The sequence below is a fragment of the Phaenicophaeus curvirostris genome, chromosome 5, assembly GCF_032191515.1.
Source record: "Phaenicophaeus curvirostris isolate KB17595 chromosome 5, BPBGC_Pcur_1.0, whole genome shotgun sequence".
Taxonomy (NCBI): Eukaryota; Metazoa; Chordata; class Aves; order Cuculiformes; family Cuculidae; genus Phaenicophaeus; species Phaenicophaeus curvirostris.
The window spans coordinates 30,596,489-30,884,846 of record NC_091396.1 but is presented as its reverse complement, the minus strand read 5'-3'; the positions used below and the strand labels follow the sequence as shown (position 1 = coordinate 30,884,846).

Sequence of the window (288,358 nt, the reverse complement as noted above, 5' to 3'; positions counted from 1 at the left end):
CAGAAAATTCAGTAAATTGTACACTTACATTAGGAACAGCACTGAATAGGAGACTAGGTTTGACCAGACTATTTGGCACTGCTAAGGATACTTGAAAGGAAGAGTCAGCAGACATGGTCTCAGAGCACAGTTTGAATTTGTATCAACTGATAAGTTAAAAAAAAATACATACGAATTTATTAAAATACTAATACTATATAAAATACTGTGTTCAGTTTTAGACCCCTCATTACAAGAAAGACATTGAGGTCCTGGAACGAGTCCAGAGAAGAGCAACAAAGTCAGTGAAGGGTCTGGAGAACAAGTCTTACAAGGACTGGCTGAGGGAACTGGGGTTGTTTAGCCTAAAGAAGAGGAGGCTGTGGGGAAACCTTATCACTGTCTCCAACTACCTGAAAGGAGGTTGTAGAGAGGTGGGTGCTGGTCTCTTCTCCCAAGTCATAGGTGACAGGACAAGAGGGAATGGCCTCAAGTTGCAGTGGGGGAGGTTCAGATTGGACATTAGGAAGAATTTCTTCACTGGAAGGGTTATCAGGCACTGAAACAGGCTACCCAGGAAGTGGTTGAGTCACCATCCATGGAGGTATTTAAAAGATGGACAGATTAAGTGCTTAAGGATATGATTTACTAGTGGACAGGTACAGTTGGGCTTGATGATCTCAAAGGTCTTTTCCAACCTAGTGATTCTATGATTCTAAGAGCTGATATATACAGAATCTAACAAAAAAATTCCAGGAGTTACTTATTAGCATACAAGTGCTCCTTGCCATATTAACAGCCAGAAGTATGGGCTTTTAAAAAACTCGTAGCTAATGCAATGATGTAAACTGTGAAAGTTCAGTTTCATTTGCCAACTTTTCAGGGTTTTCTCATGACCTTCAGCCTGCAGGGGAGACAAAGCATCAGGGGAAAGAAGCTTTATTTTCTTACATGAAGGGAAGTCTGGTTAAAACATGTAACATTGGACTTTAGAGCTATAAATACAAATAAACTCACTTTAAGTAGTGTTGCAAAGGGATTCGTTGGTGTACTTCTGCTTTCTAAATTGATTTTTATAGGAATTAGATACTTGGTGCAAAAAAAAGGTCCAAAAGAAACTCCGTGCAGAGCCAGAAGACAGCGGGTTTGTGCAAGGGCGCTCCTGCCCTCTTCTGGACTTGATGGGTTCTGGTCCCGCATCGCCAACCCCAGCAGCACCGGTGGCAGCTGCACCTCCCAGATGGCCAGGGCTGGTTTGGGAGCTCCACGTTTGAGAACTTCACATTAAAAAATACCTAAAAACTTTGACATTATTCATACAGAACTGCTGCATCTCATAATGCAAACAGTAAGCATACAAAGTTACACAAGCTCTTAACGCAACTGCTTTGGTTCCAGTGGCATTAGAACAAGTTTTTTAGAGTATGGGGTGCCTCTCAAACTCTGAGAGACTCACCAGGACAGGCTGTCCAGGGCAGTATCTAGATTTGCCGAGGGGGAAAGTAGCCAATTAATCTCCTTGTTTGTTTTCTGTGAGCCGTCTAAAGTAAGCCCACTGGCTGCTTTTTGGCTTGGCTAAAAGTAGCTCCACTTCTTAGCCTTGGAGGACTGGTAATCTTACCAACAAGAGCTGAAGTAGCGGCTTCTGTTCCCTTTGCTAAATAGGCTGCAGGCATTTTCTTTTCTCGAAGAGGTGGGGGGTGGCTTTTGTCCAGGGGCTGTCGCTTTTTTGCCAACCAATGCAGGTCAGATAGGAGCAGACCAGCCATTAAATATCAGGGAACCCCCATTCCTAACTGACTCGGTGAAACTTTGCAAAGCCTTAAGGAGTCAGGCACATCTCTTAAGAAGAGAATAACTTTGCCTGGATTTGCTAACATTAGCATCAGGGCACACATCAACGGCAAGCAAACTGCCTTTTGTATGCTTCCAGTGAGGTGGCTGATCCCAGGAGTAGGGATCGCAATCACATCATCCTGCTCCAAGAATCTATTTCCTCCACCCCAGCAAAGCACTGTTAGAATCACAAAGCATGGCCTGCAACTCAGCCAGCTCCATTAGGGCACATGCATTTGCTTTCGCTACAGCGAGGTATCAGACTTCTGCCCCTTATCAACAATAATTAGGGGCTGGAGTTTGAAATTAGGATCTGCATCAAGCACAGGATCAAGTTCTGCCACCCCTTCATTAATAATAATCAGGGGTTGGAGTTCGGGATCAGAATTGGAAGTAGGACCTAATTTCACCGCTCCCTCCTCTCAAAAACAATGAGCCTCATACTCCAAACTGGAAAAAACAGGTTTTGCAACACCCCTCACCACTGCCTAGCAGTGGCGATCCAAACACTTTTGTTTCACCCAGAGCACCCCACTGCCCAGCCACACACTTGGCCTCTGGGTCTGCATCCAATGGCAAAACAATTCCTGGTCTGTAGAGTCCCTCAACTTCTTGCTCAGATAATCTTTCCCTCGTAACTAACCTCTATTTTAATCAGAGGTCAGAGCTTGGGGGCAGGATGAGACAGTGAATCAGGTTTCACCACCCCCTCATCCCAACAATAGGTGTCCACTTCCCCTGCCATATCAGCAGCCTGGTCTGCAAAACTCGAAAAACAAGTTTCCCTACGAGCTCAACAACCACGGGGCAGCTGTAATGTAAGCCTCTGCTCACATGCATAAGCATCCTCTAAGCTACCTGGCAAAATCTCCTTTGCCCTTTTCACATCACCCGTGCCTTCTGAGTTATCAGCATAGGTGCCCGCTCTGCCTCCAGTTTTGTCTCCAATGCTTCATTCACTGTTTTCAGTGCCTTCCCTTCTCTCTCAGTTTTAAGTCTCTCTGATTTCCCCTTCTGAGCAGACACCCACACAGCTGCTGCCCGGTCTCCAAGTATCACCAGCAGTGCTAAAGACAATTGAAAGAAGGCATATACCAGGGAGCCATCATAACCATCAAGCATTGCCTAGAATCCTGCCAATAGGTGTATCAGCATCAAATTTACCTACTGATCATCAAGTACCAATACTATATAAACTGTAATTTTGAATCTGACCTACACCGGTGGCAGTACTAACAACAGTTCACAGCAAGGGCTGCTGATGCAGCTTTCTACAGGCACTCCAAAATTATCTTGCAGAAGCTGAAGATTAATATCACTAAACTACTATAGGAAAAAAGCCTAATCAATGAAAAATGCCTTAGAATTTAACCATGCTGGTGGTCTGCCTCATAAAGACAAGGAAACAGAGCTCACAAACTGTACAAGCTGCAGGTAAATTCTCCAGCTGTTTCTATCTTTAAGGGCATACTTACTTGCACTATTTTTAACTATGCATTTCGAAGGTAAAACACAGATCAAGTGAGTGAGAGGCAGGAGAAAATAATAACCCCCAAAACTACGCTACTGACAAGTACCCATAGCAAACTTGTGCAAGGTCTAAACATTCAGAGGAACAAGTAAAAATCCACTGTCTCTTTTCCCAATAATGGCATTTTCTTACTTAAAAAATGAAAGTGACATTAAACTCCCCAACTTTTTCAAAAGAAAAAGGCTAAAACCTTGGTTTTTCCACATTTTTTTTGCTCAAGTTTTTCTGTAACCTTAATCATCAATTAGACAAATAAACATTTGTACCATAATGGTGTTGATTTGTAACTCCTAGATGCTGTACAAGCAGGGAGGGGAGGAGGAAGGCCACTATACAAAACCAGCTTAAGGACACCTTAAGGAAAAGACTATGAAGGTGTGTCTTACAATGACCACAAAGAGATGGCAGTTACCACTACATCCTTTTGGTACTCCTTCAGCTTTTGCTGACCAACTGAGGAGTTACAGCATTTCCTGCTACCGATTCCTGCAGCCCTGAGTTTTTGCCTGTTTGCCCCATGCTTCCCAAAGACATCCTAGGACTAATGCCTCAATAACATCCATCAAATGGTTTGCTGCCCAGCAGAGGAAGGCTTAAATATTATTTAATCCTCAAGGGGTCTCAGCAAGGAGGGTCACTTTAGAGCCACCACTCTTTTCTCCCAAATAACAAGTGATAGGACGAGAAAAAATGGGCTTAAGTTGCAACAAGGGATGTTAGAAAAAAATTTCTACCAGAAGAGTGGTGAAGCAATGGAATAAGCTACCAAGGGAAGTGGTAGCAAGTCTTCTTCCCTGGAGGTGTTAAAAAAATGTATAGATGTGGCGTTTCGGGACATGGTTTAGTAGGCACGGTGGTATTGGGCTCATGGTTGGATTAAATTATCTTAGGTGTCCTTTCCAACCTTGATGATTCCACATTTTTTTCCCAAGCTTTTGAGAGATGCTGAGAGGCTGCACTGGCTTCCAGCTCCCCTCAGCTTCCAGCTCCCCCAAGTCAAAGCATGGCCTTTAGCGAATGAGGGACCCAGAAGAGGAACCAGTGCTACCTTACCGTGACCCCACTGCTCAGAGACAAACACCTCTGCCTCCTTCCCCCATCACACCCTGCAACCCCACTGCTTCAGATCCCAAAGTGCAGAAGACTGAAGCCTCTCCCGTCATACAGATCACAGAATGGTTTGAGTTAGAAGGGACCTTAGAGATCACCTTGTTCCAACCCCCTGCCATGGGCAGGGACACCTCTCACTAGATCAGGCTGCTCAAAGCCCCATCCAGCCTGGCCTTGAACACCTCCAGGGATGGGGCAGCCACAGCTTCCCTGGGAAACCTGTGTCAGTGCCTCACCGCTCTCATGGTGAAGAAATTCTTCCTTATGCCTAGTCTAAATCTGCCCCTCTGCAGTTTTATACCCATTGCCCCTAGTCCTATCACTACAAGCCTTTGTGAAGAGTCCCTCTCCAGCTTTCTTGTAGCCCCTTCAGGTACTGGAAGGTCACTCTAAGATCTCCTCAGAGCCTCCTCTTCTCCAGGCTGAACAACCCCAACTCTCTCAGCCTGTCCTCATATGGAAGGTGCTCCAGCCCTTGGATCATCTTCGTAGCCCTCCTCTGGACCTGCTCCAACAGCTCCTTCTTATGTTGGAAATTCCAGAACTGGACACAATACTCTACATGAGGTCTCACAAGAGAGGAACAGAGGGGCAGAAACCCCTCACTCGCCCTGCTGGCTACGCTTCTTTTGATGCAGCCCAGGACACGGTTTGCCTTCTGGGCTGCGAGTGCACATTGCCGGCTCATGTCCAGCCTCTCATCACCCAGCACCCCAAGCCCTTCTCTGCTGGGTTGCTCTCAATCACGTCAACCCCCATCGTGTCCTGCAACTGCGGATTGCCCTGACCTAGTGGTAGACCCTTCCTCTTGGCCTCGTTGAACCACACGGTTCCATCCCACCCCCACGCCCCCATCCCGCCCCGCCCCGCTCGTTGCCCCCCCGCCCAGGCGGCGGTCGGCCATGGCGGCTCACTGCCCATCGCGGGGCGCCTCAGGACGCGGCGGCGCCTCCGCTCCGGGTGGTTCTGGCTGCGGGGTGAGTACCGGGAGGCTCCCGGCCGGCGGGGAGGGCGGTAGGAGCGGGGCTGGTTGCGTTCGAAGCCGCGGGCGAGATGGCGGTGCTGTTTGGCCTCTCTTTCCTTCGCGATCCGATGCCGTTCGGGCTCGAAAGCGTTTGGCTTTGTTTTCCTCGGCGCTTCCGTGGTTTTAATCACTAGGCCGCGGCGGAGTTCTGGGTGGAAAGAGGCTGCGTTATGAGACCATCTTGTGCGTTTAAGGATGGGGGATGACGTGGTTGAGAGCAGCAGGAGAAGGACTCGGGGTGCTGGTCGATGAGAAACTCGACGTGAGCCGGCAGTGCGCGCTTGCAGCCCAGAAGGGCAACCGTGGCCTCGGCTGCGGCAAAAGAAACGTGGCCAGCAGGGCGAGGGAGGGGATTCTGCCCCTCTGTTCCTCTCTTGTGAGACCTCGTCTGCAGTACTGCGTCCGGCTCCGGCATCCTCTACATATGTAGAGAAGGATATGGAGCCGTTGGAAGGGGTCCCGAGAAGGGCTACAAAGATGATCCAGGAGCTGGAGCACCTTCCATAGGAGGACGGGCTGAGAGAGTTGAGGTTGTTCAGCCTGGAGAAGAGGAGGCTCCGAGGAGATCTTAGAGCGACCTTCCAGTACCTGAAGGGGCTACAAGAAAGCTGGAGAGGGACTGTTCACAAAGGCTTGTAGTGATAGGACTAAGGGCAATGGGTATAAACTCCAGAGGGTCAGATTTAGGCTAGATATAAGGAAGAAGTTCTTCACTGTGAGAGTGGTGAGGCACTGGCACAGGTTGCCTGGAGAAGTTGTTCAAGGAGGTGTTCAAGGCCAGGCTGGATGAGGTCTTGGGCAGCCTGATCTAGTGGGATGTCCCTGCCCGTGGCAGGGGGGTTGGAAGTAGATGATCTTTAAGGTCCCTTCCAACCCAAACTATTCTATGTTTCTATGTCAGACTGTTCCAGGCAAGTAGTGCTGGTTTAGTGTTTGATAGGAATGGTTGGACTCGATGATCCGGTGGGTCTCTTCCAACCTGGTTATTCTATGATTCTATGTGTGACTTTTTGTTTTATAGATAGAAATGAAGAGAAATTACTGGAGAGGCAAAGAGAAACATGGATGGAGCACTCGGAAGCACAGCTACCGTCCCCATCGGTATGGAAGACCCAGTCACAATAACTGTATTGAAAGGCAAGTACATGCAGCTTCTGCTCAGCATGAGTTAAGCTGGCAGATGTGATGCCCGGTTGAATTTGCATAATGGTGGCTTTCTAGAACTGGGACCGTTGCCATTTTAAAATCTAGTGGACAGTGCTTCTAGTATACCTGTCCTCCCTAGTAGGAATGGAATTGCATTGATTTCTGGAGATTTAGCACATGTTCACAACTGTATACTGATTTTTAAATGAGATGTGGTTCCATGAGGTAGTCCTTTCAGGTGTGTCTGATTGTCCATAAACTCTTAATACGCTTTCAATATGCAAAGATAGTTCGGAGAAAAAAAATGTTTTTAAGTACTTCATTCTACCTGCCCCGTTATTTTATACCTAAGTGTCTACTGTGTGTAAAACCTGTCATAAAAGGATCTTCCTGAATGTTTGAAAGAACGTTAAGTAATGTGGTAATAATAGCACATCTAGCAAATGTCTCGGAAATAATCCACTGCCTTGAAATAATAATAATCGGCCTTGAAAACTGTACATTATAAACTTTAGAATTTATACTTACCTGTGTTTGAGCTATTTTTATGGCTCTTTCTTTCCCGTGTTCCTCCCTTACTGCCTCTTGAAAGAAAAAAAAGCCAATCCTTTGCTTTAATGCTCTAAGCATTTTTTAAAATATATTTTTAGAGAGAGACGCACACAAGTATATATGAGTTGCACTGTTAGTTGTATTTGTGTAAGAAGAGTTAGAAATGCAAATGGACCCTCATTCAGTGACTATAACATCAAACGTTTTATTAAAAAGCTGTAAATTGAAGTGCTTGGATTTGGTGTGGAGTGTTTTTTCGCTTTTAGGTGGGTTATGTCCTTTAACTCTTTTCGAAGTTGTATAAGTAAACTGCAGTAGAGCTGGTGTTAGAACTAGCATTTCTTTGTTTCAATGAATAAAGACTCTTGCAAAACACCTTGGCCTAATGCTTTTAAGGTGACATGTAATAAGATCTGTCTTAAAAAGCAAGAATTGTACATGTGATTGGAAAAGATCATTGTGGAATTCTGCTCATCTGTACCAAATGTACCCATTTAAATCTCTTAAAAAAGAAAACTGCACTTACCGTGTCAACTGCAGTGTTTATTATAAAACTGGAGACTTTTCTTTCTTAGAGTTTATGAAAGCTTTTGTTTATTTTGCATGCTTCTGAACCTCATCACTGAAATTCTTGTCATGAAAGGAATGGCAAAATACTTTTGACCTGATATCAGTGCTGTCTCTTGCTTTATGCTGTGAAGATTTACATGCTTTGAGGGGCGATCTTTTCTTTTAATTAGAGAATACAGTAAAATTCCCAGAATAAATCTTTCACTGAAAAGAGTTAAAGGCACTTCCAGAATCAGCAGTCACCTCTAATGTTTTAACAAATAATTACGGCTTTTAAGGTGGTGGTATCTAATGTTCTTGAGAGGTTTTTAAGCCAAATAGTTATACTGTTTCCTGTTTGTAGTTTAGTGTGTGGAGATACAGCGTGCATTTCGCAGCCCTGAAAAATGTGCTCCATTAATGTCAATAACAAGCTGCTTTCTGGATTGTGGGAAAGATGCATATGACAATTGTGAACCTGTCTTGAAGGCAACACTACTATATTTTTTTTAGGCAGGAACAGGAGGAAGCACAGACCCCAGCGGATACAGGCCCCAGCAGCAGTGGAGATCCTTCTTCATCCAGTTTAACACAGAACTCTGCAGTACCAGGTAAGAGAATGTGTTTATTGGTTAAAAATCAGTGTCTATGCTGACCATATGAAAAAGGCAGTAGTAGCTGCTGTGATAATACAATGTTAAAGGAAGGATATAAGCAGTAACGTCTGTAGAGAAAAGTAACAGCAGGTGATGTAAAAAGATGTAGTGAGGATGTAGAGAGCAGGTCCAAATGCATTTTCAGCTCACGAGTGCTTTTCCTGTTTGAGAACTTGTGTGCTTAGCCAAGCTGATATAAACTGAAAAAAACAGAATTCTGTTTCTCCCTACAGAAACGTTGCTCTGAGAAGAAAATTAACTTCATTTCTTTTCTCAAATCTGCTGAAGATGTTATAAAATACATCTTTCAAAAGAAACATTAAATAAGCCAAGAAAATAAGAAAGCATATTAAACTTTATAACTTGCACTCAGTTATTCAGTCTTTTAAAAGAGACAACAATCTACCACTTCAGCAGAGTGAAGCAGAAGTTGTCTCTCTAGGCCCTAAGTGTATTTTGTAGTCTGTAAGAAGTAGACTTTGCTAAATGTTTGTTCATTATCAGGGAGTCGACTGGTGCAAGCAGGCTTGGTGCACTAGGAGTGCTATTGAGCAAGATGTCCTGCTTGCACTGGTTTTCTGACTCATTTAACAACACTAGCAAAAGCTAAGCCTGTGGGAACATGTATTTCTTCACAACAGAAGAGTCCTGAAACACCAGTGGCTGTATAACAGACAAAGTCAGAGTTTAGAGAGACCTTTCTGTCCATCACCCTTTTGTGCTTAAGAGGTTATGAGCATGTTAGGAGGTGTATCCTGCATAACATTTATTGCAGGGTAATTAGGTTCTGTATGCTAAGTGCAGTGTGGTTTTACAAACCTTGCTGATTCATTCACTGTTTTTATGTTTTTGTTAATCTGAAGAAATTTTGGTTACTTGTTGCTAAGCCAAAACCTAATTGATGCTGTCAAGGAGCTGAATTGTAAACAGCAGCAAAAAGAGGTTACTTCAAATGCAATTTTTGGTAATAGATGAAGGTTTAAATAAAAACTCTTGAAGTGAAGATGTTAACACTCGTCTCTTCTGACTAAATCCTTTGTTTTGAGACAATGTTCCATTATGAATACATCAAAGTATTATACCTGTCTGCCTCTGAATTTACTGAGGCAGTGAAGCACTAAACTTGAATGTTTCTCTCATCCCAGTTCATCTTTAGAAGGAGCCTTTGTGTATTGTCCAAATGTACTCTTGATTGTATCTAAACCCTTTGTGTATGTTGGAAGAAAAAGTGGCTTGTTCTGGGAAGTGAATACTTTTATATTGGTTTGGGTGATACCTTGTTATGAATTTCTTTTTTGGGGGGGTGCGAGGTGGGGTACTGCCCTATCACTTCTTTTAACCAAGAGTATCTCTTCACAATTGATTTATGAAGAAAGGCCATTTTTGTTTTGCAACAAAATTTCTCTTTGCTTCTCTGATCTGTCTGAATTTCATCTTGGTCAGTGGTAACATCTCTTCTGTACCTGTGTAAAGCACTGCATTTGAAAACTATAAACAAACCTTTTTTCCCTTTAAGTGGCTGTCATCTATTCCTAGTCTGTATCGTGCTCGTCTGCCTGAGACCTGCTGGGACCTTCCCATGAAGATGTGGGATGTTAAAGAGCAATAAACAAACTTAGTTTTCCATCTCATTTTGCCTGGGTTCTGACATTGTTGTTTTTTGTTTGTTTGTTTTTAAAAAGAACTGCCAGGATTTTACTATGATGCAGAAAAGAACCGCTACTTTCGCCTACTGCCTGGACATAATAACTACAACCCACTCACCAAGGAGAGCATTCAGTACAAGGCGATGGAATGCAAAAGACTGAAACTCTTAGAAGAGGAAGAAAAACAAAAGAAGGTACATTCTGAAAAAGACTGCAGCTAGGCTTTATTGTGCCCTGGCCCAGGACCGATTAGAAGTTAAAGCCTTTCAGTTCTGGCTGTGGTACAGTTCCTTAGGCTGTCTGAAGAAATGAAAGTTTCTTTTTGCTGAGAATTTTTAGTCTGAAGCTTTCTGTTTGGCTGTTATGCACAGGAATGAAAGCAAGTCATTACAAAAAAAAAAACTTGTAGAGTCACAGGAGCCGTGCTCAGAATTGCAGATTGTCCAACAGTTACACTTGAGTCGGGACATTGCATGCCAGGTTTCAAATCGCTGCCTTGAATTGGCAAAGTGGGGTCTTGATTTTAAGTTCTCCACATGTTTAATAAAGGTATTGATCGTATTCCTGGACCCTGAAGAAACAATACTAATGATATTTTTGTGGAAACAGCTTTTTTTTTGATGATGAATTTGTTTGGACAGGTAAAATCAAGGTCCTATGCACGGAAAGTCTGTGTGCTTTTCATAATAAAGTCTTACAGCAGAATGAATGCTGATGTTGCATATTGATAATGTTAGTAAAATATGTAACAAGAATGTCTTTTTAATTACGTGAAAACCATGTCTTATGAATTTAGAAATCACAGTTCTGCTTAATTGTGCTGTCATATAGAAGAAGTGAGCAGTACTTTTTCTCCTTAGGTAATGAACTTCTCACTTCAACCAGCTATTCAGCTCTCCAGTCTTCATTGTGAAAGTATTGCTGCTGGTTTGGCTTTGGATTTTTTTTTTTTTTAGTTGTTCTAGCTGTTTCCATGACCAGTTTAGGTTTCCTAGGTACCAAACAGCTGCTGGCCATGCTGCTATTAATGGGAACTGTGGATATACATCCCTTTTCAAAATCTATGTTTTTAATAGAGACATTGGCTATGGAATAAGGGATTGGAATATTGGAATTAGGGTCCCAGATAAGAACGTTTTGTCTTTTGAATATTTGTTTTGTCAGAGCATTATCAAGAAGGTTTCTTACTCTGTAGCTCTGCGAAGTATTCTATCCTTTGGTCTCACCAGAAAGAGTTTGCATGAGATTTTAAAAAAAATAGTTTAGTGTAGTGTAGTTAATAGCAGTCTTATGATGTAATGGTAGAACGTTTTGCTCTATAATAAGGATTTAAGGTGTTATAGTAGACCAAAAGATGACTTCACACCTCTTTCCTGTCCACTGATTGTATTAGACCAGGGAGATGGTGCTAGAGTGCGTTTTGGAGAAAAAAGTTGCCTAAATATCTCAAACACCCAAGACCCATAGCCATACTTGAATTGTAAACAAGCAAATCATCAAGTACACTTCCATGTTATTCCCTTCCAGAAAACAACAAGGCCTGGACTGAACTCTTCTGTGCTGTTACAGAAAAGGCAGCTGGGTTTGCTGAGCCCCAGAAGCTATTGCAGGTATAATGATTCAATTTGTCTTCTGTACAATATCAAGTTCTACTCCTGGTGTAACTGTTCCTGTCGGGTTTCTTGTATTTCTTACTGTTCCACTTAGGATGAAGAACATCACATTATTTCTAAAAAAAAGTAATAGTTATGTTTTGTTATAATTGGGTTACTCAAGTGATGAGAATTAAAATGAAGAAGAGGTTTCCCAATTTCAGATAAACTGGAGTTTAAAACTTCACTTTTTTTTCCTATATATGCTGGTTTGCCATATTGTGCTTTATGAATACAGTGCTGCTTTTCTTTCCATGAATACTCTTCAACTGACGTGACTGTTCCCCTGCCTCCCATTAGAATCGCTGTGCTTAGGTTCAGTAACAATGTAGAAGGGCAAGTTAATGACTTCCTGTGTTATTTCTGCTACTGAGCATGTACTGAGGTTCAAAGTAACATGATGAAATTCCATGAATCGTAGAATCATAGCATCGTAGAATCATAGAATAGTTAGAGTTGGAAGGGACCCTAAAGATCATCTAGTTCCAACCCCCCTGCCATGGGCAGGGACACCTCCCACTAGACCAGGCTGCTCAAGGCCCCATCCAACCTGGCCTTGAACACCTCCAGGCGTGGGGTGTCCACAGCTTCCCTGGGCAACCTGTGCCAGTGCCTCAGCACTCTCATAGTGAAGAAATTCCTCCTTATATCTAGTCTAAATCTGCCCCTCTGCAATTCATGGCCATTGCCCCTAGTCCTATCACTACAAGCCTTTGTGAACAGTCCCTCCACAGCTTTCTTGTAGCCCCCTTCAGGTCCTCGAAGGTCGCTAGAAGATCTCCTCGGAGCCTTCTCTTGAACAAGTCCAACTTTCTCAACTTATCCTCTTATGGGAGGTGCTCCAGCCCCTCCCATGAATGTGGAAGATGTGCTCGTTCCTGGATTATATAAGTGAAATTGCACCATGCTAGTTGTTCACGCATTTTTTCTTCTGTGTTAAGAAGCGGTTCTGGATATCCTGGTCAGAATTCTTTTCATTGGCGTTAAACCTAGGCTTACTTGAATTCCTCTCTTTTCCTTGCCCTCCCCACCTGCTTTTACAGGCTGGTCCATGAACTAAAAGTGAACTGCATGCAGAGAAGGAAGATAGAAATCCACCGTCCAGATTCCTCGGTTGCTGGAACCAACAATTTTAAAATAATTGTGGTATGTTATGAGAACAGTTAAGACTTTAGGATAGAGAGAGCCTATTGTCAGTGAAAATTCAGGATCTTGTAATCAAATCTCACAGGTCACATTTTGCTTCCAAAGATGCGTTATTCCTGTTCCATTAGTTCTCAAAGTCTATACTTTGTCATTTTAAACAGGTAGGAAGGGGCTGTTCCTTTCCTAGAAAGGAAAATGTTGAAGAGGTTGGATATGAAAGTAATCATAGAATCATAGAATCATAGAATAACCAGGTTGGAAGAGACCCACCGGATCATCGAGTCCAACCATTCCTATCAAACACTAAACCATGCCCCTTAGCACCTCGTCCACCCGTGCCTTAAACACCTCCAGGGAAGGTGACTCAACCACCTCCCTGGGCAGCCTGTTCCAGTGCCCAATGACCCTTTCTGTGAAGAATTTTTTCCTAATGTCCAGCCTAAACCTCCCCTGGCGGAGCTTGAGGCCATTCCCTCTTGTCCTGTCCCCTGTCACTTGGGAGAAGAGGCCAGCACCCTCCTCTCTACAACCTCCTTTCAGGGAGTTGTAGAGAGCAATGAGGTCTCCCCTCAGCCTCCTCTTCTCCAGGCTAAACAACCCCAGCTCTCTCAGCCGCTCCTCATAAGGCCTGTTCTCCAGCCCCCTCACCAGCTTTGTTGCTCTTTTCTGGACTCGTTCATCATGCTTTCTTGGAAATAAACTGGAATTGAAGAGATAATTAGTGTGGGGCCAGAGGTGGGGGGTGGAGAGGGTTAAGAGAAAGAAGAAAATGGAAGAGAATTTGGGAAGTTGTAAAGCCTATGTCCAGAGAGTCTTTTTAAACAGCAGTAATCATTTTGCATCTTGTGATCTGAAAGCGGTTTCTACTAGTTTTGGTAGTACCACATGTGTAGGAAAGGTCTCTGGAGCAAGTATCCTTTTTACTAAAGGACTAATTGCTTTTCTTACTCATGTTTTTTTCTGTGCATGCAAACAAAAAGGCATTGGCAACTGTTTTTAGAGATGAATGGAAAGCGAATGGTGCTAAAGGGATCAGAATTAATGTGTTGTTTCATTTCAGACCTAATGCAGCTCCCTCAAGCTGTCTTTTCCAGTAAGTGTGACCAGTAAGCTTTTGTTTTGCAGGCAGATGTTGCTTGTGAACGGATATTCACTGTGAATGATGTAGAGCATGGAGGATGTAAATATGGTATCATCAACCTCAGTGGTTTGGGGAAGGAGTCTCTCACTGTGGAAATGTATGACAACCTCTACTTCACAAACCGCAAAGTACTGTTTTCTGTTCCTGCTTCCTTCAGTTGCTGCTTTCTGAGAACACTGTTCTTGGGAGGCGCAGGTGGAAATGCATGAGGGTTGGGCAGGGGTTAGAAGGAGAGAATGGAAGAATGTAGCGATGTGAAGTTTGGATAAACGCAGAATCACAGTAAACTTAGATGAAAGCCCTCAGTACCAGTGCAGATTTTCAGGAATGTTATGCTACAAATGAATTGTAGAAGTACCAGCTTCCAAGGATCATGCTTACTTCAGAGTTGCACTTGTCTGTATCTGACAAAACTGATGTTGAGGGCCAGAAACTACTAAGATTTGCATGCTTCTTTCTTAAAATAATTTTGGGAAAATGTGTTTATCCTTGGAAATTAAGAATATTTTGTAACCTCTTCATGCTCAGATTCTTTTAAGGATGATCCCTTAAATAATAGGAAGCAGCTGATGCCTCAGTCAATGTTTGGGTAGATTTCTCAATGCTGCTCTGTCTGTTACCTTTAAGAGGAGTATGAGACCAAAATGCTCATGTCTCATTACTGGGCTATTTAGTGGGCTAAGGAACTGTGCCCTGCTTTGTCATCTTTGCATTGAAATACCCTTTCATAAATTGAATAAGAGATCACAAAAATAGTATGTTTTCTTGCATCTGAAGGCGAATTCTGTGTGCTGGGCATCGCTGACTCATCCAGATTCTCATGTTTTATATCCTTCTAAAAGAATTTCAGTTCAGCTTTCACAAGCCTGTACGTGCTGCGCAGCAGAGCTGATTTAGGGGAAGACCTCTCATGCCCCAGAATTTAGGTTTTCTGGAAAACTGAGAAAGTTATAAAAATTGAAAGATGTTTGAGCTAGTGAGATGAATGTATGGTTCTGTTACAGATACATGTAGAATTGTTTCCTGTCCTGGAGATGTTACACTTCATTAGTAGTGTAGATTGCAATATCCAAAATGACCTGATCTTTAGAAATTGTCTGGGTCAAAAGAACAAGAGAAAGGGTCAAGGCAACAAACTTTATCTTTGAAAGTGGATCTCTTTGAAAGTGAGTCGATTGGTTTCTGCTGTAAACCATTCCCATATTGGTTGGGGTGAGAGGAGAATGGGAGTGATACATTGGCATTGTGCCCTGCAACTTTCAGAATGTGCTTTGCACATGTGTCTCAGAAGATGAAAGTTGATGGTGTAGTAGAGGAAGCAGTAATAGGCAGTGCAAAGACAAGAGAGGAATAAAAGGCGATTTTAACATAGGAGATGGTGGGCAACAGATGTGCTATTAAAGTGCCAAAAGAGAGGAAATTAGATAGGTATGTAATGGCTCATGGGAAAAGCCAAGCAATTCAGTACTGATCCAGAAGGTGGCAGGAGTTCATCAGGCTTGCTCATCGTTGGTTAGGAGTTGGGAGGTTGGTTTGGTTATTTGGTGTTTTTTCTCTAGTCATGTCACAGATTTGTCCCACTGAAAAAGTATTTTATTCTATCTAAAGTGAGTCTTCCCTGCTTCCCCAATTTGCACCACTTTCTCCAACATCTCTCCATGAAAAACAGATCTATATTAATGCAGTGTCATCAGCATGTAAAGAAGAGTCATCCATGTCTGCCATGCATTTTTCTTATCACTAGAAAGATGCCTTAGTATTCTTCTTATCTTGTATTTTCACTACCAGAAAAACACAAGCAAGAATCTGAGTCCTTTCTAGCTCTTTCCCATGAAAGAAATTAAGAGTCAAGACTTAATTGTAAACTGTAAGGCACATTAAAGGTCTCAAAAGAAAGCTGTAGTTGTGTCAGAGTATCTTGCTTTCCCCAGCTATGAATGTTAAGCAGCCTGTTCCATTCTAGATCAATCTTTGTTTTCCTCAACTCAATTCAGCAAGCTGTGTCTCATGGGAATTGCAGAAACACCGGGCTGTGCCAGTCTGCTTCCAGCATCATTGTTCAGCAGCACTAACCCAGGTAGGGTGTTTTTGTTGGTGTGTTTTATTCCAGTTTTCGATAGCAGTTATCGTATGAAAAGAGCACAAAGGAAAGGTTATTTCCACACTTTTCTTCAGTAGCTCGTGAGACTGTTGTATCCTTGTAAAACTTAGGAAGTCTGAAACAGCTTAAGAAGTGATGAGATTGAAGAACTTTACTGTAAGAATTATTTAACAAGTAGTAGTCAAAGCACTAGTTTATTTTTAGCTGCTGATGTAATACTTGACTTCAGCAGGAGAACACCTGACTTGTGAAGTAAATATTTGAGATTTTTCATTAGTAGCTTGGCCTGTAACCAGCACTAAGAATTACTCAGATTTCCTTGTAGACTATCTAGAATCATTGCAGAATCCCTTCTTATAGTAGATACTCAGGTATTCTCAGTGGATTAATGACAAGGTGGAAGGCTGGTAATTGTCTCAGCCTGTAGCTCCTTGAACAAGCTCATGCTTAGTTGTGTGTAAGCATGATTGATTTGGAGAATTCTATGTCTTAAGTCTGATGCTTGTAACTGTATCTTTGGATCTTTGTTTGTTCAATGTTCTTGGGGCAGGAGTTTATTAATTGGACTTTCTTAGATGTCAGAACAATGCTTCTTCAAGTCACACGGTACAGTCCTCCAAGCTGGTTTCCATTCAGACATTGAGTTAAGTTTATACAGAGGAAACCTGTGATAGATAAGAGTTATGGACCTATTTTAAATTTTTGATGTCATGCTATTTCTGCTTCCATTTAAAAAAAGAAAGAAAAGATGCATAGAGTTATCATGAACTTGAGGAGTTGCTGAAGCCAAATTGTTCTGAAGAACATTTTAACCCCTTCACCATAATCACATGCCCTGAGTTCCACCAAAGTCCTCCTGTCTAGTATTTCCTATTGACAGATTTAGGTATTTCCAAGTTTCTTGGCTTACTTCACTCTCCTAAATTGTTGGTTTGAGGGAACCATGCTAAATAGATAGTGGGAGCAAAGTAGAACTTAACCTGTCTGAAACCAGCTTTTAGATATGTCACCTGTGCTGTCTGATATGTCTGATTGTGGTGGATATGCCATGAAGGAAGTAAAAAAATGAGGACTGCAAATTTACATTCACTAGTAGACTTTGTGCAGGAACTGTGTGAGTAAGGGTCAAATCTAGGGTACTATTACTTACTCAGACTTGTTTGGTTTTTGGGTTTTTTTAAAGGCAGGCTGAGAACTTACATGTTTTGGCTTTGGCTAAACTATATTTTATAAACTAAATGTTTTGTGTTTCTACCCCACTTGTCTTCAAAAAATGGCTTTCTTAAGTGCTGTAAGACAACTGTTATTTTTCTTTTTCCTGCAATGCTCAACTCTGACTACTGAATAAGATTCACAGTCATCTATCTATATAGACAGTAGGTCTTCAGCTTAGAATCATGAAATTTTTGTTTGCTGTCTCTTGAGTAGCATAGGGACACTAGGTGGGTAACATTTTTTCTGCTTCCGATTGAAACGTTGGAAGTATGGAAATCTAGAGAAGCTTTCTTAGTTATCATCCTGTCCTAATATATTATGGACTCTATATGTGTTGCTCCTGTCTCCTAGGAGATAGACCTGGAATCCTGTGCAGCTTCAAGATGTCCACTGCCTGGTCCTGTGCTTGGTGCCTGAATCCCCAAGCAGATAACTGCTTCAGCACAGGTAATCAGCATGGCTAGTAACACTTTCTAACTCGGTGGGAAGGACTTCTTGCATGAATCTCCCAGCTGCTACCCAAATTACAGCTGAACGAACATAAACTGTCTTCCTTAGGCCTGACACGACAAGTTCTTGTGACCAACGCAGTGACAGGGCATCAACAGACTTTTGGAACCAGTAGTGACGTATTGGCACAGCAGTTTGCTGCACAGGTCAGAAGAACCATACACTCCTCATTTCTTCAGAGTGCTGCCCTGTGGGTGGGCTTCGTGTTCTGTTTGTGATGGAACTCATCGTGCTGTACGTAAGGGTGTCATTACAGTTAGTGTTGGATAGCTGTTCCACAACAGAGCTGATGAGGTCTGATGCTGCATGCTTGAATAGCAACAAAAAAAATTAACTGTTTCCAAACTCTGTGGCAACAGGAGTAATTTTTGTTAATTGTACAGAGGTAAAAAGGAAATTTAAGAAGTACAAAGGGCACAGTAATAATGCATTGTAAAATTGTTTGGGTTTGGCAAATTACCTCATTTTTTTAATACTCAGTGTATTGTCTCCATCAAGAAGGAGAAAAACCTCTGTAAAATACTAATAGGCTTGCTAACAAAGATAGAGTGAGGATGGTGAAATCAGAATATAAGAATTCCAGTTCCTGTTTTGCTGTTACGTTAGACTAAGTTCCTGCTTACCTAGCTGAACTTTTATGGCTAAAGTAAAATAGTTGAGGTTTGAATGGAACCTCAGCTATTGAATGAGTTGGCTGAAAAATGCTGCAGTGTGCAATAATTCTGATTTTTAATGTGTGTTAGTAAAATAATGTAACAACTGCTCAAAAGCTTGACATAGCTTCTGTCTGTATAACTTATGAGATCCTTTCAGATGTTACATAGTACACTTCTTTCTCTTTGCTTCTTCCAGACACCAGTGCTGTACAATGGCTGCCGTTCAGGTGAGATTTTCAGCATTGATGTGCGTCAACGCAACCGAAAGAGCCAGAGCTGGAAAGCAATTCGCTTTTTCCATGACTCAGCAGTTACATCTGTTCACCTTCTTGAGGCTGAACATTATCTTATGGCAGCAGATATGGCTGGAAAGGTATGGTTTTGTTGCATTTAGGATATTCTGTTCCTTTTAGTATACGGGCATTGACAGCTGCGTATCCCAGTCCCGAGGGTGGATGCCCATTCTTTGCAGAGTGATAGGGGACTGGGTGGTAGTCCCATGTGAGTCCTCTTCCAGATCCACTTATTTATCAACCAGCAAGTTGTCTCAGCTTTGTTTAATATGTCCTCTTTCAAACAATTACTTCACTTTGCAGGTAAAACTGTGGGACCTGAGAACAGCAAAGTGTGTAAAACAGTACAAAGGTCATCACAATGAATATGCTGTTCTTCCTTTGCATGTAAATGAGGAGGAAGGACTTCTTACAGCAGGTGTGTTGACTTTTTTCCCCTTCTACCTGTAGAGTGCATGGCAGTGAGTTTCTTATGTCTGAGAGGCATTTCTTAGCTACAACTGTTAGAAGCTGTAAAGCTGTTAATTCTTTAAAATTCAGAATAAATTTAGCCTTAGACATACTGTAATATACTATGAAAATTAAGAAGTAATATTATGGATGCACATGTACTGTAACCAGCGCCGGGAGGTGCTTAATGGCTTTATCTCTGCTGTGTGTTGCAAAAGTCCCGTTATCCTTCCCAAAGTGTGGCTCAAGAGTAGAGTGAAAAACACTTGATTTTGAAATTCAGGGAAACAACATGTAAATGGGACTTGGTGATGACTTGATAGAGAGAGACAAAAGACTGTGTACCTGTTTATGTGGTGCTTACGTGGGTAGTGTGATGGAGCGAAGCCTTGGCATGTAAGCGTAACTCCTGCAAACTGTCTGTACCGCTCAGGTTCATTTTGAATATACTTGGCTACAATCTGAGATTATTTTACTTGAGATCGGGGCAGGAAAGGTATCGATAAATGAAGCAAAGTATAGCCACGTTTCACAATGTCAATGTAAACACAGTGACCTCTAATGAGAATAATTCTGGTTAATTTGACAGTGAGCTTTTCTTCACTTTTTTTGGCTTAGGAGTTTGATAATGAGGAAAGCACTCTAAATACTGATTTATCGTACCTTTTACTGCCTAATAGGAAATGCAGATATTTCCCACTTTTTTTAGTTATTCAGCGTAGAATTTCTGTTCTGTCAAGTATTGATAAGCATTTTACCTCTAGTCGCTGTAGAAATACTCGGGGCTTTTCTCCATAGACCTTCTGCTTCTGTGATGATAATCTTGCAGAGCTGTGTGAAGTACTTATTCTGTTGTGTTTAATTCTGTTGTCCTTTCCTTTGTAGTTGGTCAAGATTGCTACACCAGAATTTGGAGTCTCCATGATGCCCAACTGCTTAGAACTATCCCTTCTCCACACCCATGCTCCAAAGATGCCATTCCTAGCGTGGTGTTTTCTTCAAGGCTTGGGGGTAGCAGAGGAGTTCCTGGCTTACTTATGGCTGTCAAACAGGATCTCTACCACTTCTCCTATAACTGACACAATATTCTCCTCAGACCTGGTCTACAAAACTTCCAGCCTATACATGACTTCAAAATTTTAGCACCAGTCACCGTGCTGTAGAGTCATCGTGTACTGCTGTTGCATCTGCTTTACCTGTGAAATTCTGGGCCTTCCTCAGCAGGTTCAGGAAATCTTGCTGTACACATCTCAGACGTCTTGTAAATAAAAGCTGAATGTTGATTTAACTTCTTAAATACTCAGTCTCTGTGAAATCTAGCTATAAGCTTTGAAAAGCAGGTAAGCTGCAGCTCCATCATCTTCCAACAGTCCTGGAAGACTGGGGAAGTTCCACTGGACTGGAGGCTGGTTGATGTTGTGCCCATCTACAAGAAGGGTCGCAGGGAGGACCCAGGAAACTACAGGCCTGTCAGTCTGACCTCAGTGCCAGGGAAAGTCATGGAGCAGGTGATCTTGAGTGCTATCACGAAGCACATGCAAGAGAACTGGGTGATCAGGCCCAGTCAACATGGGTTCACAAAAGGCAGGTCTTGCCAAACTAACCTGATCGCCTTCTATGACAAAGTGATTCGGCTGCTGGATGAGGGAAAGGCTGTGGATGTATCTTCCTGGACTTCAGTAAAGCCTTTGACACAGTTTCTCACAGCATTCTGCTTGAGAAACTGTCAGCCTCTGGCCTGGACAGGCGCACACTCTCCTGGGTGGAAAACTGGTTGGATGGCCGGGCCCAGAGAGTGGTGGTAAATGGTGTGAAATCCAGCTGGAGGCCAGTGACAAGTGGGGTTCCCCAGGGCTCAGTGCTGGGTCCAGCCCTGTTCAATGTCTTTATCAATGACCTGGACGAAGGCATCGAGTGCACCCTTAGCAAGTTTGCGGACGACACTAAGCTGGGTGGAAGTGTCGATCTGCTGGAGGGTAGGGAGGCTCTGCAAAGGGATCTGAACAGGCTGGACCACTGGGCAGAGTCCAATGGGATGAGGTTTAACAAGGCCAAAGGCCGGGTCCTGCACTTGGGGCACAACAACCCTATGCAGTGCTACAGACTAGGAGAAGTCTGTCTAGAAAGCTGCCTGGAGGAGAGGGACCTGGGGGTGTTGTTTAACAGCCGATTGAACATAAGCCAGCAGTGTGCCCAGGTGGCCAAGAAGGCCAATGGCATCTTGGCTTGGATCAGAAATGGTGTGACCAGCAGGTCCAGGGAGGTTATTCTCCCTTTGTACTCGGCACTGGTGAGACCGCTGCTCGAATACTGTGTTCAGTTCTGGGCCCCTCACCACAAGAAGGATGTTGAGGCTCTGGAGCGAGTCCAGAGAAGAGCAACAAAGCTGGTGAGGGGGCTGGAGAACAGGCCTTATGAGGAGCGGCTGAGAGAGCTGGGGTTATTTAGCCTGGAGAAGAGGAGGCTGAGGGGAGACCTCATTGCTCTCTATAACTCCCTGAAAGGAGGTTGTAGAGGGGAGGGTGCTGGCCTCTTCTCCCAAGTAACGGGGGACAGGACAAGAGGAAATGGCCTCAAGCTCCGCCAGGGGAGATTTAGGCTGGACATTAGGAAAAAATTTTTCACAGAAAGGGTCATTGGTCACCGGAACAGGCTGCCCAGGGAGGTAGGTGGTTGATTCACCTTCCCTAGAGGTGTTTAAGGCGCGGGTGGAGGAGGTGCTAAGGTGAATGGTTTAGTGTTTGATAGGAATGGTTGGACTCGATGATCCGGTGGGTCTCTTCCAACCTGGTGATTCTATGATTCTATGACTCATGCCAGCTCATGCTATGAAAAGGCTGCTCTAACTTATCCTAGTTTGGTCACAAAACCACATCGCCATGGCTGCAATCTGGTGGAACAGAGTGGTTTAGCAGTGTGAAGTAGTTGGTGTTAAGAAGCTGACACTCTAGATGTTCTGGGGCTTTGTTTGGAGTAGCTTTGGTCTGAATCTTTGCTTCAACTGTCTCTACTCCATCCGTGGTTGGAAGCAGACTAAGAAATGGCTTTCTCCCCACTCACACAGTCAGCCCTTTGAGCTGGGCCCTGCTAAACTTTGTCCTTTGCAGATGATGGTAGCAGCCCACTGTTTCCTTTAGAAGGCAGCATGCATAGAACAAAGCCCCTTTCCTGGTCCAGTACCTGCTGAATGTCCTTGTGAATTTATCACAGTGCTTCCTAATGAAGTCCACACCCCAAACTTGGAGTCTAGTCAGCGGTCTGGAATGGCAGACTTGCTTATACAGCTGCAGCCAGAGACAAGAACTGCTTTTCTATCCTGGGATCTACTTGAAGAATTCAGATGTAGAACTGTGTCATCAGAAATGCCACTTCTCATGGTGTCCTACCAGCTGAGCACACAAACAGATTATATTCATCACAGAACACCAGGGATCATCTGGCCCAACCTTTGAGGTAATACCTAGTTTAAATGAGATGGCCCAGAACCCTGTCAAGCTGACTGTTAAAAGTGACCAGTGTGAGGGAATCGACCACTTTAAGATGGAGGTTGTGTCCAGCTGGCCTAGTGCGATGGCCATGTCAGAGAGCGAGGCTGGGTGTCTTCATTCCAAGTGCTTTCTGACAACAGCTATTGGCTGCATATGCACACAAAGACAAGCATGTCTAGTGACTGTAGGCGTAGCCTGTAGTCAGGAGTACCCAGGGCAGCACTCACACCTGGGATGTCATCCGTGTCTTCATTGCAGAGGAGGTGCAACAGTGTGGAGCATCCTGAGAAGGAAGGGGCCTGCACTCCCCAGCAAACCTTTTCTACTTCACTAAATTGCATTTGAAGAATAAATAGAAACAGGGCTAATGCTTGGCTTTTGGCTGCTTACCCCATTCACTCGACCCCACCTTTCAAACAGGCATAACTATTTTTCTAAGGCCCTTCCTGACTTTGCCATGTGTTGCAAAAGGAAGCATCACAAGTGCCCTGCATTGCAAATCCAATACAGCTCCTTGCAAGACCAGTGCAAACCTGAGCACAGCTTGCGGGTTTTTTTGTTTGCTTCCACTGCACACCTCTCCCCTTTCCTTTCCTTTTTCAAATTACTTTGGATAAGAGTGAATTATTCAAATACAGATGCCAGGAAGGGTGTGCCCTCCTAAAAATCCTCTTGGTCCTGGAGGGATCTGTCCTCTCATAACCTCCAGGCCTAAGCAATGAGCTGTTCTAGGACACTGTCTCTTCTCAGCAGCTCCTATTCCTCCCCATGTTCCAGCACTACATGTGGTACATCTCCTACATCTCCTTCCCTTTCTTTATATTTATTTTACCCATTAATCTATATAGAAGACAATGCAGCAGGAAAACTCTCCTCTTGGGAGCAATGTAAAAACTTGAGTGTGAATACATTCTGTATGAAATAGCTGTTGGAAGAGTAGTCAAGATGAAAGATGAATCCCAGCAAATATTCAAAGCAGTCTCTTCCCTGTCTGAGGATACATTCAAAACCCCCAAATCTTTCTTGTATTACATTAACAGCCAGCCCCCATTTCTGTGTAGGCAGACTGAGCTGTGAATTCCTCACAACTCTGGCTCCCCTGATACATCTGGCTTTAGCATTCCTCTGCAGAGCCTTCTTTCTCACACAACGAGGGGATGCTGTCCACATACTCTGTGCCGCCCCTTCTTTCTACAGACCTTGTTTACAAGACCTCATTTGTAAGTTTTACAGGCTCTTCCCATTCCCTCTAGTACACTTGGATAATCAAGAGACCTGAGTCCTGGCTTGCTTTTCTTTTCAATTTAAGAAAACAACTCTGCAATTTGTCTTGATTAGTTATGTTAATTATGGACATTTTCTGTTGCATGCAGAGTGATTAATGCATACAGCACAACTTTCAAAAGCATTTGCATTGACTTAGTGAATAGTGCATACTGCAAGGAAGCATCTGTTCAGGAAACAGAAATGTAGCTAAGCCCACCCCACTGGAAACTCGTAATGTTACATCCAACAATCAACCCAGAGCTGAGTTGGAACGTATTTTATATTGATAGTCTTGCTAGTAATCATGTGTGGTTCAAGCACTTGCAGGTAGCAAACCACAAGGATCACAAAATCCCTTAAATCAGAATTAATTCCAAAATGAAAATTAGCATTTAAACTTTACATTGCTCTAAACTCTAATAATGCCTGCCCTGAAAGAACAAGACCATGCAATGATTGTGCCCAGTTACCTTGGGAAACACAGACCAGGAATTGTGGCAGAAAGGCATCTTACATAACTGAAGAAAGTTTTTCTTTGTTCTCTTTTAGGCAAAGCTCATAAACCAAAATTTACTCATTTGCTTTCTGTTGTTTCCAGGAACCAAATGCAAGCGCATGTCCTTGCAAACCCACCCACCCAACAGCCAATGCTTCTAATTAAGCCTGCAACAACAGCATGAAAGGAGAGGGGAAGAAGGGCCAGAAAAGTGGTAATTTGGCTTCAGCGACAAAAAGCAAGCAGCCTGCAGGCAGTGACTAAGGTATATTAAATAACCTATTTCATTATGCAGCAATACATTGGACCCTAAAGCAGATAAAAGCAAAGAACTACAGCACTCTCCCCCTCTGCTATAGTATCAAAATACCATAATACTTTGCCTCATCCCCTCAGCAAGTATTGAATCTAGTATGAAACTTCAGAAAAGCCAGACCTACACTCCAAGATAGATTGCAGCACCCTTCATCCAGCAGGCACAATTTGCTTGGTCCCTTTTGCTCACTGGAGGAAGGCTCAAAGCAAACCACCAGGCCCTCCTCACTGACCAAACTGCCAGCCTCTCCCATCAATGTGATTTTTTCAGAAGCCAGAGCTCATCCGTATTCTGTTCTATATACTGTGCTTCTATTAGTCTCAGAATCATAGAATGGTTTGAGTTCGAAGGGAACCTAAAGATCATCTAGTTCCAAGCCCCCTGCCATGGGCAAGTACATCTCTCACTAGATCAGGCTGCCCAGGGCCCCATCCAATGTGGCCTTGAACACCTCCAGGGATCGAGCAGCCACGGGTTCCCTGGGCAACCTGTGCCAGTGCCTCACCACTGTCATGGTGAAGAAATTCCTCCTTGCGTCTAGTCTAAACCTGCCCGTCTCCAGTTTATAGCCATTACCTAGTCCTATCACTACCATTACCTAGTCCTATCACTACAAGCCTTTGTAAACAGTCTCTTCTCCAGACGGAACAACCCCAACTCTCTCAGCCTGTCCTCCTATGGGCAGTGCTCCAGCCCTCAGATCATCTTTGTAGCCCTCCTCTGGACCCATTCTAACAGCTCAATATCCTTCTTAGGTTGAGGATTCCAGAACTGGACACAGTACTCCAGATGAGGTCTCATAAGAGAGTAATAGAGGGGTAGAATCACTTCCCTCTGCCTGCTAGCCACGCTTCTTTTGATGCAGCCCCAGATACACTTGGCCTTCTGGGCTGCGAGCACACGTTGCCAGCTCATGTCAAGCTTCTCATCAATCAGCAGTCTACTCTTATTAAAGAGGCTCTTTCCACATAAAACCTTTAGGGTCACATCAAGTTCTTAGATGTAGCAGGTAGAAACTTGAACTTCTACAGTTTTAACTTCAAGTTTCTAAAGCAGGGAAGGGATGTGCTTTTGGGTCTTCTGTGGTTGGGGGTTATCTTTCTGTTGACCCTGATTTATTGCAGTACATGGCTTCACGGTCATTCCTCCTCTATTATCCTGATGACCACTGAAACTGAGAGGTTAAAAAAATAAGAGAAAAAAAAAAAGAATTTACTAGCCGCAATTTCACTCTGGTATTCTTATATTTTGAGCTTAATACGGATATATTCTAATCCCAATAGAAAGTTAAGCATTTGGTGCGAGTAAGCGAGAATTTAAACAGGAATGCGTGCATAGTCTCGAGATGCCCCCTTGCAGTAGCTGCTTTCAGAAAAGTTATAATTTGGCAGTGGACAACTCAGCTTTGGTCCCCAGACCTTAAATTGCTTGTGAATACTTGCATATTAAACACATGCTGTGAACTGGATCAAGCAGTCAATACTAACCCAAAGCAATTTCTAGGCAGGAGTTCTGGAGACAGGTTGAACGATGCTCAACACCACTGTTTAAAGTACTTCACCAATTCATTTCATGTTTCAAGGCACAAAGCTCATCATCAGTTTTAGGTAATATCTGAAAATATAACCAAGACCTCCTGTCTTCTTGTTCAAACAACTTCTTTCCTATTTGCAGTTCTATTAATACCACAGTAGCTGCAAAGCACACTGATGCCTTCTTGACAAGTCCTCTGCACATTACCATCCATACACTACTGCTTCTCTCCCAGTGCTGCTGTAAAACTGCTTTTTAAGCAGAACCAGAAAGATTTAGCCAGCTTTCCAAAATGTCAGAAATCAGAGAGCTTCAAAATCCCCAGGCATTCCACACAGAATTTTGGTAATACCACAGTGGAGACATTTCCTACATAAGGACTTAATATTTATATATATATATATAAAAACATAAAAGTGTATCTGTATTGCTTTATTTTTTGCTTGAGTTATATCCAATTAAAATGAAGTTAAAAAGCTGAATGCATTTTAATTTTGGCCTAAGATAACCGACTAGCTGCCATTCTAGTTTAGCTTTGCCTCTGTCACATTATACCGTTGATTTTGAAAGCCCTCATAGTAAGTTCTTATTTATTTTGGCATTACTATGATTTCATTGTTGATGTGCCTGCACTAGGAACAAAAACATTTCAAGACAGAATATCCATGTCAACATTGCTTTACCAAGAAAGAGTGCTCAGCTAAAGCAATGGGACACAGATGACAAAAATCAGACAGTTCTATCGCTTGTCCAAATCACTCTCTGTTCTCAAATTACTGGCAGGCAAAGGCATATCTGTTGGTGCCAAATTATATTACAGTCATCAGCAATAAATCAAATGCAAGAATGATGACACAATAAGTGGAGCTGTAGCGACTAACAGTTCACAATGAAACATGGAAACAAGAGGCTGCAAAACAGAGTGAGGTAATAGTACTTAAGCCTCATCAGGGAGCTTATGCTGGAAGCAAAAATATGAAGAAGAGCAAGGTCTGTATGACCATGTGAGAAGCCAGAGTCCTGCAATGTTACAGCCCAGGCTACCCAAAGCAACATGGGCATTTGTGAATGTCTCAGCACAGCCACAGCAGAGAAGACACCTAGTATAAATGCAAGGCAGGTCTAACATAATGATGGTCCTTATCTCAATAAATAATTTTTTGTTAACATCAAAAGCTAGTGAGAGTTGTGATGTTTTCTAGAACATAAACAAAGGTCCAATTCATAAGCGACACAGACAGGAACGCATGGGATGCTTCGGCCAACTTCAGCGAGTGCAACTTCACTTGTGAAGAACTGGACAGGAGCAGGAATAAGCAGGAAAACCAATTAGGGGGGCAGGGAAGTGAAAGACAGAACAATTTTTTGTATACAAGAAGCTACATGTTCCAGCCTGCTGCTACCGTGACAATAGCTACTTGCTACAGACATGCTGTTCTGCCATCTGTTTCCCTAGCTCTAAGTCTCAGCACCTGGTACACATATAAGTCACATTTAGCCCACCGGTTTTGGCTAGGGAGTCTACCTGAAAGTGTGCACATCTATGAATCTCGCATATATGCACCACAGAAGCAGAGAAAAACCCGCACCACCTATTTGAAGATGAACCTTCATGTTGAATTGGCATAGCTACCCACAATAGAAATAAATCCATCAGAATAGAGCAATTACATCAGAGTTTTTTCGTCTACAAACCTAGACTTGGTTTGTGGTGCTTTTGTGATGTTTTTCACATATCTTTGAACATCAGTAAATTCACATGATTCTTAGTCAACAGTTTTGATAGCATTTTTTATTGGAAGAGGCACAGAGGCTGCTTTTTCTGCCAACAACGAATCTGACAGCATTTTTATGGCAAGAGATTTACATCAGTCAACTTCAGCCTGTTTCCGTGCCCTATTTCAGACCAATTGAATCTATTATCTTGCCAAGACAGTGTGCTGATTTTAACTACTGAAATATTAACATTACAGTGACCTTCAGTTGATCCAAACTGAAATTTCATGGTAAGTCATTAATTTGTCCTCAGTAAAACACACAGAGATCTGGAAATCTTCTGGAAAATGATCACCTCTTACCCCTCCCTTTGTAAATAAACAAAACTTCATCACACAGGAGTTGCATTAGAGTGTCAGCCGTGTCTCGTACCACCATTATGGAGCACCCACAGTCCAGGCTTTAGCAGAGCGCCAGCAAGGCTGCCGTTCACTGCTGACAAGTTTTGCAACAACTCACTCTGGTCAGATGCTACTAATACCTCTGCACGCAAAGCATCTCTCCAAGTTTAGGAATAAAACCCTCAGAGGTTTCTACTGCTGGAATTGTCCTTTCTTTTCAGGCTGATAGTCCCACCCAAACCACAAGATGCTCCCATGTCACTTGCTTTAGTGATTTTTTTTTTTTTTTCCAGAATTTCTATTTCCTTCATTTAAGTTTCCTTTTGTCTATTGAATCCTAATGTGTTAACACCAAATAGCGTTGGGCTCTGGTAAAATATGTATTTATCCTCTTTAAACAGAAAATCCATTTAATAACCATATTCTATACTCTGCATTTTCACAGTACCCAAAACTATCAGAAAAAATAGAAGCTCTTATATACAGAAAACAGCAGCGAAGTAATCCTCTCAGCATTGTCCAGAAGGAGTAACACCAAGCCTATCACAGTTTAAGCGACACATAAGATTTTGCTTTGTTGAGCAACAGCACAAGAAATTCAGCTCCAGGATAATCAATCAAGAATGGACTCTGCATATTGACAGGCTTCTAAGTTATTAAGATCACAGATATACTAAAAGTGTTTACTCAGTATTTTCTTTGACCAAGTGGTAACACTGGCTGTGACAGGGGAAAAAAAACCAACCCAGACAAGTCGTTGAGACAGATGCCAAAGATTTTATACAAGGAATGTCACGGCTGTTTTCTCTTTGTGCATTAACACGGTAGTAAAGCATAAACAGCACACAGGGAACAGCCTACAGACCAAGAACACATTGCTCACCCATTAAAAAAGATAAAAACACACTTTGAAGCACAGTATTATGCTGGATGTGCAGAACGTCTTTTAAAGAGAGGATTTCTACCTACTCATGCCCTCCCTTGCACAACTGTCCTTTCATGGCACACTTTGCTTAAAAAAACATTAGACAACCCCCAGTAAACTCAGCCAGTACCAAATGTGTCCTGGAATGTCTTCCACGTCTACTTCCCTGTGTAGCCAGGATGTTGTTGAAGGGGCAATCACTTTGTGAGAATGTTCTTTCAGAGGCCACTTGTTACAAGGAAAAAATCAGTACGCTTGCTCAGAACATAGTCCTTTATAGCAGTTGATTTAATAATACAGTCCAGGAACAGGGTGTTGGGCACTCACCTACACAAGAGCACATTTAATAAGCTGGAGGGGGGAAAATACCACAGTTCCAGGACATTGCATCAAACTCCAGCCACTCCAAGAGAAGAAAACATTCATGTGGTGGAAGAATTCTTGTCTACGTAAGCCAAGAAGGGAGAATTTTAGACAGTTCAATCCACAATGGTCTCTTACTTCTTATGACTGGAACCACAAGTTCAAATCCACAGTACAAGACAGCATTAGTTAGTTTAAGTGGCGCTTTTGATAATAAAATCAGTGAATTCATTGTAGTCCATTAATAAAAGGATGAAGTCCAGTGAGTGTCAGCTGTTAGAGGCAAAGAAGAAAATGTTCCCATTTTCCAAGTGGATTTCTAAGTTCATATTATTAGAAAAAAGATAAGTCAAATCTGTGTAGTTTCTATGCAACCACATCTGAGAACACAGAGGCACAAGACTCCCAGAATCTCTTAGGGGAGGGGGGGAGTGAGGGAACAAGTCATCACAACCCAGATGTCATATTTTAGAATTGCCTACATAACTTGTTCTCTTGTTCTGCTCTGGACAAAACTTCTAATGGCAACAAGCTGGCAGAAAAACTTGAAGAAAACCTGAGTACATAAGAATATCGTCAGGGAGAGCAAGACCCTGCTACCTTTTGATCTGTATTGAAGTTGAAATGGCAAAATCAGAATGCTTTGCCTTGTGCCATGTGATTTGCTTTCCCTTTCAGAGCTCTACTGGTCACTACCAGGGGGTTTATTCAACTTGATACCTCTTGCACTGCAAGACCACTGCTCATATCACAGTTCAAACAAACTTCTAATGAATCCAAGTTTCATCATCCATGGCCAGAAGTACAACGCCTCCAGATGAAGGATTGGTTGAATTACCAGGTGTAATTGATACATAAACATTGGAGATATCCTGGCAGCACAGAGTCCAAACCTTCCTCACAGGACATTGTGATCAATAAGATGTTCCAAAAGGACCAGAAGGCTGTCTGATCCAATCTAGTACGGAACACCACCATCCATCATTTGAACTAGGAATACTCAAAGCTTCATTAGCCAACCACATTCTTAATATACTAAATTACACATAGATAAATATATATATATATTTAATTGGAATAAAATACACTGGATTTTGCTTTGCTCATTTACAAGGGAGTTCCCTTCCTTCCCCAATTAATTTGAAATTAAAACCTAGAGGCTGAATGTAAGCTCATTCCCAGAGTTCCAAGATGGATACAACACGAGAGGAGGCCAGAAACTGGAAACATGCACTCTGGCTGCAACAAGTTAAGGTGTGAAAGGGAGACCAGATTTGTAACCCTGAGAACATAAAGAATTGCAAAGATCCAGAGAAGAGCCTGGGGTTAAAGGTCACCAGGTTTTTTATTGCAGTTAAAGCAAACTCGGACTGGGTGATCCCATCCACGAGAGGGGACCGCTCTGCGGTCATGTGAGCATTCATCACAGAATCCCTGTCCACAGGCCCGACAGTGGTGTTTGGAGAGTTTGATACTGAATTCCTTCCGGCAGTTGTGGCAGTGCAGGATTTCATGGTCTGGTACCCAGTATGCAGGCCGGGCAGCATCTTTTACCAGACCTATGGAGGAATTGAGGTGAGGGGATGAAAAAAAAAAAACCTGTGAACATAAGCACATCAAGAACGTACTCCAGTGGAAGTACTCACACACTAAGTCATACCACTGACATTAATGAGACGACCTACTGACAGAACACTTCAGTGAAACTAGTAGCCTTTTAAGGCCATTCTCTCAAATTCTCCCTCTCTTCAAAGGCACAACTGGTTTCTCCTTAAATGGTGGCATCTTCCCTTACTCGGATTCTTCCATATGTTGAGAAACTTGCTTTTCCCTACCTTCAGCTTCAGCTGTGGCCAAAAACCCACAGTCACTAAACAACACATTCTGACACACATGTACTGTCTGAACTGAGAAAGGGATACATTTGTCCTTTACTTGAGTTAGACAACAAACACCCACAAGAGCAATGATAGGACATGGTGCAGGCAAAGCAGTGGAACAATGATCAGTGCAATGAGCTGGAAGTCAGGTCCAAAAACAGCAGACTCAAATGCAAAGTGTTTGCTTACATACCTGAACTGCTATCCAGCACATGAAAGAGCAGCAGATTTTCACTGTACTAAGCTCACCCTTAAAGATCACATTCCTGATTACCAACACGGACAGCTTCAGATTCTTAGCCCTTCCTTGCAGAAGTATCAAGTGCCAGCTGTATCCATGAACACGCTACACTTAAAAAGCACTCAGCATCTCTGGAAGAAATCCACACCTGATAAATACTTCCTAATTGGCTAGTCTTTAGGGAACTCCAGCTGGCAGGTCACTGCAGTGATGCATCAGGGGAGCATGAATTACTGACAGCTTGGTGCACACAGATTTGCATGACAGAGAGAAAAGAGAAGGTATGAACTGCAGAAACAATATGATGAAGACAAAAAGGAAACATCACACAAGAGAGGTGCACAGGGGGCCATAGAACTCTCAACCAACAGTGGTACCATAGCAGAAGTGCTAGCCTGCCATACAAGTTCCTGAAGTTTAATCAGGAGGGTTGCTCTGTAAAAACAAAAATGCCTTAACAAAAAGAAAAAAAAAAAATCCATCAGAAGAGAAAAAAATCTCACCTAAGGGAATGTCCATGGCTGTCACCACTGCTCCAAGAGTGTTCTGCACAGCTTCCCCCACCTTCCTGGCAATAAGTGTTCCCCCTTCCTCATCCGAAGGCAGCTCAGCCACATCTGCATGCCGCAAGAGTAAAAAGACTCAACATCTCAGTTCAGCATAATTTCTCCTACATTTCAGTTAATATACATCAGCAAGGAACAGCAGCAAACCCAAAAGGCAGCTTGGAGCCCCTCCCTCCTCAGCCTTTATCTCCCACATCCCTGATCCTGGATTGCAGAGGTTTCACTTTCACTTCAGCAATAATGGACAAAATACAGAGTCTGCCGAAACAGCAGCATCTTTGTTCTGATGCTAACTCCATACCAATGGCAAGTGCCAGAGAAACAAAGTAAAGATCCAATTAGAAAATAATTTTCTCGAGGGGTCAGATATCTGATAGCTCGCTGCAAGGGTCATCTTCCTGCCAGAAGACACCGAGCTCAAGCTTCCCTCTAAAAACTCTGACTACACCCAGAAGTCAGGGACAAAAACTTTGGACTAACTACTGCTCAGGGATAATTCTGACACAATAACTCAAAATTACCTAACTGCATGCCCCTGTTTTCATAGCAGTTGTCACACACGCGCACTGGTGCCGGTCCCCAGCCTCGCTCAGGCACTGGACGAGTCTTGGAAGAACAGCCATCACAGAAGCCCTCTCCACAGGCCCGGCAGTGATGTTTAGTGTCATTATCTTTAAAAGGCGTGTTGCACTTATTACAACTCTAATCAGAACAACATAGAAAGAAAAGCTGTTATGTTCAACCTTCCTGAATAGAAAAATAAGAGAGCAGAATCCCAGGATAGCAAGACTCGGATTGAAATTGTGAAAAATACAGTTACACCCAAGATTTGGGTGCTACCAGTCCCATAACTTTAGCCTAGGGGAGAAATTCAGGCAGGCAGATGTAAAATGGTTAAGCCAATAGATTGCTATGATCCCTTCATTCACAATCACAGATAATTACAGCCACATCATGCAGGGCTGAATGGTGGGTATTTGTTTTTTGAGGAAGCCAAGAATTTAGAAGGCAGAATTCATTGAAGAAGTATCTGTTCCCTGCAAGACACAGTGAATTATTTTCTAGTTAAATTGATTGGGTCAGCTTTTCGCATCTGCTATAAAATCAGAGTTTAAACCTTGCATCCATAAAAATGGTACTATCAACTGCACTAGCCACATTTAAGATGGTGATTCTTTGCTTCGAAGGCAAGTTCACACAAGCCAGGATTTTCTGTGACACTGATGGGAGAGGAGGTCATACAAATAGGGAGGAAAAAATCTATTCTGCAGGGCTGGGCAGAGTCTCTGTTCATACTTCCTCTGGCTGAGTCAAGAATGGGAAAAGATGAAAGCATTTCAGTTCTGAAAATCGTAAGAGAAGGGCTTGCTGAAATAAAGCAAGAAGCATTTGGAATCTGCAAAATACTATATTACTTAAAAGGTGAGGAAAAAGGGGGTTTTAGTTATGCAAAGCTTTTCTCTACAGCAGCTGCTGTTTACCAGGATCTGAGAGTTGGGTTTCCAGTAAGCTGGGGCAATCTGGTCAGTCAGCCAGGAGGTCACAGCTTTTGTGGGTCCCAGGCTAAGTTCAGATACTGACTGTGCCATGAAATTCATCCCATCCAACAAACGCTGGGCTGCATTGTTGTTGTCTTTCAGAAATCCATCAGTCTGGAATGAAATGGATATTCATTTGAGAATAAAAACACAGAAACCTTACTCTTTTTAGAAACAGATGGCTCTGCAACGTACTGCTCCAGTTAAACTGGAGGGCAAGCACAAGGAAAAAAAAGAATCACCAGCCCTGCTTTGAAACACAGGCAGATTTTACTGGTGTATCATTCATACAAAGTGTTCATAAACTGGCAACTTCACCACTTCAAGACAGAAAAGATGACAGAAAGCCCATGCAAAGATTCTTTTCAACAGCAGAGATAGGGACCAGCTCTAACAAAAGCCAATCCGCTTTCTCCATCAATGTCCACAAGAACCTACATAAATATAGAACCAGAGAATAGTTTGGGTTGGAAGGGACCTTAAAGATCATCTAATTCCAACACCTCTGCCGTGGGCAGGGATGCCTCCCACTAGATCAGGCTGCTCAAGGCCCCAGCCAACCTGGCCTTGAACACCTCCAGGGCTGAGGCATCCACAACTTCCTTTGGCAACCTGTTCCAGTGCCTCAGCACTCTCACAGTGAAGAAATTCCTCCTTATGTCTAATCTAAATCTTCCCCTCTCCAGCTTATAGCCATTGCCCCCCTAGTCTGATCACCACAAGCCTCTATAAACAGTCCCTCCCCAGCTTTATTGTAGCCTCCTTCATGTACTGCAAAGTCCCTGTAAGTTCTCCTCAGAGCCTTCTTCTCTCCAGGCTGAATAAGCCCAACTCTCTCAGCCCGTCCTCCTATGGGAGGTGCTCCAGTCCTCTCATCACCCTTGTAGCCCTCCTCTGGACCGGTTCCAACAGCTCCATATCCTTCTTATGTTGAGGATTCCAGAACTGGACACAGTACTCCAGGTGAGGTCTCACAAGAGAAGAGTAGAGGGACAGAATCTCCCCTCCCTTGACCTGCCGGCCACACTTCTTTTGATGCAGCCGAGGATACGGTTGGCCTTCTGGGCTGCAAGAGCACATCACCGGCTCACGTCGAGCTTCTCGTCCGTCAGCAACCCCAAGTCCTTTTCCACAGGGCTGCACTCAAGCACATCATCTCCCATCCTGTACCGAAATGGGTGACTGCCTTGACCCAGCTGTAGGACCTTGCACACGGCCTTGTTGAACTTCATGAGTTTTGCACAGGCCCACTTCTTCAGCCTGTCCAGGTCCCTCTGGATGGCATCCCATCCTTCCAGTGTGGCAAACGCATCACTCAGCTTGGTGTCATCTGTAAACTTGCCAAGGGTGCTCTCAATCTTGTTGTCAATATCATTGATGAAAATATTTAACATTACTGGTCCAGGTACAGACCCCTGAGGGACACCACTTGTCACACATCTCCATCTGGATATCCAGCCATTGACCACTGATCTCCGAATACAACCATCCAACCAGTTTCTTATCCATTGAATAGTCCACCCATCAAATCCATATCTCTTTTCTCTAAGAAGGATGTTGTGGGGGACCATGTCAAAGGCTTTACAGAAGTCCATATAGATCACGCCCATTGGCTTTCCCGTGTCCACTGCTGTGGTTACCCCATTATAGAAAGCCACTAAGTTGGTCATACAGGACTTGTCCCTGGTGAAGCCATGCTGGCTGCCATTAATCACCTCCCTGTCCTCCATGTGCTTTAGCATAGCTTCTAGGAGGATCTGTTCCATGATCTTCCCAGGCACAGAGGTGAGGCTGACAGTTTGATAGGTCCCAGGGTCATCTTTCCTACCCTTTTTAATAAACACGTGCTTGGCTGCACACAAACACAACAATCTAGCAACCAGACTTACCCCTGGCCAGACATGCTCAATTTCTGTCCTCACTACAGTGTTCACAGGATCTTGGTTGCCAAACCAGTACTGTCGGCTGCGGTACACCACCCCACAGTTAGGACACTCAATCACATATCTGCAGAAGAAAAAGATGAGTTAGCTCAGGGAGATATTGGAAGTCCAGTGCACCAGGCAGCATAGAGGCAACAGAGAACACAGAGTTGCTGTACTCACCCTGACCAGGCATACTTGGCAAGACCTAACCAAGGGGAGTCAGTGGAAGCAGAGGTTTTTGGCACCACACTGACCTCCATCCCTCGTTCATAACAGGCCTATAATACAAAGGCTCAATTAAAACTGCATTCTTGGGAATCCCAAACTCCCAGTCTCACGGCTGCTTGGCTACATAAAGCCTATAACCAGCATACAGGGCTCTCCACAGCAAAGGAGGGCACTCATCAGAATTGATCAAAATCAAAACAAAACCCATTATCAATAACAACATCAGAGAAATATTTCTACAACAGTAAAAACATGATGGCAGCTGAAAAATCTTCTTGTCTTCTGCCCATGTCCTTCAGGAAGATTGGCTAACAGCAAATAATGGGCATAAGCAAATAAGAAGAGTAACTACATCAAGTGTGCAGAAGGTCAACATCACCCAGGCTGAGAGTAGCTGGGTTCACAATTAGCTAGCAAATGACTCATAGCACACAGAGCTGATGACCTCTCCAAGCAAAAATACAAATCCAATGGGGATCAGTTTTTCTTGTCAAGGCCACGAGTACCTCTCCCATTTGAAAAAAATGCAAGAAAACAAGCACGGGTACATGCCTATGATATTCTTCATTTATTGGGCTTCCTTCTCCATTATTCAGGCCTTGACCTTGTGTTCCTACTCACCTTGCAAGTGTAGACTCTGTTATCATACTGGTGAGAATATCTGCATCGACTTTTGGATTCATGAGGGACTCCTTCCTTTGCATGATTCATGCTCTTCTTACAGCCACACCTGATTATGCAAAAGCAAACCTTGGGATGATGTCAGATAAGGGACAGATGTCACCAAGAGTTCCTTTATGTTACTACCTTGCATTTCTTTAGGTGTTGTTACCCCAAACCATTCTCACAACTGTACCCACAGCAATGACATGATTTATTACTGAAAGGCAGGCTCTTTGGAAGGACATGCAGCAACTCTTTCACAGTACAAAGCAGCAGCACGCAACAGTTCAGTGCGCTGTAGCATATTCAAATTCCAAAGAGAATTTTAGTAAGGACTAGCCAAGTTTGGACCAGGACAGAATTAACACCTCAGCCTTTGCTAGCAGCTGCTACAAGTTCCTTAATAAGCATAAAAGAGCAAGAACGTAGCACACTACATCACATTTGAGAGAAAATGTTTCCAGAAATGCAATCAGTCATAACATCAGGCTGCTACAGTACCTCACAGACTCAGCACACTGACTGCCATCTATTGCCCTTCCAGGCTCAATCTTTGCGCTCTTCCCAGAGAGCTAGAAGCCAACCTCTAATCAAACCTGGGGCTCCACTTAAATCTAGTCACCGAACACAGGCCAGGCCCATGGATTGCCTGGCCTGTGTGCTCTAGGATTGTTTATACTGTTTAGGTAATAAAAAGCACAAGAAAAATCATTATAGGAAATTTCAGGGGATTTCTTTAGACACTCCTTTCTTCCTGCCCTGTGTGCATCATGGAAAAGATACAGGCAGAACAGGTTTGTAGCCATACACACACACAAAATTAAAAAAAGGAAGGTGAAGACCATGCATCCAGCTGGGACGAGGCAATAACAAGTCGGCCAATTCACTTAAGAGTCAATGTTCAAGCAAATTCTGCCTGGAAGCACTAGCTGTTGATAGGTGATGTCAGGTGTCAAGATGTCACAAAATGTTACGTTCTATGGCTGCAGACCAGGGTAGCGCCATCTTCTAGAAGGATGAGGGTGCATTTCTCATCTACTTACCCACAGCTGAGGCACACAGAGGAGCATGTGAAATATTCATCTGGAAAGAAAGAGCTGTGAGCCATCTGATCATCGGGTATCTCCCCACTGAACCGGTCACTTAGAGCCTGTGAAAGAGGTAATAATTAACTGGTAAGGAACTGAGAGTGACGCAAACATTTCATGTAAGCTTTTGCAAGCAAAATCAAGGGTTCCTCTACTGGAGGGAGTGGCAAAGAGAGACTACACAGCTAGACAATATATTACGAAGCTGGAAACCAAGACAAGTATTAGAAACTCAGCAAGAAAATTTTGCACATGTATACAAGCCAGCTGAATGCTTGCAAGGGATTCAGTCTTACCGTCTCCTCCTGCCCCTACTTTGAATTTTATAGCAGAAATGGTTGGTAGAATATTGCATCCGCCTCTGTGTATACAACCCATGCCCAAAATAGCAGGGTGCTTGCTAAAAGGGCTTTGCAGTCTAGAAACCACCAGAAGAAAACTTAGAGTAATTCCTCACATTACATGAGAAATTATATAAATATATGAAACATTCTTTACTCCTCAGCTCAGAAAATGCTGCCCTGAGCTTACCTCTGGCTCCTTGAACAATTGCTCTTCCCTGGTGAAACCACAAGACAAAGGGATTTGTTCCCTTTCCTGGGAGCATCTGTTCTCAGATTAAGTCAGTCCTTAGACTTGGCACACTTAACTTTTTCAGTTCTTTTGGGTGTCATGTTAAAAAAAAAAAAAGTAAGCACTGGAACAAAGCCAATGATGAGGCTTTTTCTTGATGGACATGACTGAAAGCTTAAGGTCTAACTAAAACTCTTCCTACAGCTGAAGTAACCATAGTGGTTGCTTTTCTTTCTCTTCTTCCCTCTCCCCTCCCAGGGAGAGCAGGTGGTGGTGGAGCACCTGTCTAGCAAATGTTGACTGGATATATGCACAGACATATGTATATCTCTCACCACAGCTTCTCATAGGTAAGACCTCTACATAGACATCTAATTTGACAGAATTTCAAGGAAATTATCCTCCAGATCTCTTGAATACACTGGCCAGTATTGGTCAGTCTTGAAATGCTAAAGGAGATGGACACAGATCTTTAGCACATCTTGTGTTCTCAGGAAGTAAAGTAGAAAAGGTTAATTTGTAGTCAGTAGTGATCTGAACACAGAACCATTTGACTGGACATGAATTTAAGTATACTAGCAGCTATATCTGGAACTGCATTACTTCATTACTGCAATAAAGGGCAAGAAATTAAACTGGAATAAACCACTCTGGCAGTTTTCCCCATGCTGCCTGTCTACTCCCTAATGCAAGGAACTGTGTACATGCCACCCTGATATTTCCTTCTGTGACTCAGCTACCCCAATTACAGAGCAGCTGGAATTATCTGTTTCAACAGCTGTAACTAACATCAGAAAAGACTGCTGCAGATACACCCTATCTCTGCCTGCCTCTCCTGGATGATACCTGTGCTTTTTGGGCCAATGAAAATATGATGCTAACCGCATAATGGTAGCAATGTGTGGAAACTTGTAGGACAGACTGCAGATATGAAGACAGGAAAATCCCTCGGACATCGTAGCAATGTGAACCTTATAAGAAGGTCACTAGCAGCTCTCCCCAACACTTTTTCATCAGTCTTCTGATCTCATGCTGCACCTTAGAAATGATACATCGTTTGGCTTGATCTGATATTGTTTGTTAGCTACCGACACACCCCCTTCCTCCTTTTTGCCTTCTAGGCCTTGGGTTACACTATGCTCAGTGATAGGTATTGCTAACCATTAACTTCCAAGTCTCTCGCATTTGCTCCCTTTGTGCCGAGGCCATCCTTAGGAACTTCATCAATAACTCCTTCTGTGCCTCCTGTTTGTAAACCCCTGTCATTAAGTGCTTGTCATTCACAACATCAGTTATCTTTTTCTTCCCCATACAGTTTCTTCCCCACTCACTTTTTAAAACTTTCCTCTGTTCCACTGCCTGTAAAAAAATCTACCCAGCCTACCTGGCAGTTACAAAAAAATCATCTTCTTCATTGAAGACTTTCTTTAACTTCAGACATCTGCAAGTCTGTGTCATTGGTTCACATGCTCTACCTTTATCAGCTGCAACTGACAGTTACTAGCAACAGTGATACAAATAAAGACTGTGATGAACTCCTCTCCACTTACTTTTAGTGCTTTGTAGATAACCCCAGGCTGCCTAGGTGAGCGAGTGGTATTGTTCTCTAGCTGCTGCTCCACAGCTCGTCTAAGTCCAGAGAAATCTGTTGGAGGATTGTATGTCCTTGTTCCCTTGTAGTGGATTGAGCTGAAAGCCTCAGGAAAACAGCTTAGCTTCCGAAACCGATCTTGAATGAGCTTCTCAGGAACTTCAGAAGGATGATCTATATATAGAAAGAGTATCAGCAAGTATATAAACAACTGATGTTTAAAATAATACTGAAATTGTACAGTGCTTTCATATGCAGTGCAGTGTTAGTTTTTCTAATTAAACCATCTCATACATCTGGAACACACTTAGCATATTTTTCAAGTAGGAAAAGAAAAACTGTTTCCAAAAGCAGTTTGATTTTTGATACACAGCTTCAGAGTCCAAGTTCCACAGGTAAAACCAGAAACTTCTAGGTTTGAAAACACAGCTATCCAAAAAAAGAAGCAATTAATGACATAATGTAAAGAAACTCCATGTCAGCATACTTGTTAGCCCTTCTCACCAGACCATAACTTGGTATAGCTAGACATAGCACCTGATAAGCAGAGGACATGAATCTTACACAGGCTGCTTATTCTCCATGCCAATCACGTAACAAGAAAGATCGAGCCTCTGTCAGCCCTTTGTACACGGTGGAGCACTTCAGAGCTGGCCACATCAGGTCAGACTCCGAGCTGACCACATTCTTCTGCCTGTTTTCAAGTACCTGCTGTACATTTCAGAATAAGGCAGCCCCCTCCTTCCTGCCTTCAACACTCATCTGCATTATCCATCAAGACAGATGGGTACAGCTTGCTGCAAATCCACCTGCTAAGAGGTTTCTTTCCTATTCCTACCATGATCAGAAGTGATCATAAAAGTATAATTTTTTACTACCTTGACTTTGCACACAGGTACAACTATCATTACAAGTCACTAAATCCAACTTGCTGAAACAGCAAGTAACAACTATATGAAACTTTCAAATCGCTCGTCAGCAAATTAGCATTTAGGAAAAGGAACTGCCTCAGCAGGCAACTTAAAGGTAATTAAGAAGGCATTCAAACAACAACCAGAAAGAAGGACAAATTCTTCTATCTCAAGAGCTCACTGCTTAGAAAAGCCAAAATGAGAATGTGGGCCAGCAAGGAGCTGCTGTGGTATTACACAGCAGAAGACTCCCAGATGCTCAGAAACAGCAGGAATGAGCCTCAGACGCTGCAGGCCAATTCATTAGGGCTCTCGCTCATCAAAGCATCAGAAACGGACAGAATGAGGAAAGGTTTCAGCATGCCTTTTGGAAACAGAAAAAACGAGACCAGGAGAAGAAATTTACATCCTAGTAAAGTCAAAACCAAAATGTGCTTCAACAGTGCATTTCACTCAGACTTACAAATAAAGTACACAGTTTAAGTAGGCATAATCCAGTATGACATGAGACAAGTTGAAACTACTGGTGAGCAAAACTGAAATCAATGGGAATAATAGCGTGCCAGGCCTGCTACTTTGGCTTTATCAAATACTTGCACAGAGAAAAGTGATGTTAAACCACTCTGTGCCACCACAATCTCATTCCCAACCTCACACCAGCCTCAGAATAATGGTAATCCACAGAATTTAAATGAGTAAAATGAGGGTACTGTGAGTTCATCCACTTCAGGAGGGTGGTGGAACACTGGAGCAGGTTCCCCAGTAACGGTGCCAAGCCTAACAAAATTTAAGAAGCATCTGGACAACATCCTGAGACACGCGGTGTGAATGTTGGGGTTGTCCTATGCAGGGAAAGGAGCTGGACTCAATGATCCTTATGGGTCCCTTTCAAACCAGGACATTCTATGATTCTATGTTCCTAGTTTCTACATAGAGTTTTATTTTGGGGTCTTTTGCAACAGGACCCTGCATATCCCTGCCAAAATCCCAGAGTGTCTGCTCATGATCTTGCACAATGACCCCTCCTATGACTGGCAGAACTCCCATCATGAGTAGTCAGTACTGATATCCAGCCGGCTAAGCAAATTATTCTGGATGATCTGGGGTAGTCAGATCGCCATCAAGGAATGCTCTACAAGTTGGACCACAATCCAAACCACATCTTCTACGTGGTAGTAAAGAACACTGAATATTCAATGCAACCTGATAATTTATAGATAATGTTTAGCACATTGTAATTCAGTTTCTTACTGCCTACTCACCAGAGCCCAGCAGCTTGGTGTACACAGTCTCGTGAAAGATGATGACACCCGGACCCAAAGTTGACAGAGGAACATCTAGGCCACAACGGGCTGTGGTAGCTTTTAGCTCCTTGGTGAAATGTTTTAAATAAGCCTCCGAGGCATCACCAAGGAATTTGAAGAGATCATTGTGGAGCCTGTCAGCACGAGTACGGTAGATGACAAGGTCAGAGATGGCCAGGACCTTCAGCAGCAGCCGTGTTCTCTGGCTCAAGTTCACAGTGGCCCCCAGGAGGCCCTCTGTATCAATTACCACCACTTTGCGGACAGGGTCATAAGCTGCCCAGACTCCAACTGTGCAAGACTCTTGGGCTGGAGACGTCTTGAAGACTTCCCGGCCATAGAAGAAAGTGTGGTTAAGGGTGTGAGACTTTCCATCCCCTGTGTTCCCAAAGATGGACACTACCTTTAGATGTTGGTCAGGACTGCAGTCCAGTTTCTTAATAAAGTCTTCTTCATTCCTTACCTTCAAAAAAAAAGAAAAAATGGAGAGAGAGGAAAAAAAAAAAACCAAAGAGAAAGATATTATAACTATGCAACTGGAATAGATAACAGTGAAAACACAGCTGCTTTCAGGATTCATAAGATTAACAAGAATGATTACTTCCTGTTCAGATTTCATCATAAGTTTCTGAAGTACCAAGAAGCCCAATGCAAAATATTAAAAAGCAGTTTTGTAATACATACACATCATTGGTATTTAGGCTGTTCCATCCCATAGCTGTTTTGGAAGCTATGTGTCCCTGTGATTACCTGTCTATTGAAACCTCTTGTACCTCACCCCATTTCTTGAGGCAGTCCTTTCAGAGAAGGAAGCACAACCCTGCTTCCGAGTCCATCAGAACAGCTACTGGAGCATGGCAGACTCTCAGTAGCACTGGACTCCTGGCAAGCATCCAAATTCTGCTGCAAAATAGGAAAGTGCTTTTGTCACCTTAATTTGCCTCATCCACAGAGGCTGAGCACCTGTATAGGCAGCAAAAGCTCCTCTGCAGCTGTGCTACATCTTTCCACAGCAATGGGCTCTCAGTCACAGCCTGTCCCAGTTCTGCTGATCTGGAGCTGACAGACTCTTCAGGAGAATTCGCCTTCTTTAAATTGCACAGCGAAATGAAAACTTTGTATCCCCAACCCAAGACGAGAGACATCTCTCTCCAGCCTCTTCTCTATTTTGCCATTTCTAGTCTCAGAGACTCATTTACACTTCCATTATAGGTTGTAGAACAAGATTCTTTTCTAGAAAAAGTAGTTTTTACTCCATCCCAAGTTAGAATTATGGTTAGCCTTCCTTTATAGTTTTAACTGCATTTCCATTCACAACTGTCATCCAGCTCACCATGCAGTCACTCCATCCAGGCTGAGCTGAACTTAAGGTGAAGCTTTTTGGCAGGAAAGCCAGAGAACTTTACAGCTAAAATCTTCTCTAAGGAGGACACAAAACCTCATACCACACTGCTGTGGAACACATTTAGATCTGAAGTCTCCTTGTCACCTGTTCTTAGAAATCTATTACACGTAACACAAGTTTCCTAGATGCAAGCCATAACAGAAGTAGAACTGTTTAGAAAGAGACAAGAACTACTAAAATGTAATTCCTGCCTATGAATGTTTTGGAAACAATGTTATTAAAACAAAAATGTGTTAAAAGCTTAGGAACAAAATCCATGAAAACAGAATGAAGTTTCCAATGACCTGTACTCATACAACTTCAACTCTGCCTCCAGGCAAAATAAACACATTAAGTGCATCAGACATTTTTTCCATAGTCTTATCCTTTTAAAAAATCTTCATGAAACCTTTAAGGCTTGATAATATTCACAGGATCATAGAATCACCAGGTTGGAAAAGACCCATCGGATCATTGAGTCCAACCATTCCTATCAAACACTAAACCATGCCCCTTAGCACCTCATCCACCTGTGCCTTAAACACCTCCAGGGAAGGTGAATCAACCACCTCCCTGGGCAGCCTCTGCCAGTGCCCGATAACCGTTTCCATGAAAAATTTTTTCCTAATGTCCAGCCTAAATCTCCCCTGGCGGAGCTTGAGGCTATTCCCTCTTGTCCTGTCCCCCGTTACTTGGGAGAAGAGGCCAGCACCCTCCCCTCTACAACCTCCTTTCAGGTAGTTGTAGAGAGCAATGAGGTCTCCCCTCAGCCTCCTCTTCTCCAGGCTAAACAACCCCAGCTCTCTCAGCCGCTCCTCATAAGGCCTATTCTCCAGCCCCTTCACCAGCTTCGTTGCTCTTCTCTGGACTCGCTCCAGAGCCTCAACATCCTTCTTGTGGTGAGGGGCCCAGAACTGAACACAGTATTCGAGCAGCGGTCTCACCAGTGCTGAGTACAGAGGGAGAATAACCTCCCTGGACCTGCTGGCCACACCATTTCTGATACAAGCCAAGATGCCATTGGCCTTCTTGGCCCCCTGGGCACACTGCTGGCTTATGTTCAATTGGCTGTTAAACAACACCCCCGGGTCCTTCTCCTCCAGGCAGCTTTCTAGCCAAATATTCAGGGAAGTGGTGCACACAGCCAGAGCTGTGCCACAACAACACGATAGCTCAAAACAAAAATCAAGGGTGCTTGGCATAGTATTCATCAGAGCACCTTCATTTGCTAGTCTTATGCTGTCATTTTGACTTACACTGGTATTTTCGTTGTTGTGTTTTGAAATCTTACTATTTGCTTGACCTTATTTAAACAGTGCTTTTACTGACTAAAATACATTTTCTGCAATCAAGAAAGATATGTAAATAATAAAATTTATAAGCCATTAGACTTGCCTGACCACCAGCATACAACATTTTCTGATATACTACCACTACAGTGGCCAGGGAAAGTCATGGAACAGGTGATCTTGAGTGCTATCATGAAGCACATGCAAGAGAACTGGGTGATCAGGCCCAGTCAACATGGGTTCACAAAAGGCAGGTCTTGCCAAACTAACCTGATCGCCTTCTATGACAAAGTCACTTGGCTGCTGGATGAGGGGAAGGCTGTGAATGTGGTCTTCCTGGACTTCAGTAAAGCCTTTGACACAGTTTCTCACAGCATTCTGCTTGAGAAACTGTCAGCCTCTGGCCTGGACAGGCGCACACTCTCCTGGGTGGAAAACTGGTTGGATGGCCGGGCCCAGAGAGTGGTGGTAAATGGTGTGAAATCCAGCTGGAGGCCAGTGACAAGTGGGGTTCCCCAGGGCTCAGTGCTGGGTCCAGCCCTGTTCAATGTCTTTATCAATCACCTGGATGAAGGTATCGAGTGCACCCTTAGCAAGTTTGCGGACGACACTAAGCTGGGTGGAAGTGTTGATCTGCTGGAGGGTAGGGAGGCTCTGCAAAGGGATCTGAACAGGCTGGACTGCTGGGCAGAGTCCAACGGCATGAGGTTTAACAAGGCCAAATGCCGGGTCCTGCACTTGGGGCACAACAACCCTATGCAGTGCTACAGACTAGGAGAAGTCTGTCTAGAAAGCTGCCTGGAGGAGAGAGACCTGGGGGTGTTGGTTGACAGCCGACTGAATATGAGCCAGGAGTGTGCGCAGGTGGCCAAGAAGGCCAATGACATCTTGGCTTGTATCAGAAACGGTGTGACCAGCAGGTCCAGGGAGGTTATTCTCCCTCTGTACTCGGCACTGGTGAGACCGCTGCTCGAATACTGTGTTCAGTTCTGGGCCCCTCACCACAAGAAGGAGGTTGAGGCTCTGGAGCGAGTCCAGAGAAGAGCAACAAAGCTGGTGAGGGGGCTGGAGAACAGGCCTTATGAGGAGCGGCTGAGAGAGCTGGGGTTGTTTAGCCTGGAGAAGAGGAGGCTGAGGGGAGACCTCATTGCTCTCTACAACTACCTGAAAGGAGGTTGTGGAGAGGAGGGTGCTGGCCTCTTCTCCCAAGTGACAGGGGACAGGACAAGAGGGAATGGCCTCAAGCTCCGCCAGGGGAGATTTAGGCTGGACATTAGGAAAAAATTTTTCACAGAAAGGGTCATTGGGCACTGGCAGAGGCTGCCCAGGGAGGTGGTTGATTCACCTTCCCTGGAGGTGTTTAAGGCACGGGTGGATGAGGTGCTAAGGGGCATGGTTTAGTGTTTGATAGGAATGGTTGGACTCGATGATCCGGTGGGTCTCTTCCAACCTGGTGATTCTATGATTCTATGATTCTACATCAATAAAGACGATATAGATCTAACACACTTTCCAATGAATGGAGAAATAAGCTGCAAGATTTGTAACAGTACATCCAAATACATAGAATCAGAACAGTTTGGGTTGGAAGGGACTTTAGAGATCATCCAGTTCCAACCCCCCTGCCATGGGCAGGGCCACCTCCCACCAGACCAGGCTGCCCAAGGCCCCATCCAACCTGGCCTTGAACACCTCCAGGGATGGGGAATCCACAGCTTCCCTGGGCAACCTGTTGCAGCGTCTCATCACCCTCAGAGTGAAGGAATTCCCTTAACACCAGCAATACAAGCATTTGTGTTCACAGTTCAGAAAATATTTTAAAATTATAAAGCTTACAGGAATTCAAACTAACACTCAAAATCAGCCTATAAAACAAACCTGAGAATTACCTGCACAGGGCTGTGACCATCTCTGCATAGCTCCCCACAATCACTCCTAGAAAAGGCAGTACATGAACACAAAGAAGTGCAGCCAGCTGACCCCAGCAATCAAGTGCAAAAGGCTACTGAAGAAGCAGCTGGAAACTCCCTGCTTTTGCCCCAGGAGAAACATTTGTTGACATTCCCAAATACTTCTTGCTATCAAGTGAGAAAAGGGATTGAGTAGCTTTCTGTGAAGAATAGAAATCCACTGCTATGAAATCCATTACATCAGTAGAGCCACAAAAGGGGATTTTAGACTATCATAATTCAAACCCTGTTTCCATTAAGATCACAGACTAATTCAGTCTGGGTGGGACTTCAGGAGGTCATTACGCCCTACCTCCCACCTAGCTTTTAGCAGCCTTCAAACAGCAAAGATTTTGATCTTAAGCAGGTACTCAAGAAGAATCAAGGCTGACTTAAGTCCAAGAAGCTCTACTTCCCCACTTTAGTTTGTCTCCTATACCTTTTCTGCTGCACCACTTCCCACGGAAATTGTCATTTATACCATTATTCAAGTCTTCCTTACATAGATTAAAATCCATAATACAAATACATAGACGTAGTTGATAGAGAAATAAGTGCTTTTAAAACACAAGTTTCCTAAAAGTTTGATAAAAATAAATAGCAGAGTAGAAAAGAAAGACTCTAAAAACCCTTCTGAGGAAAAGGCTTATCTCTTGTCCATTCCACACAGTCACCAAGATACCGTACTTAAGCTGAGCGGTTATGCTCATACCTGCTAGCCAGTAAGCATGCTGGCTGGTGCATGATAGCACACATACGGCTTCTTACCCAGAAGACAGAAGTAGAGGATACACACTGATAATGGGAGGCAAACATCTCAGAAATCAGACTCAATTCTACTGCTCAAAGAGTTACTTGTTATTACACAAACATTTTAAGTTATCTTGAATGCTGTGTTCAGTTTAGGGCCCCTCACTATAAGAAGGGCATCGAGGTGCATGAGTGTGTCCAGAGGAGAGCAACAAAGCTGGTCTGAAGCACAAGCCTTATGAGGAGAGGCTGAGGGAACTGGGGTCATTTAGCCCAGAGAAAAGGAGGCTGAGGGGAGACCTTATCACTGTCTACAACTACCAGAAAAGAGGCTGTAGTGAAGCAGGTGTCGATGTCTTCTACCAAGTAATAAGCAATAGGACGAGAGGAAATGGCCTTAAGTTGCACCAGAGGAGGTTTACATTGGATATGAGGAAAAAATTCTTTACTGAAAGAATTGTGAAGCATTGAAACAGGCTGCCCAGGGAAGTGTTTTGACAGGTAGGCCAAAGGACTGTGAAACTTCTGCCTTTATTCGGTCTTAAAGCAAGGCATCATCAACCTACATAAAAAAGTTAAAGTTTATACTGCAGCCACATCTGCCTCCCAGTGACACCTGCAGAAGTGAGAAAGTGGAGGAGATGGGAAGGACAGAAGGGCTGAAGGACAGCAAGCTGCCAGTTTCCTTTTCTTTCTTGAATGCACCTCAAAACACTCACGTCCTGCTCCTGCTGGAAGCACCTAGGAGCCCAAAAGGATTCACTGGATAAGCAGAAAGAGGGTTACAGCAGAGGAAGCACTAGAACAGCACCTTGCCCCCATCGACCCTATTTGGTTCAGGAACTGAACTAGGTTCAGGCACTGCTTAAATCAACAGTGCTAATTCCAAAGTGGCTTGCTATGAGCTTCTCTCACCCATAATATGCTCTCTTTGCTTCTACACCTGCACTCCTTTAAGTATATAAATAAAAAAGAGACAGAAAGTAAGCAAGAAAATTGGCTTTAAATACAGCCCAGGAGAGCTGCATCATGAAGAAGGTGTAAGAACAGTTCCAGAGAAGAGAAATGTTTGTAAGTGGCTACATTCAAATTAGCTGGGAGTCAGTCTGAGACTGTTAAAGGAGCTGCGTGTTTGTGGAATGTACTCTTCTGAAAATACTCTTCAAAATACTGGTGTACATCCAGGAGAAGAAAGAACATTCCTAACCAACAATCGCTAAGTAGTTTTTCTACTACTTTACTCCAAGGACTGAAAAACACTTTAGTGTAGGAGAGGGAACTGCAAAACTGATAACAGACTGGGATGGGAAGAATATTGAAAAACAGCAAAGTAATAAGAAAAATTCCTGAAATGCATGACAGTGAACTCCCAAAATCACTTTGGCAAGAAAACCTCTCATAATTGTCTCCTTTACACTAAAGAGCTCTTTTGCAAAGATGTTGTATAAAGGCAAAACAAAAGTGGATAGTGTTCCAGAAACTGCATATACATAAGTTCAAGAGACAAAACCAGATACAGACCAGTGGGAAAGTTCAAGAAACAGTGAGACAGTATCAGGACTCAAAACAACTACCCTAATCTAAGTTGTGTGTTTATTGTTGTATTTTGCTCTGTTTTCTTTAACAGATCTACAAGCATAGAGGAGTTTTAAACAATACTGATTGTTTTTCTAAGTTTTTAAGGGAGTGTCTCCTGTGTGCAAGGGCAGCACTAGAGCCAGCTTATTTGAAAATCCAGCAAGTCAGAGATAAGAAAGGGAAGCTGACATCTTGACAGAGCAGATCGGGAGATTCCAACTGGGGGACTTACACACATTAAAAAAGAAGGCATGCAGTTTTGAGTCTAACATGGCAAAGAGGAGATGCGGAAGGTACAATGAGAGCAGTGACAAGACTGAAGCAATTGACTGAGGAAGTAATCTCCACAATACCATTCCGAGTAGAGATGATCAACGAAGATTGACCATGCCAGAGCAAATTAACAAACTGATGCCAAAGTTAGAGAACACTTTGATTGAACCCACAGCTTTAGATATGCCATAGATAAGGCCAAAAGTTTAATACCGTGTAAAGAGAAACTGCATAACACAGTCTGAGAGAAAGGACCCAATAGGGTCTCATGAGCAGGTGATACCAAAGAAGACAAAACATGACAGAAGTCATCAAAAAGGTTTTATGAGGGGCAATAAGGAAAGCAAATTTTGTGGTTTAGGTCAAGATGGCTGGGGACTAACTAGACAGTCAAAACATCATGCTGTGTAAGGTGCAAGACACCTGGTGTTGGACTTCATAAGGAACAACATCTGTCTCTGGTTCTTCCACGGACTTGCAGTGGAAACTGGGATTTAACCTTTAACAGCTTTTTCTTAACACAAGATAAACCAACCTGTTCTTGAATTGCTCAGATATTGTGTTGTTATGATGAACATCACAGAGAAGTCTGTATTTCACATGTATGAACTTAAGCTACCACCAGTTCTTTACAAAAAACTGCTTCACAAGCAGTGGCTTAAAATGGGACCTTTCCTGACTAAGTGGATTTGAAATAAGCATAAGAAGTCTTCAGCTTTCTCAGCTTATAGTTATGTTTGTAAAGCACCAAAAAGCTCCAAACTAGCTCTGAGCAGGCCACCATATCTATGCAACACGACACAAAGACAATTAAACAGATCTCAAAATTATCATCTTTATCAATGCATCGCTGAGCCGAAACTAAGAATCTCTACCTCTCAGCTGAACTAATTTCCTCAGGCACAGATCCTCATGGATTAATCTACATGCCTCTGGATCTGAACTAGCTCAGTAATTGCTTACATGCTATAAACGTCCTTCAGTTGCAAAGCTACCACTTCCAAGAAGCCAAGAGTAACAATTAGATGAAACAACCACTTGAGCACAACAAATACAAGTTCCAAAGGAAACTAAAAAAGAAATCTTTGCCTTGCATTCTCATCTCACTGAACTAATTCAAGTTATAGATGTGTAAACATGTATTCATCAGTGAGTATCTCAATTCATCGTGTTTGCTAACCAGCATAACTAGTTTTTTGCCTAATTTCATATGACAAGCATTTAACATTGCTATGGCAGATTCTACCACTGGTAGCAAAATCAGCAGTTTCCCCTCTTATTTCCTAACTAATGCAACAATCTTCAAGTTCTAAGGGTCAGGAAACAGATGGTTAAGGATAGCTGGACTCCACAATTCTGATAAATCCTTCTCCCTTCTGCTCAAACTTAAAAAGCTACACACCTTCAAATACTGAATCTCCACATTTCAAATCATTACCATTTTGGCATTTTTGGACAAAAAGTTGGTTTAAACAGAGAATATTCTAAGGATTTATCCCCAATTAATCAGCAATAATCTTGCTAATGTCAAGCACAAGAAGACTGAAGATCACTTTTCTATAGCTAAATTGACTGTTCAGTATTATTAAGAGTAAAAGATGCTACAGAAGATGTCTTCAGAGTTAGCTAGTCATCTGACAGCCCCCTCTAAATAAAAGTCCTCACACCCACTAGAAGAAACATCAATATAACAGCAAGCACTAAGTTCAAGCTGACAGAAAATATTTTAATTGAAAGCTCTCAGACTGCTTTGACACTGGCTGTGAGATGTCACATAAGTATCCAGCTATGAGGAAGAGAAGATGACTCCTGATGGAAGAGCTCTGATTCAACATCTTGAGAGTGAAGGAAGATCATTTTTGGAGAGCTTTTTCAACCCTGTTCTGATCAAATTGCTATGATCTGATAAAGGACCACTGCTGACTCAATAAGGAAGTTGGCCTCATTACCCATGACATTTAAATGGCAATGCCCTTGCTAGCAAGAGGCAGCCAAAAGCCTCCCTCAATAAGACTTACAGATTCATAAGCACAAAGATAACTTAAACCAGTACAACCACACACAGCCACATCTTATGAGCAGCTCTCCAAGTCAGCCCTATTTTAAGGCATTTCAGAGCTTGCTCTAGTGGCTAGATGAAGACTATTGAAAACTCTGCATCTTAAAGCAATAGTTGCATGTCATGCATTATGAGGAAATGTATATGTGCTTAGGAGAGGCACACAAACTTAGGACTCCTACTACACCTGAAACTGAATCACTGTTTACAGTCCACAGTGTCCCACATAGTGTGTTTCCTATGTCAGTGCATCATACGTACTGTCATCCTTTCCTCCTTTTCCCTTCCAAAAGCAATAAGGATCTGTCAGTCAATATACCCAAACTGACCAAAATGTGACCCCCTCTTACATAGCACAGAGTAGATAAAAGATACTTAAGTCACATATCCTTGCATGGCAGACACATCAATTGTCACTGTGATAGATACAAATAATTGATCTACAAACAACCAGAACATCATCACAATTTTTTTGCCATTGGTAGCATGAATGTAAAATTATAGCAACCACATATTGAGCCTTGAGACAACTACATATTTTCCTTCAGTGTCTCCCAAATGAGGCTTAACATGAAGGATGCAAACTGGAAGCCAGAAGACAAAGCTCTGTTTTCAGTTGTGTAACTAACCTGCTCTATGACTGTTACAAATTGCTCTTTTTATATCTGTAAAGTATTTTCACAATGTAAAGCACTTATGCTCAACAGAGGTACGGGCTAACAGAAGACTTAACTAACTACATATACTGAAAGTTAGACTCTTTATAATAATGCTTCCTGAAAGGCTGTTACTAGTCAGCTGGTATTTCTGTCATTATTACCAGCAGGCCTACCCCAAACTGATGGCCAATACCACCTCATTCAGCAAAAGGCTAACATATATTTGCGACAAGCAGTATAGCTTAACCATGGTGTCTGTAGGACTTGGATGGCACGATTTGGATCCTTATTTCTAAATTCCTAAAAGTAGGATGGATTTACTGATGATAAAGGAGGGTAGCAGGGGGCTACAGAGTTGCATTAGCACTGCTTGGTACAGCGCCCACTCCTAGTCATACGGTAGGAGATTGGCTGCCAGGACTCCCATTTGCAGGATATCTACTGCAACACTCTCAGTTCAATTTTGTTCAGGAATGATCAGCATCCTGCACAGATAGCTCTTATCTTAGTTGTGTGTCTTAGTATTAGAGTCAATTCTCTCACTAGCTTTGCTTACCAAGCCTCTTAGAAGAGGTTCTTGCTGCACGTAAATTTTTAGTGAACCCAACCTTTTGAGGAACTTGTGAGCAAGGCCACTCCAAAGCACTGTTTCTTTTTGTCCCAAGATACTCACTTAGTGCCACTTAGTGAGCTATTCTCATTTTGTTACTGTTGCTGCCAGTTAGGCTTTGGGTATTAATTATGTCTGTTAGGCTAGGACAGAAAACAACAGATCTCACCCATACAAACAAACCACAGGGCTTCTTACCTGAATTTCTTCAGTTTCATCCACCAAGAGGAAACTAACAACTTTCTCTGTCATCTTCCTTCTCTTGGTCTCTTCATCCATCCCCTCCTCCTCTTCCTGCTCTTGGGCTTTGCCAGCATGGTATATGGTGACAGGGTGCTTCCTTCTGTTCCCTCCAGCATGTGTTCTCTTCTGACACTCCACACAGAGATTGATTTTGCACACCTGGCACCTCACTGCTGCCATCTGCCTCGAGCCCGTCATACTGGCATGCATTATGTTCCCATTGGTGCCTTTGCAGGAGTCACAGTACGGGACATGGCCAGGTCTTATACGGGTCCGTTCGTGGTTCCGTAACCTTTCTGGCTGATGCAGCTCTTCTTCACAACGCTGGCACTGCAGGCTCCTACACTCGTCACACTCAAAGATTGCTTCATCTGCCCCACTGCAAACATAGCTTTCCTGGCACAGGAGTGTCGTGTTCTGTCCTTTCTCTGCAGTTTGAGTGTGGGCGCTCATCTTCAGATTTCCTTAAAGCAATGTTTTCCCTTCCCGTTTCTGTTCTGGACAATAATAGGTGTAAAAGTCAGTTGCAAATTTAGAATTTTCTCAAGAGAAAGCAGCATAACAGGAATTCTGTCCACACTTAATTTTAAATAATTAATAGACGTTTCTGTAAAATGCATACACTGACCTGCCTCCCAGGAAAAGTCCTGTTAAGCACAGATGAAGTTTTCTTTCTCCAACATAAACTCAAACAACACGGCTGGCTTCGTGCATTGTTGTGCCCATGTACTGGAACGCGGCCGTTCTCTGCTTTGCTGTACAATGTACACTCGGTGACGAGAAAAACCCGTCTGGCGAACTTCAGCAGGCGGACAGGGCCAAGATTTCCCTAAAGCAGATCAGAGGTGGAGAGCGCAGAGGCGGCAAGGGCATCAGAAACCCGCACAGGGAGAAGGAGGCACCAGAAGCACCGCGGCGCGTGTGCTCGGACACAGACACGCAGAGCACCGTGTCGACACTAGAAAATTCTCTCCCTTCGCTCGCCGGCTTCTCCCTCAGAGCTCACTGTTTGGGCGCTGGGAGCTCCCTGCTTCGCCCGCCGGGCTAACACCCCCCGCAGCCCCCCGGGCGGCGCAGGCCGCTAACGCTGCCCCGCCCGCCCCGGGGGAGGCGGCGCTGCCCCCATTACGTAACGCGGGCGCCCGTACCCACCTGCGGCCGCGCTTCGCCCGGGCGGGAAGAGGGGAGCCGGCCCCGGCCCCTCCCGGGGGCTACGAACAAAGGCGGCGCGGGCAGCCGCCGGCCGGGCTATTGTTTACGAGCCGGCGGCCGCCTTCCTTCCCCTTCCTCCCAGGGACAGAGGAGGCGCGTCCCGGCCGTGCCTTCGCCCTCCCCTCCTTTCCTCTCCTCTCCCCGCGCCAGTCCCGGTTCTCCCGTCCCGGTTCTCCTCGAGCGGCGACCCGAGCGGGAGGGCCGGACCCGCCACCCTCGCCGCCGGTCGGTATCAGCTGATCGCGGGGAACTCCGGGGTTATTTTGGCCCAGCGGAGACGGGAAGGGGGCGGGCCGCTCGGGCACGCCGGGAGCTGTAGTCCGGAGCTGCCGAACGCCGGGCGGGAGGGGAGCCGCTCCGCTGGACCAACCGGGGCTCTCGTTCGCTTGGCTGTACTCCAGCGGCTGGCGGACCGCCCTGAGCCCGAGGGGTGAGAAGTTAAGAGTCAGAGCATCATACAATAGTTTGGGTTGGAAGTGACCTTAAAGATCATCCAGTTCCAACTCCCCTGCCATGGGCAGGGACATCCCACTAGATCAGTTCTTCCATCTCCTAGGGAGTGAAGGAATGAATAAATCATTATGTTAAAGGAATTAATTAGCTTAAGCAATAATAAGAATAATCAGAATCAAATCTTGGCCTGCTTGCAGTTAGAAAGAATGTGATTGTAACAGGAGTTTAGCTTGTTTACTAGCTGAAACAAGGAACGAATCAGTTATTGAAAAGACGGTCCCACAGCAGGAACAAAGGACAGACCTGAGCTCAGCAAGAGGACACAGTGAGGGAGGAGATAAGATAAAGACCATCAGAGGCTTCTGAAGACACAAAGAAACTGTGATGTGCATACAAGAATGGGTGACAAACTATGATAGACATAAGGAAGAATCTCTTCTCCATGAGAGTGGTGAGGCACTGGCACAGGTTGCCCAGAGGAGCTGTGGCTGCCCCATCCCTGGAGGTGTTCAAGGCCAGGTTTGATGGGGCCTTGAGCAGCCTGGTCTGGTGGGAGGTGTCCCTGCCCGTGGGAGGTGTCCCTGCCCATGGCAGGGGGCTTGGAACTGGATGATCTTTAAGGTCGCTTCCAACCCAAACCATTCTATGATTCTATGATAATAAGTTCCCAGAAAAACAATGAACACGTAACGAGTTTCCTGGAATCTATATGGGTATATATGTTTAACCAGTATTTCCCAGAATCTATATGAATATGTATGTTTAACCAGTAACCAGTCATGTAACCAGTCTCAATAGTTGGACACATTAGGTGGATTACCCCATGTGTACCCCAGGGTCATTTATTAAAGGAATACCTACTTAATATACAAATTGGCATTGATTATTGCATTTGGCTTTTCATGGCAACAGGAGTGACTGGCCACTGGCAGTGGCCACTGCCAGGCCTCCTGGTCTGGCAAACAAGGAGGTCACCTATTGTCTGAGAGGGAGCCAGGCACACATTTAAATGAAGTCTCAACAAGGAGTGCCACCAATCACTGTAGTTATCGCCCAGTGGGTAACAGCCAGCATGTATTCAGCTGAAACAGATCTCAAACAGAGGCACAGGACTGCCAGAAATGCCAGGTTCACAGTCAGAAATGGACAATGGATACAGAGGTAGCTAAAGCAACCCCACAGTGAGGCGATATCCTCAGCCGTGGCAGTGGCTCCACTGAAGTTCTGGCCCATGGCTCTGCCTGGAAAGGGCAGGGTGCAACAAGAAAAGGACAAGTTATTTTCTATTGGCTGTATATGTGCACGATAGAATGTGATTTAGACAATATGCAGAAGTATTTTTGTTGTAGAACAGCCAGTGCACAAGCAATTTATCTTCTAAAGTAACCAGAGTTTTGGCTGAACACTTGGATCAAATGTTAGTGGTCAACTCATTCAAGGAATGTGATACAGTTTCACTTCAGTGGACTTCACCTGTTGATAACTATAGACAGGCAGCTAGTAAGTGCCCTGTTGTTTGGTCCCCTGGTTTAATTTTATGCAAGTAATTTAGAGGAGCCAAATTACATGTCTGAATATCCATGCAGACAGCAGTGACAGCAAGTTTATCTTTTGTGAGGTGAAGTATCATCATTACACAAAAGTAAATCAGCAGGCCCAACTACTATGAAAATGAGGAATCAGCGAAGTTTCTGACATTAGGAGTGACTGAGGCTTTGTTAGAATTCAAGTGTTTTACTAAAGTACTTTTGTTCTACTAGATTCTACTATCTATGTCTGTGTAATTAGGCATATCTATGGTTTATATCCTTCTCTTCCCTGCAGCTCAGTGATGACAAATGACTGATGACTGGCACAGTAGCTGTCTCCTCTATTGTTTCATACTATTACAAGAATGTATTTTCATTACTTTGCAGAAAAGATTAACCAACAAGATTAACTACACTGACATCTAGGAATAAACTTTTGCTGAGCCAAATGTCTTCAGAGTGAAAAATTCCTGGGTTGTGTATATGTTTAATATGTATGAGGCAGAAACTTTAAAATTGCACAGTGCTATTCATGGGGAGGCAAGGAATCAAATCAGTGAGAGTTTGGTAACTAAGGGATCTTCCTCTAAGTTTCTGTTTTTAGACTGACATACATGCTTAAAGGGTATGAAGAAGAGAATAAAAAATGTGAATACTTATTTTGTGGTATTAAAAACGTACACTTGAAGGCTACTTTTAATTAAAACCTTACAAAATGTACAAAGTTGGGCTAGTTATTACTTCCTGCATAAAGCCTAAACTTTCACACACACACACACCGGCTTCCTACTCTGTCTTGCAGAAAAAGTGCAGCACTGCTCCTCCTGGAATAGGAAGCGAATTCAGTGTTTCTGTATATGGTCCAATCCCCTGTCACAGTCAGGTCTTAAGGATTTGTTATAATCATAGAATCATTTAGGTTGGAAAAAACCTTTAAGATCATCAAGTCCAATGGTAAACCTAACGCTGCTAAGTCCTGCTGAACCATACCCCAGAGCACCCTAAGCATGTTTGTTTCCCCCCACTTCCTATGAATTTCCTTGTTTACTATATGAATTCTTAAGAACATTTACATGTAGATTTCATTTCTCTTTTAAATGCCCTGCTTAAAATCGTAACTTTGTTGTATGTCAAAAATCCATTCTGCCTGTTCCTTTGAATACAAGTTTTACTGACTTCTATGGAAGCAACACAGCATACACTGAAAAGAGAGAAACCTGCATTGGATAGAGCAGATAGGCAGGAAGGATGCAAGATCCCAACGATTAGTCACAGTTACAATGACTACTCCTTTATCGCTCTAGTAGATCCTTCTTACCCAGTGATTTTTAGAGCTGTGGATAGGAACTCTGATCCACCCGTGAAACATTTAAAATGTTGCACAGTCTAGAAACACTCTGACCCCTGTACCCTGAGACACGAGCCTGTTTGGAAAAATTTCTCATGTTTAAAAACAAAACAATCTGCAGACATTGAGAACACCTCTCTTAATTTTGGCCTTAATACTAAAAATCATCTTCTGCACTCTTCTTGACTGGCTCAAGCATAAAACTTTGGAGTCCACAGTGAGGAACTGAATAGAGTGAAATGTGATTACTATCTGGAAATTGGGATCTCTGTTTCACAACAGAAAGGTAAAGTGATAACATGGATAGGTTTAGGGGTGGGTAATTCTAAAATTCAGTAGCATAAAGAGTAAAGATGTGGAAGTAGTTATTTTTACCAGATGCTTCTGATACTATTCTGCCTTGGTCCTGGAGGCTAAAGGTCATGACTTGTAAAAGGAGAGTAAGTGCAAAATGGGCTGTTTTTCTGGCTTAACAAGATAGATGAATGTCTAAATCAGGAAAGCCTTCAGGATGTTTCCTGTAAATAAAAGTGCTTGTTAACAGGAGTACAAGTGAGTTTGTATTTCACATTTCTTTTTCAAGCAGATATTAGTTTCAGTTTGAGAGAACTGCATAGAAATAGGAAACTCAGAGGGTTCTTTTTATGTCCTCTTTTCCTTGGTTTTCCCGCAAGCGTCAAAATGAGTAGTATTTTACCTGCATAGGTATGTTTATAAGTTATCTGAAATATTAACAGTAGTCAGTATTGCAGTTACTAAATTGGTATTAATTGAAGGGAGATAAGTGGAATAATTATGGAATAAGTTGTAATTAATAGAAAGCAAGAATGCTGTTTCTGAAAGTGGAAGAAATTGTATTTGATCTTGAAGTATTTCCTACCTCTGCTACTACTAAACCATCTACCCTCACCCATCATCTTGCAAAGCAAGGTGATGAACAGGACCTTAGCACCAGCTCAGTTGTTGACAATTCAGTAGCAAGGATGACATCAGTCAGGTAGATTTCATCTGCTTTGAACTGAAGAAGTCAACACTGCCCGCTTCAAATGTTTTTCTTGCCACTATGGGTAGTGGGAATTGTTTCTCATCAGACTCTGGTCTTCTGAGCACTTTTCCTTAAACACTCAAAAATGTAAAAGAGAAATGTTCTAAACAGCTTTCTGCTCATGCTGTGGTCTACCTCATAATAATTTGCTAGACCACCTTCTTTCCATTCACAGTCATTTCCATTTGCAATTGCTTGCCATCATTGTGATATCTACAGCAATTACTATCTTGCATGTAACATTGAGGGGAACTGTACATTTTAAATTGTCTTATAATGTAGTCTAAAAGCTGGAAGCAGGTCATGGAAACAACTATTTGCAGACCACAACGAGGCTCAACTGCTTTATAGCACAGCGACACCTTTTTGTTGAGCATACAGCTGCCTAAGATACTGGTGTTTGCGTTGTAAAGACTTAGGTTTTCCAGCAGAGGTGCAACTTTCCATGAAAGCCAACCATATCCTGGGCTGCATCAAAAGAAGCTTGGTCAGCAGGTCAAGTGAGGGTCTCACTCTGGTGAAACCCCACCTGTAGTACTGCATTCAGCTCTGGAACCCTCAGCACAGGAAAGATGTGGACCTGTTGGAGTGGGTCCAGAGGGCCACAAAAACCACAGAGACATGGAACACCTCTCATGTGAGGAAAGGCTGAAAGAGTTGGGGTTGTTCAGCCTGGAGATGAGAAGGCTCTGGGAGATGTTATAGCAGCTTTTTGGTACCTAAAGGAGGCCTGTAAGAACAACAAGGGCAGCAGGCCCTGTTGATTGGGCAATGAGCAATGGCTTTAAATCAAAAGAGAGGAGATTTACACCAAGTATAAGGAAGAAATCTTTTACAATGATGGTCTTGAAACAGTGGAATGAACAGGTTGCCCAGAAGGGTGGTAGATGCCCCATCTCTGAAAGCTATTATAGGTTAGGTCGGACGGGACTCTGAGCTACCCAATCGAGCAGAAGATGTCCCTGCTTGCTGTGGGGAGGTTGGACTGGACAACTTTTAAGCTTCCTTTTCAACCCAAACCACTATGTGATTCTGTATCTTTACACCTACTGCCCACCACAATACTTTTTGCTTTAGCTTTCCAGGCCCTTAAAATTTGCTAAAAGCCGCTAAAACACGCGTTCCCTCCCCGTCAGCCCGTTAAAGCTACACGCGCGTTTCCCTCACGGCGGCGCCCAGGGCTGCGCCGGCACCTCCCGCCGTGACGGCCGGGTCGCGGCTCAACCCGGCCCCGCGGAGCAGCAACCCGGCCCAAACGAGGGGCCGGTGCTAGGCCACCGCGGGAGGCCTCCCCTGAGCCTTCGGCCGCCGGCGGCGGGAGCCCCGAGCCGCGAAATTTGACCTCAAGATGGCGAAGGCCCGGGCGGGCTCAAAGGGCCTCACACGCGCACCCCTAGCAAAGATGGCGGCAGTCCGGACGCCTTCTTTTCTTTCAGTGCCCCTCTAGCCGCCCAGCTCGATGGTCGGGCGCTCTATTGTCTGCGTTCGGAGCGGCGGGGGGGGCGCTCTGGCATAGGCGCCTCTATGGTGGCGCCGCGCGGTGCAGGTCGGGCAGCTGACGGAAGGGGTGGGCCACGTGACCCCGCGCAGCGCGGCGGCGGGTCGGCGTGGTGTGTTCGCGGCGCCCCGGGGCCTCCCAGCTGGGCCTCAGGCGGCCGAGCGGCCTCCTCACGAGCCATCCCTGGCCCGCGCGGCTCCCAGCGGCCGTGGCGGCGCTCCGGCCGCGGCTTCCGCTCCGCAGCGAAGCGGTGAGAAGCCGGGGGGACGAGAGGGAGAGGGGAGGAGGAGGCGCGGCCGGGCCGAGGCCGCTCTGCCGCGCCCTGGCGGGGGGCGGCACGGACCTCGTGGCGGCCCGGGACGGGACGGGGGGTTGGGGGGGGAGCGGCCTCGGGGAGGCGCTCGCGGGAGGGCGACGGTGGCCTCGCTTTCCCTCTCCCGCCCGGGAGGCTTGAGAGGCCCTTCCGCCCCCAGGAGCCGGGCGGGGCGCCCCGCTCGGGCGAGAGGAACGGAAGCTTAGGCCGCTCCCCAAGCGAGACCGGCAGCCCCTGGCGGCGGAGGGGCCGCGCCGCTCGGTGCGGGCCGTGTGAGGTGGCCTTAGGGGGGCCCGAGTACTCGCGAAACGTGTGTTGTGCATGGAAGAATGGGAGCGATTCATCCATGTCAGTAGCAGTGTGTTTGTCTCATGATGTCTTTTTCCATTGTAGGGGGGAAAAAGAGTTTTTATTTAAATAGACCAAATATCCTCAAACCTAGCTTGGTTGTTTTTTTTTTTTTTAAGTTTTGTTTTGTTTTGTAATAGGTCTCACATGGGCTTACAGGAAGTGAAGGGTTAGAGTTGTGGAGTTCTCAGTCTACGAGGGACTGCTTACAAAGGCCTGTAGTGACAGGACGAGGGGCTAGACATGAGGTGGAATTTCTTCTCAATGAGGGCGGTGAGGCTCTGGCAGAGGTTACCCAGGGAAACTGTGGCTGCCCCATCCCTGGAGGTGTTCAAGGCCAGGTTGGATGGGGCCTTGCGCAGGCTGGTCTGGTGGGAGGTGTCCCTGCCCATGGCAGCGGGGTTGGAACTGGATGATCTTTAACGTCACTTACAACCCAAACTATTCTATGATTCTGTTCACATTAAAATACAGGTACGTGGATTTTTAGTAATTTTTTGTGGGTCAGCAAAGCATTGCTTTAGGTGTTGCATCAGCCTTTATGGAAGATGGTCTGGAACAAATTCGAGGACAGAGGAACAGGGCAGTTTCTTACTTCCTGTATAAAGGTGTGGCATTGTACCTAGTGCTTCACGTTTCTCCGCTTCTGTCTCTTGAGAGGCCATTCACTTAAATGTTGTAGTGACCCAGCCATGTTTGCATTTTGAGAAGAGGTAGTAGCAAAGTTAAAGTGGAGAGTCACTTATTTGATTGATTAGGGTTTTATATGGGTGCAGAGCCTCAGAACTAGGAACTAAATCACCGACATTAAAGTTCTAGTGACATGCTTAACATAGCCTTTGGACTGAGGCTTTGGTTTGGATGAGTGTGTTGCTTTTTGGGTTGCTTCATAATAATTGTTTGGGATGCAATTTATTCTGTGGTAGTAAGTGAACACTTTCTGGATCACTTCTAAAAACAAGGCTTGAGTAAATGCTAGGTTTCTTTGTTCAGAAATAAAGCAGATAATAGATTTTCTAAGTGTATGTATCTCTCTCCATCTCTGTGGTGTTTGACACTGATGCATTCTTTAGCTTCCACGCAATTGTGGAGAAAACTGTAGGGCTCTATGAGAAAGTGGATGTTTTTGCTGAGAGGATTAGTTGGCCTCAAGTGAGAGATTTTTCTTTCAGGGAGGGAGTTTTTTTTTGGTGAGAAGTAGTAATGTAAATAGCATTTCCAGTGGGTAACAAAATAGACTTACTTATTTTTATAATAGAATGATGTAAAATCTGAACATTATATAGAGACTGATGTAAAAGCGTGTCTGATAGTACTAACTTTAATAGGTTGGTTTAGTGTGTATGTTTTCTCCAGTTACTTCTGAGAATGCTTTCGTTGCTCCGCTGCAACCATCATATGACACAAAGTGTATAAAATAAATTTGTCATAAATTAGAGGATATTATTATTCACTCTCTGTTCCTGCTTAGGTATTGGCAATAGAATCAAATGCCAAAGCATTGTATGATTCTTAATAGAAATTAATCCTTAAAAAACATTAAAAACAATTTTTTGTGTGTGTGAAAGCTTTTTTGTTTTCTGTGAAACATCATAATATGGATATACAAATTAGATCATAGAATCACCAGGTTGGAAAAGACCTCTTGGATCATCGAGTCCAACTGTTCCTATCTGCCACTAAACCATGCCCCTGAGCACCTCGTCTACCCGTCTTTTAAATACATCCAGTTTTTTTAAGATATCTAGTTTGAACCTCCCCTGATGCAGCTTGAGGCCATTCCCCTTTGTCCTGTCCCCGTCACTTGGGAGGAGAGGCCAGCTCCAATAAAGTTTCCCCTCAGCATCCTCTTCTCCAGGCTAAACAACCCCAGCTCTCTCAACCGCTCCTCGTAAGACTTGTTCTCCATCCCCTTCACCAGCTTGATTGCTCTTCTCTGGACTTGCTCCAGAGCCTCAACATCCTTCTTTTACTGAGGGACCCAGAACTGAACACAGTATTCTAGGTGCGATGTTTTGATGTAACTTCTCTCTAACCAGAGTATTACTAAATAGCGTATTGTTACACACCATAGGTGTGGATTTTGTCAGGCTCACTTGTAGTAAACTATGTGTTAAGATTATAATCAGAGATGGATTGCAGTTCAATTAGAAAAAAATCCAGGCAAGTTTTGCGCTTACTGCTCTCTTATCTGAGGGACTGGCTTGCACAGCTATTTTGTGCAACTTATTCTAGACCAGGTATGCAAATCTTTTTTGAGGTACAGAAGAATTATATTGGGAAAATATTGAAAAAGTTAAAATAGGACAAAATGAAATTGAGCTACATCAACCATACTGTCACTGCTGTTATGACATTACATGTATGTACTCTTAATACACATGACGTTTGTTTATGTATTAAACTTTAATGGTTTTTACAGTTAATTTTAACTTTGTTTAGTGTAACAGCAGCTCAGCAGTAAGTATTGTAACTGTTTGTTTCATAGGGAACTTAACTTTTTTTGAAAATGGTTGAAATGTTGTACAGCTTGTAAAATAAAAGTTATGATTTGTAAACACAGAATGCTAAGGAGATTAATCCTGTGGCGCAGATAGAATTATGGTGCTGCCCTGAATAGATGATATAATTGTCAGTTTAAAATACAGTAGTTACCCGTGATTTTTACTAAACTTGCAACCTGTTTATGGTTTATCTCTTCACCACATTATTAAAAGAATGGAGTAAACAATTAAAAGAGTTTAAAGAATATTATGATTCAAAAAAACATTACATTAACAGTGTGGCCAGACCAGTACAATCTTCTCATATAGTCAGTCCCATCTTATTTGGACTTTTGGGAGCTGGACATAAAGAAGCATGGGGCAGCAATGTCTGAACGACGGTGACCGTTTTTTCACAGTAATTCTGAGTTCCTTGTGGTCTCAGATGCTTGAGTCCAGTATTCCCTCAGGCCAGCCCTGTGTACTTATTCAGTTGTGTGTCAGAGCTGGAGTGCTTCTAATGAATGGAACCCATCATAGCACTGTGCCAGAATTAACAAGTCTTGGTGAATTTTACCAATTCTGAGAGCTATATGGGTATCCATGTACTCTCCCAAGTTTCAGAAGACTGGTGCAGCTGGCTCTTGTGGCATTTGGTTTCACCAGGACTTACTAACTCAGAAAAGCAGTTCATGAAAGCAGCTGAACTCCTTCTAGGCCAAAGTTGAACCTGGTATATTATAGCTGTGTTTGTGTAGCACTTGCTTTAGTTAATAGCTTGTGTTAATAACTGAAGGGGCTGTTTAGAGTAAGCTTAGATGTTTTGCCATCCATAACATCGTTAATGTGGAGCTTGCAAAAATTGCCTAAGGCTGATGAAGTGTGCACCTACATTATTGTGTTAACTTGGATCAGGAGTGTGCTTTTGAAGGAAGTCTTGTAGTCTTCCTTGGCTGGGAAACATTTTTTCACATTGATTTGCATTATTCCATTAAAATGGATTCCCTTTGGATGAAAATACATAGAAAAATGCACCCCTAACTGCAAATTAGTATTTGTTCTAGTGAGGTGGGCCTCTCCAAAATCTGTAGGGTGGACATTAGGGTCTCAGCTCCATCTGTTTTGTTTAACTGACCCACTTGTCTTTTACTGCCCTGCTTGCTGGCATAGATGTAGCCTAAACTGACACTTTGACTCAAAGACCTGATGCAAATCCATCACTCTGGGATCTGAATATGTCATTATTTTAGTATTTTGAATGGTGCCAGGCCAGATGCTCGCTGCTTTTCTTACCCATGTATCTTTGTGACCACTGTAACATGCACATGAATTAATCTCTTGCTTCAAGAGCTGCTGGTTAAAAATGCTTACATCTAGTTTCACTTGAGGTCATACTTTTGTAAGTCAGCTGATGTTCTGAAAATGTCTGAGGACTGTTTAGTTCCTTCCTTAAACATCTGAGTGTATATTGGTGAAATTTGAAGATCACCGTATACAATATAGAGACCACAGCAGATATATCGGACACTGATCACTGAGCTCTCATGGCGAGGTATTAGGACACTCTGCAGAGAAGTTCTAGATGCTGTTCCTGAAATTCTTGCAGCTATATTCTACCTAGACCCAGCTCAGCATCTCTTAACTCTCCATACTTAATCCTTGGTTTGTAGTTGCTTATCAGTTTGATATCAGAGTTGTCTATGACTGCTGGAAGAGTGTATACATTTCTTGTGTGTTCTCTAGCTGCTGACAGAAAAAAATGCACTACTCCATTCTGTTCTTCGTAGCACCTTGGCTGCTGCAGGGAACTGTGTGCATCTTCCTCTCTTGCCCAGATCTATCACTTCTCCAGAGAGCAGTTTCAATCTCGATATCTATTGGTCCTCACAGTTTTCATAATTGAAACAGAATTAAACTGTTCTCTTTGCCGGTTTCACATTGGTAGTTACCTATAGTTCTGAGAGAAACAGACCAATGCTTTCTTTCATTCAGGTGTTGATCTTCAGTGTCACAGGCAGCAGAGGTGCTAGAATTGCCCTGTTACTGACTTAATTCTTGCATGGACAGCTTTGTAGCTGCTGTGAAAGTAAGTGTACAAATATGGAAAAAATAAGAGCAGAGTGCTTCATGTAGAGTGGATTGTTGAAGCCCTACAGGTAATTATGTGCTTCACATGATCTGACTAGGAGATTGAAAGACTAAATTTGATTCATTCTTAGTAACAGCCTTATTTCTTTTATACAGTAACAGCTACTTTGTTGACAGCTAAATTCTTGGAGTTTTTTTAATTTATATAAAAAACCCCACCTATAATGAAACCAACAAATTTGCCTGTATACACATGTAACATCCATTGACTATGGTATGTTTCAGCATCTTTTAATTAAAGTAATAGTTCATTTCTCAGTCCCTAGGCATTTTTATGTTAGCTTCTCCAAAATGGTGCCTCTGATAAAGTGCATATCACAGTGAAGGGACTGCACCTACAGGCTGCCTGGAAAATTACTTCCTCTATTGTTCTTTTTTGCTTAACAGACCACTTCTTAACATCTTGTGGACCTCAGATGGTGTAACACTATTGTAGGCTGTTCAAAGCTGTCTCAGACCCAATAGTTTTGTTGCTCTGCTGTCTTGCCCCAAAACAGCTTTGAATTTTGTTCAGTTGTCTAGTAGCTTGCAGTGTAGATAAGGACCAACAGCCTTAAAGATCTTATTTCCTGCCTGTCCTGGGCCATTGGCTGTTTAGTTTGGTGAATAAGTTTCAAAAAATGATACCAGAGAGGCTAAAGGGGTTAGTTCTGTTCCCTTCTGTACCATCCAAATTTCAGATTCTAGAGGAATGTCAGCTCATATATGTGTAGTCTGAAGAGAGAATGAACAGTGTTCTTCCAAATAAAATGTTTTGGCAGTACACCTTCGCTGCTTTTCTTTGCCCAATCAGTTTTAAAAAGTCAAGAATGTTCTTAGGCATATGGGTTCTAAGGGAGACTGTGTTTATTATAATGTATAAAATAATCTTTACTCAACTGTTGGAGGAAGGCTTGCTTGCATTTCTTTTGACATCTTAGACCTTGTGTCACAGGAAAGTATCTTTTCTTCTGTTGAGATGATGATGAACATCCTTTGAGGGCAATTAATGAACACCATCACCACGAACCTCTTGTAATTGATGTAGTTGTAAACATGTCTGAGTGAATTATGCTATAGGGTCGTATGTATGTTCTTATACCAGAATAAACATGTCCTGCTGTTCAAAGATGTTAATAAGTGCATTTGGGTTTGCCTTTGTCAACTCCAGTCCACTATAAGTGGTTATCTTTCACTGTTATTTCCAGACTGTGTGGGAACAAAGTTTTGTTATGTGATTCTCTTATAATTTTCTTTGCTCTTTCAGATCATAGAATCATAGAATCGAATCATAGAATCATAGAATAAACAGGTTGGAAGAGACCCACCAGATCGAGTCCAACCATTCCTATCAAACACTAAGCCATGCCCCTTAGCACCTCATCCACCCGTGCCTTAAACACGTCCAGGGAAGGTGAACCAACCACCTTCCTGGGCAGCCTGTTCCAGTGCCCACTGACCCTTTCTGTGAAAAATTTTTTCCTAATGTCCAGCCTAAATCTCCCCTGGCGGAGCTTGAGGCCATTCTCTCTTGTCCTGTCCCCTGTCACTTGGGAGAAGAGGCCAGCACCCTCCTCTCTACAATGTCCTTTCAGGTAGTTATAGAGAGCAATGAGGTCTCCCCTCAGCCTCCTCTTCTCCAGGCTAAACAACCCCAGCTCTCTCAGCCGCTCCTCATAAGGCCTGTTCTCCAGCCCCTTTACATTCTACTGTTCTGGTAGAGCACTGATATTAGCTCTTACCTCTAGTATTTAAGACAACCATCTGAGTAGCAAGTGATGTTAAAGAATCTTTACTTTCCATGGTAGCCTGTTGGCTTTCGGCTCATGGGCTAACGTCCAAGTTGAGCTCTGGAAGATGTGTGAACTGGGAAGTTTAAAATAGATCAGACAGCCCTCTTCCAAGCTATTTTTAACTGTTGATGTGGGGGTCTCCCCAGTGTAACCTTAAATACTATTCCTCTCGATGTTAAGCATTGGGATGTTCCAGTTCTCTCTCTCATGTCATTCCACAGTTGTATTGTGTGTGATCATTTCTTTTACTAGAGAACTACTTGCCTTATTGAAAATGGCTTATGAGATTACTTCTGTTTTCAGATGCTGCAAAAAATGGCTTTATTTTAAAGAAACCATATGAACTGTTAAGTGCTGTTTAATTCACACTTGTTATAAACCCTTGGTATGAGAAATTTGATATACTTTTGGTATTTTACTTCATTTTGAAATGCTTTCCTAGAAATGCTGGGCTTCATTGTGAAAGAAGACTCTACTGTGTTGGTAACAATGAATAGCAGGGGAAAAAGAGTTAAAAATAGTTTTAGTTTGTAGTTGAATTGTTCGTATGAAGATTTTGCACTGCTTTTGTAATTCAGGTTTGGGAACTGACTAGTACAAGTTTACTTTTCTATCTTTTTGACAGATTGTGACTGGAAGAATGTCTTTTCCACCTCATTTGAATCGCCCTCCAATGGGAATCCCAACGCTTCCCCCCGGGATCCCACCCCCACAGTTTCCTGGCTTTCCTCCACCTGTACCTCCTGGTAAGTTACGTTACTATGTGGAAGGGTTGTAGAAAGAAATTACCTTTTATTATTATGAATTGTATTATTTACAAAAGTTACTGGCTCTTAAGGTATTTCAATAACTCTGATTCATGTATATAACAATTGGGTTTCTAGTTTACCCACAGATCATGTCATGCGAACAAGCTTCTTTCGGTCTACCAAAAGCTGCTTACTTCTGACCACAAATCAAACCATTAGAGACAATACAAGACTTTGTCTTGGACCATTTTTTCAAGATTGAAGCTAGGTGGTGATTTTTTTTAACATTAGGTATTCTGTGAGCCACTGTTTCAACACTAGACTATGATTTTCAGTTCCTTTCAAATAAGCCATCATAGTAGTCTTTGGAAGTACTTGGTTACACTAAGTCTGTGTGGTGTGAAAATAAAGGAGTAACTTTCAGGGGCAATCCAACTACTTGCATTGGGTTTATTCCACTTTTTTTCCTAAATACCAATTTCTTTTATTCTGCTTTTTACATACTTCCCTCCACACATGTTGTAAACTTACTGTTATATTCCTCATTCCTTCTAATTGTCCCAGAATTAATGGCACCTTTTTTTTCTTTCATCATCTGTAAGATTAGTGCTTCTCTGGTTTTGTGTTGAGACTTTAATTTATTGGTCTGGATCTGCCTTCTTTCTGATAACTGTCAATATAGATAACGGTGATAGGAGGCATGAGAGCACAGACCAAGTGTGAGAGGAATACTTCAGAGAACTACCCCTTTAAAATTCATAACAAGAGGTGCAGAAAATAACTCCTGTCTGTGTGGTCTTAAGCTGTGTTGTGCACAAATGTTTTGTAGATAATAAAGGTGTTCAAAAACTGGATGGCTGAGCTCAGGAATGGTCTATGCGCATCCATTCATCACGCTAATCCTTACTTGCAGTAATTTTTCAAAGCTTTTTTTCCCTGAATTGAATATGATATTATCTATTTTCAGCTAAAGGCAAAGTTCTTGATTAAGTAGCATTCTGCCATCAAAATTTTCAGGTTAAGTTTTGACACTATATCTCTTACATTTACTAGCTCCAGTTTATATATACTAGAGTGGAAAATACAAGATACTTTTAAAATAACTTTCTGAAGAATATTTTAAAATGCCTGATGTAAGTTTGTGTTCTGAACACTTGCTTCTTAATATGTGTAACAGAGATCTTTTTGTTCTTTTGCTGTGTTTGACTTTATATAAATAGTTCTGCTTCAGTATTAGTAATCCAAACAGAATGTAGAGGAGCCTGGGTTTAGGCAAGAATTACATTTTTCTGTGCACCCTACAAACATGATTTAGTTATTTGTGCAGATAATGTTCCAACTCATAGAGGATATGGATCTCTCATTTTTTAGCACAGGTGTATTAATAAAATGCCAGTGACTTCATGAATGTCTGCTCTGAAGTTATTCTGTACATAAGATCAATTTTAGTGGCTTATAATACTGTCTTTAACTAGCTGTTTGACCAAAATTTCATGTTCTAGTCATCTTACTCAGCATATAATTTCCTGAAAAGTTTCCGCTAGAACAGTTTGCTTGTGTAAGAGTGAAAGACAAACAAATTTTTTTGTAGAATTAAAAAAAGGATATCTAGGATCCATGGAGGGTATTTCTCTGAAGAACGTGAGATTGACTTCATTGTTCTTGAGTCTCGGTGTCTTTACTGTTCAGAAAGTAGTTCTGAAAGCCATTCACTTGATATGTTTAACCTCTCTAGCAGCTGACATGGAAAAATAAACAGCCTTTATTGCAATCACATGTTGGCTCACACAATAGTACTTAAAGCAGCCAGTGAATTTTCTAGTGAGAAAGAGGTTATTGCATGTTTTTGCCTGATTTAAGCATTGTTTTAAATGAAACTTCTTAGATTACCAAGTCAAGCACTGAGCAGGTAGGGAGCTTTGGGACTGAGGTTTTCTATGCCACCTTTTCTAAGCTATTCCAGAAATAGTAGCATAAAGCCTGGCAGCATTCCCTATAGGACTTCATCCCTGAGCTGTATGCAGAATGGATTGTGCTGTGGAATTGAGCAAGTCAGGAATGAGTTTATCATATGTAGGAGTTCAACTGCTTTTGTTTTTCCTTTATGGAATTCCCTGCCTCATTCATTACACAGCTTCTTTAAGAAGAAAACTGTGGTTTGAATGTGCTTTGAAAATAGGTTTGTGACTAACGAAGTTGAAATGTTAGTATGATAAAAGTGACCAGGACACACATGGTACATTAGTGTACTTGGGCTATGCGTGAGCGCTTAAGGAACAAGGTAGTCAGTACTGTGAAATTCTTACTTGACCAAAATTGCTGTCTGCTTTGGAAATCTTATCAGCAATCAGTGCATTTGTATTCATCGGTAGTCTCAACAGGGCAGATTAATATTAATGTCTTGTCTTTCTCAGGGACCCCTATGATTCCTGTACCAATGGGCATTATGGCTCCTGCTCCAACTGTAAGTATTACAGTGGGAATGAGGTGGTAACAAAATAAAATGGAGGGTAAAACTTGGTAGACGTCAAAAGTATTTTTGTTTTATTCTATTCCATCAGAATTCATATGACAAAAGGAAATCCTTCACTTTTAAGTGCAACTATTGTGAAAATTTTATGTTAATTTCTGACCTAAACAAAGATTGAATTAATGTCTGCAGCTGCTAGTTGCAAAGGTGAAGCAATTTCTATTCTTGCAGGAAGATTATCTTCTCCTAAATACAGTGACTTAGACTTTGCCTTTGGATTGTGCTTAGGAAGACCAGTTATAGCTAGATCAGTTACATACCAGGGCTCTTGCTTTTGAATTTATTGGCCTAATAGTGCTATCACGCCACCCAGGCTTATAAGGTTGTCGTGCAGCACTGCTAAGTTGGCCAGAAAGTTGTGCTTTGACAAGCTTAAAAACAAGCTCTCTTTCCCCATGTTGCCGGAAAATGAATATCTGCATGCAATATGCATGTTCCAAAGCGCATATGAGAAAAGTCTCTTCATTACTAACTTCTAGTTGGAAGGAAGATTTATGATTTATGGGGCAGAAAAAAGTGCTCTTTAAAATATAAAAATTACTTCTTGACTAAAGGGTGATTTACCATTTTTGTGATTTTGCCTAAGTGAAATCTCCCCAAAATACTGAAATTTTGGTAGCTTTTATTATCTGTTAGAGAAGGGTACACAGTAAACAGTGTTTTTAAGACAAAGATACTGGAACAAATGCATTCATTTTTTTGATGAAAATAACTTGTATGAAGTGGCAGTTCTAGAAGGGTGTTTGGAGAAACGAATTCAGTGCATGTGTACTGTTAGGTGGAAGGAGATTGTCGCAGCAAAATTAAACAGATAATCGTGCTTGTCTCTGTATGGTTCATTTTACAAATGTTTGCTTCTTAACCCTTAAGAGGCTTTGACTTGTATATTGATTAAATAAAACAGTAATGTTTCTACATTCTGTGAAAGCTTTTAGACCTGTTGTGCATCCATTGAAGTTGTTTGAGTCAGTAACTTTTCTGTTTGCAGCTGCCTTTTTAGGTTGGGTAGGGTACTTCAAGTTCCAGAGACTCAAATGTTGCAAATTAGTTATTTGTAGAAGAAATAATACCCAATGTTAATGTATGTTCACCTTGATACCTTCCAGTAGCCATATTCAGGTACAGCTTTTTTTTTTCCTGTCTGTCTTTGCCAGAAAATGACAGTGGTTTTTTGTGTCGTATTAAGTGTTAAAGTCCGAACCACTTATTGATGTCTCAGTCTGTAAGCCTAAGGTTCATATGAAAATTCAATTTTGAAATACATGTGCATCCCCAACTCTTTGGTCTTATGAATTTAAATTAAAACCAAAAAACATCCAACACTTCATTTTACACCCTCTGCTCTTCTTCCTAGGTGTTAGTTCCTACCACAGTGTCTATGGTTGGAAAACATCTGGGAATCAGGAAAGAACATCCTGGCTTAAAGAACAAAGAAAATGATGAAAACTGTGGTCCCACTACCACTGTTTTTGTAGGCAACATTTCTGAGAAGGCCTCGGACATGCTCATACGGCAGCTTCTAGCAGTAAGTACAGTGGAATTGTTAAATTTCATCCCTGGCTGATAAGCGAAGTAATGGCATATGAGCAGTGGGTTGAAACTAAAAGCAGAGTTAGTCTCTAGTTTGTTATGCTTGAGTTTAAAGTTAGTATGTGCCTAGTAAAGCTCTTAAACTTTAGCCACCAGTGACCGTGGACATTATTTTATTTTTAGTAGTGTTTACCCCTTTTATACGTCATCTTTTCAATAGTGTTTTAAGTTTTCATAATGTTTTGAGCACAAACAATATTTAATATTTCTCTTTAATGCAGAAATGTGGCTTGGTTTTGAGTTGGAAGAGAGTACAAGGCGCATCTGGAAAACTTCAAGGTGATTCTTCATTCTTTTCAAAATCTCTAGTCGGACTCTTGTTTTTGTTACCTGGCAGCTTTTCAAATGTGAAACATTGCACTTCTCAATACTTTTACATTTTAAGGTATTTTATGTGACACTTAGCTGCTAAGTAATTCCTAGTAAAGGGCTAGTATTTTCTGTCGTTGTAATTAAGAGAGAATGAGAAAAATAAAATTGAGAAATAAATGTCTTGGGGGGGGGGGGTGTCTAGTTTTTCCTCACTTTTCCAATATTAGACTGAGTCAGGAGTTAGTAGACCATCCCTGAGAAAGATTTACCAATTTGGGCTTAGCCTCCAAAGGAGCATAGATGAACACAGTTAATAGTCTCTTCCTTTGCTATGTATAATCCTTCTCTGTTAAGGAAGTTTTCCTGATGTAATAGCTTCCTTCCCTATTGTCAAATTGAACTGATTTATTTTTTCTTGTGACTTTTCTCCATTGGATAGAAGAAACAATTTTGATTACTGTTTTTTTTTTGCTGCAAGTGAAATTATCTTATCAATCTTCCATAGGGTTTGTGTTCTGAATGTTTGGGTTTTTATTATTTTTGAGATACAATTAAATTTCTTCAGCTTTCTTATGTATCATACTTAGAGTATTTTGCCCTTATAAGGTGTTTTTCTCACTTACAAATTCATGTAACTGTTGTGAAGAACTTAGTTTGAAATGCCCCTTCTTCAAGTTTAACAGTGAGCTGTTGATTGATGTCCTTTGGTCTTCAGAAAATTGCAAATCCACCTAAGGCATGTCTTGTCATATACTGCATTCCTTTACAAACACAATTGTAGAATCATACAATAGCTTCAGTTGGAAGGGACTTTTCAAGGTTATTCGGTCCAACTGCCCCTGCAGTGAGCAGGGTCTTCTTCAACTACATCAGGTTGTTTAGAGTCCAGTCTCACCTTGCATGATTCCAGGCACGGGCATCTGTAATGTATTGTTTTTTTCACCTTATTCACTGGGTCATTTGTTACATCAAAAATGAATGCAGTGAATGATCTTTCTGACATTTTCTGATGTGTATTCCTAGTTTTAAAAAGGCAGTGCCCATGTTCCACGTTTATTTATTCAGAACAATGTTTTTTTTTTTTACTCAATGTAAATTACTTGAAGAGCTTTACTTTTAATTTCCATCATCCATTTCAGCCTTTGGATTTTGTGAGTACAAAGAACCAGACTCCACACTGCGAGCACTGAGACTGCTGCATGACCTCCAGATTGGAGAGAAGAAGCTGCTAGTCAAAGTTGATGCAAAGACAAAGGCTCAGCTAGACGAATGGAAAGCAAAGAAAAAGGCTTCTAATGGGGTACGTATCTAGTGTGTGACTTGTGTTATTTTAACTGGAGGGCAGTGTAATGTCTGTGTTAGATCAGATTATCAATGTGTCTCAGTTTCTGCCCTTAATTCATTTTAGGATTTTGATAGAATCACATCAATGAGTCTGAAGCTATGTTGTAAAACAGTGGAGTATAAGCTCTTAATTCAGCAGCGTTCAGACTTATCTGTAAGCTACAACTGAATCTCTAGAATTAATTCTGTAATTAATTAAAAAATGTAGTAATATGTACTGTACCTTATGATTCTGTTGCTTGATTTTTGTTTAGAAACTCTCAAAACTATATAAACTCTAGAAGCAATTGTTATTATGACGCAGCATCTGTAAATCAGCTGCCTGAGGAGAATTGGAGTTTTTCTCTTCCACTGATAATCTAGAATGAATTAATGAAGGAAAGAAGTAGTTCATTCAGTAGATGATGTGGTTGTTAGGCAGGGCAGCTTACAGATATTTAGTAAATGGGGAAATTGGTTTTGTATCATTCCTTTCTGGAGCTAAGGATCTGTTCTGGCATAATTGCAGGTATCTGTTACATTCGCATTAAAATTAATTTTATCTATTTCTTTGCTATAATGATACATTTCATGTAACAGGTTGTTGAGCTTGGTCTCTAACTATTTTCAAGTTCTCTGCATGCCTTAAGATAGTACTTAAACCAGTTAGTTTCTGTAAAATGAAAGTGAAGAAGATGCTCTTTTTCAGAAAACTAGAAGTACTAGTTGCACTGTAGCAGGTAGATTTTTAAAATGCCTATTTGGAATTGTTCTTAAAGGTATGTGAAATATAGGGAAACACAAGTACTTTTATTTCATTTTGTTTACCTGGAACCATTGGCATAATGATGACTTGAAGTACTTGATGCATTTTTTGACTGTGTACCTAATGTGTGGGATTAAATAAAAATGGCTCAGTAAAGCAGAATGCTAACTTGATGAGTTTTGAGTGGAGTAATGTACTGACTCTTAACCTAGGTAAAGGTTTGATTTGACTGCCCCTTCCACTTCATACTTCGTTGTTTCCTGTTGGCATCACCTGTAATACTGAGCTTCAGAGCTGATACTATAAACAAACTTGAAGTGTCAGTGGAGTTCTTGTACATCTCTCAGGAATTGTTTTTTCTGTGAGCTCCTGTGGGTTATGATTAGTGCCCTAAGACCGATTGTAATAAATCAGATGATACTATTTGTTACTTTGGTGAAGACAACAGTATGTGCTGATTCTGTTGAACCGCAGAATGAGATTAGCACCAAATGTGTTGGGTTTGTTTTTTTTTTTTATTTGTGGTGGTGCAAAGAAAGGCTGTGAATTGCTGAGGAATATTAGTGAAGCATTTTGTAATTGTACTGCTTGTGATTCCTTTCATACAATCACTGGTGGGCTGGTGCCACTCAAATCCAAAAGTTGCAGCTTTTTTCTTTTATCTTTTTTGTAAAGATATCACACATGTATGCTATGACACAGTTTCTTAGAGACACACCAGGCAGACCTTTACCTAATTAGCTCCTTTCCCCGATCACTACTTCCCCTGGATCTCTTCAGTTCCACTCCCTGTCACTGCCTTCTAGCTCTTTTCAGCCTGCTCCTCCTTGGTCTGGCAGCCTCTTCAGCTCCAACTGAATCCTCCCTTCCCCCTCATTCTTAGCTGCTGCTCCATCAGACCTTTCCCTCCCCCTCACTCCACCCACCACCTATCGCTTGATGGAATACCCTGCTGGATTCTCAGGTGAGATTCCATTTTTCTAAAAGGTTCAGGGAATCAAGAGGTGGGCTGCCTTGCTCAGTATGCAGATTGTTTTTCTACCCTTTCACGTAATGTTCAGTGAAATGCACTTCTTTGTGTGTGCCCCCTTTCTTCCCTGCAAGGTGGAAAGGAGCAAAGAATGTGAGGAACTACAAAGTAATTGGTTTAACAATAATAAGAAAATGTTTACTGTGCCAGGAATATTTTCTTTACTGTAGTTCTCCCACTATAAGTTGTAGCTTCAAAGATACAGATAGACATTTGCATTGCATGGCACTTAAGTAGAAGGCTTTGAGGGAGGAACTGCGTTGAAATGACTTGAAGTTCTGGAGTTTACAAGGCAGAAACTTTTGACCCAAGAGCTGGACTATAGCGATTGCCTTTCGGTGAGCGTGTGTGTGCTTTCTCTTTGCCTGTCTACCGCCTTAATCACCATTTATCAGTTCTATTTTATTGTGCAATCCTGTACTTGCCCTCTGCAGCCATTCCACATATAAAATTATGTGGTCCCTATGGTATTGTCAGTGTGAAAAGATCTGACTAAAATAATGCAGTTGATAACTACTTGTAGGCGTTTAAGGTTTTGTGGGTTTTTGTTTGGTTTATGTGGCTTTGGGTTTGTGGGGGTTTTTTGGTTGTTTTTTTTTAAGTAAATGCTGTAGGGGCATGAATGTGGTGTTCAAAGGTGAACGTCTGAGATAAAACTAAATTCTCAATTTTTGATTCCTGTTACTTGCAATTTTTCCCTAGAACTCCAGACCAGAGACAACAAATGATGACGATGAAGCACTGGATGAGGAAACGAAGAGAAGAGATCAGATAATTAAAGGGGCCATTGAAGTCTTAATACGAGAATATTCCAGCGAGCTCAATGCCCCTTCCCAGGAATCTGACTCTCACCCCAGGAAGAAGAAAAAGGAAAAGAAGGAGGACGTATGTGTTTTGATTTTGGACAAAACAGATTTTTTCTTCAACTCACCTTTATGTAATGGCCAAACCTTGTGCAAACACTTTAAACCTAAACTTCCGATGAGAAAACAAATCAACAAGCATTGATGTCAGCAGCAGTTTCATTTTCTTTTTAAGCTGAAAGCTAGCCAGTTATAGACACCATCCCTTTAGGATGATTTAGGCATCTAAGCATCTAGACTTCTTGGAGCAACAGGTTTGAATTTGGGCAGGATTGAACCAACCTTTCATCCCTCTGAAGGTGGAGATGCTGAATTTAGTGCAGTTTAATCTGCATGTGCATATAAGGTTTTTCAGATGAGAACTTAATTCCTGCATACTATTTCCACTGAACAATGCCAGGGTAATTTTTCTAATGGCAGGAATTTGCTCTGGTAGTTCTTGACAAAATTCTTCTCTCTGCTTATTGAATGCATTCTGGTAGTGTGCCTTGATCCAACTGGTTGGAGCTGTCTTTCCTGATGTGGAAGTTTTTCATTAGTTGTTTATGTGTATACCACGTAAACCTTGAAGGGATCTTTCAGGGATGAAAGGCATATGGTAATCTTCCTGCCTTACAAAAGCACTTTGTGCAGGCACGTGTCTATTTGGCTGGATTTAATCAGCTGATCTTCATATATTGTATAATGCAAAAAAAAACCACAACAAAAACCAGCCCTGTTAAGCAGGAATGAGTGTTCTGATTTAGACCTGCATCTGTGAATAACGTTTTTTTTATGGAATAAAACGAACTGGAGAAGGGAGAATAAGAATGAGCAAACTCAGACTTAGCTTTTCCAGCCAAGTTTCTAACATGGGAATATGGGCTTTCACACCTACCATTCTGCACCTGTTGTGAAAGAGATTGGAAAATTCTTTGACCAAGATTTTTACCCACTTAAATCTGCTTCAAAGTTCCTATCCAAGGCAATAATGCAGTTTCAAGTCCTTATGGGGTTTAAGTGTGGTGCAAAAAGCAACATCTCCCCCATGGGGCAAGTATATCTTCCCCACAACATTGTTAGTCATGGCTGACCTGAGATATGAGAGTGCTGAGCTGAGAATTTGTTTTTCTTTCCTCTCCCTTGCTTTGGGAGAAGATGCTTTCTTGGATGAGAATTTACGAATGAGTCCGTGTCTAATGCTGTCAGCTGTATTTTTTGTTACAAGCGTTGTTACAATGTGTATTGTCCTGTGGGTACTTCTATATATATATATATGGCCATGAATAATGCTAGGTAGTTAAACATTGTAAGAGATCATTGCAGTCTTGGAAGAGCTGGGTGCTGAGTATGTTGCTGGGACAGAAGGATGTTCTGCTAGCTCTGTGTAATATAGAATTTGACCAATCTGAGCTAGTCCAGTAGACAAATAAGTTCTTTCTAAACACATAGCTCTTTTGGGTTGAAATTGTGCCCCATTATCTCTCCCATACTGGGAAGGAGGCAAAGAAACTTCAAAGTTGCCATCTTTGGCCTGTGTGGATAGAGGTGGGAGTGAAGAGATAGTCCTAGCTTGTTTCTCTCTTGTCCTTAAAGGAGAGGAGAGAGAGGACTGTGGAGGGTGGGGGGAAGGGAAGATGGATCCAGGTGTATGGGGGGTGAGGGTGGGGCGAAACTCACGATGTCTGGGGCTGTTATCCCCTGAAGGGCTTGGTGTGAAGAATACTCCCACTGGTGTTAGCAGCAGCCTGTTGTTGGTTCTTCTGGATGAAGGCATGACTGATGTGGGCAAGTTGAAAATGTGTGTGGGGAACTGAGAGTGAGTGGAATTGGTTTTCAATTTTAAGCATGGGGAACCTCGCTAATTCGCACTTTTAGTTAGGAGGTGCAATCTACCAAATTCTGCGAATTAGCGAGTAAATAAAATCAAGACATACCCACTGCAAATATACTGATCATTTCTATTGGCAAGCGTAGCTTAGTCTTGTTTACGATGCTACAATAGTGCACTAATATCTTGTAGTATACTTGTAACCAAGTGAAGTCTTACTAATACGAGACCTCACTATATTTTAAGTAGTTCAGAGAAGGGAGAATTAGCGAGGTTCTTCTGTAATTTTGTTGAATCAAAGAAATGACATCACAGCAATACAATATTGCTTTATAGTGCAAACAAAAGAAACATTGTTTTTCAGAGTAGTGTGCAATCTATTTTTAAAAAAAAAAATCTCCGTGGATTTTTCCGCAGATTTTCCGCAGATTTCCAGTGGCCCCACTGATACCTTATCCACTCATCACCAAGGTTCGTTTACATTGTAGGCTTTGACAATGACTATGTTTACTGCTAGTTGCCAGATTTGTGACTCTTGTCCATCTGATTTTTTTTTTTTTTTTCACTCATTAACATCAGACTGTCAGGTTTGGCACTGCAGAAGGACTTTATTTATCTCTTGCAAGATTGGTTGAAAACTTCTAACCTTGAGCTTTTCTCTTGTTCTCCTGTGTCTGTACAGATGGCTCTTAATGCTTTTCCTCCTGTCCCCCTTGTTTTTTTTTAGGAGGATATAAATGCTATAGAAATGGAGGAAGACAAAAGAGACCTGATTTCAAGAGAGATCAGTAAATTCAGAGACACACACAAGGTAGTATTGTTGTTTTTGCACTTGATACAAATTAGGCTTTTTCAAAATCCAAAAAACCACTATTATAAAATTTAGCATTACATAGCAATATCACTTTAAAATGATGTTTATATTAGGTTTAATATACATAATTCTTTACAAGTCAAAGAAAGACAACTACCACGTTAAAGTGGCCCTTGACATCTTTATGCTAAGACTTTGATTGCTACTGAATATTTTGCAGTCTTCTCACTTTAACATGAATAAAGACAACTTAAGTTTCTACACACATTAAGTCAAGGTATTTATAACTAAAGGCTAAACGGGGCTGCAGAGTAAGACATACACTTGAGTGTGTTTCTCTAGGTAGATTTGTAACATAATCCAAGATTTTATGAAGAGTTGAAACTTGAATTAAATTTAAGTCTTTTATTTTAATAGTTCTAAGTTAAGAGTGGGGGAAGATTAAAACTAGGTCAGTGGTTACCAGACTTACCAAACTTTAGATGCATGGAAGAACTGTAAATTCCCGTAAAGCTAATCTATTCATTGACCCCCACCATTATGATAGAGATCATATGGTGACTAATGCAAGATGAAACTCACAGCTTGGAAAGTAACATGGAATAGGATGTAAGTATGAGCTTCTGTTTTTTATTATACTTATGGATGCCCCCTCAGAAAAATATGCAAAGGGGTAACTGGCTTGGAAATGTTTGTGCACATCAGGTCCCATCTCAGGGTTCCACTTACAGAAGTTTCCAGTAATGCTAGTGCATCTGTGAATGTTTCTGCTTTGGAAAATGATACTTGTGGATAGCAAAGCACAACTATGCATGTAATGTTCTTATTTTCATGTTTAGCTTAAAGTTGGTATTATTTTTTCCCCAATAAGACTGGAGTGGTCCTTGGCCTAGGGAATTATCTGCAAGTTCCTCTTTCAAGCACATACTTTTATGTCAAAATACCCCCAAATCAATGTTAAAGAAAATGTTGATGATACTGCAAGGTCAAGTATGCCCGTGTTATTTAGCTTTACCACATCCCAATCGCTGGGAATGGTACCATGTTTTCACGCAGTTGTATCAATGTAAGCACAAGTGACTACGTGTTATATATACATGTATTCAGTTTTTCTCTTTACTGAAGTTTTTGGAGATAAAAACCTGGGGAAAAATTCTAGAAGAAACCGTCTGGAGAAGCTCAGCAATTGAATGTGAGATTGGTCAGTGGTGAAACTTCAGTAGAATTGTGTTCAGTTCCAAGCCCCAAGTCATCACTGGTACTAAGATGCAAACAAGTAATAAGTTCTTAAAACAAACAACGACCAAAACGAGCAAAAGCCATGCTTCGTTTATTTTAGAAGCTGTTGGGCATTTTACTGCCTTTAATCTGTATTACTAGGGGGGCTATTTGGGGTTTCTTACCATTGAAAATCAACTTATAGTAGTCATTTTGTATATTGGATGTATTTAAAAAGGGGCTGTTGAATCTTTAGCCGCTGGCAAGTGAGCACAGTGAACCTTTGCATGTTTTTGGTATGAGTTTATAAAAAATAACCACAGACTGTCAGGGTATCAACATTGCAGGGGGCGTCCATTTACAGCACGGACGAGTCTGAAGAGAACTCAAGGTAAGATTTATAATTATTCTACCTGTTCATTACTTCAGTATATCTGATACCGTTCCCATCCCATTACCCTTTCAGATCCTCTTATTTAGGCTGATAGAAGTTGATGAGGTCAGATTTCAGTTACAAAATAGACCGATTTTATTTTTTCAATTGGATTTTAAGAAAGTGGACCTACAAAATGGATTCTAATACACCAAGATTTGTGTGTGTGTGTGTATACTTAGACATGTGTGAAATATTAAAAAAATAAAATATTAAAAAAATAAAAAGGAAGAAACCCACTCTCTTGAGAAATCATATTCTCAACATGAACAAAATTTTTTGAGAGTGACAAAAAATCAGTTCAACCAAAGAGTTTTCTATTGGAACATCTAAGATAACCTGTAAGTATCAACCACTTCAGTATGTAAACTTTTCTGTAAAAGTATATGAAATTCGAGGTAAGTTGGATTTTTAGAAGTTGACAACCTAGTTTAACATCTGACCGTACTGAGGTTTAGCACTGTAAGGCTCCTGTAAAACACAAACCTTTTGAAATTAGTTTTCAGCCAAGTGTATATTGCAGAATCCAAGTTTGTTTTTTCATATCAGTTTTCTTCCAATTCCTACCATTTTTAGTCCCTTTTTCCTTTTGTGATTTCAATGTATCCAACATTGGTTTGCCTTTAGTGTGCTATCAATGCAGCGTAGTTTCACTGGATACATTAATCACTAGTGAATTAGCTTTATTTCTGTAATCCTTTGTCGGTTCTCTGGTCCCTGTGCCTATGGCAGAAGAACACTTACCAGGTAAGATTGCTTTTTAAAGTTGTCTTAAATGCTTTGTTTAAAAGAAAAGAAAAAAAAAACCAAAACAGAGAAAATGCTGTTTCATTGTTCCAGTTTTTAATTTCATTTCAGTGATGGTAAACGTGGAGCCAAAGGGGATAAACCTGTTTATTCTGCTCAATATTTGTTAAAAAAAGTGGTATTCTGGCATCCATCAGGTTGAAATTTGGTATATTTGGTTGTTATTTGGTATATTTGTGAACCGTGTACTTGCTCTTCCTCCCAGAAACATAGCTTATAGGCAAGGTTAATCCAGTGTTGGCGGTCCATGTCCTAGCACAGCATCTGTAAGTTAACACATAACAATTGCTTCCAAGGATGGATTTATCTATCATTCCGTTGATGTATTTTCTATTGTCTTATAGGAATTCTGGTCATAGGAACTGTTTCTAAATGAAAAAAAAAGTGGCAATTTTGTACAATTTTTAGTAAATCTGTAGCAGGTAACCCTTTAGTTTCTGTGTTTCAAAAGAGCTATTTCCAACCTTTTTTTAACTGTCCATCTTGCAGTAGTGGAAGTTAAGGATTCCATTCTGCAGAGTCCAGTTCTTACCAATGAACTGTTAGAATGTTTTTAGGGAGGGAAAAGGGGAAAGGTTGCAGCTTGCTTCACTGTATAATCACGTGTGCCACGTGTAAGTGGATAAATTTCTTTACCCAAGTTTTCATATAGGACTGTTTTGGTCTGCCAGGGCTTTTTGGTAAACAACTCACTGTCCCAGTAAGCATTTCACTGAAATATATTTTCCTAGTTGAACAGAATTAATTTTATCAGCTAGAAGTTCACTTTGCTTGTGGCTTATAGGGCCAGTGGAATTCATGGGCCACCTGAATTGTGACTGGCGGTGCACTCTGTATATGCAGTTTAGTCAGCTTATAATACGAGGCCAGCCCTACTCTGTTAAGGTTGGAGATTGCTGGTCTGTGTAGACCTATGCTTTTGCACGAAACTTAGTCTTGTGATTGCTGCATTTTGATTTCATACTTATGAGTTCCAAAAAAATACCCACCAAACCCTATTTAATATTTTAAAATTAGTGGCGGTTTTGGTATTTCCATTACCAGCCTTGTGTGTTGCGCCGGGAATATCCAGTTCCTATAGCTACAGAATTAACTGTGAAAGTTCTCTTGTTGGTTTTTAGAAACTGGAGGAGGAAAAAGGCAAAAAGGAGAAAGAAAGACAGGAAATTGAAAAAGAACGCAGAGAAAGAGAAAGGGAACGGGAGCGTGAACGAGAAAGGAGGGAGCGTGAAAGAGAGAGGGAACGTGAACGAGAGAAGGAGAAGGAACGGGAGCGTGAACGAGAGCGAGATAGGGATCGTGATCGAACAAAGGACCGCGAACGAGACAGAGATCGTGACAGAGATCGTGACAGAGATCGTGAAAGGAGTTCAGATCGCAACAAGGATCGGAGCAGATCAAGGTAAATGTACTGGAGTTACTATTTCTTTTACTTATTCCTAGCGCTACTTAATAAGCACATATAGTTCAGCAGATCAGCTGCCACTGAAAAAAGAATCATCCTTTTGGAAGATCAGAATTAAAACACAAAATGAAAATTTTAGACAATGTTGTATTTACACAGTTTGGAAGAATACTTGATTTCCTCCACAACACAGGATTAGGAGGGCTGCAATGGGCAATACGCAATAAGAAACCACCCAAGCACGGTTTAAGCATACTGATTTTATCTCAAATCTCTCTTACTTTTTCATAGGTACTTTTATCTTTTATTCCAGCTGGAGATTCTTTTTAAGTCTGCAGTATCTTTTAGCTTAAGTAGGTTTTACCTTTTCCTTTGTTTTTTTTTTTTAATGAAAGCAAAGGGATTCCTTTTCTCGTCTTAAATAGTGACTAATCATGTTAGGCTCTAGATTCTGCTTTTTACCTCTTCACCATAGAAAAAGTAGCTATTTCAGTTTAAATCATCTTGTCAGTAGAGTTCAAGTTGTCTGTAAGCCATGTAAACATGAAGGATTTATTAAGCATGTCCTTTATTTGTGGTTTTTTTTTTTAACAGACTTATTTATGGAGACTTACCAACATGATCTGATTAGAATTGCCATGTGCTAACACTTTGTTTCTGTAGATATTGTTATTCACTGGTTAGTGCTCAAACAACTGTTTATGTAAATGGAGTTTTGAATATAGTAGAAGTATTGATTTACGCTCATTGCTATATCATCTAATCATCTTGGACAATTGCAGAAGAAAAAGTTGCAAGATGCTACAAATACTGCATTATGCATTTGAAATTAAATCATTTGGTTGAGTGGAGAGGAAGGCTTTGTACTTAACTTTGATTTTTTTTTTTTTTTTTTTCCTTCCTTCAGAGAAAAAAGCAGAGACAGGGAGCGGGAACGGGAAAGAGAACGCGAGCGGGAACGGGAAAGAGAACGCGAGCGGGAACGGGAAAGAGAACGCGAGCGGGAACGAGAACGGGAGAAGGATAAGAAGAGAGACCGAGAAGAAGATGAAGAAGATGCCTATGAACGCCGAAAACTAGAGAGGAAACTGCGGGAGAAAGAAGCTGCATATCAAGAGGTAGGTTGGGATTTTTAAGATTCCTTAAGGAAAAAAATGATTGATGAGTGGCAATACATCTTCTGTTACAAAATGTCATTTCCTTTCCTGCTCCTTTTTGTAAATATATTTTTAATCCTCTGACTGCATGAATTGGTCCAGAATATGTAAGTCACTGTCAGGACAACTTTGAAATTCTTATTCTGGTATTTTAAATTATAAATAAATAGTTTGCTAAATTTTAATGCAGTTGGTTTTAAACAATAATCCAAACTAATTTCAAAGTAGTACTACTGTTCTTAATGTTCTTGAGATTGGAGTGGTTTTTTACTTCTGTTGCAGCGTCTTAAAAACTGGGAAATCAGGGAACGGAAGAAAAGTCGGGAATATGAAAAAGAGGCTGAAAGAGAAGAAGAAAGACGAAGGGAAATGGTAAGTCTTGTAACTTTACTTGTATTTTTCAGTCCTATTTAGAAGTGTACTACTATCTTCATGGATAGTGATTGAGCTCATTTGTTTTTGTGTAAACACCATATATGTTTTTATATGTTCCGTGTCGTGCAGTTGGAACTAGACCAGTCTTTTTATTTCCGGCCTGCTCATGTGCCTAAACCTTCTATAATACATAATATAATAGTCTATAATACATCTAAGCATTTTGTTAATTTCGATCTTTAGTTCATTTGGTGTGAAACTATCACAGTTATCAATGGAAATTTTGTCAGAAAAGATGCGCGTGGAAGAGATAATTATGTAATCTCATAGTTTTGCTCTAAAGTATAAAGAAGTTAATTTAAATTAAGATAGTGTTATCTCACTTCATAATTCTCCTAGAGAAGAAGAGAATATATGAGAGAGTTATAAGTAGGAGATGGATTAGCAATAGTTTCAATGCAAAATATGAAAAAAGACACTAAGAAAAATAGAAAATACATTGTTTTACATGTAATCTAATTTTTCCTCCTGAATGCTTTAGAGGGGAAAAAATATTTGAAAGTCACTTAGTGATGTTTTCTATTTGTGATCCTCCTGGATGCTGGCTATGGATGGCAGGTATAGAGAACAGTTAAATTTTGTGCTGAATTTGCAACCATAATCATGATTTGTTTCTCAAAGTCATAAGTGCAGAAATATCATACTGTTGGTTTAAAGGTATTGCTTAGACACAGGTTAGAATGTCCTAGTTTAGTCTCCTGAAAGAAATGCTTAATTTTTTTTCTTTTCCATTTTACCAGAGAGGGGAAAAAAATCCTCCTCTCCCCGCTTTGGGTTTAGGCCTGTGCATTTCTAGACGTTTGGATTATTAACACAGCAGAAGAGTGCCTATCCTAGAAGTGTCCATTATATTTGTTTCTATGTATAACTAAGTCTTTATTTCAAAGCACAGCTCTTGGGAAAAAAAACAATAATGATAAAATACAGTTAAGTTGATATGTTATAATATCCAGGAACTTTGATCCTCCTCTTTTGTGAAGTAAACAAAAAAGGGGAGGGATTATACTTAGAATCCGTTTGGAATGCCAACAGCCCAACAGTAGCCTGCAAGTCAGGGAGACAATCTGAGTGGACCCAATGGATGTGCTATTTGCTGTTTAACGTATGATAGGAAGTTGGCATATCCCTGGAAGATGATGCAATTCCAAAACATTTCCATTTCCTGTCTGGAAAACCCTAGCTTAAAGCATAATAGCTATTAATATATTAATAAATTTTAAACTCTTGGAAAGAAAAACACAAAAAATTTTACAACATTACATAAATTTCAATTTCGTGCAGGCAAAAGAAGCCAAACGGTTAAAAGAATTCTTAGAAGATTATGACGATGACAGAGATGATCCAAAATACTACAGGTATGGCTTTGTATTGATTCCTAATACTAAAATCTTTATGGTTCATTTTCACACATTTGTGAGGTTTGTTTGCAGAGGCTCATGGATTTTCTATTTGATGGATTATGTGGCGATGTAAGGGTCATATCTAAATTAATCAGTGTCCCTTTATAAGTGCCATAGGGAAAAGGAGAAACTCTTGGCTGCTACTTGCTAATGCTTGGGAGCATCTTCTCCTTCCTATCACTTCATTTGTGGATAAGGCAGAGCAGACATCAGTATACTGCCAAAATAAAGTAGTGGGGGCAAGGAGAAGGGATCAAGCCTCTAAAAAGTTCACAAGAAGGCTGTGAATGGTATGAAGAACAAGCTTGTTAACTCTGTAAGGGATGGGGAAGATTGTTCAGCATGGAACTAACAAATTTGCATCAAACTAATTTAGCAGAATTGTTTCTTGTCAAGTTAAAAGCTACAAAATAATTTGATTCTTTTTCTGAGAAGACCAGCAGTCACATTCTCTAAATCTGTTTACTGTGACAGGTAAATTCTGTATAGTAATGTTTGGAACTGGTATTTTAGATTCTTCTTGTATAAAAATAGAGGACACCGGCTGCTCTTACAAATCTGATTTTTGTTTAGTGGAAGGTGCATCTGTATCTGGTATTTCTTGTAGTACAAGGTTCTTGCGGGAATGTTCTTTAAGTACAAAATCCTTATATTTTTTAGGGGTAGTGCTCTTCAGAAGAGGCTACGAGACAGGGAGAAAGAGATGGAAGCAGATGAACGGGATAGGAAAAGGGAAAAGGAAGAATTGGAAGAGATTAGGCAGCGCCTCCTGGCAGAAGGACACCCAGATCCTGATGCAGAACTCCAGAGGGTAAGTAGCTGTTGGTCTAGCAGGAAAAAATAGCCCTTGCTATTCTGGTGGTATTGAGTAAAATGGTGTAGGAGATCCAATAGTTTAAAATTTGCTGATTTGAGTCTCTTAAAAAGAAGTCTATGTAAGCAGTAAGGCCACTGGAAACAAAAAACAACTTCCAGATCTATGTTCGGATGGTCTTTGAAAACAAGTTTGGATTAATCAGTATTTCTGATTATAATAGCAGTAGTTGCATGTATTTGTTCTTGATTAACAGAAACTTTCTTAGGAAACAGAGGATCTTTAGATTCTTTTCAAACAGTGATGGTTTTGAGAAAGCTTCTCTTTTGCTAATTATCTTTCATTGTAGATGGAGCAGGAAGCTGAGCGGCGTAGGCAGCCACAAATAAAACAAGAGCCAGAGTCTGAGGAAGAAGAGGAAGAAAAGGCAGAAAAAGAGGAAAAAAGAGAAGAGCCAGAGGAAGAAGAGGAGGAGCCTGAACAAAAGCCCTGCCTTAAACCAACTTTAAGACCCATCAGTTCTGCCCCATCTGTTTCTTCTGCTAGTGGAAATGCAACCCCAAACACACCTGGTGATGAGTCTCCCTGTGGCATTATTATCCCTCATGAAAATTCACCTGATCAACAACAGCCGGAGGAGCATCGGCCCAGAATAGGACTTAGCCTCAAACTGGGCAAGTTTACGTTTTATTTTAATGCTCCATATCGGATCAAAATTAAAAAAATGCCAAGCTGAGTAGCCATGCAGTTCAGATTGTTGTTATTGAGATGCTGTGCTTGGTTTCTTCTGTCTAGAAGATAGAAGCCTTTTAATAGAGCTCTTCTTCCAAAATTTGGAGAAGGAAAAGAGAGGGAAGCTTTGACATCCTCAAGGCTTAATATTTTTAGGAATTCTTTGAGCTGGGTTTAGTTATTTTTGCAGGCTTTTTCACCTTAATAGGTCTCTAAATATCTCTTCTAAAATGTCATTGCTGATTTTCATGCATGTAAGTGTATGTTAGATTTAAGCCCTAAACACTCCTTATGTTTGTTCACAAAGACCTTTTTAAAAGAAGAAAACTGAAAATCAGATTATTTTTCTTCCTCTTAAAGTAGCACAATAAATTGATGGCAGTTCCAAGCATAATGTGAGCATAGAGTTCCTTAGTACTTTAACAATTTCCTGGTGTTTTTCAAAATAACTTTGGTTTGAGAAGGAGAACTGAAGATATTTGTATTCCAGGATGTTTGAGCACTTACTTCAATTAAATTATAGTGAGTGGGGCTGCAATGTTAGCTCACACTGTGTTAGATCTGGAATGAAGAGACGACTGTATGTTACTAGGCTGACTGATGATTAACTTTTCCTACAGCTAGATTAATTGTCTACCCTCAGTGGGGATGCCAATTGGTTTCAGGGCATTGATTTATCAAAAACCTCTTTTGCTGTTTTTATAACAGTTTGAGAGATTAAAATGCTGTTGCTAGGCATTCGCAGACATATAACATACAAACTGATATTCCTCAATAAATGTGTGAAGAGCAAACTGGCTTTAGTTGCAGTTTATGAATATGTTATTTTATCTTTTGGATTATAGGTGCCTGCAATAGTCCTAATCAGCCCAATGCTGTAAAAAGGAAGAAGCTTGCTGTGGATAGTGTTTTCAATAAATTTGATGATGAAGACAGTGATGATGTGCCTCGGAAAAGGAAACTTGTCCCCCTGGATTATGGAGATGAAGATAAAAGCAATATCAAAGGCAGTGTCAATACAGAAGAAAAACGTAAACATATTAAAAGTCTAATTGAGAAGATTCCCACAGCAAAGCCAGAGCTCTTTGCTTATCCTCTTGACTGGTCAATTGTGGATTCAGTAAGTGGATTTCTTTTAACCAGCCATGAAAAAGCATAATTTTTCCAAACAAACCTTGGCATTGAATTAGAGAAACAGTGTTCCTGAAGCCCAGGAACATCATCAAGTAGAATCAAACTTGAGTACTGTAGTTCTTGTCATTTATACTTATTCTGAAGTATGCCTGCTTATTTTTGTTTGGTCTCTCCTGAATTGTTGCTACAAATAATGTAGCAGTTTTATGGAAGGGGAGGAAAAGGCCAGGTAAAAACATCTTTGAATGGCTGTCAGAAGTACTTGCAGATGCCAAATCACTAAGGGTTATCTCATGGATAGCAAAATGTATTTTCTCTAAATAGTTGTTTAGGTTGCTGGCTGCCTATCTGGCAGTATTGTTTCAAGGTAGTAAAGTTTATGGAAATTATGGTTTTGTTTGTTTTTCCAGACATTAATGGAACGTCGAATTAGACCGTGGATCAACAAGAAAATAATAGAATATATTGGTGAAGAAGAAGCCACGCTAGTTGACTTTGTCTGTTCTAAGGTTAGTATCTTGCTCTTCCTTTATGAAATCTGGGGTTTGCTCCCTCTTTAAGATGCTGTAGTGACTGCAGTGTCTGTATTTGAAGGCAGTCTGTTCTTAGCTTCTCTGTAGTCTATGATATTTGTCAGCAGAGATGGTTGGTGTACTTGGAATCAATACGTACCCTAACGTTTCACAAGTTACCTCCTTTAATGCTTACGTACAATATGTAGATGCTAGGTGCTCTCTGTTACCTTTTAGATAAACATATGGAACTGGATAAAGAAATTAGTAGTTAAGAGCAGCTGTTTTAACTGCTAGTTTTATCATCAGATTTCAGAATTAATACCTCATTGGCCCTTAACATTTTTAACTTAAAGATAGGATTTCTGTGGATTTAGGGGGGATAAAAGCCAGTAGCTTGATTTTTTTGCATACACTTTTGGATTAACTAGAAGAACTTCTTAAAAAGCTTCAGTAGTAGGCAAATACAGAGGTTTGAGAGCTAGCATTCGAAGTCATTCTTTTATACCTTTTAGTTGTTGCATGAGTTGTTTCAACTCTTTGTAGCTTCAACCATGAAATTACAAACTGAATTCTAATAACTTGCCTTTTAGAATTTGTCATAACAATGCTATGGCTTTTCGTCAACAGTGAATTTAAAAAAATCCTTTTGGTTTCCACAGTACTCACTTTCATTAATGGCTTGTCTTGGTTTATCTTAAGGGCTGCTGTTTGGGAGGGAAAGCCAGTGACAGTGTTGTGGCACAAGTGAAGGAGAAGGTGAAAAGCCGAATATTTGCCACGCATAAATTTGTATATATGTAAAAAGCCGTTTTCTGATATTGAAAGATAACTTGATTCTGAAAAAAAAATTGAAATACTTAACTGGCAGGTGGAAAATGCGGTTATAAAGAGTGATACAGGGGGAATTTTGCCTTTATTTCTTCCATTAGGAATTCATTGTTGAAGGAAAGGGATTTTATTCCTTAGATTAGGAGAGCATAATTGAAGATGGAAGAATAGCCAGTAAATACAAGACCTGTTGAAGATCTGGAGCTTTGTAGTACTTGTTCCGCAATAACTAACTAGCCATAAAACAGCACTCATTATGAAATCTGATGTAGTTCAATACTAATTTTTTACTTGGCTAATACTGGGAACTAATGAACTGCAAGTAGTTTTGCGCATGCAGAGCATTCAAAATCCTTGAAGCAACTGGGTTTTTGTTTGAAGATGCTTGTATGGTTTACTCCGAGTTTTTAGTCTGAAAACATTTCTTTCTTTCAGGTTATGGCTCACAGCTCACCACAGAGCATACTGGATGATGTTGCCATGGTAAGCAGAAAATATGTAACTGATAGTGCAACCTACATTATACTGAAGTTAACAGTCAGTTGTGCAGTGTAGAAGTTCATAACAAATATTTGGCATTCATAGAACATGCACAGAAAACATGCATTAGATATGAAAGCTGTTTTGATTAAACAGATCATGCTAGCGTAGGTGTGTTCTTGTAGTCACACCACCTAGATTGAAGTTACTGATTCCTGCTGAGTTTTGTATTCAGCAATGTGGAACAAAGATTCTGTCCCTAACATTAGAGGTAAGGATAAAAAATAACAACCGTATCAGAAATATCAACTTCTATTCCTTCTCGTACTTGTAACTAGATTTTTATAATTAGTGGTTATATTCTTAATTAATGAACAAAAAAGTGATTTTCTCTAGAAAAGTAAAAATCCTTTTTTGCCTGGTGTTGGAACAGAGAAACTTCATTAAACAGTGTTACTGTTTTGCCATGTTTTTGTACACTGAAAGGTGAATAAAAACTAATTGTTCACTCTCTTCCAATAAGGAAACTTAGAGGCAAAGTTGTTAAGAGCCCAGATTCTTAGTGGAAGTTAGTAGTCACACAGAGAACAACCTACTAGGTGACCTGGGGAACTTCCTGAGAGATGTTGTACATGCTAAAAGTTTGCATGGATTCAAGAAAAGCCTGGATAATAAGTTCAAGAAAGAGAAATCCCTTGAGGGATCACTTAATTAATATCCAAGGAAGTTCCAACCTGATAATGAGCCATGATTAGGAGAGAATTAAGGGAGAATACCACATGTATACGTCCTGTTCTTGTATTCTTCCCAAGCATGCCATTTCTCTGCCTCTTCCCAAGGTACTTTCGGAGACAGGGATCCTGATACTTCTATCTCGTAGTGGTCATCAGCTGCATTATACAAGTATATAATTAGAGCCTTGTCAAGTCAGATTATAAATGCAGGACAGACAAACTCAGTTTTATCCAGTGTTTCCCACAAAGGTTTAACTTGGATGACACTACCTCCGCTTTGTAGTTCTGATATGTCTAAAACTAGACTTCATAACTGGAATGCCTAACCTACAAAATAATCTATAAAATGTGTGTTTTCTACAGGTACTAGATGAAGAAGCTGAAGTTTTCATAGTCAAAATGTGGAGGTTGTTGATATATGAGACAGAAGCAAAGAAGATTGGTCTAGTGAAATAAAGCACTGTCCTTGCTTCTAGGGTTCCATTTCAATTTTGGGCTTTTTTTTTTTTTTTTTTTTAAATCCATCATTCAAAGACTGAATTTTCGCTGTTCTCAGAGACTTGAGACGTGTATTTTTTTATGTAGAAAATGTGAATTTTTTTGTCCTCTGCTCTGAGGCCCCCCCTACTCTTCTCAGTCAGTTATCTGAATCCTGCATTGGTTCTTTATAATTTACAAGGTACAATTACCGGTATGTTTTATAAGCTGCAGCTACTGTACATGCTCTCTGGTAATTTTATGTTACTCTGATCCTTGTAAATAATCAGAAAAAAGCGTGCCCCCCTGTTTTGCAAAACATTTGCACTTAATGTGGAACTATTATCAGTTACAGATGAAGACAAATTATTTTACTGCAAATTTATTGTTTTGATTAGGGTTTTTTGGTTGTTCTTGTTTTGGGTTTTTTGGGGTTTTTTTTGTTTTTTGCATACTCTCCCTTTTTATTTAAGGAATTATCAGAATACAACTTAAAAATAACCGGCTTGAGCCACAGCTCTCTGTGTTCATATGGTCCCCTCATCTAACTCTGGAAAAAGAGTTCCCTCAGACTTTCCATTCTGATCTGAATCAGCAGTAGTCCTGGTACTTTGCTGCCCACTTAGAATTAATAATGGAGCTGAGAACTTAATCTCTTGCAGATGTGCTGCTTCTGTCCTAGGAAGTGCAAATTGCAGGAGTTTTTTTATTCTTTGCTCAGTTAAAACGACTAAGATCACAATTCAGTAAGTGCTATTTAATGATTTTTTTTTTAAACCTACCATATCCTGCTCAGTTTCATTTTAGCCCTTCAGTATTGTCCCTTCAGTCTCTAAAATAATCAGATGTATTTTTTTTAAAGAAATTATTTTTAAAAACATTTTTTTAGTATTTAGAAAAAGATACCTGTTTCGATGTAACTGACCATTACAGCTGGCAAAAGCTAACCCATAAGTTTTCAAACAAAGCTGAAATTTTGTTTGTACCCATACTGCTAAACAAGCCTTGACTTTTCTTTTCTACTATAAGCAGTCTATTGCCCACAAAAAGAGGGTGATATTTTCCTGCCTTGTTTGTATGGGTTTTTATAAATAGGCCAATATGGTATAAATGATGAGATGTACTGTAAACTGCATTTTTTATCTCATGCCTGGGTAAGAAGACAAATTGATAATGTGCTGTAAGCCGTTTTGATTCCAAGAGGACTGTATTCCAGGGAGCAAACTGTCTCGAAAACATTTTTAATTTTTAAACACAATTCTTAATAGCAAACAAATTAAGTAAAGGTGTTCCAGTATCTCTATATTGTATTTAACTGAAGGATACAGGTTGACCTGTTCAGAAAACGTAACTGTGACCTTGAGTTACTAGTTCTTTGTATCTGGAGAGGACACTTGAAAACACTGTTCTTAACAAATGGGATCGTGTAAAGGTTCCACCATGTAAATATTTCAGATATTAAAAATGTATATATTTGATTCAAGGGCTGATATTCTTTTGAAGTCTTGTGTAACATGCAGTTAATTTAACACTGCTTTCTAAATCAACAAGTGTTCACAGATCACAGGTGGGTTTCTTTAAAACTACCTCCTGCTTTGCCAGGATTACTAGAAGCCTGTAAATGCAGATGTGATCCCAGTATATTCTTTCTCATCCATGTAATAGTAAACACCACAAAATGTTCAACAGTGTAATGCTCAGATGCTACTTCTATGTTGTGTTTGAGTTTGTGTGAGAATATTTTGTTTTCCATACATATATGCTGCAACCTTCCTTTTTTCTGCAACTTGATGTTACCCTAAGAAATTACTTCCCCATTCTCCCCACAGGTTTGCATCAGCATTTACCAAAAATTCTCCAAATTCTAAATAAATTCAAAGCTTGCTCTGTTTGTAGTAAGTACAGAGAAGAGAGAGAGTGAACATGAGCATGTTTTGTCCTGCTAATATGGCTTTCTCGCGGTCAGTATTGGTAGTTATACAAGCCAGATGCATTGTAACGGCACAGTATGACGGATGTCTGATGTCCGTCCTTACCAAGATTCTTCAGTCAAAGCTCAAGTTGTGAAACAGCCTATTTTCATCTGCCCTAAACTAAAGCTGTATATTCAGCTATTGTGTTATTTATGCATTGGACATAGGCTTGTACTCTTCCTAAGAGACCAAAGGCGCCTGGGTGAAGAAGACATTGAAAACTTGAGCTGCAGTGTTAAATATCCAGTTAAATAAGTATTTAAAAGCAGTTGGGACATACGAAAAAAAAAATTGTGGAAGTTGAGGTTTTCTTCAGTAGTGCAAGGAGGAAGGTGTGTTCACTATAGCATCTCTGGCTTTGCTTATGCAAGTACTTCAACAGATTTTTCTCTTTCAGAATACGAAATATTCTGGTGTTTACCTCTTACTCAAGTTATTACTTCTTAGTGATAACAATTTATTTTTGTGTCTGTGATGCTGGGGGGGTAGAACAAATTATAGATTGCTGGGAGGTTCTTAATATAGAAAGTAACTTTCCCTTGATAGCTGTTTTTCTTTCAGCATGCAGTAACAATTGCTTCAAGATAAACTTGGAAAATTTGGGGTAGAAAAAGCTTTTTTTGCCAACATTACAGCATTTTACTCGCTGAATATGTGATTTATACACACTGTGTATAACATCAGCGAATGCAGAGATTAAGAGTACACTGAGAAATCAGATCAGTTGCCACTGGGTGTTCAGTGCAGCATGCCATAGTATGATCCATTCTGTGATGGAAATGTACTTCAAAAGTTACACGTGCATTGAGGAGGGAAAAAACTGATATTTTTACAACGGAACTGGATATACTAGTCACTGTTCTGAACTTTAATGTGGAACAAGGCTTTACACCTTAATCTAACACTGATAATCCTTCTCTGTTATTTGGAATATGTGAGTACAAAACATAAAATATAATTTTTGTTGTTATTATGTGCTGAGAGGAAATTGGAAATTATGAACAAGTATCATCCCTTACCACAAATGATATATTTTTATATTACTGCTAATTTGATAAGAGACTTTTTAATTTTCTTAGAAAATTTAACCTGTACATACTGATTTGGTCTTTCTAATTTTGGATGTTTCCTTCCTCCCTTCCCTTTAAACAGGAGCCCGCACTAAAGATAAACATCAAGCTAGGTGATTATGGCTCTGTATGTGGGCAGGGGTGAAGGCCCAAAGCAGTAAGTTTACTTTCTTACTGAATTCCTATTTCTTGCTACTAATGCTTTCCCATTACTGAGAAGGGAGCATTAGACCTTTTACTAAATGGAGTAGCTACTTACGGGAGTAGTATTTTTAGAAAGGAGATGCACTTAAAGGCCAAGAGCTTCCAGTTTTATGCTATAGTAAGGTCATACGTTTTCATATTCCATTCATTTTTCTATGTAGGGTCATAGGATGTTATAGATGCAGACTTAGAAATTGGTACACAGCTGTGTGGTGTGAGCAGTGTAAGGTATTGTTAATAGGCATTTCATGATTGATAAGGCTGATGCCAATAACAGAATAGTCTGTTACAGCTGTATGTCCATTTTTGGTTTTGTTTTCTTTTTTAAATGACAAATAGTTGTATTTGGTTAATGGTTAGGCATCACTTTTGGTGTAAAACCAAAAGTGGTGGTAACAAGTGGTGTTCCCAGGGCTCAGTGCTGGGTCCAGTCATGTTCAATATCTGTTAATGGGTTGGATGAGGAGATCGAATGCACCCTCAGCAAGTTTGCAGATGAGACTAAACCGGGAATAGATGTTCGATCTGTTGTAGGGTAAGGGGATTCTGCAAAGGGATCTGGACAGGCTGGATTGATGGGCTGAGGCCAGTGTCATGAGGTTTAACATGGCCAAGTGCAGAGCCCTGCACTTGGGGCATAAAACCCCCATGCAGCACTACAGGCCTGGGGGAGAGTGGCTGGAAAGCTGCCTGGAAGAAAAGGACCTGGGGGTGTTGGTTAACAGCTGACTGAATGAGTCAGCAGTGTGCTCAGGTGGCCAAGAATGCCAACAGTATCTTGCTTTTATAAAAAACTGTGTGGCCAGCAGGACCAGGGAAGTGGTTTGTCCCCTGTACTCTGCACTGGTGAGGCCGCATCTTGAATACTGTCTTCACTTTTGGGCCCCTCACTACAAGGAAGACATTGAGGTCCTGGAGCATGTCCAGAGAAGAGCAACAAAGCTGGTGAAGGGTCTGGAGAACAAGTCTTATGAGTATGGGTGAGGGAACTGGGATTGTTTAGCCTAGAGAAGAGGCTGAGGGGAGACCTTATCATTGTCTCCTACTACCTGAAAGGAGGGTGTAGAGCAGCGGGTGCTGGTCTCTTCTCCCAAGCGACAGGTAATAGGACAAGGGGAAAGGGCCTCAAGCTGCATTAGGGGAAATTTAGATTGGACATGAGGAAAAATTTCTTCATGGGAAGGGTTATCAAGCACTGGAACAGCTGCCCAGGGAGGTGGTTGAGTCACCTTCCCTGAAGGTGTAGATGAGGTACTTGGGGACATGATTTAGTCATAGACAGGTGTGGTTGGAGTTTATTATCTCTAAGGTCTTTCCAACCTTACAATTCTAAACAGGCACTGTTTGCATCAAAATGTTCATGTAAAACCTAAATTCCATGTGTGATCCTTCTGTGCCATTTCACTTTCCTGTAGATCTTCCTTTAGTGTAGTTGAACATTGAAACAAAACACTCGTTTTAAACATGCAGAATTACATGGCCTCTCAATAGGTTTTAGTTCTTAATATTTAGAATGATTACAGGTATAATAGCATTCTTTATGTTAGTAACCTGTTAAGGTGATGCATTTTTTAGTGTGATGTGCCCTGCAGGGGCATTGGAATGAGATGATAAAGATAATCTCTTTACGTTTCCTTCCAACTCAAAACCATTCTGTGATTTTTAAAAAGAAATTGTGGATGACTTCAGATTTCATGGATAGCAAGGTGTAAGTTCCAAGCTTGAAAATGCCTTTCCTTCTTCCACAAGAGTCACAGCCCTCTGCTTGAAAAGATGCTCCAAGGATTTTTAAGTTTAAACGTTTTTATTTTGAATGGCAAAGATCCCTTTATGAAAATAACCTTTTTTTTTATTTTCTATTTTTAGCTTTCCTCCTCCTAGCTTTCCTCCTCCTAGCTTTCCTCCTCCTAGCTTTCCTCCTCCTAGCTTTCCTCCTCCTAGCTTTCCTCCTCCTAGCTTTCCTCCTCCTAGCTTTCCTCCTCCTAGCTTTCCTCCTCCTAGCTTTCCTCCTTTCTTCTTTCTGTTTTGTGGGCCAACATTAAACCTCGCTTGCGGGCTGCTGCCGTTCGAACGGACCAGCACCGCCTCTGTCCTCGCGCCCCACCCCTGCCGCATGGCAACATCCGCCGGAAGTGAGGTGTCCGCGGGTGGTGGGCCGGAAGCGCGGGGCCCGGGCCGGAAGCACGCGGGGCGGGGCGCAGGCGGTGTTGGAACCCGCGGGAGCGAAGACGGGGAGGTCGGGCTGTCGGGGCGGTGCCGCCGTTCGTCTTCTGGCAGCGCGGGGTGGGCGCGGCGGGGGCCCCGAGGCCCGGTGTCTGTACGAGCCCGGCGCTGCGGGCCGGGGGCCCCGCTGCTCCTGACGGCGCCGAGCGGGGTCTCCCCCGCCGCCTCCGGGGCCGCCCGTTCGCGGCCTTGCTGGGAGCCGCTCGCCTGGGCTGGGGCCCCAGGGAAGCGGGGGCCGTGGCACGTGGGTCACTGGGGAGACGGAGCGCGGGTGAACCCGGCTGCCGCGCCTCCGCGACAGCCGCTTTACGGGCTCTTCTGAGTGGAGAAACCTCGTGAAGCTCACTTTGTCTGTTCCCTCTGCTATTTAGGTTAAATCTGAATGCGTGAAAGCTACGGCTGTGACCGCTCGCACTGCGGGAAGCTAAAGGAAGCGAGAACTGTTTTAGACAGGCTGGCTTAATATTAACAGCTTCCTTAGAAAAAACGTTTTGGTGAGTCCCTTTTTGGGTAAAACAATTAAAAACTTAGTTTGTGTCTCTTTAGGCACAGTTATTTTCTAGTTTTCATTCATTTATAGTTAAATGTCAAACTTGGGAGTGTTCCAGTATTTAAGAATAGAAGATAAAGTTGCCTGGGAAGGTGTCCTGAATCCATTTTCTCAGCTCTTCAGTTTTCAAAGGGAGTGTTTTGACAAACCATATGTTTTGAGACCTGTTAGATGCTGTAGATGCTGTGATTTAAGATTTGGTGCAATTCTGTCAGTTACTCCTTCATGTAATCATGTTTCCTCTGCTCCTCAGGACCTGTTTTTTTTTTGTTTTATGTGTTTGTGGTGGTTTTGTTTACCAATTTTTAAAGAAATTTGAGAGTTGGTGGGTTTGTATTGGTGGTTTGTTTTGGTTTTGTTTTTTTTTTTTTTTATGAAAACTGGCATTCTTTTTCACCATATTTGCTTAAAAATACTCAATTTTTTCCTCTGTGGTGGCCCTGTCACTGAGAATGTTTTACAACAGCAGCCCTAAAACAACTTTGTTTATATTCTGTACTCCTACCGAGGAATTAGAGCAGAGACTTTGAAAGTAAAGGCAATGTAATGCTTATTTACTTTCAGCTAATCTTACATTTCATTATATTTTAAATTAGATGTATGTTATTTTTAATCACAGATGTGGAAGAGAGCCATTCTAGTGCATGCTGCTTTGTCTTTTCTTTTTCCAAACAGTTTACGTGCTCCCAGTAGATTTGTTAAATTGGTATTGCCTCCTAATGGCTCTTTAGTGTAAGCTATGTGCCTGCTGACGTTAGTAAGCACTATACGCTGGTTTTTTAAGAATTATATTTATTTGTAAGTAGAGAAACATCTTGTTATGTATGATAAAATGTCTTAACTCCCTCTTTAAGTACGATGCTGTCTTGCAGCACTTGTGGGTTGTTCCTGCCAAAAGTGAGAAGCCTTGATTTGTGATGTCCTCCGTTGTATGAGTTTTTCAAGATCTGTCTATGTATTAGTTAATTATACTAAGCAGAAGAATAGTCTTGTTTTCTTTTCCTGGAATTGTTTTCTTCCATTTGAGTGATTGAAATATACTATAAAGAGGACCAATAAGTGCTGGATTTTGCACATGCTAGGAGAAGGAGACACTTGGGGTGGAAGTGGGGACTGGCGCCCCATCTCTCGAGCTGCGGTTTATTCACTTCCCTATGTTTTGTGTAATCAAGCCAGTGATTTATTGAGGCCTACTTGTTGATTGTTAAAATAATGTTTTTTTTCTGAAACTTAAGGAGTTGATGTCACCCTTCTTCATCTTCCCTCTATATTGCTTTATCCTCCTTTGTTATGGAGCACATGGTTTATTAACGTGTGTGTAGGAAAATGTTAGCATGTGACTTTTTTATGGAAGAATGTATAAAGCTATTGGAAGCGCATGGCATGTTTATATACATTTAGCTGATAAATAAAACTTACCACTAGGGGAAATTTATGCAAAGTAGTTCTTGAAGCTCAGCTGAGATACTGGTTTTTGTAGCTCTAGATCGCTCTTGGGGCATTGTAGTATTAAAGATGTATCCACATTATAAATGATCACCTGTAACTCAATCGTTGCTTGGAGCTTCCCCTTGAGCTTATCCAGCAATCCAAAACCGAATGGCTTGGAGCAATTATACTCTGCTGAGATAAATGCGTACAAGTGTTGCTCTGAGCAAGCATACAGTACTTCTCATTTATTGCACAAGAAGGAATGGAGAACTGTTTTGAATTATTGCTTTGCTTACTTCCGTGGCTGATGAACTAATTTGATAACGCCTAGATGCTCTTATGCTGGAAAATCCCTATGATGGCCTCTCAGTAAAGATGTGATGCAGTTTAATGTCATGGTGTAGGTAGGAAACAGTTATTTTTGGTCTGTGTAAACTCTAAAAATTGGGATAGGGAGGGGATGGAGAACTTGGTCATGTAAGAACACAGGCTGCTTACATGTCTCTTTCCTTTCAGTGTTTGAAGAGGAAAGATCTGTTTTGTGTAGAAGTAAGTGATTTCCAGAGGACAGCCCCAATGACAGAACTGTCTGCACATTTACCCCAGTTTCAGCATGGGCAGCTGACAGAAAACTTCCCTGATAACCACCTCAGCAACACCGTATGTAATAATTTTATTACCTGGTAGCAGTAAAATCAGGATGAATAATGAGAGTGGATGAAAATACAGTTCAGAACTCTAGAAATCTGTTTCTTGGAAGTAGTCTGTCTGGACTGTCGTGGTGATAAGCAGTGCCAAAAGAAATGTTCTCTGGAATATCTGATATTATAAACTCATTCTTACATATGGATAAGACTTTTTCCAGTTTAAAGTGGAGTTGGAATGGCCAAGTCCTCAAGAAAAATAAGCAAATGGGGTGAGATGCTCCTGTGTCAAACCTTCAGAGGATTTAGTGATCTCTCTAGCCTGGCAGGGGTCTGCTTGATTCACAGGTTTCTCAGTCACAGAGTTAATTTTAGTGTAGTCAGAGCTTGAAGTCTGGGTTTTGTGGTTGATGTTGCTGGTGGACTAGCCCTGTGCAGGAAGAACAGCACTGTCTTGTCTTTACTTGTGAGTAATCGTCGAGGTGCTTTTGGAGCTCTTGAGATCTTGGAGGCAAGGGGAAACTCAAACCATAAGGTTTTGTATGATTGCTTTGAAAGACTCAAGTGGATAACTGTTGCTAAAACTGTACTCATTGTACTGCTTGTGTTTTGGTAAAACCAAGTTTAGATGATCTGTCTGGGTGTGGTGTTCATGCTCTTGAATTTATCATGCTCAGTTCTTTGTTCCTGCTACAGCTCTTGAATTTCAGGTTTCATTGTGACACGGAAATGCTCTTGTAAGTAAGGCTGGGCCAATTGTAGCCGTGTTTATGGCAGTAATTAAAGAGAATGTTTTGATCCCTGATCTAACTCTTCTATGCAATTGTTTAAGAAGAATTTTGGAAAATCCTTGTCTATCTCAGATCAGCATCCTCCTTCCTCAGTAAAAATATAAAAAGTTTGAAAACTTATTTTTAAATTAAGAAGTCAGTCTGCCCTTACTGATTATGGAAACTGTAAATAGAAGTGGAAACTTCCTTACTGTGTCCTTTGTGCTTTTACTTCAGAGGGAGTAATAAGGTTTCTTTTCATCTTGGACAGGTGAGAGATTAGCTTTTATTGAACAATTCTGCCTGAGTAAAGAGGCAGAGCTCAGTGATAAGCTTTGGCCCACCATCCTTTTGGATAACTTCTTGATGTCTTGTCTCAGTAATGGAGGAGGGATGGTTCTGTTTACTACGGGACTATTCCACTAATGGCCGGTATTGATGGATTACTACTACTTATGCTTTTTCTTTAGTGTAGTTTCAGTACTTAGTTGTATCTGGTTTTCTCCACACATCTGCTTGCTTTTTGTATATACATACAAAAATCCTTTCCTGCTTAAGTATAACTAGCCTCTGTGGCTAACAGTCAGTGTGTAAAATCATTAAGTACTATAATTTGCCATCTTTTCTTCTTGTCATGCACCAAAAGTTCAGCCCAGTCTTAAATATCTGTCATTGTATTATAACCCTTAATTGTAAATGGTATGTGTGAGAGCTAATGAAATCTCGGTCTGCTGTCAGGCAAGGAGGTCTACTTCTGGTGTATGAATCTGGTTTAATAAATAAAAAGTTTTTATCAAATATGTTAGCTTTTTATCTCTTGGTTCAAGGGCGTTGCTGTAGGTTTGCTATTAACTATTTTCCTGATAGGAAAACGCTATCGCTTGCTTTTGTTTGTTCACCTGAAAGCCGTAGTTGGTAACTTACATTTGCTTACAGTATTACAACAGGTGTTGCTTTTTAGCTTCAGAATTTTCACTTTTAACTATGTCTGAGGAAAGCGAAGAGTCTGTTCCTTTGCTTCCACTTCAGCAGGAGTCCATGGCCTCTGCTCTGTTTAATACTTACCAGGTAGGATATGAGTGCACTTTGTTCTTTTAAGCAGTGGGGCACGCACATGTCACATTTATCTACAGCAGCCTGAAATGATGACTTTTTTTCTAGTTTTAACAGTGAATGAGAGAATAACTCTTAACTCTTTTGATGCTGACCTGTTTGTCATGCGCTGTGTTTTAATATGTAAAGGTGTTTTGCGATTGTGTCGGTCCTAGCTAGTGAAGGGAATTCAGTGGCACATATTGGTGTGATTTATTCAGTTTTTCTCTATGTGTTTAGTTTTTCAAGTTTTCTAGTGGTGTGCTAGCTAATCAGACTTTTCCTTTGACTGTTTTTGTATTTATTCACAAAGCTGTAGATTTTTATTTTACTTTTTATATTTAAATGCCAAAGGTAAGTGCGCCCTCATGCAGAACTGCTATTACAGCATAGAAAGTGTGCAGAAACCCAGAGACTAGGTCTGTTTTGTGTAGTGTAACTTATGATCATCTTCAGCGGTTTATTTAGACAGGTGGGCTTTATGTTTTCTTGTTGTAGACTGAGAGAAATGTAACATTTTTCACTTTGACAGGGAAAATACTCCATTTGAGCTATAATTTGTACAGAAAGAGATTCAGTTGGCAACCGACATTCAAGAATAATTAAGCATCCATTTACATTTTCCCCGTATTCCTGTTTTCTATCTGATTTTCAGTAGTTGTATGTGAGGACTTTATGCAAAATGCCACATAATTCATCATAAATCTTTCATTTAATAAGAAATAATATGGAAACTAAGATAATTTCAGGATGTGGTTTAAGTTAATAATACTAAACGCAGATGAATGTTAAAAACCTTAATGCTAAAAATCTCTTTACCTGCTAGTTTTAATTGTTTAATGAGGACAGTTCTAGATTCCTACTCTCCCCGTATTCAGTTTCCTTTTTGAAAAATAAAGCAAATTTTCTTAGAGGACAGTTCTTGAAACCCTGCTGAGTTTGATCCTGACCATACTAGGAAAAAGGAGTAAATAGGCAAACTATTTGATATGTATTGTTACTTTGTAATGTTTTGTAAAAAACTTTTCATGAGTTGAGGAAGTTGTAAAGCTTCAACCAAGATTTTAGCAGTGTCAGTGTTTGCTGGTCAAAGTCCAGGGACTTGTATGCCTTAGTCACTTAGGTGCTTTTGAGTTCCTGGGTGTATTCTTAACATTCTGTCATTTCCGAGGGTGGGACTGGGATAATTCTGTATAAAGAAACTCCAAAACTACTAGTTATTGTTTTATCAAAACACTGCAATGATTTAGCGATGCAAGTCAGAACTGATGTTTGAAAATAATGTTAAGAACAAGTAATGAGATTTTAACATTGCATATTTAAGAAAAAATTACCTGCAAGAGAGTACTTAAGCAGAAATTCCTTAGGTTATTAGAAAAGGTATCTTCCTTCAGTTTGTTGTACGTTTTAATCTAAAGCTGCTTTAGTGCACTTACTCAAACTGAACTGTTTGTAAATGAAGTCATTCTGAAGAAACGAGATTAATTTTCTAAGGAATCAAAAATCTTTGTGTTATATCTCTTCTATGTTAAACCTCTTGAGTGGAGGGAATAGAAACAGTACATCATTAACTTTGAATGTTGTAATGCAGTGAAAAAGTAGTCTATATAAACTGTTGCACTTCAGTGATTATTTAGAGTGATTGGTAAACTTAAAATGGATTTGTTTCCTTGTAGTCCAGAACAATTGAAACACAGCTCTCTCTCCTATTGTGTTCTCTGTATGTGTACACCGCATGTAAAAGGTTGAATACCCCCTGCTGATGTGGCTGCTTGGAGAGGGTGAAAAAGGTTTGTGACAGGAGGTGGTGTTCCAGTTTGTGGTTTTGCTTGTGATTTAATCTTAATTCCATTGAAAATTTACCTCTGTCTTTTTGTTTGAATTGTGCCTGTGATGTTTCATTTAGCAGTATCAGGAAGGCTAGGATGAGAGTGGTGGAATCTCTTCAATGTTAGTGAAAGGATGTGGCAGTAGTGGCCTTGGGAAAGGAAAGAAGGAATGTGCATACTTAGTTCATCACAGTAAAATTTTGGAACCGAGTCTCAGTATGAAGAATGAGAATTACCTGAGTCTGATAACTGTTTCTCTGTCATTCTTCTCGCTAAAAATGTGAGAATACAATACCTCTTAAAACTTCATTTTATTATATACTCTAGTTAGTGTACTGTAGTGGGAGTAACATGGTAAGGAAAGTAGATATTTTCTTGGGATTTTCATGGTGTTAGAGGCATAGTGTCTGTCATTATTTCTAGGAACAGATATAGTTAATTCTTTTCAAGCTATGAGTAATCTACTGTCATACATCCTACACTGTAGGTTGGACCAAGGGAAAATGCTGTCTGTCTGTTCTCAGCTTTTTCAGTTTTGTGTAAAGGAAAAGCAACATAGGCTGTTAGGTGCAACCATCCTGCCTTCAGGTGCTGCTGATTTTTTAATATAAATGCTTCTAACATAATCCTGTGCTGCTGTTCTTTTGATAGCTTGTGACGCAGTCAGTCAATACTGTTTGTCCTTGCTGCGACTAGTGTTCTTGATAGTAAATATTACCTTCACATATTTCACCCTCAGCATCATCTTCAGCTTAGTGTACAAGAATATAATTATGGATAGTTGATGAGGAGACTGTGTTTTATGTGTTGCAGAATGATAACAGTGAAAGACATCACCGTGAAAGTAGTGAGCGCAGAAGAAATGACAATACTGATTCTGAGACTAATGGGCAGCCACAAAACAACACTCAGCAAGTGGTGGAACAAGATGAAGAAGAAGATGAGGAGCTCACACTGAAATATGGGGCAAAACACGTGATTATGTTGTTTGTACCTGTCACACTTTGCATGGTGGTCGTTGTTGCAACCATCAAGTCTGTCAGCTTTTACACACGCAAGGATGGACAGCTGTATGTATCAATTTTTTCTCCTGTCTTTTCAGTGAACTCAGATAATTTTATTTAATAGCCATTTCTTCAGGATTCTGATTCAAACAGTGAACTCCCTCTTGCCTCCCTTTTCCCCTCTACCAGCCCAAAGGTAGTTCTGTTTTATTCCTTCCAGAAACCAGACTCTGTATTTGTGGTACTATTGATTGGTACTGCCTTTTTTTGTCTGATGACCAGTTGGGATAATATCTTGGTTGTTAGTGCTTGATTCAAATCCTAGTCCTCATTTTAATATTTTGTTGTGCCCTGTGGTGTTTATAACATAAACTCAATACTGAGCCAAAGCCATTTTAGTTGTACTCTGCTAGAAAACAAAGATTTTGGAAAAGGAAAAAACCCTACTCGTTTAAATGAAGTAACATCCATGCCAAGTTCTGGTTTGCTTATGCTGTCTGCTAAAGAAATTCAAATGCAAGAGGAAGCCAGCTTTATGAATCATAGAATCATCGAATAACCAGGTTGGAAGAGACCCACCGGATCATCGAGTCCAACCATTCCTATCAAACACTAAACCATGCCCCTTAGCACCTTGTCCACCCGTGCCTTAAACACCTCTAGGGAAGGTGAATCAACGACCTCCCTGGGCAGCCTGTTCCATGAAGTTCACTTACGGTACAGTTACAGAAACTTTAATGGCAGGTTTCCTGTATAGAGTTATTTTACTTTTGCAAAATATTAATGTGGCCAAAAGAAAGCAATTTCACTGAATGCTGATCAAAGTGTGTTTGGCTTGGAAATATTTGTATAAGCATGTTATAAAAGACTAAGTTATTTTTCCACAATCGAAGTTGTTTATCGAAGAATTATTTTTGTTGAGATTTTATTTGTTGTGTTTTCTCCTGCCTCCTCCATAATTAAGTGGCGGGTTTTTTTTTCCCATAGCTAATTTCATTTCTTTAAGAAAATAAGAGTTCAGCCCGTACCTTGCTTTGTTGAAATCACTGGGGGGACTTTTTCTACTAAATCTGCTAGGTGGTCTGCTGATAAAGGTCTGGCTGCAGTAGTATTCTAATGATCTATAGCATGTAAGCAGTTGTATTAGGGTGGAGTTCTGGGGCTTGTTTGTTTTACACAATAGTAAATATTAATAATCTAAGAATGGAGGAAAGATGAGTCTTCTAAGCAGTTTTTTTTTAAGTAAGGTTTGCCTAGATACTATGCCATCTTTCAAATTTTGCTGAAGTAGAAAATAGCTGTGGCTTTTATAGCTCTGAATGGAAAGATCACTACAATTTCATTTTCATGTTGGCCTCGTGTATTAGAAACATCTGTGCTTTCAGTGGCATTTCAGCTGAGTCTTTGTTGTTGTAGCATCTACACTCCTTTCACAGAAGAGACAGAGACAGTAGGACAGAGAGCCCTGAATTCAATTCTCAATGCCGCTATCATGATCAGCGTTATCATTGTCATGACCATACTCCTCGTTGTGCTTTACAAATACAGGTGCTACAAGGTGAGTATAAATATAATTGACTTAAATAAAACTAGCACGATTACCCTTTAGTACAGGTTATTGAGAATGGAACAAAATTAAGGGTTATTGATGATGAGTGAGCAAAAGTAGTAGAATTGGTGATTCATTTCAGCGTTTCAATTTTGTGGCTGCTGTTCCTTTGACACAGTGGGGTGGCAATGGCCCAGTGCTAACAGTGCTGCTAACACTTTTGTCAGTTAGAATTAGGAGGGCATTGTTTCCTCTTCCTGTGAGATGCATCGTGTACTGGAATCTTCCTGTGGCCAAGAACTACAAAGTACAGACCTGGTCCTACAATTCGAAATCTATTCAGGACTTCAGGGGCATTTCAAGGGCTCCCCTCTCCTCACCCGCTCCCAGTATAGAAGTTTGCCACCACCGTGATGTATGCGTGGCTGTACGTGTCATGCAATATTTAAGACACTCAGTGGATTCTGTGCACTGGCACAAAACTTAGCTCCATTTTATTTTGTTTTCAGGAGGGGAAGTTGTTTCTGGTCTTTGTGGCTCTTTTTCCAAAATATCTTTGAAATGACTGGGAAATTATTTTTCTTTGAGACTGCATACAGCTTGGAATAGTGTTTTTGTTAAAGTACAGACCTTCTTTTTTTTATCACAGAACGGTGTTACATCTGAACTGAAAATTTTCTGTTTAAACTGCCAGTTCTGTTCATTCTAATGAAGTCAAATAACTGACGTATTTCGGCTAGGTTCCTTGGCAGCTAATCAGTTCTCCTCAGCTGCTGAAGGCATCAGTTAGTTTTACTAAGATTTTTCACTTTTCTGGCTTCCCTCTTGACATTACAAAGTACTGCATGTTCTCATTAAAAAATAATTAAAAAAATTAGAATTATTAGACGGCAAAAATGTCCTGTAGTTATTTGTTTGAATTAGCATAAAATAATTAACTTATTTTTAGAAATGCTGCAAAACAATTACCTGTCCCTTGAATTCTATTTTATGTGCTGTTTTGTATGTAGAATGTATTCTAGATTATGAGGATGGAGCTTATGATGAAAAAATGTCAGGCCTCCAACTGGTAGTGATAATTTGCTTATCTTTGTAAGTTTTTATGTGAAAACTCTTTTGAAGAAAGGAAATACTATTTCAACTTTCCTGCTGTTGGTTTCCTGTGTTTTTTCATGTACGTAAAGAGTTTTGTGGTCCTGATTCTAGCTCCTAACCAGAAACTGCATCTTCAAAGGTGACTCTATTTGACTAGCTTTTCATATTAATGGACTTTATTCTGCATTGGTTTAGTCTGCCTAACCAAAATCTGGCTTCTGTAGCTCATTTTAGTTCTGCAGTTGTTAGGCTTTATTCAAATTGTAGCAGGCAAAGCCAACTCTGTACCAGCAATCAATTAGTGTTGAAGCTGTTGTCAAATGAAGAATGAAATTTTAATTAGAAGGCACGAACCTGTCATGGTATGCTGCTAGGACATCGCTGGGTAAAATTATTAGAAATACTTTGGAAAAATCAATTGTATGAAAAGAGGCTGATGATCTGGAAAATGCTATAGCAAATGAGATTCATACGGGGAATAGAACATCTGTGTAAAATGCCAACTTAGGTCAACTGTTGAAACTACCTCCTTTAGTGTTGACAGTAGTTATGCAAAGTGTGCTGGACTATGGCTTTGGTGTTTGATGTTGTTAGCATTTTACTTTGTACACGAATGAAGCACTAGTATTCACATTATGGTCTTAAGTGCTGAGAAAGTTTAAGAGCTTCTGCTAGAAACAGAAGAGCTACAGATAGAAGTCAAGTTAATATTAAAAGAAATGACACAGCTTGCTTTGCCATTTTTTTAATGTGCTTTCAACTGGTTTTACGGAGAAATAAAATTACTTGAAGTCACTGATTAGATATATACATAGCTTTACAAGTCGTTTGAAAGTTGAGTTCTGTTTCAGACACCTGTCAGTCTTACCTTTTACATGTGGGGTTTTTTTTCCCAACTCGCTATGAATGGTGACAGTTTGACAGACTGAGACAGATATTTCGACAGTTTTACTGCGGCGTCTTTACAGGCACCATGCTTATTACACGTTAAGTCTTTTTGAGAATACACTAGCAAATATGGAAAGCCATTCTCTTAGATTAACAAGTAAAATGACAGTTTCTATTAGGTTGAAGGTTAGATTTGAACCTGTTTTGAAAGACGGTGCGAAGGAGGAGAATAAGCATTTAAAAAATCACTGATCATTTTAAAAGTGCTTATGAAAAAATTGGGATTAGACTACATGTACTAAAATACTAACTGCAATAACTAGATTTTTAATTTACCAGAAAGTCCAGGTTGCCTCACATAAATATGGTTCTTTTAGTCTTTGTGTGTTTAAATTCACTTTTGCAAAATATTAAAAAAAAAAGTAAGATGCATTCTACTAAATAACCTTTCAGAAAAAGAAAAATAACACAGTTTCTAAACAGCTTCTGAATACTTTGATCTGGTGTACATACAGAGCTAATTTAACCAGTTAATTTTGATTAAGCATATCTATTCAAAGCAGGATTTCTTATGCAACTTGAAATTTCGGACTCTTGCTTCTGACTGGTTATCTACTTGCAATGTTGGGTCCAGTTTTATATACAAGAGTCTGTGTTGGGAATTCATCAAATATGTTTCATTCTCTAGTTCAGGGATTACCAAAGTTATAGGCTTCTTCATTCTTAATTTTTAATTTTTCCACAGTAATATACAAGAGTGGTATACACTTTCATTAGTGCAAAGTGTAAGCCCCTGACATTTCCAAGTTTTAATTTATGTGTCGCCCTGCTGAGTACAACCCTGAACTGTTTTTTATTAAATTATTGAGGGTGTATATCTGCTCTCATGTCAAAATTAGGGATTGCATATATCAGTTATTGATAGAAAATGTAGAAATCCTTATATAGTTGTTCATCGATGACCTGGTAATTCTGAATTTCAGCCGATGACTAGTGAAGGTTTTTCTATGTTCCAGCAGTTAATTCTGTAACAGTATTCTGAAAATTGTGTGGAATTGGAGCAGGCTTTTTAATTGGAGAAAAATGAATCGTGTTTTCCATCTATGTTAATGCTGGATGCTTCTGCTACATTAGAATGCCCCTCTTATCAGAATGGCCTGAAATTACACAAACGGTGTTCATTGCACAGAATCTCTACTGAAACACCACAAAGCACTTAGAATTCTTAGGTGTAAATTAAAATACAATAATATGTACAGACTAAATATGAATTAGGCAACAATCATAGAGAGATATCCGAGTATCATTTTCTTGTTTTAATCAAAAAGGAAAATAACCTTAAAAGCATTTTCAAGTAGATATTAAATTTAAAATGTTAAATCTAAAAAAAAAAAAAAATCTGTATTGAAATCTTTTTTCCAGGTGATCCACGGTTGGCTTATAATTTCTTCTCTTTTGCTGCTTTTCTTTTTCTCGTTCATCTATCTGGGGTAAGTGAACTAAAGCATTGATATGCTTGGTTTTGTTCGTCATTTGTGTTTGTATTTATTTTAGAACAAGGCCTTGAATCTTAATCAAGAATTATAGTGAGTAAGCTATTGCAATGAAATTTAGGGGTTCATATAAGTTCATAGAGTAGACATAAAAGAGAGATTTATGGGTTTATAGTGAATCTGGTATCGTACAGGAGCTGTCCCTCATGTATGCATTACCAGAATAAGCCATCTTCCATGGGGTAGCTTATTCTGTTAGTCTAACTTCTGACAACTAACTGTTCCGTAGGCATAGGATTCAAGGGCAGTTGTTTACATCATGGCCTTGGTGGTGGGCTGTATATGCAAAGGTGGGTCGTGTGGGAGTGGCAGAAAAGAATTAGTTGAAAAGAATCTGCTCTCTCACCAGAATGTATTTGGTGTTTTTCTTTTCAAATTCAGAAGCATGCCTTTATCCCAACATCAAGAGAAGTTGTACATAAAACTCAGTATTCTTTAAAATGAGCAACCTAACCAGGGTTTGTAACCAGAGGTTGGCCAGGAAATTACTCTAGAGTGTGTTATTTTTGTACCAGTTGATGACAGATACACTTCTCTTTGAAGAAGCCTATTTGATTTGGTCTCTAGGCGGAGAAAATGGTGTTCCTTCAGTCACTAATTTTTGCCAAATGTGATCTGTGATGCTTTTTTTGGTCAGTATTTTCTGTAGCCGTAATAATGATTCTTGAAATACAGGGCAATATGTGCTGCATTCACCCAAGGGTATTGAAGATTCACCCAAGGGTATTGAAGGAGCTGGCGGATGTGCTGGCCAAACCCCTTTCCATCATCTTCCAACAGTCCTGGAAGACTGTGGAAGTTCCACTGGACTGGAGGCTGGCTGATGTTGTGCCCATCTACAAGAAGGGTCGCAGGGAGGATCCAGGGAACTACAGGCCCATCAGTCTGACCTCAGTGCCAGGGAAAGTCATGGAGCAGGTGGTCTTGAGTGCTATCATGAAGCACATGCAAGAGAACAGGGTGATCAGGCCCAGTCAACATGGGTTCACAAAAGGCAGGTCTTGCCAAACTAACCTGACGACACTAAGCTGGGTGGAAGCGTTGATCTGCTGGAGGGTAGGGAGGGTCTGCAAAGGGATCTGAACAGGCTGGACCTCTGGGCAGAGTCCAGTGGCACGAGGTTTAACAAGGCTGAATGCCGTGTCCTGCGCTTGGGGCACAACAACCCTATGCAGTGCTACAGACTAGGAGAAGTCTGTCTAGAAAGCTGCCCGGAGGAGAGGGAGCTGGAGGTGTTGGTTGACAGCCGACTGAACATAAGCCAGCAGTGTGCCCAGGGGGCCAAGAAGGCCAATGGCATCTTGGCTTGTATCAGAAACGGTGTGACCAGCAGGTCCAGGGAGGTTATTCTCCCTCTGTACTCGGCACTGGTGAGACCGCTCCTCGAATACTGTGTTCAGTTCTGGGCCCCTCACCACAAGAAGGATGTTGAGGCTCTGGAGAGAGTCCAGAGGAGAGCAACAAAGCTGGTGAAGGGGCTGGAGAACAGGCCTTATGAGGAGCGGCTGAGAGAGCTGGGGTTGTTTAGCCTGGAGAAGAGGAGGCTGAGGGGAGACCTCATTGCTCTCTACAAATACCTGAAAGGAGGTTGTAAAGGGGAGGGTGCTTGCCTCTTCTCCCAAGTGACAGGGGACAGGACAAGAGGAAATGGCCTCAAGCTCCGCCAGGGGAGATTTAGGCTGGACATTAGGAAAATATTTTTCATGGAAAGTGTCATTGGGCACTGGCAGAGGCTGCTCAGGGAGGTGGTTGATTCACCTTCCCTGGAGGTGTTTAAGGGACGAGTGGACGAGGTGCTGAGGGGCATGGTTTAGTGTTTGATAGGAATGGTTGGACTCGATGATCCGGTGGGTCTCTTCCAACCTGGTGATTCTATGATTCTATGAATGCAGTGCAGGCTGGTTGGAATTAAGTTCCTAGGCTTGCTTCCTCTGGGTTTGGGTTGGAGCTGGCACTCTTCCATGAGCATGTGTGAGCCAAGGGACTGAAGGCTTTCCTGACCCTCTGCTTTCCTTCAGCTGTCCCTGCTGCCTCACAGGAGTGTTGACTTCATTTTGCAGAGGTCCAGTGAGTAAGGAGGGCATTTGTAGGCCAGTTATACATGATGGGTGTAAGGGGCATCCTGTTAATACCGTATAGGCTGACTAACAACTAGGGAAGACAAATTGCCTGGAGGAAAGCATTAAGCGTGTTGTAAAGTTCATAGTGGCTTGATGAGTTGGTAGCAGGAGTATGTGCAAAAAGCTGTCACAACTATTTCTTCCCTAGGTTAGTGGAAATCACCTGTGACTTGGTGACAACCTTTTTGTCTCTTTTGGTGTATTAGTTATTGAGGATCTTAATTAGTTTATAGTATTTGATGTGACAGAGAAGTAGTTTTTATTCTTCTGATTTAAAAAAATTATGAGCCTAGTTAAAATAACTGGCTTTGCAGTGATGTCTTTTCCCTTCAATTTCTGCTTGATGGAGGAGGAACTGGGACATTAATGAGAATTTTCGGAAAGGTGAAAGAGCTGGTGTGAGACAAATGCGGGTAAAATTATCCCCTTTGTGAAAAATAGCTGAGTACTATTTAGAGACAGAATTTTACATTGGTGCCACTACACTGAATATGAAAATTAAAAAAAATAAAAATTCTGAAGCTTGCACCTGTAACTTTTTTCCATTGTTTTAAGCAAATGCAAACCATATTTTTTCTGTTTTTTTTTTAGTGAGGTTTTTAAGACATATAATGTTGCTATGGACTACATTACGGTGGCACTCATCATCTGGAACTTCGGTGTTGTGGGAATGATTTGTATTCATTGGAAAGGTCCTCTTCGGCTCCAGCAGGCATATCTTATTATGATAAGCGCTCTCATGGCCTTGGTCTTCATTAAATACCTTCCTGAGTGGACTGCATGGCTTATCCTGGCTGTCATTTCAGTATATGGTAGGGTCTGAGGCAAAGCATAATTATGGTGGGAATTCCTTCTATTCCTTGACTTTTTGTTTTCCATTTGTCTGGCTAGACCTTAAACAAAAAAGTAGTTTAGGGCTAGGAGGGAGTATCATCCAATGTAGCAGATACAGTGGTTACAGACTTCAGAAATAAGATCATGGTCTAAACAGAGATCACTTCCCTGCAGCTAAGGGTTTGTGTGACTGTGTGTTGCCATCTTCCTTCATGTTTTCTGGACTTTGTAGACTCTTTGGGAAGGAAAATTGAACTAATTCAAGGGAGGAAGAAATAAGAGGCCTGTATTGCCATTTTGATCTCTTCTGTGAAGGTGGGAGCTTTTGGTTTCTCATTTGCCCCAAGAATCTTTAGAAACTGCTGTACGTTCAGAATTTAGGAGCTTTTTGTTTGGATGCAGTCTGCCCAATCTACAAGTTGCTCAGTTTTGTGAACATAAGCATAGATCTGGGTGTTGTTTCTAATAATGCAGTGAGAGGGAAGCAAGGTAGTTTCCACTATTCAAAATCATTTTACATTGAGAAGGGTGTAGTTATGAGAACAAATTTCCTTGATTTTTTTTTTTTAAATAAAAAGAAAATTCATTTTAATTATTGCATAGTATGCTTCTTCGTAATGATGACTGAGATACCTAGATGTAGTTTTTTCATAAAGCTTTAGAGGGCAGTGGGCACTTTTGGTAAGATCACTCTATATCTCAGATACTGGTTTAGTTCCCAGGCAAGACTCAAGTCCATTTACTTAAACATGATAAAAACATTTCAGCTAAGAGTATTCATGAAGATGTGGTCGTAACTTGATTTTTTTTTTTTTTGGAAGCGTGCAAGTGTGATGAACGTGTACTCTCAAAGTCACTGATAATGGTAAACACTGAAAATCTGTCCAGTTCTAGAAGTGCAGGGATTAATAAGATGTGATTAGCTCTAGTAGGTCAGTGCACTCCTTAGGTGTCTTCTTCCTGCAGATGGAGGGAGAATGTCCCTTGAGCATATTCTCATAGATCTTAAGAAAATCATGCCTTCCCCGCTTCCACTTCTTATATAACTGGAACAGATCTGAATATTCCAAGCATTCATCCTTCATTCAGGGATTACAAAACAAAATTACTCTTTAGATCATCTTCTAAGTCCGCAATTTTGTTGTGTTGAGTAAAGAGGAGGTAAGTTTCAAAGCCTGGGACCCCCCGCAAGAATTCTTTACTTGAGTGGGACCAGCAGTGGTGATAGGGCAGTTAGCTTAGGTGTAGGACTGCTCTGTGCAAGGTACAGCTCCTGACAAGCAAGCTGTTACTTTATGTCATAATTCGTTTCAAGTGAATTTAAAGACATACAGTGAGCGAACATCTGCAAATGGTAGTAGCAAAGTTAATATGTAAATGTTACAGCTTTCTGTCCAAATATGGGAGACAAAGGAAAAGTAGCTGAGGTTGGTTGTGGAGTTTCAGATTTAATTAACAAACCATCAGCGTTCAGGTAAGAAAGCAAATGGAGCATTAATAGATAGTTTTTCTTAGTGCTGTGCTTTGGTTTGTTGCACAGTTTGGTTAAGTTGCACAGTCATCCTATTTTGTCAATGATTGCTTTTCAGTTAATTTTTACTTGTTCACCCAGTCTCATATACTGTCCCATGAACAAGAATTAAGGGAAGCAACAAAACGCTACTGTTTTATGTTAAATGTGCTTTGAACACCTCTCAAGTCTACGCAAACACAGCAGTTTTCCACAATGCTTAATAAACCTGTTTGTTTTGCCTATTCATCTGCATAAACACTTTTTTTCTCTTTAAGTGAGAATAAATTGGCAGTCGTGTACTTCATAGAAGTTATGTAAGGCTCACTTGTTGTTTTACAGTTTGTTTTAGCATTAAACTAGGGTTAAGAAAATCTTCGATCATATAAAGCAAGCTTGGATATTTCCAAGACAGTAGCTTTTGTGAATTATTTGCTTTCAATTTGCAAATCAACATGCAGAGGCAGATACATTTGGAGTTGCATAATATCTTATGTGAGGAATGTCACATTTTTCTAAATTTGTGTACGTATGACAGTAATAGGTAGAATAGGTTGTGCAACTGAGAATATTAGAAAGTATTCCTGTAGGATACTGATTTGCGGCCAATAGCGCTCTCAGAAGGGTATGTTCATGATAGCATTTTATCTTATTACCAGTCTCTGCAAGTGTTGCAGAGAAACCTTCTTAAAAGTATGTGTAGAGTGACGCAAAATCTGTTCGCTCTTCCTTCCAGATTTGGTTGCTGTCCTATGTCCTAAAGGTCCTCTTCGTATGCTAGTGGAAACAGCTCAAGAGAGAAATGAAACTCTTTTCCCAGCACTTATTTACTCCTGTAAGTGTGTTTCACTAGATACTTACATTGATTACTTACAATCCCTCACTCAGCTGAAGTGATTATTCTCATTTTTCTCTGTTTTAATGTGATTCTTATCAGCTGGAAATCTTAGCCTGTTTACATAGGCCACAGCTTTCCTTTCATTGTTGACTCAAAAATGTGGAACATGATCTGGCTAAGGTCTTTCAAGATGAAAACCAGCATGTTTTATTACAAAATATGAGCAGGAAAATAATACACCTTGTTTTGGCCAAAATAGTATGTCATTAGGCTCTGAATCAAGCCTATTCAAAGGGAGTGTTTGTTTTTAGAAAATATTTATCAGCTTTCAGTGCTTAAATAACCTGTGTGTTATTGGAAGGAAAGGGAGAAATTGCCAGGAAGAGCTTTGTTTAGAGAACTATTTTCTCCAGAGCTTGTCTTTTCTGATTTGTTGTTTCTCCCTGTAGTTGTGAAAAACAACCTACTGAATGCAAATTGCTGTCATGACCTGTGTATCAATTTGTAGATAATTCCACTGTTTCTGAAGTTTCACGTTGCCAGTTGTAGTCATATGGATAGACAGTGAAAAAGGTTAATCATAAATCATTATGCCTGTAAAGCAGGAATTGTTGCAAGACTGACTGGCTGCTTCAGGGACAAGTTTACAGTGGAGAAGGTTTCTGTATCTGTCACTCTCTTGCTGTGTTTTACTGATACTGCTTATAGTTGACTGTTGTTCCGTTCTGTGAGAGGAGAGATTAATGCTGATAAACCACAAACTTGAATTAAAACACAGCATCTGAGTGTTGACAGCATTTCATTACCTCCAGACTGGAGAATTTTTTATAATGGGGGGGCAAAGATCAGTTAGTTTTAATGCAGGTGCTGGCTCTGAATTGAAGTTACCTCAGTACTAGTCTTAATAGACCCTTTTACTTGCAGATAAAAAAACTGATTAGTGGAAAAAAGCAAAGAAATTATTGATTGAGATTTTCAGAGTGGGTCTCATATCTAAGTAATTCCTCTGGCAACAGCTGTTTCAGGTTTTTTAACATCTAGTAAGAATAAAACTTCTGTTCACCAAATTTTGTTGTAGCTGGTAATGGCTGTCTTCTAGATATTTCTATGTGTTTCTGTGCTTTAATGAGAATAGAATTGCCTTTTGCAAAAGATAGCTGTATCAAAAGAAATGGATTGATGCCCACACTATCTAAGAATTGCATACACCTGAGGATGTGATTAGCTATGCTGTTTTGGGTTTGTTTTTTTAATAGCAACAATGATATGGCTAGTGAACATGGCTGAGGAAGATCCAGAAGCCCAGCGGAAAGCTTCCAAAAATTCCACTTACTATAAACAAGGTGAGTTTTGATTTGACAGGCCATTATAGTTGTCGTTTTATTGGAATACGTGTTTATAGAGAATTGTTTTTCAGTTTCCCGGTTACTGTAGAAGAGTGAAAGGAATGATGAATCTGTGAAGACTTCAAAAACGGCTCACTTGTTTTGCAGTTAATGTGACTGCATTCATTTTTCTGGTGTCCGGGATGTTGGTGAAGATTTGGCTCTTGCTAGACAACTATTGACTGAGCACAATTGCTTGTCAAATTGGGATGATATAGTATGATGCTAACTCATTTCTTTTTATATTAAACAGAAATGCCTGTAGCCCTCTTGGATATGTAGCAAGTGTTTAAAAACCTGGTGTTTGTTTGTTTAAAGGCATTATTAAAGCAGAGCAGAGTTTCTAAATTTATTGTGTTTGAAGAGATGTATGTATATGTAACTTTCAGTAAAGTTTTCTGTTTTACTGGAAAAATAAGCTGTCAATATTGACTAAAGGAGCTAATGAAATATTAGATGAGAGTTTATTCCTTAGACTGTGATCTTTAAATTAGATCACCACTGAACTTCTGCATCATTACATTGAAGTACTCCTGAATACTAAGACTTGAGTGCAATGTGTAGGTGCTATGACTGATAAGTGCACATTAAGTTCTGTTTGTTCAACTAAGTATTAAGATCCAAAGTGAGAATGTCTTGTAATGATGTATGCCAGTGTTAAATGTTGACAAATATTGTGGAATAGCTCATTTTTCCTCATTCTTCTGTGATCTTACATGTAGAGAGATTGTCATGTTTTAGAAGGTACATTTTTGAAGTAGATCTTAAATGCTTTTCTTCCTTTGAGCTCCAGCAAACCAGACTCGGAATGAAGATCCTGAAGCAGATGATGGTGGCTTTAGTCAGGAATGGCAGCAACAAAGGGACAATAGAATAGGACCCATTGAATCAACACCTGAATCGCGCGCTGCTGTTCAGGCTCTACCCAGTAACTCTCAAACCAGTGAAGACCCTGAAGAAAGTGAGTATGGAATACTGTGTCTGATTTAGTAAATCCAAGTCTATCTGGTCTTAGTCATCCTGGGTGCACAGATATGGTGTGTTTGAGCTAGCAGCAAGCTGAAGAGCTGCTGTTGCTCATGATCAATACTGACACCCCATTGAAATGGATGGAGTTACTTTTTGGTAGTTCTTAGTTTTGTTACAGGAGTGAGTAATATTGGCCAAACTGATCTTAAGTTTGATACGCAGACTCAAAACTTTAATAGCACAAGCTGTTTTCAGACTGTTATACAGTCAGTCACATTAGCTTCTGTCTTCTTTATGTAGTGTTCTGCTGTATCTTCTCTTTTGGATTTTAGGCCCTGTAAATCCATTCATTAACTTTTTTGCCTTAAAAGTAAACTATTGTAATCCACTCTGCACAAAGCAATGTTTAAAACCTAATTGGAAACTGAAATGAATGCAGACTGCCGTGGGCTTGTTTATTTTTCTTCAGCATCTTGCTGAGGTACAATATCTGTCGAGAGCATGTGACATCAATACTTGGATATCTCTTTTAACAGACTTGTGATTTTCATTTGGAGTTAAAGTTAGAAATGGATTTGCAAAGCTCTAAATAAATTGGGGTCTGCCAGTCTAATAAACTACTTTTCCCATATGATGCTGCCATATTTAGCAGCTGCAACTGCGTTCTCTGATTCTCAGGTTTCTCTCTGATTCTGTTTAAAAATGCAGGAAATTATACTTTAAGAACAATTGTAGAATTTACTTTGTCACCAAATTTCCAAGTTCAGAGTATCTTGCAAATCCGTTTTCATTTCTGAAGCTTAGAAAAATAACAGTAAGATGCAAAAATTGTAGGAATTGGGCTATTTTAGTTAGTTAACTGGTTAACTAAAGCTCTTATCTGACCAGCAAGATAATTTTCTCCTTCCTGTATTTCTACAGTGAATAGTAATGACAGATGTGCAGTGATCCAGTCAGACTTGTCAGCCAGCATTAGCTTATTACAAGTTTGGAGTGACTTTAGAAATTTGGAGATTTCACTTGTGTGGGAAAAGTTCTCTAGCAGTTGCCTTTGCTTACTTACTTGTCATGCTGGAAGCAAGCATCAAAGTTTTGTTTCAGCAGTTAAAGGGTGTTATAGTGCTTAAGAGCTTTTCATGAATGCACTGTTCTAGGACATATATTAGAAGTCTGCTCAAAAAGGTTATGGTCGCCTTTTAATTTTTTTCTTTTTTCCATTTTTTATCTTTTTTCTTTCCCCTATTTTTCCCCCATTGGTCAACCAGGGAAAACACCACTGTTTTGATGTTCTGAGTTCCTCTTAGAACTCTAAAGTGAGTTTGGGGCTAGACTGTAACCAAGTGACAAAATAAACGACAGGCCAAATGAAAACATCTGTTGGCCTCATCTTGGCCTCTCTGACTTAATATCTTGGACTGAATGCTCAGAAACTGAACTGACATTCAGGAAGTCTTCATTATTTTGTTTGCAGTATTGAGTATTATGCTCCCAGAGTTGTTGCTTTGGTGGTAATTCCTGTTTAAAAGAACAAGACATTAACTCATGTGTTTTCCTAGCATCTTGGACTAAATATGTTGGGGTTTTGCCTCTGTGATGTGTTCTGTAATTACACACGTGCTTTTTAGAATTGGATAGGAAAATTGTAAGGACAGTGGAATATTTTGCTGGCTGTATGTTTTTAATTGGCAAATAAAACATTGTCTGCAAGTGACTTGTTTCCTCCCCGCCTTTGGCCAGGACTTGTATTTCAGTATTTTGTCAAATATGACATGACAACCAGAAGTGGATACGCTCCCAACAAATGTAATTATAAATATCTGAATTTGTATGTATTTTGTGTTGTGGTTTAACCCCAGCCAGCAACTAAGCACCACGCTGCTGCTTGCTTGCTTGCTCCTCCTGCATCTCTGTGGGAGAGATTCAGGAGGATAAGAGTGAGGGGAAACTCATGGGTTGAAATAAAGACAGTTTAATTGGTAAATCAAAAGCCACACATGCAATCAAAGCAAAACAAGGAATTTGGTCACTGCTCCCGATAAGCAGGCAGAGGTACAACCATCTCCAGGAAAGTGGGGCTCCATCATGCTATAGGTAACTTGGGAGGACACTCAGTGTCCCTCTTCTCCGAGTTGTTACTACTGAGCACGGCATTGTGTGGTATGGAATACCCCTTTGGTCATTTGGGGTCATCTGATTCAGCTGTGTCCCCTCCCAACTTAACTTCTTTTGCACCCCCAGCCTCCTCACTGCAGGGTAGTGTGAGAAACAGAAAAGGCCTTGACTTCATATATGCACTTCATTGCAGTAACTAAAACATCCCTATCTTATCAATACTATTTTCAGCACAAATACAAAACATAGCACCATGCTAGCTAGTAGGAAGAGAATGAATTCTATTCCTGCCAAAACCAGCACATATGTACAGGAGTCTAGGAATACATAAAAATTGTAATTATAAGATGAATTAATTGAGTGATGTGATTTCCTGAGCCATCTTCTTTTACAAGAGATTGCTTGACTTGAGAGTGCTATTAATTTTGAAAATAAAATGTTGTTATTAGCTAGTCTTGTTGATACTTAATATAAATCTCTGTTCTTTTCTGAGAGTTGATGATATGTATTAGTATTGTCTGATTCTTAATGCTGCCATATATTCCCTTTTGCAGGAGGAGTAAAGTTAGGTTTAGGAGACTTCATTTTCTACAGCGTCCTTGTTGGTAAAGCCTCTGCAACGGCAAGTGGGGACTGGAATACAACTTTAGCGTGTTTTGTAGCCATATTAATTGTGAGTATAATCTAATATGATAATAGGGATAGTTTCTGTTGTTCATCAGGGACAAAGTTGTGTAATTGCTCCTGTTTTTTCTCTTTGGAATTTGTTTATTTGGTGGCCTGACTGAAAACTGATGAGGGATTCAGCTGTGGTTTTCATTGGCTGTACATCCACCACTTATGCCTTTAGTTTTGGAATGCATTAACTGTTTCCTGTATTTCTGTGGGGTTAGTGTTTACATATATACTTTAATCTTTTGCTTGTCAGAGTACCCTAATTTCTCCCTATGGTTTTGTTTGTTTTTCTTCCCCTCAGGGTCTGTGCCTTACACTTCTGCTTCTTGCCATCTTTAAGAAAGCCTTACCAGCGCTTCCAATCTCCATAACCTTTGGGCTAGTTTTTTACTTTGCTACGGACAACTTGGTGCAGCCTTTTATGGACCAGCTAGCATTCCATCAGTTTTACATCTAGCATGCTTGATGCTGTTAATCTATGGATATTTGTAGCAAATCTGGGAGGAGGAAAAAAATGTTTTTCCCTCAGTCCTCAAGTGAGACTGAACTTTAATACTCAAGATTCCAAGCTTGAATCATTTCAACTTCCTCCAACATTTTGGGGTTTTTTTTGTCCTGAGACAACTGCTGCAATGGGCACCATATGAATTTGCCTGTATAAAAGTGGCTTCTTCGTGATGGCCAGTCTAAACCGGGTGCTGTTATGTCAGAGGTAATCTGATATACATACCTCTGGTAAGGACCACCTGTGTGAAAATTGCTAATGCTTCCACCAGCTATGTGATCTCTTATCACGGGTTGATTATTTTCACAGCATTAAGGGTGCTCAGGACTTCCTTGATGTTAACAGAGCAAGCTGACAAATAACATGGAACAACTTGTCCCTGTAGCTGCATGAAGAGAGAAAACACAATTCAGGCTTCTTCTGCAGTGTTTTTTTGACAGTGGAGTCCTGACTCTGCTTTGTAACAAGAAAGGACTTTGTAGCAATTCAACAAAGGGAGAAGGTACCGTCACTCTAAGAGTGCTCCACAACTTCATAGCCTCTGTGCCTCAGTGTGCTCAGTGTAGTAAATTTAAAAGCTTTTTTTTTGTTGTTTTTTTCCACACTGGAACTAGAGCCTCCTCTGTTTCAGCACTTTGTATCCTCAAGCATGGAGTGCACCTTCTGTACATCTGCTCCAGTTTATGTAGCTGCTTAGACTGAATTATTTGGCCTTAGTGGATCATAAGGTCCTCATTTGGATCTTGGATCCTAAAAGGTTAATAAACTACATGAAAAAGCAATTTCAGGACTTACTCTTTGTGCTCTTGCAAATCATTTTGCTAGAAAACCATTTCAAACCCTGTGTTTGAGAACAGTCACTAACAGCATGGACTGCATCGTTCATATATATTCCTTTTATTGAAATTCTTATGAAATAAGTAGACATTTGCAACAATCCCAGATGGAGTTTAGTTTGCCAGATCAGGAGGTTAAATAGCTATTAGTAGTGCTTTATGCATCACTGAAATTTTTCTCTTCACAAATGTGGTTTACAGTTCTGTTGACCAGTACTGGTCAGTCAATTGTATTAACACCTCAGGTTGGGCAGGGTTTTTTTTTCCACGCAGTATCTTTATTGGTGGGGATACTTAAGTTAGGTGATACATTACTTAATATTACCAGGGAGCAAAATTTGTGGCCCTCTTCACTTTAACAGCCTGTCCTGTGAGGAACAGAAGACCAGAGACATGAAAGACAACTCAAAGTCACTGAAAAGAAGATGTGAGATTCTGAACTTCTCACAAGAAAAAGAATTCTAACCTTAAAACTTCCAAACTCTATTTTCTTGTTCATTTGGAAGAACTTGTTTATGAATAATTACTTGGAAATGAGTCTTGTGTGAGATTAAGTTATTTTTGCCCTTGGCTCTAACTCTGTACAAAGTCTTTTTTTATGTGAGGGAGGAGTAGCGAGCAGATACTACTGATGGGCATTCCATTTTACGTACATCTTGATCCTGGAGTCTTTGCCAAGTAGAACAACTGTCAAAATGCTGATGCAAACTCCTCTTACTCTTTTTCTGGGGCTTTGTTCTAGTGCCTGTAGACTCAAAAGGCTGAGACATCGCAGATGCTCAGCAACCGTTGCCCAAGTAAGGGAAGAAAGGCTGTGATATATCACTCTGCTTTGAAACCAAGAAAGGCTTACTTTAATTATCTTTGGAAGTGTATGTCCCTTTTCTAGTATGACTTGCTAACTGTAGTGTTAGCGTTTACATTTGCATAAAATATGTTGTCTCCTCTAAAGTATTTTATTCATCTCATTTATGTGCTGATTTGTTGTGGATAACATTAATAAAGTAATCATATCAAAACTGCTCACACTTACTTCTCAAGTCAAACTTGCTTGTCTTTTCTGGCTTAAGTCACTGTTCTGTATTTTCTGCAGTGGCACTTGACTTAGAGGATTGGGGGTTTTTTTGTTTTGGTTTTTTTTGCAGTTTTTTTACAAGACTTAGAGTTGGTTTTATACTATTGTGACTTGTCCTTTTCCTGAGCATTGGATCTAAGAAAACTCCCTTGTCTGTTTTATTGGGCATCCTAACTGTTGTTCCATTGTCTAGAACAGGTTCCCTTAAGAGAAATTCAACCTGAAATTCAGATCTATTTGCAGATCTGAGCCAACTCTCAGTTAGTTGTTACTTAAATGCAGCAGTTATCTTTTTTGTTGTTTTTTTTTGTTTGTTTGTTTAAATATGCACTATGGGAGCACTAGCTCCGTGAAGAGTTGCTTTAGAATCTGCAGAAATACACAAAAGCCTTTCCAGGTACTTGAATGGGCGTTAGATGTACAACCCAAGAAAGACCTCAGCGTCTTCAAACACTAAGTTGCCAGTCTTCCGCTCTCTAGAGCTGCTTCTGCTATCCTGAGGTTTTAATTTATTGTTAGTCTCCTTTGGCTAAGCTTCAGATTAAATTATTGAGGAAACATAATGCTGAGTTACAGATTTGCGTAAAACCCAACCACTTCCATTTCTTCATTTTTAAGGCTGAGGAATCTAATCCTGAGCAAAAGGAGTTCTTACAGCAAAGGTGTATGACACTGTCATATCTATGTATGGTTATTATGGTGGTAGTCAAATTCAAATGTCATCTGTGTGATCTGGGTCTTGAAGATATCAAATTGTTATGCAGCACATTCAGAATAATTGTGACTGAGCACATGATGACTTCTTTGAGTCAAATAATCAAGGGCTGTGCTCCACTAAAAATGGCTGTTCTCAATGTGCAAAGTAGACCCTATTTCAGGCATAGGAGACTGGTGCTTCTTGGAGATATATATATATATGTGTGTGTGTGTGTATATATATGTGTGTGTACCTATTGAGAGGTAGATATGTATTATATGCACTCTGGACCTGTAGATGGCAACTGTTCTCCAACTAGTGTAGTCAAGGATTAAATGTGCAGGACTACATTTTTGGTGGACGGTACTGTATGAAGAAACTTCTCAGAATGCATTATTTAAAAAAAAGTACTTCTGGCAATGCTGTTGAAATGAGTTTAATAGACTGTGGAACATTGGCGCTGTGATTGCATCTCAGTGGTAACTTGGTGATTGGGAGAGCTGAAACGTGAACTAGAATGGAATTCTTTTACACTCAAAGCATTGGCTGTTTTCTTTTTTACAAACACTGGTTTGTACGTAGTCTGAATTGAATGTGAACATTTTTTAAACACCTTTCTGGTTCTTGATAAGATACATTTTTTTTTATATAAATTATTGCGAATTTTCTTGTATTTGTCTAACTATTAAAATAAAAATTGCATGGATCCTGACGTGACTTGCCTTCACAGTATTATTTTCAAGCCATCACTTAAAGCTGTTGGAGACCTAAACACTGTAGCTATTTTTATTCAACATTTAATGAGTAAGATTCCTGTCTTAAGACACTTAAGTAGATGCTTTATTTCCCAGAGGAATAACTTCAAAGAGTTTTCTGTAGAAATACTTTCTTTTAAAGAGTTTGTCAAAGCCTGTTGCAAAAGCACTCATGAGGTATAATTAAGGCATAAAAAACTGATATGAGACACTACTCAAAATGCCAGCTGGCACAATGAAGATCCATGTTACTGAAGAAGGTTGTGTAGGATGCTCAGAAAGAAAACACTTCATGAACAGTGGTGCATATTGTCGTTTTGGTGTTGGTTTCATATCAATACAGGTGAAAAGGCTTTTTCTTAGCAGCATTTTTTGGTTTTGTTCTGGTGAAGTATTCACTGCAAAGTTCAGATTTGTCTGAGATGACTGGCTGCTATTGAAGATGTTTCTTTGGGAGATCTACTTGTCTGCATAGAGGACCTAAAGAAGTGTCCACCCTGACAAGTAGAAAGGCAAGCACAGGTGGTAGGAATCCTGCATGCATGATCAAGGAGCTCCTGCCTGAACTGAAACAGTGTAGAAGAGGGGGAGGCAGGGGCAGATGACTCAAATGGTGTATAGAGTTGCTTTCTGATCTTGCAGGGATAGAGCTACGAAAGGCAAAGCTGTACTGGAGTTAAATTTGGAAGGGTATGTTAAGGGCAAGAGGAAAGGTTTCTACAACTATATAACAGCAAAAGAGAAACTAGGGGAAAAAAGATGCACCTGCCTGCTGATAGGAGTGTGAGAACTCATGACAGTGGCATGGAGAAGGCTCTAGTACTTGATGTTTTACTTACCTCAGCCTTTATTGGTAAGACTGGCCTTAAGGAATCCCATACCTCTGAGACTAGAGGAAAAGTCTGAAAACAGGTAGACTTGCCCTTGGTAGAAGAGGCCAGTCTAGGGAGCATTGTAAACAAATTAGATGCACCTAAGTCTGAGGCCTGACAGGTTGCCCTCATGCTGAGGGACCTGGCTGATGTCATTGCAAGGCCACTTTCAATTGTCTTGGAATGGTTCTGGCAGCTGGGAGTCAGACCTCACCCCATTCCCTGGGAACCTGTCAGGGAAAATAATCCTGGAAAACACTTCCAAACACATGAAGGACAGAAGTGTGATTGAGAGTAGTTAACATAGATCTACGGAGAAGAAATCATGGTTGAGCAACCTCACTGCCTTTTACAATGTGGTTGCTGGCTTGTTGGATGAGAGGAAGGCGGGTGGTGATGTTTACTTCAACTTTTGTAAAGCTTTTGGCACTGTCTCCGATAATATCATCATAGACAAGCAGGCAAAGTATGGGTTAGGTAAGTGGATTAGCACCCTCAATCCAGTTGGAGACGAGTGACTACTAGTGGTGTACCCCAGAACTCAACACAGGGTCAATACTGTTGAAAATCTTCATTATCTGGATGACAAAAGGGAGTGCACCCTCAGCAAGTTCGGTGGTAACAGAAAATGGAAGGAGTGACTGGTAGATGAATGGTTATGATGCCATTTGGAGGAACCTCAACAGGCTGGTGAACCAAGCAGAAAGGGAATCTCATGACGTTCAAAGTTCTGCATCTGCGGAGGAGTAACCCCAGGCGCCAGTACATACTGGGGTCTGACCAGCTGGAAAGCAGATCTGCAGAGAGGGACCTTGGGTTTTTAGTGGACACCAAGATGACCGTGAACCAGCAATGCAGCCTTATAGCAAAGAAGGCCAGCAGCATCCTGGGCTACATCAGGAGTGTTGCCAGCAGGTCAGAGGAGATGATTCTTCCTCTCTGCTCAGCACTAGTTAAGTCACATCTAGAGTCCTGTGTCCAATTGTGGGCTCCCCAGTACAAAAAAGACTGGATGTCCTGGAATGAATCCAGTGCAGGGCCACAAAACTGCACCAGAATATACAGATTTCTTAATTCCAGTCTAGTTCTGAAGTGTGATATAATGAAATATTTTCAGAATATAAATAATTTTTGGAACTAGTAGCTAAATTTCTGAAAGTGAGACTCAGGACCTAATTTGAGCTTCCATCTTAGTAGTAGTTCATCTTACTGAGGTTAAATACTGAGCTTGGAGATGTGATTCTAATATTCTAATTTAATTACATTTTTGTTTTCATTCCATTTTTTATGTAATCTTTTGTGGATCACTAAATAAGTTTCTTTTATTGACAGCATCAGCTCTCATAGAAAATTCAGTTTGGTTTGTAGCAGTCACTGCTAGGTACTTTTAAATTACTGAGAAATCATAATTAAGAGTATGTTTAAGGCCAATTTCTGGTCTGTAAATACCAGGAATTTGTGAACTCTATATGGAAAAGAACCAGCTTCCACCTACAGGACCCAACAGAACTGGGTTTTGGATAAAGAAGCAACTGGTCACTTCTGAATTTTACAACCTAAATTTGGTTCTTTTCTTCTTAAAGCCCCATTTTCTGCAGGAAGGCGATTTTAGCTTGGCAGCAAGAGACACTGACAGATACTACCAATGTAATTTGATTAGATTTGCTTTTTCTTTGTTTTGAAATATGCTTTTAATCTAAACTGACTGGAGTAACATAGACTTTTGTGTTCATGTTAATTTTCTGTTTTCAGTAGTTCTAGATAAGGATTACCTCCTTTCGTCTGGGTGGTGCTGCTTGCAGAATTAAGCATTGTGCTTCTTACTGTTTTTATTGTACAAGTCAGGGTGAACGTACTTGGAGAATCATAGAATCATAAAATATTTTGGGTTGGGAGGGACCTTAAAGATCAACTTGTTCCAACCCCCTGCCACGGACAGGGACACCTCCCACCAGACCAGGCTTCCCAAGGTCCCATCCAACCTGGCCTTCAACACCTCCAGGGATGGAGCAGCCACAACATCCTTTGGCAACCTGTGCCAGCGCCTCACCATCCTCATAGTGAAGAAATTCCTCCTTACGTCTAGTCTAAATATTCCCCTCTCCGGTTTATAACCATTCCTCCTAGTCCTGTCACTACAAGCCTTTGAGAATGCCTAAGAACACAGCTGGGTGTTCATCAAATGTTAACAACTGCATATCCGATTGAATCAATAGTTTATTTAGTCATCCTCTACAATAACATGCTAACAACTGATACAGTAGCATACCTAAATAATGAATATCTTGTTACTATCTAGTTATTGGCAGACTTTGCCCTGGGCACAAACTTAACTGTTTGGTAGCAAACTGTGTGACAAATTCCATTTGCAGTTGTTACCTATGTGGAAGTAATTTAGGCTTAGATACAAAAGAATACCTGCGGGTGTCAAGCGGGAGATTTGTAAGACCAGAAGTGGCTGGTGTCTGGCATCACAGAGCAGCTAGAGGGGCTGGTGAGTCCCCAGTGTGCTTTGTTTCAGCAGGAGGCTCAATTACTGTCTGTGGGGCAAAAACGCAACTCTGCCTTGGAGCAGAAGTGAGAGAGCAGTGCCTGTCCTGGGGTCTGCAGCCGGCTCCCAGCAATAATCACTTCTAAAGCTGTAATCACAGACACGTGGCAGCACAGTGCCTTTTTTACCGCTTTCTATTCTTAGTGCTCGTAACAAGGGATTAAAGAGCATGATAAAAATATACACTTAAAAAAAAGTAGACTGTTATGAAATATGGTTTCCTTTTGAAGGACTGTATTTAGTACACGATGAATCCTGTAGGAGAGGCATGTACGCACTTCCAGTCACTGCTAAGGTTTCAAAACTATTTTGAGAACAGCAGAACTTGGCTGTTGTCATAGTAGCAATAAACCTTTTAATCCCACTTCCTGTGGAGATGAAGCTGTTGTGTACTTAATCTTCTTAAAGATAGTCAAGGCTGTTTATGTGACAGGGAGCAAGGGATACAACACTGAGAAGATTCTGCTCGTTGCCCTGGTAAAGTTTAGTGCTTTTGTGTTTGTTCAGGATTTGCTAAGGCACATATCTCATGACAAGCTAGTAGGAGGACAGTCATCTGGGAAGCTAGCCTTCATTTATATCACAATTTAAATTAAACTGTTTCTAGGTAGGTCTGGGCAAGAGCTTGCCTCTATCATGGATCTCCCACAGTTAAAAAGCATCCTTTTTGAGGAAGTGCTTTCACCTTCAGTGTTTCCATGTTAGAGACTCTGAGGCTTCCCAAAGAGCATTGGGTCATATTTATATATTGCTGTAAAGCCTATAGTCCATGAAAAGTAAAAGTTAAAATTCCTTCAAATATTTGGATGTTGCAGGGTGACATTCTTAAATATACAATAGATAGTGAAGAGAAACTGCAGAAAAATGATAAGTTCTTGAACTGTTTTTTGGAGGTCTGTTTAGCCAGGTAGGGAGAATTTTAAATGTAATGTCCAAATAATCATTGTAAAAGACTTTGACATCCTGAACCAAAAGAGCTGTGAAAATTTGTTCATGTGTATCTAGAACTAAAAACCACCTTCCTTCTCACCAGATCAGACTTCTCAGTGATTACTGAGATCTGTGCTACTGCCAATTTATTTGGTGTAGTGTGGTTACAGTACTGGATTACATGACCTCATGTCCTGGTAATAAACAATGCGCAACTTTTCTTGAAACAGTATTTGATTGATATGTGCTGAACAATAGTAACTGTACGGGGATTTTCATTTGCTTGTTTTCCTGAAGACTGCATATTCTGGCTAGATGGAAACTTGGTCTTTAGGACAAATCATAGAATCATAGAATCACCAGGTTGGAAGAGACCCACTGGATCATCAGGTCCAACCATTCCCACCAGTCTCTAAACCATGCCCCTCAGTACCTCATCCACACACACCTTGAACACCTCCAGGGAAGGCGAGTCAACCACCTCCCTGGGCAGACCGTTCCATTGCCTAATGACCCTTTCAGTAAAGAATTTTTTCCTTATGTCGAGCCTGAACCTCCCCTGGTGGAGCTTGAGGCCATTCCCTCTTGTCCTGTCCCCTGTCACTTGGGAGAAGAGGCCAGCTCCCTCCTCTCCACAACCTCCCTTCAGGTAGTTGTAGAGAGAAATGAGGTCTCCCCTCAGCCTCCTCTTCTCCAGGCTAAACAACCCCAGCTTTCTCAGTCGCTCCTCGTAAGACTTGTTCTCCAGCCCCTTCACCAGCTTTCACACAACAGCAAATGAAAGAATGTTTCCAAGCTTAGTTACTTGCAAATTAAGAAATAAAATATGTGTTTGATTGCCCCTCTATAAAGTTTTGATCATGAGTAATTGTTTTTTGCTCTTTCCCTTCCTTTCCAGCAGCCCTTAGTTCAGCATGGCGTGGGAATACACGTTAGACAAACCATTGGCTATTATTCCTTTCCCTCTGCCTGTGGATGAGATCCTGGTGTTTGAGGGAAGCTGGCCGGTTACTGCAAAACTCCAGCAGCACTCTCTTGACTGAAATGCCATAGCAGCTTTAGCAGTGTTGGATAACTAACTGCCCCTTTGGTGACGTTTGTTTGATGCCTGGTACTACCGCTAAACCTTTTGGTCAAGTCTAATTCCATGTCAGGGCACGCTGCTCACTGAGTTACATTTAACTGCTGTACATTTGATCTGCCCTTGCAGGCTTTGGAGATGCTGGCTGCCCCCCTGCTTCACTGAGGGATGAGGGAAGGTGGTTCCTTCCTCTTTACCCTCTCTTCTCACAGTGTTGGCTTCAGGTAATGTGGTGATTGAGCAGCGAAGGCCTCCAGACAGGGCACAAGACAACGAACCTGATGTGGGGATGAAATCCCCTGGGACAGCCCCATGTTGGTACCCAAGAGATCTCCTGTATAATGTCCTTACCAGAAGATTGGCTAGGTGGGATGGAGGATGTCTTCCAGCAGAACTGTTTGGAGTGGCTTTGGAAAGTTTCCGATTTGACACTGAATGAAACAATGTTTTTACTTTAAAACAGATTCTATTATGAAACATTCTTCACACTTAAAAATAATGATTTATCTGAAGTTTCAACACTTCGTTGGACTTCAGAAGTTTTTTTAACCACACATTTTCAATAATTTTATGGTATGAGGCATCAGTTTCTTTTTCTTCTTAGATGGTAACAATACTAGTAGGTTGGGTTTTTTTTTTGAGTTTGTATAAGCAAGCTCTCTCTTTGGTATTTATACTACCCAGTTGGTTTCTTAGCAAGAAAGCTCTAGGATAACTCTGTTAAATGTATCAATTTTTCTTTACTGCACTGTATTATGCTAAATTAATTCTTAAATGTTATGATCTGACTGGTGAGTAGATGGATGCTGGATGGAAAAAATTACCTCTGTATTCTTTGATGTCCCTGTAGATGCTCACAATATTGAAGCATGTTATATTTTATGTCAATGATTTTGATTGTAATTTTGGGTGAATATCCTTCTGGTGCAATATTTTAGATCAAAACTTGTAAATCATGTAGTTTTACATCCAGCTCAACTCAAGTTCTGCCAAATTGCCCAAGGTATGCTTAATACTTACAATAGTAGCTAAAATCAAATTTCATGTTTTAATAAGAAAGCAGATTTTATCAATAGTCTCTTAAGCTTTGCAGAGTGAGATCATCATTATATCAATGTTTTACAGAGTGCTGAGTATTTTGACACACATAGTAAAGGTTTTTTTGGCTTTTATTAGAAACAAATTTAACAGCTGGGTACAAATGTCTCCCACTCTTAGTTACAGGAGTGGTCAGTGCCTCCAGGTGCTGCTTTTTCTTTATCGGTTTTTTTTTTCCAATGGTTTTACTATAATTATAGAGATGAGAGCTCTTTATGCTTAATCTTGTAATGAGTTCATTTGCGTAATGCATTTACCCAAATGGACTTCCTAGGTGGTGAAGCAGAGTTTGCGCCTGCTGCACTGGCTGCTGGACATGCCACTGGGTATAAACCAGGGATGAAAAGGCTGCAAGAAGAAATAGTGTGGAGAGCTCCAACACTGCCACTGGACCTAGCGACACACTGAGTGTATTTAAAAAAAAAAATAGTCATTAAAATAGTGACCATTGCTAGTTGGGGATGATAACCTTAAAGCAGCTACTCTGACACAGTAAAGCGCTCTCTCCCACTGCAGTTCTGTGAATATTGCCTTGGGCACTTGTATCTGTGGCTGATAAAACTAGACATAGATACAGCAATGTAAGTATGTCCCTGAGAAGATGAGGTGTGTGGTTTGCAGCTTTACTTCTTATTCCACTAAGTAGTTTGTTTTGTCAGTTACTTTAAAACCCATTCTTGATGAGGTTTGCAGGTTTTATTTCCTATTTAAAAACCTAGGAAAATGAATTGTCCCCCTTGTGTTGCTGAGAAATCCCCAGAGAGTGAGGTAGCCTACTGATTTATTCCAAAAATGTTCCAAGGCCCCTTTGATATAAGGTAGAAACTGGAATTCCTGTGGTCTGCTTTCAAATGGATATTTAAAGGGCATGATTTTTGCATCTCCTTCTCAGGCTCTCAGAGGTATACACATACTAGGAAATCTGCCTTTCTTGGCCTGTGTGTGCCTCTGGGTGAGAGGAATGACTGATTCTCTTTGGCTCAGAGACGCGTGAAGAAAACCCGAGTACGTCTCACATGAAGCATCTTCAGCTTGGCAGCCTCATTTGCTTCTAGTACTAAAAGCAACACATCTGAGTGTGGTATCGCAGTCAGATGTGTCCCAGCCCTTATGGGAAAGCATCAGAAGTTTCACTTCCACCCGTGCCGCTTTCTACCATTTTCCTGTCATGCACAAAAGCAGGAGTGAGTGTTCCCAGTGGTTGCTCCCCTGTTTTGTTCTCAGTCTTTCCTGCCTTCATCTATCTCAAATCCATGTGCATGACAGAGAGGTGGAATAGAGGAAGAACATGTAGGAGAGGGCTGATAGGTTTAGCAGTGGTTTCTCTTGGCATAGTGTGTACTGTAGTGAGAGGTTTAAAACCGTATTTTCCTGATTTGATATGGCTATGAAATGACCAGACAGGCACCCTTCAGCTGAGTGCACAGAAATCACTGATGTTTTTCAGAATGCTGATGGCACAGTTAAGCCCTTAATAATTACAGAAGCATTCTTCCAGCTGAGTTGGCTTCCCTAGAATACGCAGAGGACCTGGGCATGACTGCAAAGTAGTCCTAGAAACATCTTGCTGTGCAGTTTTCAATCCTTCTTCCTAAACTGTTTTTTTTCAAGTCCACATTCTTTTAAATCAGCATCTCCTCTGGAGATTTGTCTAAATTTCAAAATTTGTTTTGATCCCTTTATAACAAGATATCCAAAATGAAACATTACATTTCACCTCCAGTGGTGTGGAAAGAGGGAGAAACTGAAGGTACTTCATTCTCCTGTGGTGCAATGCTTGTATGTAATAGAGCCTAGCAATGCTTTATTATTTTCCCCTGCTTTGTTGTGTCACCAGTTTCTGTCTAACATGCTCTTTCCCCAGAGCTCCTAACACTGCTGTTTGCTGTGTGTGTTTGTACACTGAATTCTTGTGGTTTGAATTGTTTTCTCAGGTATGCTGTTCTGCAGTTTTCCGAGATGAATTTACTCTTTGGTGTTTGCCTCTGCCTTCAGTTCTTCTGTAGCAGTAGAGTCCAGAATTGACTGAAGGTAACAAACTACAGTTCACATTAGAGTCTCCTTGTTGTATTTCTCTAGGTCTAGTGATTTTTGCATCATTTTGCTACTGCAATTTTCATGAGCATGTTTTCAATTCCTACTTCTTACTTCATCAAAGAATATTTTGAATCAAACCAAGCCTAGTAATGATTACCATCTTTCTTTATTGGAAACCCTTCTCATGCTATTCCTTGTTTTCATTTTACATTGTTCAGTAGTGTCTCTTACCTAGTTTCTGTTGCCAGGATTCTATCTGTAGCCAAGGCAACTTAAGTAATTTTGAGAGTAAGATAGCGAGAGGTGATGTATCAATTACTAATATCCAAGTAAATTACCTCTGTGGCACTCCCTCACGCATCATTGTAATTCTGCTTGATTTAAAATGTTTGGGTGCAGCGTGTACAGTTGTGGAGACAGGGAAGATTCCTCACTAATGAAGACCTGCTGTTTTGTAATGCTGCAACATGTTCCAGCCTATTCCAGTGTCATGTGCATCACGTGGGATCTGGGCTGACAGCCAGTGCAAATGTTTCTTCAAGGACTTAAGGACATATTCTAATTATGTTTAGATTCTCCCACTCTCTTTTCATCTGAAGGATGTCGCTCTTTGTGCTCATTTCATAGTGTGGTGCAAAGTGCTCCATCTGCCAGCATGAGAGGGGCTCGCTGGTGCATTTGTGTGAGAGGCAGTAGGATGACTGGTTTTGTGAGTGACTTTTTAAACTCCAGCTGTGAAAAGTCCCAGGTCTTTGAACACTGTCAGAGCCTGGCCACTGTCCAGCCCTGTTTTCATCTAGTGCTGGAGGAAATGTGAAAGTCCCTGGAAGAAAAAGCTTCGTTTCTGTGAGCCTGGCAAGGAAAAGGGGGGGATGAGTTGTGGGATGAAGTATCTGAAACTCTCTGTAGCTGAAAACAACCCAATGTTTTGTGGAAGAAAATGGAGGAAAAAATGTGTTTGTGGGAGCTATGCATGTGAACACATGTATTCTCTTTAAACCTCGTATTGAATGTGTGTGATGGGACTATATGATCTTACCCAGGGATCATTTTAAGGGAACAGGAATTGGTATGCAGGAATGAAGGCCATTACACAATACTGTGCCCTGGAATGTAATTTCTGTGAGCTGAATATAGTGGCAACAGATTCGTGTCTCTATGTGCTATACGGCAAGTGAGACTGCATTTCTGTGAGCCTGTAGAACAGGCTGAGCGCTTTTGAAAAGGTGCAGACTCAGCCTGGAGGAACTGATGTGGGGAGGAAGGAGACAGACACCCTTTTCTGTCCTTATTTTTTAGGTTATCCAAGGGCAAGCCTATATTCTTGTCTCTGCTGTGGTCTATGCCTTCTGACCAGACAAGCAGCGCTAAATTGCACAGATTTTTTCCTGGAGAGTTGCATACAATAATACCTTCATATCAGCTGAATTATGTTCTCGAGGGTGATATTGTTAGATCAGATCCCTGGCTAATTAATGATTCTTATTGTCTAGGCAAGTACATTAATTAACTGGATACATAAGAAAGTCTGGGTCAAACTTCAGAAAGTCAGCCAGATTCTCTCAATCCCTTGTGGCTTCTGGGATCATCTGGCTGCCTGGTGTGACCTGAGTAATCAGTGTATTGTCAGACTGGCATGTCTCAGTGCTGATTCTTGTGGGTTCACAGCAGTGTTTAGCAGCAGTTCTAGACTCTGTTCTGAGATAGCAGATGTGTCTTGGAAGATGGTTTTGTGTGTTCAGGAAGCACGTGACAATGGCTTGGAAGTAGCTTGGGAATCCCTTTGGCAGGTCATTTGGCATATAACTTCTGGGGCCAGTGTTATTGATAAAACTGAAGTTACTTCACAAGGGGAATGGGACCAGGATTTAAAATCTCTCGCCTGCATTCACTAGCAGAACACAATCCACCTTCAGGTGGTACATGTCCCAGTAACTGCGCTTACTGCCGATTGTGACAATCATTGTGAACTCCTTCAACAGAAGATGTGGTACAGGCTGTTGTGGAGTTAGTCGTTGGATAGAGCCTCTCCTGAAAAAAAAAAGGAAATTTGTTTTGTTCCTTCCATCTTGCCCAAATATAAGATTAGAGAGAGGAAAAGAAACCGAGGCTAATTCTCTCCTTTATACTTGGCATATATTTCTGTAGGCTTGCTTACCTCAATATATGTAAGATAAAAGTCAGGCTGCACTCTTGGGACTGGATGTGCAAGACTGGAGTAGGCATCTGGCATGAAGAGGTTTCTTTGTGCTTTAATGGGCACTGCAAGGGCTTCCTAAGAGGATTCTTCAAATGAAATTTGTTTTTCTATAGGCAGGTTGCATTGAGTCTCACTACTGCCTTGGCTTTTGCTGCACAGCACATATGTTACTGTGGGTTTGTCAGCCCTTCAGTAGGTTTCTACAGTGCAATAAAAAATAAGTAGATTAACCAAGCAAAGACGATTAGAGACACTTTGGGGAAGGAAAGGGAAGGGAGGAGGATGAGCAGAAGGGAGTATAAAAAGAGACCACAAGACTGTGTGTGCCAGGCTTCCCAGTGCATGTTACACAGGGTGGCTTTCTTTGTCCCTTTTGGGTTTGGGTTAGGCAGACTGAATAGAAACAGTCCTGACGCCATGTCCAAAGAGAAACTGGAATCACTGGTCAAGAACATGGAGATCATGCTCTCTGAGGTAGAGCAGCTAAAGATCCACTGCACCAAGCAGACGGAGGAAGTGAACCAGGTGGTACAGGAACTGCGCCGAGAAAACAGGGAGCTGGCAGAGAAGTATGAACACATCTGTCAGGACCTGAAGGAGGCCAAGGAGGCTATTGCCCAGCTGCAGGACACCAAATTTGCATTCGAGGCAAAGGAGCGGCAAGCACAGAAGCTCAACCGGCAACTGTGAAGTGGGAGGAAAGAGAAGAGAGAGATTTTCTAACCTGGTCTAAGAGTAAACAGAAACCTTCAACTGCTGCAGCAGAAAATCCCTGGATCGGTATTTTAAAGAAATCCATTCCCCTCCTCCTCAGACGAAACCTGTGCGCTGGAAAAAAAGTCTCTTTGTGCAGGAAAGATCTCAGGCGCAGCTGGAATTCTGCCCCAGAAGGCTCCTTTGTTAATGACTGAATACCTCATTATGCTTGAAGGGAAATCTCATTCCAGAATCCCTTGTCAAAGATCTGAGCCATAGGCATACAGCAACAGCTGCCAGGATCTGGGCACCTTCTCATGCCCCAGGGAGCTGCACAGGGACAGAGCCTGGGAAAAGAACTGTCTCTGCCTTGAGCCACTGGAGAGAGCTGTGCTGTGAGCATCTGCTGAGACGGAGAGAAGGTTCACCGTCTTGACAGCCCCTGTTGCTCTGTTTTGTTACTAACATTTCTCTGTTGCACAGCAAGGCTGTGATGCTGCCCTTGGTAGGGTGTCAGCTTCCTTGCTGCCGGATGCTGGAAGACATCAGTAAGAGCTTATGTCGTGCCTCATGCTTCCAAGTACTTGCTATAAAGGGCATGTTGGTCCAGAGGATTTTTTAATGCTGTTACAGTTGGTGTTGTCCTCCTCCAGTTCCAAAGCGAAGTATAAGAAGTGGAAAGGTTTCTGTCTCAATTTCCATTTCAATAGCATTAAGTCCTAATGACTCCATGTTTAGTATGCTAGAGTTTAAACCTCTGCTGAATATAACACTTTTTTAACCAAAGAGCTATGTTTTGGCACTGGATTTACTTTTCTTAAGTAGAAGTAACATCTATGAATGGACCGGGAATTTAAAGGGATAAATGTATGTGGGGTGTGGGGGTGAGGATAACTTGTCAGAGGTTTTGCTTTCAATTTTCCTCTCTTTTCCTGTCTCTCCTAAGCAGCATTTGGGGTAATCAGTGCAGGTAGTCAGTGCAGCCAAGTGCAGCTAATAGCAGGTGACTTTTGACTCCACAGTGAATAACTGGAGATCTCTGAGGGGAGTGTGGAGAGAGTGCTGAGAGAAAAATCCTGAATGTTTAAACAGCGAAAAAGCCTGAATGTTTAAATGGAGAATACCTGGAATAGTTCCAGGATGATCTTCATTTTGGCTGTGATGATCTTCCTTCTTCCCTCTAGTGCTTTGCTCTGTTGTTATCTCTGCCTGGCAAGCTTCCCTGCAGTGAGGGCTGACATTTAGGAGAAGCAGAGAAGCTGTTTCCACCCCTGAAGGGTGCAGGGTCTTAAAGGTATCAGGAGCAGAGGCACACTGTGCAGGGTGGAGGGGACGAATGCCACTGAGAGCAGGGAGTCAGTGTGGGGGAAGGGAAATCTGGCTGCTTTGGTTTCCCCACAGAGATTTGGGCAGGGGCAGAACAGATAACAAGACCTTAGAACTCAGTCCAGCGCTGGTGAAAACAATTGTTGTTATTGGTAATAAAATGCAGAGGTCAAGCCTAGAATTAGCTCATTATTGTTCCTTCTCTGCCTTCCCCTCTGCCACACCAGTCTAGGCCTAATCCGAAGTCTTTGGAAATTAAAATTTTCCCATTAATTTTATTGAGCTGTGGGCCAGACCTTATGAGCAGAGGGCTGCTGTTTGTGTGGCAAACAAAGCACTGGGGTATCCATAGGGACCAGCTTTTTCTGTGAGTGGGAGCTGTAACAACATGCTTTGTTACATTTTTATGATCTAGAGTTTTGTTTTTTGCTCTTTTGGGTGGAGCAGACTGGAATATCTGGAAAACATTTGGGAGACTGTAGACTATCTTTTATGTTTCCAAATGTAATCTGAATACAAATGACCAGCCTTGACCCTTTGCTCCTTGCTCACCAGTAACAGCTTGGGGAGCACAAGAAATTAACATTACTCTCTACACTTGTTTGTATAAGAAATAAAAATATTTTCTCTTTAAATTAAATCTCTGGCTTAAATCCGCTTGCTACCTGCGATTTCTTCTACTTCTTATATATCATTAAAATGTAAAGCCAGTAATAAAAGCAAAACAAACAGCTGAGGGAGCATCTGTTCTGGATAAGATATTGCCACATTTAAAACTTGTATATGTTATTTTTTGAGTCTGTGTATGTATGCTTGCTAAATATACTTATTCCTGTTTAAATCCTGTGCAGCAAGGAATGGACTAATGGAGACCCTCCAGATCTCTCTGTGTTCCCAGGTTAATCTCTCTAAATGAGATTCTCTGAGTGGCTGCCAAGTTTGCCCTACACAATATTTAAATCCATGATACAGAAAAAGAAAATGGGATTGCAGTGACCTTAGGGTCAGTTTCTTAATAATTATCAGCATTCAAAGTGTCTAATTTTGAGGAAAGCTGTGGGAATTATTTCCTGTAAGTGTCGTAAGATTTGGGTGGGACATTTGAAAAACTGGATGTGTTATCCACTGCTAGAAAAAAATAATATAACACCCTTTCCCTTCCAATAGACTCAGTTGTGTCCTGGTTTTGCTTACATGGGGTTAAACCTGGGAGTAGTTGGCCTAGTTTAAAATCAATATACATTCCATTACTTGTAGGTCCACTGTTTTTTATATGTAAATCTTCGGGTATCCAAGTATAATCTTAGCAATGGGTTAGTGCCTTCTCTTGTATCCTGACATTCAGTGTATTGGAGTATCATTCACAGAAAAGTTTGCATGGAATTAGTCACAGCACTTGGAAGTTGGTTTTGCTTTTTAAACACTGACATTATCAGCGTGTGCTGCTCTTCTTTAAATGCTTAAGTATGAAGAGCTGAAACATGTGTAATGTCATCGACTTGTTTCTGAAAGTTGGCCTGAACAAAACTCTCATCTGATTTGAGTGAGAATCAAAATAAATAAAAAGTTACAGGCTTACCATTTCCCTCTTCTCGGAAAGGGATTAAGAGCTGTATCTAATTATTTGAATACAAAAGGCCAATTTATTTGAAGGCTCTCTTGGAGAGCACAGTGCAAGAATTGGCTCAGTTGTCAGGAGAGGACTAAGAGAAGTGGACCCAGTCAGAACAAATGCCTGTGAATTGGTCCTCTCCTGGAGCAGATTATAGCAAAATACTGATGACTGCATTGGTTTTCACTGTTCTGGGCTGCATTATTTGGAAGCGTCTAAAAAGGGAGACTGGATAGGAATGAAGCTGATACCTCTCTTTAATACTCAATACTGGAGTCTATTGTCCATACATCTTACTCTAGTCCGCTCTCTTGCATTGTTTCAGTGGCTTTGTACTGGCAAAATACAGCAGAATTGTCTCTTCTAGTTGCAGGATCTGTAAAAAAGTTGCACAGTCAACTACTCTGCAACAATCCTCAGCAATTCAAAGAGTTCATGGGTGTCCAGGTCTCTGGAGCAGACATAGACCAGTGCAAGACTTACTGCAAGAGGCTAACAAGCTTTGCTGCAGTTAAGACGTACTGCAGAGCTCATTGGTGCGTAATGTGCTTTCCACGCTCCCTGTAAGAATTTTGCAACATCTTCTGAACATGAAATTGAGATTTTCCTGAAGGACTGGCAAGGTTTCAATCTGTAGACTGAGAGGCTATGATTCAGAGGGCTAAACAACATGCTGGTACCGTGATAGTGAGTGAGAGTCTGGGAAGAATGGAGTTACTGGTGCACTATTCAAGTCTGAAAAAATCTCAGTTTTGATTGTATCAAATTTTACTTTTCTACCTTTTCTTTAAAAAAAAAATAAGAAAAAAAATCAGTCTGTCAAAAGATGTGTTCCTTCCAGAGTGAGCTGAAGCCTCCTTTTTTCAGACCTTTCTGCAGGAGTGATATGCTGTAGTGTTCCCAATAGCAGTGGACTTGGTTTGACATCCTAGAGACCTTTGTTTCTTTACCTTGTCATTCAGTCATCAGCATACTTAGCTGGGACGCCAGATTACTGTTCAACGTTATCATGTGCTTGGAAGAATTTGAGCATATCTCCTGAATAAAATGCCCCAAGCAGTAAGCTAAGGTATGTGAGTGGCTGCTCATTTCTCTTGATTAGGCTACTGCACTTATCTAAGAAACCGGGTATTAATCTGAAGACATCCCATTTTTAAGCATGTGACCCAACTGTAGCTGTAAAATCACGGATCCTTGTCATTTGGCTAAATGACTAGGGAGTGATCAAGAACATCAGTTTATAATGCATTTCTTTACCATGGTTTCCTGATCACAATAATCTCCTGGGACTCCTAAACAAACTGAACACAGATCCTTCTCTTCCTTGAGTGAATGCTCAAGCCACTGAGACCAGCTTCTCTTCTGGAGGCTTTGTGAGTCTTGTCTGAATGCTGCTCAGGGGGAGGGGAGAGGAGGTAGAAGAGTTAGGAGTGAAGCTCCTCCCTGGAAAAGAGAGGAGATGGGGAGAATGTGTCTTCAGTGTTTTTCTTATTTCTCACTATTTAATTTCCCTAAAGTCAAGTCTGTTTTGCCCATGAGAGTTACTGGTGAGCGATCTCGCCATCTTTATCATGATTGATGAGCTTTTCCATTATATTTTCTTCCCTTGTCCTGTTGAGGGCAAGGAGTGGTAGAACAACTTGGTGAGCATCTGGCAACCAGCCAAGGTCAACCCACCACAATGCTGCAAGTGTTCAACAGCCTCAACTAGTTAGATAGGAGCTGAGTTCAGTAAAGTGTGCAAATCTTTAGATAGCCTTTGAAAACAGCCTCTGGTACCGTGGGATCCTGGTGATTTATTTCCATGAAAGGTCCTTCTGGAGTATAACAAAAGAGAAAGCAGAAGTCTTACTACTGATCTTGGATTGTGTAACTTGAAATCCCTGTATCACAGCTCCTGTAGAGGTTGTTTCTTGCCAAAAGCATTTCAATGATAGGCTTAGAAAGGCTATCTTTTCCAACAGTATCCATTTACTATACGTTCACCTCAGCTGTTTCTTCTTGATGGCTACATCTTTGACACCCAGATGCTGTTGCCTCCAGGCTAGGCATTGGGTAGATCTAGTAGAAAGAGGCAAATGCCTGTGGTTCTGACTTTATTCACTCCATAGTGAACTGTGAACATCTTATCAAGAGACGAGAATGGTCTTGAATCTGTGGATTATCTTACTTTCACTAAGTGGTAGGTGTTGAAAACAATTTCAACACAGGGATCATGTCCTTTCTTCTAGAGAAAAGGTACGCACACAAAACTTTCTGTGGAACTACAGGGCAAAGGTTTACTTCTCATTTGCATTGTCTTTTTCCTGGTGAGGACTGGCCTTGAGTTCAAAACCACACTAACAGCTTCTGATTTTATCATACCTCTACTGGAACCAGGAAGTATGCGCAGATTTTTCTTTTCTTTTGTTAATAAATGGAGTTTCATCAATGTTTCATATTGCTTAGTTGTGGCAAAAGTCTGGTAACTTCTTGTTTTATTTCAGCATTTTAGGAGGTTATCTATTAAGTCTTTATGGAGTTGAAAATGAATCCAGATGTGTTTATACAGTATCTGTTTTAATGCAGTAGGCACAGCTGTTTTCTGGATGTATTCTGGCTAGACTCCAACATGAAAAGTCACGTTTTCCTTGTCTCTGAAGTCTTTTGTAGTTTTAACTATCAACAAGAACACAAGAACCACAACAACATTATTAAGCTTGGTATTTCCAAGAGACATTCATTGAGAGTCCTGCTGCTGTGAGAAGAAATTTTAAGAATCAGGCATTTATAAATTCCTCTGGAGTTTTGTATTTTTTTGCCTGCTAGATTTTGAACTTTTGGGACTGGATTTGGAGCCTTTTCTCACCAATGTTATAGGCTAAAAGCTTTAAACCAATGTAAAAGTGTGGTTTATCTACAGAAGGCCAAGGGTCCAGGTTTTGGTTTGATCAGCTATCATGAAGCTGTGACAACTAGCAGGACAGCAGTAGCCAACAGCCAGTTGAGAACATGGGTGGATAAAAAAAAAGCATGTGAGGATTTAACTTCTTCCTGATGGAAAAGTGGGCCCACAGCTTGGTCTGAATGACTGAATATATTTTCTTGATGGAAGTTTTTAATCTACAGGGGCAAGACAATAATTTCCATATTCTTAATTAAGCATCAACAATATCCAGTTGTTGTCTCTCCTAACAATGGGAGCCATGCGTCAGCACCACTATTAGACATTTTTTGGGGGTGTGTTGTATCTTTCAAACTTTTTGGGTGCCCCTGCCTCTTGGTGGAAGTGTTGCCAATTTGTGTTCATTTTCCTGTTAGGGTTTGTCCTTGTTTATTGTGGCAAAGTTAGCTTGGACAAGAAAGTACAGGATTGCTTTTTCAATGGAAAAGATGTTAATTTTTATTTGAACTTTGTCCCTTGTGGGATGTGTAAAGGTAGGATTTGAGTACTGTGTACTCTCCTGGAGAGTTACCAAAGAGGGATTGACCAGCAGGAATGAAAAGAGCTGAAGCCCTACCATAAAATTTGTTCTGTGTCACCTGGTGCATTTATGAGGCTCCTAGAAGCTTTCTTTTTCTTTTGTATCTGTGTGTGTCTAGGTTTGTCAGCAGTTGCTAAAGATATTGTCTCTTTTTATCATCTAAAACAGTTGTGTGGCGCAGAAGAGAGCAGTGGTACCAGTTCCAGAGATTTCATTGTGCATCTTGATGTCTTCCTTGGAAGATCCAGCATTATAAAGTTATTATACCTGAACGCAGAAGCTTCATCATTCCTTTTGAAAGCAAGGCTGTTTCTTGTGGTTCCAAATGAACTACTGATGAAAAAGAACTCTAAATCTGGAAAGCAAATAAACAAAACAATCCAAACTTAAGACTTCAAAGTTATTCTCATAGTTTTGGAGACCTTAGTCATAATATTAAGTAGGGCTGAAATGCTGGTAAGTATTATAACTGCTGGACCAGAGTCTGTTTTTATAGGTCTGTGGTCTCTGTATTTCAATATTTATTTGTTTTATGCTAAGCAGAGAACAAAATCAAGAAGGGGGGAGAGGGTGTGTTGTCAATTCTCCAAGATAAAACAACAGCAACATGTAAGATGTTACGCAATGGTTTCTCTAGTATAAACAAAATTAATGGCGTAAGTTTTTCCAACTAGATTCCTTTTCCCTTAACGATTTTTCTATTGACAAAATTGTTCTCTCATGGGATTTTTCAGAGGGTTTCTGAATTGCGGGGCCTTTGTTAGAAGAAAAATACAGAAACCTGAGCTGCCATTGTCTTTGGTTAAATTCAGATCTGGGGATCTCCTTAACTCTGCCTAGAGCCAAATCTTGCTGTGAATTGTATTGAAGTTCAAACTTTCTTTGGTCAAATGCATATCTGTGAAGTGTGACTGAGGCTTTAGTTTTAAAGTAAATGTCAAGTTAAATAACTTTTTTCAAAGTTAGGAGCTTGCTGAAAATGAATACCAAAGGGATTTGTGGATAACTGTCTCTTTTAAAATGCTGCCTACAGCTAAAAGAAAGCTAGTTACAAAGGGCCCCACCCCTGCAGTAACTTAAGGCACGGTTTAGAGTTAATGCGTGTGCTGACACACAGACTGCAGGAGCAAGAAACTGCTCCAAAACATGCATGTGTGCGTGCATGCTTACACCTCTGGCTTTCCTGAGCAAAACCAAAAACTCTTATGAAGAAACATAGAGGCTGAAGGGGTTAAATGAAATACAACTCTCCTTTTCCTGTGCAGTAAGGATTAGTAACCAAACAGAAGCTGGAGAGAAGAGTGCCAAAGAACCACTGTTTCAACCAGAACAACAGGTGAAAGTGGGTTTTGGAGCTTGGCTCCGGAGTGGTTTAAGTGTCCCCAGCTCCCAGCTTTTGCACTGACCTTTCACAGGTACATAGAGAAGGTAAGATTTGCCTTTGTGTTCTGGGCTGTCTCTTGATCCCTCTACCTATCCATTTTCTATTGGTCTTTTCAGTGTTGTTTGCTTTTTAAACTACTTTTTATTTACAACCATTCGTTTCTTTCAGTTAAAAGAGTACAGGGGAGAGGAGAGACTAGTGTTTATGACTGCAAAATTTTGTTTTCTAGAATGGAAGGAAGTAGATGTTTTATATATTTGGTGAACATTAATCCCTTTCACTCACAGCTAATTACACTGGGACTTAATCTAGTCAAAACTGCTGTTCCTGACATTGTAGTTGGGGGGAGCAGGGGAGTGGAAAGGTAAAGTACCACTTTGGTAGGATGTTAGATGAGCCCTCTGGGATCAGACATAGGTGCTCTGCCAGAAAGAGCACGGAAAGCAGGACGAATGTAGCAGGGATATTGATTGGGGGAACTCTGGCAGTTTTGCTTTTAGCGTATTTCCTGTCCAGTGTGAGATAACTGAGAATTTTTTTCCAAGGATATTTGCAGGTTCTCACACACTTTGTAGCATCCTGACACCTCAGAGATGTTTGTTTTTAAAATATTTTGCTTTATGAATGCAAATGGTTGATGGCTTCACAGAAATGCTGGGGTTGGGTTAGTTTCTTTGTAGTATTTGCACATTCCAAATCTGTTCACTAGTAAACAGTCTACTCTGAATGTAGCATTTGAGAAAACGTGTCTGATAAATGACTTTAGGTGATTTTCAAGCTAGGATGTAGGGTTTTCTTTGCTGGTCTATCTATGTATATATATTTAAAAGAATATTAAATATAAAAATAAATTGACTTAATTTTAAAGGAAAGCAGCACTTATGCTAAAGTTAGAGCATGGATTGTCTCAAATGTTGCTGTTAAATAAATGTAGTAAGCTCTGATGCAGATAATGTATCTGGTTTTGGGATGAGTTCTTTCTCAGATCCAGCTACTTACTGGCTTGGTAAAGGAGAAGTCTGGTAATATAGTTGCTTGAGGGATTAATTGCCTCACAAATTGGGCACCAAGATTCAGCAGCACTCTCTGTAAATGGCTGTGCCCTGACTTGCTGAAAGGGTTTAGAAAACAGGAAAGGATTTATGTTGATGCAACTGGTTTTCTTGGTAGTTCTTGAGTTGGAGCTAGAAGAGCAAATTTTATTCTGAAGTAACACTGATATTCTGTTAAAATAGAGAATCTACAGAATAATATTCCTTTCTTGATTGAGGGACCCTTCAGGATGCAGTGTAAATAAAGTAAAATACTTTTCTGGGCCTCAGAAGAGGCTGTTCCTTAGGCTGCCAGAAGGCTTTCTTTTTGTTCAGAGGAGGGCTTTAAATATTAATAAAATGGTTAACATTTTATTAATTCATGTATGTATCTTGTGACTCATCAATAACCCACAAAAAAAAATAGCTTTTTTATATGAGCATGAGAGCTGATTTTTTGTATAAGAACAGCATATTTAGGATGCAATTACAGTAGTCCTTATGATTCCTGATACAGGCTCACCACTAGCTGAGGGAAGGGGAAAACGTTCTCTCAGTGACATATTGATGCTCAGTGAACTCCAGAGAAAATAAATTGCTTTACTCTTAGCTCTGTAGGAAGGATTTTACAAAACTGATGATAAGCCTTTCAGTGCACCTAGCATAGGTACTGAGCCTAGACTGGAATGGGTGATTGCTCTGATCCAGTACAGTCATTTGCAGTTATGCCCATGGTATGATGGGCTTGTCAAAATAATTTATTTCACTGGAAATGATACTCTGTTGGATACACTTTCACTGTTTCAATTTTTTCAACATACTTGGATCTGAAACATGATTTGTTGTGGTCTAGTCTTGTCTTGGACAATGAATAATAATGATTAGTAGGTGTTTGAGAAGGGACTTTTATATTAAAGGATTTGGGCGAGTACTTGCTCATATCCATAATCTATGTACAAACTGCTTGTTTGTGCTTTATCACACAGTAACAAGCTCGCCTTCTTGACATCCAGACATGATATATAGAAAACAAGTAGCATCCACAGATCGTGTATTTCTCTGGCTAACCCTTAAAGCAGTGACTGGAGGCTCTAGTTTGGGTATCTGTGGGAGAAACCAGCTTCAGAGCAAAGAACCAATTTATTTTTAGATCATATAGCTGTCATTTTGCTGTGATCACACAGTTGAGCATGTGCTTCTTTTGAGATCTCTCCAGGCACTGCAGTGTGATCACACCCTTCTCAGATAATTTTTTATGAAGTTAATTTTTAATGACAGATGAAAGATGTTAGGTCTGGTATTCTTAGAGACTGCAGGCCTAATTTCCCTAGCACACATTCTGCCTCTAAAGTTTGTTAGTCAAAAGTTCTGGGTTGTTTGGGTTTTTTGTTTGTTTGTTTTCATTTTTTTTGTGAGTTCTCAACATCTTTCCCTTGCCAAGTACTGTAAGTAAGCCTACTGACTTCTCTGGGGGAATTCCACTGAAGGTGTGTCTGCATCTCAGTTGGTAAGGGTGATTCCTTGGAGAAGAGATGTTGCCATACAAGTGTGATGTGCTTGGCATGTTTACAGATACAGCTACTTAAAACTGAGTTAGCTTTAAAAAAAAAAAGATTATCTTAGTCTCCAGAAACAATGTAGAGGCAACAGCAATCAAACCCCACATGAAGTTCAGGCTAAATGGTCTCATGTTCTCCTGTCTATGTTGTTAGTCCTCAAGCAAATTTATTTAAAAGAGTTTTTATATGTTATTTTATAGGTGTTCCCTAAGTATACTACAAGCATACTGTTGAGTGTAGTGCTACTCAATGAACAGAGATGTAGATCTTGCTAAAAGAGGCAGAAAAAAATTCACATTGTTTTAAAGCCTCCTTTTGAGATAACCCTAATTTTTTTTTAACCCTTTGTTGCAGAAGATTGCCATATTTATATTTAGGATTGAAAAAGTTAAATAAAATTGGAAGTAATTTTCCAGCATTGAAATTCTTTATTTTCTTAAGGAATTCTCCAAAATTTGAATAGGAAGGGATTAGTCTCTGCTGGCTAACAGATTTTTAAACAGCAGCAGAGCTCATTGTTGGGTACTGTTTCAGATCAGGCTAAATAACTCATTTAAATGAAGCCTGAACTGTGATAGGACAGTAATAAATGTAAAAGGTAGTTAGCCATTCCTTTTCAGTTATGTTTGTGTTTGGGATATTATATCCTTGTCATGTATTTTCCATAGGCAGTGTGTGTGGCTTCTCGTTGCAATGTTAGCTGTCTAAATTAGTCTATGTGCACCTGTCATTATCCCTATATGCTCCCAGATTTAATTAACCGCTAAGCACAGTAAGACTACCAAAATAGAAAGCAGAATCCTATCTTTACTGCTTATAATACATCTCTAGCTGCAAACCTAACAGTAGAAAGCTAGTTGCAGAAAATTGAATCTCAGCTGATTTTAATAAACAGACAGAAAATTGTCCTCATGATATACTGTATTATCTCTTTTAAAGGACTGGCGTAGTGACCACATTTACTTGGAAGATAGTGCTTCACTGACTTAAACCTTAGATACTTCGTTGTGGATTTTGGACAGTGGGAAAGAAGCAGCTCTACCTCCTCCCTAACCCCCGATAGGGTGTGACATGAGGCCTTACTAGAGCTTTTGTGTGTTTCACAGTCTGATCTTGCTCTTCACCTGATGATTTTTCAGCTACAGTTTTGAGTGATTTTGGTATTCAGATTAAAACTGTATGACAGAGGTTTCTGTAGCTTCCCCAGGTGTTGGCAGTAACTTGGCATTGCTGCGTAATTCCTTTGTAAAAACACAGTCAGTCTGAGTCGCCCACATTAAGCGAAGGCCCAGTGCAGATTTATGTGCCTGTTAAGGATCAGACTGAAGGCTGAGAAGAAAGCATATCGATAGAGCAGTCTTGAAGATGCTTGTGTGTTACTGTTACTTAGTTCTCCAGCCAGCTGCCACTTTACTTTTTTGTGTGTGTGTTTAATAAGATGAATTTTAAAGTTATTCTAGGTGATATTTTCTCTTTCATAATACACATAATATGGCTGAAAGTGTATCTAAGCAAGGTTACTTTCTTGATGAGAATTCTTCAACTTGTAGCATGTATTTAGAGTGAATTAATACATCTGGATACCAATGATACCAATGATACCAATGCAAAAGATATCTCCCATAAGCTTTTACTCAGACAATTTGTCTTGTTTTTCTTTATTCTCCCTCTTTTCCTACTAAGCCCTTTCAACCAGTCTCATATTTAAACACGTTTATAAACATTTATCTTTTGGTATGTATATAAAAAGTTCTTTATGACTGTGGTTCATTGCATGGTCCAGGCAAAGTAAATTCAGCATCTTCTCACTTCAACAGTCATATGCACATTAGTTGGCTTATCAACCCTAGCACAAAGGACATCAAGCCCAGGGTTTTCTTTGGAAAAATTTTGAACAAAAAGTGGTTTACTACAACTGGGGAAGAAAACAGGCGTATTGCAAATGTGATATCCTCTGCCTAAAGGGATGATTGGTTTCTTGGTTCATCTGATGTAGTGCTCATGATCTCCCAAATCAGCTCCCAGCCTAAGTGAAAGGAAGGTTCTTCCTACCCTTGATCCCGGCTCCATGAAGCCGCTTTCTCTCCTCATCTTCATCTCATCTTTTGCTGTATGTATATATTTTCCCTTTTTAACTCTTACTTCTCAGTAGATGAGCAGTTTTGACAGCAAAGCAAAAATCATCATGTCTTTAGAAAACATAATGAATCTAAAAGTTAAAAGACTTCAATCTGAGTCAATGGCTAAAAATATTTATGCCAGTGGATAATTGGGCAATATATCATCATCCTTTCAGACTTCTCACCTCCTTCAGCCAAACTACTAAAAATATAACAACTGAGTGAGATATGATGTGTTAAAGGAGGTGGAATTGGAAGAAAAGGAAGGAAATTCTGAAAAGGTGCAAGTAGCAGAATCACAGTGGCAACTTCTGCTTTAGTGCTAGATGTGATAAACTTTACAATAAACAATTTCTATCTATATTGCAACAGGCAAATATTTATTGCTAGAGTGGCTCGCCTGAGGCTCACAAGCCGTACAAAGGCAGCTTCTGAGTCAGGGCTAGTGCAAATGGGAATAGTTGATCCACACTGGGTAAATCAAATCTCCAGCTGCGAGACAAAATGAGCTGTAAGGACCTGCTGAAGCTAGTATTGCTGGGTGGCTTTGCCATTTACCTGCATCTTCTTCCTATGAACCATTCCCAGGACAGTGCCGGACCCATCTACCTGGTATGTGTCTTTTGACAAAGAATTATTTAGAAACATAATTCACGGGCAAAAGAAGACTGATCTGTCTTATGCGCCAAACAGAGGAGAACCATGTAGCACTGGCTTTCCAAATACTTTCATAAAGAATAGAGAAAAACCCAGACTGATAAATCTCTGGACAATGGGACTCATTAAGCCTGCTTTATTCTGACTTTGTCATCTGTTTCTCTAGTGTCTAAACAGCTTAAGCTCTTCTTTATGCAAGGTTGTTACTCATAACATCTCTTCTGAGTTTGGATTCCCTGCTGTTGAAAAGAAAACATCCTCATCTAAATAGGTTAAAAATCCAATATGTCTCTTCATCCCAGCCCAGTATCTTTTCCCTCAAACAAAAGTTAGCTTTATGCTTTTGAAACCCTGAATTAGCCATCTGATTCAAAGTTATTTTTACATACATATACAGGCAATATAGGTTTTGTTTCCCTAGGGACATAGATGTTGAGAAGTTTTTTGGAAAAGAGGCTAAGTGTAAGCAGTCTTGAACCTTATTTGTGCATTGGAAGGAAGGATTTACGTGCATAAACTGATATAGGAGTCATTAAATCGGTCTTTGATTCTGAAGCATACTCCTGATTTTAAGGAAGATTTGGCTGATCTTGCTAAGTCTGCCTGGCCCTGGGTAAGAGTTTGTAACTCCATAAAATATTTTTACAGCAGTTCACAGCTGCCTCCGCTGTAGAGAAATGTCCAAGACTGTCCATCTGTCTTTTCCAGACCTTCTATTTGTTAAGGCAACAGCTTCTCTCCTGAGTGGGTTCAGTGTTAAGCCTTGAAATAAGAGTGTTTATCCCTATTTCCAGTTCTACTGGAGTTCTTGTGTTCTGTCTAGAGTTATGAAAATCCAGCCATCTCCTTTGTGGCATTCTGACCCTCCTGTCCACAGTGACAGGGAGAAGTAGGTGCTGTGGGGAAAGTTCTTCTGAAAGAAAGGGCATCAGAACATCCTTTTGGAAGTTTCTGAAATTTCCACAAGATATTGATCCATGCTGTTTTGGAATAGAAGTAAGGGTCCTGAGCTGCTAAAGTCAGATTCAATTTTGAACTCCTCCAGCATTCAAAGGTGCTTGGGTCAGCATCTCTTAGAGAAAACAGCTTCAGAGTTCAGGTCTGGACTAACTATTTTGGACCAAGCTACGAACAGCTAAAACCAGTCACCACTTCAACACTTTTATTCATCTAACCTTAGCAGTTAAGGCCAGATATGCCTGGGTAGACAATTTGAATGTCTTCTCATGTAATGGATTGGAGGTTTCAGTCAAGCACACCTTTAGTTTTGGCTGAAAACTCTGCTTGTTCCCTACTTATTGTGAACTGATTCTCGTAATCCCTCTTGCTGAGATAACTTCATTTTTATCACTATGGCAGGAATTCCTGCATGTAAGCTTTCCAGCAGCTGTTCCATGTCTTGAGCATAAAGTCACCATTTCCTTTCAGGCCCTGCTGCTGGTTTTGTATGGAAGGGGACAGAGATGCTGTTTTAGCACACGGTGAGAAAAGGGAGCTGGGGAGGGTTGAAAAGGATTGAGGGTGGGCAGGAAGCACAGAGAGTAGCAGCTGCTGTTATTACAAGTGAAAGCACTGCAAAACATTTCATTCCTTCCCCTGCATATCCAGGCTTCGGTGAGAAGACTGGCAAGCAAGCAGAATAAAGATACGCTGCTGTATTCCTAGTCCTAAAGGGAGTAAAAGAGCAATTAAATCTGGAAGCAGAACTGGCCCTTTTTTTCCCAAGGTTTCAGGCAGATTCCCCAATCCCATGTGTGTTGTTCCTGATTGAAAGTCAGGGAAAAGAGATCAGTGCTGAATACTACATCTGAGGAAGCTTTTACAATAACAAGTTTATTGAAGCTCGGAAATCAGTCACAAGATTTGTTTTGCAGTGAGGGATTCAATAGGATACAGGTTCTGTTCTTCCTTCTCACCATCCTTCCTGGAATCTGCTGGTTAGTTAATAGGCCTTGGGGGTCTAAACTTTTTGATGTGAAATTTGAGCCAGATGTTAGATATATGACAGCAATTCCCATGGAAGTGCAATGTCACAAAAATACAAGCAAGCACCAAAGCTGTTAACTCTTGCTTCTTTGATGGAGGGGATTGTCCTGAACACTGGCTGCTGTCTCTAGTTATCGCTTGCAGAATCTTTTTGTACCATATTGGTAAAAATCTCCAAAATACGAACCACTTGGAGAACTGTGAGAACTGCTATCCCTGCTGAGTTGTTTCTTAGCGTCATTCAAGGAATGTGCTGTTCTTACAGCACCCTTTGCTAGTGGTTTGAGGACTTTGTAAATTGCTTGCCGCAAAATCTTGCAAAAATCTTTGCTGTTTGTGTGCATGTGAACTTGTAGCAAAAGGCTGGCTGTCCTTCCACTATGAAAGTGATTTGGCAGTTGTATAGGATTGTGACACATGTCTACAATGACTGCTGAGATAAACATTTCTTCCTTGATGCTTTCATGTGAAAGGAAGATTTCTCTATCTTTCCTTTTCCTTTTCTTTTCCCAGATAAGAAAGAAGCTTAGACTAGAGAAAACAATGCTAGGAATATGTCAACTACCTGAAAGGAGGTTGTAGAGAGGAGGGTGCTGGCTGCTTCTCCCAAGTGACAGGGGACAGGAGAAGAGGAAATAGCCTCAAGCTCTGCCAGGGAAGGTTTAGGCTGAACATTAGGAAAAATTTTTTCACAGAAAGGGTTATTGGGCACTGGAACAGGCTGCCCAGGGAGGTGGTTGGTTCACCTTCCCTGGAGGTGTTTAAGGTGCGGGTGGACGAGGTGCTAAGGGGCATGGTTTAGTGTTTGATAGGAATGGTTGGACTCAATGATCCGGTGGGTCTCTTCCAACCTGGTTATTCTATGATTCTATGTAGTCCATCTTCTCTTTCTGGGCTCAATCAACTGGTCATGAGGTGACGAGAAAATGGTCATGAGGAACAGGCAGTTTTAAGTGGCTGAATTGTCCATGCTCACAGCTGTAAATGTTGGGGAGTGGTGATTGGTGTGGGTTCGGTTGCTCTAACTCGAAAGGGGAAGGATAAAGTAGCAACAGGCAATGTACCAATGAAGTATTGTGGTCCCAAATGTGTATAATGCCCCAATTTTTAGGCACTGTTAAATCCCGGTGCCATACTAGTTTGTGTGGCCTAATCTCCTTTCTAGCTCTGCAGAAGTGATATAACTACTGATGGTTGAGTCTAGATACAGCTGTCCATGATGAACTGTACGCCTTTAAACAAGCAAGATCACACAAAGACACATACGAAGTTCACCAAGCCACACAGGATGAATATAGCATACAGAAATGTTAACTGTGTAATTTCTTACTTTGAGTTAGTTGAAGTCAGTGCAATCTTCAGGTGTTTTATCGTGTGTCTATGTAAAAGAGTAGGAGGGCAGACATGAAACAGCATGTAACTTCTCCTGTGCCCAGGGATGATATTCTCATAAAACCAGAGGAAAGTTCAAGGAAATATTTGCAGTCAGCAGTTACGTTTTGGCTTTCTCTGCAGGGTAATTTCAATCTTTGCAGTTGCCTTCATCTTTGCAAGAAGTCCAGTGATGAAACTGTTTTTCTTCTCTCACCTTGATTTTAGTTTCACCTCCATTTGTACTGTATGGTATCTTAGCTTTTTCTGCCGTACAAGCAGCAAAGAAGCAAGCAATTCTGATCAATAATCTTTCTGTTCCCACAGGCAGAGATGGAGAACTTGTTCCTACTGCTCTTGCTAGCAATTGTGCCACCTTCTACATTTTCAGTAAGTAAAAGCTCTTCTGAACGCTGTTACAAGAAATGAAAGATACTTCTCTCAAGGACTGTCAACTTCTGTAACTCAAGTAAAGTATTCCTGAAAGAGCTAATGGGTTCAAGTCATCAGGTCTACTGTGGTACATTATGAAAAGTCCAAGATGGCAATTAAATAACAAAATTCTGGTAGTGCCTTTGGATTTAAGGGGTGTTATCTGCCAAGCAGTGATTGCTGTCTCCTGCTTCAAAGCTACAGAGTTATCATTTGAAGCAGAAAGAATGAATCTTTAGTTAGGTGTTTATTCTTTTTTCTTATTGTAGTGGTCTAAGCCATATGGTTTTGCTTTACTGGGGGAGGTAAACTTCATGTTAAGCCAATTTGATATTGTGTTAGAAAAAGAACGCAGCTACTAGGAACTGAGATTCCTCTTCTTTTCTGAGAGAGAAGTAAGATCTTTCTGAAGTAGATGCACCATGAGAACAGTTCCTCTGAGTTTAACTTCAATATATTAATGAGTTGGACACCTGATGTAAAAGGTGACTTGCTGAGTACAGTGGAAGTATTAGCAAAGGAAGAAGTGATATTTTTGTTAGGTGTACAGGAACAGAGAGAGGGGAAAAAAAAGAGGTAGTTATCACCTGGAGTAAGTGCTTTGTGGGAGTAGTGAGGAATTATAAACAAGCCATTAAAATCAATGAGTTCATAACTTGTAATCTCTAGTATGATTATGAACTTATGTTCCCAGATTCAGCATTTGCAAATGCTTTCTAGGCCTGCTTTGAAGATCAAGGATGAGAGCCCAGAAATCAAGCAGTTTCTTAGTTGTCATAGATTTCCTGTCTAACAGATGCAAATAACTCTTAAATGAGATCTTGCCATCTCACATCTAATAGATGATAGTGCTGTATGATAAAAGAACCAGAAATTGAATATACTATGTTCACTTCATCTGTTCACTTGCCTATCTCCCGTCTGGTGACGTTTTGGAAGCGAAATGACTGAAATACCCTGCAACTCTGAAGACTGATAGTTCTCTGTGGCATTACATTCTGTCCCCTGCATGCAATCAGTAGATCCTCTTGTAGACATGCTGAATGAAGGGAGAAGTTTTTACTTGACTACCACTTAAATTCAGCTTCCCTAATACACTGGATCTGTCTACAGCATGAGGAAGCAGGAAGATGCAGCAGCACTGTGGCAATTCTCCATTTTTTTCTGTGTGGGAAGGGAGAAATGCTGTTGGTTTCATATGGGCCATTTTTTATCAGATGCTGATACAAATAGGCTGGACCATAGCAAGAGGCGGTTAGCTTGGGAGAGCTGGAGCTGGCAGGACTAATCACAGCAATGGCAACTCAAGTCTGTGCTAGACCAGGCTGTGCAACAGGTGAGCAGTGAAACTGTCTAAACTCCCACAGAGGGGACCAGTCTGGAAAAGCAGTGCCTGTATGCCTCTGTTTCACTGCTGCAGAAGAGGAGGGTTGCCCTGCTGCTATAAATGTACATTTTGTTCTTATGTGATGGGAGAAAGGAAGGGAAGAGATGATGAAACTAAAAACTGAGACAGGGAATACTGCGTGGTGGGAAAATAAGTTCAAGAATCACTTGCTGTTTTATACCATTCTGCGCTCCTTTAGGGCTTCACCTAGGATGGCAGGCTTATGGAAAAATAATTTTAATCCATGTCACATGGCATTGAAAAGGTCCCTTCCCTGTTCTGTCCCTTGTAATTCCCAGTGCCAGAGGTATAAGAGATCATCAGATGGCCTGATGGTTTTCCCCACACTGAAGGAGAAACACTTCGTTTAATGTGTAGTGGTAGCATATCTCTAAGAAACTGAGGCTCTGTCACTTTAACTGTGTTTAATATTAAATCCAGAGCAGCCTTGCAGCTGAGACAGCAGCAGTTGTTTTGATTTTGGCATCAAATTATCTAACAGTATAGCAGCACATGGTAGAAAGGTGGGCCAGCTCCAGCTATACAGTGAGTAGTGTACATGCCAGGAAGAAGAAGGTGGTTGTGATAGGACCAAAAACAGCAAAAAAGGCACAGACTAACATGTGTGAGTTTTATTCCAGAATGAACTGCTTGCCTCTTAGATCAAGCATGTCCACCAATACAAACAATGGTTACTTCTTGGAGACATTTTTTTCCCAGAAGCAGGAAAGCATGAAATTGCAAACACACAAGCTGACAGTGCTAGTCGGAGTACAGCTATAAATGAGTGAACTGCAAGCATACACAAGGATGGGAAAGATGGTTCGGCAGCGGTCCATGTCTACTTGTGATTGCAGGGTGCAGACTGATGCCTGTTGTTTTCATATCTTCTCCGACTTCTGGAATGGAGTAGCTGAACTTGGTTTTACTTTATTGATTCTTAGGCTAGGGAAAGCAGCAAGCAAAATAAGAGCAGAAATGTTGACAGTTCTGAGATCTTAAGAGCAGCTGAGGCTATTGCCTACATATTCTCTCTGCTCACAGTCTGAGAGTGGCTGTTTCATCTACCAGACATAGTAGGCAGCATTAAGGAGCAAGAGAAGATCTCCTGCTTCTCAAATCCATTGGCTGCTGAGAGTCTCCTGCCCGTGTTCCACCCTTGATGGGACACACTAGACTTTTCTTCCTTTCTTTTCTGCTACAATATGGAGAGGTACTTACCATTCAGCACCTATGATGTCTGTCCCCTTTGACAAGGCTTTGAAGAAGCTGGAAAAGGAGATAATTCATTACTGGTAGCTCATTTATTGTTTGCACTGTGATGGTACTAGAAAGTATAGCTGGATGATTAGGTGGAGTTGTGTTTAGGAGATATACAAACAGAAAAAAAAATAAAATTATCTTTCCATCTTATCCACAGATGTCTTTCCACCTTACACCCTAGCTGTTAATGCAGAACTGACACAGAAGAGTCTACTGCAATTTCAGGCCACGCTGTCATTGCTTCTAGGAAGTTTGTGAACAGTGGCAATAAGTGGAAATGCCAGGCCAAGTGTTTTTGTTGTGATTCCTCTTGTGTTTTCAGAGAAGGACAAAATGATGTAAAAATGCCTGATCCCTGTCCATTAATGCTACTGCTGATAGAATGGTGCTTCTGGTATTTCAGAGAATAACTCTTCTATTATTGTTGTGTGCATCCATTTGGCATGTTTGTGTGTGTGTATTATTTGCTATGGGGTTGCTTTATATTAAGTAAACACAAAATTAATCAGATTTCTCCTTGCCTCAAGTTCTATTTTACAAGTGTGATTTCATGTTGGCATCCGGAATTCCGTCTTTCCAGACTGGAATGTCTTATCTGCCTGTACCATGGGACTATTTCTAGGAAAATGTACTCATCAGGAGAAGAGTTTTATTTAATCTTTTGTGATCTACAGGTATTAGATCATAATTAGATCATGTCTCATTCTTATATTTACTTCTAGATTGTACTGCAGGTGTACTTAAAGTAAAGGCTAGTCTGAGGCTTGGCTGAAAATCATATTCAAATACATCTTATCTGGACAGTATTGCTTTCTGTGTGTCTCCATTTCTAGCTTAAAATGCTGTTTTAAATTTCTTCTAAGGAAATGAACATTGTTATTGTTTAAACACTGTTAATCTATTGACTAAGCTTGTAAACCCCTTAACCAGATCTGGCAGAAAGGGCAAAGGTTAAGGTCATACAGAAACAGTGAAAGGGAGAAAGAGATTTTATTAATATTCCTGTTGAGGGAAAGGTAGGAAAAATGCACAGGAATAATGTACTGGGTGTAACCAGTTCATTTTGCCCTACTTCCTATCTCCAGCTATTTCACAAACATGTCTAGAAAAACAATGAAAAGATTGGTAAATGAGTACCATTTTCCCCAATACACTTCCAGTGTCTAGTCATTTGTTGGTTTTGAGTTCTTTGAGCTGGAGATGTCTCTGTTTCTCTTCCTTGAATTTGGTCAGCATTTCCTTGAATCTACATAGACGTCTAACATCACAGCATTTCTGTCATAACACCAAGATCCTGCTCTTGAGCGATAAAGATCTGATTAGTTCTTTGTGGTCTGTCTCTGGTTCTCTGTCATCCTTTATTACCCTGAATTACCCGTATCAGCTCTCTTTGGTACTTCTGAAGTTTTGGTACAACTTATAAATGTATTGAGCCATTCAGATTCCCTATGGAATTCTGCTGCAAATGTCAGTTCTTGAAGTGGATGGAGATTTCACCCCTACCTTTGTTTTTGTCTTTGGGCCACCTGCTCGTTATTCATGCCAGGACTTTCCTTCTGGCTTCTTAGGTTCTTTTAGAGCTTTAGGTGAAGTATTTCTTTGAAAGCTTTTTGGAAATCTGAAAGTATCTGACAGGTTACCCTTCTTGACCTTGTTGTTTATGAATCTCTCAAAGAACTGCAATAGTCTTAGAAGGATTTGCCTTTAAAAAAGCCTTGTCAACTTTTCCCAAAATATACTGTATTTATGCTGGTGCCTGCTAATTCTGATCCTTGTTATAATTTCTATTAATTTATCAGTAGCCATCAGTTTTACACTGCGTGGGTGTACAGTTCCTTGGGTTCCGTTGGGATCCTTTTGTAAACTGGTTTCAGGTTTTCCACTTTCTAATAATCAGATACCAAAGACGTTTTAGCTGAAAGGGTTGTCTGCTAGTATGTAACAGTTTATCCATTCCAACCTTGAGCTGCTGTTAGGCCCCTTGGATGAACAACTTCTGGTGACTTCGTACTGTGTGTTTTGTCTACTTTTCCAAATAAGTTCGGCATTGTGAAGTTTTCACTCAATCTCCCTCTTTGTGGGGTTATCTGAATGTCACCAGTTTCTTCCACATGGATTCCAAGAATTAATTAGGCTTCTTTACATTGGCTGTGTATTTTTAGAGAACTATTTCTATACCCTAGTCAGATCCAGACCACCCAGAGTTTCTGGAAGGCTTTCCATTTCTGAAAAGCATCTATTATCCACTGTGTCTGCTAGCCAGCAAGCCAGTGCAGTCTCATGGGGCAGCATGTACCTTATCCTGCAGTGCATCAGGCATGCACCTCATCCTGCCCAGCTGACAGGAATGCAGGGTATTTGGAAGGAGACAGATGTATAATGGGACAGCCCTTAGAGAGGTAGAAGAGGAAGGAGTGTTGGGGAGGTGAATATGGGGGACATGGAAAAAAGTTAGGAACAATGAAAGAATGGGTTAAATGATGCAGGGAGAACCTGAACTGTTTTGAGGAGATTAAGGTGTAGAGGACCTGATGGATGATGATGGAGGAATGGTGGATAAGAAACTGGTTAGATGGTCGTATTCAAAGAGTAACGGTCAATGGCTCAAAGCCCAGGTGGAGATCCTTGACAAGTGGTGTCCCTTAGGGGTCCGTACTGGGACCGGTGCTGTTTAATATCTTCATAAATGATATTTACAAAGAGATTGAGAGCATCCTCAGCAAGTCTGCAGATGACATCACGCTGAGTGGTGCAGTTGCCACACCAGAAGGATGAGATCTCATCCAGAGGGACCTGGACAGGCTGGAGAAGTGGGCCTGTGAGAGCCTCATGAGGTTCAACAGGGCCAAGTGCAAGGTCCTGCACCTGAGTTGGGGCAGTCCTCGTTTTCAGTACACGATGGGAGATGACGTGATTGAGAGCTGCCCTGCAGAGAAGGACCTGGGGGTGCCGGTCGATGAGAAGCTCAAGATGAGCCAGCTATGTGTGCTCGCTGCCCAGAAGGCCAACCGTATCCTGGGCTGCATCAAAAGAAGCGTGGCCAGCAGGTCAAGGGAGGTGATTCTGCCCCTTTATTCCTCTCTTGTGAGACCCCACCTGGAGTACTGTGTCCAGTTCTGGAATCCTCAACATAAGAAGAATATGGACTAGACATTAGGAAGAATTTCTTCACCGTGAGAGTGGTGAGACACTGGAACCGATTGCCAGTTGTGGCTGCCCCATCCCTGGAGGTGTTCAAGGCCAGGTTGAATGGTGCCTTGGGTAACCTGATCTAGTGGGATGTCCCTGCCCATGGCAGGGGAGTTGGAACTAGATGATCTTTAAGGTGCTTCCAACCTTGACTATTCCATGATTCTATGATTCTATGATTTTAGTGGATTTGTTAGAGGGGATATACTAACAAGCCATGGCTTGGGTATTAGAGGATGATGAAAGGAAATATACACAGTGAGTGTAAACCAGAAATTAATGAAGACTTGGATTATTTTCTCCTCTTTTGGAGGCAATTTGTTTCAATAAGATACTCTCTTCTTCTGTACCATTTTGTATTTTGCTTCCTGCTGTCACTGGCTTGTTCACTTTCATTCTTGTTTTTCTAGTTTTGCTCAAATGCGATTCTTTAGTCCTTATTCATAGTCCTTATTCATAGTCCTTATTCATAAAAATGGTACTTGGTATTCTTTACCTTCAAAGCTCTTTGCAAGCCTGCTGGTCTACGCCAAGATCAATGGTTAAGACTGAATTAGGAAAAATGCTTTGCTGATGTTGCTCTGTTTAGTTCACTTATTTTTCGTTGCATGTTTGTCTAACAGCACAACTGGTCACAGATGGATTTATCTGGAAAATGCCTCTACTGAAATAGTAACATATGTCTACATTATAAATGTGAGATATACTGAATGTTTTCAGCTCCTTTGTTTGTCCATGTTTGTCAATGGGGCTACAGTGCAGAGGTGCATCAAAATAAACATTGACCTTATTTCAGAAACTAGAAACCCCAGAAAGCAGACATTTATTAAATAAAAGGATGTAGTTATTTCAGAAATACTAAGAAAGGTTAAAGAGAGAGTGAGTCTGATTTTGACAGTGCTTTTAAGGTACAGAAATGCTGCATGAAATAACAGTAACATGACGTTATCATTGACAGCAACATTTGTTTTCATTAGGTAACAATTGTACAGGGCCTTGTAGTCAGCTTTCAATGTCAAGGATTTCCCACCATGTTCTCAGTGTTGGCACTGGGATTTGTATCAGATCTGAATGGAGTCTAGTAATATGTGATGCAGCTCAAGATGTCACAGTAACAACTTTTCAATGTCCAAAAAGATGCTTCAGTTGCAGCTCAATGGACCAAAGCTAGTGTGTGTAAAATGTTTCTCTAACACTTTACAGCTTTGGGCTGATTTTTTTCTGGCAGATGCTTCTTTTGGGATGTGCATAAATACAGAGATACTGAGAAAATGATTGTTCCTGCACTCTGCAGATGCAGAAGCCTTGCAACAGAGTCCCTGCAGATTTTACTCTCTATAGAAGGAATAAAGACTGCTACTTCTGTAGGAGGGATATTGGAATATTTATCAGGTTGGGGTGTGTGTCAGGGATAGGCTTTCTATACTAATTGCCTTCCAGTAATCTGACTTTCAAATGCTCTTCCTTTGGATTTTTATCTACATGTTTTCTTCTCCCTCATGCTGACTGAAAGATCTCTTGTTGCCAGGGTGAGCTAATACTCCTCCTAAATCAGTGAGTTGATATAGAGGAATAAGACGGGTGGTAGCATGTTTCATTCTTTTGATACTAAGGGAGGAGGGATTACAGCAGGAGGAATTATGTGTCTGAAAGGAAAACCTGGGAAAGTAAGATGCCTTGCTGAAAGCTAAGACTCTGTTGATGGGATTACTTCCAGAAAGCCAAATAAGAATGCAGAAGGCAGACACTGAGCTCAATATCTGGAATGGAAGAATGTGAGAAGGGTTTGGCAAGGGGTCAGGGAGATGTTGACTTGGCAGAGAGAAGGTATGTGGAAGGGGCTGTAACCTGGGTAATGCCGTTGAGTGAACAGGGTGAAGGCAAACAGTGATTCTGAACCAGAAAACTTGTCCTGAAGGATTTTTTCTGCAGAGGTATTAGAAAGAACTGTGCAAAACTTGTGTGATGGAAATCGAATAGCATGGGTAAGGAAGAAAGTGTTTCAGATTAGAGCAATATAGGCAATAGACAGGAAGAATTTGGGATGACTCTGCCACTAGATAGTTGTGCGCAACTTGGTATTAAGTGCATAAATATGATCAGCTAGTGTCCCTGACTGTTGCTTTGCCAGAATTATTCCTTAAAAGAGGTTGAAAGAGAGAAAGAAGACCATAACTCAGGGACATACGGTTAGGCAGGCAGTATGTGTAGAAAATCACAAAAACTGTTTAGATTACAAGAATTAACCCACGCATATTGCCTGAGTTGGGTTCAATGGGTAATTTATAGGCTATTTTAGCAGTGACCTGGATGTTTTATGTAAAAACAGTTATCAGTTAATTGAAGTGAAAATTATACTCTGAAAGCGAAGAGCTTGTGCCTTCTCTGTAGACCTTGGAAAGTGAGCTGGGTGGGTGGAAAGTGCTTCCTGAGCACTGCTATGGTGAAATTCTCCATTTCTGGACTGTTCTGCCACTGCAGCAGAAACCCCTTACAATGGCACTTTCTGGCTGGGTAATCGTTAGGGTATAGCTAACATGAGGATGCAGGAGTGACAACAGGGAGGAATGGAAAAGGAGCACAAGCTGGGAAACTTAGAGGGTGTGTATGTAGGCTGCTGTGTTAAAGTCAGAAGGGGCTATGCGAAACTAGAACATAAACTGGGACTCATACCTAAGGATTATATAGATTCGATGGGATAGTACGTGTGTGTTGAAGGGAGTTAGACTACATCTCAAAAATCTTCTACCATTTGTTTCTCTTCCTGCCCACCCTTCACTGCCTCAAATGTCTAAGTATTGAAATGCTATAAATTACCTTCTCGGTTGTATAATATACACATAAAGTGCCCTACAGGTGCAGCTGCACAGCAAACCCTGTTTTTATAGTGTTACTTCCTGTGTAACCCTGCATTTGCCATCTTTTCCTAAGCTGAATTAATCCTGTTGCATCTTGCAATTATTCTTTTTTTCTCAGGATATTGCTATTCTTCCTACTAAACTCCCATGTCCTGCTTTATGCAGATCCCATCAACTGCAGTAGGCCCTTTTTTCCTGAAAATGTTACTTCATGTGCTTCTTAGACAATGTATTGTGTTTGGTTCCATTGCTCTTGTAGCCTCTTGTCTATATTAATTTGCTTATTTCTCTTAATGTCAGTATCCATTCAGACTTTATAAACACAAAATTAATGAAGGCTGTAGATAATGGTGGCCCAGACCTTGACCTTATCACTGGACACAGTGGGAGTTGCAGTAAAAGTGTATTCCAGGGGTTTCCTTACTTTATTTCTCTTAAGTATCTTGTTTGGAGCCAAGGAATTGGCATGAAGTGGCTCAGTTGATCTGGTGTGGAGTGACAGCACTCATAGTCCCCGAATTAACAATTTGCCTTTGCTACCTTGCTGAGGGGGAGATGTTATCCTCTTTCAGATGGTTATTCAAAAGTGCTGAGATTTTGTAAATAGGCAAACAGTAACAGTTCAAGGGAGAGTATAAATCTGGATGTGCTTTATGGCTTCAGGAAGCTAATACTCATAGATATTAGAGGCTTGATGTTTCTGATGTGCTATTCTCTGCCACTTTTCTTACTAGGAATACAGCCCAGCGAGACAGTATCTTTTGCAAGAGAACACATAGGACCTCTGCTTCATTTTAGTTGTTTTGTTCCTGTGTTACCATATACATTTGATGTATGTCTGTGGGATTTTTTACGTATAGGGCCAACGGATGAAAAGGCAGATTGATGTCTGGGGGAGCTGGGGTGAATGGAGCAAGTGCAGTCGGAGCTGTGGTGGTGGGGTCAGCTTTCGTCAACGCCGCTGCTATTCCCAAAGGTGAGGACTAACCACCTTTTTCTTTCTTTAAATATGTTCTTCTGTTACTGAGCCTGTGCACTTATGTCCTAATATACATCCAGAACAAAACAAGAAGGCATTTGATTCCAGGGGAATAAGTCACTTGAATCTGCTTTGAGATGATTCTCAGCTTCAGTCTCATCACTGCTGTTTTGAATTGTGCTCTCTTCAACACATCCTTGCTTTGGCTCCTTTGCTAGAGTGCAGTGGTTCTCTGTGGATCTGAGACTGTGCAACCAGGTGATTGCTACAGCAGCAGCTGTTCGATCAGGTCCAGCATGGCAGGCATCAAGGAAAGACAGAATTGTCCAGAGCAGCAGAATTCTCTCCTGAGAGCCAGTGACTGTGCCGAGATTTTCTCAGTCTTATGTTTCCTAGGAAGGTAAATTGCCCCAGAAGAAACAGAAGAGTTAAGTAGGTTCAAACAACAGTAACACTGTCATCTCACTGGCAGCTGGGTTAAATGCAGTGAGGAGGACAACTGGGCTGCACCTGTTGGGAATGATAGACCTTAGAGATCCTGTTGTGGATAAAAACAAAGAAAAGGGGGAAAAAAAGCCTGACTCTCAATAATATCCTGGGAAAAAACCTCCAAACCAGCCTCTTTATTTTTAAAGAAATTGGAGGAGGGAAGGGGGGTTAATAGAAGAATTCAGAGTTAGGGAGCACTGCTTCTCCCCACCTAGAATAAAAACAGGTCTCTTTTCAAGGCTGCCCAGGTACACACCTGTGTAGTATGGTGCCCACCTGACAGTATCCCTGGGGGCCTGTCTCTCCGTTTTAGGAATGCTGAGATATTAGACACTGATTGACTTTTCCTCCATAACCGTTACTCTCCATTATTCTCAGCTACAGTCATTTGACTGGAATGAGGGTTTTGGTCACTTTCCATAGGCATGTTTAGCTTTTTGTACTGATGGGCCTGGTGTGCACATGAGCATCATAGATGATGTGTGTACCTCTTCTAAATTGGCCACTACCCTCCTGTTGCTCATAACGTGTTTCTGGTTCTGGTGTGGATACATCAACTGTTTGCTGGTGGACAAAGGATTAAAAGCTGTGTTTCATTGAAACATGACCCTGAGGAGCTATGCTGCAATCATTCATGGTGTGTGTCTCATTCATGCCAGAATGCAAACCGTAGCAGAGAATGGCTCTAGAAGCTGCCAGCTTGCTTTACTGGAAAAGAAGTGCTTTTTAGTTATTTTGCTGTTTCAGGAAACTGTGTGAGGGTGGTATACTCAATATGTAGGTGATTTGTAGTCTGCCAAGAGATTATTTTTGTGTGTGTATTCTTCAGAGAGCTTTGTGTTTCTTGTCTGCCTTTCAGGACAGAAGGTACTTCCAATTGTGTTGGGCCAGCTCAAAGCTATCGATCATGCAACATTCAGGTAGTGCTCTGTTTGTGGTGTGTTCTTGTGGTGTGTTCTTGTGGTGTGTTCTTGTGGTGTGTTTGTGATGTTCGCTTGCCTGTTGCTCCTTTTCCCCAAGCAAACAACATTCCTGTTCAGAAGTAGTATGTCATTATTTCTTTCTCTTTCTCTGACATCGCTGGTGAATGTGGTTCATCAAGAGTATCCCTTCAAAAGCACATTGAATCTATGCCCCTGATTTTGTATGGGAGCACTAATAAATAAAACCCAATTTTTTGTGGTACACTTAGTTTTCCTCATTTTTATAATGGCCCAATATAAACATTTTCTCCTGCAAACAGAGCTGTCCAGAAGGCTCCCAGGATTTCCGGGCAGAGCAATGTGCTGAGTTCGATGGGACAGAATTCCAAGGAAAGAAATACAAGTGGCTTCCATATTATGGAGGTAATGATAATCATTTAGGGTTACACTTCATCCCTAGCTACCATCAGTACATTTTGAAGTGATTGTAATGTTTTTGACCGTGGTATCCTTGTAGGGTACTTCCTTAACTGGAGCTGGGGGCAGGGCATGGCATGTGACAGATCTTTTTGCCAGCAGCAAAGCATTGCTCTCACAAAAGATCTGGGTGCATGGGCCAAGAGACAGCTCTCATTGCAGCAGTACATAGCTGTCTCTTGAAACAGCCATTCTTTCAGAAACATTGCCCAAGAAAGCTGGAACTGGTTGCAGCTAGGTCCTAAAGTATTAGAGAAGCAAAAGCTCTGCTGTATTTTTCAATATTGGCAAAAGAATATTAGCAGGATGCAGGAGAAATAAATACATGTAATTAATGAATGCTCAAAAAATTATGACATATTTGTCAATTGGCCCATGCTTTCTTGAGGAACTAGCCCAGAATGCAGGTGTAGGAACCAGAAGTCCTTGCTCCTAGCTTTGATATGTTATCATTCACAGGGGTTTAACAAATTACGAGACATTTCAATGTGAACTTAAAGTTTAGTTTGTTGGCTGTTAAGATGACATCTCCCTTGTGTTATGTACCAGCAATTGTTCTCATTCTAGAAACCCTTGTACTCTAAGGGAGCAGAAGGACAGTCCTACTAAGGAATAATCAAATGTCTACCTGGCCCAATGTATCCCCACTCCACCACTGGGCAGCCAAGATGCCTGAGAAAATGGTTGCATACAGTCAGGTTTACCAGGGTTGGGGTGTTTTTTTGGCCAAGAACAGTTTGTGACCCAGAAACTTTTTCAATGTCTGGCACTTAATATCAGTCCACTCCTCTCTTTCTGCTCCTGTGATCTAAAACCAGGCTCCTGATGCATTATCAAACTATTGGCCTTACTATATAACATCTGTTTTTTCTCTCCTACCAGCACCTAATAAGTGTGAGTTAAACTGTATTCCCAAGGGAGAAAAATTCTACTATAGGCACAAGGAAGCAGTGGTAGATGGAACTACCTGTGAACCTGGCAAACGGGACATCTGTGTAGAGGGAGTTTGTCAGGTTAGTCATCTTGTTGCTTCCTTCATTTACCATTGGGTTAGTCAGTCTTTCTGTTGCTTCACTTTGTTCTACTTGACCTGTAATAATAGCACCAGAAAATGAGAATCACTGAGTTTCCAAGGTGCCAAGGAGCATGTGGACAGCCTCTATCTATCTGTCTCTGAATGTAAAATAGCGGATGCTAACGCTGTCCTCTGACAACTCCTTCCCTACCCTATCCTGACTTCCCATATCCCCTAGATTCAGCCTTTCTCACTAGGTCAGTCTAACATTTTGCAATTTTTTCCTTCTTTCTTCTGTTATTACGGTTTGCTCATGTCCATGCCACTGTTCTCTGACAGGCCATTGGCTGCGATAACATGCTGGAATCTACCAAGAAGGAGGACAAGTGCCTGCAGTGTGGAGGAGATGGCAGAACCTGCTATGGTGTGAAGGGCACATTTGATGCACCCAGCCTTCCTAAAGGTACAGATCATCTAGGTAGTTTAGGCAGGTGAGAAGGGGAGAGTTAAACCTAAACTCAAGCTCCCACAAGGGCTGGTGGAGACACCTGCTCGAGTGATCATTGTAGACAGGCTTAGATGTTCACTTGAAATGTCTGTATGGTATGTGGCTCTTTGGCTGCTTTAGCATCAGAAAATGTATTAATGGTCTTATCCTGGGAATCATTTCCTTAGTCAGATCATTCCTTACAGGTGGGTGTCCTTGCCATGCTGTTGCTGTTTTTCCCTGCTCAGTCTCTCCAGCAGGTGCTCTAAATGTACCTTACGAATATAATTATATACCTCCTTCATAAGATTGTCCCCCTATCCAGTGTCTTGATAGCCCCACCAGGACTGGTGCAAGACTATAGAAATGGGACTGCGTCTTCTGCCTTTGGACAGTATAGTCATTTCTAGATAACAACTGCACTTATAGTCAAATCTCTCTGTGTTGAGCTCCAATATGATATTTGCTCGAATTCCAAGGATTTAAAAATCTAAAAAATAGACATTGTGCTTCCCTCCCCCATGCTTACTTTTCTGAGGTGTAGTTGGAACTTTTTACACATGGACTGACCTGTAGATAGTTTTGGGTGAAGCTATTCAGAATTCAGGTAAAGTGACAGCTGAAATGCTTCAAGCCACCATCAAAAAACTCATCCAGTTTTTCAGGCATAAATACAACCAGGAACATCTTCGGTACGGAAGTATGTCTCTGTGGCATCCACAGACAGATACTGAATCATCCCCTTCCTTTTTTTTCAGGGTACAATCAAATCTTCATTATCCCTGTGGGAGCCACAAGCATCCAAATTAAGGAGATGATGCCCAGCAGGAATTTTCTGGGTAAGTCTGATGTCAGAATCTGTGACCCAGTCCATTTGGATTCCAGCCATTGTGTTAAAATTTGGTTTTGAGGTAGACTAGGCTTTAGGATGTTTACCTTGAGGGCTTGATATGGCAGAGGGAAAAACTCTCTGAAAATTGGGATCCGAATATTGAGTATTCTTGAAGTTTTAGTGATACTCAACTCTAGCCTTCAGGTTTACCTCCTTTTCTCTCTTGTGGTGACCTTGCTATTGGATGGGGAATAAAAAGACGCAAACCGTGTTCAGACTTCCTGCCTGGAGCTTACATGAAGTCGATACAACAAAATTTTCTGAGTTCTGCTGTTTACTGAATGTAAACTCCAACTCCTCCTGTCAGGCACAAGTTTGGGATGGCCTTCTTTTGAGTATAGATATCTTTGGGGTATTTGTCTGTACAACCTCAAGCACTGGTTATGCTGCAGAGGGCAGGAGGGGGAAATGTCATCACCCAGCTTTCTGGTCAGGGCGGAGCAAACTCCAGTGGAGAAAGAAAATATTCTTCTGCTTGCTGAATCTTCCATTGCCCAATGCTTTGGACAAATCAGTCTGATGGTTTTCTTTTGTAGAAAAGAGAATGCAGCACCAAAGCACTTTGTCTTCTGAATAGAATGTCTGATGAACCAGGTAGTGGTGTAGAGGCAGTGGAGTGTGAATCCTACATCTTAATGGCAAGCGGAACATAGGCTCTGTGTTAGTCACTAGTGGGGAATGCAGAGACGGGGCTGGAATATACTGGAGAAGTTTGGTTATGCAGCAAAAAAATCCTCAGTCTGCAGCAAAGCTGGAAAGAACCACTGTCTGAATGCAGAGCAGCTTCTGGCAAAAGAGTATTACAGGGAGACAGCACTGTTGGGGGATGATGGTCTCATTTTTTTGCTGCATCAGTGATGCAATGATGAGTGGAAAGAGGAACATACCTGTTGAGTTCTTATGGTCCTCTTTCAATGTGTGAATTAATGCTGTGTTGGCAGATGCTGCCGTGTTATATCGTCACCACACTTAAAGGGTTACAATACCAATGTAAAGGAGCTGGAGTTCAAATGGTAGAGCTAAAGCATCTGGAGCCAGGTTATAAGTGTGTTAATTTACTGTCTTTTCTTCTCTGGTGTGTGGGTTTGTCCAGCTGTCAAGAACGTACGAGGGGAATACTATCTGAATGGACACTGGACAATTGACTTCAGTCGAGTGCTGAACGTAGCTAGCACAGTTATGCAGTATGACCGTGGTTCGGAGGGTGATCTGGCCTCAGAGCTCCTCCATGCCCGGGGCCCCACCACAGAACCCCTCATCATTGAGGTAAGTGGCTGTGCCAGCTGCTCTTGCTCTCTCACTTTGTGTAGCAGCTCTCACTTTGTGCAGCAGAATGCATTGGTGGGGACCATGTGGGAAGGACATGAGAAGTGATGGGGCCTCCAAGGGGCTGCCCAGAAAGGAGCAGGGCAAGGCTTGATGTTAGCTTCCTGCCTATTTTCTTGGGCTCTGACTTTAAGGGAAAGTTAAACCAGCACGAAAAGATGTGGGGGCAAGGACAGGCTTGTTATGGAGTGGTGCTACGAATGTAGGGGCAAGGATGCTGCTTGTTATAGAGTGCTGCAGGCCAAGCACGGGTACTTACTGTTACAGGAGCAGTTGGATCTTCTGTCCCTGTGAGGAATAAATGCACCCTTCTCTGTAAAATAATGCTTTCTAGTGTGGCACAGAAGGTGAGGAGAAAATGCAGCATAGAGAATAAGTGCTCTTTGAACAGAAGGGAAGAAAGTCATCTTGATCCTTTAGACATGGTGGGGAAATACTGTGAAGGGGAAAAGTGCTGCTGCTGTTATTTCCCTGACTTCATCACATGCTTTCACAGCTCATTAGCCAGGAGCCAAACCCAGGGGTACAGTATGAGTACTACCTGCCTGTGCAAGGACAGACCTCAGATTACAGCTGGAGCTACAGTTCCTGGAGTGAGTGTAGCGTGGAGTGTGGAGGAGGTAAGGGGACAGGACCTGGTCTCTGGGCTCGTTTGGGGTTTATATCCATACCCTGAAGACAGTGTGACTACGTGGTGCCCTCTGCAGCTTCTTCCTAGCAGTCTCCTGCTGGAAGACATCACAGGTGTATGCAGAAGGCAGCTAAGGTTTTGTCAAGACAGGATCACACGTGGAGTTACAAGAGGGCTGTGTCCTGTAACTTGTCTTATTTTCCGTGTCCTAATCCTCAGACTTGTTAATAGGATATGTTGAGGTTCTTCATAGGTAGCATTTGTTTTATGTTGTTCTGCTTCTGTTCTTTGTGTCCTTCTCAGGCCTTTTCAACCATTTCAAGCTGACCTGGCCTACATAACTGAATTGTATCATTCCCTCTACCACAACCTGGAAGATTCTCTCTCTGCAGGGGTACTATGTTGTCTCCTGGGGTGTAACATCATATTTGGTTTACAAATTCTTCCACAAGCAAAGTTATGGTTTTTCAGCTGAAAACAAAAACCAGAACAAAAGCTCCCATTCAAACAAACAAAAAATAACAACCTCTAGCTGAAAGCATGTCAAGTTTCTATCAGCATCTTCTAGGCTTCTGTGCTAATAGTTATTTCAGTAGCCTAGTCCTGGGTGCCTTGTACTGACCAAGATACTCTCCTACTTTAGGTTTCCAGTCCCGCTTGGTATTTTGTACCATAGACAATGAAATTTATCCGGATTATATGTGCAGGAATAAACCACAGCCAGACAATAACCGGACATGTGGCCATCAGACTTGTCCGCAGACAAAACGGTAAGATTTCCTTTCCTCTTCTAGACTCCAATTTCTTCCTTAGGTGCTTTTGGAAAAAAGACAGACATTCTCACTACTCCTTTCTGCCATTATGGTTCTCTTCAAGGAAATATTTCTTGTGTGCACAAGGCTTGATATGTCCTATGCTCATTTTATAGACCAATTAAATTTACTTTCCAGCACATGATTGTGGAAGATAGTCTTCTAGCCTGTGTAGAAGATAGGGAACAGATTCTTTGAGTTTTGTTATTTTTAACCGGAGAGAGCAAAAATAGAGGAGTAGGTCAGAGCTGGTGTCATTTTATGTCATTTCTGCATTCCCAGTGTCACAGAATCACAGAATCACAGAATAACCAGGTTGGAAGAGACCCACCGGATCACCGAGTCCAACCGTTCCTACCAAACACTAAACCATATCCCTCAGCACCTCGTCCACCCGTGCCTTAAACACCTCCAGGGAAGGTGACTCAACCACCTCCCTGGGCAGCCTGTTCCAGTGCCCAATGACCCTTTCTGTAAAGAATTTTTTCCTAACGTCTAGCCTAAACCTCCCCTGTCGGAGCTTGAGGCCATTCCCTCTTGTCCTGTCCCCTGTCACTTGGGAGAAGAGGCAAGCACCCTCCCCTTTACAACCTCCTTTCAGGTATTTGTAGAGAGCAATGAGGTCTCCCCTCAGCCTCCTCTTCTCCAGGCTAAACAACCCCAGCTCTCTCAGCCGCTCCTCATAAGGCCTGTTCTCCAGCCCTTTCACCAGCTTTGTTGCTCTTCTCTGGACTCACTCCAGAGCCTCAACATCGTTCTTGTGGTGAGGGGCCCAGAACTGAACACAGTATTCGAGGAGCGGTCTCACCAGTGCCGAGTACAGAGGGAGAATAACCTCCCTGGACCTGCTGGTCACGCCGTTTCTGATACAAGCCAAGATGCCATTGGCCTTCTTGGCCACCTGGGCACACTGCTGGCTCATATTCAGTCGGCTGTCAACCAACACCCCCAGGTCCCTCTCCTCCAGGCAGCTTTCTAGACAGACTTCTCCCAGTCTGTAGCACTGCATAGGGTTGTTGTGCCCCAAGTGCAGGACCCGGCATTTGGCCTTGTTAAACCTCATGCCATTGGACTCTGCCCAGCGGTCCAGCCTGTTCAGATCCCTTTGCAGAGCCTCCCGACCCTCCAGCAGATCGACACTTCCACCCAGCTTAGTGTCGTCCGCAAACTTGCTCAGGGTGCACTCGATGCCTTCATCCAGATCATTGATGAAGACATTGAACAGGGCTGGACCCAGCACTGAGCCCTGGGGAACCCCACTTGTCACTGGCCTCCAGCTGGATTTCACACCATTTACCACCACTCTCTGGGCCCGGCCATCCAACCAGTTTTCCACCCAGGAGAGTGTGCGCCTGTCCAGCCCAGAGGCTGACAGTTTCTCAAGCAGAACGCTGTGAGAAACTGTGTCAAAGGCTTTGCTGAAGTCCAGGAAGACCACATCCACAGCCTTTCCCTCATCCAGTAGCCGGGTCACTTTGTCATAGAAGGCGATCAGGTTAGTCTGGCAAGACCTGCCTTTTGTGAACCCATGTTGACTGGGCCTGATCACCCGGTTCTCTTGCATGTGCTTCATGATAGCACTCAAGATCACCTGTTCCATGACTTTCCCTGGCACTGAGGTCAGACTGACAGCCCTGTAGTTTCCTGGGTCCTCCCTGTGGCCCTTTTTGTAGATGGGCACAACATCAGCCAGCCTCCAGTCCAGTGGGACTTCCCCAGTCTTCCAGGACTGTTGGAAGATGATGGAAAGGGGTTTTGCCAGCACATCCGCCAGCTCCTTCAATACCCTAGGGTGAATCCCGTCCGGCCCCATAGACTTGTGGCTGTCCGGTCGGGCTAGCAAGTCTCTGACCACCTCCTCTTGGATCATGGGAGCCTCATTATGCTCCTCTAGCTCCTGGGTTTGTACACAGATGGAACGACCCTCCTTACGACTAAAGACTGAGGCAAAGAAGGCATTAAGTACCTCAGCCTTTTCCTCATCCCCTGTTACTGTTGTCCCTTCTGTGTCCAATAGGGACTGTATGGTCTCCCTAGTCTGCCTTTTATTATTTATATATTTGTAGAAAGATTTTTTGTTATCTTTCACTGACTTGGCCAATCCAATTTCTAGCTGAGCCTTAGCCCTTCTGATTTTTTCCCTACACAATCTCACTTCCCTCCTGTAGTCCACCCAAGAGGCCTGTCCCTTCTTCCAGAGGCCATAAACATTTCTTTTCTTCTTGATATCCCTCAAGATCTCTCTATTCAACCAAGCTGGCTTTCTCCCCTGCCGGCTTTTTTTCCGGACCACGGGGATGGCTTTCTCCTGAGCTGCTAGGACCACCCCTTTGAAGAGCTCCCAGCCCTCCTGGGCTCCCTTGCCCTTGAGTACTGTCTCCCATGAGACTTCACCAACCAGCCTGCTGAAGAGATCAAAGTCTGCCCTCTGGAAATTTAATGTTACCGTCTTGCTAACCACCCTCTTCACTTCACCTAGAACAGAAAATTTTATAATCTCATGGTCGCTTAGTCCTAGGCGTCCACCTACTGCCACATCCCCTACAAGACCTTCTCTGTTCACCAACAGGAGGTCCAGGAGGGCACCTTCCCTGGTTGGTTCATTCACCAACTGTACAAGGAAGTTGTCTCCCACGCACTCCAGGAACCTCCTAGACTGCTTCCTTTCTGCTGTGTTGTACACCCAGCAGATATCAGGCAGATTTAAGTCTCCCACCAGAACGAGAGGCATCGATCTAGAGATTGACCGCAGCTGTTTATAGAAGAGCTCATCAGCTGCTTCTCCTTGGTTGGGTGGTCTGTAACAGACTCCCATCACAAAATCTACCTTCTGGTGGGCTCCTCTGATTTTGACCGGCAGGCACTCAACCTCCTCATCTCCACAATCCATCTCAGTGATGTCCAAGTCCTCCCTTACAAAGAGGGCTACCCCACCTCCTCTCCTACCCTTCCTGTCCCGCCTGAAAAGCTTATACCCCACCATAGCCGTACTCCAGTTATATGAGTCGTCCCACCACGTTTCCGTGATGGCAACAACATCATAGGCCCCTTGCCCTACGACAGCTTCCAGCTCTTCCTTCTTATTTCCCATGCTGCGTGCATTGGTGTAAATGCACTTCAGCTGAGCTGCCGAGCCTTCAGCCCTCCTAGAGGGAACAGGGTTCGTTCCCAACTGCCTGGTAACTGGAGTAGTTGACACCAGAGTGCCTGCATCTCCCTTAGCACCCCGAGGTGTGTTCTCCCCCACTTTTTGTGCGGTGAGGTACTGGTGGTCCTCGCCCGCGCACCCTCTCCCAATCACCAATTCCCCACATCCAGGCTCATTCCTGTCTAGCCTGGGCTCAACCCCCTCCCCCTTCACATCTAGTTTAAAGCTCGATTTATGAGCTTGGCTAGGTTTCTGGCACTAGGTTTCCTTACTCTTAGAAAGGCCTGAATCTTTTTGTTGTCCATGATTTTCAGACCCCTATATCCAGCTATTTCTACCTTGTCCCTTGCTGATATAGCCTTGTAGTTGACTTCATTTGGCTCTTTTTGGGGCATTCAGACCTGTAATAATAGAGCCTTAACTGTGTATCTCACTGTATACCTGCTGGAGGCCTGTGAGAGAGCAGTTGTAGGTGAGAAGGCACTTGGAAACATGAAAGCATTTCTGAATACATGGTAGCCTGTTGCTATTTGCTTTATGTTCTTTAAATCCTTTGTTCTGTGTATGAAGGACTTCTTACATCTATCTGCCACAAGCCTGGAGTCACAGTGGAGCACTGATGAAAAGGTAACATGGAGAAAGACATTACAGAAAGCACAGGAAAGCAGCTGCTCTCTTCTGCTCTCCATGTAGTTGCCCAGTGTAGTCTGTGGGAATGTGGGAACTCTTGTCTTCGACACTGATGGTAGCAGTGTGTGGTGCTTTGCTTTTGATTCTTGCCAATGAAGGTGATGGTGGAGGGTGCTGGCTGGCATCTTTGCTTAGGTGGTTGTGCATGCTCCTGGTAACTTGGCTATTATGGGACTTAGAAGGGGACAGTTTTTTTCATGGCTTTTGACTGCTTATTTTGACTTGGTTTTTTTCTCTGGAATCACTGTAGACTTGAAGGGATGTTCTAGAAGATTTTGTTTGGTTTATCAAGATAAAGAACAGAAAGGAAAAGAAAGCATGATGGACTGGGTGATGGAAATATTGGCCACAGTGCCATAGCAAAAGACTAAGCATTCCTCAAAAGTTCTTTTTTCTTTGGCATGGGCCTGACAGCAGGCATAAAAGTGCTTATATACTCTGATGAGTACAAGGACAAGACATATATAATACTTACAATGCACACTGAGGTATGAGAAGTAAAAAATATCAAAACCAAAACAGTTGTCTTTCAGCAAACTGCTACTAGCCTAGGACTTGCAGTGCTTTGCCTTCTGATGAGGGTTGTAGCCTTATGGTTGACAGTGTCTTGCAAAGGAAATGAAGCAAGTGTCAGATAAGGTGCCTTGACTTACAACTGAAGGAGGCTGTAGCTGATGCTCCCCAGTTGATACAGCCTTTCTAGAACTGTACATTTGCTTTGCAGCAGGCAGAATACAGTTTGGGGATATTTTTATCCCCACTGGAACTTCTGAAAAATCTTCATAAATGAATTTATTTTGAGCCCTGAAACCTGTGGGCATAAAGATTCCAGTATGGCGTGTATGCTGGGGCAAATGGCCGATGCCTTGGTATACCTGCGATATTAGCAGCAAGCAGGGAGCAAATGGTGGATGTTCTCATGCTTGCTAGCTTGTTGCAACCTTGGAATCTTTATTAAGACCCATGGGTTAATAGGAAAGGAATGCACTAGGCAGAAAACATGAAGATAAGGGTCACATCTGCGGGAAACAGGGGAGTTGCACTCTGTTGCTGTACTGCGGGATTCTCAGGGATGGAAATTCACTGGGATAACTGTTACTAGATACAGAGGCACTGTATAAGGTTTGCATTCTCTAAATAAAGTTGATCTCAATTGTCACCCCCATTGACGAGGTCTGTGCCTTAATCGCTACAAAACCCCATCGCTCTAAGTGACTTCTACTTGCTGTTGTTGTTCCCTTTCCTGATGAACGTCTTATTTTATAGCAAAGGCCATTCAATTTTGGGCTGATATTTTCACCTTAAACAGTAAAGAAGTGCATCTTAAGGAGATGAGCGTGTCTTCTCTTGGCTGAGTCTGCCGTGTAGTTTCTTGTTGGGTGTGAATGTGAATTGGCTCTGTGAAACTCATTTTAGGAGTGGCGAGGGCAGAAAAGGGAAACAGCTGTAAGGCTAAGGGAGAAAACATGAACTGCCTTCATGCCCTGGCTGGGGCATATCTGACTGCAAGGGGAGCTAGCAGCTGACAAGAAGATCACCATGATGCTCCCCCTGCACCACCTGTGCTTTTAGAATGTGAAGCACGCTGGAATTGGGAAAGATTTCTCACCAGGCCGTGTAAGTTTTGTTCCTGGCTACCTGGGCAGCTTTGAGATGGAGGAGTGGACAAGGGCAGGGACTTTAACATCCAAACAGTCAGATCATTTTGTGGACATTCACCCTCCTGTTAGCACGGATATATAATTTCTGTGAAAGCTTCAGCAACCAAACACAGGAATAAATATTTTTAAAGTTTTGGGGCTTTTTTTTTGTTTGTGTGCTGCTGTTAGACAATTTGGCCAATGGCAGAAATAAACTAGTTTTCTACTGACTGTTAGCAAAAAGTTCACAAGTTCTTCTGAGAATATCTGACATGGTTTGCAGGCAGTCTTGGCTTGGTTTTTCTGATAATGGCTAGAGGGCTGGAGTGTTAACAGGTGGTTAGGCTGATGTAGGTTGCTTTTCTTTAAGCTGATCTGGATTGTTTTTCTTTTTTTACTTTTTCTTTTCCTTTTTATCTTTATCTTTTTCTTTATCTTTTTCCTTCTTCCTTTTTCCTTTGGTGTTAGCATGACATTCTTTGGTTAAGGCATGACATTTTTGCAGACATCAAGAGACCAAAAGCCATGGAGAAAAATCTTTCCCCTCTGGGAGAGCTCTGCTCTGCACTTCCAGAAAAATGAGTATTTTGTAGTTGAGGATTTGTCTCTGGAGTGGGACTCATGCTCTGCACTGTCAATTTAGCTGGGCAGCACTTGGTCAAATGGGAACTCACTTCTGACTCTACTCTGCAAAGGGGCATTTTGCCTGTCTGATTACAACAGGGACACAACACTGTCTTGTGTGTCTGGACAGTTTAGGTCAGCTTAGATTTGTTTGCTTCATTCTGTGACCTGCAGGTGGAAAACAGGGGAGTGGGGATCCTGCTCAGCTACCTGTGGTGGGGGCACCCAGACTCGCTCCGTTTACTGTGTGGCATTCGATGGTCGGAGCTCCCAAGGGGTGGTGGATAACACTGAGTGCATGGCCTTTGCACAGCAGCCTCGCAGCACTCAGCCGTGCAGCCTGAGACAGTGTGCAACCTGGAGCACGGGGCCCTGGTCAGAGGTGAGTTTTTGTGTGGGAGGCAATTCCTTCTTGGTACGTATTGAAGGGGGATCTGCCAAAGGCTGGGGATAAAGAGGCAGGCTCCTTTTCTGGGGCTGTAAAAGGAGTGTGTCCCTGGACTGGTGGCATGAAGAAGAACAGGACTTGTCCCTGCAACCTTCCAAACAAGTTCTCCAGCTAGCTAGCAGCTATGCGTTCCAAATAAACATATCCGTGTTCCTCAACACCCTGCGTGCCGCTGCACTGCTATTCCACTCATTGCATGTTCTCTCTTCTCTGGTTTCCCAGCCCCTTCCCCATTCTTGTAGTTTTATCAGACCCACCAGACTTGGCACCTGCTGATTTTCTGAGTCAGGCCTGGTGGAGACAGAGGCAGGAGTGAGAGCTGCTGTCCCTCGGCTGATGGTGTACAGTAACACTCTCTCCTTTAAAACAATACCTCATGGCTCCTGCCTGTGCTGTTTATTTCCATGTATATTGCTGCTTCAGCCATAACTAGCCCTGAACAGCAGTACTAAAATCACAACAGTCGGTAAGCAAGATAGTCTTCAAACACTGGTGAGCTGCTGTTAGCCATGAGTCAGTGCAGGGCTCCTCTGAACACAGCTGTGTGGTGCATTTTTTATGTCTATGTGCATTTGTGTCTCCAGGAGAGGAATTCTTTCCAACTGTATGTGCTCAGTGCTGCCATCCAGGCAGCATCTGTTCCAAGGGCTTAGAAAGTAAAGGTAGTGTCTGCTCAGTCCCCAAGGCAGAAGTAAATTTCCCTCTTTTAAAAGAAGTACATGCATGCTTGCAATATTTGACTTATGATTTAGTGGTGGTACTTTGAACAGTGCAGCAGCATAAAATGCAACTTTGAAGCATGATAACCTCGACTTTAAAGTCCGTCCTTCCCCTCTGTCTCATGAGATGTGCCGTATGAATAGTGAGATGACTTCAGGGTTGTGGAGTAAGAGCCCCGTTTGGGGAAGGCACCAAGTGTCACGTTCTTACAAGCTGATTCCTAAGTGATTCCTTCTGAGATTCTCCTATGTGTCTGTGTTTCATATACTCTCAGAGACAAAATGTCACTCTAGTACATGTGTGGCTACAACTCAGGTGAGAATCTCGTCTAAAGTAATTTAGACTTTAGAATTTAGCATTTCCCCAAGTTAATGCTCTCTGTAAGAGAGCCTGGTAATTCATGAAGAAGTTTGCTTGATTCCAGGAAACACCACTGTGAATTTAAGAGGGCATTGAAAATGTCACAAGCCAGTTACTAGTATAGAAGCTGTGTTACAACTCCAAAAAATGGTCTTCAGGCAGAAGATATGAGCAATTCAAGAACCTAATCTTTTTATCTTCTCTTGAATTCTTTACCTTGAGTTGATTTTAATCAGGAGTAAATAACACGAAGTTCCAGGTATTTCCTGCCATTTAGAGTTCTCAATGTATTCTGCAGTATTGATATTATTCCAAAATCATTCTTCATGTCTTCCTTGGTAGAGATCAAGAGAAACGACTTGGCCAAAATCATTCAGCGAGCTCCAGATCTGCCAGACCCTATCCATCATGTCTTGTATCTTCTACAGCATAAACAACTACTCTGCCAGCTCCCATTCCAGAAGATTATTTTCATGATGGTTGGTTGTCTTAGGCAAGCTCAGAATGGTCCTCTGACCTCATGTAAGAAAGCGCAGCCTGGAAAAAGTGGAAACCAGGTGCTTCCTTGTAATTGTTTGACCTCTTTCTGCAGTGCTCAGCCAGCTGTGGGGAAGGTGTCCAGACTCGCACTGTCACCTGCAGAACACAGCAGGGCTCTCAGGCTCAGGACTTTGCTTGTCTAATGGAGCCAAAGCCATCAGCCACACAGCCCTGCCATAAGGAGAACTGCATCCAGGAAATTGGCTGGCATGTTGGAGACTGGGGCCTGGTGAGCATTGCACTTTCATGTTTCAGAAATAACTGATTCTATTGCTGTGTTCCTCACAAACAAGCTTTGATCCATGCAGTCTGCTTGTTGGCTGAGGCTGGGAGCACGTACTGCTTCATGACCAGTCCCTTGGCTCACAGTTGCATTGTAACTGGCAATAGTACCATTCCAGTTAATCTGCTGCCTGCTTTGTATGCAGCTGCTACAAAAATAAATCCTTCTGAGAGGGGGATTATAGTTTTAGTGACAGTGGTGAAACGTAGCCAATAAGCTGAAACAATCCACTCTTGCTGCTTATTCCCAATTCTTCACTCCACCACTGGGAATAGCAGAACAGATTTCTGGCTGAGTGTAGCTTAGAGTTCCAGACACCAGGGCTGGTCATTCCATTTGGTTATATGGTTTAAAGTACATTTTTCTAATTGTTCAGATAAACTGTGCTTCAGCTGGATTAGTCTTCTCTTTATGAAGGGAGCCAGACTGTTGAACCTGGGAAAGATGCCAGGGAGAAGAGATAGGGGTAGATACAATGCAACAGGTGACTTCCAAACACACTTTTCCCCTTTTGTGATAGCCAGACTAACTTGTTCTGGGTCGAAACATGTTATATATGATGCTTCATGAGACATGGGCCAAGTTTTAATAACAGATAAAGGAGTTGCATACCATAATATGATCTTTCCTATCCCCCTGGCTTTCCAATACTAGAAGGGCTCCTCCCAGCATCTGAGTAAGACAGAAATACTGTCCCAAAGTTTGTAAAGCTTGCCATGAGCAGGTGGGTCATGCAGATACTTCATCCTCTTCCCTCCTCTGAGCTGCTGCTCATTGCTCCCTCTTCATTCATAGCTTCCAGTGACAGGAACTCCAGTTAGCTGCTCCCATTGTAAACTGTTGCTCTTGAATGCATAGTTCAAAACTGATCCTCTCACAGCTGGTGGACCCCATTAGTATTGGCATACCTTCAGGCCAGGCTGAAATGATTCACTCCAGCTACCTGCCACACTGCTGTGGATATCAGCAGCTCATCTGGATGTTACAGGATGAGCATGGCTCAGAGACTTCAGGGCTGGGTGGAACATTTGGTAAAATGGTTCATAGTATGATTTTCTAATTGTTCAGATGAATCTAGCTGAAGTATTTTTTTGCATTGTCTTCATGGAGGAAGCTGTGCTTAGCCTGTAGTTAATCATGCATCTGTTCCATGCTTCTGGCGTGTGAGGTTTCTGCGTTCAGCCTCTGCTGCCTGCTCACTTGCCTTGTCTCTGTGTCCAAGTGTTCGAAGAGCTGCAATTCAGGCATCCGGACACGTCAAGTCATCTGCGCTGACAGCGACTCCAAATTCTACAGTCCTGAGACATGCAAAGCCATCCAGCCACAGAAACCAGCCACCCTCGGTAGCTGCAACACACAACCCTGCTACCTGCCTCAGCGTGAGTGGTATTGCTACATACCTAGCTTTTCCTAAGATGCTTTTGTTTAGGAGTTGAAATTTCCAGTGCTGCACCAGCTTATGTTCTCAGCTTCTTGTCTGCCTGTCTCCATCCTGTGCATTTAAGTTTTGTGCACATAACCGTAGGATCTTCAGAGTTCCAATACTTGTGCTGTTTGAAATGTATGTAACGGGCTTGGGAATGACATTGGTGTGTATCCATTTTGAATTTGCTGTTCTGTGATGGCTCTGTCCCAGCATGTGCTACAGACTGACCCCAGGACTCCCAGTCAAGAAGGATGGCAACCTGGGCAAGCTCAGCAGCCAAAAACTATAGCAAACTCTTATCCCTTTGTGGACCAGCTATAAAGGAGGCATAACTGCTCAGAAGATTTTGCTTGCTGTCTGTCTAGTCTTCATGCCAGAACAGTAATGCTGACTTTTGTCTGCCTGCTTATTGCAGGTCACTGTCCTGACAATCCAATCAAATTCAATTGCTGCTCAGCAGCTGCTCCAGAAGAAGAGAAATATTTTCATCAGCTTTAGTCTCCTATTGGCTGCTGGGTGCATTTGCAATTATTAAACATAAGGCTGGGCTAACTGCACTTATTCTGCAAATGTCTCTCTTTGCAGAGGTCCCCAGTATGCAAGACACTATGGGATACAATGTTACTCGCCAGTCCTTGCTGACGCGTTACAACCCAAACAGCTCTGCCACAGGTTTGGAAGAATTTTATTATTCGGGGTTTTGGTGACAGTGGACTTGAAACAGGTGTGGTAAGGTTCCTTCTTTTCTTCATTTCTCTTGTTCATTTCATGGGTTTCTAGAAATCTGTGGAGCTAGGGACAAAACATAAATTCTTTTACACCACAGTAAGCAGTACCTGTCCATACAGAAGAGACTACAGTATATAGATCCCAGGGTCTGGCAGCATGACTTAAGTGCTGGCTGAGACAAATACTGCCCAAAGCAGATCACAGGAAGAAGAAAGGATCATGTGAAGGGACCACAGCACTGTGGCAGGTAAGTTCTCATGGGAGAAGAAGAATGGTCAGGGCAGTGAGCAAAAAACATCAGGACAACTGAATCCAGAAGAGTAAGTCAGCAGACATATTCAGGTGGAATCTTGATACAGAAAAGCCTGTCCTCTAGCCTTGGGCAGGTGAAAGAGAGCAAAGAGGAGGAAAACTCACCAGATTTTTGTGTTTACCTGTTTACCTGCATGCTTTAAGGAGTTCTCTCCCCAGATTCTGGTGATGAAAGGATGCCTCCTGGGAGCTCCATGGTTCGTAGGACCTCTGGGAATTACCACAACCTATCCACCAAGGACCATGACATCAACTTGTTGCCTGTTCACTGGGAATCCCAGTCACAATCATCGAGTTCACATCAGCTCAGCTTCTTTCAAGACCCCACTGCAGGGACTGGCTCTCGGGACTGTCATCAGAGCCCACATGGCTGCTGTCCAGATGGGCACACTCCAGCTTCAGGCCCTTTGGGTAGAGGTTGCCCCTTCAATGCTTGTCACCGAAACAGGTAGCTGGAAGAAGATAGGTCTGAGCAGGGAGGCATTGCTTTTTCCTAGGGGCTTACTGAAATTCACAACCTGTGCCTGTTTAGCCAGGCAGGTCAGGTATTGCTGCAGCCCTTCTGCCTTCTGCCTGTAGGTATGGATGCTGTCCTGATGGAGCATCAGCTGCCCAGGGTCCAAACAACATGGGATGTCCACTATATCACCATGATGGCCAAGTGAGCAGAAATCAGGCCACTGTGGCCACTCCAGCAGTAAGTAAAAAAACTCTTTGCATTTTAGGAATCCATCAGATACAAACATTCAGATTTGACCATGGCGAATCTCAGACTGTGGGCCTCTGTTGCACTGCACGTCTGCCAGTAGTGATGAAGACCAATACTCAGGATGGCATCAGGCCTTTTGGCCCACTTTGCTCCTGTTCAGTCTGGGGCATCCACTTGTGATTCTCTGTAAGCAGGGAACAGTGTGGGTGGTTGGGAGATGTCTGAGAAGTAGGAGATAATCTTGTATAGGACTGGTTGAATAATCCTTGGTAGTCAAATTTCTGTCTGTCAGAAACTTTACATCTGGTTTCTAGGAGAAAAAATGGGAAAAATGTTACCACTGTTAATTTCCTTTGTTTGTCAGCTTTGCTGATTAACCGAGGGCCAAGTAGTCAGGGAGGTTATTCCTCTCATAACTTGGCGTGTTTTGTGAGGCTAGGTGAAAAAAATGGCCTGCCAATGGGCTGGTTAGGTCTGTCTGACATAGAAGTGCAGCCCAGCCCTGGTTGTATGGCTAACAGCCAAGTTTCCTGCCCCTCGCCAGCATGAAAGCCTCTAAGAACCAGACAAATGAATAGAGGTTCGTTGAACAGCTGGCCTTCTGCAGATGACAGCTTGGACACGGTGCCTTGCACATGCTACTGTCCTCATGTATGCACGATAACTCTGGTCTTTCAATTCCTGTCTCTAAGGCGAGTCAAGAGTTGTCCCAGCAGCAACCCTCAGTCGAGTGTCGCGGTTCCGTCTATGGTTGTTGTTTTGACAATGTTGCTTCAGCTTCAGGTCCTCAAGGGGAAGGATGTCTCAATAGGCCCAGCTACCGTAAGTGATGCTTTGGCTTCTCGGTTGAGAAATATCAGAATAGTCCTACAGAATCCAGTAGCATATGGAAGCTTCCTGCGTAGAGGATCTGGTCTCTGTAAAATGTAATATATCTCTTTGAAAAGAAGCTCTGCCTGATGGTTGAGTCTGGGGAAGCTTGGAGGGAGTGAAGAAAAGCATCCAGCTGGTTCCGTTCTATCAGCTACTGCAGAAATTCTTGTTGTCCTTCGCTGAAAGCTGGACAGAATTGTGTTTGTGTGATCTCTGTCAGTCTGTAGGACTTCCAGGTAAGTCCAGAGAAGACACCCTGATGCAGGCTGGAGCGCTCGAAATTAGTTACCTGGGTTTAGAAGTAAGGCCTCTCCAAGGAATCAGGGCTATTGCTCATCCTTCTGACAGCCCATGGGGAGGGGTAAAATGAGAGCTACACCTCAGGATGGTGGTGCTGCTCAGGGCTGCATGGATGCTTCAGCCAGCAGAGTTGAATACGGTGACTACTGTACCATGAGAGGGCACTAAGGCTGCTGGGCGAAAGCATCTTTGCTTCTTTAGTTCCCAGCTGTCTCCTCTTGTAGGCACATTGCTGCTGCCTTGCCTTGCCCTTTTGCCACAGCACAGAGGTTGCTTGCTGGTCAGCTTGGGGAAAGGAAAACTCTCTGGATCCTCCCTGCTCAACCACAGCTTGGGAAAAGACCCCTCAGTCAGAGCCAGTGTTTGTCAGCATCTGGCTGTGATACCTGTGATTCAGAGCACAAGACTCGCTTTGTAGATGCATTGGGCTGTGCTGCTCTCTCTGTCGGCATGTGGAGGGGTATTCTGTAATGCACAAGGCTTACCAACTGTATCTAATCCACTTGCTTTGTGGGCTGGGAAGGTGCAAATGACAGCTACACACCCCTTGAAAGAGAAGAAGCCCCAGAGCCAACCTTGCAGCTACACAAGTCCCCATGAAAGGCTATAAAGTATCCATCTAGTATCTAGATTCAGAGAAATCTGTGAGGATGGTTCTTCTCTCACAAGTGGCAAGACTGGAGCGGAAAGAAATGTGAGCAGCTGCCCAGTTTCAAAGCAGATCAGAGTGCAAGGCTCAGATGTCGTGCCCATCAGATCATCTGAGTAGGTGGCTTGAAGCGCACATACCCTTGTGCTTTGTAAGCCTCACGTCTCCCTCTGTTCTGCTCTTTTTGGTAGCGTATCCTGTCATATGCCTGCTGCCCAGTGCCCACGGCCCCTGCACGAACTGGACCACTCGCTGGTACTTTGTGACTGTGGTTGGCAAGTGCAACCGGTTTTGGTATGGTGGCTGTCATGGCAATAAAAACAGCTTTGCCTTGGAGGAGGAGTGCATGAGAGCATGTCACAACTCCGTGGGTGTCAGCCTTCCAGAGCACCAGTCCTCTTCTGGCACAGGAACCTTACAACATCAGCACACTGCCTCCCGCTCTCATGCAGGGGATGCTCGGAGTCAACAAGCACCCCCAAGAGAGTCTGCAAGCCACGGTCAAGAAGGAAGGGCCTATGGGGCTTCACACCCAGTGCAAGATAGCCACAGACAGGACAGCTGGAGAAGGGAGGTGCTGCCAGAGTCTTTGCCAAGAACTAGTGTGCTGGAGAGCCAGGGCTGGGGCACCCAGCAAAGCAGATTTGACAGCGCGAGCCAGCTGCACTTGCGGCAAACAGCAGTGCCCAGGCCCTCACAGACACAGAACAGCAGTGGCCAGCAGGTGCCCCATGAAGGCAAGCCACAGCATATGGCTTCCAGAGCAGATGTTTCCATGACAGAGGGATTTGGGCACCAGGTGCCTGCAGACTCATTCCCAGCACGGGCTCTGCACAGGTGATGATATTTAATTTTTTTTTCCTGTTCTGCCTTGTGAAGCCTCAGTGCAGCTTCCTCTGGAGTAAAAGTGTTGCCCCAGCCAGGAAAAGCTAACTGGGAATACCTGTGGCCCTTTGGTAAATGAAGTTATTCCGACCTGGGAGTTATCTGCTGTCCCTTTCTTCATACGTTCCCTGTTCTCTGGCAGCACTGGAAGTATGGTGTGTGGAAAGACTGCAGGATCCTGGGATCTTTCTCTGGGCGGCATTTTTATGCTGTAAATGAGATCTGTAGGTGTTTTTCTTGTTCTGAACAACAAATTCGTCCGACTCTCTAACTTTAGAGCCTTTATCTCAGCACTGCATGGAACAGCAGTGGGTTGTTCTAGGGAAGACTTTTAAGACACAGTTTGGGTCAGGATCCACACAATGCTACCCTGAAAATCAGGAATCTGTAGAGATGGATCTAAATGTGTCTGCACTGAATCTGTGTCTGTCTGCTGAGATTAACCTAATTCCTTCAGAAGAAAGGGGTTGTAGAACTCTGTCTTCTTGGGGATATTGTAGCATTCATTCTATCCAGAGCAGCCCTTGCCATGTAGGAGAGGGGTCCCCACACATTGCCTAAGTGTATCCTCTCAGAGCTGAATGGGCAGCTGGTCCTGCTTTGCTCTGTGGTTCTGACTCGTCCGAAGGCACATTAGATGACCCAGAGGAGAGCAGCAGAGGATCCAACGGAATAATTTTCTCTTTCAGAGCTATCCTAAAGGAGGACAAGCCCTCTCTTGTCACAGCAGTCATGGGGCAAAACATCCAGCTGGTCTGCAGGGCAGGGATGTCCCTCTCCTCCAGAGTGGAGTGGGTGAAGGATGGCCGTCCAGTCTTCTCTGACAGGTGAGCTCAGCTGTCTTCATTGCAGAGCAGGTAGGCTTCTTGCTGGGCAGAGTGTCAAATAGGCTTGCCTACTCTCTTTTTAGTCTCACTGTTATGTTCTTAAAAAAAAAAATTTAAAAGTACAAAAGGATGAATAAATCAACAAGCCCATGTATTGACCTAAGACCATGAACTGTCTACGTGGTCTGTGTGCAGCAGAAACAGATATGGTCTGCAGTAGTATTGAGGCATTGGCTAGTGCTGTGGGGCAGAACAGGTTCTGTCTCATAACAAGATACTGGTGGAAGCTGATGTGTAGGTAGTGATACAGAAAAAAGTTGTCATTGTTGGATTAATCTTGGGGCAGCACTAAGTCAGTAGTCCAGGGTGAAGCTTGTAGCCAAATAACTCGGAGTTCCTCTGGCTGGAAGCTGCTGGCACTCTTATCTAAGATATAAATTTTTTTTAAAACTACTGTTAGAGCCTGGTTTTTCTGGAAGCTTTCTCCAGCAACATTTTGGAGCCTGACATTCACTTTGTGTTATGAAAATCACAGTTAAGAAAGGTCCAGTTCTGCTTTTCTGTTTGCAGATGACTGCTGGGGCTCAAGCTCCTGCCTGGAAGGGCAGTTTGCCTCTTCATGGGAGAGGTTTGCTGAAAGCAGTTCCCTGTTTTCCCATCTCAGTTTCCTCTCCGTTCCTGACCTCCTTTCTGCCGCAGTTATTTCCCCTGCCTGTGACCCCTCTGTGTTCAACAGAGGTTTGTTTTTCCCTCAGCTGGGGAGGGCACTACATGGCAATGGTTTATGTAACATCAGCACGAAGGGCCACTCTGCCTTGGCCAGTTGCTCTCTGTGGCCAGGCAGAGGCAGTTAATTCTCTGTTTCAGGCACACCTACCAGTCGGACAGTTCCTTAGTGATCAGCCATGTCAAGCCAGAGGATGCCGGGACTTATGCATGCCTCATCTCTGACAGGAGGACAGAGAGCCGACAGATTCAGTTACAGATCACAGGTAACTTCCACTTAAGTCCGAAGAGGTAGTAGCTCAGAGCTTCTCATGGTTACTGACAACAGGAGCAGTAAAGCCAGCTACAGGAGCAAACTTCTTCCGCTGCCATACCGTGCTAGCAGCATTGCCATCACTCTATGTCTGTAATGTTCCAAGAGCAGGTCAGTCTCCTCCAGTACAGGGATGCCAAGAGGGAGTGTGGAGGCAGCAGGGCTTCTTTTGCTGTTGCCACATGATAAAGCCTTATCCCTAAAGCACTTCCTGCAGTGCCACCCGATAACTCTAGTTGTGGCTTGCCTGTAACCTGCCCCATTTCCAGCACAAGTAAGCATGTCTTCATCCCCGAGAGTCATCAACTGCCTCCTGATCCCTGAAAGCAGGATCCAGAAGAGGAGTTTTCTGCAGTTTCCTGGGCCCTCCATCTCTCACTGTAATGTGACCTGTCTGCCATGGCTGCCTATGCTGGTGCGGTTTTGTGTTTCGCCTAAACAGGTTTTGCTGGGTAATAGATTCACTGTTCTGAAAAACGTGCTTTATTTAAGAAAAAAAAAATTTAAAAAAATGCTTAAGAGAAGTCGCTAAAGCTGGGTCAGCAAGGCACCCTGTAGCCTTCAAACTCCGAAGCGTACTTTGTCACAGCAATGGCACATGGGGCAGAAGTCGTTGTGGCCTAAGAGATGCTGCAACATGTTCACTGATAGAGGAGAGAAAGGAGTCTAAAATTGCTTGCCTGCAGGTCTGTGACTCTCATTAGTAGACAGTGCAGGCTTACTGCACTAGTCAGCCAGATAACAGATGGCTGAAGAGCTCTTTGGCTCCAGTTCAGCAAGCTCTCCCAAGCTCATAGAAAGCCTATACAAGAGGTCACAGTAAGAAGGGTTCTTTTATTCACATATAGCATTTTATTGTGAATAGAGCATCAGACTGCTGTTCTGGCAGAGGGTGAGAGAGGTCGGGTCCTTCACAAGGAAAATCAGCAGCATCGAGAGCGATCCCAAGGCAGGAAGGCTGAACCAGCAGCCAGTTCCTCTGTGCATCAGCAATTCACACACAGGTAAGTTCACATACAGCAACAGTTTGTCCACCATGCCTAGCTGATGAACCATATGGCATCTCTTCATGTAGAAAAGCTGAAGATTGGAAAGGTCCTGGGTCAGCTGTTCTAGGGCACAGTTGGGAAGCAAGCAGTACTGAACTGCTGACAAGAGGAATAGGCGAAAATCCCAGTTGCAAGCTGTCTTCTGTCCTCCCTGAGGGTCTCTTGAAAGACGCATATTCTGAGCAAAGCTGTGTAGGGCAGCTGACAACAAAGGAGCTAGGTTCAAATAAAAGTAGAAATATCAGGGGCAGCATCCATAGCTGTTCAAGTTAGAGTAGGCAGAAAGAGAAACTCATGGAAAAAAAAGCAAAGCAAATATGAATTGCTTAACTAGCACAAAATAGACATTTATATTAAGAAAAAAAAATAAAGCTCTGATTACTTTAGCCCCCACCCATTTATTTTAAATATTTTGTGAACAAACCAGTTTGACTCAAAACTATCTCCTCGCATACTGAGTGGTGTATTTTATAGCTTCTTGCATGTTTCTTTCATGCTTCTAGGCCCCACAGAAATAAAGGGGTACAAATTATTTTTGCCTTAAATGCAGCACGTTGGGGCTCCAGACTAAATGGGACCATGATCTGGTTCCTCCTTTCTTTTGAGTTTACAATCTAAAACCCAGCCAGTTTGCCGAGTTCCCCACCAACATGCTTAGCTGCCTTTGCCTGAAAGCAGGAAGAAGTGATTCATTGAATTAAGAGCACTGAAGTAAGGCTCCTTGGTTTTGTTTTTTGGTTTTTTTTTTGAGAGAGAGAATTCAGGTCAGAGAATTGGATTTGGGGAGATGATGTTTTATTTGACTCTGGGAACACCATGGTTTAGTTCACTTCCAGAATGGTGTTTAGCTGTAGTTATGAGAGAGCAAAGAGCATGAAGAGACAAGTGGTATGGGAGGCCAACCTCAGCCTTTCTGCTACACAAAGTGGATGGCAGCTCCTGAGCCTTGCATGCAGCCAGGTGATTGCAATGAGCTCTTTGCACCCCAAAAAATTTCTGCTCATTTTTGTGTGCCAGACAAGAACCTCGGGGTAAACTTGCTTGGAGTCCCATTCAGGACTTTGTACCATTTGCCGCATGTTCACATTGTTAACACTTCCTAGGCTGTTATCCAGAGAGCTGCTGTAAGAAACAGCATTGCTGTGTTAAAAGGTTAGGCCGGCTGGCAGGAGTGGGGCATCAAGCTATGCTGAGCTGGAGCAGGATTTGATGTAGGCTGCTCTTTTCTGAATGTTGTGAGTGAATGTTAGTAATGGCAAGTATCTGAGCTCTGATGGGAGTACAGAGACCACCCTTTGGAGGTAAAAAGTAACGCTTGTGATTTAAAAAGTCTTGTGCTTAAGGTCAGATTTTCAATGAGGAAGTTTCTGCATTTTTTGCTGTGGTTGTGGACATTGCAGGCTGAGAATGGATAAGAGTGAACCCTCAGTAGTGGAGGCCAGTGTTGGGGAGAGAGTCCGACTGCCCTGCAGAGTGGAAGCATCACCAGCTCTTACCATTGAGTGGCAGAAAGACGGGCGGCCCCTCTCATCTCCAAGGTGAGCTCCCAGGTGGCTCCATCACACCCACAGGCAGGTTCACGTTGAGGAGAGCCCCCTTCTTGCCCTCCCTTGTCTCATCCCTGAGAGAATGGAGCTGCTGGCCATGGAGCCAGAGCCCATCCTGCATTCTGGCCAGACCGTACTGCCTGTCTGTGCTCACAGATCAGAGTCTGAATATCGCACCTGCGAGTGAACAGCTGTGATACAGGGTCTACAACCAAGCCAAAGCTGAAATTTGTTCATGTACAAGATTAGCAGAAAGAGGGCACATTGCAAGGAAATTTGTCAAAAAACAGCTGGTCTGTGAGCCAGGGCAGAGGTTGACATCAAAGAGAAAGATCAGGGTGCCTGCAGTGAAGCTCTGCAGCTACTGCTGCTGCTTTTCTGCAGCTTCCCTCACCTTTTGTTCCCAGAAGCCTGCTCTAGCAGCAAGCTTTTCCAGAATCTACAGCACTAGTGCAGGGATTTGAGGACCAGGTTGAACCGAGCTGCTGCTAAACCTTCTTGCAGTGTTACTACGAAGTTGTACATGAGGCTCAGCTTCAGCTCTGGTGGCTGGAGTCCCATACTGACCCAAGCACAGGCTGAGGGTCTTTCTGGTTTTGCTTCCCAGATACAGGCAACAGTCAGATGGGGCCTTGGTGATCAGCCGGGTCAGCTCTGAAGACGTTGGCTTCTTTACCTGTATTGCCTCAAATGGACGTGACCAGGACCAGCGCCAAGTCCTGTTTCGAACTCTAGGTACTGGATGGGTAGAGGCATGTGTGGCAAGTTTGTACACGCATGTGTGTGCACATACAAGTGGGAACAGCGAGGGCTGGGCAGTGCGGGTTTCATGCCTGGTCATGCCACTTGACTTCATACCTAATGTTTCACAGGCAGCTTGAGGACAAGGAAAGAATAAGTTGTTTTACCTAATAGTAATCTGCATGTGTTTAGCAGATCATGGTGCTTCAGGCAGTCGGGAAGAGAGACTAATAGCACAGTAAGAGTGACTCTGAGTGCCTTGTTTCTGGGACATTGGTGTGAAATGAGTACAGGAGCAAAAGGAACTAAAGAGGTGATTCTTCTGCACATGTGATGTGCTTGTGTCCAGCGGGAGGAAAAAGGTCTTTGAGATCTTTGCTACTTGCCCTATTTCCTTTCTGGTCTAGGGGAGCTGAGGATCACTGGTCTTCTGCCAAGCATCATGGTACCTGAGGGAGGGACTGCTCAGCTTCATTGTACAGTGACACGCAACAATGTGAATATAAGGTGGTCAAGGTGAGCAAAATAAGACAGAATTTCCCTTTCCTTCTCTTCCTGAACCTCATCACTTACCTTCCAAATAATAATGCAGAATGCCTTCCAGGTAAGAGAGAGATCCATTGTTCTCAGCCCCAGCTCAAATCACCTAGACTTTCCTTATCATCTCTCCTATTACCCGAAGAATCCCGGGCAAGAACCCTGCAGGTTGTCGGGATCACCAAGTTCGTGTTCCAGCCAAATGAGGAGGAAAGCAGATTTAAGCTAAGATTTTATTTAGTTCAGAAGGGCTCCGTGCTGGAAAGCTAGTGACATTACAACAGCAAATACTAAAAATGAGCAACCAGAGGAAGACCTTTAGTTGGTCTTTGTACACTTTCTCTGCCTAATCCTAGCCAACAATTTAGCACCTACAATAACAGCAACTCTTCCCCCAACTTCCTACTGTAACCACTCTTTCTCTTTTCTGTCAAGTGGGAGCAACTCTGAAGTGTTTTAATAAAGGTAAAGGAAAAGCTGTACCCTCTTCTCTTGGAGGTTTACAGTGGAGTCTATGAACTTGTGCAGGAGTCTGGTAGGCCTTTTTTTTTCCTACTTGAAAATAATCAGTTCTGTTTTGGGGCCTTCTTGCAAAGGATCCAGAGAGTAATTGGATTGGTAATTGTTTAAATCCCTCTTCTCCAAGAGGATGAAGAAGCAGGCCATCTCAGAAAGGGAGCTTACATAAATTTGGTATTTGAGTTTAAGAAATGATGCAAGTTTCAGAGTCTAAATGAAACCCTTTTAACTGAAACATTTACTTTCTTTGATAAATGGGATTTCATAATTCAGGAAGTTTTCCTGCTGGGGACAGAATATTCCAGGAGGAACCAAACAGACTCAGTCTTGTTGGTATTTTAAACGCTTTTTTAAACAAACTTTTAAGGGACAGGAAAGAGGATGCATTGCTTACTACTCCATATGTTCCTCAAGAAATATGTCCTGCTATCAATGCCAGCCAAACAAGTGCTACCAGACCACAACCTGGAGAGAGAGGGAAAGGTACCCTGTATTTTCTCTCACTTCCTCAAACCTCAAAAGGAACACAGCTAGCTACCTCCCACACAGACAGTGAGCTAATGGATGCAGACTCACTCAGGCTCATGCTACTACCCAGTTGTTGAGTCAGGTCGTGGCAAAAGATTTCTTCTTCCTTCCTGCTGAATTTGTAATAATTCCTTCCTTTCGTTGTTTCCAAAGAGTACAGAGATCTCCTTCAGTCCCCATGGGTGGGAATAGTGGTACGAAATGTTTGTCGCCACAGGAATGGAGTCCCCATGCGGGCAGACGGCCACCACATCCACCTGTCCCAGGATGGAACCTTGATCATAAGCAACATTCAAGAGGCTGATGCGGGATCCTATACCTGCAGCGCCTACAGCAGCACCAGCTCCGTCAGTGCCAGCACAGAGGTGAAAGTGCTGAGAAGCAGGCCTAGCAGTGAGTACAATCTGTCCTCCCAGCTTCTCCCAGCACAGTCCCTGCCTGTTTGTCGCTATTAGAAGTCTGCCCATTGCGTGTGCCCGTTCAGCACTGACCTCTGGTCATGGGGAGCAGGAGGAGTCCCTGGACTGTGTTGCCCGAGGGGCCCTGCTTTCCCTAGGCAGAAAAGCAGGATGGTGGAAACAACCCAACACTACCAAGGTGCCGGTAATTAACTCCCTGAGGCCAAAATGACATAGTTGTTTGACCAAATAATTGGCTGTAAGATTCATATTTGGATTCTGGACACCATCCAACTGGCTTTATAAAGGATGTAGATTGGTCTTTCCTTGGGAGATCAGCCCCAGAAACAGTATTCTCCTCCTGTATCTCACCAGAGGCGTTGCTTCCTCTTGCATCCTTGATATTGGACTACATTTAAAATAATCCCCTTCTTAGGACTGACAGGGTGGAGGAAGCAAGAATTGCTGTGTTTCTTGGGAGGGAAATGAAACCTGAGGATAAGCCCTGGCAGTGTATTTACAGCTACCTCACCTTTTGCTTGGCTGCAGCTGCTGTGAATCACGTGGACCTGAGCAGGGAGTGTGTGGACCAGCCACACCTCGCCAACTGTGACCTGATCCTGCAGGCCCAGCTCTGCAGTAACGACTACTACTCCAGATTCTGCTGTGCTAGCTGCTCTCGCTACCAGCCAGGGGCCAGCCCTCCTCATCACCTGGGGTGACAGACACCTCCACAGACACATAAAAGTTCAGGTGACCTAGTATGAGACTGGAAGTCTGAACTCTGTCCTTTTACTGCATGGAACTGTTCTGGGAGTTTTGCCTGCAGGAAAGCTCAAGAGGATGAATGGAACTGAGTGCAGTGGGTGTGACTGTTGAAAGGTGGGAGACCCGCCACCCTCAGGTTTATTGCAAATTTCCTTTTCCCCCCACTGTACGCCCTTCTGTAGCTAATCCATCTCTTCACTTAAGGGTAGTTGCTGTCATTCACAGAACAAGATGACACTGGGAACATAAGGATGCTGTGACTTTAGAGAAGGCGGATAACCAGCAGGAAAGACGGTGAGAGCAATTCTTCATCCAAGCACAAAAGAGAAGGGCGCTTAAAAAAAAATAATCTCTGAGGTGTTTGAAGATGGGCCTGAACTGTCTTCACCAAAGCACTAATGAGCAATGAACATTTGTAATCCCAGGGAGTACTTTCCATCTAAATGCAAAGGACTCTCATCATGAGAAACAGCTTGAGGCCTGTAAAATTAGTGTTCAGGCCCTATGAGGTTACTAGCTGGAAAGCAGCTGTAATGTCACATCACTGTAGCTGTTTTATTCCAGTAGACCTTAGCTGGATTAGTTTGGTTTCTACTTAACTGGTACCAGCTTTGGAGTGAAATGCAGAAGCGATGCTTCACAGAAAGCTTAAGACAAACTGGAAGAATGCTTTTAACCCTTCCTGAATGCGAAGACCAGTTTAGATGAACATACCAACACTGCTCTCTGTTCTGCAATGCTGCGGTCTAAATAGCACTCACTCTAGGAGGGCGCAGCAGATGATTATTTTTTTTCTGAATGAGAACTGTGCTGTTGAATTATTGCAAAGTGTTTTGTGCTGGGTTTCACCTTGAGGAGGTGAATAATATACAGATAAAAATACATGTAGGGGCCTTTGTCTTGCCAGAATAAACTTCCAAACGATCTGCTGTAGCCTCAGGTACCTTCAGGAAAGCCTGGCTCTCTGCATGTGGTCTGGGCTGATTCCTGCCACTAAGGGCTAACAAACAAGGACTTCCAGATGCAGAGCAGCTATAGCTGAAAAGCATCTGTCTTTTCAAGAATAGCACTGAGCGATAGTGAGCATGAATATGAGGCTCTGAAGAAGAAATTTTCAGGCACTGGGGGTGGGGGAGGTGGAGCTGAGATTATGTAATGATTTGTTAAACCAGGAGTCTCTTGTGTGTCTTCAGTATCTCAAAACAGAATCATAACTTCTGAGCAAAAGAACTTTTTATAGCCTCCATGGCTGTTGGAACCTGGCACCAGCTCTAAAAGTCCCCGCCTCTTCCCCATTCTATCCCTGTTGAGACTTGCATGTGTTAATCGTATCAATTAGCACCATCACCCATTTATTATTTGTATAGATGTGGCTATAAACTAGTGGACTGGTGTGTAGTGTTGCTGTTCATGCATTGGTTGGGGGTGGGTGGAGGACTGTCCTTTTTTTTTTCTTTTCCTACTTCTGTTACTTTACTTCAAGGCTTCAAGGGCAGGCAGCTAATTCAGGGCTGTGCTCCTACCACTGTACTTCAGTTCAGACTCAGTACTCAGGGCAGCAGTAACACAGAGGTGTAAATCCCCAGGCCTGACAGCCTAAAGCTGGTTTGGATTCTAAATCCAGTAAATCAGTTCAGCTGCACCTAAAAATAAGAATTACTAACCTAATGATTGCACTCTCTTCAGCAGAGGTGTGGCTTCAGGATGGGACACATGGCAGTAAGATGGGAACCAAGAGAAGAGTCTAGAAGCAATTCAGTAAAGGGTAGAGAGGTGACAGCAGCTATTTGGGGGGTGGGTCTTTCTGTGGCAGATTCTGCTTGCTAAAAAAGACAAAAATCCTTATTTGGCAGTTAAGATGCTTTTCCCTAATTTGATTAGGGGAAACCCTTTGCTGTAATCCATAGTAGGCATTACAGTGTAAGGTTTGGATATTTAGGAACTTCTCATTTCATTTGTACATTATTTTGCATTTTACACTAGCATCTTTTTTTTTGTGTATATGGACAGGATTAGTATTCTAGTGTACAGGATGACTTTGCCTTCTGAGACCAGGGTCTAATCACAGACTGTGTAAATTCCAGTCTAAGTGAAGCCTTCCCGGTTCTCACGTGGCAGGCAGGGCAGGTATTCAAGATCTGGGGACCTGCTCAGGAGTAGAGTTAGAAGCTGATTATGCTTGTATCAGACCCTTTTGTCCCACAGTAAGCAGACAGTTCTGCAATATCCATTTCTACTCTTTCAGAGGCTCTGTTTTTAGAACATTTAAATATTTTGTGTAGCCAGCCTTCAATTAAGCGATATGGTTGTAGAAGATGTGGGCAGGGAGCTCTTGCTCAAGACTCAGGAAAGCTGGAACAGTCCCCTCTGTTCTGATGGGCAGGACTTTAACTTTGAAGGTGCTTTAGTTGAGTGTTTACCCCGACCCCCTTTCAGCTGCATAACCACATTAGTAAGGATGCTAGTTGAAGGCCTGCAGTTCACTCCTTCAAATATAAGTCATCACTGCAATAGTTAACTAAAGGGTCTTTTTGCATTTTTTCTTTCTGGCAAGCTGAGTGTTCCTCTCTCTATAGTGCCACTTCACTGCCAAAGGGAATTGTTTACTTTTTTTAGTATCAAGATGTTTGTTTTCTTCCCTAAACAATAGATGGTAGGAAGGCCATATCTCCTTTACTGTTATCTCCAGGGTAAGGGAAGGGTGTAGCTATGCTGGGCTATTTTCCGCTGATCTTTGGGCACTGCTGTGAAAGATACAGAACTAATAGGAAAGAAAGCATGCATAGTTTATTCCGTTATAAGTATCTACAAATATTTGCTTACTTTTTGAAAGCTGAAAAAAAACATTGGCACCAACTCAAATACCATTGGGAATGTTGGTCATTACTATTCAGATCACACTGAAAACAGGTAAGAATCTGTAAAGCAAAAAAACCCCACTTTTCTAGACCACATCACTGTGAAATTCACTGCATATGCCTGGAAGTGGAAATTTCTGGATATAAGGGAAAAGAATGGGAGCACTTCCTCCCGTTCAGGTTACAAAGCCCGACTTTTCCTTATGTCTAAAACTACGTGGGGCACACAAGAATACAATAAGAAACAGTCATACTAACAGGGTAGGTATCAACTTATTGGGAGAACAGAAAACCAAAGTGAGTTTTGCTTTTTGAATGTTAAGTGTCTTCATATTTGTCTGGAAATGTAAATATTTGATGCTAAAAAATACCACGATGCAAACCCAGAATCTTATGTTTTCAGTAAAGCCCTCCATTTCTGAGTTTTAACTAGTTACAGGTCACAAGGATATTTGCAAGTTCAGTCTTAAAGTCTGAGTTAATCTGACATGCTGTAAAAATGAGGGGTGTTAGGATACCATTAGGTTGGCAAGCAGGGCTCACCTACACTCACCTAATACAAGAAAATACTCAGAAGGGCAAATCCTGAAAACTGAAGGGGGGGATAAAGCGTTCACAGACAGCACTTCTACCACCAACATTTATTTCTGTTAAAGCAGATTATAAATCATCAGTACAAATATATATAACTTACATTTGCTTGTAAGGCCAAAGTTTAAAAGTAAAGTTAAAATGAGATGGTTTTCACAAGTCACCAGAGGCAGAACCTGGACCAGCTGCAGCCTTAACCACAAGGTTTCACAAATCAGTGGAAAAAAAAAAAGAAACCAAAGTTAAAAACCTCTAGTAACTATTGACAGACAAACATAAAATGGTTTCCCAAGTAGCCCCAGGATGTAGATATGATTACAGTAAGTTGTCACAGTAGTGTTAGAACCAATAGATTAAGACAAAGAAACTGCAGCAATACATGAAAGGAAAGAACCCATACTATATATAATATGTAGCTGGAATCCAATAAAAACCAGTAAATTTTCCCCATGGTTTTCAAACCATGACAATACTGTTCTTAATTTTATTTATTTAAAACTACGATATAATGACTTATTGGTTGTGATTGTTGTTGCAATATGCTACTTACAATGAACAGATACAAGAACAAGCTAGAGCCCCTTTTCCACACCCCCAATATTACTTACAATAAGAATCAGAGATAAATCAATCTTATGTACAATTTCTTACATCCAACCCCCTTTTTTTAACCTTTGGCAAGATTACTTACAACTCATACAGCTTTTAATATCCAACTATTTAAAATATTCTAAATGCATAAAAATAAAGATTTTGGCTTTACTTTATTCTTTACATATAATATTCATTTTGTTACTCAAAATGGAAGCTCAGCTTTTTCCACAAACCTAGCTTTTGCTAAGCAGGTGACAACCTCCCACCCATATCCACCCCCACCCCAACCCATTTTTTCCCTGAGGGGGAATGTCCAGGATTTGCAGGGCATCAGAAGGACACAAGTACAAAACGTGCCTTCCTTTCTGTAAGATCAATGATGTTTCTGCAAAACATTTTTCAGAACTGGGTGCCTTTCTTTGCTCTGTTTGACTTCCAGCTTTCCAAGTGAGGGAGTGCAGACTGGGGTGGTTCCACATTAAATTCTCTGTATGTTTACACCTTCCCCATAACTGCTCCCTCTTTCTAACTCATTTTCATTTGAGGGGACCTTTGGGATTATCAAAGCAAACTGATCAGAAACGGTCCCCTCTGCATCTTTTATCCCTCTATTCTACTGTACAATTTATCCACCCCTCACCCCCACAAAGGACCGCTTAGAGTTCAATCTCAAATGTCTTCTGTAAATCACTTGAGAAGGGGTTAGTTGGAGAGGGATTAGTGCGCTGCTTTGCCTTGCTCTCTAGTGCTGCCCACTGTGCTTCAAATGGATCTACCTGTGGAGCAGCTGCGGGAGGCTGCGAATGCTTGTCCTCGGCAGCCCATTTGCCACCATCAACTCCGTTGAAAGTTGCAGAGCCGTTGTGCTGGGCAGGCGGATTGAAGAAAGGGCTGGCTGTAGCACTGTTGCTTTCATACTGAGGGAATGTCTGCTGTTTGACAAGACTGGGGGACTGATGCGGATGGGCTACTGGAGTGTGGCTTGCAGTGCCAAAGACGTTAGCTACCATCTGGGAAGGTGTGATTCCAACCACAGGTACGCTTGGGGCTGCATAGGTCATCCCATTTGCTACAGCATAGGGCTGAGCTGGAATAAACGCTGGCTGCATGGGCGGTACCACACCCACCGGCACCGGCTGAGGTGCAATGAAGGTGCCGACTGGGAAGGCTGGTGCCGACTGGGAAGCTGCTGGAGGAGGCTGTAGCAGTGGCTGTGGGGCTGGGGCTGGGGTTGGCTGCTGTTGGGCTCTGACAGTCTTTGAGACCTCTTCCAACCAACGGTCTGCCTCTGAGGGAGTACGTCTGTGATTTCCTTGGAAGAGACTTGGTGAGGCCGCACCCGAGGAGGTGCTGCTCCATTCAGCGCCTGAGAAGGAAAGCAAGGGAAAGTCAGTATTCCTGCTCCTTACCCTTTTGTCAGTCAGAAAGGCTGGAGAACATAAAACCAGACAGACCTCCTCCCTCCACAGCTGAAAGATTGCTACCAACACTGGAAGCATCTTTATGCATCCACTGTACTGCTCTGTTACTGGAAGACATTGGTCAAGAAGGGGTAGAGAAGAGTTTCTTCACAAAAATGTAATTTTTTTTTTTTCTCTTCATAGTTGACATCTGAGACTTTAGGGCACGTGGGAGAGCTGCTGCCTGCACCCCTAACTTAGTGGCAATGATCTAGCCCATAACCAACAATTCCTCTAACTGGGGAGTACCAGTTTCAGAATGTACAGCTCAGGACTGGTGGACTATTATAACAGAAAGCTGTAAAAACCCACCTTAGATTGTATATAACTATAGACAAGGATTGGAGGGACAGATGAAACTTACTAAATAGTAAAAATGAACCTCTAAAGCCTTTAAGCAACCAACATAATCTATCCTTATATACATCAGTGGGAAAAAAATGCACAAAAAATTATTTTGGATGCACGTACAAATTCTTTCCTCTTCATCCCCGAACATACACTATTTCATTACTTCCTTTTTAGGCACTGGATTTTCTAAAATGCTGCCAAAATAAGAATCAGTCCAGCTGATAGACCCAAAACCAGTGAGTTCATCGCTTCCCTCCATCCACTTGTGCAAAAGGCTACTACTTCCAGCTTTTGTTAGTGTTCCTTCCACTTGCCATTAAGCAGCACTGACAATTGTCTCAAGGGCTCAATTATGCTTTTGATCTAAGTTCTCATAGCAATGCATCAGATCTACTTCCAATCTTACCAGCAACCATGGCTGCAGCTCCAGTACTAGCAGCAGGAGCATAAGCCCAAGGATTGGTTTCACGAACTGGCATAGCTGTGGACACTACAGCAGCTTGGGATGGTTTAGCAGCAAGCACACAGAAGGCAGAGGCAGTGCCATTAACTAAAATGGGAGCAGACAACATCAGTGCAATTAATTCATGCAGGGCATGCACGTGACTGGAATATTAGTGGGCCATGTCATACCTATCAACATACAAAATTGTAGACACTTCCACATGACAGCAGTTTGTGTACCAAATTGGACTGACAGTTGATAAAGCCAGTAAATTCCATTTCACCAAGCCAACTCTTGTTAGCAAAATTGTGGGATGGTGGACTTAAATGTATTTGATAGACACCTTGAGTTCTGATGACCAACTGAAGTTAAATTTGTTGGTTTTATAGAAAAGAGATATGGCTCACCAGAAGTTACTGTAGGATTAAACTTAGATTCAAAAGAACAGATTTTAGCTACAAAGTAACAATAACATTTAACAAGGAGAGGTTCTATTTTCACACAACTGGTATAAAAGCGTACCAGTGAAATGAAGATTAGAGGCTGCTAGAAGTTCTACAGTTGGCATCTCTCCACAATTTAAATAAGAGTTTGTGTGAAAAACAGCAAATATGTGGTGGCACAAAATCTCTTCCCTTGTGAGTCTTGGTTCCTACGACACATGGTTGGTAAGATTTTTGCAGTTAAGGAGGCAGAACATTAAAACAGCCGTTATCTCAAAGCCAGTCCCTTTCTACAGGTAACTATCGTGCGGTAGGTACATGAACTTTTTGTTAAAAACAAAACAACAGAAATACAAAACAGACAAGATTAATAAAGCAGGATGCATTCCCCCAAACTACTGACAACTGGACTTGCACAAGAAATTAAGACCACGTGCTACTGGAAAGCAACATTATGTGCATTCATCACATCCAGCATGACCACAACACACAAAGAAATCCCAAACCTTGAAAGGCAGGAGACTCTGGTGCGACTGCTGTCACTGGTTTTGTCATGGGGGCTGAAGAGAAAGGATCTTCTGGTGGTGCGCTGAAAGCAGTGGTGATCTGAGAGCACAGGGCACTAATGCTGTCCATCTCCCCTTCTACCTCAGGGACTAAAATGTAAACAAACTTAATTACATTGGAACTTCAAAGCATACAGAAATAATTTATAAATACCAACGTGAAACTGAAATATAATCAGTTCCTTTGTGTCCTGGTTCCTGCTGCTGATTTCTGTGACAGCATTTTTAAAAATCAGTGTTGAAGACCTGACCTGAAACAGAACATTTGCGTATTTTGTGTCTGTCAAGAGGGTAAGGAGATCAGCATTCCAGATTTAAAGGCTGTTATTACTGTTTCTCTGTGTTAATGCAAGAGAGGATGTTCATTTCAGAAAATAAAAGGGTTTTCTATAGCTTTAGTAGATATCTAAGTCTTTTAGTATTTAAGTGCTATAAACATATCAAGGATTTGGCACTAAGATTTGGCACTCTGTGAAATGAAAATGCTTTTGATAGATTTAAGAGTTCCAACAACATACTTCCACAGTAACTAGATGACATTTAAACATGCTGACAGCAATGTACAGTGGCAAGTTAAGTCTAGAGTTAGAATGTTGATTGCTCCAGTTCAGCAGTTGCTGAAATCCCCAGCTCCTGTGGTAGAATTATGAAAAGCAAGAGCTGAATGCTCAGATAAAATGGACCCTCTGTTTTAAACCAAGTATCAGCGTGATGTGGATAAAGTAACATCTGGAGTAAAACTGACAACTTACCAGATGTCCTCATTAATACTAATTGCAATGCTTTTCAAAAGTACTGATCTTCAGTCCTTCATTGCAAAGAACTGACATGAGCAGGCATAATTAAGCACAAATAGTATAAAAAACCATAAGATGTCTAGACACAGCACGCACCATATCTAAAATTCAGGGCACGGCATGCGCAAGAAGTGATTCTTTCAGGGATACTCCAATGCAGCGCATGTGGTGTGACAGTAAGCAGCACTGGCAGCAGCATACACACAGGAACATGCATCGGAAATGTTCTGAATCGTAAGACTCACTGCAGTGTGCTCAGGGAGTATCACCAGTGAGCAAAGCACTAGTACTGTAAAACTGAAACTCAGTGCTGGCCTTATAGCACAGGTCACCAAATAAGGATTCAAAGAGAAGTCAGACTAGGGTTTCGTGTTGTTTTTATCTGTGCCACAGTAATTTTTACTTCAAAGTTTAGAACGCTCTGTCACTAGGTGAGAGTACAGCTGACCTGCAGGATAACCTGGCTAAGGAGATTCTAGGACATTATGCAAGGTACTGAGCACCCCAGATGTTTATGTTGGGTTGTCTCCAGAAAAAAAAACACTACCATCACATGAAAACTGTACCATGCATTACTGACGCAGCCAGCTGTACCACCTAATGAGTCAAGTTTCTTTTAATGTGAGGTGAAAAGTCATTTTATTGCTCTCAAAAAGAAGAATTCAGACAGGCAGAAGGACAGACTGCAGAAAAGCATCACATGATCCCATGACAATTGGTTAAGGCCTTGAAAGGATTTGTCACTCAAGATGCCCTGGCATTAAGTGGAGGAACTGGTTCAGTGACTCAGAGGGAAGAGCCAGCAACCACTAACTCACTAACACCCATTCCTGGAGCATTTCAAGCAGTGGTCCAATATTTCAGACAGCCATTAGAACTGTCTTCTGCATGTGAATATTGTATTTGAAATTCTTGCCTATTCCCAAAGCAGAAGTTTTCTGATGTGGTGATGTTTGTTTGTGAGAAATGATCTGCATGAGGCAGGAAAAAGAATTTACTAAAAATCAAGTTATTTGAAGCCACAGACAAGGAAAAGATGAAGAGATAATTTGAGGTAATGTTCCACTAGAACCATTTGGTTTTACCTGAATTTTTCATGGGGAAATCGGTCTTCCTTTGCACTGTTGAAGGCAGCTCATTTATTCGCAAAGACAACTGGCGCTTAAAAGGAGACATCTTTTGGCTAAGGGCAGGGAAGCCCCTGAAAGACCCTTGCCTGGCAAGCTGTTCTATTGGGGCATGCCTCCGTGGAATAGCGTGGGGATTGCTCATTTCTTTATCCAGAGAGGCAGCAACTTCAGCAGTAGGAGATGTTGGTGAGCCAGAAGAGGGGGCAGTATTGTTTGGTGCAGCACCTGGTGCTACTGTTTTCACTTCTGTTTCAACTGCTGGAGGAAATAGGGTGAGATTAGAAGAGTAAAGTAAAGTAATGTTCAACTGCCTGCCCCTATTCCCATTTGTTTTGGACAGAGAAATTGCAGGAATTTGCATAACTAGTACTCTTCCAAACAAGTTTCTAATACCAGAGCAGAAAAATCATCTGTGTATACATTTGCTGTCTTCACCATCTCACTTTACATACATCCAGCCTCCAAAGCAGAGCTTACTAAGGCTAGCCACTTCACAGAAATAATGGCCTTAAACGATTTCTTTCTAGCTATTCCTGAGATTGCAGCTCTAGGAATACCTGCAATTCATTTATGATTAAGAATGAAAAGCGTATTGCATGTTTACTTCTCCTCACACAAAACTATGGCCAAAATATTACTGCAGACTGTTTTAATTGATTTAGGGTGGCATAGCTCAGCAGCAGGTGGCAACAGAACTCAGCTCTAGGACCTTCTTTTAAACACACCCTCCCAGCCCTGCAGAATCAGCAGCAGTAGCCAAACGCAGTGCACAAGCTTCAGCAGGCCAAAGGTAGCAGCAGCACTTAACAGGTTAGGCTGCATTCAGTGCTCAGGCTACAGCTCCCCAGCTCCTCCAGGAAATTTATTATAGAAAGATGGAAATGTGCTGCAAGGTAGATCCGGCCTCCGAGCTGACAGGCCTTGCTAACACTGGGAACATTTACAGCGGGTTTCTGTGTCACTTCTCTAACTGAATTCAGATGTAATGTTAGCACTCAATCACTAGTTAGTTGCACTGGAAGCTCCTCCAACTTAAATTCACCTGCATCACTTTGCAAGGTTTTGCATAGCATCACAACGCTTCTGTCAACCAGGCCTAATGGTAGAAATGTAGGATTAAAGCCTAGTTTAAATCATGACACTTAAGATTAGAAGAGCAATGGGGATTTTTTCCATCTCTATGAAAACTCTCACTCATGTTGTAAGTGATGGGCTTTGGGGTGAATAAATACAGCTCATCAACACAGCAGGAGTAGGGGAAATCTCCCCGTCCTGGTATGAACTCTTATTTTACCTATATTGCTTTCCAAACATTTTAGGAGAAACAGTAAATTTTTTGGTTGATACATCAACAAAATAGCTAAAAGTCTGGTAAGAGAGGAGTCACACTAGAGATTTCTGAGGAGCTGGAATGGTAGGAGGAACTAATTATGTCATCTTGCAAGCTTCAGTACCCATGAGTTGCAGCTGCTCGCTCAAGTGAAACTTTTCTAATCAGTCTTTCTTGGAAAGGGTTTCACACACCTTCATTGAGACAAGATTTTGACTCATGCCCTCAAGTAACAAAGGACTTGTGTTTAAGCTTCATTTAGCACATTCGAAAACTAACGTATGGGAACAAGCAGATGGATGATGAAAACGAAGATTAAAGCTTTGCAATCGAGTGGCAGCATAAAACTTGCTGTGGAACCCTCTAAAACAAAAGATCAACTCCACTGTAAAGCAGGCTACAAACAACATTTATAATATTTATTTTCTGTTAGCTGTAGAACTCCACTACTTATAATAAAACTTGAGTAAGAAGTTCTACTTTCACTTGAATTTCAGAACACTATAAATGGTGTTCTAAATGGCCAACAATTAAAAACTAACACCTCACTTGGTTACTATTTTTTAATGTAATTAACAGGGTAACAGTTGTGTTTTATGGGGAGGGGTTGTTTCGGTTTGGGTTTTTAGAAAGAACACTGCAGCTGATTGGTTCTTCCCTCATGCAATATAACTCTACACATACACTTTGTAACCTGTCTTAAAAATCAAAATACGTTATTTTCTAAGAAAAACACTTATCATTTTCTGTTCCTTTATCGTAAGCTTTAGACTACAAGGATTACTTCATGTCTGACAAACTTGTTCTGTTCTTGTAACATTTTCCTTATGAGGCCTTTTATTTGTGGTACCTACAGAGCTCTCTGCCATAAAAGAAAGTGACAAAACAAAGCAGGAGCAGCCTTCACATATGAAACCACTTGTCCTTTTTCTAGAGATGTGGGAAAACACACTACAAGTGAATCTGGAAGCATTTTTCATCTTGAAGTGACAAGTGTCTGGGAATAAGTTTTGTACATAAATAAGGTTCAAGAGAGGGAATGCCACAAGGACATTCCGCTTCAATCCTTGCACAGGCTCCAATTTGCCTCAGTGCTGGTTTTGCTTACTATGGATAATTGTTTAAGTTGCACCCCGTACCTTTAGCATCCGGCATCTGTTTCATAATTTCCTCTCTCTCTGCTTGTTCAGTAGCTGTAGTGACCCTGAATGACCCCTCTCTAGTGAATGTGGTTCTGCTGGCATCAAAGGTGGCAGTCACTCCACACTCCTTCTCTCGCTTCTGCTTGCGCTCCAGGCATGCTGCAAATGCACAGCCCACGGCATGACTCAACCTTTCCCCCTGTACAAGACAACATTGCATCATACAGTAACTGGAACAGAAACGTGCATGTGTTTCAAGCATTGCAAAGTGATAACCTGCATTTACAGGAGGAATCTAATTAAGGCATTCATGAGAACTACTGCAATTGGCCACCTTTTGTATGGCTGTAAAATTAAACCTAGTGTACAAAGGCTCCCAAGTACTATTGCACAAGCAGTGTTCAGGAAGGCCACCCACAAATGAGATTGTTGGATAATCTGTATAGTTCAACTGCTACTAGTGTGCTAGTGAGATAACATGTCTACACAGATTCCTTGCCTCTGGACACATTTGTGAAGCCATCTTAAGCATGCTTGTCCCAAAGGACAGAGGAGTGCTATTATCAGATGGAGAAACTTTACAGAGGGCTCAGGGAGACACTCCCATTGTGTGTAAGCATGAAAATTCAAAGTGCAGTGGTGACTCCTTACACCTCTTAATTGCCCTGACCAAATGCACAAGTTAGTATTAAAAGTGCCTTCTGAATAGCACTTCCACTGTTAACCACTGAGGTCAAAAGGATCCACTGTCCAATAACTGTAATAAGGAAAAGAAATGTAAGTCATAGGAAGACCAGCAATCCAGCTGATATCGTGGCTACAGTTGAGTCAGATGCACTATTACTACCAGTAGCTCAACTCATTCGTTATAATCAGTAAGTAAATAGACTTGTTATTCACAGATGAAAATGGAAATGCTCCAGCTCTAACATAAGTTTGCTAGGAATTTTCAACTTCATTGTTTCTCTTTAAAGAAAACTAAGAAGTTATGAAGTACAATTGCTTTGAACATGCAGCTATGTGGAGTTCACAAAACGAATTTGTATGAAGTTTCAAGCACTTAGTATAATATAAGTGGGATTCAACAAAAAGCAAAAAGAGGAAAAGACCAGATCAGGGAGTTAAGTAACTTACTTAAGACTACACAGCAAGAGGCTCATCGAGCTAACTTGCTTTCAAACATTCTATTGGAAAAATCTCTTCTCACTTAGAAACAAACAAGATGCTAATTTAAGTCAGTTTAGCTCCATCCCTTAACATTCAGATGGCTTTCCACTCAAGATAACATTCACATACAAGAGAATACATTCATAACCAGTCTGTATTTACTCACTACGATTTTGCCCTGGAAAAACTGTCAATGCTGTTTCAGCTTTTGGCTGTATATGTTTTCAGATGAAAGTATCTTCTGTCTATTCTTAGAAAAGTAGTTCCCTTCTGCTAGAGATATCTGAGGCTGACTGCATTCCAAGTATACGCATGCTGGGTACCACTTCTCTCCACAAGACAAAACCACAGAGAGATAGCAAGTAGTTCAGATATAAAGAATAAGAGATAAATTAATTTTCAAGGACTGCAGTATTCCAGGTAGTTAATTGTTCCAAGCATAACTTCCAGCTAGAGGCTGGAAGAGTTGGACACACAACACATTAAACTTACCGTGTCCTTTACAGCCATAAAGCAGTGGCATATCCAGCGTCTCGTTGTGCCATCTCGGCAGATGTATGAGAATGCCCGGTCAAAGTTCCTGTCTGGTGCACAGAAAGAAACCTTCTCTATTGTCTGATCAACTATAAGGTCCTAGAGGGGAAAAATACACACACACACACACAATAAAAGAAATGTGAGGAGATATGAAGAAACATCTGAATAAGCAGTTTTCAGTGTTAACTGCAAGAACATGAGTTACATTACAAAGAGGATAACCTGATGTGGCTATAATTATCACAGCAGCTCCAGTAGTCTTGCAATCAAAAAAATCTTTATCGTGGTTAAAAAAAAAAAAAAAGCTGAAACTTATGGGAGAGGTTTGCAGAGTGTGAAAAGATCTAGCAGCTGCTGCACAAAATCCAAAAGCTGAACTCTCAATTAGCTAAGCAGGGATGCAATGGAAAAGCATCAGCAGCACTGGTAATATCAAAATCCTCTGATCTGTCCCCATAGACTGATGGAAGAAGTGTTTCTAAACAGGAGATAGCATAGTTGTTGAATAACACTATATTCATTAAAAATTATTTTTTCAAGATTTTTTTCAGAATTGTTTCCTTTGGTACATGGTTTGTCCTTGGTACCCGTGCTGATGTATTCAACCACCAGGAGGCAACAGTATATTCTCTTTTCAGGTCCTATACCTTTAATTTCCTCCAGGGTCTGAACAATTTACTAAATTTTAAAAGATTAGATATATGCAGTAATATTTCTAAAAATAATACACGTATTAGTACTCTTAAATGAGGCAATCAGTAGACTGAATTCAGCAACATCAGTACATTTATATTAGAAAATTAATTCCTCAGGGACAATAACTTCAGTGCTGACGACTGAAACTGTAACAGCAGCTCTGGAGAAGCCTAGTCACAGAGCAGGTGTTTGACAGGCAGTGACACTGAGGAGGGATATGAATTATCTCTACCTGTTCTCAGTTGTTGGCTTACAGAAATAATAATCTAGGTTGACAAAGTAAGGGTTAAATGACACAAATATAAAACAAATAAACTTCAGATTAAGTAGAGTAAAAATTGTTCCGATAGCCATATCATCTTTTAGAACTAGTACACTTATACAGCTGAGTCTAAAGCTCTCATGTCTAATTGCCTATATATAGATAAAGCCAAAAACTGGTTGCTACTACTTGCGTACAAGCACCTTGGTGGTAAATACTGTGCTATTTCACAATTAAAAACTTGTAGAATAATCTAGAAGCATGTCACAAAGACATTAGACTCCTACTTCAGAACTACAGCTTAGATGTTAGAACTAGAAATCACTGAACTCCTTACTCAACTACTTTTGAGCCTGAGCCTGAAGGTACAATCCCTCTATTTCATTTACTCCCTTCATTGCATTTTTGGAATCTCTTTCTTGTTCATTCAGTCCTGTTCAAGGATTTGGAAATTATATTGATTAACATGATTTGCTATTATTATGGCAGACTTCTGCAGCAACGCAGAACAAAGCCAAGGGACTCCAAGTTCAATGTCAACAGAATTTATGAGGAAAAAAATGCTTTTCCAGTAAATGCAACAAAAAAACGTTCCAAGCCCGTGCTAACTGCCACATCTTATGAAAGATGTTTTGAAAACAGTGTGGCATGAACTGGGGGAAAAAAATTAGCAAGCATACATATGTTTACAAAGCAAGAAATTATTAAACCAATTATACACTTTGGTCTTCCTTTCAAATACCAATATTTGCATTAACATAAAAACTGGTGTCTGTTTAAAGTTAGAGCACATATATTAATATAGAAAGATTTAAAGATTTTGTCCAGAGAAATCTAACCTTTGTTTTCTCATCTACAACTCTGAGTCCATCCGCTGAAACCCACAGGACTGCTTTAACGGCCTTCTTCCCAGACTTTCAAAAAAAAGAAAAAAGGAAAGAAAAAAAACCAGTTTTATGTCAACAGCATCAGACTGCCACCTGTTTCCCCTTTCCAAGAACCATAACATTAAGTGTAGACGAAGTCCACGGTCAGTAGAGTGCCCAAAGCCAGATACTCAGTCCAAGTTGCAAAACATTCAGAGAACCAAGCCAAAGCCAATAGCCCAGAAACAGCACGTTGTGGGGATGGGGAGAGGGCACAGGACAGGTGGAGGCAAAAACAGCATGTGTGTCCACTGACAATAAAGAATTCAAGACTGATCAAGTTGGTGAAGAATTCCACTAGAGTCAGAAAACACTAACTCATAAGGAGTTACACCACAGGTAGCTGCTTTAGCACAAGTTTAAACATAGGAAAATTCTTACCTTCTATTCCCACCAGCCCTGCCCTCTGCCCTAACAGTCGCATGGCAGAATCATGGCATCACCTTAAACCAGCGTTAAAAAGCATCCAAAAATCATCAGCTACTGTTTTATGAGCTTAATGCTAAGATCAATCTTCCAAATACGTTTCACTCATTTATTAAGTGCTAAATGTCATATCTTGGAAGAGAGGTAGAAAAATATGATTTCTTAACCATTTGTTGCGTATCTTGAAAAAGCACCAGTGGGGCAGGCTGAGGCAGCAGAGGAGCACTCTGTCCTTTATCCAAGATCTGACTATTTGTCGAACAGAAAATAGGTACAAGATGTCAACATGATTTTACTGGCTGCAACAGAGAACTACTAGAAGAAAAATATTTTTTTTTTCTTTTTAAATGGGTTACTTTAACTCACAAGCCCCATACTTTAAGCCAACTAATAAAATGTTCTTTCCATGTTTTTGGAAGCACTGAGTTTATAACTGTTTGTGTCTGCTTCTAATGGCACCCGCCACAGACCACTGCAGGGAGTGAACAGCGCAACAGCAAAAGTGGGAGGAGGGGTATCAGGTAGTAGTTTCATGCAAGAATTGCAATTAAAATTATTTTTTTAAACAGTTCATTGCAAATGTTTATAGTTTATATTCATATGGCAAGTAATGGAGCAAGGACACATTCTGGCATAGGCAACCGCATGTTCCAAGTCTGCAACACCATTTTTAACACTGTAAGGTTGAAATATCTCAGAGTGAAAACTCTCCTATTCTATCACATTGGTTTCATTCTCAGTGAAAGCAGCAAGTGTGAAGAAAACAAGCCTGGCAGGACTTCTGTTTGTCTTTAGGGAGGAACGATCTGTCCCAATTTCGGAAGCAGCAATGACACCCCGATCATTTTCAAAAGAACAGAGAATGGCACTGACTTGTATGGAAGAGTGATTTAAAGAGTGATTGCACCCTTAGCAAGTTTGCGGATGACATTAAGCTGGGTGGAAGTGTTGATCTGCTGGAGGGTAGGGAGGCTCTGCAAAGGGATCTGAACAGGCTGCACCGCTGGGTTGAGTCCAATGGCATGAGGTTTAACAAGGCCAAATGCCGGGTCCTTGTGCACTTGGGGCACAAGAACCCTATGCAGTGCTACAGACTAGGAGAAGTCTGTCTAGAAAGCTGCCTGGAGGAGAGGGACCTGGGGGTGTTGGTTGACAGCCGACTGAATATGAGCCAGCAGTGTGCCCAGGTGGCCAAGAAGGCCAATGGCATCTTGGCTTGTACCAGAAACGGTGTGACCAACAGGTCCAGGGAGGTTATCCTCCCTCTGTACCCGGCACTGGTGAGACCGCTCCTTGAATACTGTGTTCAGTTCTGGGCCTCTCATCACAAGAAGGATGTTGAGAGAGAGTCCAGAGAAGATGCTGGAGAGGATGCTGGAGAGAGTCCAGAGAAGAGCAACAAAGCGGGTGAAGGGGCTGGAGAACAGGCCTTACGAGGAACGGTTGAGAGAGCTGGGGTTGTTTAGCCTGGAGAAGAGGAGGCTGAGGGGAGACCTCATTGCTCTCTATAACTACCTGAAAGGAGGTTGTAGAGAGGAGGGTGCTGGCCTCTTCTCCCAAGTGACAGGGGATAGGACAAGAAGGAATGGCCTCAAGCTCCACCAGGGGAGATTTAGGCTGGACATTAGGAAAAAATTCTTCACAGAAAGGGTCATTGGGCACTGTAACAGGCTGCCCAGGGAGGTGGTTGATTCACCTTCCCTAGAGCTGTTTAAGGCCCGGGTGGACAAGGTGCTAAGGGGCATGGTTTAGTGTTTGATAGGAATGGTTGGACTCGATGATCCGGTGGGTCTCTTCCAACCTGGTTATTCGAAGATTCTAACTGTTTAGTTTAGATTACCATCATTAGAAACTGATATAATTATCTTTCCCCAGCAAACAATAAAAACCTTGTTTCTGCAGAAGTAGTGAATAGTTCCTGAAGTTTGTACTGAAGTCAAGTTTGAGCTAGGTACTTCATAAAGCTGTAATGTTCTTCAGCAGAGCTACTCCTCCCCTGCTATTTTATCAAATGAGGTTTTAGAAATAGCTAAGACATGGAATTTCATGTTTCTCGGAATAAAATGGGAAGGCTAAAGTGCCAACCGAGTCCTTCTCTCCCACTGGAAACATAACGCTCCTCATGAAAGATAATCAAATGTCAGTTCGCTACACTAAGAGAAAAACAAAACACACTTATCTTCCAGCTCCTTCTTCTAGATTTATGGTGGATGCAGTGCTTAGAAGAGGTAAGTCCTTACATTCCACATCCCAAACTCACAGCTACTACTGTTGGGCGATGTATAATTTTCTCATCTGCTGAATACCCAGCTTATCTGTGCCTACAAGTGATGTATAAAGGAACGTACTTCTCCAAATCAGTTTTTATTGGATGTATAAATCAAAGTACTTCTCCATAATGGGTAGAATACTGCCAAGTACACCATGATTACAAAGCAGATATGAGCATTTGCACTCCTGGCACACACGGGACAAAGATCAGACCAGATGCAAGATACTGCATGAGAAGTGAACTCCAATGCAGGATCACAGCTTGTGTAACAAACACTGAAAGGTACAGGTGACTCCAAAGAGAAGCATTTAAAGCAAATGGCCAAGATCCACTGGAAAAGCGTGGTCTTAAATGTTGCTACTAAGAAACTCATCTAGACATCCTTATCGGTTGTCTGTCTTCATATTCAACAGCTTCCAGATGACAGCACTGCTGGAGGAGAGCCACGTGTTGCACCAACTCCCAGGAACCTGTTTTGTCAGTGCTGAGTCAGCCCTGATAGAAACCTCGCTGCTCAGCACTTCCTAGGTCAGTAATCTGCTCCAATAAATTTGTTAACTTGACTAATTTGAGAGTTCTCAGAGGTCTCCAGGAGGGTGAGCAAAGCACCCAAGGGCCAAAAAAAAACAAAGCAGGACCACTGTGGGCTGGGTACAATGGAAACCTCTATGACAAACCAGCAATGTCCTAGAGATGGGCATACAAAAATAAAAAAAAAAATAATCTGAAAGGCATATTTCCTAATCAACTGTGCTGGTCATGACAATTTAACTGTTAGAAGTGATACAAATATGGAGATAGTAGCTGCTATATTGTAAGGTGGAGAATAAAATTTTAAGGATGGGCAAGCAGAACTGAAGTTGCCCAATAAGGCATTTTTTCAGTACCTCTAAACTGTTTCCAGTCTTTCTGCCTATTTCAGCCTGTCACAGGACTAACTATAAGCTGTATCTGGAGTCTGAGGTATATATAAAGAAAATATTTAATTTCAGACTCCGTATAAAACATTGCATGATGAGAAAGAAATGCAGGCAACTCAGTGGAAGCAAAACGTAAGATCACCAAATCTGTACTACTACTCATTACAACAGAAAAGCTCATTCATGAATAGGGAATAACTTGCTCTAAAGACTTCTGTAGGTATGGAAGCTACAAACATGTTAGATTATTTTACTATAAAATGAATCTTGGCTTAAATTGAAACTAAGATAGGTCTTCTGAAGTCATAAGAACACTAAGTTAAAATGTTTTATGAGAATTTCAAATGTAGAGGTAGGGAACAGATGAGAGTTAAAGAGGGAGAACACTCTTTGAGAGATCTACACGCACTGCCTGGCAAAGATGTAGACAGCAGGAATAAAAGCACCCGGCCACCAGTACAGCACATTCTTAATAAGGGCTAAGAGTTTCTTCCTTTGCGTCTGAGACACTGTCCTCATAAAAACAAGAGCAACAAAAGAAACAGTAAATTTTTCAGTGACACTATCAAGTTGAAATTAGGAAAATATAGTAGGTAAACACGTGGTCTCATCTTCATATGTTTTTGAATTAGAACTGTGCTGAAAACAAAGGAAGGTTTAAGAGATGGTATGTGTAGGTACATTGCTTTCTCCCAAGGCTAACATTTGGGGGTCAACTCATGGTGCCAGGCAGCCAACCACGAAGCACTTGAGGCACAGATCCAACTGTTCTGCAGATATTTGCCCAGGTGATGTAGGCTGGCACAAGTTTAAGGGTTTAAAAGGAAAATCACATTTTTTTTCAGGAAGACCAAATCACTTCAGAACACTGGATTTCCAATACAGACCATTTGGATTTAAGCTTCTGTTTCAGGTTGCTTTTTTAACCATATTCTTCGTTTGATCAACATATTTGCACATCTGTTTTAGAAGCAAATATTCTGAAATGGATTAGGGGACTCGACACCTTGATTTTATGGCAGTGCTATACCAGGGATGTAACTCCTTATAGTGCAAGCACAAATGAGGCATTAAACTTACTTTTCCAAAGAAGCCTTTGAAGAACTTCCTTTCCTGGAGGAACAGGGGGGACAAGTCGAGCGCTATTACTGTAGGTAGCTAAAATGTCCCAGGGTTTCAAACCAACAAGCACACACAAGTATAGGGTTTGGAGGGAAAGGAAGGGGGTTTTTAGAGTTATTCATAAGAAGGTGCGACAGGCAAATGTGAAAATAATCCCATGAAAATGCAGATCAAAGGGCACACACACAATTCTAATAAGCTACTGCCCTGAAATTGGTGGAAAGAAGAGAACTTCAGCCCCAATTCCATGCAAAGTGGTTATTTTATTTTCACTCTTCCTTGTTTAGTTCCTTTTAGTTAGGTTATAAACCAAACTTGGCAGCAGACGTGGTGGTTAAGCAATTAAAATACTGTATGGGCTATTATGAAACGCAAAATTCTAACTCCAGAATTACAGTCAAGTTTGCTCTGTATTGATCACACTTTTCCAAAGCAAGCGATTTGTAAGCTAGAGAAACATCTATGGCTAAGCAGGGCTAAAAACTTTCATTTTATTCTGTTTATTTGCAATTTTGGTTTACACGCTACTCTTACACTTCACATCTTGCATGGTTCTCTCCGAACAGTAAAGAATTTCACTTTACCTTGTGGTATAACTAAAACACAAATGAAATTTATTCCTCTTTCACTCTCTCTAAAGCCTTCCAAGGCTTTATACAATATTTATACAAACACTAGATATTCATTATACAACTCTGAACTGATAGGCTGAACGAGACCCCTTTAAAGACAGCTCAGACAAGGACAAACAGGCAAGAGTTGAACTACAACTTCTCAAATTTCTTCACCCTGGAAGTGATTATACCAATTGCCCAATTCTTGTTAAGAAAAAGGCAGTAAACAATTTTAAGCATATTTCCATACAGGTTAGTTTACTGGCTTTATTTTGATACCAGACTGTGAAAAGAAAACCACACGATCTGAACAATCACCCAAGAGAATCTTTCACCAGTCCTAGTGCTCCGCAAGCCCAGTCACATGCTGCTCCTTGTTAGAGGGAAGCTGGCATGAAGCATATCACCATTCCTGCTATCTTTCCAAATTGTCTTGCTTTTGAGAAATCTGTGGTATAGTAGTAACAGAGAAGAGGTGAGGAACTGCGGATGAGGCAGAGAGCATCTTTGTGACAGCCCCTGACCCCAAGTTAACATTGTGCAACTTAAATATGTTGATCGCTGATAACAATGCTATAATAAAAATATTACTACAAGTATCCTGAGACAGTGTCTTGAGAATTGATTGATAAACAATATTATATTTAAAACAAAGCTATGGTTCTGACGCAAGCCAACAAAAGCCAGGAAATACAAAGAAGGAAGTGTCAATCTTGACTTCGCATTTCCTGACTTCTCTTGCTGTTTGCCTCTCTGTCTGACACCCTTCCACAGAGCTTTTTACCAAGTATCTGTAACATATTTATGTCCACTCAGACAACGTTTAAAGAACATCTTTAAGTTCAGTCAGCTGAAAAGCTTAACAGTTTTTAGAGACAGGAATGGTTATATATTTGGACAAGATATGCTGAACACTAGGAAGGGAACTAATGGATTAATCACAGTGTTGTGTACATAATGAGAAGGGGTTGGATGCTGCTGCCAAGTTGAGCAATAATTATCGCATTATACTAAATAACAGCTTTTTAAAGATAGCAAAAGCTAAAGAGATTCACCAGAAGCTACCTCATTTTTCAGGTGATGGTTAGTTTTGGTTTCAGCAAAATGCTTGTTAAACAAGATTATTTTTTTAAATAAACTAGAAAAGGTTAATGGAAAAGGCATCATGCAAAATGGGTTTTAAACAAACACTAAGTTAATATGTGGTTTAGAGATAACTAAATGCATGTTTTAAAGTATTAAATTATGTCTCTTTACCTGCTAAAACAAGAACATATATTAAAAACAAATGCATCATTTGAAACAAAAAGTAGCAAGTTAGAAACCAATACTACACACTAAAGCTGTTTTAAAATCAAACACGATATGAGAGTATACTTTTGTCTTTATATGATGTTCCAGTACCTGAGTCAAACACACTTACACGGCCCTTACAAAGTTATTTTCCAGTTTGTACCAAATACTTAAAGTGAAATGGTTCTGAAGAAACCATCTAGTGCTTAGTGATCAAATACAAGAATCCTACCAGATATGAAATGTATACAGTTAGTAACATACCCCTACTAAGGCAAAAATGTAAGCTACCTTGATAATATCCTACTAAGAAGAAAATGTTACTCAGCAGGTAACATAAACCCATGTTAATAAGACTGATAGCTGAATACATGGGTTTCTGATCTATTAATGAGACTATGGTGCCATTTCATCAGAGAGAAAATAGGGACATAACTCAAGTTATGACTTCATCCATTTAAACATTATTATAGCCTGCACATTATAGTATTGTCAGTGTGCAATTTCAGAGTTAAGAATACAACAACAGAATACTGTATGGATACAGGATTCTCTAACTAAAATTAGCTTTTTTTACTGAGCTGTCAATAAAACAATGTCTAAATAAAATGCTCACCATCACCTGGTTTCAAGTTCTGCAAGATGTTGTGCTCAAAAACAACTACACCACATTAAACAAGCATGAAATAAAAAAAAAAAAACCAAACAAAACCAAACAAACCTGATAGGTAATTTTCCACAGTAAAGAGACAAAGATTTGCATCTTTTCTTTCAAGAAGCAAAGTAGAAATTAAGCAATTCCTAAAAAAGATTAGCACTATTCTATATTTATCTTGACAAATTCTATAAAGTGTTTTAAAATTCATTAGTCAACCCTAAAAAAGAACAGACTTCAGTTCTCCAAATAAATTGCCAACTGCTGGAGAACAATAATTGAAAGAAAAAAACGTTTATGTTTCAAAATAAGTAAAGATAGACAGAACTTAATTTTTAGAAACTACAAGATACAAATGTTCAACAATTTTGAATAAGAGACCTACCATTTATTGACCAAATTTACAAAAAGCCTACACATTAACTGCAAAGAACACAGTAAAGATTAAAATAGGCCACATACATTTCGATGCAGTTTAACCATATGAAAAATGAAGTCCAGTTTCCTCTAAGCCAATCTTTCAGTTTGAGCTGTGCAGTTCAAACTTGTAATTATTTCAAGACCAAGAGAAAGCCGATCAAAATAACCAAGTACTGTGAAGGCAAGAGACTACGAAAAGAGCAAACTGTTTTCTTATTGCATTCCTTGCATGCTGAAACATCATCCAGTGGTTTGGTTTTGCTAATTAAGAGAGTATATTGTACAGAGAAGAGCCTTCAGAAACAGTGAAGTGCTACAGCAATACCCCCAGTTTAAGACCTACATGCTAGGGGGTGGGAGGTTGGGGTTGAATCGCAGTGAGCAGCTTCAAACGAACTTTAGATGTGAGGTAGTCTAGCAACTAAAGTGTACAAAGTTGTTTCAGTAATCTGAATCTTTCTTTGGGGACTCATTGAGAATTTCACCTCTGCTTCTCAACTTCCAACACCGACAAAAGAGACAATGCAAAGAGCAATCATAAAAGACATCTGCTTGCGTCTAATCTATATATAGATATCAAAAATGTCAAGCCACAGAATAAATCAAAATTACCTGAAGAAAAATGTTTGATCTATGAGAATGGGTAAAGTCCATGCCATTCACAATTTGGAATAATAACATAGCATAGAATAGGGAAATGAAACTATTTACTTCCAGAGAATGCACTATAGAAGCTGGATATCCAAGTCTGACATTTGAATCAGTAATTCAGGTGCTTAAGAATCACAATCCTGGAATTATCCAGATTCCAGAAGAAACTGGGCACTATGTATTTACCGTGTCTCATTATTTATAAGTTTAGCTACACTTAACTGGCTTGTGAACCTAAAGTTTGGGGGTTTCTTTAAAAAACTTGAGAACAAGCACTTCACAGTATAGTTCCCCAGAGAAGTGAAAAATGGCATGGAGTAGATACTGCAAGGTTATTTGGTGTGCTAATGGAAATATTCTGACAGAACAAAAACCAGAATGAGACAAAACCAGATACAATTCATTATGTGGTCAGTACTTGTGCTTTTAGCTACATAAACTAAATCCATAGAACAAAGAAACTCATTTATATTTTTGTAAGGCCCTTTTTATTAAAAATCAGTCACCAATCACTGTTGGACTGAATGGGAACAGATGGGACACTGCTTTAACAGGTTCTATACATTAGCTGAGAGAGAAAAGAATGAAAAGACTTGATTTCAATCAGAGCACTAAACCAATTCAGAAACTTTACAGCACAACAGAAGGAAGAAAAGATAACCTACAATCCTCTGTTGTGTGCTAGGAAGAAGGGAAGAACAGGTTTATTTGGAAGCCATTTGAGCTCCGACATTTGGGAAAGGAAAAAAGTAATGGCCAGTAGTCGAGGTGCAGTAGAAGCATTTGATGTATTTTCAGTACTTTTGTTGAGCTATAAGGATCCACTAAAGGCATCGCTGAAGAATGTATATTGCTAAGACATGTAAGAGAAGTGATGAAAAGGATTGCAGTTCCCCATTCAGACTTCAAATTTTCATGTCCTTTCTCCCGTTCTCGTCAATACTGTTTTAGCCTCAGTTCCCTGACAGACAGATCGCTGCCTTTCTACAGTCCGCCATTTCCGTAGGATTTTGTAGTATTACTACCGCAGGAAAGATGACAAGACCTCTTCAAATGAGCCACAGAAATAGAGAGCTTTGAACGAGTGCCATTTGCAGGAGCAAACGTTCACAGAAGCCAAACTAAGAGCAGCCCACTTCATGACATATCAGAATTAGGCAGCCTTCAGGCCACTTTGAGCAGATGCAAGCCAGATTATTTCATGCATGACTACAATGTTGCAGTGCATTAGAAAAAAAGGAGCCTAAATCAAGTAATATTTTTTATAATAACAGTGAATTAAGTCACTATTAAGTGGCAGGCAACAGAGGGGGGGAGAGAGAGAGAGGGAGAGGAAAACAGAAAGGGAGAAAGAACTGTTAAAAAACAATGGCTGAAGTCCCATGTGGGTACCAATTTAGTTTCAAAGGTCACAGAAGATTTTTACACATTTGTTTTGCAAATAGTTTCTGCAAGCCTAAAGAACAGTTGTAACTCTCTCCCTCTCATCATCAGATTAGCATGTCCCCCTAACCACAGCAGTGCTCTCAAACCGGCAAACTGTTCTCCTAGCATGGGTCAAAAGTTCAGCCTTTAGCTGGGGCACTGCTGCCAAACAGACCTTTTCCAGTAATACTCACAACCCCAAAGCCAACTTTTTCACAAAACAAATATACATACAGATTTCAGTCTCTTCACGGCATCTTCACAAATATGCATTCCTCTGGATTCATCCACTTCAACATGTCCCAGGTACTGCAGGAAAGAGAGTAGGGGGGGAAAAAGGCTTAATAATAGCTCCTTTAACTCCCTGGGCTTATAAATCTAAGCACTGAATTCATCCCAGTACAGCCTAGAAGACAGACATTAACAGCACTTAGCTAGCCTTCTTTTGAGACCCTTACCGGAAGACTTGACTTCATATTTATGTGGGGCACCAGCCACAAGTAGGAAAGCATAATATGCCTAGAAATTTTGAGGGAAAGACAGGCTTTCCCCAACTGGGGTGGGGTGAGGAAATAAATTGAAAAGTGGAATTGTATTTTCCTGATTATTCAGCATGAGCTCTAGCCACTTTTTTTTTACTAGCACAGCCCAAAATACTTAAGTCAATATAGAGATGACTGAAAAATTATTTTTAATAATGATAAATATATTTAGTATCTAAAACTGAACTATACTACTAAGTAAGATATCCAAATATACTTAGGTGTTCATGTCCAAATACAAGACATTTCAAGGTTGCAAACAGAAAACATCCTTCTTCCCCCCAGCCTTCCTATAAATCATAAACCAAAAATGTTTATCTTTTTTACAACAACAGACTCTTACGTGGGCACTGGAATATTCATTATTCTCACAATAAGTTTTTTAAAATATCAATGTTCTGTATATTCATCTTATCAAGCAGTATTTAGAAAAAACAGCAAAACAACAGTGAACAGAAACTTCAAGTTTCAAAGCTTTTAAATTAAGAACTGGAATAACATTAGCCTAAGCAATTTCAAGAAACACAGTGTAGTGCTCGGAGTACTACGGATAATTTCATTTGACATTCTGGGGGGGGAAAGCTCCAAGTTTTCCAATTTCTCCCTACCTTTCCTAATCATAGTACTTTTTGATAGGGGAAGGAAGCGTTCTCTCAGAAACATTCAAACCTTAATTCAAAGTACTCTACTCTTTAAGAAAACCACAGAAACTGTTAAATAAAACCTTTCTGAACTTTTGTAATAAGAGAAATAGGCCAATGGAACTTACCACAATTGCTGTGGCACTGTAAGAATTGTATGCAATTCAGCTTTTATATTCTAGACTAGCTACAAAGCGAAGAAATAGTTTTAAAATACCAGAATCAATACCTTCATCACTTAATGCAATGGTAAACCTGGTTTAATGATGTTTTGAGAAGTAAGAAGTCCCACTTCATCAGAGAATATTCTGTCATGAGTTATCTGAAATCTCCCAGGTTTTGTTTTATTAATTAGGATACCATACTGAACCATATGGACAAAAATATTCCACTCTTTAGCACCATATTGAGCATTCTTAGCAGAGTGACTTAATAGATTCAACTAAGTGGTCAAATTCAGACTGTTTTAAAGATTTAATAGAAATTTGAATGTTGAGGTTTTTTTCATGGAAGGCAAGATGTTCCAGAAAAAGAGATTCCACATACTACTCTACATATTAAACTGCCTACCTACATAAACTACAAATCACTTAAGATTTAAAAGATCTTAAGTGACAGAGGGCTTTAACATTAAATCTCACTATGTGGCATTTTTTAAACAGAGTAAATCTGGATGGAATAATTCTGCAAGAATTTCACTTAAGCCAGCCCTCACCTCTGGAGAACAGCTCCACAGCACCTACTTATATCAGCAGGTATCATACATGGATTTTCGGTTGTGCTACAACTCCTCTGGAAGTTTGAGAGGTACAGAAATTCTGTGGTTGCGCGTACTTGTCATAGGGAAGTTTTGCATTTGGTAACTTACGAGAGTTTGTCAACTTCTCTTTAAAAAGGGAGTGATGCAGTCAGGAACAAGACTGAGGTTTATAGGAGACAAAAAAAAAAGATACATACGTGGAATGAGCCCCCTGATTAGCACAACCATTAAGTAAAATGCAGAGGACAGCTTTTGGAGTTCCTGAGCTATCTGCACATCTTGTTTACCCCCGTGTAGGCAAAATGCTTCTAAGTGAACATCCAAACCATTCACCCCTGTACTTGGCAACCTGCCTTTTGCTTAGAAAGGGAGAAACAGAGCAGCGTAAATATTGCCTCATGTCACATCCAAAACAGACAACCATTTTCCTCCTGTGTTGCCAAACCTCTATTCAAGTCCTATGCTCCAACTTTCAGCAATCAGTCATGCCACTACTGCTAGAGACAGCAAGTTTAGCTGCAGTTTTCAATACCGCTTCCACTCCAGTGAATGGGGACATTATTACACATATCAAGTGCATCTACCCACACCAAAAGGGTACAATCCACAGACCTCATTGAGCATCAGTCAATTCTGAATTATAGAAGAAATTACACAGCCACACAGTACTACTTTATGATACTGAGGACAAAAGGTGCTTTGTTTGCACTTACACTTTACGCCCTTCATGAGAAAAAAAAAAAACAAACCAAAAAACCCCACACAACCAACTTGTTCTTCTCATCGCACCATTTCTGCACAAGCCAGAAGCTCATCACTATCAGTATCACTAGCCTTGTAAATTTTACAGGCGGTTTCAAAATTCTTCCTGGTGGTTTGTTGATTTTTTTTTTCTGGTGTGGGGCAGGGGTGTGTTAATGCTTTACAGATACCAATATATTTTAAAGTTACTTTCTTGTAAAAATAACTTTCAACTGTGTAATCAGAACGCTGTAGTCATCGTCATTTTTTCAGACAAGTGCCCCTTAGGCAGCAGGTCCCTTTCCAAGTCTGCAGGCTTATTTACAAAAGCTACTTCCCCCACTCAGCAGACTGAGAGTGGATACACATGGCTCTCGTATTTAAGCAGTGCTACAACTGTTTTCTGACTTTTAATGGGTAGTAATCAAAACTGCAAATATTTCTTCAAGAACCTTGGCAAACAGTTCTGCTACACATCAAAACCTTTTCTAGTACCCTTATATTTTAATCAGTAGTGCTAAATTGTAATTACGTTACGACCTAACCTTAAGTTTGAAATATTAGCTCCTCTTATTCGTGCAACAACATTTTATCAATGACATTTAAAATCTACAGAGAAAGAAAATAGAGTTGCTAGTTAGATTAAGACATGGTCTGCTCATTACCGCCTGAAGTAGAAGTTAAACACCAGAATCCAGGACTTAAAAATAAACCATCACCAAGCTCCATTGTCCCACCACAGGAATGAGACTGAATGGAAACCACTTTAAAAAGCAGATATTCAAATCCCACATTTCTAAACACAGCCTTTCAGGATCTCTGAAAGGAACTTCCCTTTCAAACTAAAGAAGAAACATACTGTGAAGTGCCTGGGCAGTAATTTGTCCCATATAACTGGAATCTCAGGCAAATCCGTCATGGCACATTACCACAAACACACTCAAGGGTGAGGATGCATAATTACTGGATACATAAAGTCAATGTAAACTGTATAAACCATACCATAGCGGCTGATGACTTTGCAGAACAGTGAGAAAGGGGATACCCTGGGCATATTTGCAGAGAGCACTCCCTGTCACAAGGATGACTGCAGCTAGCATTCCTGGAGAAGGCAAGTACTTTTCCATCATTGAAGTGCACATAGTAGGAATGCAGTATTAATATTGAATGCATTCCTACTTAATTTCCATAGCAACCAATGAATGATAGTCATGACATCAGCAATTCTCAGCCATAAGATGCTCTGCTAGAGATTTAATCATTATACCAGAAATTAAACACTGACACTTTTACAGAAAGCCAAATTCCTTGTGGGCAGAGTCCACATACAAACTAACATAAAATAAAAGCTGTAATCCAAATAAAATACTTCTAGGGCTGTTAAAGAGCCCCTTAACACAAAAGATTTTTAAATAGAAGTATTGCTTATATTAACAGTTTTCAGGAAACAAAAAGATGAGAGGATGGCACAGCAAGTAATAAAAAAAAACCAACAAATTTTCCTTCTTCAACTCTAGGCTTTACCTGTCTTTCACAAGACGGTGGCATCCAATATCAGTCTCAAGTCAAACAGAAAGCAATCAACACAGGAACAAGTTAACTGGTGCATGGCGAAATGCCCTTAGAATCTGAATAATGCTTGAGAAACTTCATTCTTTTTCAACATTGTAAACTTTTTCCAACTTTATCTAAAAATTAACAGTTACCATATCAAGTGCTTTTGGTGACGTTGTCCTACTGCCTTCCCCCAAATATACGTTATTGAAATAACTCCTAAGAAAACATCAAGGGCTGATGTATCACATCAGAAACAAAGTGTATCCACCTTCCATGTCCTAGAACAAGAAATAACTGCCTTGATCGTCTATGTTTTCACCTCTTTCACAAATACTTGGTTGACTCTGTTTTCAAAAAGAAAGATCATTCACCAGAATTCCTTCCACCTGAACTCACTGGAGCCAGTTTTGTTTGTTCAAGTCTGGTAAAATGCTATTACAACCTCTCTTCCAAACAGACACAGCTAAACAAATCACTGAATTCCCTTTGATATCAGCAGATGTTCACATGTGCCGTTTCATTTGCAATAACAGCTTATGTTCTTCAGATTACATTTGAAACTAGAGGGACACAGGGAACAAGCTTACTGTAAGTCTTGGCCAAGGTGTGCTGTGCTAGGAACTAGCTGCCACAGAGACAAGCACACCACCATTTCCTTTGTATTTTTCCTAAAGGCAGTAACATTCCTCTATCCTCCTCTGTCTAATTACTATTCTCTCTATAACTGGAGCAGTATTTGTAACAGTAAGACTGACTACCTGGCATCTGCACATGTAGATATGCTTCTGGAATTGGTTTTGCTCAAGCCTGAGCTCCATGGTTTCACAATGAAATTTTATCTTGCAACTAGACATAAGCTTAAATCCAGAAAGCCTGGAAACACTTTAAAGCTGAGCTATTTTTCCACTGACTCCTGTCAAGATTTACATTCCAATATTCAATACTTTTCTTTCCTCTTTTACACCCATGCTCCTGCTTTTTAATTCATTAGTTTGAAACAGATGTTTGCTTAGGCAGAGCTGTAGAAGCACAGACAATAGAAACTCCATGATTAACAATCAACAAACTAAGCTGAATTCTGCTTAGTCACAGCTACGGGTTAGTTAAAAACAGGAGCTGTAACAGCCTATGACTGCAAAACGTCTCTGAGTAGTGTGAGTCAAAAGGATAAAATTCTAGAACCAAAGCAGTACCTATACCAGTCGTTCTCCAAGTCTCTTCACATCACACCCACCTAAGAGCCACACTGTGCATTTCACTTACTGGTTTTCATATTTACCAGTGTGAATAGAAACAACACTGAGGGAATAACAAACGTTTCCAGGTAGGCCTATTGAAGATGAAGTAGCAAAGTTTAACTACATGCTGGTGAGTCTCACCTCTGTGCCTGGCAAGACCTGGGAGCAGATCCTCCTAGAAGCTCCGTTGAGGTACTTGGAAAAGAAAAAAGTGATGGGTGACAACCAACATGGCTTCACTAAGGGCAAATCATGCCCAACAAATTTGGTGGCCTTCTACAACAGTGCTACAGCATTGTTGGAAAGGGGAAGAGTAATTGACATTATCTATCTGGACTTGTGCAAAGCATTCGACACAGTCCCACACAACATTCTTGTCTCTAAATTGGAGAGACATAGATTTGACAAATGGACTGTTCAGTGGATGAGGAATTGGATGGATGGTTGCACTCAAAGAGTTGCGATCAACAGCTCAATGTCTAAGTGGGGACTGGTGACAAGTGGCATTCTTCAGGGGTCAGTATTGGGACCAGTGTTGCTTAACGTCTTTGTTGGAGAGATGGACAGTGGGATTGAGGGCACCCTCAGAAGTCTGCTAATGACACCCAGTTGCTTGACACAATCAACACTGGGGGTAAGGGATGCCATCCAGAGGGACCTTGACAGGCTTGAGAAATTGGCCTGTGTGAACCTCACAGAGTTCAATAAGGGCAAGGTCCTCCACCTGGGCTGGGGCAATCCCAAGCACAAACACAGGCTAGGCAGAGAATGGATTGAAAGTAGCCCTGAAGAGAAAGGCTTTGGGGTGCTGGTGGATGAGAAGCTCAACATGAGTCAGCAACATATGCTTACAGACTAGAAGGCCAATCTGGTGTTCCTGCCCATGGCTGGGGGTTGGAACTAAATGATCTTTAAAGGTCCCTTCCAATCCAAACCATTCTATGTTTCTATGAATACAGGATACACAAACTGTTCTATTCTTCATATCATCACAAATCCCTAAAATAAGTCAGAGGAGGAACTCAGGACCTTATGTAAGACAGTACTTGTTCAAGGCAGGATCTACATCCACATCTACATCAGAGAAGTCAGCCTTGAAGTATTAAGACCCTTCGGTAACAGGAGATCAATAGGGTAGATCACCTACTCTGTAGCTACATACTACACTGTTAGAAAGGAAGGTTCTTTTGCCAAATTGTGGCTGTTAATGCCTATCCTAAATTTCCTTGACGAGGCTCAAACCCAGTATTCCTCCTAGCCCCTTTACAACTTCACACACATACTGTTAGACTTAGGTTTTCAATTCTTCACACAAATGTGCAATTCCTACATTTCCAGGAATTCAGCATTAGTAAATAAGTTTAAATTCTTCTTTAAAAAAAAAAGGAAAATAAAAGAAAATCAAGAGTTTATAAAGTGCAAATCTGCATAAACGCATTGCACAGATGCACATTGAACCTTTTCTTCAAGTCCTGCAAAAGAATCAGTTTCCACTTCTGACACTGGAAATCACTTAATTTTTAATTTTTTTTTAGAAATACCCAGAAGTAAAAAGTATAACCTAATTAAAACTTGATTTCCAACACCTAGATTATATTTTAAAGAAATATTTCTGCAAGGACATCCAAACCACTTCAAAGGCTCCAAACCTCAACATCCTTACCTTTAAAACAACTTGAAATTTACCAAATTTAAGAAAATAACCTTGGCCAAAGACAGGAGAGTTTTAAAATTGAGTAAGAAGCTTCATTTAAAACTTATTTGCAAGGCTATTCAAACAAAACTAAGTGTTGGACACAAGCATGAAAAGCTTAAAGATTAGAGATTGCATTATACTCCTTTTGAACATGACAAAAATCCATATGAATGTATTGGAGCTAAGTCTCACACCTCTGGTTACAACTACCACTCTTTTATAATTAGTTGTCTTCAAGTGTCTTTCCTGTGATCTTAAATGCTGCAGGATTTTACAAGCATCCCTTTGCTTGCTCCTGGGTTAGCATTCAGTAGGAATGGTTATTGTTCACTGCTAACACTAGTTCATGACTTAAGAGGTAGGGATTTGTAGTGTTTCATGTGTAAGGCTGTGCAACATTTCAGAAATCAGCAGATTTGTCACATTAACTTCTTAAAAATACTTCACATAGTTTCCAAAGACTATTCAAGCATCTCAAGCTTTCGCAGTCAAAAATATCACATGCCTAACTTAAAGGCACTCTAGACTTTAACACAGCAATGTGCTAGTAAACTCTGTCATGGCTACTATTATTTCAAACTAGAAGATACAAAATAAATGCCACAGTTACCTGTGCTGGGTACCAGCCTTTCTGATCTGGAAGAACAAAAAGGCATGCAAGCTGTATTTATAAACAGATTAAAAATAAGAAGTTATTTTTAGTATGAGGTTTATAAATTTGACATTATGCAATAAAATTCAATGCATAATTTCCAAAGCTAAAGAGTTCAACTGGGCATCTAAGTGTGGTGCAAGAGCACAAAGTAAAGTGACAGAAATGGCCTATTTCCTACTGATAGTGGTTTCAGCAATAATGAGACCCAACACTCACAGGTCCCAGTGAGGATACTCTACAGGGCTCAGCTGAAGTTGTTCCCTTTCCTTCTGTCTCTGCTTGAATAGAGAGCAATAAGGTGTCCTCCACACATCTCCCACCAACACAAGGGCTAGTCAGGTAACGGTTGAAGAGAATTTACTATGAAAAATCAATTTTTCTGTGTGAATGCACAACTGTATCCACACAATTTTTATTTGACAATACTAACACAGAAATCATGATTCAGTGGAAAGGATAAGCCACATGATACCAGGCACTCAGCAGCAAATCCTGGACTTCAGAAGTATAAATGTGGTTTGTTACTTTCATATGGACCTTCTTCACTGATATCTTCAGTCTTCTAGTTAGAGTAAATGGAATAAAAAACGCAAGTAAACTTGCAAGCTACAGGCAAAGTAGCCCTAGATGCATTCAGGTCAAAACAGGCTGACCATTAAAAAAACATGAAAGCAACAGAATAAAATCAATTGAATTAATAAAATATATATGTGACTGTTGTATGTTCTAGAACAAGTAGGAATCAGATGTTAATATTCTGTTTAACACATCCAGTTGGTTAGAACTGCCAAGAATTCACAAATGTTTGGGTTTTTCAGTTCTGTTAAGTAGAGGGAAATGACCTAATTTTTCTGATATGTATTTCACAGGCCAGTTACTCTAAAATGCATTTGTATGAATAAATACTACTTACCCAGAGGGACATTTGAAAAGGCATTTCAGAAAAAAAGAAGCCCTAGTGTCAAATATTTTAGTCATTAAAACATAGAACAGCTGCATTTTCTCAGTGAGGCAGTGTCTGGAGCAAGAAAGTAGGTTTGAAAATGTGCATATCAATGAACATTTTTTGCAATTATGATGTATATAAAGATTGTGTAAAAATAAACCACAGCACTGATAAGCACGGCTGTAATGTCTGTTAGAATAATCTACTTCTTAACAGTTTTAAATATAACTTCTATGTCTAAGTCTCTTATACTTTACATATATCTGGCACAGCTTTTCTCTTGGAGAGAAGATTCACTACTAAAACTTTGTTTACTGGTGGTTACTTCACTGGTAACTTTACTTTTTAATTTGCTACGACAGTGGAATAGAATTTTTCCCTGAAAATATAGTTCTGCATAGATTTTCCAGAGTCTCTAACAGTCCTACATTTAATAACGGGGCAACTCTGACTACATAGATAAAAGCTGCAATGTATCGTGCCTCCACACCACAAAAGTCAGGAGAGCAATACTGTTGTATCCACAGTGGAATAGTAAAGTCTTCTGCACTAGTCTAAACACAAGTTTACATCCTTTTCACACGTTTGCTGACAAACAGGCACCTGCCTCTCTGCTGATGCAGTGGAGTGCAAAACAATTCTTCGGTCATACGCTCTAACATCCTGGCTCTTCTTTCAATGTAACTTTAGTGGATTCAAAGCAGTTTACACAGAAGACCACTGCAGGAAATTCAGTAACCATTCCAGCACCCTATTTTGAATATGTCAGATCATCACCTCAAGCATGGTTGGATTTCCAACACAGTAAAGAGCTATCCGTAAACACATCCCACACACACACTAAGATGACTGAGAAAATATGATCAGTAGCTGGTTAAATACAACATTTTTAGTGGAAAAGCACAGACTGTTAAATAAAATAAACAACACAAACAAACAAACAAAAATTGTTATGGCCTAAAAGTAACAGTACACGCCCAGGGTTATCACTACCTCCAAATTTATGAGCACAGCACTGGAGAGAAGCAACTGTGCATCAAATCCACTTCTGTGAATTTTAAAGCAACAATATAAGAAGAATTTTGCCAATACTTTCCACAGAGCATCTTCTTTACAGACATTAAGACGATTCACAGATGCATCAGATTTGCTCAAAATACAACAGGCTTATGGACTTAAATTAACAATAAGGATCAGCTGTGGATGTAGCGCTGGAAGATCTTCAAGAACCATGACAAGGTAGAAAGTTACCAATAACACTAAATCTGTTTGCAGTACAGCTTCCTTGAAGAACAATGAACGAGCAGGTACTGGCAACCCTGTTCAACACTAACACAATGAAGCCTGAAAGCAGGATGAGATCCTGTTAGCAACATGACTTTCAAAGCACTTTCCATGTTCTGCAATATCCAAAAAAGGATAAATATGTGCTAGCATTCTACAAACACCCCAGCTCTGAGGAAAATACAAATGCCCAAAGGCAAGACCTTAAAAAAACAAAGTCAACACTACTTTAAGAGAATGACATATCTTTCAGCCAAACTTTCATGATCTCTCTTTTACCAGAGAAACGAAGAGTAAACGTTCCCTACTCTGCATTTGCACTAGTCTCCTCTCTTCAATAAAAGAATGTTAGAGTCTTATCTAAATAAAACAGCAAGCATTAGAAGAAACAAAGCCCTCAATACAGTTGCTACTATATTAGTTTTACATATTTTACTTTCCTACATAAAACTTTAAAGACATCTGCAGAAAAATCCGTTAACAATTCTTGTGTCTTCACCACCTGTACAGGCAAAATCGTCACCCCCGCAAAAGCCAGACTCCAGTATTGCCCCTCAGCTATGTTTTGAGCTCTGAAGAACCACAGCTAATGATTTTTAGAGAGTGGGCAAGGCAGACCATAAAGAATAAGGACAGACTAACCATCCCACCATGGAAAGATCTTAAACTGTGGTTGAGCAGCTATACTATAGGTAATGGATCTCTCTGGAATTCTCACTTAGGGACTTCAAGTAAATGAAGATATTTTTGCCATGTTTCAGATTTTAATGATTTCCTGTTTATTAACCACTTTCCCCACAATACCTCAGTTTATTCTGCTGCATTGAGGGGCATCAGGGAGAAAAGTTATCCTCACCAGATATTTAAGGACATAAGAGAAAGCATATTTTTCCTGGAACGTATGAATTTCCAAATAATACCCAAGAACAACGTGACAGGATATTCTCCTTCAATAGCACAAAGTCCTATTCTTTTTGTGAGCAAAATATAGTACCACCTACTAAACCAATGACTCTACATCCGGTATATCTCGTTCATTCACAATGGCATACTTCCTGTCTGCACCAATTAAACACCAGTTAACACCCACTTTGCATCCCAACCCTAATAAAAATTTCCACTGCTGCCCATCTCAATGCACAGTATTTTGAAAAAATAAATTCTAATTGAATAAACTAAAACACCTCGATGTCAACTTGTTCCAATTTTAAATTCTCATCTAATTGTGAATTCTTTAAGTAGTTGAGTCTACTATTCTGATCAAACCAACAAACATATGTAAAGATTAATTACTTCAGAGTATTTTTTCCAAAGAAAAAAATAAATTAATTCAGTGAATTCCAATCTGAAGTGGGCAATTAAGGGTATTGCCATGACAGGATGCAAAGATTCATCCATTTCTATGCCTCTTCAGCACAGAATAGCCCAAAACTGTTTTTTGACTTGGGCTACATGTGCCCGGAACAGATGAATGCTTTATTTAAGTACAGGAAGCATTTGTCATTGTAAGTACTAGTCCTGACTAAGAGTTAAAAAAAAAAGCCTTTATGCAGCAAGAAGTGGTTCACACTCCTTGTGTTCAGTAAAGGACTGAAAAAGATTGAGTTAAAACTACATGTCTAGAAATTGAGCATCTTGCTTTTCAATCTGTGTAATTGTGAAATTAATGGTGAAATTATTAAAAACTAGTGATCAGCAAGCCAACAGCTCTGTTCTCTCCTAGGGAGTGTTAAACCTTAATCTAAGATTCAGCTTCCACAGAGCAGCTACTCACTTTCAAAGCTCTGACAGTTCCTTCCTTCTAGCAGAAAAGTAAAAGAAGACAAAGACAAATAAGCAAGCAACTGTAACATTATATACATTTTAGTATATGTAAAAACACATATAAAAAACTAAAGTGGGATAAAGTAGATCATGAACATAGTGTGAAAGCTATCTTTATTGTATATCTGTGCATGCCCACAGGTTGATGAAAATATGTAACAGCCCATTTCAGGAGTTCCACTTGCCAACATCATGTGTTTAACCACCAGGCAGAATTTTTTAAGCATAACACAAATGAAAAGTAATGGTGAGATGCGAGAATCATGGACTGTTGTCCCTGTGCATAGATATTTAATCTGTTAGCTTTCCTTAAGTGTCATCTGCTGTCTTTTGTAGAGTTAGTACTAGTGTGCCTTGTGGAAGAAAGCTTTTGATTACAAGGGGAGCATAGGCAATAAGATACCTTAAATTTCACATTTAATTTTATTACTGCATTTCTTAAGTATTAGTATTAATTATTACTCTACATATAAAATATAATACTGTTCCTTAAATAAAGAGAAGGAGAAATAGTGATACAAAAGAAAATACGTATTATAATACCCCAATAATCTGCAATGAGTTCTCAGAATATAAAAAGATAATTTCAGTTTCACATGCATTAATAGTCTGTTAGATACACACACAAAATCATAGTGCAGAAGACACTCTCAGAAGTCAGCAAGTGCTTATAACCTCAATAACTGGAAGGAAACTCAGGTATTACTTGTCAATGTTTTCAATTATCAAAAGGAAGAAAGAATCCCTTTCCAAGCACAACCCGTTGCTTACCTTACAAGTCAAACTACAACCGTAACTCCACTTTTAACAGAGAGAACTGAGTACCTTTCCATGCAATCCAAGAGGTCTATCATTTCTGCTCTTCCAGAAAAATGAAGACAAATATTATATCACTCCTTAGCCTAGCTTATTTCAGCCAGATAAAAATGTAGGGTATCTCAGACAGTGATTTTCCAAGGCATTTGTTACATGAGTCATCTGGCTTTTAAAAAAAAAAAAAAAGCCACATCCTTTGCAATAAGAGCTGACTGTAAAATAGGTCAGTGCATAATGAAACATGCTGCTGGCTTATGCTTGCCAAATAAACCCCAAATAACTCATGGCAAGAGTACCTCATGGATATCCAAAAGAAAGGCAGAAACTCTTACCTTAACAGGAAAGCTACACTTGCCAGTACGAACGCCTTCTTCATCAGTCTGCCACTGATGAGGCCTACTGGCCTCCGGGACATAGACATCTTTCTTTCTCCTAAAGCTTTGCCGTAATTTGTTCATTTCTCAGATTTTCACGTCTAGAAGAAGAAAAAAGAATGCTGCTAGTAGTCACCAACACACACACATTTAGCCACTTTGGATCAACCACTATCATGACAAACGTCCCTGTGAAAAATCTGACCTTCAGATGAATGGAGGTACCTGTAAAAGGAAAATATTTCGGACATAGATTCAGAGAAAGACAGACATTCACTTCAAAGTGGAAAACACAAATCCACATTACTTGTTTAGCATCTCTCCACAGCAACAGAAGCATTAGACCCAGGAATAACCATTAGTCTGAGCATAAGGTTACTGGAAATAGCTAACAAAGAAGCTCTGAAGGGTGATGCGCATGAAATCCCACCTCCCTGAGTTTAAATACCTACCTAGAACACCAGTAGCACAAGCTTCCAAAGCACTCATGCAAGGCAAAGATTCATAGTCCTAAAAGCTGCTGTTAAAATTAGGTTCTTGTGTGGTTCTTTAAGCACAAGTGATAGGTTCATGCTTTTTCAAAGGGAAAGACAGTTTTTTGTAATTACACCTCCAAAGCCTAGAATTACATGCTTTTTATACATGATTGTGTATCAGTTTCTATATACAAGCCCACCTATATTTACATATGCTCTCGTTTACTAGCTTCAAACTACAAATAGCCAAGAAGCTACCAGAGGAAGTACTGCTAATAAAAAGACTCAATATTTAGCTACAGAAGCAAAATCGTATGGGATACAACATAGGGAATATGGAAAACATGCTGAAAGGCTTCTTGAGATATTGCTACACTTTCCTGAAAAAGAAGTCTTCTTACAAACATGATGTCTCATTTTGATATAAAAAAAGATCCTGCAGACTGCAAGGCAACAAACTAACTGGATTATATATGCTTACTTCCCATTAGATTTACCAAACTACAGAATTATAGATGTTTATGGGTGTGAATAGGCAGCCTCTGAGTGAAAGCAGCTTTAAAAAGCAGTTTTAATACTGTTAAACCCTGAAATGAACTAGTGTCTTCCAGTTAAAACTATTTGATATAGGTGAGAAAAATCAACATGCTTATGTTTGTGGTATCTCACAGTTAAGAATATTATATTAAAATGCAATAATTTCAAAGGGGAACAAAAGTCAGAAATTAGAGGCATTACAGAAAATCAATGACCAACAATTCTGATCGGCCAACTTTAATACTTTTTTTTTTTTTTTACATTTCATGACACACTTTAGCCATTCCGAGTAACAAAAAGTTGTGAGCTTTGTCACTGACTCCTGAAAAACCTCCTTCCACAACTGTTACTTTTCTCCTTGAGCTGTAAATTAGGTAAGTCAGTCACAGCATTGGCTCATTTCTCCAGAATCTTCCATCCTTCCATAAACTATTAAAAGTAATACAGTAAAATAAATACTAATTTAAAGATATGTACATGGATAAAGAAACCACCACTATTATCACTAGAACAGGAAAATTTAAGTGTAGTCATGTTAATACTTGTTGAAGCATGTCTCCATAGGGTGCCTCAACTTGCAAGGACAGACACCCACTCTTGTATCCGCTGAAGACTGGTGGATGCCGTGGCACAATGAGCAAAACGGCTGCTCCAGCTGCTCTGGTGCTCAGGAGCCTGGTCAGTGTGGAGCTTAAAGCCCACCTGCCCAACCTTCCACCCTGGTGACTGTGAAATGAGCAGAGATACTCTCTTCAGCCAAGAAGGGCAACAGACCCTTAAACTGACACAGTAAGGCTCATCTGCCTGTACTCCAAGTATAACCGATTAAAAAAACGCTTTGGAGAAATTTCAAACCTATAAACATAAAAACAACTTGTGGAAAAGTTTTCAAGGTCATCTCAAAAGCTTCATTAAGTAACAAAAAAAGAACATGATGCAGCCACTGGAATCCTTGTGAAATCACAGTCTAATTGCCTTATCGTAATATTTGCTTATGTGAGCATCTCCTTGGACTTCTAGGAAGCACTGCTTTTGTCCATGACAGTGGTACTTTATCAAAGGTGTATTCTGACCAGGCATCTCGATTCACAGGGGAGGATGAGAATAAGTTCCTCAACTATACTTCCTGTGAGAAGCTGAAGTAGCATTTCCCTCAAAAGTTTCACTGGAAACCAAACTCATTTTCCTACACATTCTAACTTTGAGGTCATGTTGTCAACAAGTGGTTTAGGAGCAGCTTATTCTCTTTAATAGAAATGCTGACAAATGACAAGATTAATTCCTGGTCAGGCAACCAGAGAGCTTTCTCCAATTGCCACGTTCTGATTTTCCAAGACATCAGACTGTTTCAAGTAGGTTGCAAAACAGTTTGTCCTGTAAACACCTAATATGCTGGTAACATGCATATCAGCTCAATATAACTAGAATTGCTGTCTGGAAAAGGTTTAAGTAAAATGATTTACACAGGCTGCATATTTAAGGATTCAGGAGAAAAGCACATGCATTGCTGCAATTAAGTGCTGAAATTTCTACTAGTTTTGTCTGGATCTCAAAATCCCCATGCCAGAACTCTAGAGAAAAATGAGTGAATACCTTCCACTTGATTTCTTTGCAGTGCACTTCACACTTCCAAACAAGTGCAGCATGCTTGCCAACATGATGACACACATCAACCTAGGCAGCAACAAGCTGGCAGGGTATTTTCTAATAAACTGACAGCGTGATGGTATCCATTAGAAGCTTTATAATCTGTTTGGGGATTAAGCAGGCTGAAAGTTATCTGTCCTCGATTTTTTTTTTAATATATTTAGCAACTTTTTTTTAAAAAAAAACAAACTAGAAACATCAAACCAAACCAGCAAGAAACTACTTCCTTTTCACTTTTACAACCCCAAATCCAGCTTGGGCCTGGAGAGGGGACAACGGAAAACAGTATTTGAAGATACAGCTCGTGAGAAGCTAAGATGGGAAACCCAATCTCTAATTAAAGCACAAAATGCAGAGTTATATCAGAGACAAACTGGGAACAAAGGCTGAAAGCGCTGAGATCTTCAGGAGAAATGAGGAAGCAAAGTCACTTCAAGGTTATCTCTACCAGAAGGCTACTAGCAGAGAGCTTGACATCCAAATGGTCATACCCGTTGGGAAAGAAAAAAACACCCAAATCAACATAAACAAGAAAACCTCCACCACTTTTGCAATCTAAGAGATTACAACATTAGACTAAACATTAGACCAGTTCCCAAAGCACCACACAAATACCTACACAAGGCACGGAAAACACAGAATTTATTTACCTAGTGAGTCTATACAGTTATGTTGCCACTCATTTTTATGCAAATTGATATATTTTTGATATTTTGAAAAAGTAGCTCCAAAACCAATCTAGGGAGAGTATTTTGGCACCACTATTCTTCTGACCACCTGAAGAGGTATCGTTTTAACCCTTATCAGTTCCCTGACACCTCAGGGGCAGCACAGAGACAGAAACCACACAGTCGTGGAGAAGAGTGCATGTCGAAGCACTCTTGGCCTCATTGCCATCATCAGGTTATGGCTGCAGAAAAAATCACTGCAAGATAAACCAGCATTTGAATTCATGTCTTGTTAGCTGCTCTGCTGTACGAATGTGTACACTTTTACCCTTCAGTGAGCACAAGCCAGCAATTTATCCTTCAGAGAGAGAGATGGGTAAACTTCCACATGAACTGTAGGTATATCAGGTGGGAGCTGATGATGCAAACCTGGTGCTTAGCTGGAGTCAACCCAGGTACCCATGCCTTCACAAAAGCAGCTCATTTACATTTTGCATAGATGTTTCTTGCATACTAGTTGCTGCCACAAGGTGATCCAAACTACCGAATCTGCAGGGCAGGACAGTATTGATAACTGAATTGTATTCACATATTTAAGTGGTTAGATTTTAGGTTAAGGGTACTACAAATTTCACACATCTAAGCAACCACTTACAGTTTCAACACTGAGGATAAAAAAAAAGAAACATAAACTCATTTTTACCTCTGTTCTGAACTCTAGCCTTGAAAAAGGTTATTTAACCTGTATTCAATTATGTGGTATCTCTTTTGTTTGAAATGGAAAAGGATAAAAAATGATTTTAAGTCTTCAGTTCAGGCAGTTTTTTAAAGCCATTCAGAGGGTTTGGGATTACTTTCTGTTTTCTTTCAGAATTGAATACTGTTTACTATTTACTTTACCAAGTTAGAAAAAAAATAAAGTCATGGGTCAAATAAGGGCAAAGCACTCTCTGCAGCCTACAACAAATAGAGAGTAGCCAGGGCATAGAAGAGAACACACACACACACCCTGATGCCATCCTCCTACTTTACAACACAAATCCTTCTGCAAGCATGAGGTGCAAGGAGCAGACCAAACTAACACATCAGTAAAATTCCTAGAAGTATGCATTTCAAACAGCAGAGAGATTTAAATTTAAGAACAATGTGTTACAGGGATCACTAATAAAGAAAAGTATTATTCACACCTCTATTGCCTGCTGGCCACACACAGGTCAGATAGGAGCAGCTGTACAACTATGAGCTCCTGTGTGCTCTTTTCTAGAGAAATGCACCTAATATTGCTAATAAAAAAAGGACCAAGTCAAACAGAGCCTGAAACCCAGAGCAAGAAGTTCATCCATCTATAATAAGTTTTTTGCCTAAGAAATACCAGACATTTCTCGACAGCAAAGATTTCTGAATAAAGATGCATTTTTCCTGCCAAAGTTATGAGATACTTCAGACCTAAGAGGACATGTGAATTATCCTAATCTCATTGAAACAAAATGTGTTTGCCTAACCTACTTACCAGGGAAACACTCCAGAAACATTGCTCTGCACAGCTGCGAAGATTTCTATCCTCAGAAAACTCTGTGGCTTGGAGTTATTGTGCAAGCACGACCTGGTCACACCTGTCCAGAGAGTCATGTCTAAGAGTCATCCCCTTAGCATTATTAAGCACTTGAACTTTACTACAAAATCCACAAGGGTCCACACCGGGAAATACAAACAGCCCTCACTTCCATATTCCATGTTGCTTTTTCCTATAAAACTCAGTTCATTGCTGACACTTCAGCATTATTGTAAATTTTCACTATAACCAGGACACTAGGACATCAGCAAGGAAATAAGCTTGTTTCAAGCCATTTTCTTGGGACAAATTCTGGTTTTGGCAGGCTTACCTACAGTACAAGTACAAACTGGTTCAAAACATTTAGGTCTATTTGCTTTCTAATACACAATTTGAATCACTAAATTTAAGATAAGGTAAAAACATTTCACTTACAAGAAAGAAGCAAGCTAGGAAAGCAAGGTGATTTCTGCCAAGGTAAGCAGTCCGTTGCTGTCTATTATGAAGCTGCGAGAATGGAGTTTTACATCTCTGAAAAATCCTTATTAAGCATTGCTGCTGAACAAACTGTTTCCCCTCCTCTCCCACTTACACAGTACAAAAACATGTAATGCCCTATCTCTCTAAGCCTACTGTAAAGGTTAGCCAAAACTTGTTGCAATTACCCTGCAACAGCTTCTCTGCTATTATTCACTAGCACAAGAACACACAGTACACTTATCGTCTAAGGAAAAAAAGGTCACCCCATGTGTCAGATTTTGAATGCAAAACTCTGAGCCTTTTTGTAAGTTTAGATCCCATAAAATCTAATTAAATCCAGCATTGTCACACTGAAGCAAACGAAGGCAAGTAACTATATGAGCATGCCCGCTAAAATGTTAACAGTCCTGCTTATGCAATACAGTATGACTAACCGCATTATTCACCACACAGCTTTCCAACCCATTTACCCTTTCATTACCCAATTAAGATCTAATAATACAATACTACAAGTAAGCATTCTAAGACATCAAAATACACACAAACGTGAAGCACGAGTCCATTTGTTGAGCCAGTAAAAATATCTGTTGTTGCAGCTGTTACTGTTACTTCGAATTGAAATTAAAGGGATTTACCTTGTTGCACAAAAATAGCGTTGGATACATAATAAACAGTCTACTGAAACAAGCATATTAACTGTAGAAAATTTACCTTCCAGCACTGAAAATAACATTTAAGTGATACTTTGAAAATACAGCAGAAATGGCAACCTTAAACTCTTTGTATAAGACCAAAGAGGTCAGAGCTGTAACAATAATATAAATTTCTCTGACAGTATTCTTGGAAATTGTAGTGCATTGTCATCACAAGATGAGAGGTAGCAGACCTCCTCTCATACCCATCACATTTCTTGCTGTCTCATGTGAGCACTCCACCGCTGTTTCCAGAGCACTTGACAATTCTATTTGTACCATGAATGAGGGTGGAAGAAGGAGGGGAACAATGTTATAAGAGCAACATCTTACTGCCTAACACCAGAGTTAAACAAAAATTACAGACAGCTTATGAAATATCAGGAAATGAAATCATGAACTGTACCTCTAATACTCTGCCAACAAATGTGTGGCTAAAACATTCAGCTACCAGAAGTCACACAAACAGAATCACTACATAGGAAAAGACCCCCAGGATCATCGAGTCCAGCCATTCCTACCTGCCACTAAACTATGCCCCTCAGCATCTCATCCACCCATCTTTTAAACACCTCCAAGGATGGTGACTCAACTACCTCCCTGGGCAGCCTGTTCCAGTGCCCAATGACCCTTTCCATGAAAAATTTTTTCCTGATGTCCAGACTGAACCTGTTCTAAAGCTCGGAATTTTGTAAAATACACCAGACTCTTAAAACATAAATATCCCCAGACTGCAGCAATTGAATGCAGCACTTGGTATTCCACAACAGTATGAAACAGAAATACCAGCACAGCAACCACACTCAGACTCTTAAACTGTCAGAAAAATAGCCAGTTTGATCACTGCAAGGCAGAAGTTATTCCTAAAGATATGCAATGCTCTTTCCAGCAGTCATAAGAGCCTCACTTGCCTCTCTAAAGCCTGTGAAGTTCAGCAAATAAAAGAAAGCCTCATTTTCTCCATCAATGACTATTCTAAAGCAAACGTCCCAATTCATCAGACTCCACAGCAATTGCACACTCTACAGTCCCATACAGTATGCTAAAACTTTTAAGTGCAGAGGTACAAGGGAGTAATTCCCTTGTTTTATAAGTTTGTTCTAAAAATACCGTGTAATGACAGCCCTAGTGAAAAGCAGATCTAAACACTCTATATTATACAAAGCAAGTTGAATTATACTACCTATAATAACGCCAAGGAAGCAGAAGTTTTCTGAAGAAACACTAACTGGACCTTATGGAAAGCAGTTCAAGCAATTCTGCTTTGCAGCTCATCTGTACATATGTGAAGAATTTTAACTAACCAAGCTGTACCATTTCCAAGTGAACCATTTACATTTAGGGGAGTGAAATCTTGGACAACTAAACCGTTTTCAAACATGAATACCTTGGATTTAAGAGATATGCTTACAAATGCATGTTGAATTTAGAAAAGAAAATATGGAATGGGTTGGAATAGCGGGAAAATTTCCTTTCATCACCCAAATCCAAATAGCAAAACTTTAAGTACGTCAAACCTCAAAATAAATGCATTTTAAAAATTAAAATAATTTTGCAGGTAAAATAAGCATATTTTATTGGTAAAGTGGTCACAAATGTAAGTCTTTTACACTGGAGCTACCTCAGCAAAACCTGTGAGTGTTTTCTACCAAATAACCAATGGTTGAATAGACAAGAAATTGTATCCAGTACAGCAAACATCTGCTGCTTTGGAGCAGAAAAGGTCAAATATAAATCAATCAATCATGTCTTTGTGTACTGACCAACTTGCTGCAAGTTCAGAAACACATAAACACAGACTGTAGTTTTGGTTCTACATCTTGAGTGAGAGTAGAAACAGCAGACAAATAAGCTATGGATCCAGAGCGCACATTTCAGGACCAACATGCACTTTAAACCATTTGGAGGATCTATTTCAGTAAGATTAAAAAAATGTACTCATACTGAAGCTTCACACAATGCTCCACAGACAGCGGCCACGCTCAAAACAAAAACGAAAGCCACAACATTTTGGACCCAGCAGCACACAGCAACCTTATATGTCCAGTGCACCACCCAGCAGGGCTCACTTTTGGGAAGCATTTGGAACAACAAACTGTAAATTTGTATCAGATTTATGAGAAGTCTTCAGTGGGAATGGATAGTAGTGCTGCCAGGTCTGTCAGCAAGTAGGATCTGGGTATAGAGAAAACTAGTAAATCACACTAGGTAAATCCACAAGAACAACAGCATATTTGGAGGCATAACGGGGAGTTACACAGGGTCTTCTGCTGGAAACAGTGGGTTTTATTTTATTCATATATGCTCCCAAAAGCAAACAGTTAAGTGACTGTTTACAACCGATGCAAAATATTCTGGAGTAGACTACAATAAACTGATTGTAGAGATACAACAGGATCTCACAAGAAGAAAGGATTCTGTGATCAAAATAGTAGAGAAAAGCACTTGGAAGAAGGGTAAGAGAATAACTCTTTAAATAATGACAAATATTAATTCAGCTGCTCCTATCATTTAGGAAAGGCCGTAAGTCAGATGTTTAGTCCTCTAAAAATTTAACTCTCAAATAAATAAACAGTAGTAAGAATTATTACAAAAACAGCAGAGCAAAACCAGTAAGATGCTGCAACATAAGGCTAGGCTGCTCTCAGCTTCAATACCACATAGTTCTTGAAATTAATAGACCTTTTCTGAAATGAAATGAAAAGGTGCAGAAGGGTAACAGGGATAATTAGGACTACATCACAGCTTCTGTTCATGGACAGATTAGATACATCAAAGGTCTTTATCTCAGAAAAGCAATTTGCTGGTGGGGAGAGCTACAAAAATTATGGTATCACAAGTATCAGAACATGAACATGGAATGATGATTGTTCCAATTCTTACATTGTAGAAACTGGGAATGGAATTCTCTAGCACTGCAAGTTTCAAAATAAGAGTATTTTTTATATGATATGCAGTCATCTTGCACAATTCCTTGCCCCAGGATGTTTTGCAAATAAAAATACGTAAAAGGGTAAAAAAAGCTAAGTTTAATTATTTTATCAAAATTTCCAAAGGATATTAAAAACTACAGTGGAGGTGCAGCCTTTCATTCGGGGAATCAACCAGTCCAATCTAAACAGCTAGGAAGACTCATTTCTTGTCTGCTTTAGCCTTATACTCTTCCCTAGCATCCAACATTGACTCCATTAGAGAGAATTACTGTGCTACAGAGCCCTTGCTGCAAACCAGCATAACTCAAAGCTGGTCTCATGTCACCACTGATTCAACTGGCCACACCCCTGTGTTATAGCTGACACAGCATCACAGTTTTTCGTACCCAGCACACCAGGACCAGCAAGAGTCTGCTCACTACACGTGATAAAGACCTCATTTTCCCAAGCCGATGGCAGCAGAAGTTTCTATAGCACCAGGCATTTAAATGAAAACCAGCCCACGAATTCGTATGTTCCAGATAGTTCACAAAGTCTGAATTAATGTGGCAACAAGCCAGATGTGCACTAGTCAGTCTCAATTAGAAAGGGAAAGATAGTCTAGGCTGCTATGAAGTATGTGTGAGGAAAAAGTAGTTCATACTAGATGATAGATGATACAAGATGATAGATGACTTCTTGTTATACTATTACAACCTCAACTCAGGAAAGGAGAGTTTATGACTTCGGAAGAAGGGGCAGGCAACTGTTGTTTAGAGGTTATGCAGAGAGAAAATTAGAAAGGCTAAATCCCAACTAGAACTTAATCTGGATAGTGCTGTAAAAGACAATAAGAAATATTTCTATAAACACAGAAGCAACAAAAGGAGGGCTAAGAAGAATCTCCATCCTTCAGTGGATGAGGCAGGAAACATAATGGCAAAGGACGAAGAAAAGGCTGAGGTTACTTAATACCTTCTTTGTCTCAGTCTTTAACAGTAAGACCAGTTGTTCTCCAGGTACCCAGACCCCTAGCTGGAAGACAGGATGCAGAGCAAAATGGAGCCCCTATAACCGAAGGGGAAACGGCTAGCAAGCTGCTACACCATTTAGATACACATAAGGCTGATCTGCTTGAGGGAAGGAAGGCCCTACAGAGGGATCTGGACAGGCTGGATCAATGGCTGAGGTCAACTGTATGGGATTCAACAAGGGTAAGTGTCAGGTCCCGCGCTTGGGGCACAACAACCTCAAGCCTGTAGTGCTGCATGGGTAGGAGTGGCTGGAAAGCTGCCTGGCAGAAAAGAACCTGGGGGTACTGGCTGATGGTCAGCTGAATATGAGCCAGCAGTGTGCCCAGGTGACCAAGAAGGTCAACAGCATCCTGGCTTCTATCAGAAATGGTGTGGCAAGCAGGAGTAGGGAAGTGATTGTTCCCTTCCTCAGCACTAATGATGCTGTGTGCAGTTTCACGCCTCGCAGTACACGGAGGACATTGAGGCATTGGAGCGCGTCCAGTGGAGGTCAACAAAGCAGGGGAAGAGTCTAGAGTACAAATGCTATGGGGAGCAGCTGAAGGAACTGGGGTTGTTTAGCCTGTGGAAAAGGAGGCTGAGGGGAGAGCTTATCACCCTCTACAAGAACCTGAAAGGAGGTTGTAGCACGGTGAGCGTTGGTCTCTTCTCCCGGGTAATAAGCAACAGAACAAGAGGAAATAGCCTCAAGTTGCCTCAGGGAAGGTTTAGATCAGGTATCAGGAAAAAAAATTTCACTGAGAGGGTTGTCAAGAATTGGAACAGGCTGCCCAGGGAAGTGGCGGAGTCATCATCCCTGGAGATGGTTTAGGGATTGATAGGAATGGTTGGACCCGATGATCCAGTGGGTCTTTTCTAACCTAGTGATTCTATGATTCTATGGCTCCGTGATGCACTTCACAATGTTGGGTTTACAGTTGGACCTGATGATCTTGGAAGTCTTTTTCAACCTAAGTAATGCTATGATTCTATGATGTCTGCAGTGGGCCCAAGCACATCAGTCATTTCTTGGTAGCTGTTATGTGGCAGTTGAAGATACTCATTCCCATCCTCCAGCAGGTAGATAAAATACAATTAAGGTCCTTTTATCTATGCATTTTCTTCAGTTTGTTCACACTAAATCAGCCACACTTCTGACTGCAGCCAACGCAAAGAGAAGAGTAAGTGCAACAAAAGGCATTTTTAATATTATTTTATAACTCACAAAGTGAAATCATGGAATCATAGAATAAACAGGTTGGAAGAGACCCACCGGATCATCGAGTCCAACCATTCCTATCAAACCATGCCCTGTAGCACCTCATCCACCCGTGCCTTAAACACCTCCAGGGAAGGTGAGTCAACCACCTCCCTGGGCAGCCTGTTACAGTGCCCAATGACCCTTTCTGTGAAGAACTTTTTCCTAATGTCCAGCCTAAATCTCCCCTGGCGGAGCTTGAGGCCATTCCCTCTTGTCCTGTCCCCCGTCACTTGGAAGAAGAGGCCAGCTCCCTCCTCTCTACAACCTCCTTTCAGGTAGTTATAGAGAGCAATGAGGTCTCCCCTCAGCCTCCTCTTCTCCAGGCTAAACAACCCCAGATCTCTCAGCCACTCCTCGTAAGGCCTGTTCTCCAGCCCCTTCACCAGCTCCGTTGCTCTTCTCTGGACTTGCTCCAGAGCCTCAACATTCTTCTTGTGGTGAGGGGCCCAGAACTGAACACAGTATTCAAGGAGCGGTCTCACCAGTGCCGAGTACAGAGGGAGAATAACCTCCCTGGACCTGCTGGTCACGCCGTTTCTGATACAAGCCAAGATGCCATTGGCCTTCTTGGCCACCTGGGCACACTGCTGGCTCACATTCAGTTGGCTGTCAACCAACACCCCCAGGTCCCACTCCTCCAGGCAGCTTTCTAGACAGACTTCTCCTTGTCTGTAGCACTGCACAGGGTTGTTGTGCCCCAAGTGCAGGACCTGGCATTTGGCCTTGTTAAACCTCATGCCATTGGACTCCGCCTAGCGGTGCAGCCTGTTCAGATCCCTTTGCAGAGCCTCCCTACCCTCCAGCAGATCAACACTTCCACCCAGCTTAGTGTCGTCCGCAAACTTGCTAAGGGTGCACTTGATGCCTTCACCCAGGTCATTGATAAAGACATTGAACAGGGCTGGACCCAGCACTGAGCCCTGGGGAACCCCACTTGTCACTGGCCTCCAGCTGGATTTCACACTATTTACCACCACTCTCTGGGCCTGGCCATCCAACCAGTTTTCCATCCAGGAGAGGGTGCACCTGTCCAGGCCAGAGGCTGACAGTTTCTCAAGCAGAATGCTGTGAGAAACTGTGTCAAAGGCTTTACTGAAGTCCAGGAAGATACATCCACAGCCTCGCCCTCATCCAGCAGCCGAGTCACTTTGTCATAGAAGGCGATCAGGTTAGTTTGGCAAGACCTGCCTTTTGTGAACCCATGTTGACTGGGCCTGATCACCTGGTTCTCTTGCATGTGCTTCATGATAGCACTCAAGATCACCTGCTCCATGACTTTCCCTGGCACTGAGGTCAGACTGACAGGCCTGTAGTTCCCTGGGTCCTCCCTGCGACCCTTCTTGTAGATGGGCACAACATCAGCCAGCCTCCAGTCCAGTGGAACTTCCACAGTCTTCCAGGACTGTTGGAAGATGATGGAAAGGGGTTTGGCCAGCACATCCGCCAGCTCCTTTAATACCCTTGGATGAATCCCATCCGGCCCCATAGACTTGTGAGTGTCTAGTCAGGCTAGCAAGGCTCTGACCAGCTTACCAAATTGCCTGGATCTTCCTTTGTTTGTGGCAACATATCCAGAGCTTCTCAGAGGCATGCCAAAACCTTTTATCTTACTAATTTCAATGTTTGCATATTATCAGTTGGGGATATGGAGGGGGGAGGAGGGAAGGGGCGGGATCTCAATGGAATAGGGAGAGATTTTAGGCGAGGGATATTTCTGGTCCAAATAAAAATTAAAGTATAAAAAGACAAATCAATCAGAGTGCATTTAAGGTCTGAGGTTTTTTGGAAGAACTCCAGGTCAAGTTTTTCAGATCAGCTTTTATAAACAGTTGCATACTTCCGTCCCTGCTCCCTCTTCCTATCGCTTGGCACTTATGTTTGCCTTTACGGAGGCAGAAGATAGGAATTTAACTTCTATTGCTACAAAAATCTCACAGGCATTATATTTTGTAATACTGATAGTAATCTCTCAGACATTTCCTTTCACAGAAGTCACCACGTTTCATTATGCTCACTACAATTAGTAACACATTATTACTGATCAGTAAAAATATACTATGAATCCACAATTACACGGTCCAGTGAGAACTATCACATTCAACTCGAGATGTCTCCAAGTCCAGGGCCCCACATCCAAACTGGTTATTTATACTCCCATTAGACTCTGTGGAGAGCAAAAACAGTTCAGTCATATTTTCACTGTTAGGAATACTTACAGTAGGTTTGTATATTTCTCTAGATAAATAACTTGGACATACGAACAGACCGTTTCCACCCTTTTTGCCTAATATCAAATTAATAATTACAAAACTCCTCCATGATAATGAATATTTTTTTAAAGAAACATTAATCAAGAAATGGAAGCAATATGTTCAAGTCTCTAGCAACCTAGTCAAAACACTCAGTCTTTCCAGAACCACAATGGGATCTTCATTCCAGCCTGCAGACAACACTTAAACCAGCTTGTCAAATGTAACATCCTCTAGCACAGAGCGGGAAAAAAAAAGTCATTTCATTACCTGAGACAGACCGTCCTAAGCTAGTAAAATTGCTTTACCCAATAACTGCACTGCAGGCACTCACATCAGCATTTCGGCTTCCTGTCAAAATTATATCTATAGTAATTTAACACACAAGCCAAGTCTTTGGTTTAGAATATAATGGGTTGAGCCTTACCGTACCACCTTAAAAATAAAATATTGGTCATAAAATATTGGAATCTTAAATTCAACTTTTTTCTGTCAGCTTTCTCTTCCCCGTATGAATTCCAAGCCTTAGCATACAGGTTTTATTATCTCTTTCAAGACCAGCATAGACTTTCTGCTGCAATACAGACACATACTACAAACAAACATGCATTAGAAGCCAGAACAAGCCTTTGCATGTGTTTTCCTCATAAATTGTACTCACATCTCCAAATGGATTTTAAGAAAAGGCCACAATGTGCTTCCTAATACCAACACTTTAAAATAAACTTCCTGTAATGATACACAACCTTCACTGAAATTGTCTGTAATGTCTAGAAATTAAGATCAAAAGTTTTCCCATAGTCTTAGTGCAGCAAGACACAGAACACTTACTAGTGAGATGAAGTTTAACCAATAGTAGTTTAACAGCTGAGCAATCACACATTCAAAAGACAAAATTAAGATACACATCTCAAAATGCTAAGTCTGCCTTTCAGGGTCCCAGTTTATCTGTACAAGGAGCCCAGACTATAATCTTCTTCCAAGAATACTGAAATCCCATAAATATTCACATTCACAAAACTCTTGTTTTGCCATTACTCATGAACAGTTCTCCCACCTAAGAGATACTAAACTACTGTGTTTATTTTAGCTCTGATCTGTAAATAAATAGCTAACTTAAGAAAAGCATCAGAAAAGCACAAAAAAGTGCCTTTTATTTCAGCAAAAGCTTCAAATGAAATATTACAAGCTACATGTGCTGAATTAAGTCAGAAATATCTCAAGCCACTAGTAAAGCAGATTTTGTCAGCTAGGGCCAAGTAAGAGCTACAGAAATATTGCAATATTGTACTGCAATTGAGCATCCATTAATTTTATTTAAAATAAGATGCCAGCTGAGACACAGAAAAAAAAAGATAAATATGTTCAATATTCAAAAAAAGTGAGCTCTTCGCTTTCTTGCCACTGTTGTTCAAATCCAGGAAGAAAGTCCAATATCAATGTCACACTGAACTACAGCAGTACGTACAGAGAATACAGATCCCCAAAGCTGTCCTGACATTAGTTAAGTTACTGGTATAGAAATTGCCTCCCTCACTTCTGCCATGATCTTAAGCAAAATAAGATCCCATTTATCATACATGGTATCACACTTCCATCTCTTTCGGATTGTGAAACCTATCCCACAGCCATGAAGCAGCTCACATTCTCCCAGAAGGAGATCAGGCTGCCCATAAGCAGAGACTTTATCATTGTCTTACAACTGCCTGAAAGGAGGTTGGAGCAAGGTGGGTGATGGTCTCTTCTCCCAAGTAACAAGTGATAGGACAAGAGGAAATGGCCTCAAATTGCACCAGGGGAGGTTAGATTAGACGTCAGGAAAAATTTCTTCACCAAAAGGGTTATCAGGCACTAGAATAGACTGTCTGAGGAGGTGATTGAGTCCCCGTCCCTGGAAGTGTTTAAAAGATGGGTAGGTGAGGTACTCAGGGATACAGTTTAGTAGTGGACAGGTAGGGTTGGACTCTATGATCTCAAAGGTCTTTTCCAACCAAACGATTCTCTAATTCTATGAATAAGCCAGATCATGGGCAGGTCTGCTGAGAACAGTGACAATTCAGCAGCTCCACTTATGCCAACAGCCCGCAGGAGCACCCCAGTCTGCCTGAATGACCTGTCAGCCTGAAACTGTGAAATTCACAGATGCCTCTCACGTTTCTAAATCAGCTGTTCACTATAGTAAAGCAGCTATAATGATCTAGGACAGCACAGAGGGCGGTGGCACAGAGTGCCAAAAACTGCATTACCCACAAGTGACACATGCTGGAAAACCACGCGGCTACAGCAGCTCCTTGATTCATACAGTAGCTGTCATCTTCCCAACGTTAAACCTCTTGGCAAAGGAACAAGAAAAGTCAAACAGGAAACAACCAGGAAAACTATCTCCATTTTTACTGGGCCTCACATTCATGAGAGCAATCAATGAAGCCTCAAGCTCAGCAGACACAGAAATATCGCTCAATAACCCTGAAATCCTGCACCTGCTGGCAGCCATTCCATATCTGCAGCACAGCACACTGCTACCAGTCATTCCTTAAAACTAGACAGAGCACAGACCAAGCTGCAGGTCAAAATTGTCACTCTCAGAGGTTTCCTCTGAATAAAATACTCTGATTCTACCACTGCCATATTGTGCATCACCTGTCAATGGACAACTGCAGTGGCAAGCAGAAAATTTCACTCCTGATATGACTGAGTTTGCTATAGAAGCAGCATGAGCACTACAGCCTGGGCAAGTAGGAATCCTGGTGCTGCTCAGGCTGGTAAATGAAATGCTACATCTCTAGTTCTCCATAGGAAGACAGCAAAACATCACCTTACTTTCACAAAAGACAGCTACTTCCTGGGATGGCAACTTGGAAGCAGAAGACAGGATGAAATGGAAAGAATTCTACAAATGCCTGCAATGTTACACGGGGGCACCCAGCAGCAGGGCAGGCGTGATAGGTACTCAATGCAAAGGATAATGTGCTGGATAATGTGCTACCAGTTTCACACAGCCATAAAAGTCACAACTGTGCTATCCTCACCAGTGACTAGTCACAGGGTCCGCAGATTAAAGCAGCACCTTGAATAAACTCAGATATTCTGGCAGGTGACTGTAGCAAAACTACTCTATCCATAGATCACCATTCTCAACAGCGTCATCTGCCTTCCCTCTCTAAGTCCAGAAACCATTTAAAAAAATGTCTATTCCTTATAGAATACGCAGCTTTCCCTTATACAATAGGCAGCGTACATGATATTGATAATATGGATACCACCATTTGGAACATCATTAAAATCATGTGGGACACAACTCCACCTTCCTTCACAGGGAATGAATTACATGTTCCTCAACTAACCTATAATTCTTTCATGTACAATAAATTTCATCTTATTTACTACATTCACAGGTATGGAACTTATGAACAGGGATTGCAAATAGTGAGTTGGTGACATAGTTACTGAATTGAGATAGAAAACCAGCTTATTCTACTCTAGGAAAATCAAATGTCCGAAGATGCTGGCATAATCCCTTCCTGCTGATAAATTCCACAAGAATTGATCTCGACTGCAAACACTGAGGGATCAAGCTTCATTTATGTCTCTTAAAAGATTACTCCAACTCAGAAAGGGGAGCAGCACAGAATTTGTATAAATTAGGAGCAGAATAAGTCAAGTAGCTATCACATACGTTTCTCTGGCCAACTTAGCCTTGTGACAGTAAAATTATGCAAGCGTCTATAGTCATTTGAATTACAGCCCTCAAAAGTGCTGTTGGAAGCCACAAACCACCTTTCCTCAAATTTCATACCAAGCATACGTAGGAGTTACGCCAAACTAATTTTTTCCAGTGATTAGACAAAGTTCATAAACTCACAAATATTACCCCAAAATGTCAATCATCTATGCAATAACATGTTGTCAGTTACTTACAGTCAATATTTTACATAGATATGGCTTCTTCAATGAAATCTATGAAGCTGCAAATGTAATAACATCAGAATTTGCAAGTGCAACTTAGTTTAGTCACTCCATCTTTCCTATTAAGGGTAGATGGAGTATTTGAACAAGTTCAGAGTTCTTTATATTGTTATTGTTCCCTCACTTTCTATGAGAAAATACTCTATAAAGAAAGAGATTACATTTGCAAAAATCACCTTCTTCTTTCCCACCTCTTTCTATTGTGAAATAATGACCACTGAAAGTTGACCTCTAGCATTGTTTACATAAGGATTATGTAGCAGCATTTCTATGAAGTACGCAGTGTCTGACTATACAAACCAACAGAACTTTCTTAGCCTTTCCAAGTATTCAATCTTGAATTTGATCAATGTCAATACTATTGAGTGACAACAGTTTCCAGTATGCTCATATTCATGTTGCCCATGGAGTTCCATGTCACAAGAAGGGGCTGCAGTCCATGCATCATGTCTGACAGCTACTGTGGGTTTTTTTCCATGCCCAGTCCTCATTTTCTTCCCCATACTTAGTCCTTCTGTGTTCAACCTTAAGTCATGGCTCAGTCCCGCCTTGGTCAGTCAACTTGCATTTTAGAAGTTTCTCAAGGTTAAACATTACAGTAATGCTGGCTGGAAGTAGACTTACTGGTGTTACAAGATGAAAACTTCACCTTGAATCTACAGCAGAAAGATTAGGATGAAATTCATCATACCCCGGATTCTAAACCCTAAAGCTGAAAAACAACCACAACTACAGAAATTTTTATTCCCATGACTCACTATATTTTAAAAATTTATTGAGTCTAAACTACACCAGACCTTTCTTTTTACTCCCCCTCAAATCTTAACAAAAAAAGAAGTAAAGATGAAGGTGACAAAACAACCTCACAGTCTGGAATGAAACGCTTTTCATAGCTCTAATGTGAACCTCTAAACTGTGACAGGCTGCTACAACAAAGCCAAGATAACCAATGCTATCTTGGATTGTCCTACAGCCACACCCAGGAATGCAACAGATGCCAAAGATCAACAGTTGGCCACAGATGCAATCACACGAGGAATCACAATGTGCTCTGAATCAGTTTCTCACTGCTGGAATAATACATTTAGGCAGGTTTGCTATAAATATCTAGTTCTATAGATATAGGAGGAGATCGGAGCCATATGTAGGAAACTGAAATACTAATTGCACATTGAGTAACGTTTCGGCAATGAAAAATAAGAAGAGATTCAGGAAGTGGCCTACTTTAAGGCATGTGGCCTACGCATTCTGAACTCACAAAAACAGAGCAACTGAGAGATAAGGCTATGAAAGACATCAGGGACTTGGGCTATAGAAATTCCCCCATAAATTACATACTGATGCATAAATCCTGTTACTAAATTTATCTCTTCTAGATAAGACAAATAAAATTTGTGTTAAAAAAATACATTAATGTGTAGCAGACTGCCCTGTAACACAAGAGATAAGGCTGGAGACAAAACACAAGTGTGTTTGGCGCACTGCTAGGCTAAGCTGAGGAGCATTAGCAGCCTCCCTCAAAGCCTGAGTTTTGTACGGCAGGCCTAAATCTGCAGCAAGAAGCATTTCCATGTTTTCTGTTTTAGAGAGGGGCTCTAAGATTTGCAGTTGTTCCACCTCATTCATATGCTGCTTATGCAGTGAAAAATCACAATATAGGTTATTAACGTGACAACAGACTCAGATGGAATACATGTTTTATTTAACAGAACTTCCGTAATTCCTGATCTAGAATAAATAAGATTAATCTTTAAAAGTTTTGATATTTCAAACAGTACAAGTTAAATCTTGGACACGAGTGCAGAGCGCACAAGCCAATTTTCTTCTCCCTTAACTATTAAGGTGAAAGACCCAGAAAGATTTTGTGTGCGCGTGTGTGCATACGTGCAGGACAGGGATATTTGACAGACTGATTTCCCTACTGTTGGACAGAAGGTTAGAAAGCATTCCTAAAACATTGGATAGTCCTGAGGTTCATAGCAGGAGACTATATTTCCAGCTGGATAATAACATCATGTCAAACAAAAACGGTTCTGTTGGTAAAACTAAATTAGCTCCAACATGCAAAGCTCTCATCAGAGCTCCTCTCCTCTCTGAAGAGAGACTCCAAAAGGGACCAAGGGACTTGAAATAAACCAGGCAAGAGAGATGACTGGACACCTCTGTAAAACCTAAGCATACTAGGTAGATGCATTTTATGTCAAGTTAATCCATGTTCACCCCAGTGCAAAATCATAGAATCACAGAATCATTATGTGGAAAAGACCTTTGGGATCTTTAAGTCCAACTGTACCTGTCTGCTACTGAATCATATCCCAAGCACCTCACCTACCTGCCTTTTAAACTTCTCCAGGCATGGTGACTCAACAACCTTCCTGGTCAGCCTGAAAATCAGAACAGTGTCCTCTGGCTCTAATTTTCCTTCAGACAATTATTTTGGGAATGGGGAAGAAAAGAAACAATTTGCTTTTTGAAGACATAGTTGCTCACAGATTATGGCAGCAGGCAATGTGTGTCAGTATTACTGACTATGCATTATGTCCTAGGTCTGTGAGGGAAAAGTTAAGGAAAAAAGGACTAAAACATGAGTAAAAAGAAATTACTTCATCATTAGCACAGCCATTGCTAAGTTGACCTTATCTAGCTTTTAAAGTGGCTAATAATTGACAAGCATCAAAGAGAAATAGATCTTAAGTAGAAATCTGAATATTAATACCATTATGGATCGGCTTATTGAGTGTGATGTTTAAAAGCAAATCCAAGCAAGGCTTCAAACTAGAGAAACATTCAAATTTATCTACTAAATACAATGTAACCCCCCCCAACATTAATTTAATACATTTCAAAGGATCAAACTGTTTCAACATATCAGTAACTAGTAATTAATTTTCTGAATCTATTGCAAGTAGTTAAAGATTCCCACTACGAGTACAGTTATATATATTATTTAAAGATCTCACTAAATATAAAGGTCTTGGTAGGGATTAATTCAGAGAGCTTGAAAAGTACTTCCACACAATGTCCTCCTCTACTTTAGGATACGCATTTGAAAAAGTAATAAATAATTTAAGATGTATAATATGTATATTATATATAATATAAAAAATAATTCCTGAGGATGCCTCACAATTCATTTACAATCTTTCATAGAACTCTCAAATTTCAAAAATCACAAAATCTTACGGTAAAAAAATGTGGTATTCAGTTTTTAAGAAATGACAGAGAAGCTATCAAGCTTAGTTCATGGAATAAACACATAACTCAACTGATCAAAGAAAGCAGAAATGACTGAGGGTACGTCGTCATACCTAATACAATCAGAAGTGCTCATAAATACCTCATTTAATAACATGAATCCAGTCCATCCCAGATTTGAAAAGAAAAATCGTCTACAGAACACCCACTTTTACCTATAGAATTAAGTTGTTGGTTTCCACAGTATTTAACTCACCATTTAAAAGAAACATGTTGTCCTAAGAAGTCCACTGATTACTACCCACATACGCCTGGACAGCTACGCTACACAAACAAATCCAGACAACATAACTCTCCAAAATTCATATGATGAAAAGATAAACCTCTGCAAGAGAGAGAGCATAACGTGGGACCGTGACTGTTACATAGGCTTTGCTGTGCACTCTGCCCCAAGACACTCCCCACAAATTCTCTTCGCTGCCTACATCTCCTCACACTAGGTACACAGACCTGACATGCAACAGAAAGGGCCTGGACAGTCTTATTCTGGGTCAGGTACACTGAAACACTCCTGGGAAACATAAAAAGACTGGACATGGCCTTGAGTCATACCAAAGGCTACATCTGAGGTACCTAACTCAGATCAGTAAGACACTGTGGTACACACAAAGTAAAGCCATTCTCAGCTCTCTAGGTTTACACTAGTATTGGAGACACCTGACTCCCAAGCAAACATTTTGTTAGCCATTACTACAATCCCAATACACTAGGACATCTCTATTAGAAGCAGCAGCTATATCCTGCTATAGAAACTAGCGCAGCTTACCATGACTGTCATTTATTACATTCCACCAAAAGCAGCACTGTCTACCTGAAATTAAAAACATAATCTACTGAACCCCTTTCTTGTTCTGCAGTTAATGTGCACATAAAGTTCATCCTTCTGTGACCGAGAACGGAAACCAGTAGTTTTTAGCAGGCAGCAACTCTCCTCTTCTTTGGTACAACAACTTAAGAGAGACCTCCAGTGACACCACACCTTTTCTGCAAAGCCTGAGCAACTGCATGGGTGGGACAGGGCCCCATCAGTTCCTTGCTCTCTATAGGTGATGCCTTATGTATCTTCAAGGCATGTGCAAGGCTCAGCCAGTTCCAGCTGTGCTCGTTGACAACCTAAAAAAAACTTGTAAAAACAACTGGCAAGGTAACATCCAGACCAAAACATTTTAAATCGGCTCCTGTATGTATAAGCCACGTAGGAAGTCACATACCGCTGTCATCCACTAAGATGCACCACCGCTCTTACTAAACACGCTGTTGTGTGTCAAAGTTCACTATAATATACATATCTCCTTTTCTATATATTTTCTGCAGAATATTTCACCCCTTTCCAACTGCACTTGCAATTATTTGATAAGAGCACTCTTCTGGGTTACTATTCGTCTTCTCACATTTAGGGCGTCAGGTAGCCCCAAATCAGCAGAATAGCAGAGCTTTGACCGGTGAAGTGATTTTTTTCCCTGTAATTGTATCAAATCTAGTCTTTTCTAAGAAGCTTTACACTTAATACCTGAATCTTAGTTCAAGATACAGATTCAGAGTCCAATCTTAACATTGAACAATTAATTACTGCCAACATATATTTGTTTGTTAAACTAGGGAAAGTGCCAATTTCTGACTACTTAACCACAGAAGAGTAACATCATTGTGAATTTATACTCACACAAAAAAAAATGGAGAAGCGCTTTCAAATAGCATTATATGAGATGATAAATTACATCTGGAATTTCAGGCTCTTGAGACAGTTCTCAATGTTGGAAAAACAGCTTAGAAAAAAATGCACAGGCTATACAGTAACAAGATACATTTATTATGTAGATCATCAGCTATTTCAGGGTTGTCTCGTTCTGTTTTTACATAACCAAAGCCACTAAGACCATTATGCATCTTCTCCTGCACATACCACATATAGCCTGTTTGACCAGTTCAATTTACTGGCTGCTACAAAAGGCTGTATCACATCTGCACCCTTTCCTGCAAGGAGGAGGCATGTCTTTATCTGAACTGAGTTAAGCAGCATGAATGGGATTAAAACGGAAATGTTACAGAGCCCTACTGGTATTTTACCTCTCAAGATGTTTTAAACAGCGGTCTAAAGTTTATCACGGCATCTGCTTAACCCTATCAAAAGGCTGGTAATTCGCCTTGAAAAGAAGTTTGACTAACTGCTGTGAAAATCCAACATAAGTCTAGAAAGCTTTTTGCTGTGGTAGGAAAGAGTCTAATAACCATGCCCCCTCAATTTTTATAAAGCTGTGGAGGGGGGAGGGGGAGAGAATAAAATACCACTTTTGTCTAATTTCAGTGCTTTAAATTTCTGTCAATAACATGGAAAAAGTACATACATGTACCACATCAATCTGTAAATCAAACAACATAGGTTGATGTAAACATCATTGATGAATAAAACAATCTCTAAGGCTCTTGTGGGGAAAAAATACTTCATGAGGATTCATAAAATCATCACTCCCAATCCAAAAGCAGAAGGGAACCTGATCAACTTGAAAAGATGCAGTTTCAATCCCAAACTGTAAAATTTACACAAACAGCTACTGTGGTTGCCAAAGGGGTGGAGAGGAACAAATATTCTTATATTTGAGAATCCAGAAACAATTCTTACAGTTACAGAATTTAAGTCATGTTTAGGCAACACCATCCAACCAATCCTCAAAACCTGAGGCAGTAGAGGCAGTAGCTCCAAGACAACACATTTATAGCACACAGAACCCACATGCCACTACTTTTTCTACAACTAAGCACCAAAACAAGATGCTATTATGAACACAATGTCTCTGATAACGTACCACATTCAAATGGACACTGAAATATCTTCTAGATAACTGAACTCGATCTAATCTGGTGTTGGTATTTCCTGCCTGATGATGACTAACTTTTCTAAACCATCATTAACTATCAGGAAATACCCACCCCCGACATCAATTACTATTTAAACACAAACTGAACTGTTATGTTTTGAACTCATTCACTCAGAGAAATAAAACTGAGTCCTAATGTTAATAGGAAAATGTAAGTTAGGGTCAGACTTCCAGCTTGCTTAACTGGTAAAGTTTCACTGAAGAATAACACTGGGTTTCAGTCTTATCTCACTCCTTTCACCACACACAAAAATGCTTTCTGAATTAAACTGATCCAAATCATTACGGCATCTGCGACTGTGGGTTAAAGAAGAGCTTGGGCTAGTATTTTGTGTACTTTGTACAGTGAAGACAAAGGTCTCCAGCAAGCTCTGCGTGGCTCTGCTGTGCCCTTTTGCCACAGCTTCCCAGGTGGACTCCCCTGACCAATAGCAACCCATGCAAAGAGAGACGGGCAAAAGAACCTTCCTACAAACTCTGGCCTCAAGGAGAATTCCTGCCTTTGCATCTCCATTTTCCATTAAATTAAAAGTGGCAGAGGAAAGTAAGCACTCATCAGCTAAAAAAACCCAACCACCCACAGTACCAATCCAGTAAGTGAAACCCAACATCACATTTACATTCAGGAAGGCTCAGGAGCGGACAATCGTCTGTACAAACCAAAATCAAAAGACTCTCAGTAGGAAAGTCACAGCTATAATCCCGTCTTCCTCATCTCCCTGAAGGTACTATTACAAAGTTTTCATCACAGTAGCCAACATATTACTACGTTGTGAATATTAAATCTAATCTAAACAGTCTACCTATCCTGCCTCCCCTGGTTTCCTGTTCTATCCTCTTCCCAAATTTTTTTCCCCTTTAAAGGGTAAACAAAATCATGTTTAGTTTTCTCAAAATAACAAAATAATAATTCATGATGAAATTTTTAGGTTCTACTAATTACTGTGTAATTTTTCTATTAGAATTTTACATATTCAGATTGTTCCATATGTTTTTCTGCAAGGCAGCCACTTCTTAATTAAATCCTGAATTCCTAGCAAGTATCAGTACTTAAAACTTCTACCTTGAAGCAAGTCTGCAGCTTTGTATGAATAATAATTTTGTTTCAAAAGACATGATGGTCAGCAGAGTCTACTGCCTAAATAGATCAGCTTTTTTCTTTATTAAACATGAAAACAATCAAACCTTTTATGAAACTTAATATTTATTCCCAACCCTCCTCCCAAAAGAGCTAACCACTTATCAAACCACTGCATTAAATCTTCTGGCAGCTCTTTTAGCTGCAATCAGAGATCAAATTTACATTCAGATCTCAGGGAAAAATAAAAAAAAACACATCACCACCACAACACACTGCACATACCTCCCTTCAGAATTTCATTTTAATTTACAAAAACAGATCCTTTGCAGTCATCTGACATGTCATCAGTAAAACGAGATTCAGATTTTTTGGAGAACATTTTCAGGATGACTTTCCTAACCCAGCACCACCATATGCACAGTGCTACGCTTGGGAAAACACATTAAACTGCTGGTTCAGAATTCAGTGAGCAGGCCAGTGAGCAAATAAGCTCTATCTTCATTAGCTGGCTGCATTCCTTGTGTCAAGTAGTTATTGAAATGTTACATCCATGCCACTGAAATGAAACTAGTGACGCTCCTTTAAATGCGGAAACCTATGCAATGAGCAGCAGTAATCCAAGTAATCCAGAAGCAGCATCACCGAGCACCGCCCCACAGGCCCATACGGACAGAAGGGAGGTGCTCAGAAAAGAAAGTTCACAAGGAGTCTTTCAGCAGAAAACACAGCTTTAAAAACAAGCCAAAAAAAGCCCTCTAATTCTACTATAAAGTTGTTTGGTAGTTAATCTACATAGTTGTGAGGGATTAAGAGTCATGACTGGGCGGGGGGGGGGAAGACACAAACAAACCAAACAATAAAAACAACCACAAAAAAAAAATCCCCTCAACATTTATCTTGCTGAATTCCAAACAGCTGTGTCACATGGCATTAAACAACCTGCCAAACCATATCTACAAAGCAAGGGTAGAGTTTTTAAAGTAGTTAGTACAAAGGTCTTCCAGAAATTGAGCTTTCAGAAATTACAGCTTTGCACACACTCCAGTTTACAACATGGACTTTGTAAAGATTTGAGACCTCCACAATGATGTGTTTGAGTCTACAATACTATGAGGAAGTGTTGTAGCTGACACAGCTCTTCTCTGCAGACAATCACATACCAAAGGTGCATCATTGTTTAAAATAGCTCCTGTTCTTAAAGTTGAAGATCTGTTCCCTGTCCTGTCTTGACCACAAGGCAGGGACACACCTTCCTCCAAAACATCCTGTCAGGAAAGCATAACAAGAGTGCAAATTTGAAGATTAGGATAATAAATACACCTTTGCTAGTTACTGCGACTTCCAAAAAATTACTGTCTAAGAATACTGAAGCTTTCCTAACCAAGTCCTGTCCACTTTGGCACCTGCGGGGAACTACCAACAATATATTTGTTAAGCTGTGTGTGGGGCGGTTTTATGTGAAAGTTTTCATTTGTCCCATCCATTCTGTTTTCAATTACATGTTTCCTGAAATTTGTTTAGCAGGACAAAATAGTTACTTGCTATTTCTTCCAATATAGAGATTTGGAATTCATTCAGAATATACAGTCTAGGTCTGTTCACTAAGGAAACTGTATTCATCAGTTTAGGAAAGCTGGGATGTTTTCTGCTTTTGCAGCTTTTTCTGTTTCCTTCTTTAGGACTACATCCCCAAACCAGCAAGGAGATGCCCATGACAAAGAACAAGGTTAACAAATATCTTGATCAAGCTCATTTTCTTTGTTTTGTAGTACTGGCACCAAGTCCTTGGAGAAAGAGCTGTTTAGGTCAATAATAAACTGCAGGACTCCTAAATGGTAATAAACTGGTAATATTTTACCAATTTCCCTCCTAAGTAAAATTACTGCTTTGCTGGTCAAACAGTCTCACCTTCTCAAGTACAGAAAGATTGGCCCAGACTACTTGAATGACAACTTCAAATGTGGATTTACTGTGTTTTTATTTAGACCTTCATATTTAGTTACCTTTTCTCCCCAAAACAGAGCACTGATCTCTGCATTTTTCTTGTAGTTTATGCAAATGGAGGGCATGGAGAAAATAGACAGCTTTATTTCAATCTTTTTTAGTAAAATGTCTACAGAAAACTACAAAAAAGCTTCATTCAGTAGGACTTGGTTTTGTTCTATAAACCCTTAAAAATGTTTGCCAGAGTGAGACAGTTGGATGAGCTTGCTGTCACATTTAGTTCAAACACCAAGTGTCAGCAATTAGTTTGCATTTCCAGAGTTTTGCATTTGAAACTGTGATGGGGAAGAAAAACCGGCAGATGAGATCTCAAACGGTTAATATTTTTTCCAGTTAAAGCTCTTAATACACTAGATAAAACACATTACCTCAGTTTTTAGCATCCGATTAAAACAACATCTAAGAAATTTTGAGGGAGGGAACATCAATTAATCGAACAGCAAAAAGAATTGTGCAAGTGACACACAGCAAAAAACACAGAGACAAGTCAGAGAGTCAAAGTTGAGCTTGTGTATATAAAATCCTAGTTCAAGCAGTGAAGCACACTTACATACTGTACTTTTTACACAATGACAAAGCAAATCACATAATCCAGACAATAAAGCAGATGTCAAGATTTACAGATTCCAGTTACGTTCCTTATAATGTATACACACCCTTTCCTATAAAGGAGAGCAAAACTGGGATCTCTTTTTTTTTCAGGAACTAAAAGTATCACTAAATTCACAAGTGCTATTTTAAAGAGAGATAAAATAGATGAAAATATTCATAAACGAAACCTTTTATAAAGTGCAGCTATATTATGAGCTGCTTCTTGGGCTTCGTACAAACTTGCAGCAAAAAAAAAAATTATCTTCAAAGAGTTGTAACAAAACTGTTGTATTTCCACTGTATTTTTTAGTGTTCGGCTTTAATTGCACTAAGCAGGATCCAAGTGCAGAAGTTAGCTTTTGAGGTCCAACTTCAGACTGAGCAAAGTTTATCAAAAAACCCTGGCTGAATTTTTATAACCTCCAGGACTGTTTACTTGCTTGTAATGCTACGGGTCACATATTACACTGTGCCATAATTACCCCTATTTTAAATGAGAAACCACCTTGGTTAAAATACTTCTTAACTGCACTGGCACTTCAGGACCTTTGGCAAACTACACAGCAGTCACTCCACTACATGTATCAGAGATTTGACTGACTTCCATCCCTTTAAAAAGAAAATAATCAACCCCATTTAATTCCAGCTTGAATCTAGGCATCTGGAATCAAGTATATGCATGAGGAAGAACAATACAGCTGCAACTGTATAAATATTTTTCTTATCAATTCCCTGCCAAGAGCATCTCAAAATTCTAAGATCGAATTCACTAAGGCCACAGAAGCTTCTAAAATTCGGGAATCCATCCTTGGGGTGAGAGGCATTCCAAGGCCAACATACAGTTCCATCTTGGATAAAATTTTCCATATTTTGTTTCCTGTGAACTTCTGGGGTGGAGCTGGTGTCTCCTTAAATTGGCATAATGATTATCACTGATTTTATCTTATGCATTTCTGGCATCCACTTCAAATAACAATCCAGCAGACAACACACATTCCAGCTTCATTATTAGGATTAAAATAGGAACCTCTCTCCACTGACGTATTCTTTCTGACAAGGATTGTCTAAGCAATTGCCAAACTGATTGCAATTGATTGCAGTATGATAATGCACAGACATTTAGGTCTATTTGACAACAGAAAATGCTGCAGCAAATTTAAGTCTCCAGGAGTTACATTTATAACTGATTTGGAGAATGCCCCTTTGAAAGTGGTTATAAACCAGTGCCTTGAAATCCACAGAGCATATAGAACAATATCTCTAGATTCATTATACCAGGAGAGGTTTCTGCATGCATGCGTTAAACCTCCAGTCAACCAGTCTGCCTTCTGGCTTCTCATACAACCTCGAGATACTCATTTAACTTCACTATCTAAATGAATACATGTGGACAGCTATTACTGATACACTGATAAAATCCACTCTTAGCTGTGCCAAATCTGCCACAGAAACCTGAAAGTGTTGTTTGCACAGATGAACATCTGAGTCAAGAATTAGTGGCAGCAAGTTAAAATTTTTCTTTGCATAATCACACTGTCAAGCTATTCATTTTTTTTTGGCTTAACTACGCTGATGAGTAGACTAAATATAGTTTAGAAGTGATGGCTTTTTCAGTCATACACCACCATTTATGAAAGAACAAAGCCACAGAAGGATGTCAGTCTTAGACCATGCTAAAGATGTACTATGACAGACCAGTATAAATCCCTAAATAACAGAAATTGATACACCGGCCTTTTTAGCAGAAAAAAGCACCATTTGTAGCATACAGATATTCCAAGTTTTTCTTCTGAAGCTTGTAAACTACTACCTGCTCCTAAGATGCTACAAAACTGTTGCTTTTCACTCCTTCAAGCAAAGGTAGTCACATTAAAATTTTGCTGTATAAGGCTTATGAAAGCCTTCCAGAGTTCACACAATCACTACTTACTGTGCAAGTTTGGGCATGACAATCAATCCAGGTAATTGTCTTCAAGTTCTCTTTTTGGACTCTTAATTTCTTGTATCAAATGCTTTATACAGCTACATACAAGATGCTTAACATATATCCAAACAGTTCCATTAAAGCTATTCTGGTTACCCATAAATACAGACAACTTGAGGAGTTTGTTTCTATCACTGCTCTTAGCCTTCATACTCAAAGGCTTTGTCTCTTCGCAATCTACTTTTTGTGCAATCATTAACTCCAGCTAAAAGATTTCTGACAATGAGAACTGCAAACCAAGACTATATGAACACTATATGAAAGATATATGTAACCAAACAATAACATAAAGCAGCAGCACTAGTTCTGAAGACCTGTTGCATCTTCATGAAGAAATAACTTTGAAACCACATGCAACTCGTGGCAGCAGGATATAATAAACCATGGGTTCAGCAACACAGGGCTAGACAGCAGCGACCCTGTAAGTTTTCAAGGGGCAAAACATTACATAAGCTGTGATTAAAACAATCTTCAAATTCCTTGCTTAGTTGAACTCTAACATCAAGAAACATTTAAATAATGGTCCAGAGCTGTGACAATCGCTTCCTCGACACTTCCAAGGACCCTTCAAAAATGTTTTAGTTTTGTTACCATGTTCTTCTCTAGGACCTTGATAGCTCTCTCCAAACAATTCTGCATGTTTTTAGTCTAATCGCCACACTAAATGGCAGTATGGTGCCCAAGCCTGAGCACAAGTAGTCTGCCAACAGCCAGCAATGGTACAAATGGTGAAGTACAGGGATGATGGTGCTGGAAGGCAGACAGCCTTCTAGGAGATCTGTTTGTCGAAACTATTTGAACATGAGATTCCTGTCAGCCCATTTCTTCAGCTTATCAGGGTTCCTCTGAATGGCAGCACAGGAGAATTTGCTCCATCATTTTCACAGGGATCAAGGTGTAAATTCCCAGACCCTCTCCCATTCCTGGATGCAAGGGTGACATTTGCCTTCTTCCAGTTCTCGGGAATCATCTTCTATTGTCATAGTCTTTCAAAAATAATTGAGAGTGGCTCTGCTACAACATATGCTCCCTCAACACTCATAGGTGCCTTCTGTCAGGTGTCATGGATTTCGTTATAGCAAATTTGTTGACATGTTCCCTTACCTGGTCTTTCCCTAACGAAGCTACGTTTTCATTGCTCCAGGTTTTCTCACTAATCTGAGGCCTGGAACTCCAGAAGGCAAATTTTACCAGTACAGATAAAAAGGCATTAAGTACCTCAGATTTTTCTGTGTTTTCCCTAGTCTTCTTTGGCTACCGATACACTTGCAGAAGCCTTTCTTGTTGCCCTTCATGTCCCTGAACACCTACCTGAAGGCTGAGGTCAAAAGCCACTCCCAGTCATACCTTTTTTTACACTCCATTACTGTCACTCCTCATGCATACACAAGCAAAAGGTTAAGTTAGGATGCAGTTGGGATTCAAATCATACAAAATCAGGGAAAAGCCATGACTTCTTGAAAAACTTCTTATTGGGTGTATTCTAACTTAACCATTTCAACACAACACAGACAAATCTAGGAAACTTTAAACAACTAGTTAGAACTGGCTCCAAATGGCCTCTCTACCCTGCTTAACCTTCCAACATAACACAATTATCATGCAAATGATGGCTAAGTTTGCTCCTGCAGTCAAAAATAGTCTGATTGAGAGATGCAATATGTGCTGGAATGAACGTGATTAGGTAGAGAGACAGCCATCTCCTCAACAGTAGCAGAACTCCTGGACTGTAACTATGATGAAAGTGAATTGTTACTTTCAGGAAACTGAAATGTTGCATCAGGAAACTGAAGTGATGGATCCCTGTGGTTTTGTATCCTAGTGGTTTAGGACATACAGCTCTTTCATCATACATCAACCCATACCTTACAGCCTGCCCTGCATTTGTTGGGCAAAGGACTGTCATACATATGTCAAGAGGGGAACTGCTAGAACCAATAATTTAAACAACAACTCACTAGGTTCAGAGAGTATGCATTAAAGAGCTCTAACTGTACACACCTGCAAACGACTGATCTACTACTCTGTACATACTGAAGACAGCTTCTATGTCAGAGGACAGTACATATTGAACTCACTTAAAGGGTGCCAAAAGCAGTTCTGAGAATTAGTTAAGAATGATAATTTAGGGTGATAAACTGGTTTAAACCAAGTATCCTGAACAAACAACAGCAGTGAAAGCTCGAGAGAAGCATAGAATGGCTGATATTAATAGCTTGTCATCAAGACAGATGAAACTAAGCTCATCTTTATACTTATAAAAAACAGACTCCTCTCAAACTTTAACCTGTTTCAAAATAATAAACTATTTTGAGTCCCATAAGTGGGACAAACGAAGCCCAGTTTTGTAGAAATCCAGATATACTTAAGTTGTCCATCAGAATTCTTGTCAACTACATTTATCAGAGTTCTTTAAGACAAAAAAAAGTATCTGGATTTTCAGGAAGTGTCTGACAGAGGCTGACAAGAAGTGTCATGTATCAGAAACTAATGCTCAGGGTAACAAAACACTGCTACAGGATTCCACAGCAGCATCTTCCCTCCCTCAGGCTCACAAATCACTAGTGGCAAGTACTCACAAGTGCATACTTGGCTTTCACTAATTAACACAAGCTGAATGCTCCTTTCCTACCACTCCTCTTCCTTCTATACATAGGTATACATCATGCCACGCTGTTGCTGTTCTCTCAGACAGTCCTTGCCAGATGGAGCCATCACAGCCACACTTCCACTGCGTGACATAAGGCAACTGTTAAAGCCAAAGCCACATGGAGTCTGAAAAACTGTAGAAACAGAAGAAAAAAGGGGGGGGAGGAGAAAACAGTGGTACCTCCTTAACCAGTTATCTACCAATCAGTGGCTCCCAAACTGACTTAACAGGTTTACCAAAAAAGCCTTTGAACAAGACTTTAATTAATCTATTCCAAAACAAGCACCCATTTTTGCTCAGGGCTCTAGGTAAAATTCCAGTGTATTTACAAGTATAATCAGTTCAGCAGTCCCTCTTTCCAACAAATTACTGCTATTTTTGTTTACCCCTATATCATATGCCCACACATCAAAACCACACTAAAACAGCCAGCATGCAGCTGTTTCATCTACTTCTGATATTCCCAATCAAATCAACAAAAATAGAATGACAGATGAAGAAATGTTGGGAGTGGTACCTTCAGAAACAATTTAGTGAGGGGGTTTTTTTTGTGTCTGTTTAAGTGTGATAGTAAATACAACGTTCTGCTTGAGCAAGTATTTTTACTAGTCAGAAATGCATCTTATCTGCACCAAACCTTTTTTTGTTCATCAGTTTCAAAACTCCACGGAACAGGTACTAAAACAATTGAGTAAAGAATAATAAAGTTCTACAAAAGCTATCATTTATTTAAATTGCATTAATGTACTAGTTTAACATTACCTTCACTCATTCAAGAAGCAAACTGTATTGCTTCTCTATACAAAGGTGGAAAATCCATGTATTAATGAGATCCACAATGTTTCGAGCCTCCCTAAAGACCAGCACACCCAAAGCTGTGTCCACAGCAACATAATTCTGACCAAGTATTCAAAAATCTGGCTCAGAACACCACTACCAGTCACACCACTCAGCATTTTTTATATCCAAAGTGGCATATGAGCATGGAAAGCAGAGACTGCTTTGTACCTGTACAAGTTCTCTCTGCACAGATCCAAGGAAAAAGTATGAGCAAGCACTTTTATTTAAAAACCAAACAAACAAACAAAAAAACCCAAAGGAAAACCAAACAAACATTTTTCCCCAAAAACTTCAGCACAGTGAAGCAGTAAGTTCTTACTGGTGAACCCCAGGTCAGACATGGCTCATCAGATGATGTTTTTACCACTTTCACGATTTAGTTTACCACTTCCACAATTTAGTTTACAGAACCAAGAAACTAGATTAACTAGTATAAATGATTAATTCCACTCTGCGGGTCAGTTGACAGCATCATTTTTCTCACCAAAAGAAAATTTCTGTATTTATTACCACATCTCAACCTATTTAATGGCCACTTCTAACAACCAACAAACAAACAAAAAAATTTCTTGTACAACATATCTGTTTATGCTACGTGAGTCTGGAAGAAAAAAAATTAGGTGGAAAAAAAAAATCTAAGTACCTTTAGTATAGAGAATGGTTTTCCTGTTACTTGTTTTTAATTACAGTATGAAATCCCAAAATCAAACTCAATAGCTGAAGGCCTTAGCAATTGTGTCTTGTAGATTTTACTACATGTAAGGAGAGGAAACATACCTTTAATGCATTTCTTTCCAGGGCTAGGAATATCATAGGTCAGTCTTCAATATGACAGCCAGCAACAAGCTCATCACAGCTCCTGACTAGGAGCACTAATAGCGAGCTCTGCTAGGCAAAATTTCTCCAAGGACTTGTTAAGTGCATTCCATTTTCAGAAATATCAGTATGACCAGAACAATGATACTAAATAGTATAATTTAAATCCTGACCAGGTCACCCGTCTGCATTGAATTGCACAGAAGTGTACTGTGACTTCTGTGCACAACTGATGAGAAAACAACCAATGACTGTATAGACTAAAATGTTTCAAGTGGTCTATAGTTCCCCCTTCTGAACACAAAGGGCAGAAAAAGCATTCTGCTTTGGAAAGTGTCAGCCTCTGGCCTGGACAGGCACACACTCTCCTGGTGGAAAACTGGTTGGATGGCCGGGCCCAGAGAGCGGTGGTAAATGGTGTGAAATTCAGCTGGAGGCCAGTGACAAGTGGGGTTCCCCAGGGCTCAGTGCTGGGTCCAGCCCTGTTCAATGTCTTTATCAATGACCTGGATGAAGGCATTGAGTGCACCCTTAGCAAGTTTGCGGATGACACTAAGCTGGGTGGAAGTGTTGATCTGCTGGAGGGTCGGGAGGCTCTGCAAAGGGATCTGAACAGGCTGCACCGCTAGGCGGAGTCCAATGGCATGAGGTTTAACAAGGCCAAGTGCCGGGTCCTGCACTTGGGGCACAACAACCCTGTGCAGTGCTACAGACTAGGAGAAGTCTGTCTAGAAAGCTGCCTGGAGGAGTGGGACCTGGGGGTGTTGGTTGACAGCCAACTGAATATGAGCCAGCAGTGTGCCCAGGTGGCCAAGAAGGCCAATGGCATCTTGGCTTGTATCAGAAACGGTGTGACCAGCAGGTCCAGGGAGGTTATTCTCCCTCTGTACTCGGCACTGGTGAGACCGCTCCTTGAATACTGTGTTCAGTTCTGGGCCCCTCACCACAAGAAGAATGTTGAGGCTCTGGAGCAAGTCCAGAGAAGAGCAACGGAGCTGGTGAAGGGGCTGGAGAATAGGCCTTATGAGGAACGGTTGAGAGAGCTGGGGTTGTTTAGCCTGGAGAAGAGGAGGCTGAGGGGGAGACCTCATTGCTCTCTATAACTACCTGAAAGGAGGTTGTAGAGAGGAGGGAGCTGGGCTCTTCTTCCAAGTGACAGGGGACAGGACAAGAGGGAATGGCCTCAAGCTCTGCCAGGGGATATTTAGGCTGGACATTAGGAAAAAAATTTTCACAGAAAGGGTCATTGGGCACTGGAACGGGAGGTGGTTGACTTACCTTCCCCAGAGGTGTTTAAGGTGCAGGTGGACGAGGTGCTAAGGGGCATGGTTTAGTGTTTGATAGGAATGGTTGGACTCAATGATCCGATGGGTCTCTTCCAACCTGGTTATTCTATGATTCTAAACTGCAACAGTAGTTAGCCAGCACACACTAAGATGACAGATGAAATGGGAAAGCCAAAATGCCAGCTTATCACTAAGGATTTGAACTTAATGCAGCTGAAAGGTTTGTGAGATAGTTGGATACTTGAAAACTTTTGACCTCACCAGCAGTTCTGAAAATAACAAGAGCCATCAAGATGCAACACTTGACCAGCAAGCTGAATGTCACCTTCATAAGCATCTCTGAACTTTAATGACAATTTAGTAGAGAAGACACTTTAACAAAAAAACACAAAAAAAAAAAGTGTGTGTGTGTGAAGTATCTGCCATCCCTTGAAAAGCTTTGGCTGGAAGTATCCATATATCTTCCTTTACAGAATTACCAGCTATTCTGATTTTTCAGAAATTTTGTAACTCAGGATAGTAGTTTTAACCGTATAGTTGCCACAGGTTAGTATTTTCAATGGCTAAGAACACACTGAAAGTCAGAAACCTTGCTTCAAGAAGATATATACAATCTAAGAAATAAGATGTTCTTTTAATACAACTTTTTTAGAAATCCAGCACCTAGATTATTCAGTTTGAAACTGTTTCTAAGATTCAATGCTACTGTATACACAGAGAACCCAGGACTTCAGGACACAGTTACAAAAGATTCTTCTATTCTCCCATAAGACCACAGCACCTACCAAGCCTGAGAAACTCCAACATTCAGAAAAGAATGGGCCACTTCCCCATGTTTCACATAGAACATTTTCTGGTTTCTCCTAACAAGGATTAGACCTACTTTCTGTTGTTAGTATTGCATAAAATTTGAAGAGGAAACAAAAAGGAGTGTTAGTATCATGATTTATGACCCATTTTTAGATATCCTTGCCTATGAGAATCAGCTTCCCCACCTCCCTCCATTTCTCTTTTCTCATCTTGGAGTCATAATTCGTCAGCCTGAGATGTAAAACATCAGAGGGAGATATCTTTAAAGTAAAATATTACTAGCTGTACAAAAAAAGCCACTTGCTTACCTAAATATTAGTCCTGAACTATTTTAATACCTGTTTAAAGGGCAATTTTACTTTTTACAGGTTCTTCTTTTTTTTTTTATTATTTCAATAAATGAAATAAATAAAAGGCAGCCTGGAGATGTATCAAGCTTTTCATTTTATCTGTGTCTGTATACAAACAGAAGGAGAGGGGAAGAGTTACTGTTTGTTTTAGAAACAACTACACATGTAACATTCCAGGGCTGCTCACAAAAGATCTTCTGTGTATGCAGATTGCGGAGCCACCTTTGAACCTTGCCAACAATGTTCTGCATAGGTCAGGCTTAAAAGAAGCCTCCAAAGTATCAGCTCATGACACATAACTATTATCGGCTACTTTACATGGGGCATGCAAGAGGTTTAACAATGAAGCTTTAAGTTCTTCCCATACTAACAAATAAGTTATAGGTTCTGCTGTTCTTCCACAAAAACTCCTGCAATAGAGACTGATTTCTGAGTAAAACCATGGACCAAATGTTGGTGTATTTTCTTATATTTAACTCACTGTTAATGAGTTAAACATCACATGTTAACTCACTTCTTATATTTAACTCGTCTTTCATAATAGCCCTCTCTCAAAGGATAAAAGATGATACACAAACATACATGGAGTAGGCGTGATTAACTTATACAGTAGACATTTCTCAGCTCTGCTGGGTTACAGCAGTCTGGGCAGTTAATTTCCTACTGGCTGATTCTATAGTTTAACTATATTTGGTTTCATTTAAATAAGAAAACAGAGATTTTAAGTTTTCCTTATTTCTGTAGTCTGAATTTATGGTAACAATTTAGCTTTACGTCAAATCCAAACTCAAGCTACAGTTTCAGAGGTCTTTTTGCGTACTACATTTGTCTCTTCAAAAAGCAGATGGAGAAAGAGAAAAGCTCTTGAGTGGGAGGAAGCAACAGAGAAAGGGAGGAATGTACCAGCTTGCCAAAAATGTGCCACAGCCTCTACAATACAATGTTAATAATTCTGCCTAATGCAAATGCAATAAAGGTCAGCATTTTGTATCCAGAGTCAATCCCTTTTCCTATTACTGGACAGAACCCACTTAACAACTCTTTTTCTGCTTTAGAATGACTCATCTTACTATTCCTTTAAAGTGAAGGCTGCCATCTGAGGTTTCTAACAACATTTTTCATAAACTGCTTTCAGATGTATGGAACAAAATATTATTTTAAAGACTCTGGTTTGCTGTTTCTGGCTTTATTTCCAAAACTGTGGGCAACGTTTTGAACTAAAAAAAGCAATGGAGTACAATAAGTTTTTCAACTTCTTCGGAAAAATGAGCATAATGCAATACCAAACTCCATCTTTCCAAGTGCCACTTCAAGAGAAGTTCATCTTAACAACTTAAAATAGACCAATCTAAAACATATGCACTATTTGGAGTAAATATAAATCATTTCATAACTGGCAGAGAGGAAAGGACAGGTTTTTTGACATACCTCATTCTGCCATAATCACACTGTAGAAATATTTTATATTTTACGTCCTGCTTTTTCTCCTGTAAGTCTTTTCACATTCAAAAAAATAAAACACTTTTTAAAAGGAACACCAGATTCTACCGTTTGGTCACATCTAGGGAGCTCCTGCAATGGCGCCACTAGCTATTCAGTGAATGAAGGAAGTGCTTCCCAGCTAATTTGTAATGCATGGTTTCTTACATTACTAATTTGAGAATTAATCAGATCATATAACAACAAAATAACAAAATCTTTCTTTTGTCTATGCTCAGAAGTCTCCTGACTTCAATTATACAAATATATAACAAATAAAGAACAAAGTGTAATCTCACTATTTCTCTCACAAGCTCCAAGCTTCTGTCACAAGAATCACCATAACCACAAACTACCTCTTATCATGATTTCAGAGCTAAATAAAGGCATATAAACCTCAAAAAAGTTAGCTGAATAATCTTAAAATCAAGTGGGTTAAATGTTTATCTTTAAGATCAACAAGATTAATAGGTAAATAGGAGCCAACCAGGGAAAGGAAAAGAAGGTGCTTCTACTTATGTCCATCAGACTTCAGCTTTAGGCTTAATACTGCCTGTATTAAACTTAGGCCTAGGAAGAATAATATTTAACAGTAAAATCTGTAAATATCAGAAACTGAGCAATTCAGAGGTAACAATAAAGGCCTAGTTATGGTGACAGTTTCCTTCTGTGAATTTATTTCAATACACACGATGAGAATTCAAACATAAGATCATGTAAGCACAAAAAGGAATACAGACTGAATTTCCATCACAATTACTACCTTGGATTCTAATTATCCCAAAAAGTGAGTGAGGGCTAGCTGAATACATGATGCTGCAAGGTGCAAGATGCTTCACGTCTATCACTAAGTAACTGCCTACAGTTGTCTGCATTTTCAGAGATTTGTAATATCAGCTCTCCATCCCACCACCTCACACATGCACACACATTAAATCTGAGTTCTTATACACAAGCTAATTTTCTGTTATATATTCCAGAAGTCAGTTAAGCAACAACTACATTATGATCTAAACTACAAAGATTACAAAACTACTTTTCATCTTTTGCTTTTTTTTCTGTTAGATCAAATAGCTGGCATTTGATACTAGACTAATATCTGTAGCTTACCTTTAGCCACCAGAATAATATACAAAGGCATGTGAAGAGAACCCAACATTTGAATTTTAAAAACGTATGGAAAGTGTGACTTAACAGCAGAAGCTATAGTTCAAACAAAACAGGGCTTTGCTGCTTTAGATCTACTTTTACCACAGTCACCAAAAGAAACCATACCACACCTAATTTCTAACTAAAAAATAGGCTAACCTAGTAAAATATTTGGAATTAGACTACATTGGTTTCATTCAAAATGGTTCTCCCTACGAAGGAAAATAAAACAAAGAAAGCAGATACTCAAAATAAATCTAAACACAGAAATTAAATGTGGAGACAGGAGGGGATATCTGTACATTAGAGATGAGACTGGTTGCATTATTAAGTGCCACCTTTCTCCATTAAGAAGAGGGGATGGTGGGGATAACGAGAGACCCAGGTTGAGATATCAGGTGCCTAACACCACTAGGCAAAATAAGCTCACTATTTGGCACAGTAAGCCTTTGTACAACCTAACACACATTGTCTAATTTTCTTCTTTTCTCTAAGCACTTCTGAAGAAGCAGTGTTCTCTTGAGACAAAAATTTCAGTACTCCTACTGGCCAAGCTGATGAATGACATCTACCCAAACACTTGGACTCCTGCATAAAGCCACATATCCAAGAGGGTATCAGAGTCCCTACCCTAGACAAAGAGGGAACTCTGTACCTTATTATCTTCTTGATGGGGAATTTCATAAAGGCAAACACTTGGGATGTATTTGACACAGGAAAGGGCAAACATGCAGCTAGCTCAACACTTGTACCCTAACCTGAACCACTAACTGTAAGGGAGGAGTCAGTTTCACAATTTTTTTACAGATAATAACTCCGGGTCCCACAAAACTTTCACTTAAACACAGTTTTGATTGCGCCTCAAACCCTAGACTAAGACATACTTCACTAAAAGTCTGAGGATTTGTCTTTGATGTTCGTTTTTTTCTAAAAGATTTACTTGAAGTAGACTAGAAACAGATCAATTTAATTAGAGATGTGCAAAAGTACATACTCCACAACACAGAGCTTTATAGAGGTATGAGAATGAATGCTATGCTCTGCTAAGAAATATTACTCCTTTTAACTGTCAAGATGAAGAGGAGAGACCACAACGCAAAGCTGGGTTGGTTTGTTTGTTATCCTCCAAACAGAAAGAAGAAAAAAATCCCAGCAGCTGCATTATCCAAGAGTGGACAACTCTAACATTGAGAGCCACTTTTGCACAGCCCACTATTTGCAGACTCAACCGATGCACAGAGACAGACTCTCACTACCTAGGATAAAGGCAGACAGAGCTATAGCGTACATATCATCCCCTGAACAAAGCCTAGGACCCATCCAAATAGAGTTACCCCTAAGTCCACTGCTTATAAAGCCAAGGAGCTACAGAGCTAGCTCACAATCTCCATCTTTCCTGGGGGAGCCAACTCAGACACAGCAGCAGCCCCAAATCGACTCCCCTCCACTAGGGGCAGCGGGGGCCCAGCCCAGCTCTTCTCTGAACAGCCTCTCTCACTTCCCTTCATCCTTGCATAAAAGCAAAAGCACACTGGGAAGCCCAGTGAAAAGATACAGCCAGGGCAGCTCTACAAAAGGTAACATCTCCAAGACAGAGGCAGCACTGTGCAGCAGCTACAAAGGACCAGAGCAGCACTGCGGCACAGAGGTCTGCTCAGTACAGAGCCAGCTGTTGCGGGAGATTGTAACTCTGCATGGAGCTTGAGAGCAGCCACTGTAATGCTTTCTCAGTCCAGCTGGGATCCAACAACGCTGCTGGTTTGGATGCATAGAAATAAGTACCGGCCAAGAGACCTTGCAGGATCGGAATCTACTTTGTATCTATGCATCTATTACTCAGCAATCCAAATAAAATCCCAAAACAAAAGAAATAATATACTGAGACAATACTGAGACATTACAAAGGGTCAGGAACAAAACAGTCTTACAAGCTGGATTTGGACCCTAAGCTAAAAGCAGGCAATCTTTGATATAACCAGCAGGCTTCAAAGTGTGGCAGTCACTCAACATATTAGGATTGAGCTAACAGCAACCTACAGTTGATCTTTTCAGAAACTGCAGAGGATAAACTCCAAATTCAGGCTTCTCTCCATCTGCACCAACATCATCTCTGGTAGGGTTTTAAAAAAACCAAACCCATTCTGTTTTTTACAGTTTTTCAGTGTTGACAAAATCTGTTCCAGTTGGAACTTTGTGGTTAGCTAGAATTAAGACACAGTAACGCAAAGCATTGAGAAGACGTAGAACCATAAAATGGTTTGAATGGAAAGGAACCTTAAAGATCTTCCAGTTCCAACCCCCCTGCCATCAACAGGGACACATCCCACCAGATCAGGCTGCCCAAGACCACATCCAACCTGGTCCTGAACACCTCCAAGGATGGGGCAGCCACAGCTTCGCTGGGCAACCTGTGCCAGAGTCTCACCATTCTCACCATGAAGAAATTCCTCCTTATGTTTAGTCTAAATCTTCCCCTCTCCAGTTTATACCCATTGCCCCTCATCCTACTCCTACATGCCTTTGTAAAAAGTCCTTCCATAGCTTTCCTGTAGCCCGCTTCAGCTACTGGAAGGTCACTATAAGGTCACCTCGGAGCCTTCTCTTCTCCAGGCTGAACAACCCCAGCTCTCTCAGCCTGTCCTCACATGAGAGATATTCCAGCCATCTGATCACCCTTGTAGCCCCGCTCTGGACCCCTTTCCAACAGCTCCATATCCTTCTTATGTTGAGGATTCCAGAACTGGACACAATACTCCAGACGGGGTCTCATGAGAGAGGAATAGAGGGGCAAAATCACCTCCCTCGCCCTGCTGGCCATGCTTCTTTTGATGCAGCCCAGGATACGGTTGGCCTTCTGGACTGCAAGTGCACATTGCCGGCTCATGTCAACCTTCTCATCAACCAGCTCCCCGAAGTCCTTCTCCACAGGGACATCATCTCAATCACATCATCCCTCATGCTGTATTGGAACCGTGGATTGCCCCAACCCAAGTGAAGAACCTTGCATTCGGCCTCAAAACTCATGAGGTTCACACAGGCCCTCTTCTCCAGCTTGTCCAGATTCCTCTGGATGACATCTCATCCTCCTGCACCACTCACAGCTTGGTGTCATCTGTAAACTTGCTGAGGGTGCACTCAATCTCTCTCTCTGTATCATTGATGGAAATACTAAACAGCACTGGTCCCAGTACAGACCCCTGAGGGACACCACTTGTCACAGATTGCCATCTGGACATCAAGTCATTGCCCACTGCTCTCTGAATACAACCATCCAACCAATTTCTTATCCACTGAACAGTACACTCATCAAATCCACATCTCTCCAATCTAGAGACAAAGAATATTGTGGGGGACTGTGTCAAAGGCTTTACAGAAGTCCGGGTAATCTGCAGTTTCACCAGTGCTAGGAATTGTTTCAGTAGACCTACATAAACTATTGGGAGACAAATTCTAAATTAAGTCCGTCTTCCCTTGTAAACCAGACAACTGTGCTACCACCAATTTTTTTTCCTAATATTGGTAATTTTACTAGTAAGCAGACTTCACAGACTACATTTAACACACATTACACCAATCACTAAAACTGCATTTCACTGTTTTTTCTCTTGGTCTGCAGCAACATTCTCCCCTAATAATTAGAGCAAACCTTTGAAAGACTTGAACAATTATACTGAGAGTTTCAAAGTAACTGATTTCATTTGCCTTCATTAAGATAATTAAGGGAGAAAAGCAGAAAATATCGCTTTAATATGGAGCTAAGCAAATACTTACACGTAACTGGAACTCAGTACTTTTTATCAAATTATTAACAATTACTAGACCTTCTCTTAGTCCTGCACCATTTAAACACACATTTTCAAGAATGCCCATCATAAAGCAAAGGAAACTTGTGAGAAATTAAGCCTTTTCTGCTCTTGAAACTTGCACTGCCCTCAAGTTTAAGTGCACAACAGAAGAGATCATTAATAATTACAACCAGTTTTCACACCTTACTGGTAACGCATATCTCAGCTACCTTTACAAATTATCTTTCTGTGAAGAACAATCTGCCTCCACAACCAGTTACTCCAAAAGCAAGAAGATCCTCCATTGCAAGTCTGCGTGGTTTAGACTCAAATTTTGTGACTGAAAGGTGTACTAAGAAAGTGCCGAAGACTAATACAGAGCTTACCTAGTGATGGAGACTTCATGTTTCAATGACCTCTAAAATCAGCTTACCTATCCAAAAAAGCAATCCCCTTTCTTAAAAACTGATAAGTAGTTAACAGGCTAATTCTTTCTCAGTGCTTGCTAATATCTTTGTGTTGGGAATATCAGTTTGCATCCAGCCTCCTATAGTCAGAATTAAAAATACCACATACCCTTTGAGCATTGTCTGCTGGCACTTGTGCTTAGCACTGCCACAGCCCCAGTAGTGTTGAGGCTCAGGAGAGAAACTGGAAATGGCCATTTTTCCATCTCTACTGCTACTAACTTACCCAAGATTCTATTAGCAACCAAGCCGAAACTGCCTTTAAGGGAAGGATTTCTGCAGATAAGGCTTTGTATTTTAAGTCCTGTTAGTTAAAAAACATTATCCATTTTCAGTCATTGTTATTTTCCATCAAACCCAGAACTTCAGAATTATGTTGTCTGCTTCAGTGGATGTATCTTCACCCTCTGTCACAGAGGATTTCTGCGTACTTATGTATTTTAATACAAATACTAGTTGTTAGATTAATCATGAACACTACTAAATTTATGATCCTGAAAAGCTTCAGTTGGCATGACAGGCCTAAAATGAAATTATGGACTTGTGACTTATCATAATTGTGAGATCATTCCCTCCCTTTCATATCCAGAATTGGTTTTAACAGAATCATGGCAGACCTTGTGGCACCAGCATCCATAAAGAAGAAAAAAAAAAAGCAAACCCCATACAAGCTTTGCAAGTTACCTCTGTTTAAACAGACAGTCCTCAGCATGTACTTAACAATCTCTAATTACTTAATCTTTTGTGTTCTTTTTGTCTCACTGAAGTCTTTTGAACACACTCTTTTATCTTCAGGAATTAATGTATTTTTTAATGCTTAAAAATGAAAAAAAGATCAAACTTAAAGTACGTCCATGGGAGGAAGAAAATGCTTATCTCACACCTGCCTCCCTCCAGGATCATTCCTTACATTAGCCTAGCATGGAACCTGAGACCAGAACATACCTTGAATAGCAGGAGTTTTAAAGCAATACATTGCTCTGCTCATGTTGTTAGTACTTCTCTGAAGCAGACACCATTACCTCTGTACTAATAAACCATTTCACTGGAAAACAACCACTGAGTGAACTGAGTCCTCAAGTGCCTTTGCAGAAAAATCTTCACCTGCACAATTTAGTCAGAGGCCTCTACAGCCTTTAAGGTTAACAATCACTCTGAAACCTGCACATGATCTCTGACCTACAGCAGCAGCAGGCAGCCAGCCCTCCTGAAAGCACCTGTGGGACAGAGATGAAGGGTGCTGAAGCTAAGGGACAAGCTCTGGAAGCCATATGCAGGTAAAAGCTTCCTCTTAAGCTTTGCCTGTTCTGAGCAAGCATTCCTCATTAAAAAAGAAGCAGGAAATCTTGTTTCATCTACTCTGTATGAAAATAAGCCTTTCCAGGAGAAGATCTGCCCTGTCAAGTTTTCTAAGTTTTCAGCTTTTAAGCTTTTCTACTTGAAGAGCAATGGGAAACTAGGTTTGACAAGAGGAAAATTAATGTTATTTTTGGTCAAGTCTTATGAAATGAGTAGAAGAGAAAAAAACTGCAATATCAACTTTTAAAATGTGGATTCAATCCAGCCTATTTCAGACTCAAACAAAAACCGCTCTCCAAAAGCTTCATGCAATGTTTCTGCTAATACACATTCTCACTTTGAAGATCCTCAGCCTTCTTCCTAGTTCAATTTCTATTAAACTCTCCACTTCAAAATGAACCTGTCCAAATTCATAATGAAGGGTTTGTTCTGAAAGAAGTTGTATCAGAACAGTTGCAAAGTCAGAACCTGAAATAACTGCTATCAGAACTAAGTAAGCTAGATAAACCTAGGTGGACTGAAGGCAACTCAAAGGCAATTCATTCTCTCAATAATTTAAGAAAATTAAAGTGGTTTCAAAAGTAATCATTTCAGGAGGATGTCAGCAAATAACTTGGATTATCAAGTGCTTCCATTAGCCTAACACCTCCTTTGTGTCAAGCAGTGCTCAAAGGCATCCATTATTTAGATCTCCTCAGGCTGACTTTTCTAAAACCATCTTCTTAAGGTGTGTCTGTAGGACTAAGCCCAAGAGTCACACTTCATTTTGAGGCAGTCCACTCTGACACCTACCAGTAGAACCCCCATGCCCATGTACAGGCTATTTCACAAAGACGAAGGCATCAAGGAATTAAAAAATATATTTCAAAAAAATAATTCCCAAAACAATGCAAGAGTTGCTTGCCAAATTCAGAAAAAAAATTTATCTTACTCTCCAGCAAAACAGAGACAAGATATCCAATTCTGTCTTGCTTGGAATAGATAAAGTCTCTGACTTTAAAAATCTGAATGTGTGTCGATACATATAGATTTATAAATTACTGGAACAATTGGTAGAGCTTTCCTAGAAACAACAGGACACCCACTTTTGAAGACACTACCATACAAATAATCCCTCATTACTTTAGATATAAAAATAAGATTAAACCAACACATACATACGGTGTATTGCATCACCCTTACGACACTAACACACAGAAGACCCGACAGATCACAGCTATGCCATAGCAAATAAACTGTTCATTTGGTGTCACACACCAGAATGAAGAGGGTAGAAAGAAAAGTACACACTCATTTCTCAAAATTGACCATTCCCACTAGAACACAAGCCCAAATAACATTCTATCAGTGAATCACTAATACTAAGAAATTCAGAGGCTTTTAAAGCAAAGAGCAAAAATACTGTGTTTAATTGGTCAAAGCACCTGGACTTTATAATGGCACACAATTCAGCATCCACAATAAAACTGAACCAACAATAGTTATGTTGGAAAGTCTCAGGCAAAACCAAACTCCTTTTAGAAAAAAATCAAAGCATACATAATCCCACTAAGATTCTCTAGATTAGCTGTCTTCATCACAGAACCAAAAAAAAATGGGGACCCACATATTTCAAACTGTGCTGTTTATTGCTTATTTAAACTCAGACTTGGACACAGCAATGCTTAAACACCATTCTTTAAAGAAAATAACACTAAAAACTAAGAGAGCCAGAATATTCCACAGAAACATTAAGGATAAAGTACTAACATGTAGCTGAATAACTACAGCAGGCATCTTTACCACAAAAGCAAATCAAAGTGTACTTAGTATTTAGTTTCTTCTCCTAAGTTATACACAACATGCAAGTTCACTTCAAAATAACTTCTAGAAACAGTGATTACTTGGTATTTAGTGTAACAGAGTATTACAGAAAAGTTGGCAGCAGACTGAAATTAAACACTTCCTCCTACCCAAATAAATTTTACTGAGTCTATAATCATACAACATTTCTTTCATTGCTAAAATTCTTCCATAAATACAAGGTGTTTCCCTCACCAATAACTGGTCCACGTGATGAATTTTCAAATTTAACTGAGCTTAGCTATACTTGAGGCTTCCTTGCACAAGCTGTTTAACGTTAACAATTTCTTCTCCTAGAAATTCTGTAGTCTTGGCTGACCTTGTTTGAGGACTAACAGCCTGATGATCATCTACAACGTTACCAGTCCAGATGCTGGTACCTGCTGGTGTTGTTACCTTTTGCTAGAAAAGTAAGTGGCAGTTAACATTAAAAGTTACTGACTTGATGCTTCAGTAATGCAAACACAGTTACCTGAGTAACCATGCCACAGCTACAAACTGTAACAGGCTAGATACAGCAAATGTATCATTCCACAGCTCTGACAAAAGAAATATAGACTTCTACAGATCTTACTGAACAATTCGGGCAAGTGGCTGCACCTGTACTTGCTGCTGCCTCAGGGTTTCAAGCACAGAAATGCAAATTCTGCTATTTGATGCAGCCTTTCTGAAAGCAAGAGCTGATTAAATGAAGACATTTTGGAAACCGACATTAAATGCTTATTTCCATTACAGCATCTGTCTCAAAAATCAATGCTCACTGAGCTTTCTGTATTGTAAGAGGCAGCTCCTGAAACAAAGTCTCCTAGGAAGACAAGAGGAGAGCAATGAGGTGAGAGGAAATCAGACATTAAAGACCGACAAGCAACAACCTCCTTCCTCTCACAGCCTAAAACTTCCCAGTGCTCAGGCTTTTGCCTAAGTTCTCCAACGCACTTCTTCCCATACCAGCCCAGCACTCTAGTCACAGCTGCACGGCTCAGGCACCCAACAGGTCTCCTCAAAGCTGGTACTTGCCCACCTAATACCAAGCTACCTGCCGTATCACCAAGTACTCCTTGTTCAAAAAAAAAAAAAATTAAAAAAAAAACAAAACCAGTTCCATGTGGAAATGTGACCTGGGTTTAATCAGCTGCAACTGATCTTCTTGATTCCCTGCACTGAAGCATCTAGACTGACGTAAACTACAACCCCTCCACATCAAAAACCAGGCTGGAGGAGACAGCTGTACTAATCCAGCTTCCCCTTTGCTCTCCCTAAGTCCTCTTTCTCCCTTCCACCAGCATTTGCCAGACCACTCAGACAATTCAGCTCACCACAGCAGCAGAAAATACTCAATTTTCACTGGTTTTATTCAATGGTTATAGTTTACAAAAGGAGTCAAACACAAAAGACCGAGCAGAAAAACATGATGTGCTATGAGAACACTCCTCCAATGGTAGCAGTCAGGTTGAGAATTCATGAGACATCCAGGGCTACACTTAAACATCTTCAGTAGTGTCACTGCCAGGATCAAAAACACTTGTTGATGAACAGGACTTGCTTGGGAGATAGATTGTTTTTTTAATTCACACCCTGGGCTGTTTCTCTGAATGTCATAACACTGCTTAGAGGCACATCTACCACCTCCTTCCATGGTATTTTACAAGAAATTACCCACAAACTACTGAAATGTTTTAAACTTCAAAATAGGCTTACAAGCATAAATCCTAAGGATCGTGAGAATCTTGTCACTTAAAGAGTATGACATCTTAACCCTAGAAAGCAAGAGGACTCGTGTCTCACCTCTGTTTTATTTGCTACCCTGAGTAATAAATACCTTTTCTTTTCAATGAGATTCTCGCATTCCTAACTTTCCACCATGCACCACAGGGTTGTGAATCATATTTTGGTGTTCCAGAGCCTGGAATACCAAGAATCTACAAGTCAATGTTGCAAAATTTAAGTCTTCTGGATTTAAATTCTGGATGGTTGGACTCTATGATCCAAGAGGTCTTTTCCAACCTGGCGATTCTATGATTCTATGAAACATTTTGGTTTGCAAAGTCAGTAAAAAATACGTGGATTTTCTTCAACATCCTTTACTCTCTCTGTACCACACAAATTCTATTTTGAATGAGTCCTACACATTGGATTTATACCAGTAATTGAACACAGAATTATATAATCTGCTACTGTCCCGTCCCGCCCCTCCCCCTTCCTGTTAACCTCAATGTCCAATACTCAGATGCTCTACTAGTTACAGTTAAAAGTTCTGCTTAAAGATCACTACACAACGATACAGACAAAACAAAATAAAGGGGATTTTTCCAGTACATTAGACTATTCTGATCACCTTTCAGAGAAACCACGATACTTCTGTTCCCAGAAAGATGAGTCATAAAAACCTTAAATGGATGTGAAGAACTTCCCTAATTTTGCTCTGGACAAAGCTGCAAGTAAAATATGTTAAAAGAAACCACCATGCATATCTTCCATGTGGCTGAGCTCAAATGATCCAAACTCCATTAGGTAATCGTAACTGTAAGAGGATAATATACATTAGTGATAGTTCTCTTAACTAAATCCTTTACAAATGTTATTGGGACTAAAGACTTGTAAGAAGGATATGGGGGCATGAATTCCCTATATTCAGGAAAAATAAAAACAACTTACAAATTGCACTAAAGGAAAGAATTAGCATTAAAAACCAAGAACTCATATAACATAGTTCCAAATGTAAAGCAGTAGATAATGAAGTCCCCAAAGTAAACACAGAATTATATGATATCTCATTTAATACAGTGATGTGGCTTGCTTTAGCACCTAAGCATGAGACTGAACTCCATATACACCATACTAGAATTACAAGAATATTTTTAAATATTTTTTCAACAGACTTCCTTGAAGATGAACAACTACTTAGTAATCGCCATGCCAGATGTCATTAACATTTGTTTTTTGAGGAGGAAAACACCTAATGTAGTGCTCCTGAGAAAAAAATAAACAATAAAAAAGATCACCTTTGCTACTCCCCCAAACTAGCAATATCTTCATTCATTTTGACGTGCCTAAGAGAAGTAAGAGCTAAGAACTACTATGATTCAACGAACTACTTTGCTTACACCTTAAGAGCTATAAAGTCCTGAGTGGAAGGACTATTCACAGTTCCATGTAAATAGCTGTTGAGAGAAGCAATTCCTGTACTGGCACCATTCCCCACTTTCTGAAAACAGAACACCTCCAGAATTAGACCTGCAGCTTTAAGCCACTGTTGTTAAGAGCCCTCCCTTCCAGCCACACATGCCTTATAAATTTTGCATTACAAGCTAAACCAAGGAAAGTGCAACGTAAAAACTCAAGTTTCTGCCATGAACTGCTGGTGATATCCACAAATACCACAAAGCTCATCTAAAAGCAAGTCCTGGAAGATGGAATTAATTCTAACCTGAATTTCAAAATGCTACAGTTATAGCCATTTTCCACCTACCAAAGAACAGCAGCCCTCAGGATCTGGGGTGGTACAACCCAAAACTGGCAGATGTCAGTTCTCTTCCACTGAAGAAACTGGGACAGCAATTCACAATAGATTGATGTAGTATCAGAACTAGACCGGATGTAATGCCATCTCAGATAGATGAGTCAACAGATCGTTAGATATTTCATAAAGGCAAACATAGTAGCAACTGATCAGTTTTTGTGTGTGTGATATGTCTTACAGCAGAAAAATGCACATTAGTAAATTGAAAGACCATCTTTGAAAGTGAAAGGGAAGCTTATGCAGAATTTGCTCAGACCAAATACTGAAGCTGTATACCGAACAATAATCAATCACTAATGTAAAAACCACATTAAAGAAGACTAGACCAAGCATGTTTGCACATTTTAAATCTATCTAGACAATCGGGCATGTGTGAGGGGGGAACAAAATCCCCAACCTCACAGCAGAGCTCCATAAAAGAAATTAAGTTTTCCATTCCTTGTAGAAAATCTTAAGGAAGGAAGATTATAAGACTACGGTGTTTGGGTTTTGTTGGGTTTGTTTGGTTTTTTTCCTAAGGTAAATACTACTATTAGCAATATCAACTATCTTCACAATCAATCATTTTAACATTTGCCTACACTTTGCCCACACCAATTAGTTCCACCTCCCATTTGACCTAATGCTGTAAAAAACAAGACATCCATCCTATTATTACTTGTGGTTAGAAGGCTACACAGAAACCTGTACTTTTAAGGCTGATAGGTGAGGGGACAGAACTAAGTCTGTCCACTGGATTGTGCCACGCTATATGGGGAGCAATGGTTAAGGCAATGAGTAGAATCCAGTTGGTTCAGATAACATTTTGCCATCTCCTAGAGGCAGATGACAAGACAATGTGGTAGTAGTCAGGAGGAAATCTGCCATCACTGATGTCCTCATCTCCGAAACCTACGCCCCATGGCAAGACAAAGAGCAGTTGGCTGCTCACAAAACCAGAGCTACAGATGCTTCTAGCAAAAAAGTACAAAGCCATCATTAGCCATGCCACATTATCCATGGCCTCTCTCCTATGCAGAGATAACTTATGCATCTAGAAGAAACTTCCAGGAAAAGAGCTGCTGAATGTATAATTTTCAGCTCCAGTGGGACTTCTGGAGGCTGAGACAGGCAGGCAGGACCACTTCCAAAAGGTACCAGCTCATAGCTTCATTAGCTAAAGGAAATGACATGGATCTGGAGCAATAGCACAGCCCCTCTGCTTTCTTCCCCACCCAAAGCTCCAGTGCTACCGCTTGCAGAACTGGAAACAGAGAACCGATCCTGTTGAAAACAACCCTGTAAAGAAGAAATCATTCTTATTGTTTATTCAATTCAAGAATGCAATCAAACAGTGTCTGGATGGCAAACTGTAATTCAGAAGAGCAAAGAGCTTAACCATCATCAGCTCAGACTGGACATAACTGATGACCCAGCATGTCAGACAGTTCCAGGCTACATCACATTTCCAAGAAGTTTCTTACTTCTAAACATCTATGTTTTTTCTGAAATGTAGGAGATAAAAGAGAGTAATAAACTACACAATCCACCAAATTCATGCAGGTGAAAGACAATACCCAACAGGAGAAGGTAAGCTCTGTGGAAAACTGTTTTTCCAACCAAGTGACCACACACATTCATGGCAAAGCACAGCAGTACATTATTAAGAAATTAAGACAGGAAATTGAGGAATAAGGAAATTAAGACAGACTCAGCTTTTCAACCTGGATTTCGTAAAAAATAATGATGTTTATCAACTTCTCTAACACCCTTAGGATTTTCAAAACAAGAATAAAACGCTCACAGTTCACAGGACCTCACTGTATTTGGTGTATCTCTATTTCTACCTCAGCACTACCTGTCTCAGAAGAAAAAAAGAATTACATCTACAGTACTCCAATAGCAATATAGCAGTCGCTGCATTAATACACAAGACAAAATAAAATCTGAACAAAATTATGCCATATAATACTATTACAGACATTTACATGAAATTATAAGCAATCCCTATCCCACTAGTACTATGTTGCACCTAACCATAACACATCCAGAGAGTCTGACAGAGGATTCAGTGAAACTCTTCTATTTGCCAGTTTCATTATATATATATATATATAATCAACTATGAAAAGGTGGTTATAAAAACAACTTTTTTATGGAATCTTTGATAAACATTGTGGCAAAGAGATACAGGCCGACCAAATCACAGCCCTTTATTTCCTTGCATGAGGCTGGCTTTCTGCTACCAAGCTAAGAGAAATACGCAGGGTGGCCCTGTTGCTCCAAGACTGATTGGCTTTTCACAGGCTACTTTCTTTACATAGGAAAACCCATACACTGCACAGTTGAGAGGTGTTTTAAAGAAAATGCCTCCAAACACCAAATTCATGTCATTCAAAAAACCAGCAAGCAACCTTAATGTGTAAACAGATATGTATACACATATCATAACACTCCTTAAAAGCTACTCTATGCAAATCCAGCTAAAGAAAGAGCACGTTACATGAGATATTTTTACTGTATACACAGTAAACTATATAGAAATATCAAAATTTATAGACAAGCAAAATCGAACACTAACATTAAATTAACCTCTTATAACGTTCAAGGCTGATTAATAAGAGAAAGAAACTCCCAAAAGCCATTATATCAGTAAATTTCTGCTAATATACAAAAAGCAAAACTAATATCGCAACCACTGAATCCCACAGAACTTGGTCTACATAAGACCTTACACCGTGCACTAATTCCATACATGATATTTTCGGGCTGGGTTAGTGAATTTGACACACAGATGATATACGCTCTCAACCTGAGAGGCAATGACTCGACATGACTTTGCACTGATTGGGACAACAAGGAAGAACCCGTGCAGGAACCCTGGCCCAGCACAAAGCACTGAACTTGACTAGTACCATTTAATGACAGCTAAATTTTTCTTGGTCTTTTTAGAGCAGATTAAGCCTCACGAGATTTTTGGAAATAGCATCAGATCTCATTCTTGTAAATGAAAAACAGCCAGCAGAAATATCATGTTAAGCAGATTTTGACAATAGGCAGCCTTTAAAAACAAATCCCCCCAAAAAGTATACACTTTAGAAAGGCATATTAGTAAAGCAGTAGAAAAGGCTGTAAAATTCATCTCTACCCTCCTGCCAAGACATGAGCAAGCCATGACCCCCAGAGCACAGCCTGTATAGCTCTGTAGCCCTGCAGTTACAGCAACCTGCAGAAACCAAATTAGTATTAACCGTCTTTTTATGAGAAAAAGTACCCACTGATTCTTTTCCACAGAATTTTGATTATTGCTTTGAGTAAGAAACAAATATAGAGCAAAAAGCCAAGCCAGCAATTAAGTTTCATGGTACTACAGTACTTAGCTATTTGCTTCACACAAAATGGTCTGGGGCTACGGAGTTACAGAAAAAATTCGAAGAACAAAATTAGAAGATTCCTCTGAAACACATTTAGAAGGATGCATCATGCTTGGTTTTCCCCTCATACTGTGCATACAAAGTAAAAATACAAATCCAACACTTTTGCCATTAGTTACTAAACAGAAGTTAAACCTGGCCTATTTGAATTGTGATCAAGGCTTATTATTTGTGACATTCCTCCATACAGGAAACAAATTCCTACGTCTCCACAGATTTTTGCTTCAGCAGTTGATGAATAAATGCCTTTGAAAGCAAATGCTCCTAGCTCAAAATCTTAAGGCATTTAACAGGCACTAAGTGTTTGCTTGCTAGACAAACTCAGTAACTTGGTAAAGCCTGGCAGCAACATGCTCAGTGGTGCCCACCAGCAAACCGCATTGCCTTGGAAAAGCCAAGGTATCTCTAGTCCTGGCGGATTACGGAAATGAGCTTCTTCAACAGTCTAAAATCAGTTCATTGCCAAGACTGGAGCTTTGACACAGGCTTGAGCTGCATTAATCAAGTTTAAATAACACTAAAAGTAGAAGAAAAGAGATCCTTAAGGCTTGGGGTTTTCTCCCCAGAAAAATAAATCAAATAACAGTGGTCACATTCAGATACAAACACTTAGCATACAGTGAGAGTGGTTCTGGACAAGTGCACCAGTATGAAGAAAGCTAATAATTTTGGTTCCGGTTTCAATATCAAAACTCACCAGCAAAATCTCAAAACTCCTACAGACTCAGCCCTCAAAGAAGCCAAGAGCTTGTTATCAACCCCAAAGCTCTGAAATATCAGCTTCACGTTTTCCTTAAGAGCACCTTTACATTTTGGTATCTGTATTCCTCTTTCAGCAAGTTTATCATACATAAACTGACACACTTTCTATATCTCCAGATACAGTTGTGACTGAAGACACATAGATTACTATTCAGAAACATCTTTAAGCCATCACACATGATAACTACATAACACTAAGACTCTACAAAGAACTACTCTGTAACGACAGATGTTGAACAATGCAATTCAGGTTTTCACAGAGATATCCTGCACTTAAAAGGATTCTAGATGAACGTGCAGTTACACATGACGTGATACCATTTATAATTCTACACTGACAGCAGCCTATTAACACTTGCAAGTCTGTAAGTCTTGGTCAAGGAAAAAAAAAAAGAAAGAACAAAAAACCCTCCTGTGCCTCTGACAAAGTCCTCCCAACTTTGCTTTTTAGGAAAGTTTTCTTCTTCGTGATGCAACATCTGCTTTAACTGTACACTGTAAAGAACATCAGTTCAAAATGGGTATTTGATGGATACCACAATTAAAATGAGAATGACTCCTCTTCAGAGACAGCTGTGCGAGTGTGAGGTTACCACACTTAGCCCACCCCTAGCTCCTGTCCTCCACTCAATGCTGCTACCACCCACAACGTTCCAGCAGAGAAAAATGGAAGAACATTCCAATTTATTTGAGGTTATATCAGCCAAGCCACCTTAAAACAGTTTGTTATAGGTCTTCATTAACCCAAGTCATGTTGATGGAAAGGTACAGTTCCAAGAAAGCTCAACAGAATTTAAATAAGAGCTACTATGGGCCCATCTCCCACTCCCTATCTCATTCACTTCCACAGGAAGTCCCATTCCCACCCCCTGACCCGAATGGTCAGCCAAGTTCAGAAACATGATCCAGCCAAAATCCAACAAAGAAAAAAAGCAATTCATTACCAGCTTGATTAACTCCATGACTTTGCTTAACTCACAGTCACAAAGGCTTTCCTGGCCGGCAGGGGCAGAGGCACAGTCAAGAAGTAGGCAGGACCACCACCACCCCAGTTTAAGCTGCCAAGATTCTTGACAAGCTCAGGCAAAAAACTAAAATAGAGCTGCTTCAGAAAAGAGCAGTAACAGCTTCCTCCTTTGTGAGAAATAAACTTCGCATAGCCGTTAAATCAGCCAGTTTAGGCATCTGATCCAACTGAAGCTTAACATTTTTCTGTACCACTGTTTTCAGCTGGATCAGCAAAGAAGGACTGACAGAAAACTAGCTTCTTTTGGTAAAGCACTGCCAGAGAAATCAAAGCTGCTCTGGTGGTAATGTTGTAACATGACTGTAGAGGACATGCTACGTCTTAGCTTGACCAAGTTTACACTTGGTATTTTGTAGAAAAAGAAAAGCAATATGCTCAAATGACACTTATTAAAATTAAGACTGGACTGAACACGTAATCTATAATTTTAATATATGTTCACTGATCAACATAAAATCCAAAAAGCAAGACCAAGACTATGATTCACATTAGTTTAAACCAAGCTTGCTTGATGAGCTGGCAAAATAAATAAGACTATAAATAACCTTTGACCCCTACACCCCAGAAAGAACAACAACTTGTCTCTCAGATGAGCGCAATAAGGAGGACAGGACCCCAAGATCAGCAATTACACCAGGTCAAACTGTCATGAGAATCTCTTGCCTGAAAGATTCTATAAAACATCTTTTCTAGGGTGCAAAATATTTACTTTTCTATAGTGTTAGATCACTTGAACTTTTTTTTTTTCAATATTTTAGAGCTCCACCAAGATTACCAGTGGATAAGAATCTTGCATGGCACTATAACAAGCTGTTATGAACACACAATAAAAAGTCTACAACAGTATGTTTTCCTGATATCCCCTATTCCTGGAGAGGCAATTAAAAGTGCAAGGATTTTCACTGTCACTTCAGAAAGTTTTAATCCCACCACATTCGTTATGGTAGGACAGTAAAGTACCTACAGATTATTACAACATCAAGCAGCTATGTTAAACTACAATATACTTAGAAGTCTTGTGAGTTTTAAGAGCCCAGAGTGGCTTGTTGCTTTGCTTCTGTGGTGGGGTTTTTTCCTTCTTGAATGCATAATGCTGTCAACTACTAGTACAGAACCAGAAGGTTTCACAACACGGGGTAAGAAGACAAACAAACTTGGCTGCTCTGTCTAGTTTATGTGCACCTTCATTTCCACACATTTAAGAGATGTAATAAATGCAGGAAAGTAATTCCCAGGCTGAAAAATAAGTTTTCTGCTAATAAGGATTTAAATGGCTGATTTGAATTGCATTTCACATGTATACTTTAAGAAAAAGATTCTTTGATATGTTATGTTTAGAGTGCTGCAAATCAGAGTTTTAACTGAGTCTTGAAACCAACACCTTATTCAATTACAGATTAAAAAGCGTATGCTGTGGGATAACTCAGGCTATCAAAGGAGTTTAAGAATCACACACAGGAAAGAACACATCTCAATCTATTTTTTTTTGACTTGGCTCACAATATTTTTTATTTCTTCAGCAAGATTTTTTCTAAGGGAAAAAAACAGCATTTCCACAGAGATTTGCCAAAAGATGAAGAAAAGGAAAACGCACACTGATGAGCATAAAAACAGTACCATTTCTCTATGGTAACTATTAACTTCTGCATAATCCTAAGGACCATTTAGGCAGTAACCATAGATCAATAAGTCAAATAGAACTGACAAGTCAAGAATCCATTTAAATATTTACACTTTTTGCACCAAGCCATACCTAGAGTATGGGTGGCCTGGTCTAGGGGGATGTCCCTGCCCACAGCAGAGGGCTTAGAACTGGATGATCTTTAAGGTCCCTTCCGACGCAACCTATTCTACGATTCCAATATCGTGGCCGAACAGAACGACCGTGCCTTCCATTTTACCCACTCTCCTCATTCGGGAGCCCGGCGGGAGAGGCAGGAACATCAAAAATATACAACAACAACAAAGCAAAATGAAACAAAGCCCTTAAACAGCGCAGACAGGCATTGTTAGCAGTCACCGGTACCTACGCTTCGGATGGCTGAATTAAGAAACACTGACAACACCCACAGCAGGAATCGACCCCAAAGCCCCCTTCGCGTTCCGTAAACCATTAACGAGGGGGTTACATAAATGTACGGGAGCAGAGGAGCCGCGGAACGGGGTCGCAGCGAGGCATCCCCGCTGCTCCGAGGGAGGCATCGCCCCGTCCTGCGGGGCCGGTCGTCTCCGCCAGGCGAGTGAAGGAGGCGAGCGCGCTGCGACCGGCCCCCGCCCCGGCGTCCATCGACCCCCGCGGGACGAGCCCCTTCCCCCGCGGCCCCCGCTCCCTCCCGAACTCCGCGGCGCGCCCGGATCCCCGGGAATCCCGAACTTCCCGGGGCGGGAGGCGATACAAAAGCGCCGCGCCCGGCGGGAGCTCGGCGGCGCGGGGGTCGCTCCCCCCGGACTCCTCTCGGGCTCCCTCCGGGTTTCTCCCCCGCCGCGGGGACCGAGGGGCGCCCCGAATTCCGTGGGGCGGCCCGACCGCGCTCACCTGCCGCCCGCAGCCACCGCCCGTCGTCGTAGTCGCCGTCGTCGTCGCCGCTGCCGCCGCCGCCGCCGCTCCGTCCCCCGCCCCCGCCGCGATCCCATTGGCCGCCGCGCAGCGCCGGGACCGGCGCGGGGAGCTGCCTGTCAGCGCCCCGGCACCGCCCCCGCCGCCCCGCCGGGATTGGCCCGAGCGGCGGCGGCCGAGCCCCGGGATAGGCTCCCGGCGGCGCCAGCCGGATCCCAGGGGCGTGGACCCGCCTCCCCCGGCGCTGCCCCCGGGGCCGCCCGCCCCCGCCACGAGGACGCTCACCGGTGCTGCGGGGTCTGGCCCCGGTAAAGCCGCCCGCGGGCCGCGGCAGCTCGAGGCCGGGCTCGCAGGGAAGAGGCGAGCAAGGCTCCTCTCTGCCGCGCCTCAGCCTCCATAATCGGGACCGGCTGGGATGCGAAGCGCTCTCAGGTTTCCTCCCTGCAGCCCGAGAAAGGCGAGCGCTCCCCTCCCTCCTAAGCGAATCCCGGGGGAGCTGCCCCGAGGGATGCTCTGCCCGCACGGGGCTCGGCCTGAACGCGTTATCCAGGATGCGTATTTCCAACAGCTGCCTCCTTTCGCCAGACTTCCAAGCAGCTACTTCATCCAAAACGCAAGCCGGAACGGTTTCCGGAGCATTGAGCCGAAAAAAAAAACAAAAAAAAAACCACCAAAAAACCCCAAAAACAGAAAGAAAGAAACCCTCAGGAAATCAAAATGCAAAGATTACATGAAGTTTCTCCACATCATTATCTTCTCCCTGCATGCGCCATCCCCCTCATTCCTCTTTGTTTCTGAATCAAACGAAGAAACAGAGCGACAAAGAAAGTGGGCCAAACGTGAGCCTTAGTGTAAACTGGCAAACATCCAGAAAATAAAGCAACTGAAATTGGTGGGAATTTCAGAACATCATGTGCAAAAACCATTTGCCAAGTTCACATAGGAGGTGCTCGGACAGAAGTAGGAGTGTGACGCTGACTCTGAGTTTCAGACTGATGGTTTGGCTCCCAAATCGTCTCTCGTTCACAGATTAAAATAAAAGAAAATACCTTTTCTCCTTTTTGCATATCCCTCTGCTCGGAAAGCTGCATTTGTTCTCACATTTGCTTCTCCATTAATTTCAGAACACTGCTCTCAGCCAGCAGTAAGACACTGTTATCTCTGAGCCAAACACACTCCAAAATTACTAAAGAGACAAGACTTCTTACCAGTCCTGAGTTCTCTTGTGGTTTTATGAAAACATTCCAGACCTGGCATGTCTCCTGAATTATTGCGTTCCCAGTAGGTCCAGTGTAACTCTTCACTTTACTCACAATCTCTGGATTTCTGACACAAATTTTTATAAAACACAATGCCCTAAGTATTAATTTGTAAGGGACAATTTCTGTATTATAAAGATGCTCTATTCCAAATGAAAAATATTTGAGGGCTGGCAAGGGAAAGACCAGGTCATGTTACTGTAAAATAAAGTTCTAATGTATGCTTCAGCTATATATAGCTTTTACAAATATCCATTAGATAGTTAAATTGACTTGTTGCCACTACTGCTTCTCTGCTCCACTGTTTGTATCTCTCCCTAACTTGACCTGCCCATAGTCATCGGTGACCAAAGGGAAAAGGCGCTGTGGTGGGAGAGGAAAGGAAAATGACCCTGGAAGTCACCTAGCTAGACAAGCTGGGCATCTAACATAGCAAATGGCACATTCGCTGTACTGCACTGTGGGTAGTCAGTCTTCCCACAGAGAGATTCCATGTGAGGGGGGAAATTAATTCTCCAGGGC

The 288,358-nt window shown here is 41.1% G+C and overlaps 6 protein-coding genes across 23 annotated transcripts; 4 read left to right on the top strand and 2 right to left on the bottom strand.

Annotated features, from left to right (window-relative positions):
* Positions 1-5,363: 5,363 nt before the first annotated feature.
* On the top strand, positions 5,364-20,481 carry DCAF4 (DDB1 and CUL4 associated factor 4). Of its 2 annotated transcripts, none has more exons than XM_069858267.1 (14): positions 5,364-5,433; positions 6,502-6,621; positions 8,245-8,338; positions 10,066-10,223; positions 11,557-11,639; positions 12,725-12,827; positions 13,953-14,096; positions 14,746-14,795; positions 15,966-16,045; positions 17,636-17,731; positions 17,843-17,940; positions 18,647-18,823; positions 19,047-19,161; positions 20,079-20,481. In XM_069858267.1, the coding sequence occupies exons 2-14, from the start codon at positions 6,508-6,510 to the stop codon at positions 20,270-20,272; spliced, it is 1,506 nt and encodes a 501-aa protein (XP_069714368.1). In that variant the 5' UTR covers positions 5,364-5,433; positions 6,502-6,507; the 3' UTR covers positions 20,273-20,481. The 2 variants fall into 2 exon arrangements, with proteins under 2 accessions (XP_069714368.1, XP_069714369.1); XM_069858268.1 differs by lacking the exon at positions 5,364-5,433 and adding an exon at positions 5,453-5,470.
* An 8,793-nt stretch (positions 20,482-29,274) lies between these two features.
* Positions 29,275-53,866, bottom strand: ZFYVE1 (zinc finger FYVE-type containing 1). Of its 2 annotated transcripts, none has more exons than XM_069858257.1 (12): positions 53,628-53,866; positions 52,955-53,491; positions 42,164-42,668; positions 39,950-40,164; positions 37,782-37,888; positions 36,697-36,805; positions 36,028-36,125; positions 35,812-35,929; positions 33,866-34,036; positions 32,906-33,086; positions 32,322-32,435; positions 29,275-31,256 (listed from the first exon to the last, which is right to left on the bottom strand). In XM_069858257.1, the coding sequence occupies exons 2-12, from the start codon at positions 53,450-53,452 to the stop codon at positions 31,024-31,026; spliced, it is 2,349 nt and encodes a 782-aa protein (XP_069714358.1). In that variant the 5' UTR covers positions 53,453-53,491; positions 53,628-53,866; the 3' UTR covers positions 29,275-31,023. The 2 variants fall into 2 exon arrangements, with proteins under 2 accessions (XP_069714358.1, XP_069714357.1); XM_069858256.1 differs by having other exon boundaries at positions 52,955-53,496; positions 53,628-53,865.
* Positions 53,867-60,190: 6,324 nt separating this feature from the next.
* RBM25 (RNA binding motif protein 25) lies at positions 60,191-92,982 on the top strand. Of its 2 annotated transcripts, XM_069858255.1 has the most exons (19): positions 60,191-60,334; positions 67,774-67,894; positions 70,312-70,361; positions 71,782-71,952; positions 72,239-72,296; positions 73,469-73,629; positions 76,151-76,333; positions 78,539-78,592; positions 78,849-78,932; positions 82,515-82,795; positions 83,706-83,916; positions 84,238-84,327; positions 85,672-85,745; positions 86,451-86,601; positions 86,954-87,278; positions 88,182-88,456; positions 88,881-88,979; positions 90,249-90,296; positions 91,391-92,982. In XM_069858255.1, exons 2-19 carry the CDS (start codon positions 67,789-67,791, stop codon positions 91,481-91,483), a joined length of 2,514 nt encoding a protein of 837 aa, XP_069714356.1. In that variant the 5' UTR covers positions 60,191-60,334; positions 67,774-67,788; the 3' UTR covers positions 91,484-92,982. The 2 variants fall into 2 exon arrangements, with proteins under 2 accessions (XP_069714356.1, XP_069714355.1); XM_069858254.1 differs by lacking the exon at positions 78,539-78,592 and having other exon boundaries at positions 60,210-60,334.
* Positions 92,983-97,338: 4,356 nt separating this feature from the next.
* On the top strand, positions 97,339-272,507 carry PSEN1 (presenilin 1). Of its 6 annotated transcripts, none has more exons than XR_011337534.1 (12): positions 97,339-97,468; positions 99,472-99,615; positions 104,104-104,360; positions 105,711-105,852; positions 109,249-109,316; positions 112,091-112,311; positions 114,580-114,678; positions 115,938-116,024; positions 116,854-117,027; positions 119,702-119,820; positions 120,124-120,915; positions 272,493-272,507. XR_011337534.1 is itself a non-coding variant. In XM_069858297.1 (12 exons), exons 2-12 carry the CDS (start codon positions 99,532-99,534, stop codon positions 120,277-120,279), a joined length of 1,446 nt encoding a protein of 481 aa, XP_069714398.1. In that variant the 5' UTR covers positions 97,339-97,468; positions 99,472-99,531; the 3' UTR covers positions 120,280-123,647. The 6 variants fall into 6 exon arrangements, 5 of the variants coding, with proteins under 5 accessions (XP_069714398.1, XP_069714397.1, XP_069714393.1 ...); XM_069858297.1 differs by lacking the exon at positions 272,493-272,507 and adding an exon at positions 101,399-101,437 and having other exon boundaries at positions 120,124-123,647; XM_069858296.1 differs by lacking the exon at positions 272,493-272,507 and having other exon boundaries at positions 116,860-117,027; positions 120,124-123,647.
* On the top strand, positions 132,219-197,368 carry PAPLN (papilin, proteoglycan like sulfated glycoprotein). Of its 6 annotated transcripts, XM_069858212.1 has the most exons (29): positions 132,219-132,253; positions 141,726-142,013; positions 142,823-142,985; positions 151,993-152,055; positions 161,655-161,770; positions 163,122-163,182; positions 163,506-163,608; positions 164,545-164,675; positions 165,017-165,140; positions 165,923-166,003; positions 167,150-167,322; positions 167,879-168,002; positions 168,657-168,783; positions 175,102-175,309; positions 177,048-177,224; positions 178,501-178,657; positions 179,290-179,376; positions 179,905-180,193; positions 180,325-180,442; positions 181,147-181,276; positions 182,468-183,113; positions 183,851-183,988; positions 184,856-184,980; positions 185,893-186,031; positions 187,477-187,614; positions 188,231-188,358; positions 188,772-188,880; positions 190,166-190,341; positions 190,896-194,818. In XM_069858212.1, the coding sequence occupies exons 4-29, from the start codon at positions 151,999-152,001 to the stop codon at positions 191,066-191,068; spliced, it is 4,035 nt and encodes a 1,344-aa protein (XP_069714313.1). In that variant the 5' UTR covers positions 132,219-132,253; positions 141,726-142,013; positions 142,823-142,985; positions 151,993-151,998; the 3' UTR covers positions 191,069-194,818. The 6 variants fall into 6 exon arrangements, 5 of the variants coding, with proteins under 5 accessions (XP_069714313.1, XP_069714315.1, XP_069714314.1 ...); XM_069858214.1 differs by lacking the exons at positions 132,219-132,253; positions 141,726-142,013 and adding an exon at positions 197,143-197,368 and having other exon boundaries at positions 142,620-142,985; positions 190,896-191,099; XM_069858213.1 differs by lacking the exons at positions 132,219-132,253; positions 141,726-142,013 and having other exon boundaries at positions 142,620-142,985; positions 190,896-191,099; positions 191,340-194,818.
* Positions 194,599-286,633, bottom strand: NUMB (NUMB endocytic adaptor protein). 5 transcript variants are annotated; one of them, XM_069858258.1, is made up of 11 exons: positions 286,557-286,633; positions 229,240-229,382; positions 216,442-216,516; positions 211,108-211,140; positions 206,323-206,397; positions 204,481-204,621; positions 202,819-203,020; positions 200,305-200,607; positions 198,363-198,512; positions 197,375-197,518; positions 194,599-196,523 (listed from the first exon to the last, which is right to left on the bottom strand). In XM_069858258.1, the coding sequence occupies exons 2-11, from the start codon at positions 229,363-229,365 to the stop codon at positions 195,814-195,816; spliced, it is 1,959 nt and encodes a 652-aa protein (XP_069714359.1). In that variant the 5' UTR covers positions 229,366-229,382; positions 286,557-286,633; the 3' UTR covers positions 194,599-195,813. The 5 variants fall into 5 exon arrangements, with proteins under 5 accessions (XP_069714359.1, XP_069714360.1, XP_069714361.1 ...); XM_069858259.1 differs by lacking the exon at positions 197,375-197,518; XM_069858260.1 differs by lacking the exons at positions 197,375-197,518; positions 211,108-211,140 and having other exon boundaries at positions 286,557-286,626.
* Positions 286,634-288,358: the final 1,725 nt, after the last annotated feature.

Coding starts and splice junctions, on each gene's coding strand:
- DCAF4 (XM_069858267.1), top strand. CDS start 6,508: ATGAAGAGAAATTACTGGAGAGGCAAAGAGAAACATGGATGGAGCACT. Junction 8,339..10,065: donor ACAGAACTCTGCAGTACCAG/GTAAGAGAATGT, acceptor GTTTTTAAAAAG/AACTGCCAGGATTTTACTAT. Junction 14,796..15,965: donor CATCCAGATTCTCATGTTTT/ATATCCTTCTAA, acceptor TCAATTCAGCAA/GCTGTGTCTCATGGGAATTG.
- ZFYVE1 (XM_069858257.1), bottom strand. CDS start 53,452: ATGAGCGCCCACACTCAAACTGCAGAGAAAGGACAGAACACGACACTC. Junction 40,165..42,163: donor CACCAAGCTGCTGGGCTCTG/GTGAGTAGGCAG, acceptor TTCTATATATAG/ATCATCCTTCTGAAGTTCCT. Junction 36,126..36,696: donor ACAGAGTCTACACTTGCAAG/GTGAGTAGGAAC, acceptor TTTGTATTATAG/GCCTGTTATGAACGAGGGAT.
- RBM25 (XM_069858255.1), top strand. CDS start 67,789: ATGTCTTTTCCACCTCATTTGAATCGCCCTCCAATGGGAATCCCAACG. Junction 71,953..72,238: donor TCATACGGCAGCTTCTAGCA/GTAAGTACAGTG, acceptor TCTTTAATGCAG/AAATGTGGCTTGGTTTTGAG. Junction 86,602..86,953: donor CTGATGCAGAACTCCAGAGG/GTAAGTAGCTGT, acceptor CTTTCATTGTAG/ATGGAGCAGGAAGCTGAGCG.
- PSEN1 (XM_069858297.1), top strand. CDS start 99,532: ATGACAGAACTGTCTGCACATTTACCCCAGTTTCAGCATGGGCAGCTG. Junction 112,312..114,579: donor GGCTGTCATTTCAGTATATG/GTAGGGTCTGAG, acceptor TCTTCCTTCCAG/ATTTGGTTGCTGTCCTATGT. Junction 116,025..116,853: donor TTCCACTTACTATAAACAAG/GTGAGTTTTGAT, acceptor TCTTCCTTTGAG/CTCCAGCAAACCAGACTCGG.
- PAPLN (XM_069858214.1), top strand. CDS start 151,999: ATGGAGAACTTGTTCCTACTGCTCTTGCTAGCAATTGTGCCACCTTCT. Junction 168,003..168,656: donor TAGCGTGGAGTGTGGAGGAG/GTAAGGGGACAG, acceptor CTCCTACTTTAG/GTTTCCAGTCCCGCTTGGTA. Junction 180,194..180,324: donor AATGCTTGTCACCGAAACAG/GTAGCTGGAAGA, acceptor TTCTGCCTGTAG/GTATGGATGCTGTCCTGATG.
- NUMB (XM_069858258.1), bottom strand. CDS start 229,365: ATGAACAAATTACGGCAAAGCTTTAGGAGAAAGAAAGATGTCTATGTC. Junction 204,622..206,322: donor TTGTAGATGAGAAAACAAAG/GTTAGATTTCTC, acceptor TTTCCCCTCTAG/GACCTTATAGTTGATCAGAC. Junction 198,513..200,304: donor TTTCCCCATGAAAAATTCAG/GTAAAACCAAAT, acceptor TTTACATTTTAG/TCCCTGAGGTAGAAGGGGAG.